Source organism: Mirounga angustirostris, unplaced genomic scaffold, assembly GCF_029215605.1.
Source record: "Mirounga angustirostris isolate CCGP_5_RB_7025 unplaced genomic scaffold, mMirAng1.0.hap1 SCAF_11, whole genome shotgun sequence".
Lineage (NCBI taxonomy): Eukaryota > Metazoa > Chordata > Mammalia > Carnivora > Phocidae > Mirounga > Mirounga angustirostris.
In genome coordinates, this window is record NW_026991719.1 from 53,153,086 (window position 1) to 53,441,443 (window position 288,358).

Consider the following 288,358-nt stretch of genomic DNA (forward strand, 5'->3'; position numbering starts at 1 on the left):
TCTAGTCTTAGATCAGGACTTTTTTTTTTTTTCCCCCAGGCTTATCTTCACAAACAAATCAAAGCACACCTAGTTAAAGATCCAAACACTCCCCACTACCAGGAAGAAGGACCTCTATAGATGACGGATCAGTGGCAAAGAGCAGCTAAAATGCTACAGCAGAGTATATACTGCTTATGCCAGAAACACTTCCTGAAGTTTTTGTTGTTGTTATTGTTATTTTACTTTTTTCTTTTTCTTTTTTCTTTTCTTCTCTAGACAAAATGAAGAGAAAGATAAACTAACCCCAGAAGAAAGAACAGGATGTAGTACTTATTTTTTTTTAAGATTTTATTTATTTATTTGAGAGAGAGAGAATGAGAGAGAGAAAGCACATGAGAGGGGGGAGGGTCAGAGGGAGAAGCAGACTCCCCGCCGAGCAGGGATCCCGACGTGGGACTCCATCCAGGGACTCCAGGATCATGACCCGAGCCGAAGGCAGTCGCTCAACCAACTGAGCCACCCAGGCACCCCGGATGTAGTACTTATTGATGAGGAATTAATTAATATCGATATAAGTAAGATGTTTGAACTAGAATTTAAAACAATGATTATAAATATACTAGCTGGGCTTGAAAAAAAAGCATAGAAGACACTAGAGAATCCCTTACTATACGGATAAAAGAACTAAAATCTAGTCAGGCAGGAACTAAAACTGCTATTATCTAGATGCAATCCCAAGAGGAGCCTTAAAAATTAGGATGAAAAAAGCAGAAGAGCGAATCAGTGATATAGAAGATAAAATGATGGAAAATGAAGAAGCTGAAAAGAAGAGGGAAACAAACATTTTAGATCACAAAAGGAGACTTAGAGACCTCAGTGATTCCATAAAGCAAAATAACATCCATATTATAGGAGTCCCAGAAGATGAGGAGTGGGAGAAAGGGGCAGAAGGTTTATTTGAACAAATTATACCTGACAAATTCACTAATCTAGGGAAGGAAACAGGCATTTAAGTTCAGGAGGCACAGAGAACCCCCTACAAAATCAACAAAAATAGGCCAACACCTTGACGTATTATACTGAAGTTTGCAAATTACAAAGATAAAGAGAAAATCCTGAAAGCAGTGTAGGACAAGAGGTCCTTAACTGACAAGGGTAGACAAATAAGGCTGGCAGCAGACCTGTCCACAGAGACCTGGCAGACCAGAAAGGAGTGACATGATATATTCAACATGCTAAATGGGAATATATGCAACCAAGAATACTTTATCCAGCAAGGCTGCCATTCAGAATAGAAGGAGAGATAAAGAGTGTCCAGGACAAACAAAAACTAAAGGAGTTTGTGAACATTAAACCAGCCCTGTAAGAAATATTAAAGGAGATCCTTTGAGGGAAGAGAAAGCCCAAAAGTAACAAAGGCCACAAAGGAACAAAGACAATCTACAAGGACAGAAACTTTACAGGTAATACAATGGCACTAAATTCATATCTTTCAATAATTACTCTGAATACAAATTGATTAAATGCTCTAATCAAAAGACATAGGGTATCAGAATAGTTTAAAAAAACAAGACCTATTGATATTCTGCTTACAAGAGACTCATTTTAGACCCCAAGTCACCTCCAGATTGAAAATAAGGGGGTGGAGAACACTTTATTATGCTAATAGACATCAAAATAAAGCTGGAGTAACTATAGTGTTATTAGACAAACTAGATCTTAAACCTAAGACTGTAATAAGAGATGAAGAAAGACACTATATCATAATAAAAGGGTTTATGCAACAAGAAGAGCTAACAATTGGAATATTCCTGCCCCTAACTTGGCAGCAACCAAATAATAAACCAATTAATAACAAAACTAAATAAACTCATTGATAATACTGCAATAATACTAGGGGATTTTAAGATCTCACTCACAGTAATGGACAGATCATTGAAGCAGAAGATCAAAAAGGAAACAAGTGCTTTGAATGACACACTGGACCAGTTGAACTTAACAGATATATTCAGAACATTTGATCCTAAAGCAGCAGAATACACATTCTTTTCAAGTGCACATGGAACATTCTCCAGAAGAGATCACATACTGAGTCACAAATCAGGTCTTAACTGCTACAAAAATATTTAGATTATACTATGCATATTTTCAGAGCACAATGCTATGAAACTTGAAGTTAACCACAAGAAGAAATTTGGAAGGACCACAAATACACAGAGGTAAAAGGACACCCTACTAAAGAATGAATGGGTCCACCAGGAAATTAAAGAATTTTTTAAAAAATGAAAGTAAATGAAAATGAAAACATGAAAGTTCAAAACCTTTGGGATGCAGCAAAGGTGGTCCTAAGAAGGAAGTATGTAGCACTACAGACCTTCCTCAAGAAACAAGAAAAATTCTCAAATGCACAACCTAATCTTACACCTAAAGGACCTGGAAAAAGAACAGCAAATAAAGCCTATATCCAGGAGGAGAAGAGAATTAATAAAGATTAGAGAAGAAATCCATGATATAGAAATTAAAAAAAAAATAGAACAGATCAACAAAACTAGGAGCTGGTTCTTGGAAAGAATTAATAAGACTTAGAAACTCTTAGCCAGACTTAACAAAAAGAAAAGAGAAATGACACAAATAAGTAAAGTCATGAGTGAAAGAGGAGAGATCACAACAAACACCACAGGAATACAATTATAAGATAATATTATGGGCAATTATATGCCAACAAATTAGGCAATTTGGAAGAAATGGATAAATTCCTAAAAACAAACTATCAAAACTGGAACAGGAAGAAATACAAAACCTGAACAGACCCATAACAGCAAGGAAATTAAATTAGTAATCAAAAATTTTCCCCAAAATAAGAGTCCAGGGCCAGATGGCTTCCCAGGTGAATTCTACCAAACATTTATTATTATTATTAATTTTCAGTTAGCCAGCATATAGTACATCATTAGTTTTTGATGTAGTGTTCAAAGATTCATTAGTTGTGTATAACACCCAGTGCTCATCACAACACCTACCCTCCTTAATACCCATCACCCTGTTACACCCCCTCCCTTCCGTAACCCTCAGTTTGTTTCTCAGAGTCCAGAGTCTCTCATGGTTTGTCTCCCTCTCTGATTTCTTCCCATTCAGTTTTCCTTCCCTTCCCCTATGGTCTTCCACGCTATTCCTTATGTTCCACATATGAGTGAAACCATATGATAATTGTCTTTCTCTGCTTGACTTATTTCACTTAGCATAATCCCCTCCAGTTCCATCCATGTCGATGCAAATGGTAGGTATTTATCCTTTCTGATGGCTGAGTAATATTCCATTGTGCATACGAACCATATCTTCTTTATCCAAACATTTAAAGAATTAATACCTATTCCTCTACAACTGTTGCAAAAAAGAGAAACAGAACAAAAACTTCCAAACCCATTCTACTTCCACATAATAAAGGCCATATATGAAAGACCCACAGCTAATGTAACACTCAATGGGGGAAAATTGAGAGCTTTTCCTCTAGGGTCAGGAACAAGACAGGGATGTCCACTCTCACCACTGTTATTTAACATATGCCTGTAAGTCCTAGCCTCAGCAAGCAGACCACAAAAAGAAATAAATGGCATCCAAATCAGCAAGGAAGAAGTCAAATATTCACTCTTTGCAGACAAATTGATACTCTGTTGAAAACCTGAAAGACCCCACCAGAAAATTGCTAGAACCGATATACAGATTCAGTAAAGTTGCAGGATTCACAATCAAAGTACACAAATCAGTTTTATTTCTATACACCAATAATAAAGTAGCAGAAAGAGAAATCAAGGAATTGATCCCTTTACAATTGTGTCAAAAATCATAAGATACCTAGGAATAAACCTTACCAAAGAGGTAAAGGATCTATACTCTGAAAACTATAGATCACTTATGAAAGAAATTAAAGATGACACAAATAAATAGAAAAACATTCTATGCTTATTAAACAAATATTGTTAAAATTTCTGTAGTATCCAAAGCAATCTACACATTTAATACAATCCCTATCAAAATTCCACCAGCATTTTCCACAGAGCTAGAACAAATAATTCTAAAATTTGTATGGAGCCACAAAAGACCCCAAATAGCCAAAACAATCTTTAAAAAGAAAACCAAACCTGGAGGCATCACAATTCTGTTCTTCATGCTATATTACAAAGCTGTAGTGATAAAGACAGTATGGTACTTGCATAAAAACAGACACACAGATCAATGGAATAGAATAGAAAACCCAGAAATGGACCCACAGCTAATATTCCATAAAGCAGGAAAGAAAATCCAATGGAAAAAAAAGACAATCTCTTCAACAAATGGTGTTGGGAAAAGTGGACAGCAACATGCAAAAGAATGAAACTGTACCACTTTCTTACAGCATACACAAAAATAAATTCAAAATAGATGAAAGACCTAAATATGAGACAGGAAACCATCAAAATCCTAGAGATCAGAGGCAGCAACCTCTTTGACCTCAGTTGTAGCAACTTACCAGACACATCTACTGAAACAAGGGGAAAAAAAGCAAAAATGAATTATTGGACTTCATCAAGATAAAAGTTCTGCACAGTGAAGGAAACAATCAACAATACTAAAAGGCAACCTTCAGGGGTGCCTGGGTTGAGCACCTGACTCCTGTTTTTTTCTGCTCAGGTTGTGATCTTGGGGTCATAAGATGGAGCCCCATGGTGGGCTCTGTGTTCAGCACAGAGTCTGCTTATATTCTCACCACCTCTCCCTCTGCCCCTCCACCCTGCACCCATATGTGCTCCTTCTCTCTCTCTCTCTCTCTCAGATAAATAAATAAATCTTTTTTTTTTAAAAGGCTTCAGGATGGGAGAAGATATTTACAAGTGACATATCTGATAAAGTGTTAGTGTCCGAAATGTATAAAGATATTACCAAACTCAATACTGCCAAAACAAATAACCCAGTTAAGAACTGGGCAGAAGACATGAATAAACATTTTTCCAAAGAAGACATACAGCTATACAGCTAACTAACAGACACATGAAAAGATGTATATATATATATATATATATATATATATATATATATATATATATATATATATATATATATATATATTACATATAATATGTTACTACTCAGCTATAAAAAAAAGAATGAGGGGTGCCTGGGTGGCTCAGTCGTTGGGCGTCTGCCTTCAGCTCGGGTCGTGATCCCAGGGTCCTGGGATTGAGCCCCGCATCTGGCTCCCTGCTCCGCGGGAAGCCTGCTTCTCCCTCTCCCACTCCCCCTGCTTGTGTTCCCTCTCTCGCTGTGTGTCTCTCTCTCAAATAAATAAATAAAAAATCTTTATATAAAAAAAAGAATGAAGTCTTGCCATTTGCAACAGGATGAATGGGGTTACAGTATATTATGCTAAGTGAAATAAGTCAGTCAAAGAAAGACAAATACCATATGATTTCACTCATATGTGGAATTTAAGAAACAAAACAGATTAAACAAGGGGGAAAAAGAGAGGCAAACCATAAAACAGACTCTTACTTATAGAGAACACACTGAGGGTTCCTGGAGGGGAGGTGTGCAGGGGAATTTGTTAAATGGGTATTAAGGAGGACACTTGTGATGAGCACTGGGTGTTGTATTAAAGTGATGAATCACTAAATTCTACACCTGAAACTAATATTCTACTATATGTTAACTACCTGGAATTTAAGTAAAAACTTGAAACTACAAAAAACAAAAACAAAAAGATCTAGCGGCAGTTTAGAGAGCATCCCATGCCATCTCTCCCTTGTTTGAGGCTTGAAGACTTTGTGTAGCATCTCTGGTGGAAAACCATCTAGCCTTTATGTACAGACCTCATGTACCATCTCCCAAGGTATCCAAGTCCATCTTAGGAGCTCAGCATATTGGATAGCACTCCCTTAGCTGCCACACTAGGACCCCACAGAATCCATATGCTTCTTCTAAAGACAGAGACAAAGTGCCCCTGAGTCCATAGTGAGTCTCAGGCCCTTCCATTGTATTTTATTATCTGTTCCCTCTATATCTACTCTCTGTGTAGGTGATCTTATCCAAACTCTTGGCTTTAATGATCATGCATATATTGAAATTCCCAGAATTAAAACTCTAGCCAAGTTATTCTTATGAACAGCAGACATCTATATTCAACTGTCTACTTGGCTTTTCCACTCAAAGCCCCAAAGCACCACCATCTCAATATTGCTCAACATGTTATTGCTCTCTAAATCTGTTTCTTTTCTAGAGTTTTGTTCAGTGAATGGATCCACCATCTATCTAGAGACCTGAAAATTATTCTCGAGATTTTTCTCTCCCTTACCCGCATATAATCTATCACCATATCCTGTCAGTGATACCTAACTCCTAAATATCTCTTAAATATGTTGTTACTATTTTGAATAATATTATTTCCAATTGCACTGGCACAACCTTAATCTCTTACTTTAATTAATAGAAGGACCTTCTACTAGTTATTTCTGAATTCATACTCCACATGTTCTCACACTGCAGCCAAAGTGGCCTTCCCAAAACATGAATTTGATCATTTCACACAACCTCGTCTTTTCCTAATAACACTTTAATGCTTTCTTCCTATTACTCTTAGAATGAAGACCAAAATCTTAACAAATTGCTACAGGCTCTGAGTGGTATGGCCTGACCCATTTCTCCAGCTCCATTTTCACCATATTTTCCCTCACTTAGTTAATTACAACCTCATTGTCTTTATTTCAGGTTCTTAAATCGATTGTGTTCTTTCCTGCAACAAGGCCTCTGCACATGCTTTTCCATCTGGAAAAACTCTCTCCCATACATATCTTCCTTACCTTTGCTCTTTTTTGGGATCATAATATGTGCCACTCTCAGGGAAAACTTCCTTGACATCCTTGACTAAAAAAAGTCCTACTTTTCCTCCTGCCAAAAAATTCTGTACATTATTCAGTGTTCGTTAGGATAGGTGTACTCCTTTTTTTAAGACATGTTTTATTTATTTATTTATTTATTTATTTATTTATTTATTTATTTATTTATATTTATTTACTTATTTATTTACTTATTTACTTATTTATTTATTTTTAATTTTTTTTAGTTAATATATAATGTATTATTTATTTCAGGGGTACAGGTCTGTGATTCATCAGTCTTACACAATTTACATTGCTCACCATAGTATATACCCTCCCCAATATCTATCACCCAGCCACCCTATCCCTCCCACCCCCCCTCCCCTCCAGCAATCCTCAGTTTGTTTCCTGAAATTAAGAGTCTCTTATGGTTTGTCTCCCTCTCTGGTTTCGTCTTGTTTCATTTTCCCCTCCCTTCCCCTATGATCCTCTGTCTTGTTTCTCAAATTCCTCATATCAGTGAGGACACTTCTCTTTGTCTGATTGACTTATTTTGCTTAGCATAATACCCTCTAGTTTGATCCATGTCATTGCAAATGGCAAGCTTTCATTTTTTGATGGCTGCATAATATTCCTATATATATATAGGTATATAGGTATATATCACATCTTCTTTATCCATTCATCTGTTGATCGACATCTAGGCTCTTTCCATAGTTGTGCTATTGTGGACATTGCTGTTATAAACATTGGGGTGCATATGCCCCTTCAGATCACAACATTTCTATCTTTGGGGTAAATACCCAGTAGTGCAATTGCTGGGTCATAGGGTAACTCTATTTTCAACTTTTTTTTTTTTAAGATTTTATTTATTTATTTGACAGAGAGAGACACAGCGAGAGAGGGAATACAAGCAGGGGGAATAGGAGAGGGAGAAGCAGGCTTCCCGCGGAGCAGGGAGCCGGATGCAGGGCTCGATCCCAGGACCCTGGGATCATGACCTGAGCTGAAGGCAGACGCTTAACGACTGAGCCACCCAGGCGCCCCTTTTTTTCTAATTTTTTTTTAAAGATTTTATTTATTTATTTGACAGAGAGAGACACAGCGAGAGAGGGAATACAAGCAGGGGGAATGGGAGAGGGAGATATTTTCAACTTTTTGAGGAACCTCCATACTCAGAGTGGCTGCACCAGCTTGCATTCCCAACAACAGTGTAGGAGGGTTCCCCTTTCTCTGCATCTCCGCCAACATCTGTTGTTTCCTGACTCAATTTTAGCCATTCTGACTGGTGTGAGGTGGTATCTCATTGAGGTTTTGATTTGAATTTCCCTGATGCCGAGTGATGTTGAGCACTTTTTCATGTGTCTGTTGGTCATTTGGATGTATTCTTTGCAGAAGTGTCTGTTCATGACTTCTGCCCATTTCTTGATTGTATTGTTTGTTCTTTGGATGTTGAGTTTGATAAGTTCCTTATAGATTTTGGATACTAGCCTTTTCTCTGATATGTCATTTGCAAATATCTTCTCCCATTCTGTCTGTTGTCTTCTGGTTTTGTTGACTGTTTCTTTTGCTGTGCAAAACTTTTTTATCTTGATGAAGTCCCAATAGTTCATTTTTCCCCGTGCTTCCCTTGCCTTTGGCGATGTTTCTAGGAAGAAGTTGCTGCAGCTGAGATCGAAGAGGTTGCTGTCTGTGTTCTCCTCTAGGATTTTGATGGACTCCTGTCTCACATTGAGGTCTTTCAACCATTTGGAGTCTATTTTTGTGTGTGGTGTAAGGAAATGGCCCAGTTTCATTCTTCTGCATGTGGCTGTCCAATTTTCCCAACACCATTTGTTGAAGAGACTGTCTTTTTTCCATTGGACATTCTTTCCTGCTTTGTCGAAGATTAGTTGACCATAGAGTTGAAGGTCCATCTCTGGGCTCTCTATTCTGTTCCATTGATCTAGGTGTCTGTTTTTGTGCCAGCACCATACTGTCTTGATGATTACAGCTTTGTAATAGAGCTTGAAGTCCAGAATTGTGATGCCACCAGGTTTCCTTTTCTTTTTCAACCTTCCTCTGGCTATGTGGGGTTTTTTCTGGTTCCATAAAAATTTTAGGATTATTTGTTCCATTTCTTTGAAAAAAGTTGATGGTATTTTAATAGGGGTTGCATTAAATATGTAGATTGCTCTAGGTAGCCTAGACATTTTCACAATATTTGTTCTTCCAGTGCAGGAGCATGGGATGTTTTTCCATTTCTTTGTGCCCTCCTCAATTTCTTTCATGAGTATTCTATAGTTTTCTGAGTACAGATTCTTTGCCTCTTTGGTTAGATTTATTCCTAGGTATCTTACGGTTTTGCGTGCAATTGTCAATGGGATCAACTCCTTAATTTCTTTTCTTCTGTCACATTGTTAGTGTATAGAAATGCAACTGATTACTGTGCATTAATGTTATATAATACCACTTTACTGAGTTCCTGTATGGGTTCTAGCAGTTTTGGAGTGGAGTCTTTTGGGTTTTCCACATAAAGTATCGTATCATCTGGATAAGGTGAGAGTTTCACTTCTTCTTTGCCAATTCAGATGTCTTTTATTTCTTTCTGTTGTCTGACTGCTGTGGCTAGGACTTCTACTACTATGTTGAATAGCAGTGATGATAGTGGACATCCCTGCTGTGTTCCCAACCTTAGGGAAAAAGCTCTGTTTTTCCCCTTTGAGAATGATATTTGCTGTGGGTTTTTCATAGATGGCTTTTATGATATTGAGGTATTTGCCCTCTATCCCTACACTGTGAAGAGTTTTAATCAAGAAAGGATGCTGTATTTTGTCAAATGCTTTTTCTGCATCTATTGAGAGGATCATATGGTTCTTGTTCTTTCTTTTATTAACATATTGTATCACAGTATTTGATTTGTGCATGTTGAACTGAACTTGCAGCCCAGGAATAAATCCCACTTCTTCGTGGTGAATAATCCTTTTAATGTACTGCTGGATTCTATTGGCTAGTATTTTGGTGAGAATTTTTGCACTCATGTTCATCACGGATATTGGTCTGTAATTCTCCTTTTTGCTGGGGTCTTTGTGTGGTTTTGGTATCAAGGTAATGCTGGCCTCATAAAATGAGTTTGTACGTTTTCCTTCCATTTCTATTTTTTGGAACAGTTTCAGAAGAATAGGTATTCATTCTTCTTTAAATGTTTGGTAGAATTCCCTTGGGAAGCCATCTGGCTCTGGGCTTTTGTTTGTTGGGAGATTTTTGATGACTGCTTCAATTTCCTTAGTGGTTATGGGTCTGTTCAGGTTTTCTATTTCTTCCTGGTTCAGTTTTGGTAGTTGATACATCTCTAGGAATGCATCCATTTCTTCCAGGTTATCTAATTTGCTGGCATAGAGTTGCTCATAATACGTTCTTTTTTTTTTTAAGATTTTATTTATTTATTTGACAGAGAGAGAGACAGCGAGAGAGGGAACACAAGCAGGGGGAGTGGGAGAGGGAGAAGCAGGCCTCCCGCCGAGCAGGGAGCCCGATGTGGGGCTCGATCCCAGGACCCTGAGATCATGACCTGAGCCGAAGGCAGTTGCCCAACCAACTGAGCCACCCAGGCAGCCCGCTCATAATACGTTCTTATAATTGTTTGTATTTCTTTGGTGTTGGTTGTGATCTCTCCTCTTTCATTCATGATTTTATTTATTTTGGTCCTTTCTCTTTTCTTTTTGATAAGTCTGGCCAGGGGTTTATCAATCTTGTTAATTCTTTCAAAGAACCAGCTCCTAGTTTTGTTTAACTGTTCTATTGTTCTTTTCATTTATATTTCATTGATTTCTGCTCTGATCTTACCATTTCTCTTCTCCTGCTGGGTTTAGGCTTTATTTGCTGTTCTTTCTCCAGCTCCTTTAGGTGTAGAGTTAGGTTCTGTATTTGAAATTTTTCTTGTTTCTTGAGAAAAGCTTGTATTGCTATATACTTTCCTCTTAGGACGCCTTTGCTGCATCCCAAAGATTTGGAACACTTGCCTTTTCATTTTCATTTGTTTCCATGATTTTTTAAAATTCTTCTTTAATTTCCTGGTTGACCCATTCATTCTTTAGTAGGATGCTCTTTAGCCTCCATGTATTTGAGTTCTTTCCAACTTTCCCCTTGTGATTGAGTTCTAGTTTCAAAACATTGTGGTCTGAAAATATGCAGGGAATAATCCCAATCTTTTGGTACCAGTTGAGACCTGATTTGTGACCCAGGATGAGATCTATTCCAGAGAATGTTCCATGTGCACTAAAGAAGAATGGGATGGAATATTCTGAATATATCTGTGAAGTCCATCTGGTCCAGTGTGTCATTTAATGCCTTTATTCCCTTGTTGATCTTTTGCTTAGATGATCTGTCCATTTCAGTGAGGGGGTTGTCAAAGTCCACTACTATTATTGTATTATTTGTCGATGCGTTTCTTTGATTTTGTTATTAATGGGCTTATATAATTGGCTGCTCCCATGTTAGGGGAATAGATATTTAAAATTGTTAGATCTTCTTGTTGGATAGACCCTTTAAGTATGATACAGTGTCCTTACTCATCTCTTAGTATAGTCTTTGTTTTAAAATCTAATTTGTCTGATAATAAGGATTGCTACCCCAGCTTTCTTTTGATGTCCATTAACATGATAAAGGGTTTCCACCCCCTCACTTTCAATCTGGAGGTGTCTTTGGGTGTAAAATGAGTCTCTTGCAGACAACATATTGATGGGTCTTGTTTTTTTTATCCAACCTGATGCCCTGTGTATTTTGATTAGGGCATTTATCCCATTTACATTCAAGGTAACTATTGAAAGATATGAATTTAGTGCCATTGTATTGCCTGTAAGGTGACTGTTACTGTATATTAATTCTGTTCCTTTCTGGTCTATGTTACTTTTAGGCTCTTTCTTTGCTTAGAGGACCCCTTTCAATATTTCTTGTAGGACTGGTTTGGTGTTTGCAAATTCTTTTAGTTTTTGTTTGTCTTGGAAGTTTTTTATCTCTCCTATTTTCAATGATAGCCTAGCTGGATATTCTTGGCTGCATATTTTTCTCATTTAGTGCTCTGAATATATCATGCCAGTCCTTTCTGGCCTGCCAGGTCTGTTGCCAATCTAATGTTTCTACCATTGTAGGTTACAGACCTCTTGTCCCGAGCTGCTTTCAGGATTTTCTCTTTGTCTCTGAGACTTGTAAGTTTTAGTATTAGATGTCAGGGTGTTGACTTATTTTTATTGATATTGAGGGGAGTTCTCTGTGTCTCCTGGATTTTAATGGCTGTTTCCTTCCCCAAATTAGAGAAGTTCTCTGCTATAGTTTGCTACAATATACCTTCTGTCCCTCTCTCTCTTTCTTCTTCTGGGATCCCAATTATTCTAATGCTATTTTGCTTTATGGTATCACTTAACTCTCACATTCTCCTCTTGTGATCCAGTAGCTGTTTATCTCTCTTTTTCTCAGCTTCTTTATTCTCCATCATTTGGTTTTCTATATCACTAATTCTCTCTTCTGCCTCATTTAACCTAGCAGTTAGAGCCTCCATTTTTTGTTTGCACCTCATAAATAGTCTTTTTGATTTCAACTTGGTTAGATTTTAGTTCTTTTATTTCTCCAGAAAGGGATTCTCTAGTATCTTCTATGCATTTTTCAAGTCTAGCTAGTATCTTTATAATCATCATTCTGAACTCTAGTTCTGACATCTTACTAATGTCTGTAGTGATTAGGTCCCTGGCAGTTAGTACTGCCTCTTGTTCTTTTTTTTTGAGGTGATTTTGTCCATCTTGTCATTTTGTCCAGAGGAAAATAGATGAATGAGAGAACAAAATGCTAAAAGGTTAACCATGACCCCAGAAAAGTATACACTAAACAAATCAGAAGAGATCCAAAATGGGGTGAGGGGGAAGAAGGAAAAAGAAAAAAAAAGACTATGATCAGGTTGGTGAATAGAACCCCCAGGCATCCCAAGAATGTATTTTTCAAATTAAAAAAAAAAAAAAAAGAACAGATTTTGCCAGCCTGCATTCCTCCCAGGAAGTCCTTGGGGACTAATTCAGCACAATGGAATGTTTTATGTTTACTTTCTATTTCAATTGAATATAGTTTGATAAACATTGAACATTTTTCTCATACAGGGCATGTGCCAAGAATAGAGGGATTACAGAGAAGCAGCAGTATAAAAATGAGCAACACCCAGGCCCTGCCCTCCAAGAACTAAGACTCTATTGTAGAACCAGCATGAAAAAAATTAGCCAACGTAAGTGATAAATGGACATACATTTGCTGCTGGCTGAGCTCACACTGAGTCCAGTGTGGGTGGGCATGGCTACTGAAGGGAGGTGGTAAAAGGTTCATTATGCACCACAGAAGAGGAGCCTCCATGTACCAGTTTAACTAATGGTGTAGAATGGCTTTATTATGACTATTAAAATGGCCCAAGCAGTAAATCACATAGGTAATTAATTCTGCTTGGGACACCTGGGTGGCTCAGTCATTAAGCATCTGCCTTTGGCTCAGGTCATGATCCCAGAGTCCTGGGATTGAGTCCCATATTGGGCTGCCTGCTCTGCAGGAAACCTGCTTCTCCCTCCCTCACTTCCCCTGCTTGTGTACCGTCTCTCACTGTATCTCTCTCTGTCAAATAAATAAATAAAATCTTTTAAAAAATTCTGCTTAATTTACACTATCCTTTCTAGGCCAGGGACTAACTCCTAACTTTCAAATATGCATGTGGGGGATGGGTAGGAACTAAGTAACAATGGAAAGACCCTTTTTGCCCTTGAGATTTTAAATATTTTGCATTTAACAAGTGCTCTTTCTGGCACTTTTACTTTAAATTCAGAATTTTCTCTATGCATTTTTGGTTCTTAATGATTCTGTAATGTTTTTTCCTAATTTTAATGAAATCATTCTAACTATTCTAACTAAAACAAGTATTTTTTATACTCATATGGACCACTTTCAGACAGTGGGTCTCAAACATTGCAATGGGTTCTCAAACTTTGCTGCATGCTAGAATTACTTGAAGAGCTTTTCAAAAATCCTCAATACCCAGAGGCCAATTATATAAAACCCGTTGGAGTTTGGACTCAGACATCAATAGTAGCCAAAGCTTGCCAGCTGATTCTTATTTGTGGCTGTTTAAAAAAACAGTGGGACAACAACTATTTGCAAGGCTAATTGCCTTCCCATTTATTCCAATTAGAACAAGCATTTAAAAACCACAAATGCCACATTTAAACTTGGGAGCTATTGAAGTGCTTCTCAAAATTTATGTGCATATCAGTAACCTGGGAATCTTTTTAAAATGCAGATTCTGATTCAGCAACTCTGTAGTGGGACCTGAGGTTTTGCTTTTACAATGAAGCCCCAGGTAATGTGGGTCCTTCTAGTCTAGGAACCAAACTTTGAGTTGCAAATGTCTAGTGCAAGGCGAGTTCCCTGAGGTAAAATGGGAGTGGAAAGAAGAAATTAATCACTGTCTTTGTCTGCTAGTAATCTTTCTTTTACTGTCCTTCATTTGGATCCCAGGTGCGAAGAGTTGAGTTCAGTCCAAGGCAGAGCCATCTCCATTATCAGTATCTCCCAATGGTTACTTAGAAAATAATTTCTGAAAAAAAAAAAAGAATTTCTGAATTAAAAAAGTTGAAATGCTCATGGCAGAGAGCTGAGCATCTGAGAAAGAGAGTACAAAAATCAGACAGATGCTGAGCAATGGTCTGAATGCACAACAATAATAATGCCGGATCATTAAAAATTGTGTTTTTTTTTTCTATATAGAAACATACATGAGCCTCACAGCCATCCTATGAGGCAAGGAAGACATAAATTATTATGCCTACTTTACTGCTAAGGAAACTGAGACAGAATGCTCAGTGACTTGTCCGAGCTTATATGGGGAGCTAGGAGAAGACTTGGTACCAAAATCCTTGGCCTCCTGGCAGCATAGACTGTTATTTCCACTAAACAAAGAGATGATTAACAATGTGAGATAGGGAGGGAAACTGTTCCCAATATAAGTTTGGTAAACATTGCCTATTTAAATTACAAAAACATACAAATTTTAGGATTGTTTGTTGTAGTTCTGTGAAAAATGATGTTGATATTTTGATAGGGATTGCATTAAGTATGTAGATTGCTTTGGGTACTATGGACATTTTAACAATATTTGTTCTTCCAATCCATGAGCATGGAATGTCTTTCTATTTGTGTCCTCTTCAATTCCTTTCATCAGTGTTTTATAATTTTCAGAGTACAGGTCTTTCACCTCCTTGCTTAAGTTTATTCCTGGGTATTTTATTATTTTGGTGCAATTGTAAATGGGATTGTTTTCTTAATTTCTCTTTCTGCTGCTTCATTATTAGTATATAGAAATGCAATGGATTTCTGTACATTGATTTGGAGCCTGTGACCTTATTGAATTCATTTATCAGTATTATTCAGCTATAAAAAGGAGTGAAATCTTGCCTTTTGCAACAACATGGATGGAGGTAGAGAGTATAATGCTAAATGAAATAAGTCAGCCAGAGAAAGAGAAATACCACATGATTTCACTCTTATGTGGAATTTAAGAAACAAAACAAATGAACAAAGGAAAAATAAGAGACAAACCAAAAAACAGAGTCTTAAATAGAGAACAAACATATGGTTGCCAGAGAGGAGGTGGGTGGGGGGATGGGTGAAATAGTAAGAGGGATTAAGAGTACATTTATCATTTTTTTAAGTTATTTATTTATTTATTTGAGAGAGGGGAGAGGGACAGAGGGAAAGAATTTTCAAGCAGACTCCCCACTAAACACAGAGCCCTATGCAGGACTCAATCTCATGACACTGAGATCTTGACCCAAGCCAAAACCAAGAGTCTGATGCTTAAACAATGAGCCACCCAGGTGCCACAAGAGTACACTTATCTTGATGAGCACTGAATAATATATGGAATTGTTGAATCACTATATTGTACACCTGAAACTAATATAACACTGTATGTTAACTACACTGGGATTACAATAAAATAATAAAAAATAAAATAAAATACAGAAATAAAAATTAATAACTTGCTTAAATATCCATTTACCAGCTAAGGGAAGATGATGGGTAGATGGCTGTTTGGTGATCTCTCGAGCAAAGAATATGAATTATGTTTCTAAAGTTATTTGAAATCTTATGCTTCTGAGAGACTGCCAAGCACACTGCCCTCTCTGGACAGCACTCAGGTTGCTGCCTGAATCCATAACTACGTCTTATTTTCATCTAACCTCTCTCACCTGTCTTGATGACCCATGTCCTACCTGCAGCAATAAGGACCACCAAGATCAATATGGGTTGAATGCCCTAACATACACAAAAAGCCCACTTAACCAGTGCAGAAATACCTGGCTATGCTTTTTGCCTTACTGATCCCTTCAAGCTCCCAGCCCCACATGCCTTTTAATTGGCTGGGTTTAGGGGGAAAATGTTGCAACATTACATGCTGCTGGGGGGGGAGGAATATAGCAGGCTATAGTGAAAAAGAATATGAGGCTATAAGGCAAAATAAAACAAACAAAACAAAAATTTCCCATGTTTTGGTAAATCCTGATGGTGCAAACAAGTGCATATCGCTTTCATATTTTTGAGTCTCACTTGCCTTGTCCGTGAAATGGGGATAACTTTATATGCCTGAAAAAGTCTCACTTGCCTTGTCCATGAAATGGGGATAACTTTATATGCCTGAAAAAGTTGCTCTTAACATCATATAAAGTAATGATTAAGAAAGTATACTTGGAGGATTCTAAGATGCTCTACAGTGGTAAGGGCCTGCTATTATGATTATTTTTACCATTTGATAATGAGAAGAATTACATAAAGCCACTTTTCTCTTTGTTTATCACATTCTGTCCCTATGCTGGAAGACTGTCTCTGTGTTTCTTGAACACTTCAAACTTGTTCCTATCTCAGGACCTTTACACTTGCTCTTCTTTCTGCCTAGTATGACTCTCTGCACCTTCGATTTTTACTTGATTGTTTCCTTCTCATCAATTAGGTTTCAACTCAAAGATCACATTCCCAGACAGGCTTAGTTCATCCAATCTAAAGAGTTATAATAACCCTAGTCTCTCTCCTTATCACTTCAATCAATTGTATTTTCTTCATAGCACTTGTCATGATGAAATATTATTTTGTTTATCTGCTTTCTTATTTATTGTCAGTTATCCCCCACTGGAATGTAAGTACCACAAAGATAGGGACTTTGTCTATCTTGTTCATTGCTCTGTCAGTATTACACAAATAGTGCCTGGCATATAGTGGATACATGTATAATGGAAGTTTGGCAAGTTATGTAGCCTTCACATTCAAGACAAAAGGGAGATAATGTGTTTGAAATTTTCCCAGACCTCATCCTAATTTTCCAATATTTCTGCCCTTCTATGCATCCTTCCAAAAGTGGATCCTATGCAGGGACTTTGTTTGCAGAGACAAATCAGAGAAAAGACTGGGATGCTACTTCCAGTTGCTATTACCATTGTTTCAGTTACTATTATAAGTATTTTTATTAGACACAAGATGCCTCAAAGAAACCCCTTTTCATATCAGGTACACTTTTCATATCAGGTACACTTTTAGGGGTTAATGATAGAGATGATTTCCTACATATTTGATTATTTTTATACCCTGTCTGCAGTTTGAAATATAAAAGTGAAAAATAGCTTAATTGTATACAATGATAGTGATGAATATCACAAGATATTTGAGTTAGAAGGGCCCTTAGAAGATTGAATCCAATCCCCTCGTTGTATAGATAAGAAAGAGCCCCAGAAAGGAGAAATGCTCACCCAAGATTATACTGCAAGTTAGGGAGAAAATAGGATTCAGAAGTTACTGTTCCAACTCCCAGCTGTGAAAAAACACAATTTGGGAGCTTCAGTTATTTCTACCAAAGAAATGAGTGGATTGATCAGATATCTCTCAGGAACTTTCTGGCTTAAATATTCCAAAATTATATGGCTATGAACAAGCATTCATTTAGCCATTTATTCATTCAAATTGCATTTATTGAAGCACTATACTGTGCCAAAGAAGATTATATAATGCCCACCAGCAAATCCTTCTCCATTTTCAGGGAGGGAGAAATAAGGTATGGAAATGAGACAGAGTCCATAGTTATGGGATGGCATACTTGAGAACCTGAAGGCAGAGAAAAGAGCCCTGGATTAGGCAGCAGTCATAAGATAGGAGTTCTAGTGCTGACTCAATCATCTCGTCTATTGCCCTTCCCTCTCTTGTTCTTAGTGTCTGCATCTGTGAGAAGGTGAGCTTAAATTTTTCTGTGTTTGTTCATGTGATTTAAATCCTGTAGGAGCACAAACATAATTATGAGTCAATGAACACTATCATGTCAAATAACTGATAGATCATTTGCTGAATTCCAGTTTAGTGGAACTGGGGAACTGGGAAAAAAGAGAACAGGATAAGGAAGCAACAGAAGACTAAGTTCACTAGATCTGATCAGAAGTCTTCCTGAGCCTTGGTTCCATTACATTAATATTGAGAGGGCTGGATTAGCTGGTCTCTGAACACTTCTTTCCATACCTACTGTATCAACTTTCTCAGCATTCTATTATTGCTATGACTATGACCACAACTATTTGTGAAAGTATACAGGATTAACCTGCAGGAAGAGGCAAGAGACTTAGGTGGGAATCAGATTTTTATCTTCAAAAGCTAAAAGATTGTCATGTGGAAGAGAGATTGGCTTAATTGTAGTAGACTCTAGGAAAGAATTGTGACCATCGGTGGGAGAGAGACAAATTTCAGCTCTTTAGAAGACTGTATTTGATAACATAAAGAGATGTTCTAAGTCTTAAAAGAGAATGGGATGGCTTTACAGTTAAAGAGCTCCCCATTACTGAAAGTATACAAGAAAGGATTAGAGAAAATCCCCAGGAACAATGATGAAACAAGTAATAAAATGGCAATAAATGCATATCTATTAATAATCATTTTGGGGGCACCTGAGTGGCTCAATTGTTGGGTGTCTGCCTTCAGCTCAGGTCATGGTCCCGGAGTTCTGGGATTGAGCCCCACATCGGGCTCCCTGCTCCGCTGGAAGCCTGCTTCTCCCCCTGCTTGTGTTCCCTCTCTCGCTATGTCTCTCTCTGTCAAATGAATAAATAAAATCTTTTTAAAAAAATAATCATTTTGAATGTAAATGGACTAAATACTCCAATTAAAAGACATAGGGTGCCAGAATGGATTAAAACAAAAAACTCATCTATATGCTACCTACAAGAGACTTATTTTAGACCTAAAGACTCCTGAAATTGAAAGTGAGGGGGTAGAGAAATATTTTCATGCAAATCGATGTCAAAAAAAAAAAAAAGCTGGAGTAACAATACCTATATTGAAAAAACTAGACTTAAAAACAAAGACTGTAACAAGAGACAAAGAAGGACATTATACTGGGCTCCTGGGTGGCTCAGTCAGTTAAGTGTCCAACTCTTGATTTTGGTTCAGGTTATGATCTCAGGGTCGTGAAATTGAGCCCCACATCAGGCTCTGCATTAGGTGTGGAGCCTGCTCAAATTCTCTCTCTCCCTCTGCCCCTTCCCACTCTCTCTTAAAAAAAAAAAAAGAAGGGCATTATGTCATAATGAAGGGGACAATCCAACATGAAGATCAAACAATCATAAATATGTATGCACACATATGGGATCACCCAAATATAGAGAATGATAAAAAACATAAAGGAACTAATTGATTATAATACAATAATAATAGGGGACTTTAGCCCCCACTTACATCACATAAACAGAAAATAAACAAGGAAGCAATGCTTTGAGTCAAACTGGGCCAAATGGACTTAACAGATATATTTGGAATATTGCATACTAAAACAGCAGAGTATACATTTTTTTCAAGTGCACATGGAACATTCTCCAGAATAAATTACATAGTAGGTAGCAAATCAGGCCTCAACCAATTCAAAAAGATTGAAGTCATACCATGCACCTTTTCTGACCACAGCACTATGAAACTAGAAATCAATCACAAGAAAAAATCTAGGAAGACCACAAATACATGAAGGTTAAACAACATGCTACTAAACAATGAGTGGGTCAACCAAGAAATCAAAGAAGAAATTAAAAAAAAATACATGGAAACAAATGAAAATGAAAACATGATTGTCCAAAACCTTTGGGATGCAGCAAAAGTGTTCCTAAGAGGGAATTATATAGCAATACAGGCCTGCCTCAAGATGCAGGAAAAATCTCAAATAAACAACCTAACTTTATACCTAAAGGAGCTAGAAAAAGAACAAAAAATGAAGCCTAAAGACAGCAGAAAGAAGGAAATAATAATGATTAGAGCAGATCAATGAAACCAGAACTGGTTCTTTGAAAATAAAATAAAATAAAATAAAATAAAATAAAATAAAATTGATAAACCTCTAGGCAGACTTATCAAAGGACCCAAGTAAATAAAATCCCAAATGAAAGAGGAGAAATAAAACCAACATCACAGAAATGTAAACTTCTCTAAGAGAATATTATGAAAAACTATATGCCAACAAACTGGACAATCTGGAAGAAATGGATAAATTCCTAGAAACATAAATTACCTAAATTGAAACAGGAAGTTTTCTATTTGAAAACTTGAACAGACCCATAACCAGTAAAGAAATTGAGTCAGTAATCAAAAATCTCCCAACAAATAAGAGTCCAGGACCAGATGGCTTCATAGGCGAATTCTACCAAACATTTAAAGAAGAATGGACACCTATTCTTTTCAAACTATTCCAAAAATTAGAAAAGGGAGGAAAACTTCCACATGCATCCTATGAGGCCAGGATTAGCTTGATACCAAAACCAAAGACACCACTAAAATAAGAGAATTACAGGCCAATATCCCTGAACATAGATGCAAAAATTCTCAATAAAATACTAGCAAACTGAATTGAACAATACATTTAAAAAATTATTCACCATGATCAAATGGAATTTATTCCTGGGTTGCAGAGGAGGTTCAATATTCACAAATCAATCAGTGTGACACACCACATTAATAAAAGAAAGGAAAAGAACCATGTAATCCTCTCCATAGGGGTGCCTGTGTGGCTCAGTCAGTTAAGTGTCTGCCTTTGGCTCAGCTCATGATCCCAGAGTCCCAGGATTGAGCCCTGCATCTGGATCCCCACTCAGCTGGAGTATGATTCTCCCTCTGCCTCTCCCCCTACTCATGCTCTCTCACTCTCTCTCTCAAATAAATAAACTCTTTTAAAAATTCCTCTCAATAGATGCAGTAAAAGTAATTGACAAAGTATAACACTCATTCATGATAAAACTCTCAACAAATTTGGGTTATAGGGAACATACTTCAACATAATAAAGGCCACATATGAAAACCCCACAGCTGATATCATCCTCAATGGGGAAAAACTGAGAGTTTTTCCTCTACAGTCAGAAACAAGACAGAAATATTCACTCTCACCACTTTTATTTAACATAGTACTGGAAGTTCTAGCCTCAGCAGTCAGACAACAAAAAGAAATAAAATGCACCCACATCTGCAAAGAAGTAAAACTTTCACTATTTGTAGATGACATGATACTATATATAGAAAATCTGAAAGACTCCACCAAAACTGCTAGAATTGATAAATGAATTCAATAAAGTCACAGGATACAAAATGAACATATAGAGATCTGTTGCATTGTTATACACCAATAAAAAAGAAGCAGAAAGAGAATTTAAGGAATCAACCCCATTTACAATTGCACCCAAACCAATAAAATACCTAGGAATAAACCTAAATAGATAGGTAAAAGACCTGTACTCTGAAAACCATAAAACACTGAAGAAAGAAATTGAAAAGGACATAAAGAAAGGGAAAGATATCCCATGGTCATGAGTTGGAAGAACAAATATTGTTAAAATATCTACCCAAAGCAATCTACACATTTAATGTAATCCTTGTCAAAATGCCAATAGCGGGAACCCTCTTACACTGTTGGTAGGAATGCAAGCTGGTGCGACACTCTGAAAAACAGTATGGAGGTTCCTCAAAAAGTTGAAAGTAGAGCTACCCTATGACTCAGCAATTGCACTACTGGGTATTTACCCCAAAGACTCAAATGTATTGTTCCAAAGGGGTATGTGCACCCCAATGTTTATAGCAGCAATAACCACAATAACCAAACTATGGAAAGAGCCAAGATGTCCATTGACAGATGAATGGATAAAGATGTGGTATATATATATACAATAGAATATTATATAGCCATCAAAAAAAAAAAAAAACCACAATGAAATCTTGCCATTTGCAATGATGTGGATGGAACTAGAGGGTATTATGCTGAGCGAAATGTCAATCAGAGAAAGACAAGTATCATATGATCTCACTGATATGAGGAATTCTTAATCTCAGGAAACAAACTGAGAGTTGCTGGAGTGGTGGGGGGTGGGAGGGATGGGGTGGCTTGGTGATAGACACTGGGGAGGGTATGTGCTCTGGTGAGCGCTGTGAATTGTGTAAGACTGATGAATCACAGACCTGTACCTCTGAAACAAATAATACATTATATATTAAAAAAAAAAAAAGAAGATTGTAGGAAGGGAAAAATGAAGGGGGGGAAATCGGAGGGGGAGACGAACCATGAGAGACTATGGACTCTGGGAAACAAACTGCGGGTTTTAGAGGGGAGGGGGTTGGGTGGATGGGTTAGCCCAGTGATGGGTATTAAGGAGGGCACGTACTGAATGGAGCACTGGGTGTTCTATGCAAATAATGAATCATGGAACACTACATCAAAAACTAATGATGTGTTGTATGGTGACTAACATAACATAATAAAATAAAATTTTAAAAATGCCAATAGCAATTTTTACAGAGCTAGAACAATCCTAAAATTTGTATGGAACCACAAAAGACCCTTAATAACCAAAGCAAACTTGAAAGAAAAGCAAAACTGGAGGCATCACAATTCTGGACTTATATTACATTATAAGTTATATTACAAAGCTATATTAATCAAAAGAATATGGTACTGGCACAAAAGTAGACACATAGATCAATAGAACAGAATAGAAAACCCAGAAAGGAACCCACAACTATATGGTCAATTAATTTTCATCAAAGCAGGAAAGAATTTCCAATGGAAAAAAGAGAGTCTCTTCAACAAATATTGTTGGGAAAACTAGACAGCAAAATGCAAAAGAATGAAATTGGACCACTTTCTTACATCATACACAAAAATAAATTCAAAATGGATTAAAGACCTAAATGTGAGACATGAAACCATAAAAATCCTAGAAGAGAACACAGGCAGTAACTTCTTTGACATTGGCTGTAACAACTTCTTACTAAATACATCTTCTTGAGGCAAGGGAAACAAAAGCAAAAATAAACTATTGGGACTATATCCAAATAAAAAGCTTCTGTACAGAAAGGAAACAATCCACAAAACTAAAAGGAAAGCTTTGGAATGAGATGAGATATTTGCTAATGACCTATCTGATAAAGCGTTAGTATCTATAATATATAAAGAACTTATAAAACTCAGCACCCAAAAAACAAATAATCCAGTCAAAAAATGGGCAGAAGTCATGAATAGATATTTTTCCAGAGAAGCCACAGACAGTCAACAGATACTTGAAGAGATGTTCAACATCACTCACCATCAGGGAAATGTACATCAAAACTACAATGAGATATCACCTCACACCTGTCAGAATCGCTAAAATCAAGAAGACAAGAACCAACAAGTTTTGGCAAGGATGTGAAGAAAAAGAAACCATCTTGCACTGTTGGTGCAAACTTGTGCAGCCACTGTGGAAAACGGCATGGTGTTTCCTCAAAAGATTAAAAATAGGACTACCCTATGATCCAGTGATTGCACTGCTAGGTATTTACCCAAAGAATACAAAAGTATTAATTCAAAGGGATATGTGCACCATGATGTTTATAGCAGTATTATCTACAATAACCAAATTATGGAAATAGCCCAAGTGTTCATTGACTGATGAATGGATAAAGAAGATTTGGTGTGTGTATATACAATGGCACTTTACTGAGGCATAAAAAAGAATGAATTCTTGCCATTTGCAAGGACATGGATGGAGCTAGAAAGTATAATGCTAGATGAAAAATGTGAGTCAGAGAAAGACAAATACCATATGATTTCACTCATACATGGAATTTAAGAAACAAAACAAGTGAGCACAAGAGAAAAAAGAGAGAGAGAAACCAAGAATCAGACTCTATCTTATAGAGAATAATGTGATGGTTACCAGAGGGGAGGGGTGGTGGGATGGGTAAAATAGGTGATGTGGATTAAGGAGGGCACTTTTTGTGATGAGCACCGGGTGTTGTATGGAAGTGTTGAGTCACTATATTGTACACCTGTAACACCTTCTATGTTAACTAACTGGAATTAAAATAAAAACTTAATAAAAGAAGACGTCATTGAAGCTGTGGGTAGGGATAACTGAGAATGGGAAATTTGGATTAGAATAGGCTCCTTAAAACCTTTCTTCTCTGTTAAGGACACTTGTAGGACTCTATTAACTACACTGAGAGCAAAGGAACCAAGGTTGGACCTGCCACTAGGGGTCTGGTGAAAAATGTAGGTCCTTTATGCCTTACATATGTATAGTTTTTGTTTGGTTGGTTGCTTGTTTTTATGTGTATATCTTAGAAGATAGAGTAGGGAAGTGGTGACTTTAGAGGAGAGAGGAAACTCAATGTGAAATGTAGTTGTGTAGAAAATGAATGGTCTACAGTGGCCATGACTGAGCACCTCCAGAGGGGCCAAGTTGTAAGAACTGGGGGCCATTTTGCCTGAGCAAAGCCAGAAGCTAGATGGACAGATAACTTGAAATGATCACATCAACTAATGCACCTATTCTGGCTCTTAATGTGCCAAGGAGTCTGCCTTCTTTCACTAATAATAGTAAAACTAGTTTCCTTAACTTTTAGTCACTCTATCTCTGTGGAAACTCCTTAGAAAAGCCTGCAGTACTAGAGAAATGCATAGGAACAGCAACTACTAAGCTTTCCACTCAAAACCTTTTTTTTTTTCCTTGTCTCTAGAACAAGCTAGGAGCCTTTCCCCTCTTTGTGGCTTTGCTACTGACTTCTGGGGGGTCAAGTTTCACCACCCTCTCTCCCTTCTCTCTGCTAATTTCTGCCCATCGCATAGTTTAAACCTCAGCTCAGATGCTAGCTCTTCTACAAATCCTCCTCAACTGCTCAGCCTACACTATTTGCTCTTCCAGCACTGTTTGCATATCTTGTGCCTGCCTACTAACCATTCCTGAGTATGGATTCTTCTCTTTAGTGCAATTGTAAGCTGCTCAAGAAGAGATATTGCATTGAGTTCCCCTTCTTTTAATCCCCGTACAGTGCTTAAAACCCAAGGATGGCCAGGGAGCCTCCTCTTCCCCTGATGAACTTGGTGCAGGAAGGAGCACCAGGCTTTCCTCTGTCTACTGACTAAAGATGTCTTGCAAGGTTTCAGGTAGCTCATGGGCTTTGAAGACATGTGGGTCAAGAAGTTCACATGTGCATCAGGGCCTGAGATGCAGAAAGAGAATGCAGTGGTGTCAAAAGTTTGAGGATGCTAGTATGATACAATCTGCATCATTTTTCTCTTTGTTGAATGCAGTCTAGCAATGTTGTTACATGGAACCCTCACTTCTCTGGGACCTAAGTATTTCTAGCCCCGTTTGGACAGATGCAGGAATTCTGGCTCAGAGAGGCCAAAGAGGATAAGGACCATAGTTAACAGGCTGGTGGAGGCCAAGGCCATGTCTCAACACTTGAAGTCTGCCTCTGCCTGTTTGAGCCTTCTACTCTGGCCCCTGCCACAGAACCTCCGCACTTATCCAGTTAGATTTTAGAAAAGTCTTATCTTTGACTAACTGTCAATACATCCAAATATGGAGCCCTTTGGGGCCCTTGGGAAGCCAGCCCAGGTCCAGGCTCTAGGAGACATCCTCAGGGCCAGGCTGGAGGAGACATCTCCTGAATGTTCAGTTGATTTATCTTGGCAGTTTTCCTTTGGAAACTGTTGCAGAGGGATCAAACTGGAGATCAATAATTCCCAATTCCCAACTCAGTACCTGCTCTTGGGTAGATCTACATGGTAGAGCAAACATTTATTAACTCCTTCCCATCTGTTGATTTATGTCTCCCTGTTCTGTGTGCCATCCAAATAAGACACAGCTTTTTCCCCCCTTTTCTTTTCCTCTTTTTCTGTCTTTTCCTTCCTTTATTTTTTCATGAAGTTACCCTACGTCACACCCAGCGTGGGGCCTAATGCAGGGCTCAAACTCACAACCCTGAGATTGAGACCTGAGCTGAGATCAAGAGTGGAATGCTTAACCCACTGAGCACAGGAGCCCCTACCATATGGTTGTGAAGTTGGTGGTTGCATATTGGAGAAATCAGAGTATCAGCATCATGCTGAACTTGTCCCCTTCCAGGTGACTCCGGCCTGGGCTCATAGAGACTCTTGTTCAACCTCAAAACATGTGCAGGACATTCCTGGAGACCACTCAGCCACCAAAGTTGCTGTTACCGAATGAGGCATCGGGCTTCTTGGTCAGACCATGGTCCACTCACTACTACAGTATCCATAACCCCCTCTCAGTTTCTTGTGCCACAGCTCCTAAGCCAGTATTGTGGGCACTGGTGCAGAAGGAAAAAGGAGATTAAGGGAAAAGAGAGGTGATCAAGGCAGATCTTGGGGGTTGCAGAAAGAAGAGCGTGTAAGTCTGGGCTCTCTATTGTAGCAAAATGGAGGAGGCGGAGCTAAGGAAAAGCAGCAAAAGGAGGGGGGCTGAGACCGGAACCGCAGAGACTTTGCCAACCTCTTTGGCTCCCAAGCCTGGATAGACAGGGTGGATGTTCAGCTGCAGTTTCCCATTGTCTCTTATATGGGCCGCTCCACTTTCTATAAAGGGCAGCTGCAAGAAGTGCCGCCAGCACTGACTCAGAGCTAGTGGCAGAGCCTGGCTGCGCCCTGCCTGCAGCGCCGGCTGGCTTTAGAAACACGGATTTATCCACTGCGACACAAATTTACTTGGAACGACCCAGACTGTGTGGAAAGAGGAGCCATGCTGGAGTAACACTAGGTGCTGCTGTCCCCAGTTCGGAAGAGACGCTGTCTGTGCTCCTCAAGCTACACAGCATTTGGAGCCTGCGGAGTTCGCCCGCTAGACTGCCGAGCTCAGTTCTGCACACTTGCCCACTGTGAGACGGTACAGCAGTTTGGTCTTTTTGCCTTCCTTCTTGCCAGTGTCCCCGCGCTACCTCCCTGCCCATCCCCCACCATCTCAGTTCCTTGTTCCTGGACCCTGTGCAGCACTGGCCCAGCGCTCGGTGGAGACCCTGCCTCACTCTCTCTTCCCCAGGCACTCCCTGACTCAGTAGCTTCAGGACCTTGAGGTTCTTCAGAGGTGTCAAGCTGGATGTCCTGATTACAGAATTGCCCCAAGGGGCTTTCCTGAACCCCAGTCTCAACACTGTGAGCTATGGGGACAAGCTGATCTGAGAAGCTCTAAGTGCACAGAACTGCTTTGATGACCTAATCACCTCCATCACCTCCCAGGTTGTGTGGGCTATGAGCAATGCCACATCTGATGTGGGTTGCTCAATTTGGAATAATGTGCTCTCCATGATGCACAAGCTGCATGACCACATCCTGAACATGGGAAATCTGGCTGACTTAGGTCACATGGCTTCAGAGATGGTATTCCAGGAGGAGTGGGTGCAATTCTGGCTAGTAATAGGGTACACTATAACTGATTTGCTGGAATTTGGGCAATTGGGTCTCAAACAATGTGATTATGAAGTACAAAAAAGTGCAAAAGCAGTGCTTGGACAGGAAGGTGGTTAAGTTTTTTTGTGATTTGGGGTCTGAGCCTTCAACCTGGACCATTTGTGTGGGAAGAGATGGGAAAGGTATGAGAGCTGCAGTGTGAAAATATTTCTTTGGTATTGAGACAATAATCTCAGCAGTTTGGTGAAACAAGGTTTTTACTTGTGTTTTTGGACTTGTAAGAGGGGAAAACTCAGGGCTAAGTTCCTGTGCCTCACTGTGCCCTTTCTATCACAGGTATGTTATCTGTGTAATTCCTTGGTGTTTGAGAAGATGACATGACACCTCAGTCATTTTGCTCTGTACTATTGTGCCTATGTAACTATGATAACCATGGCTGCTATTTCCTTGGACCAACATTGAGTATGTGTTTTCCCAGGCTCTTCAGGTCTTATGAAAGGGTAAGTTCCTCTTCTAGGTAGATGGAAACAGCTAAGAATACAAATGATCTAGTAATATTCTCTGAGTTCCTTGAAACAATCTATGTGAATGTATATGTATAATTTAGGAGGGTTGCAAGATGGTAAAATGCAAACCTTACCAAATCAAATCTTACGTAATAAAAATGCCACCATATTTGATATGGTGTTATGGGAGCAGAGATGTGGCAGTGAGAAAGTGATTTATTTTTAAAAGTGTTCCTCTTCTCCATTGGATAACTTTTTTTTTTTTAATTTGCTGTATTGCAGGACCAGCTAAGGGAAGAAAGAGGGAAGGGAAGAATCGGATGAGGGTGTGGCTTCAGGGCTGATGGCAGGTTGAGTCTGGGAGGTGGCTGTGAAGTCTGTGAGTGAGGGCTGAGCAAATGAAGTGGGAAGACAGGGAGAGATTTGAGGAAGAAGGAGTTGGGAGGAGGGCTGGAAGTGATTTAAAAGGAAGGAGGTAGGACAGAGGGTAAGAAGCTGGGAGGGGTTACATTGTTAATCATTTGAAAGGGAGCCAGAAAACAAATGAGGTGGGAGAGACAAGGAGGGAAATGAAAGGGGGTGTGACTGGAACCAGATAAAAGGGGCCTTGGAGGGATCTAGGTGATAGGAGATGGGAAGGGGCACAGGTGAGGAGGAAGAGAGGGAGGGAGGAAAGGAGAGAATGGGAGGAGGTTGAGGGAGAAAAAAAAGGGAGCATGCAGAAAGCCAAGTGGGAGGAAGAATGGAGGAATATGGGGATGCTTACCTATCCATATATGATAAAGGAAAAATAAGTCATGCTTTTGGGCATCCACCCCTTTTCTCCATTGAATGCCCTACTCAGAGACAGAAGTTTTTGATGTCAGTCCACTGGATTCCTCTCTTCCCACTGAAATATTTCTCTAAACACTAACTAAAGTTGCTCTTTCATAAAATAAAATGACACTCATTTGTCAACTGAACTAGTTGGGCACATTACTCATTCACTTACAAAGTCTTTGCACCTTTACAAAAGAATGTCAGTTGATGAGTGGCTAATAAGTAACCTTAATTTGAATTGTGAAATTGGGCTGGGGTATTTTTTCTTCCAGGTGATGCTCTATCCCCTGAAGTCCCAAATTATTCTGATGTGAGGCAATCATTCTTATTTGGATTGTGACCACCTGTGCTGCTTTGCCACATGCCATTTTCCAAAAGCTTTACCAACTGGAGATTGGGTAAGAGGAACACAGGCTGGCCAGTGTTTGGATTTCAGCAACCCATGACCTTGGAAGCCTCATGGACAAACTTATGGAACAGGGGCTCCATTTCAAAACATGGGTACAAAAATAAATTTCTCCAAATTGAAATGTATTGAGAGTACCCAAGAACTCTCAGGACAAGTGGTCGCTAGGCATAGCACTTTCTGTGTGGGGTCCATGGATTTCCTATATGTCATGCTCGAGTTCTGGGAAAGATGAAACTTAAAGCTCCCTACTTTATAATTCTAGTCTTCAGGCCCAGTGCAGACACAGAATAAATATGTCTCTTCCTTAAGGCTTGTCATATAATACCTGTCTGTGGGACTCAGGGTAAAGGCAAATAAAGTTTTTTTTTTTTTTCTCTTTGACTCTTATAATCTAGAAACGTAACTGAAGAAACTGTCTGCCTCTTCAGTTTCCTGTACACTTCAAAATCCATGTGGAAATATCCTGACCTGAGTACATTTTTGCTCTTCTTTGTCTTGCCATTAATGGTACTGGTGGTTGTCTATGGTCATGTGGCCTAGAAGCTGTGGATCCATAATGATGTGGGAAACAAAGGCAGAAGAAAAATTATTAAATTTTCTTTCTACCTATAGCCCATTGACAAGTCCTTGAAACAGGCAAAGTGACATTCCTCTAGGGATTCAACTACCTTAATGTTAATACTTTGCTAAGAGCAAAAGGCAATCCTAGCCTGACTTCTCCCTACCAGTATCCTGTAAGTCTACTTTAACATGGAAAAATTCCTTTGGAAACTTCCTTTATCTCTAAACCCCCCAACACATGCATTGGAAATCATCCCCCAAGCATATGGCCCACTGATATACATCTGAAGGGTCTCATGACTAAGGTTTTACTGGATGGTAATAAATGACTTTTCCCAACAATACCTAACCCCTCAAGGTCCCGGAAACCTGGCTTCCAAAATTCCTTAGAGATTTACGCTATCCCTAACCCCCTCCCAATTTGAAAGTATATAATGGGTCACTCCTCATGACCCCATTACAGCTCTTTCTGTCCACGGGTCCTGTCCCCATACTTTAATAAAATCACCTTTTTGCACCAAAGATGTCTCAAGAATTCTTTCTTGGCTTTTGGCTTCGAACCCTAACATTGTCTTTCCTACATCAAATAATGCTGTTGATGACATAAATATCCACACCTACATCTACCAGTGTGGGAAGAAGCAGACCCTGAAGATGCTGATGACTGTGGTGCTTCTCTATACCATCTGCTGACTTCCCCTCAACCTCTATTTGATGCTATTCAAGGAATCCATCTCAAGTTGCGATGGTCTCTACTTTTTCTTCCACTGGCTGGCTCCTGCTACAACCCCTACATCTACTGCTGGCTCAGGGATAGCTTCCAGATTGAAATTCAGAAGGCCATCATGGAAATCCAGAAGATGCTGCTGGATGGAATGGATGGAATCAGCTTCCTGAGAGGGAGCATCACCAACTGAATTCTTCCCCCCACCTCATTGCACTGCTTGGGGGGATCCTAATCCTGGAGTGCCCAAATTCCCATGATTCAAATATTTCAATGAGCTACCCAGTCTCCCTCCCTTCCCAGAGGTGGAAATTTCTTTTCTCTACCCCCCAGTGCCTAGGGTTTAAACTTCCAAGATCACAATAGGTATCCATCTTCAAAATCTCTGAGATAGGGTGGAACCAAAATACTTAGATTTCATTCATTTTTCATGGTGGGGGTGATGAGGGAGCAAAAGGCAAGCTGAGGGCAAAGCACAAGCTGACAGCCTGCAGCCACTCCCCTGGACTCCTGGGTGGGATATGTGTGATATTTCTCAGGCACTCCTGGCTGCCTTAAAACTAAGGGAAGGGAAAAACAAATGGTTAACTGACAAAGATCACAGTCCTGCAGGACACAGTCTCTATCAGTTTACAGATGTCTTAGTGATTTACAAGAAAAAGGCACTCTTATCAATAGCCTAACTTTCAGAAACCCGTAGACTCAATTTCCTGGAGCTCTAACATCAGGGCTTCCATAGTGATGTGGGCAACAAAGCAGAAGGAAATGTAAATAAAATTGAATCTCCTTATAACCTGCAGCCCACTGACAAATACTTGAGATAGGCAGGGTGTAACATCCCTCCAGGAAACTCCCAACTGTCTTAATGTTAATGCCTTCCTAGAAGAAAAAACAACCTTAACTTGACAACAGCCAGACCTCCAGTATCCTGTGAGTCTTCTTTAGTATATGAAAGTCCTTTGGGAAACCTCTCCTTTGCTTTATCTCCCCCAACTCCAAAGTATACAATCAGCCATTCCTCACAAACCCAGTGGAGTAGCTCTTTCTGCCCATGGTTCCTTTCCCGTGCTTTAATAAAATCACCTTTTTGCACCAAAATGTCTCAAGATTTCTTTTTTGGCCATAGGCTCTGGACCCCATCAACACTCCAAAACCACATTAGAGGGAATTGAGGGAAGGGTTGATAACTGTAGGATGATGACCTTGTGAACTACCATATGTATCTTACTTGCTCTCATTTTCTTCTCTGCCTTTTCTCTTGCTCCCCTTTCCTACCCTTTTCTCTCTCCCGACTGTAAGTAAACTGAAGATATTAGATGTTTCTCCATCACTCAAAGGAAAGTTACACTTTAACTTGGGTCTCTTGAATTCCATCTCTGATTCTGGCCATTGTTGCCTTCTCCATTCTTTGTGTACCCACCTGGCCATGGCACTTGTCTTCTGATATCATAGACATTGTCTTAGGAGCTGCAAGAGCCCCCAGAGGTTCTTACTTGTATTTTATTTAAATGTAAAAGAGAGCAATACCCCTATTGTGCCCAAAATATTCCCAGGGAAATGCCAGAAGAGTATAAAGTATAGTTCCTGAAATTTTATTGGGTGCTCTGGGAATTTAGAGGACCTTATAAATGCAAGTAAGTTATATCTTATCTCCTTACAGAAGAGTGAGAATGAGAAATCTTACAGGAAATGACAAGGCAGTTAAATGGCTTACCCCATGTCACTTGGGTTAGATTCCTAAGTTTCAAATAGAGTAATTTGGTGATAGCTTCCCTTCAAATGTAGTAACAATTCAAGTGTTCAAGTTAACTCAGCAAAATTAAAAAAAAAACCAAAAAACTTCATGTTTCTTGACCCCTACATTTAATATTATACTTTGTTTCATGTAAATTTGTACTATATAGTTTTGCCTTTCTTTTGCCTGAAGAGAGAGGAAGAGTAATGTGTTCAGTGTTGATTTAATTGTTTACATCTCTCTAGCCTATGAGGATTTCAACTCAGCAGGAGAGAAGAGGAAGAAGTAATTATCTAATCCTCTGCCATTGCCTTTCATCTGGAGACAATGCTATTAAGGTGTTTTGAAGGGTATAGCTGACTGTGTGTGTCAGGATGATGCCAGGATAGGGGATGGAAAATCTTCTTTTCCTCCCACCCTCTTTCCATGTCTCTTTCATTCCCCTCCCCCTCTTCACTTTCTTTCCCCTAATTCTGCCAGTCTGTATTATCCCCTCCTCTTCACTCCTCCTCCCTTCTCCCAATTCTCCTCTTCCCTTTTCTCCTCTCCTTGCTCCACCTTTTGCCCCTCCTCTTCCTTCTCTCACTTCCTCATTCCTCCTAGCCTGTCCCTTCTTTAGTGCCACTCATCTATTTTTCCTTTGTTCTTCTTATTTCTCTATTATCTAGTTGTTCATTCTTTACTTCTTTGAACTCTGATGTATAGTTTATTTTTTTCTTTTTTTTAAGATTTTATTTATTTATTTGACAGAGAGAGAGACAGCGAGAGAGGGAACACAAGCAGGGGGAGTGGGAGAGGGAGAAGCAGGCTTCCTGCAGAGCAGGGAGCCCAATGCGGGGCTCGATCCCAGGACCCTGGGATCATGACCTAAGCCGAAGGCAGACGCTTAACGACTGAGCCACCCAGGCGCCCCTCTGATGTATAGTTTAAACTACTGCTTCCCCATTGCATTCTAGATATTCATCAATTCCCTCCCATAATTGCTCCCCTCCTCTTCTCTTCTCCTCTCCTCTCCTCTCCTCTTCTCTTCAGAATTTGGATTTCTCTTTTACCCTTAGTGAAAGCCTAGGGGATTGGGAAGCAGCTGCCTCTGCCTCTGGGAAGCAGCTGTCTCTGCACTGCTCCATAGGCCTCTGTGTGGAATGTGTGATAGAATGACTGGTTGTCACTGATTACATTTTTCTTTTTATCTTCCTCATTCAATTGTAACAATCAAAATGTGACTGTCCATTATGCCCTCCTAGGGGATAGAATGGCTCACTTTAGGATCATAAAGAAAATTGTACAGCCTTAGGCCATAGCTTCTGTGCCTTTTGGGAAGTTATTACCATGCAGTGACCCACAAGAACATAACCCTGTTCATTCTGAAGGAATTATACCCAGTTCAAGCATGTTTCTTCTCTAGCCGCTCATTTTTTTTTCCAAACTCTTTGTTTTACAGCATTTTGGCTATTGCTCATTTTCTTCTCCTACTCCCTTTCCAATAGCCACCCCCAAAGAAGCAAAATAACTTCTAAAAATATAAAACTGTAGAGAGCAAAATGGAGTCTCTCCTGTTAAGCAGGAGCCTGTGTCAAGCAGGGACCTATGTCATGTGATGACACAAATAGGAAAAGTACTGCAGCTACAAGATATCACTAGGACCAGCATCAGCTGGCAAACTAGAACTGATAACAAGCAGAACCAGAGGAGGTCTGCAGGGGCCCAAGACCTATTAAATCAAATCCCTTTAAAAAGGGAACGATTTTGGCAGCAAACTGTCAGACTCTTCAGAAATGATCCCTCTATGTCTGACCACTTAAAAAAGGCAACTGCTGCCAAAGGCTCTGCCCAACTGATCTCTGAACAGAACCAAGATCCTTCACTGCTTGAACATAATAAGCAGTAAGTGCCAAGAGTTGACCCTGACCAGAGGCCTTCTCTCAACTGCGTGCCCACAGACTGACTTCACGTTTGATTTGTTAACTTCCTACATCAGTTCTGTTATCTTGTTTGTTGTGTGGTTTGTTTTATGTCCTGCTCTGTGTGCTGTGTAAGAAACCAAGTTTAATCACATGGTGAAATGTCATTGAGTTTGGAATCTTGAACCTGCTTTATAACTGTAATTTAATTGCTTTATGACTGAATAAAGCTGACATTGTGTAAAGACACAACTCATGCATGTGCCATCATAGCGTGCTTATGACAATAACTAAAAACAACAACAATAACAACAATAGATTCTTATCAACACAAGATATCTGTGGAGATTCTTGGAAGTCCCAGGCTTCAGACTTTTGCTGCTGCCTTTGCTGTCAACTTCATAGCAGCTACACTACCCCATTACCTTTAGCAGTTTTGAAAATGGGTTATCATCATTTGGTTAGAGTTTATATGTGTATCTGCTTCCTCTTCTTTTTCCTCAACCATCTTCTCTTTCTTCTCCTACCTTAATCATTCTCTTCTTAATGAGGATATATTATTTTTTTGTTAATTTCTTAAATTTTATTATATTATGTTAGTCACCGTACAATACATCATTAGTTTTTGATGTGGTGATCCATGATCCGTTGTTTTTGTATAACACCCAGTGCTCTATGCAATATGTGCCCTCCTTAATACCCATCACCAGGCTAACCCATCCCCACACCCCCATTCCCACTAAAACCCTCTTTGTTTCTCAGAGTCCATAGTCTCTCATGGTTCATCTCTCCATCCAAATCCCCCCCCCCATTTTTCCCTTCCTTCTCCTAATGTCCTCCATGCTATTCTTTATTTTCCACAAATAAGTGAAACCATGTGATAATTAATGTTCTCTGCTTGACTTATTTCACTTAGCATAATCTCCTCCAGTCCCATCCATGTTGATGTAAAGGTTGGGTATTCATCCTTTCTGATGGCTGAGTAATACTCCATCGTATATATGGACCACATCTTCTTCATCCATTCATCTGTTGAAGGGCATCTCGGGTCTTTCCACAGTTTGGCTATTGCAGACATTGCTGGTATGAACATTGGGGTGCATATGGCCCTTCTTTTCACTTCATCTGTATCTTTGGGATAAATACCCAGGAGTGCAATTGCTGGGTCATAGGGTAGCCCTATTTTTAAATTTTTGAGGAACCTCCACACTGTTTTCCAAAGTGGCTGTACCAACTTGCATTCCCACCAACAGTGTAAGGGGGTTCCCCTTTCTCCCCAACCTCTCCAACATTTGTTGTTTCTTGCCCTGTCCATTTTTGCCATTCTAACCGGTGTAAGGTGGTATCTCAATGTGGTTGTGATTTGAATTTCCCTGATGGCTAATGATGATGAACATGTTTCATGTGTCTGTTAGCCATTTGTATGTCTTCTTCAGAGAAGTGACTTCATATCCTCTGCCCATTTTTTGACTTGATTATTTGTTTTTTGGGTGTTGAGTTTGAGAAGTTCTTTATAGATCTTGGATACCAGCCCTTTATCTGTAGTGTCATTTGAAAATATCTTCTCCCAATCTGTGGGTTGCCTCTTTGTTTTGTTGACTGTTTCCTTTGCTGTGCAGAAGCTTTTTATGTTGATGAAGTCCCAAAAGTTCATTTTTGCTTTTGTTTCACTAGCTTTTGGAGATGTATCTTGAAAGTTGCTGTGGCCAATGTCAAAGAGGTTACTGCCTATGTTCTCCTCTAGGATTTTGATGGATTCCTGTCTCACATTGAGGTCTTTCATCCATTTTCAGTTTATCTTTGTGTATGGTGTTAGAGAATGGTCGAGTTTTCATTCTTCTGCATGTGGCTGTCCAATTTTCTCAGCACCATTTATTGAAGAGACTGTCTTTTTTTCCATTGCATGTTATTTCCTGCTTTGTCAAAGATTATTTGACCATAGAGTTGAGGGTCCATATCTGGGTTCTCTATTCTGTTCCATTGGTCTATATGCCTGTTTTTGTGCCAGTACCATGCCGTCTTGGTGATCACAGCTTTGTAATATAGCTTGCAATCGGGCAACAAGATGCCCCCAGCTTTGTTTTTCTTTTTCAACATTTCCTTGATCATTCGGGGTCTTTTCTGATTCCATACAAATTTTAGGATTGTTTGTTCCAGCACTTTGAAAAATGTCATTGGAATTTTGATCGGGATGGCATTGAAGGTATAGATTACTCTGGGTAGCATAGACATTTTAGCAATGTTTATTCTTCCAATCCGTGAGCATGGAATATTTTTCCATCTTTTTGTGTCTTCTTTAATTTCTTTCATGAGTGTTCTGTAGTTCCTAGAGTATAGATCCTTTACCTGTTTGGTTAGGTTTATTCTGAGGTATCTTATGGTTTTTGGTGCTATTGTAAATGGAATTGTTTCTCTAATTTCTCTTTCTACAGTTGCATTGTTAGTGTATAAGAAAACAACTAATTTCTGTGCATTGATTTTGTATCCTGCCACATTCCTGAATTGCTGTATGAGTTCTAGTAATTTGGGGATGGAGTCTTTTGGGTTTTCCACATAAAGTATCATGTCATCTGTGAAAAGAGAGAGTTTGACTTCTTTGCCAATTTGAATACCTTAGATTTCTTTTTGTTGTCTGATTGCTGTTGCTAGGACTTCTAGTATTATGTTAAACAGTAGTGGCGAGAGTGGGCATCCTTGACATGTTCCTGATCTTAAGGGAAAGGCTCTCAACTTTTCCCCACTGAAGATGATATTCACTGTGGGTTTTTCTTAGATGGATCTTATGAACTTGAGGAATGTTCCCTCTATCTCTATACTCTGAAGGGTTTTAATCAGGAAGGGATGTTGTATTTTGTCAAATGCTTTTTCTGCATCAGTTGAGAGGACCATATGGTTCTTCTCCCTCCTCTTATTAATGTGATCTATCACACTGATTGATTTTTGAATGTTGAACCACCCTTGCATCCCGGGGGAAAATCTCAATTGGTCATGGTGGATGATCCTTTTAATGTATTGTTGGATCCTATTAGCTAGGATTTTGTTGAGGATTTTGGAATCCATATTCATCAGGGATATCGGTCTGAAATTCTCCTTTTCGATGGGGTCTTTGCCTGCTTTGGGGATTAAGGTAATGCTGGCCTCATAATTTTATTAATTTGGGTCCTTTCTCTTTTCCTTTGGATAAGTCTGGCCAGTGGTTTATCGATCTTATTAATTCTTTCAAAGAACCAACTTCCAGTTACGTTGATCTGATCTACTGTGTTCCTGGTTTCTAATTCATTGATCTCTGCTTTAATTTTAATTATTTCTCTTCTAATGTGTGGCTTGTGCATTGTTTGTTGCTTTTTCTCTAGTTCTTTAAGGTGTAGAGTTAGTTGGTGAATGCAAGATTTTTCTATTTTTTTGAGTGAGTCTTGGATGGCTATGTATTTCCCCCTTAGGACCGCCTTTGCAGTATCCCATAGGTTTTGGACTAATGTGTTTTTGTTCTCATTGATTTCCATGAATTATTTAAGTTCTTTGATTTCCTGGTTGACCCAAACATTCTTGAGCAGAGTGGTCTTTAGCTTCCAAGTGTTTGAATTTCTGCCAGATTTTTCTTGTGATTGAGTTCTAGTTTTAAAGCATTGTGGTCTGAGAATATGCAGGCAATAATCTAAATCTTTTGGTGTTGGTTGAGACCTGATTTATGACCTAGTATGTGGTCTATTCTGGAGAAAGTTTCATGTGCGCTCGAGAAGAATGAGTATTCTGTTGTTTTAGGGTGGAATGTTCTGTATATATCTATGAGGTCCATCTGGTCCAGTTTATCATTCAAAGCTCTTGTTTCCTTGTTGATTTTCTGCTTAGATGATCTGTCCATTGCTGAGAGTGGAGTATTGAGTTCTCCTACAATTAATGTATTGTTATCCATATGACTTTTTATTTTGGTGAACAGTTGGCTTATGTAGATGGCTGCTCCCATGTTGGGGGCATAGATATTTACAATTGTTAGATCTTCTTGTTGGATAGACCCTTTAAGAATGATATAGTGTCCTTCTCTGTCTCTAACTACAGACTTTAGTTTAAAATCTAATTTGTCTGTTATAAGAATTGCTACCCCAGCTTTCTTTTGAGGTCTGCTGGCATGGAAGATGGATCTCCATCCCTTCACTTTCAGTCTGGATGTATCTTTAGGTTCAAAATGAGTCTCTTGTAGACAGCATATGGATCGGTACTGTCTTTTTATCCAATCTGCAACCCCTGTGCCCTTTTATGGGAGCATTTAGGCCATTCACGTTGAGAGTGATTATTGAAAGATATGAATTAATTGTCATCATGTTGCCTGTGAAGACATTGTTTTTATAGATTGTTCCTGTAAATTTCTGTTGTAGATCACTCTTGGGGTCTTTCTCCTTTTATAGAACCCCCCTTAATATTTCTTGCAGGGCCAGCTTAGTGGTCACATATTCTTTCAGTTTCTGCCAGTCTTAGAAGCTCTGCATCTCTCCATCCATTCTAAATGACAGGCCTTGCTGGATAAAGTATTCTTGGCTGCATGTTCTTCTCATTTAGTACCCTGAATATGTCTTCCCAGGCCTTTCTGGCTTGCCAGGTCTCTGTGGATAGGTCAGACGTTATTCTGATGTTCCTCCTTCTGTACGTAAGGAATCTCTTCCCCCTAACTGCCCTTAAGATGGTTTCCTTGTTTCTAAGATTTGCAAGTTTTACTATTATAGCTGGGGTATTGGCCTGTTTTCCTTGATCTTGGGAAGGGTCCTCTTTGCCTCAGTGACACGAATGTTTGTTTCATTCCCCAGATTAGGGAAGTTCTCAGCTACGATTTGCTCAAATACATCTTCTAGTCCTCTCTCTCTCTCCACTCCCTCCGGGATTCCAAGTATTCTGACATTGAAACGCTTCATGGTGTCACTTATTTCTCTGATTCTATTTTCATGGATTCTGAGTTGTTTTTCCCTGGCCCCCTCTTTTCCCTTTTTATCTATTATATTGTTTTCCAGGTTGCTTATTCGTTCTTCTGCTTCAGTTACCCTAGCTGTTACATTATCTAGATTGGATTGGATCTCATTGGTAGCATTTTTAAGTTCTGCCAATTCAGCTTTCATTTCTGCCCTTAGAGACTCTATGTTGCCATGAATTGATTTCTCCATTCTAGCCATTGTCTTCACAATTGCTAGCCTGAATTCTATCTCCGACATCTTGATTATATCTGCATCCATTTGTAAATCTGCAGCATACGTCATAATCTCTGAGTCTTTTCTATTTTGGGGGTTCCTCCTCCTAGTCGTTCTGTTGATGGGTGTTTGAGGGAATGTATAGAGTCCAAATTATTGACCAGAACCCAATCAAGATGCCCCTGTTTCTGGGGACCTTAGGGTTGCTGGCCTCTTGTTTTCCCAGGTTGTCTTCTGGGGGAGGGGCCTGCCGCACTGTTACTCAGGCAACCCTGTTTGGGTGGAGTTGCCCTGCCCCCCTGTGGCGGAGAATGGGCTCAGCAGGAATCAGTTTTTGGGGCTTTTGTTCTCTTGCAGCTTTCCCTGGTGGCTTTCTGCATCTCTTCCACAAGTCAGAGCAGAAGAGACTGTTTCCAACCCTCTGCCTCAGAGCAGAGAGACCGCAATCTGTTCTTCAGTGAGCTCTCCAGGCCACACTGTCTCTGTTTCTGTCCATGCTGCTATAAACTGCAGCATCCTGGGTTGTGCACCCCTCCGCAGCACCCGCAGTCCTGCCTCCAAGTCGGAGCGTATCTCTGCCCTTTGTGCTTCTAAAACTGCCAGCTGCTCCCAGTTCGCCCACGCGACCCCGCTGCTCTGGTTTCTGCCCCAGGGGCTCCCCTAAAGTTCTTTCCCCACCGCTACCGGTCTGTGAGTCTGTGCCCTGTCCCCAGCGTGCGAGGCTGTTGCTCACCGGCGGTGTAGGATCCCCACGGTCAGGCACCCTCTCGCTGCCGTTTATCCTCCGATATCTGCCCGCGGAATCACGGCTCCCTGCTTCGTTCCTCAAAACAAACCACCTGCGATATTCTGCTTGTAGAGATCCAGATCTTCTTACATCTCAGGCTGGTTTCGTGGGTGCTCAGAGTGGTCTGGTAGATAACCAGCTCAATTCCGGGGACCAGTTGAAATAGGGTCCCCTACTCCTCTGCCATCTTTCCTTCCCCTCTTTATGTTTATTATTGATTGGTTTATATATTTGGGTGCTCCCAAGTAGGAGGCGTAAATATATACAATTTTTAGATCTTTATGGATAGTCCCCTTTATTATGATATAATACTCTTCATCTCTTGTTACAGTCTTTATTTTAAAATCTAGTTTGTCTGATATAAGTATGGCTAATCTGGCTTTCTTTTGACACCCATTACCATGATAGATGGTTTTCTATCCCTGCACTTTCAATCTGCACATGTCTTTAGGTCTAAAAGGAGTCTCTTGTAGGCAGCATATAGATGGATCTTGTTGTTGTTGTTGTTTTAATCCATTCTCATTCCCCATGTCTTTTGATTGGAACATTTGGTTCATTTACATTCAGAGTGATTATTAAAAGATATGAATTTAGTGCCATTGTGTTACCTGTAGTGTTGGTGTCTCTGGTGATGTTTTCTGTTCCTTTCTAGTCTTTATTGCTTTTGGTCTTTTTTTTTCTCCACTCAGAGTCCCCCTTAAAATTTCTTGCAGGACTGGTTTAATGTTCATGAACTCTTTTAGTTTTTGTTTGTCTGGGAAACTCTTTATCTCTCCTATTCTGAATGACAGCCTTGCTGGATAAAGAATTCATAGCTGCATATTTTTCCCAACCAGCACGTTGAATATTTCCCTCCACTCCTTTCTGGCCTGCCAGGTTTTGGTGGACAGATCTGCTGTCAACCTGTTCTGTCTTCCTTTGTAGGTTAAGGACTTTTTTCCCTTGCTGCTTTCCGGATTCTTTCTTTGTGTATTTTGTGAATTTGACTATGGCATGTCTTGGTGATGGCTGGCCTTTGTTGAATGTAATGGGAGGTCTCTGTGCTTCTTGGATTTTGATGTCTGTGTCTTCCTCCAGATTAAGGAAGTTTTCAGCTATAATTTGTTCAAATAAACCTTCTGCCCCTTTTTCTCTCTTCATCTTCTGGGACTCCTGTGATATGAATGTTATTCCATTTTAATAAGTTACTTGAGTTCCCTAAGTCTACCTTTGTGATCCATTACTGTTTCCCTCTTCTTTTTTTTTTTTTTAGATTTTATTTATTTATTTGACAGAGAGAGACACAGCGAGAGAGGGAACACAAGCAGGAGGAGTGGGAGAGGGAGAAGCAGGCTTCCTGCTGAGCAGGGAGCCCAATGCGGGGCTCGATCCCAGGACCCTGGGATCATGACCTGAGCCGAAGGCAGAAGGCAGACGCTTAATGACTGAGCCACCCAGGCACCCCATTTCCCTCTTCTTTTCAGTTTCATTATTTTCCATAATTTTATCTTCTATATCATTGATTCATTCCTCTGCCTTATCCATCCTCATTTTTATGGCATCCATTTGGATTTTCATCTGGGTTATGACATTTTTAATTTCAGCCTGACTAGATTTTAGTTCCTTTATCTTTGCAGCAAGATATTCTCTAGTATCTTCTATGATTTTTTCATGCCCAGCGAGTACCCGTATAACCATTGTTTTAAATCCTAGTTCAGACATCTTACTTATAATTGTATTGATTAAATCCCTGGTTGTGAGTACTACCTCCTGTTCTTTCTTTTGGGGTGAATTTCTCCATTTCATCATTTTGTCCAGAAAAGAAAACAAGAAAGAAAAACAAAAAACCAAAATAGAACAACAACAACAAAACTAGATCCTGGGTGTGTTTTGGTCTGCTTGTGAAAAGAAACTAGTTGTGTGTGTGTGTGTGTGTATAGTTTATATATATATTATTTTTAATGAAAGCATGCAAAAATATATATTGAAATACGGTACAATGAAATAAAATACAATGAAAGTAAACATAAATAAATATATATAAAGTATATACATAAAAATAAAAATAATTATAGAACTAAAAAGAGTTGAAAAAAATAAGAAAATACATGAAAAAATAATAATAATAAATAAAGAATAAAAGTACAAATAAGGTTAGATCTATTTTCCCCTAGAACTGATGTTTTGCAGCCCTCTATGATTAGTAAACTTTGTGTGAGTGAGTTGTTTGTGCTGGTCTTCTGGGGAGGGGCCTGTTGCACTGATTCTCAGGTGGACTTGCCCTAGTGGAAATGCACCTCCAGGGGGCAAGGAGGCAGGGCTTAGTGTAAGCGGTGGCTCCAGACTCCACTAAGTGGCACTTTTTTGTTCCCTGAAGGCTTTCAGCACTGATGGGTGAGATGAATATGGTGGTGCCCTGCTCTCTAGCCCTGGAGTTGAAAATTCATGCCCCCCTACTCTTCCATGAACTCTTACAGAAGAGCAATCATTCTTATTTCCCTGGTTTCCATCAGAACCCTGTGTTCACCCTACCTATGTCTGAGGTTTTTTTATCTCAGTCATGCGACTAAGTTTCATAAGTCCAAATTTTAGGGACTCCCATGTCACGGACCCATGCTGTTCCTCCCAGGGATGGTCTCTCCATATTTCTGCTGTTTGCCAGACCCATCCTAAGAAAGTGGTCAAACAACCACACAGCAATTTGCAGTTTATGACAATACAGAGGAGAAACCTGGCACCCAGACTCGCTGTTCTCAGCTGGCTTCCAGGCTCCTATGCCTGGGAACAGTGCAGCACTTAGGCACCACCCGTTCTTCTTGCAACCCAGGGGATCCTCAGACCATGGTGTCCCACCTGGGATTCTGCCCGCTTCACCACCTGAGCACCTTTAAGCCAGGCACATTCCACACTGTAGCAATCTTCTAAAAGTTCTGGTTTTGTACTCCGCTGCTTATAATACTTTGTGGTAGCCTCTGTAAGCATACTCCTTCTGTGTTGCTGTATCCACAACTACATTGCTCTGGATTCAAGTCTCCACACCTCCTACCTTCCAAAAGCTGGTCATTTTTCCACTTGCAGACTTGCAGTTTTTGTTCTCTCAGACCTCTGATTGATTTCTCAGGTGTTCAGAAGGATTTGATAACTAGCTATATTTGATGGATGAACAAACTTAGGGTTCCCCTAGTCCTCTACCATCTTAACTCCTCCCCAAACGTCTATTGACTAATGAATGGATAAGCAAAATGTGATATACACACACACACAATGGGATATTACTCAGCCATAAAAAAAGAATGAATTCTTGCCATTTGCACATGGACAGAGCTAGAGGATAAGCAAAATAAGTCAGTCAGAGAAAGAGAAATATCCTATGATTTCACTCATATGTGGAATTTAAGAAACAAAACAAATGATCATACGGGAAAAAGAGAGGCAAACCAAGAAACAGATTTTTTACTATGGAAAACAAACTGATGGTTACCAGAAGGGAAGTGGGTGGGGGGATGGGTTGAATAGGTGATGGGAATTAAGGAGTGCATTTGTGTGTTGTATGTAAGTGTTGATAACTAAATTGTACACCTGAAACTAATGTTACAGCATATGTTAACTGGCTAGAATTTAAATAAAAGCTAAAAAAAAAGATATATGGATTTACAGATAGCACATGAATGAGTAGAAAAATGCACAATGAACTATGTCTCTTTGTTCTTCCTACTTATGGCAAACTTCCTTTCTCAGAAGTAGCTGGAAGATCTGAAGATAATCTCTAGAGGTACATTTTAAGATTTTATTTATTTATTTATTTATTTGACAGAGAGAGAGAGAGACAGTGAGAGGGAACACAAGCAGGGGGAGTGGGAGACGGAGAAGCAGGCTTCACGCTCAGCAGGGAGCCCGATGCAGGGCTCGATCCCAGGACCCTGGGATCATGACCTGAGCCGAAGGCAGACGCCTAATGACTGAGCCACCCAGACGCCCCTCTAGAGGTACATTTTAATAAAAGTTTGGTTAAAATGTCAGGAGACTAAAAAGAGTTGATTCCTAAAGGGAATGAAAAACATCAATAAGGTCCATAAGTTAAAAAAAAAAAAAAATCAAGTCCTTGTCATTCATTCAGTTGTTTTCTAGTAACCATTTCCACAGTTATGTTCTTTATCCTCCCTATCCTGCTGCCAAGAGTGAGTCTACAGCAAAGCTAGGTCTTGCATGTTCATTGCACATTGTCAGTGTTGGAAGGCTCTTAGAAAGCATTGAGTCTAATCTCCTTTGTGCACCAAGAGGGAAACTGAAGCCAAGGAAAGGGGGAAGGATCTTAATCCATCTAGAGAATAATGGAGGTGAAATAAGAACTCAGATTTCTAGGATGCTCTTTCAGTGACAGCATTGTGGCCAATAAAACAGCATAATCAATGTGGTCATTCTAATAATATGGAAACGATCATCATGAGCTGATAATATTTTGACACTATTTTGTTATACTTAGAAATTCCCAGGGAGACTCTTTTCATGTAGTTTCTTAAGCTGGGAACTATGAGAAATTCAGTGGGGTAAAGAGGATTCTCTTAGGGAGGCAGCTGTGGCATAGTGGGAAATGCTTGTGCCTCAGAGTCAGACAGATTTGGGCTGGAATTCCAGCACAGCACTTATTGATGTATAGTCATAGAAAAAGCATTAAATCTGTTTGAGCTTCTTTTGTAAAATAAAGGTTATAAAGAACACCAACCACCTAGGAATGTCATGAGGATTGAATGAGACAACATATGAAAGTGAGAAAGCACGAGAAGTAATGTGTAAGAGCTCAAAATGAAAAGAACTGAATAGGACTCAGGTTCTGTCTCTTTCTTTTGTCCTGAATTGAGTAATTGGGTGGTGTGTATGTCTGTGTGTGTGTGTGTGAGTGTGTGTGTGCTGGGGTGGAGGAGGGAGGGAAGGAGAGAGGGAGAAAGATTGAGATTATTTGAGATTATTTCTGGCAATGCAGGTATTTGGAAAGTAATCACATTGGAAAACACCAGTCTACTCATAAATCAGTGATCATAGAATATTTTTAAAAACAGCTTTATTGAGGTATATTTTACATATTATAAAATTCATTCACTTTGAGCATATATTTCAATGATTTTTATTAACTTTACTGAGTGTTGCAGCCATAATCATCGTAACTCAATTTTAGAACATTTTTATCCCCAAATAAGATCCCTCATGCCAATTTATATTTAATATTTTTTCTCACTCCCAGCCCCAGGCAACCACTAATGTACATTCTGTCTCTATTAGCATGCCTTTATGGACATTTTATAGAAATCGAATCATACAGTATGTGCTCTATTGTATCTGGTTTTTTTACTTAGCATACTGTGAGGTTCATCTATGACATACTGTGTGCCAGTTCAATCTTTTTTATGACTGAATAGTATTCCATTATATGTATATATGACAATTTGTTTATCAATACACCAGTTGACAGACATTTGGGTTGTTTCTACTTTATTGGTGTTATAAATAATGCTTCTATAAATATTTGTGTAAATATTTTCAGAAGGCCTAGTTAGAATATGCTTATATTTTTAAAATTTTATGATTGAAATTGAAACACACACATACACATACTCCTAGAAATTTTGCAGACCTCAGTAGACATGTGCACAAGTCTCCTAGGGCCATGGAACCCTGCTTAAGAAGTATTAGTTTAGAACACAAAAATTTTTAGTAGATCTGTAGGCCAGATGAGAAAATAAATGTTATAAACAATTTAAAAAGATAGAAGGAGATCTTGGACTATAAACCAGATCTCATGAGAGACAAGTCAGTGGATTCCACTACCCATGATGCTATATCCACTGTAAGAAACACATTTCCTTATTTCCCTGCTGTACTCACTGAGCAGAGATACACCAGCCAAAGGAAGCATCTTGGTTTTTTGAAAGTAGGGGGGGGGGAAGGTGTTTGGAAGTATTTCTGTTTACTGGCTAATAAGAAATATTTCCAGAGCATCAAAAACAAAACAGAACTCTGCCATCTGTCAGTAGCCACACATATATATGGCTTAAGATTTAACAAAATATATATAAATAACCAATTTATGATGGAAAAGTAATTAAAATTTACCTACATTCAGTGTAAAACACCAAAGACCTTGATAATGAGGTGGGCAGGGGGTTAGGGGCATGAGAGATTATCTTCCCAGTATAGTAGGGCTGTGTGTTGGGGACAGTGCTGCAGTATTGACACTCTTACCTAGCCTGGGTCTGAGAACCTTGGAGGAGAAAGTTGCTCTCCCAGATTCTTCCCTGTCAAAATCCAAATCCAGGTATACAGAAAGGGAAATAGTGAACCAAAAAGTAAACCCATTCCTTGGCAAAGAGCTACTCTCCCTTACAAACAAAAACAACTTACTTTGCTAGTTCAAATATAGACAACTCAACTATTATGTGGGCTCGGGGTAATGTTGAAAATGTTTTTATCAAGTGCGCTTTGTGCTTCCACTGACCAATAACTCTCCAATAAAACAAAAATACATAAAAGCAAGGTGCTCAAAGAAAGATGTCCACACTTTAAAAGCAATGAAAAGGAAATCTTTAAAAGCACTCTCCAGGGACGCCTGGGTGGCTCAGATGGTTAAGCGTCTGCCTTCGGTGGGGTCATGACCTCAGTGTCCTGGGACTGAGTCCCGCATGGGGCTCCCTGCACAGTGGGGAGCCTGCTTCTCCCTCTCCCTCTGCGTGCTGCTCCCCCTGCTTGTGCTCTCTGACAAATAAATAAATAAAATCTTAAAAAATATAAAAAATAGAACAAAAACTGAAGTCTCCAAACATTTAAAAATAAATAAATAAATAAAAACACTCTCCAAAAGCAAAAAATTGAGTGTGATATTTGCCATGGCCAAACAGCAATTACAAAGAAGAAAAATATGTTTCACTTCACCTGTACGTAAGATACCTTAAAAAGCAAAGTAAAACTTCATTTCCCTATTTCCATTGCCAACTCCAATTTTTGAACTTTAAAAAGGAAGTTAGAACAAAGGTGATTCTGGGTATGGCTTGGGATGATCACACAATGTTCATACCATGAGCACTTTGTTCTTGGCTGGCACACCTGTGCACTGAGGTAACCCTGGCAACCAAGGCTAGTATCTGCATTGTTACAGAAAAAGTCAGTGCCAAGAAGCTATTTTAGAAGGGCTAGGTAGTCCAGCCAGGAAGTTTGTTGTCTTTTGTGGGGCTCACACTAAGCTTTGTAGTTACTGTGTTTATAGACACACCACTGGGAGATTTTGCTACCTGGCTGTTTTTTGTATTTTGTTTTTTTTCCCTGCAATGTTGCCCCAGTTCCACTATGGTACCTGTACCATCCTAAAGCAGTTGTTAAGGGGAAGCTTTGAAGCAGTGGAAAAAGCCTTGCTCTGGGAATTAGTAACATGAGCTGTCTTCCTCTTCTTTAAAAAGGGATAAAATAACACCCAATTCAGGGTCTTAGGAGGATGAAATGGGTGTAAATGAGCTTCATAAATTATAAAGTCTAGAACAGGCACAGTGAAGAGGGCTGTGTCATTTTTATCATTGTATTATTGTTATTATTGCTATGTAAAGTCACTATCAGTAGTGTTGGATTTGAACCACTGCCAGGTGCATGGTGACCTTTGAACACCTAAGGCCTGCTCAAGCTGAATCATCTTCTCTTTGGGTACTAGTTCTTACCCTACCAGAAGGTATAGACATGACTAATTAAAGCCAGTGAGAAGAATAAACTATCCCAGAAATAAAAGAACAGAGAACCTAAACGCCAAGGCCAAAAGCCTTGGCTCATACATATTTGCTAATACCTGTGTGATGTCAGGCTGCTTGGTGCAGGCTTGTAATTCAATTGCTTCTAATTCCCAGTCCAGTACAATGGTCCATTTTACTTTTTCTCAGGTGCTTTTAGCACTCTCATCAATGGGTTGCCCCAGGAGCCCTTAATCAGTGATTATAGATGATTATCCCTAAAGATGCATTTAATAAAATCCTGAAAGCAGAGGTCTTGCTGTAGAGAACATTCCTTTTCCAGGGCTAAAACCTGTTGATGAAGTGCACGCGGTGCCTAATGCACTTCATTAACCACTAAGTACTTGCGGGATGGGAACTAGCTTTACAGGATTCAGAAAGATAATCAGACAATAAAGTAGAATACAGTCTCCAAGGAACTTATTCCTCTCTGGTCATGGGATGTATAAGTAGGACCTAAAGCAAAAAAAAAAAAAAAAAAAATGGGGCTTCTTTTCTTCTCCCACTCAGCTGCCCCTAAGTTGATTGGAGGATCTTTCTGGGAGACAGCTGGGAGGTAGTTTAGGAAAATCAGCCCCCAGGGGAACCTGGGTGGCTCAGTTGGTTAAGCGTCTTCCTTCTGCTCAGGCATGATCCCAGGGTCCTGGGATTGAGCTCCACATGGGGCTCCCCGCTCAGCGGGGAGTCTCCTTCTCCCTCTCCCTCTGCCTGCTGCTCCCCCTGTTTGTGCGCACTCTCTATCTCATATAAATAAATAAAAATAAAATCTTTTTAAAAATTGATAACACTAAAAAAAAGAAAAAAGGAAAATCAGACCCCAGAAGGAAGGTCAACTTGGCTCAGAAATTTTCTGTAAGTTTCAAAAACAGCAAGACCCAGCCTTGCTCCCTGCTGGATTTGGAGAGTTATACGCCTCAAATAAAGAGTGAGGCCCAGATAATCAACCTACTGGGAAATCACTTGCTTTGCCCTATGCTGCAATGGAGAAACATTGTTCTTCAAACATGCCCTAAGAATTTCCAGCTGACCCAGGAAGAGCAATGAGTCTAGAGGAACCTGGCAGAAGAGGAAAGCAGAGAAAACCTTATTGGTCATAGGAGGTAAGAACTAGAGAGAGAGAAAAGAAACAAAAAAAACCCAAAAATCTCTATATCCTGGATGCAGATGAAGTCATGTGCTATTTTTCAATGGAAGACCACTGTTACCTCAACAACAATTTACAGACTATTGGGTCAGATAGTTTTCCTGGTAGCAGGGATGAGCTGCCTTAATCCATCTCCTAAGTCTCTTCCCTAAGCTGCTTAGTGATCCTTTAGGGTTATCTAGGCAGTATCTAGTAGAGAGAAAGAACTATTGCCCTTCCCTGTCCTTTCATAGCGAAGAGCAATTTCTGTTCTACTTGTTCTTCCCTGGACTATACACTCAGCCATGGGACCCACACTTGGGTCTGGGAGTGGGGGATGGGTATATAGGGCAGGTTGTTTTTCCCAAATATGCATTGTTTTGGATAATTTACTAGTCTTTCTAGGCCTCACTTTCCTCATCTTTAAAATAGGCATAATGTGTGAATAAACTTTTTTAAAATAAACTTTAATAAAGTACTGAAGTTATAGTTGACGTATTTACTCCAATAGCTGCAATCTTCCTGGAGGAAGCTTTTAAAGATGAAATAATTGCACTCCTCCCACCTCTAAATAAAGTAAAAGTCTCAAGTCTTTGCCCAAACTAAGATCAGAGACTCTTAAATTGGACAGTGGAATGTGGGGAGGGGGGCAATAGATGGATATTCCTACTGCCTCCAGCCTTTATCCACTTTTTTCATAACCCTGGAGCAAAAATAAAATAAGATAGCCAGGTAGAAAGAATCTTCTCTGACCTTGCAGCCTTTCTCACTTTTTGACCTCTTGAGGGACAGTGCTAAATGGAAAATCTCTTAGATTTACACTAGGGTCAGACCTGGCAGAGAATGTACATCAAGGCTGGCTGCAGGGTAGGGGGAGGGTAGTTGCTGGGAAGGGGAGAGAATAGGCTTGGTATATGGGCAAGAACATTACCTCATTCACATCCAGGTATAAGAGCCTTATTTGTCTCTCCACCGTTTTTCCTGCCAAAGATTGTTGTTTTCAGTATCTCCTTACTCCTTAATATTGTCTTCCAGAAAATTAAAATTTCAAGATATTAGAGAGGCCTTGCTATTCACCCTTACATCACCAAGTAACTTAAGGTTAGTCACTTTCCATCCATGGGCCTCAGTTTCCTCATCTGCAAACTGGGGATGGTAGTCCTTGCCTTGCCCATCTCAGGGTTTCTATAAAGATCCAATGAGGGATGCCTGGGTGGCTCAGTTAAGCGGCTGCCTTAGGCTCGGGTCATAATCCCAGGGTCATGACCTGCATCAGGCTCCCTGCTCAGTGGAGAGTCTGCTTCTCCCTCTCCCTCTGTCTGCTGCTCCTCCTGCTTGTGCTCTTTCTCTGTCAAGTAAATAAATAACATCTTAAAAAAGATCCAAGAGATAATGGCTGTAAACACACATTGCAAACTATAAAGTGCAACACCTGTATATGCAGTAAATTTCAGCATTTCCACCCCTAGGATAACTGTGCCCTCTCTCCATCTTGGGTTTTTACAAATTATGTTACATCCAGCATTCTGGGCTATATACACTGTTCCCAAAGAAAGGAGATAGTTACTCCACTCATCTGAGAACTGTTTTTCTTCAAATCTTATCCACTGTGAGGGAGTGGGCATCAGTTCAAGTGGCCCATTACAGACATAAGAGGGACTCAAAAACAATCCATGATGCTCACATCTCAGCCCTGAGGTTCTCATCTGTCTTGTGCCATCAGCCTTGGAGGGTGAAGTTCCACTTTATTCTGAGAAGCATGTGAAACTGGTGGTGAGGGCTCATAAACTAATTTTGTTCTACTCTAAACCAAGAAAGCACCAATGGTCCTTGAGCTGCCCTAAGGTCAGGCTTCAGTGAGAACCTTCAGTCCTCAGTTCCCCCACTGCAGACCTCAGTAATTTCGCTGTCACTTCAAAGACCAAAGCTCTGAAGTGAGTTTGGCCATTGAGATCTAGAGATTTAGCCTTGGGCTTTAGAAGACCAGGCACCAAGAAGGGACAAAAGAGGCAAAAGTAGGAAGATAAATAAAAATAAAAGGAACTTTAGGAAATACCATTTAAAAGATCAAAAAGACATTGAGTTGAATCTCCACTAAAGAAGGGTAAGAGACCCATCTGTGGGGAGGAAGACCCTGGCAAATGGGCTAGCTCTAGAGTTGTCCCAACCAAAGAAGTCTAGGAGATGAGTGGGGAATCAAGGTGTCAGGCCTCCCCCACAATGCATGTAGAGGTGTGTGTGTGTGTGTGTGTGTGTGTGTGTGTGTGTGTGTGTGTACTATAGAGGGGGGCAGTGTGAAGGAGCTAAAAGGGGAAGGGTTTGATTTTGTCCCTAAAGTGCTAGGTAGACATATCAATATCTGTACTGTACTGAGAGGCCTCCACCTCAGGTCCACCTGACCAAGATGCAAGCAGTAAAACTCTACCCCATTCATTGACATCCCCTCCCTTTTTCTCTATAATTAAGCTGAGCTAGGAACATGTCTGGTAGTTCCATGGCCAAAGAATCTAGCTCTCCAAGCTAGCTATAATAAGGAAGCAATAAATGCTGCAGGTCAGTCTTGGGAAAGTGGTAAAGAATCAACACTTTGGTGGGATGGGATAGGATATGCCCCATTCATAGAGTACTGGCTGTTGTGGATACCACATCCCAGGCCCCTGCTACTGTTGTGTATAGGAACAAAGCAGGAGAGTCCAGAGAGAATGACTGGGCAAGGTTGCCAGAAGCCCAAGAGACCTAGGGAGAGAGCAGAACAAGTTAGAAATCTGTGGAGCAATCTCATTAGTCTCCTGCTCTCCTTATCTCTTAAAAAAAAAAAAAAAACAAAAAAACAAAAAAAAACACATAGTTTAGGTCAATGGTTGAAACATTAGAAACAGTAGAAATACATCACTTAGCTAGGTTGATGATAGTTCTACCCTGTTCTATCTTGGTGAGACCATTCCTCATGAAGCTGGGTTCAGCTTTAAGCCCCACATTCTCTAGAGAAACACAAAGTGGTACGTTCCAGAGAGGAAATGTAATTTTTAGACCTCTTCAGGGCTATCACAAGGCAGAGAAAGCAGATGAAGTCTGTGTGGCCCATGGAACAGATCCAGGACCCATGAGTAGCTACTACAGGGAGACAGAAGGTTTTTCTTTACATTGAGCTCCAATCTACCAGTCATAGCTGCAATACACATTGGGCAGTAGTAAGCTCTCTGACACTGTAAATATGTGAGCAAAGGTGACACAAACATTTGTTGGGGATATTACAAAAGGAACTCAAACATGGATTGGAGGATTTGGAAGGGAAGTTGGACTAGATAACCTTGAAGACAACTAAGCTGACTGGTTTGATAGCAGTGTTAGATTTCACCTACATGTTGTTCACATTTTCTTAGGTAGATGTAGGGAAGGGGGAGTCAGAGGGCCTGGACAATATCTTAGCTGCAGAAATATGGAAAAGGGTTTTAAAAGGTAGTTGGTTAGTTGAAAAGTTGGAATCTATCCACTCTCCTGCCTCATATTGTCTCATGCTACTTAAGCCTCTGAGAAAGTAACATTGGCTATAGAATGGTCACAATGATAAAGTTAGACAAACTCTGGAATGGAGCCCCCAAACTGGGCTCTAGCTTAATTCTACCATTGATTTGCTCTGTGACTTTGAGCAAATCATTTTCCCTCTCTGTCTCAGTTCCTATCTCTATAAAACAAGGCTAACAAACCCTGACCTGCTTACCACAAAGGGGTGTTAGATCAGACAAGTGTAGTCAATATGTAGGGGTATATAAATTGGACTGGGGCTGGGGAAGGAAAGAAAATTAACATGATTTAAATATTTCTAATGCATCAGGCACTATAAAAGACGCTTGCACATACATTTCTTACTCAACCCTTATAAGAACTTATGAGGTGAGTAGTACTCTACTTTTTATGATTTAAAGACCTGGGGCTCAGAGAGGTAAAAAGATTTACACAAGGTTCACATAGCTATTAAGGAACAGAGGTAGATTTCAGGCTGCCAGATGGCAAGGCTTACATATTTTCCCATTGTGTCATGGTGCGTGTACACATGAGCAGAGATAACTGAATATGACTATTAGACAGTGAGGCCCTGAGAAAGCTTGTAAAAGACCAGGATAGAAAGACCAGCATCATGTCAACCTGGCTACTTCCTTGACAATTGTAGGCCCAGAAATGTGATATTACCTGACAGACTCCAAAGATTAGCATAGCCACTGTTGCCCCTCCAGTGTTTCTAGCTTTCTCTTCCTCTACCCCTAGCCCTACTGAATAACAGTATTCCAGAGGAAAATTCCTTGGGGGTGGTCCCCAGTTTCTGGTCTTTCTGTCCCACCTTTCCAGCTCACCTCACTAGAGTTAAGGGCTGGGGACTTCAAAGGGCATATTGAACTCCAGTCTGTCTTCAGAGTTTTCAGCTGTGTCCCCCCTCAAGGTCTCAGCTCCAGTATAGGAGGCTGAACTGGAAAACGTTTGCAGGTCTAGCTCTGTGCATTCGATGGGGGTGTGGACCCAGTGGGAGTGGCTCTCTGAGGCACAGGAGGCCATGGTAAAAGACTCCTGTGTGGGAAAGCCACAAGTTGAACTGCAGTCATCATCCAGGATGGGGTTAAGTGGCTGGGTCTCAAAGATGCTTTCACTCAGTGGGGACTCAGGACTGGTCTCCTGGCCAGGTGGCATGGTGAAGAGAGATTCCTCTTCTGCTGCCTCATCAGCCTCAAACTGCAGCGAACCTCCTGCAACTTGAAGCAGAAAGCCACTGGGTCAACCAAAGGCAGGAGCTCCTTTCAGTGGAGCACCTGGTCCTGAGTACAAGATGGGCAGGGTCCGGGAAGTAGTGCTCCCCTTCCCCTCCCTGGAGATCTAAGGACCTAGCACCAGGCTGAGGTGATACAGTTGGGAAACACACTTACACTGGGGTATCAAATTGAGGCTACCTAGTGGTAGATCAAGAAAAAGGGTCAATTTCTCCAGAGAAAGAGAAACCCTTTGTGGGCAGCAGGATTTTGACCCTCTTCTTCCATGATCTTCATCCCTTGGTGTTATGCCTGTGTGTTATGTTGTGTCATATGGCAAGAGGCACATTGCAAATGGAATTAAGATTATGGACCTTAAAATAGTGATATTATCTTGTATTACCCAGGTGGCCCCAATGTCATTACATGTGCTCTTAAAAGCAGAAGAATAAAAGCAGAAGAGTCAGAAAGAATATGAGAGAGACGTGACATGAACTAGTTTTGAAAATGAAAAGGGGTCATAGGCCAAAGAATGCAGATGGTCTCTAGAAACTGTAAATGGCCCTCAACTGACAGACAGCATGGAAATGGGACCTCATCCCTATAACTGCAAGTAACTGAATTCTTCCATCTTTCTGAATGAACAAGGAAATGGATTCTCTCCTCCAGTTTCCAGAAAGGAACACAGTCCTGTGAACACCTTGAGTTTGGCCTTCTAAGACTCTAAGAAGAGATCCAGCTAAGCCTACAAAGCTTCTGATCTATGGAAATGGTGAGATAATAAATGAGTTTTGTTTTAAGCCATTAAATTTGTGGTAATTTGTTACAGCAGTGATAGAAAAGTAGTACATGCTTCATGCATAAGTCTGATATAGCATCAGGTTATAAACTAAGAGCCCACAGGATGTGTATTTGTTTGACCCTCTGCATTGTGGTTGTTTTATTTATTTATTTATTTATTTATTTATTTATTTATTTATTTATTTATTTTCTCATTCATTCATTTATTCATTCATTCAGTATGTATGTATGTATGTATGTATGTATTTTGTTATTAGAATTCATCATCAGAGCTTAAAACTATCATACAGAAATTCAGATTTCTGGATTCTTCTGAAAATTCAGAAGATCTTAAAACATTGAATATTCCCCCATGGTAAAATAAAGAGAAAGAGAAAGAAAGAAAGAAAGGAAAGAAAGAAAGAAAGAAGAAAGAAAGAAAGAAAGAAAGAAAGAAAGAAAGAAAGAAAGAAAGAAAGAAAGAAAGGAAGGAAGGAAGAAAGGAAGGAAGAAAGAAAAAAGAAAGAAAAAAGGAAAGAAGGACGGAAGGGAGGAAGGAAAGAAGGAAAGAAAGAATGAACCACCTGGAGCTGAGTAGCAGATTCCCCTTTGGACAGGAGATCAACTAACTCTTTAGTTTGCCATAGTCCCTACTCCTCTCTATTACACCATATATTGGATCTAATTCACACACTAATTTCCCCATATGACTCTAGTATGCATGTTAGTCAGTGACTCCTGATAAACACCCTCTCCAAATGGAAAAAAAAAAATCTTATCCTCTTTCTCCTTTGGAGACCCTGAGGGAGCTACCTGCCTTCATATCCCCAGAGAAAGGTACTTCATTATTATCTTGAAGAGAGGGGAGGAGCAGAGACGGGTTACCCATTTCTCCTTTCCTGAGGCAAGAGGAGGGACAAAAGCAACTCTCAGATGTGGCCTCATCTTCATCTTTTTGGGCTGTGGGGACCAAATTCTTCACTGCCCATGTTTCATGACCATGCCCAGGGACTGGGCAACAGCTTTCTTATTTAAGAAACTGGTTCCAAAGTCAGAAACAAGATGGTCCACCCTGAACCACAATGTTCCAAGATCCACCAAATAGTAGAGGAGAAAGAAGCAGAGCTTGAGAGGGGTCATAAAGGGATAACAGTGTTCCCTTTGTGTCCCTGTAGCCCATGAAATGCTAGATTCACCACTACTTAAGCCAAATCTATATGCTAGGCCTTTTATGGATTATCCGGCATGGCCTAAAGCCAAACTTACCCAAGGAGGTCTATGTAAAAGAGATCTTCCCACATAGAGAGAAGTTAAAAAAGTGATATTGTTTTGGGCCCAGTATCCAGTGGGCTGAAGAGGAGTCTGAGCACCAGTGTATCTAAGAAACTTTATCCTCCCCCTTTCTTACTAAATAAACTCTATTCACTAGCCTGGATTCCTGTTTAGATGTCTCTGCCTAGCTCTCAGTAACTCAATGACACTAAAGCTGCACTGAACCTTAGTACTCTGGGCTCCTGCTTTAACCCCTTGCTTATTGCTGGCCAGCCCATCATCCTATCTCCTCCCATCTTTACCTTCAGTGACCTGGACTTTCTGTCCCATATTTTTGGCTAATGGCTAGAGTTGTGCTGAAAACAGATCACAATGGTACTCCTGACTTTAAATATGACCTTCCATCTGCAATTTCCATGGCAATCTCCTATGGGCTGGGCCTGACCTCTTTGGGTGTCAGTATTGTCTGGGGGAAAATGTCTGGGTCCACCAACTCCTCTGGAAACTGGGCTCCCAGTTACCCACATTTGGGATATTACTATACTGGTAACTGTTGCCTAAGACCTCACCCACTTTTATTACAGTCATGTCTCAAAACCAGCCATTCATCCTCCATTCCTGACAAGCTCCAGAATCTATACATATAAGTAGAAATGAAGAATTAGAAAAGAACTTAGAAACCAACTAATCCAACACCAACTCTCATTTTAAAGATTGGGGATAAAGAGGCCCAAAGAATCTAGATGACTTGTCTAAAGTTGCATAGTTATGTATAGGTTGATTTAGAACCTAGGTATCCAGATTCCTTCCCCAAGGGAAGTAATCTTTCTCATGATGTTGTGTTCCTTTATGAACCCCTGTACCTTAATGAATCAGGTTCCATAAACTTGCAGGGTTGGCCTCAATTGTCTCTGAAGCCCCATGCTTTCTATTGCCACCCACAGATAGTCCACCACTGAAGTTTTCAACACTGTAGGGAAGGCCCATTAACTCTCAACCCCAGAAAATTCCTCTCTTCTGCTAATCAGAGCCTTGCTCCCAATACATGTAATATGTGAAGCAGCTACCCTTACCACGCTGGCAATGTCTGTTGAAGAACTGCTTGCAGTAGAGGAAGAAGAGCCCCAGGAACGCCAGGGTAAACACCACGAACAGACTGCTCATCAGTGCAACAAGTGTGGCCTCCTGAGGGGGCACTGTGGGTACATCTGCTTTCACTAAGCTCAACTGGAAGGCACCTGTGAGACAAGAAAGTGGGGGAAGTCAGTCACTGTGGGCAGTCAATAGTCACCCTGACGCTGGGCCTGAACTTCCTTAGGCCATTATCCTCTTCCTAGGACCTTCCCCGGTTAGGACTGCTAAGCTGGTTTTAATTCTTTGTAGAGAAGGCAAAAACATAAAGAACCAAATGGAAGAACTTGCATATACTGTTGGTATGGTATAAGTTAATATAATTATTTGAAGATACACATATTTTATGGTCTTTCCATGTCACATCTAGTTATATAACCTAGAAAACTGGAAACAAACTACAATGTTCATCAGTAAGGTACAGGATAAATAAATCATGTAATGATATAATATTATTATATAACTTAAAAGACCTGTATGGATCAATATAAATAATCCAGAAGGGAAAAGGCAAATTGGGGAAAGTGAGTAACTTGAAGTAATTTATATAAAACATCTATCACCAAAAAATACAAGTATTAAAACATGGGTGGAGGGTTTGGTAGAATCATAGTGCTCACCAATTATCCACATGCTTCCCTGCATTTCCTATACACCCTTGTAGTTAGGCTATCAGAGTACTTCTGGTCAATGGACCATGAGTGAAAGTAATGTGTGTCCCTTGCAGACTGAAGTAGTTAAAAACCACTATGTCTCTTCCATATCTTCTTTGTTCCATCAACCTAGGAGCCACATGGTCTAGATGGTATAGTCACAAGATGGAGGAATGTCTTTGTATAGTGAAAAATAAGCTTTTGTTGTATTAAGTCACTGAGATTTAGGGGTTTGTTACTGTAGCATAGCCTACCAACAGGATGCATACAATTTTATGACAGTGGTTGCCTCAGGGGAAATAGGGAGAGAATGAAATTCAGAGAGGATTCAAAAGGGAATTCTATAGGGGTGCTTGGGTGGCTCAGTCAGTTAAGCATCTATCTTTGGCTCCGGTCATGATCCCAGGGTCCTGGGATTGAGCCCTGCTTTGAGCTCCCTGCTCAGAGGGGAGTCTGCTTCTCCCTCTCCCTCTGCCCCTCCTTCATGATCTCTCTCTCTGTCTCTCAAATAAATAAACAAAATCTTTAGAAAAAAAGGAATTCTATTAAACCTGTGGAATCTTTGTTCTTTTTAAGAAAATCTGAAGTAAATATGCAAAATGTTAAAATTTATTAATTTTGGATGTTGTACAACTAACCTTTTTTTATAAAGATTTTATTTATTTATTTTTGAGAGAGAGAACACGAGCAGGGGATAGGGGCAGAGGGAGAAGCAGACTCCCTGCTGAGCAGGGAGCCTGATGTGGGACTCGATCCCAGGACCCCGGGATCATGACCTGAGCCAAAGGTAGATGTTTAACCAACTGAGCCACCCAGGTGCCTGCAACTAACCATTTTTATATTTTTCTTCATTTTAAATATTTCTACATATTTGAAGTATTTCATAATATAAAAATATCAATAATTTTAAAAGAGTGAGTATATATATAGATGGTAAATAGATAAAAATGATAGATAGAAAAATGGATAGTGGTATGGGCATAGACTAGATCCTAGGACTTCATTCAGGCTTTTACTATTCCTAAGCAATAGAGACTCTTTTAAACCTCATATTATCATCATCATTATCATCTACAAGTGCACAAATATTATAATTTATAGTGTTTTCTAAATCTATTAATTCATTAGACCTAGACAGCCATCTCATAAGGTATGAAGAATGGTGATTATCATGACTTAAATTATTTTCAGATGATGTAAAGAGGGTTAGGCAGATAATGTATTGTGAAATAAGAAATCAAATCTAACTGTTTCCCTTGCCAATCTGCTCTACAGGAAGGAGTACAGGGGGTAGGGGAAATCTTTACTACCCTATCTTGCTACCACTCAATGGGTTGGAGGAAAACAAGAGAAGAGAACTGGATACACACACTGAACCTCAGAGGTGGGTGTCTGTCTTGTGCATGGGATGCACTCTTGGTCCTGCAGTCCTCCGATACGTGTCTTTCGGTAGAATCTATGGTCAGAGCAATAAGGAATGGCAAAGTAATAAAATAAGCAATGCACGTGGGGTGGTCCTTACTGAGACCATAAGCAACTTCTAAAAGTCTTGCCCTCCTGGAAGCCAGCACCCATCTGCAATCCTCATGAATGCTCTGCATCTATGTCTGATTCTGAATCAGAGTCCCAGATGTTCCACCTCCTTCCCCATTCACCATACCCGATAGCTAAAATGGGAATTAGTCTTACAAGAGAGGGGAGAAGTGCTTCATAATCTACAGTGAGATTTATCTTGAGTCTTGGGCCTTGGCTTAAGCATGCCAGCATGATGAAAAAGTTGTTAAGTATTCATCTGTGGCTGACCATGTGCTAGGCACTTTGTAGGCGGATCATGAGAAGACACTGCTTCTCTTTCATGGGAGCTTAAGCTCATCATGATATGGACAGTTAGAATACTCCAACTAGACTCTGAGAGGTAAGGATGAAAAAGACCTCCAAGGAATATAAAAGGTCTAGGAAAGCTTGGTCTCACACAGCAGGCTCACCTAGGCAGACAGTCCCCACAGACAGCATTAGAGGTAGCTGTGCAGTTGGCCTTCTGGATACGATTGATGACAGCACAGGTGATGCAAGTCTGACATCTATGGTGGCCCCAGCTGCTTTTGAATCTGCGGGGAGGGCAGGCTGTGCAGTATGCATCCCCACCTTCTCCATAACCACAATCCTGCAGAGAGATGGGGATCACTAACATTGCTCAACAGAAACTTGGAGAGAGGATCAGCTATGGGACAAATGGACATCATATAAGTAATGTTTTACAAACTGCAAGTTGCAACACATTTATGAATCATAAAATAAATTTACTAGTTTGAGATCAGCACTGAAATTGAAAAACAAAACAAAATAATGATATAAATATCAGAGTGCTTATACTAATGCTAAGTATCAATCAGCATAGGCTAGGTTATGCTAAGGCAAAAAGCAAATTCCAAATCTCAGTGTCTTAAAAGAACAAAAGCTTAGTTCTCACTCACCCTATTTGCCTACCAGAGGTCTAGTAGGAGTTATGTTTTACATTATTCTCACTGGGCTACACGAGGTGGCAGAGGTTTTATCTTTGTGTGGCCATGATTGGAGCATCAGGGAAAAGAGAATTTTGTGAATTGCCATGGCTCTTACTTTCTTCCAGAAATGATCCATTTCACTTTGCTCACATGTCTTTGACCACACATATCATCTGATTATTAGTAACTACACAAGTAAAAGAAAATGCAATTCCACAATGTTCTAGAAGGTGGGGAGGTGGAAATATTTGACAAATAGCTGTAATCACCACCAATACTGCAATATTATATTGTAAAACTTTTACAGATAAAATATATGCAAGTATGTGTTAGGTTGTGATAAAAAAAATGTATCCCTTACTCTTGGTAATGGTAAAAAAATGTTTGAATGCCAATGATATAGAGGAGAGATGAGTGATCCAGCTCTTTCTTAGCTCAGGTCTAATATTGACTTAATGTGACTCTAGCCAGCCCCTCTCCATTTCTGAGCATCAAAAGCCCCAACATCTGAAGAGGCTGAAGGAGATAGTCTCTAAATATTCTTCCAGCTCTGACATTCTAACTTAGGTACAAGGCACCTGCCTGATATATCATAGCTTTTTCTCAAAATACAACTCTAGTTATCAGGGGATATTAACTATTTGCTAGTTGTGGCAGAATTCGGCTGATTGTTTGTCAAACTAAACCTCCTTTCTTCCTGAGAATACCACTAGCCAACATTTTCTAACCCCACTGTAGTTAGGGGGATCCAGGTGCCTAATTTCTAGCTAATGGAACATGGATAAAATGATGCATGCCTCTCTCAGGTCTGGCCCCAAGAAAACTGCCTGTTTTTTTTTTTTCTTTTGTACTTATTTTATATTTAAAACTGCTTTAATTTTATTTATACTGTGATTTTCTGGTACACAGTAACACCCAGAGAAATGCTGAAATCAATATATTAAAAATGACAGGACATCAGAAAAATGGAGGAGGTGGCAGCTCCAAGCCTTCATTTCCTCATAGTAACAGAAAAGCATGCAGAGGGGCACCTGGGTAGCTCAGTTGGTTGAGCGTCCAGCTCTTGATTTCAGTTCAGGTCATGATCTCAGGGTCCCAGGATTGAGCCCCACATCAGGCTCCATGCTCAGCAGGGTGTCTGCTTGAGGATTTCTCTACCTCTCCCTCTGCCCCTCCCCCTGCCCATGTGCTCTCTTTCTCTCTCTCTCTCCTTCTCAAATAAATAAATAATTCCTAAAAAAAGAAAAGTATGCAGAAATTGTCAGAATCAAAGTTGTCAGAACTCTGGGAAACAAAGATTTACAGTGATTAAGCAAATGCTGAACCAAGAAAAAGACAACTTGAAAATGAAAAGAAAGTTTTATGCCATTTTTGTTTGCCTTTACTACACAAGTCTCCTGAGCAGCACCAGCCCTGAAGTGGAGGCAATCTTAAAGTGGCAGCAGCCTGTGTTCTTAGTGGGAGGGCTTCATCCCTAGTTCCAGAGTGAATTGAGCAAAACTTATTAATAAATTATTGTGTATGACTGTTCTAACCTGTCTGTTGGCTACCTGAAAGACTGGTATGAAGTGTTCACTTCTGTTTCATTCAGTTCAGAATTCAGACTGGAAAAGGGGCGGGCATTTATTTTAAAAAATGCTGCAAAGCAAACTAACAAACCACGGATATCTGGGGCAAGAAATTATGAACAAAGAAACATGATAGACTTCCTAATCTTGGAAGGGTTAGAAAAAATGAGAGAAATGTGTTGGGAAATGAAAAGATTCAGAAGCACCCATATATATGGGGGAATTTAGAAAGGCACATGCATTCCTAGGTCAAGAGACATGCTTATAAAAGGAGAAGACCCAAAGCTTACACATTGGGCTGATCCATAGGCTGAGTGCCAAGTTTGGCTAATTGTTGAAGGAGTGCTTCAGCACAGACCCAATCTGCAAAGGCTGGGAAAGGTGCGTGGGTTTATTTTATTTATTTATTTTTTTTTTAAATTTCTGGCACTCAAGGAAAACTCTATCAAAATATTAGTGGGGCACCTGGATGGCTCAGTCCATTAAGCATCTGCCTTCGGCTCAGGTCATGATCTCAGGATCCTGGGATCCAGCCCCACATAGGGATCCATGCTCGGCAGGGAGTCTGCTTCTCCCTCTCCCTCTGCCCCTCCCCCCCTGCATGCTCTCCCTCTCAAATAAATAAATAAATAAATAAATAAATAAATAAATAAATAAAATAAAAATATTAGCTAACCATGATCTAAATAAACACAGACTAAATGACCACCTATGGGAAAGAATACAGTGTTTGAAAAAAGATTTTGGAAAAACACCTAAATAAATGAACTAATATAGCTTTTAATAAATACAATTTTTTAAAAATCTAAATGTGAGGAAGGAAAAAAAGAACCTGATTAACGCCACATTATAATGATTAGTTTCGAACAAAAAAGTGACAAAGCACATAAAGAAACAGGAATGTATGGCTCATTTAAAGAAACAAATAAAATTGATGAAAAGTATTTGTGAGGAAGTCCAGACATTGGACTTACTAGACAAAGAGTAGAAGACTAAAATCTTAAATATATTCAAAGAAAAACATGAACTAAAAAAATCAGAAATAAGTGTATGAACAAAATGGTAATATCAAAATTATAAAAAGAAACCAAACAGAAATCCTGGATCTGAAAAGTAAACTAACTGAATGAAAAAAATCACTACAAGAGTTAAATAGCAGCTCTCAGCAGGTAGAAAAATGAATGATCAAACTTGAGGACAGTTGAAATTATCAAGTGTGAGGAACAGAAATACAAAAGGAATGAAGAGAGTAAACAAAACCTAAGAGACATCAACAAGTGGACTAACAAACAATTGGGATTCCCAGAAGGAAAAGAGAGAAATAAAAAAGCAGAAACAATATTTGAAGAAATAGTGGCTAAAAACTTACCAAATTTGATGAAAAACATTAATAAACACATCCACAATGCTCAATGAACTTTAAGTAGGAAAAATTCAGAGACCCATAATAAGACATATTACAAATAAGATGTACAGAGCCAAAGACAAAGAAAAAATCTTGATGCAACAGGTGATATAGAAAATAAAATTATGGAAAATAATGAAGCTGAAAATAAAAGGGAAAGAAAACTATTAGATCATGCATGTAGCCTTAGGAAACTCAGTGAGTCCATAAAGCAAAATAATATCCATATCACAGGAGCCCCAGAATAAGAGTGGGGGAAAGGGGGCATAAGGTTTATTTGAACAAATTATAGCTGAGAACTTCCCTAATCTGGGGAAGGAAATACACATTCAATTCCAAGAAGCACAGAGAACTCACCACAAAATCAACAAAAACAAGTCAACACCAAGACATATCATAGTGAAACTTGCAAAATACAAGGGTAAAAAGATAATTCTGAAAGCAGCTAGGGAAAAGGATCTTTTTTTTTTTTTTTTAATTATTGTGTTCAGTTAGCCAACATTAGTTTTTGACGTCGTGGGAAAAAGGTCCTTAACTTACAAGTGTAGACACATAAGGTAGCAGCAGACCTGTCTGTTGAAACTTGGCAGGCCAGAAGAGAGTGGAAGGAAATACTCAACATGCTACAAGGAAAAATATGCAGCCAAGAATACTTTAACCAGCAAGGCTGTCATTCAGTATAGAAGGAGAGATATAGTTTCCAAGCAAAACTAAAGAAGTCCATGAACACTAAATCAGTTTGGCAAGAAATATTAAAGGGGACCATTTGACAGGGAAAGAGAGACCAAAAGCAACAAAGACTAGACAGAAACGGAGACTTTACAGGTAATAGTGCCAGTAATACACTGGCACTACATTCATATATATCAATAATTATTCCAAATGTAAATGGAATAAATTATCCAATCAAAAGGCATAAGATATCAGAATGAATAAAAAAAAAGACCCATCAATATGCCACTTATGAAAGACTCATTTTAGATCCAAAGACACCTCCAGTTTGAAAGTGAGGGGGTGGAGAATCATTTACCATGCTAATGAACATCAAAAGAAAGCTGGAGTACCCATACTTATATCAGTCAAACCAGATTTTCAAACAAAGACCATAACAAGAGATGAAGAAGGGCACTATATCATAGTAAAGGGGTCCATTCAGCAAGAACATCTAACAATTTTAAATATTTATGCTAACTTGGGAGCAGCCAAATATATAAATCAATTAATAAAATACTTAACCTGATTGATAATAATACAATAATAGTAGGGGACTTTAGCACCGCACTCACATCAATGGACAGATCATCTAAGCAGAAGATCAACAAGGAAACTAGGGTCTACCTGACACACTGAACCAGATGGACTTAACAGATATATTCAGAGCATTTCATCCAAAAGCAGCAGACTACATGCTCTTTTTGAGTGTACATGGAATATTCTCCAGAATAGATCATGGACAGGTTCACAAATCAGGCTTCAACCACTACAAAAAGACTTGAGATCATACCATGCATATTTTCCGACCACAGTGCTATGAAATTTGAAGTCAACTGCAAGAAAATATTTGGAACAACCACAAACACATGGAGGTTAAAAATCATCCCACTAAAGAATGAATGGGTTAACAGGAAATTAAAGAAGAATGAAAAATACATGGAAGCAACTGAAAATGAAAACATGACAGTTCAGAACCTTGGGATGCAGCAAAGGCTGTCCTAAAGGAGAGTATATAGCAATAAAAGCCTTTCTCAAAATGCAATAAAGTTCTCAAATACACAATGTAACCTTACACCTAAAGGAGCTGGAGAAAGAATAGAAAATAAAGCCTAATGCCAGCAGGAGAAGGGAAATAATAAAGATTAAAACAGAAACCAATGACATACAAATCAATAAAACAGTAGAACAGATCAAGAAAACTAGGAGCTGGTTCTTTGAAAGAATTAATAAGACTGATAAACCTCTAGCCAGACTTATCAAAATGAAAAGACAAAGTATTGAAATAAATAAAATCATGAATGAAAGAGGAGACATCATGAACAATGCCATAGAAATACAAATAACTATAAGAGAATATTATTAGCAATTGTATGCAAACAAATTAGGTGATCTGGAAGAAATGGATAAATTTCTAGAAACATATAAACTACCAAAACTGAATCAGGAAGAAATAGAAAGTCTGAACAGACACATAATCAGCAAAGAAATTGAATCAGTTAAAAAAAAAATTCCCAATAAAGGAGAGTCGAGGGCCTGATGGCTTCTAAGGGGAAACCCATCAAACAGTTGAAGAAGAGTTAGTATCTATTCTTCTCAAAATGTCCCAAAAAATGGAAATGGAAGGAAAACTTCTAAACTTATTCTATGAAGCCTGCATTACCTTGATCCCAAAACCAGATAAAGACCCACTAAAAAGAGGAATTATAGACCAATATCCCTGATAAACCTTGATGCAAAAATTCTCAATGAGATACTAACTAATGGAATCCAAAAGTACATTAAAAGGATTATTCACCAAGACAAATGGTATTTATTCCAGGATAGCAGGGGTGTTCAATACCCCTTAAAATCAATGTGATACATCACATTAATAAAAGAAAGGATAACAACCACATGATCCTCTCAATAGATGCAAAACATGCATTTGACAAAATACAGCATCCTTTCTTGATAAAAACCCTCAAGAAAATAGTAATAGAAGGAACATACCTCAACATCATAAAGGCCATATACAAAAGACCCACCAATAATATCATTCTTAATGGGGAAAAACTGGGAACTTTTCCCTTAAGGTCAGGAACAAGATGAGGATATCCACTCCCACCACTGTTGTTCAACATAATATTGGAAGTCCTAGTCTCTGCAATCAGCAAAAAAAAAAAAAAAAAAAAAAACCCACGAACAAAATGCATCCAAATCATCAAGGAAGTCAAACTTTCAGTCTTCACAGATGACATGATATTCTATGTAGAAAACCCAAAAGGTTCCACCAAAAATTTGTTAGAACTGTTACAGGAATTTAGCAAAGTTGCAGGTTATAAAATCAATGCACAGAGGTCTGTTGCATTTCTGTATACCAATAATGAAGCAGCAGAAAGAGAAATCAAGGAATCAAGCCCATTTACAATTGTACCAAAACCCATAAGATAACTAGGAATAAACCTAACCAAAGAGGTAAAAGATCTGTAGTCTGGAAACTATAGAACACATATGAAAGAAATTGAGGAAGACACAAAGAGATGGAAAGCATTCTATGATCATGGATTGGAAGAACAAATATTGTTAAAATGTCTATACTTCCCAAAGCAATCTACACATTCAATGCAATCCCTATCAAAATAACACTAGCATTTTTTCACACAGCTAGATCAATGAATTCTAAAATTTGTATAGAACCAGAAAGGACCCTGAATAACCAAAATAATGTTGAAAAAGAAAACCAATGCAGGAGACATCACAATTCTGGACTTCAAGCTGTATTACAAAGCTGTAATTAACAAGACAGCACGTTACTGGCACAAAAACAGACACATAGATCAATGGAACAGAATAGAGAAGCCAGAAATGGACCCACAACTCTATAGTCAACTAATCTTTGACAAAGCAGGAAAGAATATCCAATGTCAAAAAGATAGTCTCTTCAACAAATGGTGTTAGGAAAATTGGACAGCAACATGCAGAATAATGAAACTGCACCATCCCTTACACCATACACAAAAATAAATTCAAAATGGATCAAAGACCTAAATGTGAGACAGGAAGCCATCAATATCCCAGAGGAGAACACAGGCAGCAATCTCTTTGACCTCAGCCGCAGCAACTTCTTACTAGACACATCTCTGGAGGCAAGGGAAACAAAAGTGAAAATGAACTGTTGGGACTTCACCAAGATAAAAAGCTTCTGCACAGGAAAGGAAACAGTCAATAAAACTAAAAGGCAACCAAAGGAATGGGAGAAGATATTTGCAAATGACAAATCAGATAAAGGGCTAGTGTCCAAAGTAAATAGAGAATTTATCAAACTCAACGCCCCCCCAAAAAAAAAAATCTAGTTAAGAAATGGGCAGCTGCCATGAACAGGCATTTCTCCAAAGAAGACATACAAATGGTTAACAGACACATGAAAAAAAATGTCAACATCACTCATCATGAGGGAAATACAAATCAAAACCACAATGAGATACCACCTCACACCAGTCAGAATGGCTAAAATTAACAACTCAAGAAACAACAAATGTTGACGAGGGTGCAAATAAATGGGAATCTTTTTATGGTGTTGGTAGGAATGCAAACTGGTACAGCTACTCTGGAAAACAGTGTGGAGGTTCCTTCAAAAGTTAAAAATAGAACTACCCTACAGCCCAGCAATTGTACTACTAGGTATTTACCCAAAGGATAAAAAGAGAGTGATTCAAAGGGGCATATGCATCCCAATGTTTATAGCAGCATTATCCATAATAGCCAAAATATGGAAAGAGCTTAGATGTCCATCCACTGATGAATGGATAAAGAAGAGGTGCTATATATACACATATATGATGGAATATGATGGACTATTATAAAACATATATATATACCTACATATATATATATATATATATATACCTACATATATACCATATATATATATATATATATATATATATATATATATATATATAATATTACTCGAAATCTTGCCATTTGCAATGATGTGGATGAAATCAGAGTGTATTATGCTAAGTGAAATAAATTAGTCAGAGGAAGACAAATACCATATGATTTTACTCATATGTGTAAATTTAAGAAACAAAAGAGATGAACATAGTGGAAGGGAATGAAAATTAAAATAAGATAAAAACAGAGAGGGAGACAAACCATAACAGATGCTTAACTATAGGGAGCAAACTTTGGGTTGCTAGATGGGGGGTAGGTGAGAGGATGGGCTTAATGATTGATGGGCATTAAGGCAGGCATTTGTTGTAATGAGCACTCTGTGTTATATGGAAGTGATGAATCACTAAATTCTATCCCTGAAACTAATACTACACTATTTGTTAACTAACTTAAATTTAAAAAGTCTTAAAAAAAAAAAGAAAGAAGAACATCTATATTTAAGGAGGAACATATATTAATATAAGATCACTACATCAAGAAAATACAATTATGAATATATATAAACCAGACAACAGAGACCCAAATTTGTTAAGCAACCATTGACAGAATTTAAGTGAGTGATAGCACTTCTACAAAATTATTTGGAGATTACAACACTCTACTTTCCAAAATGGTTTGCATATCTATAGAGACTAACTATAATGATATAGAGGGCTTTAAATGCCATAAACCAATTAAACCTAATTGACATATAGAACATTACAAACAATAAAGGAAGAATGTTCATTATACTCAATTGCACATGGAACATCCTGCAAAATAGACCATATGTTTGGTTCCAAAACAAGTCTAAAAAAAAACCAAAATCATACAAACTGTCTTTTCTGACCATAATATAATAAAGCTCTAAATCAGTAACAGAAGGAAAATGGGAAAATATATACATATGAAATTAAATAACACACTCTTAAAATAACCAATGGGTCAAAGAAAAAAATCACAAGGAAAACTAGAAATTATTTAGAAATGAATGAAAATAAGAACACAATTCAAAAATATATGGGATACAGCAAATAAAGTAGTACTTAGAGGGAAGTTAAAACCAGTAAATGCCTACATTACAAAGAGAAAAAACAAGATCTCAAGTCAATAACCTAACTTTACACCTTGAAAAATTAGAAAGGTAAACCAAAAATTAGGAGAAAAGAAGGAAATTATAAAACTTAAAGTAGAGATAAATAAAATACTGTAGAAAAACTATATAATAAATGAAACAAAAAGTTCACTCTTTGAACAACAAAATTGATAAACTTTTAGGTATACCACAAAAAAAAAAATAAGGGCAATATAAAAATAACTAAAATCCAAAAATGAAAGTGGGGATAATACTACCAAATTTACAGAAATACAAAGGATTATTAGAGAATAATATGAACAATTATACGCCAACAAAGTATATAATCTAGATGAAATGGACAAATTCCTAGAAATCCACAAATTACCTAAATTGACTCAAGAAGAAATAGTATCAATAGATCTATTACAAAGAGATTAAATGAATCATCATAAACCTCTCAATGAGGAAAAGTCCAGAATGAGATAGCTACTCTGGTGAATTCTACCAAGCATTTAAATAATTAACACTAATATTTCTCAAAATCTTCCAAAAAAAATTAAAGAAGAGAAAATATATCCTAACATCCAATGAGGCAGGCTAATTAAACACCAAATTAAAACTACATCACAAGAAACTAAAAGGCAACCTACTGAATGGGAGAAGATATTTACAAATGGCATATCTGATAAAGGGTTACTACCCAAAATATATAAAGAACTTATACAACTCAACACCGAATCTATTACACAATGGGGGGAAAACAGCTTTTCTTATATGGCCTTTATTTCTTTTTTCTTCTATAGTGAGGAACAAGAAAGGAATGTCCACTCTCACCAATGTTATTTAACATAGTATTGGAAGTTCTAGCCACAACAAGCAGACAACAAAAAGAAATAAAAAGGTATCCAAATGATCAAGGAAAAAGTCAAAAGTTCCTATTTGCAGATGACATGATACTCTATACAGAAACCCTGAAAAGCTCCACACACACACACACACACAAAAAAAACAAAACAAACAAACAAAAAAAACACCTGCTAGAACTGATACATGAATTCAGTAAAGTTACAGGATAAAAATCAATGTATAGAAATCTGTTGCATTTCTATATACCAACAATGAAGCAGCAGAAAGAGAAAGCAAGGAATCAATCCCATTTATAATTGCACCAAAACCCATGAGATAACTATGAATAATCCTAACCAAAGAGGTAAAAGACCTGTATTCTGAAAACTATAAAACACAGATGAAAGAAATTGAAGATGAAACAAAGAAATGGAAAAACATTCCATGCACATGTATTGGAAGAACAAATATTGTTAAAATGTCTCTAGTATCCAAAGCAATCTACACATTTAATGCAGTCCTATCAAAACACCAACAGCATTTTTCACAGAGCTAGAACAAACAATACCAAAATTTGTATGGAACCACAAAAGACCCTGAATAGTCAAAACAACCTAGAAAAATAAAAGCAAAGGTGAGGGCATTACAATTCCAGACTTGAAGTTATATGACAAAGATCTAGTAATCAAAACAGTATGGTACTGGCACAAAAACAAACAAATAGATCAATGGAACAGAATGGAAAACCCAGAAATGGATTCACAATTATATGGTCAATTAATATTTGACAAAGCAGGAAAGACTATCCAATGGAAAGAAGACAGTCTCTTCAACAAATGGTATTGGGAAAACTGGACAGCAATATGCAAAAGAATGAAACTGGACTACTTTCTTACACTGTACACAAAAACAAATTCAAAATGGATTAAAGACTTAAATGTGAGACTTGAAACCATAAAAGTCCTAGAGAAAAACACAGGCAGTAACCTTTTTGACATTGGCTGTAGCAACTTCTTTGTGGACATTTCTCCTGACACAAGAGAAAGAAAAGCAAAAATCAAGTATTGGGACTTCTTTAAAATAAAAAGCTTTTGCACAGTGAAGGAAACAATCAACAAACCTAAAAGGCAACCTATGAAATGGGAGAAGATATTTTCAAATGACATATCTGATAAAGGATTAGTATCCAAAATGTATAAAGAGCTTATGAAACTCAACACCAAAAAAACAAAAAAGTCCAATTAAAAATATGGGCAGAAGACATGAATTGACATTTTTCCAAAGAAGATGTACAAATGGCTAAAAGACACATGAAAAGGTATTCAGCACCACTCATCAGGGAAATACAAATCAAAATGCAATGAGATATTACCTTGCACCTATCAAAATGGCTAAACCTGTAGCCCAACTCATCAAATAGAAAGTGCCCAAATAAATAGAAACGTAAAAGAGTAAGTTACAATAGACACCATAGAAGTACAAATGGTCATAAGAAATTACTATGAATAATTATACACCAACAAACTTGAAAACCTAGAAGAAATGGATAAACTTCTTTAAACATACAACCTTCCAAGACTGAATCATGAAGAAATAGAAAATGTGAATAGACTGACTACACACAATAAAAGTGAATCAGTAATATAAAAACTCCCCCAAAAAACAAAAGTCAATGACCAGATGGCTTAACAGGTAAATTCCACTAAACATTTAAAGAAGAGTTAGTACCTAACTTTCTTAAATTATGCCAAAAAACTGAATAGAAAGGAATGCTTCTAAGGTCATTTTACAAAGTCAGAATTATTAGGCTACCCAAACCAAAGATACCATAAATAAACAAAAATTATTGGCTAATATTCCTGATGAACATAGGTGCAAAAATCCTCAACAAAATATTAATGAACCAAATCCTATAATACATTAAGAGGATCATAGGGCTCCTAGGTGGCTCAGTTGGTTAAGCATCTGACTCTTAATTTTGGCTCAGGTCATGATCTCAGGGTTGTTAGATTGGGCCCTATGTCAGGGTGTGGAGCCTGCTTGGGATTCTCTCTTTCCCTCTCCTTATGCCCCTCCCCACTGCTTGTGTTCTCTCTCTCTCCCCTGTAAAAAAAAGAAAAAAAGAAAAAAAGAAAAAAAAAACCAAAATAACAAAAAGAGTTTCTCTTCCTTTCTTAAAATAAAAAATAAATAAAAGGGTTATACACTACAACCAGGTCGAATTTATTCCAGGAATGCAAGGATGGTTCAGCATCTACAAATCAATATGATATACTACATTAACAAAACGAAGGATAAAAATCATATGGTTGTCTCAATAAAGACAGAAAAAAATTTGAAAAAATTCAACATACATTTATGATAAAAATACTTAATATAGTGTGTACATAAGGACAGTACTTCAATATAATAGGCCATATAGGACAAACCTACATCTCACCTTTTATTGAATGGTGAAATAGCTTTTCCTATAAGACCAAGAACAAGACAAAAATGTCTACACTAACTTTTATTCAACATACTATTGGAAGTCCTAGTCAGCTCAGTTAGGGAAGACAAATAAATAAATACCATCCAAATTGGAAAGGACAAAGTGAAAATATCACTATTTGCAGTTGACATGATATATAAAAATATATGTATAGAAAACCCTAGACTCCACCACACAACTATTAGAACTAATAAATGAATTCAGTAAAATCACAGGATACAAAATTAACACTGGAATTGGTTTTGCTTCTATACACTAATAATGAACTATCAGAAAGATAAATTAAGAAAAAATAATCTTATTTACAATTGCTTCAAAAAGAGTAAAATAGGAATAAATTTAAGCAAAGAAGTGAAACACCTGTACAATGAAACCTATAGACACTGATGAGAAAAACTGAAGAAGACACATGTAATTGGAAAGATATTCTGTGCTCATGGATTGGAAGAATTAATATTGTTAAAACATGTGTACTAACCAAAGCAATCTACAGAGTTAATGCAATCCTTATCAAAATACCAATGGCATTTTACAAGAAGTAGAAGAAAGAATCCTACAGTTTGGATGGAACCAGGGGATGAAACCAAGGATGCCAAACAGTAAAAGCATCCTTGAGAAATAACAGAGCTGGAGGCATTACATTCCCTGGTTTCAAACTATACTACAAAGCTATAGTAATCAAAATAGTGTGGCACTGGCATAAAAACAGAAACATAGATCTTTGCACAGCAAAGGAAACCATCCACAAAACAAAAAGGCAACCTACTGAATGGGAAAAGATATTTGCAAATCATATATCTGATAAGGAGTTAGTACCCAAAATATATAAAGAACTTACACAACTTCATACAATAAAATAACTTGATTATTTGGCCCAAGACTTGAAGAAACATTTTTCCAAAGAAGATGTAGAGATGTCCAACAGGCACATAAAAAGATGCTTGACATCACTAATCATCCAGGGAATTGCAATCAAAACCAGAATGAGGTACCACCTCATACCCATCAGATTTGCTTTCCTCAAAATAAAAATAAGTGTTGACAAGAATGTGGAGAAAAGGGAACCTTCATATACTGTTTCTGGGAATGTATATTGGTACAGCCACTATAGCAAACAGTGTGGCATTTCCTCAAAGAAAGCATAGATAGGAATACCATACAATCTAGCAATTCCACTTTTGTGTGGTTATCTGAAGAAAACAAATACCTCAATATAAAGAGATGTATGCACCCTCCAGGTTTGTTGCAACATTATTCATATTTGCCAAGCTATGTGGCTTATGGAAGCAAACTATGTGTCCATCCATAGATAAAAGGATGTGGTGTGTATGGAAAATTAGCCATAAAAAATAATGAAATCTTAACATTTACAACAATGTGGATGGACCTAGAGGGTATTATGCTAAGTGAAATAAATCAGACAGAGAAAGCCAAATACCACATAATTTCATTTTTATGTGGAATCTAAAACAAAACAAAATAAGTAAAAAAACAAATGGAAACAGACTCATAGATACAGGAAAAAAAACTGTTGATTACTAGAGAAGGAGACATTGAAGGTGGGGAAGAGGTCAAGCAGATTAAGTGGTACAAACTTCCAGTTATAAAATAAACAAGTTATGGTGATGTAATGTATATAATAGGAAGTATAGTCAATAATATTGTAATAACTTTTTATGGTGACAGATGGTAAGTGGACTTTGTGGGGATCAAATCATAACACATAGACATATACAATCACTATGGTTTATAGCTGAAACTGATAAATGATAGCATGCCAATAATTCAATAAAATTTTAAAAATTAAAAAATAAAAGTATATTGCTGTACTTTTTTTTTACCTATCAGATTGACAAAAATCTAAAATGTTTGACAACATTGTTGCTAAAGTTGCAAGGAAACAGGCATATTGTTGGTGATAGATGTTGGTTAACTGAATGTAAAAAAAAAGAATAGGAGAGGTACTGGGGTGTATGGTGGATACAAACTGACCAAATGATAAAAATCACATTATGGGAAACATAAGTATAAGCCAAATGTAATAAAATCCTTTATAATCTTTTTTTTAAGATTTTATTTATTTGAGACAGAGAGAATGAGAGAGAGAGGGCACATGAGAGGGGGGAGGGTCAGAGGGAGAAGCAGGCTCCCCGCCGAGCAGGGAGCTGGATGCGGGACTCGATCCAGGGACTCCAGGATCATGACCTGAGCCGAAAGCAGTCGCTTAACCAACTGAGCCACCCAGGCGCCCTAAAATCCTTTATAATCTTAAAAAGAGAAAAAAATAAAATGACACAGCCTCTCAGGGGAATTTGGCAATATCTAACAAAACTGCATAAGCGTGGGACGCCCGGGTGGCTCAGTCGTTAAGCGTCTGCCTTCGGCTCAGGTCATGATCCCAGGGTCCTGGGATCGAGCCCTGCATCGGGCTCCCTGCTTGGCAGGAAGCCTGCTTCTCCCTCTCCCATTCCCCCTGCTTGTGTTCCCTCTCTCGCTGTGTCTCTCTCTGTCAAATAAATAAATAAAATCTTAAAAAAAAACACAAAAAACTGTGTAAGCGTTTACTCCTCAACCCAACAACTGTACATTTAGAAATCTATCACACAGATACAATTGCAAAAATACACAAAGGTGTGTGCATAATTCTACTCATAGCACTGTTTTTAATAGCAAAACTGTCCATCAAGAAGAGACTGGTTGCACAAACTGTGAAACATATACAGTGGAGAAATTTGCAGGTATAAAGGAATGCAGACTATATATATAATGGAATAGATGATCTCCTAAACGTATTGTCCATTGAAAAACATGAAGGTAGTGAAAAGCATGATATCATTTATCTAAATGGTGGGTTAGGTAAGCTTGGTAACAGTTCATATACATACACAAACACACACACACACTTTTGCTTATATTACAGAAATAAACAATAGAATGATAAACCATAAAACTAAAAATGAAAAAAAAAGGCAAGAGGGGAATTACCTTTAAAAGGAAGTAAAAAATAGGCTGGATAGGACAAGGATAGAAGTGAGAATTTGAGAATATGCTTTGTTTTATACATTTGACTTCAGAATACTGTATTTTTACATAATTATAAAACAAAATTAAATTAACAAAAAAATCCCTAAAATTTTAAGTTAAAAACGTAACCTAAAATGAATGAAAGAGAGAAGTGTTTGCAGATGGTGGTTTGCCTCATCCCTCGAATACTACCTGAGGACTGATAGAACAATATGAACAAATACAGGGAGAGAAGAGGCCACTTTGAGGAAGGTAGGAAGTGCAGAGACATGGTTTGGGGGATAAATGGACCTTGGGTGCTGTGGAGGGGAGGAATCCCCGGTTACACAGAAAAGTGAGAGACAGCAGAGTGCTTAGGGATACACACAAGGTAAACACTTCCCCAAAGCATTTGGCAGGGAAAAAGAGGTGCTGAATTTCATGAGTTTTTGCAACCAGTGGGGCTCAAAGCCTGGAGTTTTAGAGGTCCCCAGGATTGACTGGGATGGAAACCTGAGGACCCTACCTTACTCCTGGGGCAGAGGCAGGAAAACAACCCCGGCCAGACTGTATGATCTCAGGATTACCAAAGGGACATGGGGAGTGACTATTCATACTTTTTGAAGCACATCTGTGAGAGGTGGCATTACCTCTCTGGGGACAAAAGAAACAGCAGCACCATTTACCTCCCCTCCACTCAGCATAGGTGTAGAGACACCTGCTGAGGGCAGCTAAGCCAGATACTGGCTATTTGGCATGCTTGTTCCAAATCCACACCCGTGCACTCTGTTGTGGCTACCCTTCTGGGTCAAACCTACATCAGTCTCAGCAGGTAAAGAACCTTTCCAGGGGGCCAGTGTAGGTCCCCACACTTGTGTGGAATTTTAAAAGTCAACAGGCCTAGCTAAGGTAGAGCCCAAGGTGTGCTATTCTACTCCAGACAGGCATGTAACCCAGAGACAGTATGAAGTCAGCAATCTGAAAAGTGTCTGTGATACATAAGGGGAAATTATTTGCTCCTCTGAACGTGGTTCCTTGAGTAAGCACATGGACTCCCCTCTCCAGGGACAAAGGAGCTGACTGGTGCCATTTCTTTCTCCCACCCCTCATTATAAACCAACTTCAGTAAAGAGTATTGGGCCAACATTTGCTGCCTAATTTGCTTACACCAAGTTTTTACTCCTGTCCTCTGCTTCTACTACTTTTCTTGGGCAAGTGTTTCCAACAACCAGCACAGAAGTCCCCTCTCCCAGAAGACCAGAACAAACCACCACAGGCACCATGTCTACTAACCAGAGTTCTGCAAAGCTTCAGTTCTAGAGGAAATAACATCAGATCTCTTTTAACAAGCAGACAAGAGCACACCTAATTAAAACTTGCCACACTCTGGCCAAGGTCCAAACACTCCCCACAGCAGGCAAAGATAAACTCTGCAGATGACTGACCTGAGGGGTAAAGCAACCAAAACACAGCAGCAGAGTGCACACACCACATGCCAGAGACACTTACTGAGTGGCAGGCCCTGGATATTATACGACCTCTTCTTAATAAAGCCATTACTCTCAGGAGCAGGAAACATAACAGGCTTTCCTAACACAAAGAACACAGAGACCTAAACAAAATGCCAAAATGAAAGAATTCATCCCAGAAGAAAGAATAAGAAAACATCACAGCCAGGGATCATATTGAAACAGATATAAGTAATATGCCTGATCCAGAATTTAAAGCAACAATCATAAGGATACTAGCTGGGCTTGAGAAAAGCATGGAAGACATCAGGGAGACATTTACTGCAGAGATAAAAGAGGTAAAAAAAAATCAGGCCAAAATGAAAAATACAATAACCAGGATTAGAAACTCACTGGACATAATGACCACAAGGATGGAAGAAGCAGAGGAACATATAAGTGATATAGAAGATAGAATTATATAAAGTAATGAAGCTGAACAAAAAAGATAAAGAAAAATTTTGGATTACAAATGTAGACTTAGGGAGCTCAGTGACTCCATCAAACATATGAACATTCATATTATAGGAGTCTCAGAAGAAAAGACAGAAAAGGGGGCAGGAGGTTTATTTGAGGAAATTATAGCTGAATGTTTATTTGAGGAAATTATAGCTGAAAACTTCCCTAATCTCGGGGATTAGGGAATGTAAATGACTAAATGCTTCTATCAAAGGGCATAGGGTGTCAGAATGGATAAAAATAACAAGACCCATGTATATGCTGCCTACAAAAACTTGTTTAGACATAAAAACACCTGCAGATTGAAAGTGAGGGGATGGATAAAAAATTGTCATGCAAATGGACATCAAAAGAAAGCCAGAGTAGCAATAATTATATCGGACAAACTAGATTTTAAAACAAAGAATGTAACAGGAGATGAAGAAGGACACTATATCATAATAAGAAGATCTAACAATTTTAAATATTTTGCTGCCAACATGGGAGCACCCTATTATATAAAACAATTAATAACAAACATAAAGAAACTCATTGATTATAATACAATAATATTGGGGACTTTAACACCCCATTTGCTTTAATGGACAGATCATCTAAGAAAATCAACAAGGAAACAATGGCTTTGAATGACACACTGGACCAGAAATATATTATTCTGAACATTCCATCCTAAAGCAGAAGAATACACATTCTTTTCAAGTGCACAGGGGACATTGTCCAGAATAGATCACATACTAGGCCACAAATCAGTCCTCAACAAGTACAAGAAGATTGATATCATTACCATGAACATTTTCTGACCACAGTGCTATGAAACAAAGTCAACCACAAGAAAATATTTGGGAAGACCACAAAAGCAAGGAGGTTAAAGAACATGCTACTAAAGAATGAATGGGTCAACCAGGAAATTAAAGAAGAAATTAAAAAAATATATATGGAAACAGATGAAAATGAAAACACTATGGTCCAAAACCACTGGGATGCAGCAAAAACCATACTAAGAGGAAAGTATATAGCAATACTGGCCTACCTCAAGAAGCAAATACACAACACAACCTAAACTTACACTTAAAGGAGCTAGAAAAAGATCAACAAATGAAGCCTAAAAACAGCAGAAGAAGGGAAATAACAAAGATTAGAGCAGAATTAAATAATGTAGAGGGAAAAAACAAACAAAAAAACATTGGAACAGATCAATGAAACTGAGAGTTGGTTCTTTGAAAAAATTAATAAGATTGATTAACCTCTAGCCAGATTTGCCAAAAAGAAAGATAAAGGACCCAAATAAATGAAATTACAAGTAAGAGAGGAGAAATAACAACCAACACCACAGAAATAAAAAAAATATAAGAGAATATTATGAAAAATTATATGCCACCAAATTGGACAATCTGGAAGAAATGGATAAATTCCTAAGAACATACAAACTACCAAAACTGAAACAGGAAGAAATGGAAAACTTGAACAGACTGATAACCAGCAAAGAGATGGAATCAGTAATCAAAAATCTCCTAAGAAACAGAAGTCCAGGGCTAGATGACTTCCCAGGAGAATTCTACCAAACATTTGTGGAAGAGTTAATACCTATTTTTCGCAAACTATCCCCCCCTCCAAAATGTAAGGAAAACTTCCAAACTCATTCTATGAGTCCAGCATTACTTTGATTCCAAAATCAGACAAAGATTCCACTACAAAAGTGGAATACAGGCCAATATCCCTGATGGATATGGATGTAAAAATTTGCAACAAAATGCTAGTAAATTGAATCCAACAGTACATTAAATGAATCATTCAACATAATCAAGTGGGATTTATTCCTGGGCTGCAAGAGTGGTTCAATGTTCATAAATCAATCAATGTGATATACCACATTAATAAAATAATAGATAAGAAACATATGATCCTCTCAATAGATGTTGAAAAAGCATTTTACAAGATAGCACAAATTCATTTGTGATAAAAACCCTCAACAAAGTAGGGATTGATGGAATATACCTCAACATAATAAAGACCATATATGGAAAACCCACAGCTAATATCATCTTCAAAGGGGAAAAACTGAGAGCTTTACCTCTATGGTCAGGATCAAGACAGGTATGTCCACTCTCACCACTGTTATTTAACATAGTACTGGAAGCCCTAGTCTCAACAGTCAAATGACAAAAAGAAATAAAAGGCATCCAAATTTGGAAGAAGTTACATTTTCATTATTTGCAGGTGACATGATACTCTATATTGAAAAACTGAAAGACTCCACCAAAAAAATTGCTAGAATTGACACATGAATTAAGTAAAATCACGGGATACAAAATCAATGTACTGAAATCTGTTGCACTTCTATTCACCAATAATGAAGCAGCAGAAAGAGAAATCAAGGAACTGATCCCATTTACAATTGCACCAAAAACCATAAGGTATGTAGGAAGGAATTTGACCAAAGTGGCAAAATATTTATACTTTAAAAACTATAAAACACTGATGAAAGAAGTTGAAGATGACACACAAAAAAATGGGAAAAAAAATATTCCATGCTCATGGATTGGAAGAACAAATATTGTTAAAATGTCTATATTACCCAAAACAATCTACACATTTAATGTAATCCCTATCACAATACCACCAGAATTTTTTCATAGAGCTAGAACAAGAAATCCTAAACCTTGTGTTGAAGTACAGAAGACCCCAAATAGCCAAAGCAACCCTGAAAAATAAAAGCAAACCTGGATGCATCACAAATTTGGACTTCAAGTTATATGACAAAGATGTAGTGATCCAAGACAGTATGGTACTGGCACAAACATAGACACATAGATCAATGGAACAGAATAGAGAACCAAGAAATGGACCCACAACTATACTGTCAACTAATCTTCAACAAAGCAAGAAAGAATATCCAGTGAAAAAATGACAGGCTCTTCAACAAATGGTGTTAGGAAACTGAACATCTACATGAAAAAGAATGCAACTGGACCACTTTCTTATACCACATAGAAAAATAAATTCAAAATTGATGAATGACCTAAATGTGAGACAGGAAACCATCAATATCCTAGAGAAGAACACAGGTAGTAACTGCTTTGAGATCGGCTATAGCAACTTCTTTCCAGATATGTCTCCTGAGGCAAGGGAAACAAAAGGAAAAGTAAACTATTGGGACTTCATCAAGATAAAAAGCTTCTGCACAGAAAACAAAAGCTCAATAAAACAAAAAGACAACCTTCAGAATGGCAGACAATATTTGCAAATGACATACCAATAAAGGGTTAGTATCCAAAATATATAAAGAAGTTATAAAATTTAATACTCAAAAAACAAATAATCCAGTTAAAAAATGGGCAGAAGACGTGAATTGACATTTTTCCTAAGAAGACGTACAGATGACTAGTAGACACATGAAAAGATGCTCAACATCACCCAACATTAGGGAAATACAATCAAAACTACAATGAGATATTACCTCATGACTATCAGAATGGCTAAAATTAATAACAGAAGAAACAACAGGTGTTGGCAAGGATGCAGATAAAGGGAACTCTCTTACACTGTTGGTGGGAATGCAAATGGTGCAGCCTCTCTGGAGAACAGTATGATGGTTTCTTAAAAAGTTAAAAATCAAACTACCCTTACAATCTAGCAATTGTACTACTAGGTATTTACCCAAAGGATACAAAAATACAGATTCAAATTGATACATGCACCTGATGTTTATAGCAATGTTATGAACAATAGCCACAATACACAAAGAGCCCAAATGTCCATGGACTGATGAATGGATAAAGATGTGGTCTATTTATACAATGGAATATAACTCAGCCATCAAAAAGAACTAAATCTTCCCACTTGTGGGGATATGGATGGAGCTAGAGAGTATTATGCTAAGGAAAATAAGTCAGTCAGAGAAAGATGAATACCATATAATTTCACTCATATGTGGAATGAAAAAAGAAAATAAATGAATATAGTGGGGCAAAAAGAGAGTCAAATCATAAAACAGACTCTTAACTATAGAGAACAAACAGGGTTACCAGAGGAGAGGTGGGTGGAAGGATGGCTTAAATGTGTGATGGTTATTAAGGAGGGCATCTGTTGTAATCAGCACTGGGTGTTGTATGTCAGTGATGAATCACTAAATTCTACATCTGAGACTAATATTACATTGTATGTTAACTAAGTGGAGTTTAATAAATCTTGGAAACAAAATGAATCAGAGAGAGAGAGAGGGAGTTGGAGAGGGAGAAGTGGAGGGATACAGAATATGAATGAATATAACATACTATCATCATGCCTGGCAGTAGTAAGTCCTGAGTGAACATTAGGTATTTTCCTTATAGGAGGCAAGTTTTTATATTATCAACAGCATTGGAATCAGTATACACAAACCTGACTCATCACTTATTCACTTACTAGAGAACGGAATGATGGGAGCAAACTAGTATTTACTGAGAATCAACCATGTATCAGCTACTTCTCCTCATTTTATTAATTCAGAATAAATTATTGGGCAACTCCTATGTGCCAGGATGCTATTCTGGATGTTGTGACTAGGTAATTGAATTTATTAATAAGACCAAAATTCCTGCCTAATGTACTTACATTCTTATATGTTCTCCATAAAACTCTATATGATGTGCATTATCATTTTATGTTTCAGAAGTAAACAAACATGAGACACAAATGGTTCTGTCACAAGTGGTCTGGCCTGGGAAGCTTCTTACCTGCAGCCCTGAGTCTCCTCATCCACAATCAGAGACACCCAGCTGCCAGGGTACTGTCCAGATGGATCTCAAAGCCACCAGTGCCCAGTCCAAGAAGCCTCTTTGTCCTTTAGGTCTAAGATTCTTCTTCCCCACCTAGAGACAGGCACCATGGTGCACTGGCAAATGGTATCCTACAACAACAAATAGTCTGACCAGGGAAGTGTTCTTCCTCTCTACAACTCAGAGACTTCCTTTTTGCAATAGAGAAGCACCAGTTAATGCCTAGCCCAGGGAAATCCCTTTTACCCCTCTGGCAGCACGAATAAAGAGTAGTGAGAGCCACAGCAGCACAAGATAAACTATATAGACTAAAGTCATACTACAAAGACCCTTAAAACTAAACTGTCATTAGAACCATACTCACAAAGTAGGTCAAAGCAGATGTGCTAAACCAGTGATCACCTATTAAAATACAAGATTTACTAGAACCCTTAGACTCTTAACATGATTATCAAAATATCCAAAATATATACTTTTTTAAAATCTCCTATTATAACAAGAATCAGGAAAATCACATAAATGAGAAAAGGCAATCAACTGACACTTAAATGAGTCAGATGTTGGAATTACCTGACAAGGATTTTGAAGCAGCCATCATACAAATGCTTCAACAAGCAACTACAAATTATCTTGCAATAAAAGAATTAGAAAACCTCAGCAAGAAGTTATAAAATATTTTCACATAAAAACTGTAAAAATAAAGAAATGAAACAAAAAACTCACTGAATAGTAGAAAAGAACTGACAGATGAAAGAGTTACTGAACTTGAGGACAGAGCAATTGAATTTATGCAAAATGAACAGGAAGAAAGCAGACTGAAAATATAATGGATCTGTGGGACAATAACAAAATAGTAAACAATTGTATTATCAGAATTTCATGAAAAGAAAAATAAAAGAACAAGTATCTGAAAAAAAAATTCAAAGAAATAAAAGCTAGAAACTTCACAAATTTGGCAAAAGACCTACAGATTCAAGCAGGTGAGCAAATCCCAAGTAGAATAAATTAAAGTAAATATATAACAGTAAGCATTATAATGAAACTTCTGAAAACTAAAGACAAAGTAGGTATCTTGGAAAAAAATGGCATTACCTAAAGACAACACCAATTGGCATGACAGTGGGTTTCTATCCGAAACAATGGAGGCCAGAAGGAAGTGACCAATATTTTTCAAGTAATAAAAGAACTGTTGCAAGTGTAAATTCTACACCCAGCTAAGCTTCCCTTTAGGAATGAAGGGGGAAAAAAAGACGTTCTAAGGCAAAACAAACAAACAAACTCAAAACAACAAGAAAAAACAAACAAAAAAAACAAATAATTTGTTGGTAGTAAATCTACACTTAAAGAATGGCTAAAGGGAGTTCTTCAAACAAAGGAAATTTCAAACAGAAAAGAAATGATAAAATTTTAAAAGGAATTTGGAGACAGGAAGGAAGAATAAAAATATGGGTATAACAATAAATTGTTCTCATGAGTTTTATAAATTACGTTCCATGTTCAAAAGAAAATCACACTATTTGATACTCAAGGCAGTATTTAAAAATGGAGAAAGTAAAGAAACCTAAGTGGAAGAAATGTTTTAAAACTTTACTCAGTACGGTAAATTCCTACCAGTTTTATTGTGAAATAATACACATGTGTCACTGTAGAAGTTTAAGGTATACAGCATGATGGTTTGATTTACATATATTGTGAAATGATTACAACAGGTTCAACAAATATCCATGTTCTCATACACATACAATAAAAAGAAAAATCTCTCCTTGTGATGCGAACTCTTAGGATTTACTCTCTTAATAACTTTCTTATATGTCACATAGCAGTGTTAGTTACAGTCATCACATTGCACATCATGTCCCTAGTGCTTCTTTATCTTATAACTGGAAGTTTGTACCGTCTGATCATTTTTATTCATCCCTCACCCTGACTCTGGTAACTACAAGTCTGATCTATTTTTCTATGAGTTTTAGATTTCTATGAGTTTTAGATTCCACATATAAGTGGGATTATACAGGATTTGTCTTTCTCTGTCAGACTTATTCCACTTAGCATAATGCCTTCAATGTCCATCCACGTAGTCACAAATGGCAGGATTTTCTCATTATTCATGGCTTAATATTCCATTGTGTGTGTATGTGTGTGTGCCACAAAGTCTTTATTTATTCATTCATCCATGAATACTTAGGTTGTTTTCACATCTTGGCTATTGTAAACAATCCTGCTATGAACATGGGGGTGAAGATATCTTCCCAAGTTAGTGTTTTTGTTACCTTTGGATATACTCCCGGAAGTGGAATTGCTGAATTATATGGTAGTTCTATTTTTAAGTTTTTGAGGATCCTCCATACTGTTTTCCAATGGCTGTACCTTTTTACAATTCCATCAAAAGTTCAAAAAGGTTCCTTTTTCCCACATCCATGCCAGGCTTTATTTTTTGTCTTTTTGATGATGGCCATTCTAACAGGTGTGAGGTGTTATCTCACTGTGGTTTTATTTTGCATTTCCCTAATTACTATTGATGTTAAGCATCTTTTCATCTATCTTGTTGGAATTTCATATATCTTCTTTGGAGAAATGTCTGTACAGCATTTTTGCCCATTTTTTAATTGGGCTATTTCTTATTATGCTATTGAGTTATATGAGCTTTCATATGTTTTGTTATTAACCCCTTATGAAATATATGATTTGCAAATATTTTTTTCACATTCTGTAGGTCATCTTTTAATTTTGTTGATGGTTTCTTTTGCCTTGCAGAAGCTTTTTAGTTTGATATAGTCCCACCTTTGTGTTTGTTGTTGTTGCCTGTGCTTTAGGTATCATATAGAAAAAAAATCATTACAAAGACCCACATCAAGACACTTTGTTTCTATGTTTTCTTCTAGAAGCTTTATGGTTTCAGGTCTTACATTTAAGTCTTTTATTCATTTAATATTATTTTTTGTGAGTGGTGTTAAGATATGGGTTCAGTTTAATTCTCATACATGTGACTATCCAATTATCCCAGCATCATTTATTGAAGAGATTGTCTTTTCTCCATTGAGTATTCTTGGCTCCCTTGTCAAATATTGACTATATATTTGTGTTTATTTCTGGGCTCTCAATTTGGTCCCATTTGTCTGTCTATTTTTACAGCAGTACTATACTGTTTTGATGACTATAGCTTTATAGTATAACTTGAAATCAGGAAGTGTAATACCCTCTGCTTTGTTCATTCTCATTCTCAGTATTTCTTTGACTATTTGGGGTCTTTTGTGGTTCAATATAAATGTTATGAGTGTTTTTTCTACTCTTATAAAAATGTCATAGGTATATTGATAGAGATTGCATTGAATCTATATATAGCTTTCAATAGTATTGACATTTTAACAATATGAATTCTTCCAATCCATGAATGTTAAATAGCCTTCCATTTGTTTATGTCTCTTCAATTTCTTTCATCAGTGTTTTATAGTTTTCAGTGTACATATCATTCCCCTCCTTAGTTAAATTTATTCCTATTTTTTTTGGGAGGGTGGTGCAGTCAGTTAGGTATCTGACTCTTGGTTTTGGCTCAGGTCATAATCTCTTGGTTTTGGCTCAGGTCATGATCTCAGGGTTGTGAGATCAAGCCCTGCCTCAGGCTCCATGCTCAGCACAGGGTCTGCTTAAGATTCTCTCTCTCCCTCTGCCTCTGCCCTTCCCCCATGCTCTCTCTCTAAAATAAATAAATCTTTAAAAAATTATTTATATTTTATTGCTTTTGATTCTATTGTGAATGGGATCAATTTATTTCTTTTTCAGAAATTTTATTCTTCCTGCTTCTCCCTCTCCCACTCCCCCGCTTGTGTTCCCTCTCTCGCTGTGTCTCTCTCTGTCAAATAAATAAATAAAAATAAAAAAGAAATTAAAAAAAAGAAATTTTATTCTTAGTGTGTAGAAATGTTACTGATATTTGTATGTTAATTTTTCATTTTGCAACATTACTGAATTCATTGATTTAACAGTTTTTGGATTGAGTCTGTAGGATTTTCTAAGTATAAAAGCATGCCATTTGCAAATACAATTTTACCTCTTTCTTTCCATATCTGATACATTTTATTTCTTTTTCTTGCCTAATTACTCTAGCAGGGGCTTCCAGTACTATGCTGAATAGAAATGGTGAGAGTGGGCACCCTGATCTTACAGAAAAATTTCTCATTCTTCCACCATTCAGTATAATGTTAGCTGTGGATCTGTCATATTTGGTCTTTATTATGTTGAGATACATTCCTTCTATGTCTAATTTGTTAGGAGTTTTTCATCATCAGTGGATGTAAAATTTTGTTGAATGCTTTTTTCTGAATCTATTGAGATGATAATAATTTTCTTTTATTAATGTGATGCATCACATCAATTGATTTGCAATGTTAAACCAACCTTGCATCACAGGGATAAATTTCACTTGATTATGCTAAATTATCCCTTTAATGTGCTTCTGAATTTTGTCTGCTAGTATTTCATTGAGAATTTTTGCATCTATATTCATCAGAGATATTGGCCTGTAGTTTTCTTTTCTATTCATAATCTTTTCTGGGTAATCAGGATAATGCTAGCCTTGTAAAATGAGTATGAGAGTGTCCCCTACTCTCTGGTTTTTTTGAAAGAATTTTAAAAGGATTAGTGTTAATTCTTGAAATGTTTGGTAAAATTCACCAATAAATCCATCTAATCCTTGGCTTTTCTTTATTGGGAGATTTTTTTTTTTTTAACTACTGATTTAATCTCCTTTCTAGTAATTGGTATATTCAGATTTTTTTTTTTATTTCTTCCTGAATTCAGTTTTGGTAAGTTGTATGTTTCTAAGATTTGTTCTCTTTTCTTCTAGGTTGTCCAGTTTGTTATAATATACTTTTTAATATAGCCTCTTATGATCCTTGGAATTTCTGTGCCATCAGTTGTAATTTCTGCTTTTTCACTTATAATTCTGTTAGATTTGTCTTTTCTCTTTTTTCCTTGATTATTCTAGCTAACAGTTTATAAATTGTTTATCTTTTCAAAGAACCAACTCTTAGTTTAGTTAATCTTTCCTATTTCTTGTGTGTTCTCTATTTCATTTATTTATTCTTTAATATTTATTATTTCTTTTTTTCTACTAACTTTTGGCTCAGTTTGTTCTTTTTCAGGTTCCTTAAGCCATAGAATTAGGTAGTTTGCTCTTAATATAGGCATTTATTGCTAAAAACTTCCCTCTTAGAATTACTTTTGTTATATCCTGTAAGTTCTTGTATGTGGTGTTTCTATTTCTGTTCGTCTCAAGAAATTTTTACCCCCCTTTATTTTCTTCTTTAAGCCATTGGATGTTCAAGAGGGTGTGTTTAACTTCTATGTATTCATGAATTTTCCAGTTTTTCTTTTGTTATTGATTTCTAGTTTCATACCATTGTGGTCAGAGGACCCTTGGCATGATTTCAGTCTTCTTGAAATTATTAAGACTTCCTTTGTGGCCTAATACATAGTCTATCCTAGAAAATATTCCATGTGCACTTCAGAAGAATGTGTATCTGCTGTAATTGGATAGAATGTTCTATATATATATCCATTAGGTTCATTTGGTCTATAGTGTTGTTCAAATCAACTGTTGCCTTATTGATTCTCTGGATCTATCCATTGTTGAGAGTGGAGAATTAAAGTCCCAATCTATTATTGTATTACTATGTATTTCTCCTTTTAGCTCTGTTTTTGCTTTATATATTTAGGTGCTCCAATATTGGGCACATAACTATTTACGACTGTTATATTTTCTCAATGTATTGACTCCTTTATCATTATATAATTAACTTGTCTCTTTAACATTTTTAAAGTCTATTTTGTCTGATATAAGTACAGCTACCTTGTTGGGTTTTTTGTTTGTTTGTTTTTTACATCATTTGTTTGAAATGTCTTTCTCCATTCTTTCACTCCCACTCTGTCTATATTTATCTTTAAGGCTAAAGTGAGTCTTTTGTAGGCAGCATATTGTGGGATCTTGCTTTTCTATCCATTCAGCCATTCTATGTTTTTTGATTGGAGGATTTAATCAATTTTTAAAGTAATTACTGATAGGTAAATACTTACTATTGTCATTTTGTTAATTGTTCTCTGATTGTTTTATAGATCCATTGTTTCTGTTTCTTATCTTCCTGTCTTTTATTTGTGTATTGATGTCTTTTAGTATCAGTATGCCTTCACATTTTTATTGTGTTCTTTTGTGTTATTATAACAAGACATTCCCTTGTTGTCATTACGAGGCTTAAATAAAATATCTTAAACTTCTGACACCTTATTTTAAACCGATAACAACTTAATTTCAATAAAATTCATATACTTTACACTTTTACTTCTCCCTCTCACATTTTAGGTTATTGCTATTACAATTTACAGATCCTCCTCAATTTACAATGTGGCTATATCCCAATAAATGAATCATCAGTTGAAAATATAATAAAAAATGCATTTAATACTCCTACTGAAAATCATAGCTTAGTCTACCCTACCTTATATGGTCTCAGAATGCTTACACTAGCCTAGAGTTGGGCAAAATCATCTAACACAAAACCTATTTTGTAATAAAGTGTTGAATATCTCATGTAATTTATTTAATACTGTACTGAAAGTTAAAAAAAGCAGAGTGATTTTATGGGCACAGAATGGTTGCAATTGTATTGGTGGTTTAACCTCATGATCATGTGGCTGACTGGAGCTGCAGCTTACTCTTGCTGCCCAGCATCACGAAAGAGTATTGTTCCACATATCAATAACCAAAGAAAAGACCAAAATTCAACATTTAAATTAGTTTTTTACTGAGTGTTTATCACCTTTCCACCGTCATAAAGTTGAAAAATTGTATGTCAAGCCATTGTAAGTTGGGGAATGTCTGTAGATGTTTTTATATTGTGTAACTAAAAACCATAACCAATAGTATGGTTATTTTTGCTACATTAATTTTACTTTTAAACTAGAGTTGTGAGTAATGCACCACTGTTACCATATTATAGAATTTAACTATGTATGTTTACCATTACCAGTGAAATTTATGTTACAAAATAATAAAATCTTGATACCAAGTAGAGAATGTTAAGTTGCATGTATATATTGTAGTACCCAGAATGACCTCTTTCTTAGTGGTCTATACAAAACTACACAAAACACTAACATAAATCAAGATGGAATCCTTAAAAAAAATGTTCAATTTACCCACAGGAAGGCAAGAAAAGACAGAGGAACAAGAAACATAAAATAAAAAAAATAATAATAAAATGGCAGACTTATGCTCTAATATATCAATCATTACCTTACATATAAATGGTCTAACACACCAATTAAAAGCAGATATTGGCATAATGGATAAAAATAAACACTATCAGCGGCACCTGGGTGGCTCAGGTCATGATCTCAGGGTCCTGGGATCCAGCCCTGCATCAGGCTCCCTACTGAGTGGGGAGTCTACTTGTCTCTCTCCCTCTGCCCCTCCCCCCACTCGTTCTCTCTCTCTTTCTCAAATAAAAGAGTAAAATATTTAAAAAATTTAAAAAAATAAACACTATCAAATTGTCCTCAGTAATAACTTCTTGGGGGGGGGAGGAAAAGATGGTGGAGGAGTAGGGGACCCTATTCCAACTGGTCCCCTGAATTGAGCTGGACATCTACCACACCACTCTGACCACCCATGAAATAAGCCTGAGATGTAACAAGATATATCTGGATATCTACAAACAGAATTCCACAGGTGGTTGGTTCCAAGGTATGAAACTGGGAACCATGATTCCAAGGGCACATATTGGAAGATAAACGGAAGGGGGAGGGAGCCGTTGGGATCCTGCACCACCGGTGGGTGAAAGACTCCCGCACTGGGGACGGGCACAGACTCACAGTCCGGTAGTGGTGGGAAAAGGACTTTAGGGCAGCCTCCTGGACTGCAACCTGGAGCAGCAAGGGCACCCATGCTAACTGGGGGCGGCTGGCAGTTTTAGAAGCACAAAGGGCAGAGAGGTGCCTGGACCTGGAAGTTGAGGGACACACAACCCAGGGCACTGCAGTTTTTAGCAACACAGACAGAAACAGAGACATCATGGCCTGGAGAGCTCACTGAAGAACAGACGGAGATCTCGCAGTTCTGAAGCAGAGGGTTGGAAATGGTTTCTTCTGCTCTCTCGGAAGAGACGCAGAAAGCCACCAGAAAACAAAAGCCCCAAAACACAGGTTTCCACTGAGCCCATCACCCCCACAGGGTGCAAGGCAACTCTGCCCAAACAGGGTTGCCTGAATAAGAGCCCAGCAAGCCCGTCCCCCAGAAGACAGGCTGGGAGAACAAGAGGATGACAACAACCCTAAGGTCCCTACAAAACAGGTGCATCTTATTTGGGTTGTGGGAAATAATTTGGACTCTGTACATTCCCTCAACTACCACTTAACAGAATGATTAGGAGGAGGAACCCCCCAAATAGAAAAGACTCAGAGACTGTGACTTATGCCACAGATTTACAAATAGATATAGATATAAGCAAGATGTTGGAAATGGACTATAGGGTAACAGTTATGAAGACAATAGCTAGAATGGAGAAAATGATTAATGGCAACATAGAGTCTAGTAGAGGCTCTAATGGCAGAAATGAGAGCTGAACTGGCAGAACTTAAAAATACTATCAATGAGATCCAATCTACTCTAGATACTCGAACAGCTAGGGTAAATGAGACAGAAGAATGAACTAGTAATCTAAAAGACAAATAGATAGAAAAGAAGGAAAAACAGGAGGCCTGGGAGAAACAGCTTAAAATCCTTGAAAACAGAATTAGAGAAATAAGTGAAGGCATGAAATGTTCCAATGTCAGAATTATTGGAATCCTGGAGGGGGTGGAGAGAGAGAGAGGATTAGAAGATATAGTTGAGCAAATTGTAGCTGAGAACTTCCCTAATCTGGGAATGAAACAAACATTCATGTCCTAGAGGTAGAGAGGATTCCTCCCAAGATCAAGGAAAACAGACTAACACCCCAGCATGTAATAGTAAAACTCCCAAATCTTAGAATAAGGAAACCATCTTGAGGGCAGTTAGGGGGAAGAGGTTCCTTACATACAGAGGGAGGAACATCAGAATAATGTCAGACCTATCCACAGAGACCTGGCAAGCCAGAAAGGGCTGGCAAGACATATTCAGGATACTAAATGAGAAGAACATGCAGCCAAGAACACTTTATCCAGCAAGACTGTCATTTAGAATGGATGGAGAGATGCAGAGATTCCAAGACTGGCAGAAAATAAAAGAATATGTGACCACTGAGCTGGCCCCACAAAAAATAATAAGGTGGTGTGCTATAAAAGGAGAAAGACCCCAAGAGTGATATACAACAGAAATTTACAATCTATAGAAACAAGGACTTCACAGGCAACATGATGACAATAAATTCATATCTTTCAATAATCACTTTCAATGTGAATGGCCTAAATGCTCCCATAAAATGGCACAGGGTTGCAGATTGGATAAAAAGACAGAACCCATCCATATGCTTTCTACAAGAGACTCATTTTGAACCTAAAGATACATCCAGACTGAAAGTGAAAGGATGGAGATCCATCTTCCATGCCAACGGACCTCAAAAGAAACCTGGGGTAGCAATTCTCATATCAGACAAATTAGGTTTAAGTTAAACATTATAGTTAGAGACACAGAAGGACACTATATCATTCTTAAAGGGTCTATCCAACAAGAGGATCTAACAATTGTAAATATCTATAGCCCTGACATGGGAGCAGCCAACTACATAAGCCAACTGTTAACCAAAATAGAGTCATATTGATAATAATACATTAATTGTGGGAGACCTTAATACTCCACTCTCAGGAATAGACAGATCATCTAAGCAGAAAATCAACAAGGAAACAAGAGCTTTGAATGACACACTGGACCAGATGGACCTCATAGATATGTACAGAACATTCCACCCCAAAACAACAGAATACTCATTCTTCTCGAGCACACAGGGAACTTTCTCCGGAATAGACCACATAATGAGACACAAATCAGGTCTCAACTGATACCAAAAGATTGAAATTATTCCCGGGGCGCCTGGGTGGCTCAGTCGTTAAGCTTCTGCCTTTGGCTCAGGTCATGATACCAGGGTCCTGGGATTGAGCCCTGCATCGGGCTCCCTGCTCAGCAGGAAGCCTGTTTCTCCCTCTCCCACTCTCCCTGCTTGGGCTCCTTCTCTCGCTGTCTCTCTCTCTGTTAAATAAATAAAAAATCTTAAAAAAAAAGATTGAAATTATTCCCTACATATTTTCAGACCATAATGCTTGAAAACTGGAACTCAATCACAAGAAAAATTTGGCAGAAATTCAAACACTTGGAAGCTAAAGACCACTCACCTTAAGAATGTTTGGGTCAACCAGGAAATCAAAGAGGAACTTAAACAATTCATGGAAACCAATGAGAATGACAACAAATCAGTCCAAAACCTATGGAAACTGCAACGGTGGTCCTAAGGGGGAAATACTTAGCTATCCAAGCCTAACTCAAAAAATAGAAAAATCCCGAATTCACCAACTAACTTTACACCTTAAAGGACTGGAGAAAATGCAACATATGATGCCTAAGGCACTCATTAGAAGAGAAATAATTAAGATTAGAGCAGAGATCAATGAATTAGAAATCAGAAACACAGTAGGTCAGATCATCAAAACTAGAAGCTTGTTCTTTGAAAGAATTAATAAGATCGATAAACCACTGGTCAGACTTATCCAAAAGAAAAGAGAAAGGACCCAAATTAATAAAATTATGAATGAAAAGGGAGAGATCACGACTAACACCAAGGAAACAGAATCAATTTTAAGAAATTATTATCAACAACTCTGCCAATAAATTAAGCAACCTGGAAGAAATGGATGCCTTCCTGGTAACTTATAAACTACTGAGACTGAAACAGGAAGAAATTGACAACCTGAATAGGCCAATAGCCAGTAACGAGATTGAAACAGTGATCAAAAACTTCCCAAAAAACAATAGTCCAGGGCCTGAGAGATTCCCTGGGAATTCCACCAAACATTCAAAGAAGAAATAATGTCTATTCTCCTGAAGCTGTTTCAAAAAAGAGAAACAGAAGGAAAGCTTTCAGACTCATTCTATGAGTCCAGCATTACCTTAATCCCCAAACCAGGCAAAGATGCCATCAAAATGGAGACTTACAGACCAATATCCCTGATGAATATGGATTCCAAAATTCTCAACCAAATCCTACCAATAGGATCCAACAATACATTAAAAGGATCATCCACACTACCAAGTGGGATTTATCCCTGGGATGCTAGGTGGTTCAACATTCACAAATCAATCAATGTGAAGGAGTACATTAATAAGAGGAGAGAGAAGAACTATATGGTCCTCTCAATTGATGCAGAAAAAGCATTTGACCAAATATAGCATCGCTTCCTGATTAAAACTCTTCAGAATATAGGGATAGAGGGAACATTCCTCAAGTTCATAAAATCCATCTATAGAAAACCCACAGCGAATATCATCCTCAATGGGGAAAAGATGAGAACACTTCTTTTAAGATCAGGAACACGTCAAGGATGCCCATCCTTGCCACTATTGTTCAACATAGTACTAAAAGCCCTAGCAACAGCAATCAGATAACAAAAAGAAATCAAAGGTATTCAAATTGGCAAAGTCAAACTCTCTCTCTCTTTGCAGATGACATGATACTTTATGTGGAAAATCCAAAAGACTCCATCCCCAAATTACTAGAACTCATCCAGCAATTCAGTAGTGTGGCAGGATCCATATATACAATGGAATATTACTCAGCCATCAGAAATGATGAATATCCAACTTTTACATCAACATGGATGGGACTGGAGGAGATTATGCTAAGTGAAATAAGCAAAGAAAGTCAATTATCATATGGTTTCACTTATTTGTGGAACATAAGGAATAGCATGGAAGACATTAGGAGAAGGAAGGGAAAAATGAAGGGGGGCGGGAATCGGAGGGGGAGACGAACCATGAGAGACTATGGACTCTGAACAAACGGAGGGTTTTAGAGGGAGGGGGTGGGGGGATGGGTTAGCCCAGTGATGGGTATTAAGGAGGGCATGTACTGCATGGAGCACTAGGTGTTATACAAAAACAATGAATCGTGGATCACCACATGAAAAACTAATGATGTATGGTGACTAACATAACATAATAAAATAAAATTTAAAAAGAAGCAAAAAAAAAAAAACTAATGATGTACTATATGGCGACTAACATAACACTTTAAAATAAAATAAAATTAAAAAGAACCAGAAAAAAATAACTTCTTGAATGAATAAGTTGTTTTCTAGGAAATTAAAAAAGAATAAAGTATCATGCAAAATATTATATTGAGAATCTTTCCTAATTAGGAGGCAAAAGTAATTCTCTCAAATGATTATGGCCCCCAAAACTGTTTTATAATTAGAAGAATATCAATATTCTTAATTAATTTTACCTAGTTAGCACAATTTTTTTAAAGATTTTATTTATTAATTTGAGACACAGAGATACAGAGAGCGAGCAAGCATGAGCAGGGGGGGAGACAGAGGGAGAGGGAGAAGCAGACTCCTGCTAAGCCAGGAGCCCGATGTGGGGCTTGATCCCAGGACCCTGGAATCATGACCTGAGCCGAAGGCAGACGCTTAACCATCTGAGCCACCCAGGCACCCCTAGTTAGCACAATTCTTATATAAATTTTGATGCTGATAGTGCTATAAAAGTATTTATGTATTATAAAATATGAACTTTTAAAACATAAAAGCATATGCAACCCAAAATCACAATCAAAATTGGCTTATCCTAGAAATGCAAGATATTTTAATTTTTGGAATTTATTGATATATACAATCAAATTATTATGTCAAGAGGAGAATAGATGAAATTGTCAATACAGCTGATAAAATGAAACAAAATTCAAAACCATTTCTGATTTTTGAAAATATTATATAATAAAAAGAAAATTTAAAAAACACTCCATATTCTGCTATACTGTCTGTCTACTCTAGTTTCTTAAACTACTAAAGAATAAACAATAAACAATGAAGAGAAGAGTAAAACAATCTGAAATAGTTCACAAAATTGAAAATGTAAATAATAAACACAAAAAAAGTTTTTTCTCCATCAAATAAAAAAAAGTAAAATAATATAAAGTTCTCATAAATTGGGGTGCCTGGGTGGTTCAGTTGGTTAAGCGACTGCCTTCGGCTCAGGTCATGATCCCGGAATCCTGGATTGAGTCCCATATCAGGCTCCCTGCTCCGTGGGAAGCCTGCCTCTCCCTCTGACCCTACCCCGTCTTGTGCTCTCTCTCTCTCTCTCTAATAAGTAAATAAAATCTTTTAAAAGAGAGTTCTCAAATTAGTAATTTAACATTACAAAAGAAGGTATAAAATTAATAGATGATAGAAACATGCATTATTCATGTGTGGTTTGGCTTTTAGGATATAAGAAATCCATGCACTATTGAAAATAAATATATTTGTAATGGAAATTAGTAAAAAAAAAATCAGAAGTGTTATCTGTTAATATATCTCAAGAATTTCTAAACAGTCTGCATTATTTTGCATGGTAATTACACTTCTAAAAATATGTCCTGAGGAAATAGTGTTGATTTTCTGTAAAGATTTATTTATAGTAATGTTTATAATCCATATGAGTGAATTCTAAAACTAAATAAAAGTAAATACAAGGCTGTGTCAGGTGATGTTAGCTCCTTATCTAAAAGTTATTGCCCAGTTTCTTATTTACTAATAGCACATTGATTTCATTCTCAGTTGCAAGGTGACCAGTCTCAAGAACTGATGCTTGATTGGCCTTAGTTAATTATGGCAATCCCATTCCCATTTGCCAGGTATTAATTTCCTAACCTTTCTTGAAGTTTAGAAATACAGCAGTCAATTTGCACACATAAGATATAAGGGGGAATCTGCTGAGGAGCTTCTAGGAAAATACTTCTAGGAAGTATTCTAAGAAAATACTTCTTCCCTAATAAAAGTCAAGGTACTTTGTCCCTGCCCCTTCTTCCTGACTTTGACTATGCTGTGAAGATGTGATGCTTTGAGTTGTGGCAACCAAAAGGACACAAGCATGAAGACAAAACAAGATAACCGAAGAATAAAAAGAGCCTGGGTCCTTGACAACATTGTTGATCAGCTCAACCAACCACAGTCTCCTGACCTCTAAACTTCATTACATAAATAAATGTGTTTATGGTTCAAGTCACTGCTGCTTTATGTTACTTTTAATTTAGCACATCCTAATTGAGTCAGAGTTAAACTAATTTCCCCACAGCAAAGCTGAGGCTCAAACCCTTGTTTATCTGGCTCATGTTTATTTTTACTGAACCATTTTGACTTTGGGAAAGTCATGCATCCTCTCCGAGTCTTAGTTTCCTAATCTAAAATGGCGTTCTTAATACCTCCTTGGTGGGACTAAGAGCCAAATTAGATAATCTACATGAAAGTCCTTTACAAGGTACAGACTGCTATACAAGTACAATCTGTTTACATATAAAGTTTTTGCAGGAACACAACATTGCAACTCATTCATTGTCTCTGAGCTTTCTAGTGGTGCTGAAATACACAAATGTACATTTCATCATGGATCATGTTTTAAGAGTTTGGTAACAGCAGTTTGATACATAGAAAGACCTATTTTTCTCCCTTGGAGAAGTTCAGGTTTGTAAACATGGATGGCTTTAAACATAATAGTCATGTACATGATAGAAACATTTGTAAGAGATTGTTCTTAATGAGAGTGCCAAGACTTTTTAACATGAAGATCAATGTAATACTGAAAATAGATTATGTTAAGCCAAGCAGTTTAGTCCATCAGGTCCATCCCAATGCCCAACATGATCTAACCTCTGATGACCTTTCCTGGGTCCTGGGATTCCTTATCAACCATGTGGACACTCCCCTGTGGTACAGAATGTTACACATAAGGAGTTAAAATTAGAGTTGGTGCTTGCATTTGTTGGTGTCTCTGGGACTTTGTGAAATAGAGAGATAGGAATGTGGGCTAAATAACTGCTATATTTTATTTTACTTATAGGATCATGTCACTCTTCTATTCAAAACCCCCCAAAGGTTCCCTGGTGTACTTAGGGAAAAAATGAAAACTTTTCATCATAGATTTTAAGACTCCACATAGTTTGGCCCATACCTCCTTCTATGACCTCATTGTGTACCATTCTCTATTTCACTTAACATACATCAGCTGCACTAAGCTTCTTCTTCTTCCTTGTATATGCCTAATTCATTCCCACCTTGGGACTCTGTACTAGCTATATTCTGTCCCTAGAAGACACCTCCTTAGAGAGGCCTTCCTCCGCTACCTGATCTAAAGTAGCTCTGTAACAGATCAGACCTAACATCTGGCTCCCGAATCCCAAGTGGGTGGACCCTAATTTTGTTGACAGATTTCCCTAATGCTAAATAGTCTTCCTAGGCCTCTGCATTCCTTATTTCCTCTTGATATATGCCATTATCTCATGGAACCCTCCCCTGACCCTGATCCTGTCAGGTGGGCTTTTTGTTGGCACTGTCACTGCTATTATCATAATCTTTGGATTCCATGTTTTGCCTGCTAGACTGGATTAGACACAGGTGGGGTTGACTCTCTTAATCTTGGACCCACTCAGTTGTGAGGCTGGTTCCTAGAATGTGACAGAAATAAGTATCCTGACCAGAGGTACTTACCTTGGAGAGTTCTTGTCCAGGCCCACACAGTTGGCAGGTGACACACTGTCCCCATTGGTCCCAGTACTCATTTTCTTGGCAATCCATGGTGGGAAGGCTGTGGGTACATAACACAAAAACTAGGGAGCTAGTGAAAATGGAAAGTGGTGGCTTGGTTTATGGGTCACTTGGTTTATGGGTCCACTTAATATAGTCTCTGGCTCTGAGTTACAGGGGTTGAGGAAGCCAATCCAAAACAGCTAATGCTTATATAGCCCTGGCCATGTGCCCAGAGCTCTTTTAAATGCTTTATATTTAAAAATAATTCATTGAATACTTTACACCACCATATCAGACATTATTATTATCCTTAACTTACATATGAGGAAACTGAGGCACAGAGGCCAAAAATTTGCCAAAGTTCACACAGTTACTTGTTGTACCACTTGCTGACCTGGAAAGAGAGTAAGACAAGGAGCTAGCTTCCGTCTGGGTGGGTAGAGGATAACCACAATTTTTCACATGTGACCAGCTATTAACAGTTTAGAAAGCACTTTCACATCCATTATTATTTGATCCACACAATAACCATGAGAGGTAAGCACTATAGGGATTATTGTCATTGTTTGGGTGGATAAGAAAACTGAAACATGGTTTTCTTTTGCCAAAACTGTCTTGAATACCTTTGAGGGCCACTAGCTGTCATTGCTTCTGCCCTAGGGAAGAGTGGGAGGGGAGGTGACCCACCATGGAGAAATATCCTGGTACACTAAGGTGTAGAGAAGAAGAAACACTACTCAGATAACAGTTCTCAGAATACACATGGCATAGGGCAGTATCACTAGCATTGACCTGAGAGCTGGGAAATAGAGTTTAATCCTGGGTATAGGGTAACCAATTATCCAGGTTTGCTCAGAACTAAGAGGCTTCCCCAGCATATGGGGTTTTCAGTACTAAAACTGGGACAGTTTCAGGCAAACTGGATTAGTTGTTCAACTTACCTAACTCTTCTTCTTTTAACCTATGCCCTTGGATGAGTCACTTTATCTTTTCTGGCCATAGTTACTTAATTTGAAAAAAGGGGACAGTATGTTTCTCACCTACCTTATATAGTTCTTGGGAGGATTAAATGAGCTATAAGGTCCATCAAACCATTACAAAGACTTGAAAAAGCTACACAAAATAAGACAGAGTTAAGTACAAAGTTTTCTACAAAGATGAATTTAATGAGGGAGACTCAAGTAATTGATACACATGACTTGCACTATTCAAAGACAAAGGTGGTGTGAGATTCTTTTGCTTGTTCCTTAACCTCATACCAAGGTGAACTTCAGGTGGCTATTCAAAGTGCTGAAAATCCTAAGTATGTATGTTGGAAGAGAGGAGAGTGAATGTGAACCCTGAGAGGCCATCACTCTTCCCCTCAAAAGTCCCCAGTGGTGTTAGGGTGAATCATCCTGGCTGGCGTTCTTGCTTGAATGTGTCTTTTCTCACCATCAACTGGAGCATTCTTCCTCATTCCTTCATTCAGAAGAAAGTGGGCTACAAAATTCATTTTTGCACAAACTAAAAATGTTACCTCTTGTGTTGTTTCAATTACTGGCCCATAGTTGTCAGCCTCAATAAACATAGTCCCCTCCATACCTACCCTTCTTAGTAAGGACCAAAACTATCAGTGGCCCCATAGGCCTTATGACAAGGGAATTAAGTGTCATGGGCACAGAGCCAGCATACTGGTCTGGACAACTACCCTGTATCTTTTTCTTACCCACAAAAGCAGAAAAACATTGTCAGAAGCCAAAGAGTAGCCCTGCCCTTGAGATAAGCTCCTGACATAGGCATCTGAAATCTCCACAGCAGCTGCTTCTAGCCTCTGGGTGTCCAAAACACTCTGTTTTGTTTGACTTCCAGACCCCCATTTATCTAATAAATGTTATTTGTCATGAATCTTAACACATCCCTCTAACACAGGCTTTGAGACATATGTTTAGGCAAGACAGGCTTATTACTAAATCCTCATAGCAGAATCCAGGGAATGAACAGACAGTTTTCCCCCACCCCCCGTTTTTGTCAAACTGCTTATAATACAAAATAAATTGTCTCTCATTATAAGCTTAACAAATTGTCTTTATTACAGAGAACAAAATAACATAGACTCTGGACTGTTTTGAAGTCAGGGCATACAGGAAAACTGTTTAATAATGGTTAAATGTTATTATCCAGGGGCAAACTCAGAAGTTATGTCAAATTCGTCCCTGTGGTCATCAGTTGTCCTCTGGCAGATGTAATTGCCTTTTTATTGTAAGAGAAGGTGAGAGATAATAATTAGGTTTTGAGAAAATTAGGGTTACTCTGAGGTGTCTCATAACTACATCTAGACACACTTCTAAAATGTCACAGAGGATGAGACTGAATCATCCAAAATCAAGTGGACAGGCCTATAAAATTTTTACATATGTATATAATCACATAAACACTATCCAAATAAAGATGCAGAATCTTTTCATTACCTCAACTGGCTGTCTCATGGCCCTTCCTAGTCAGTACCATCCCCTTCTCCCAAGTAATTTATATTTTGGCTTCTGTCACCATTATTAGTTTTATCTGTCCTTGAACTTCACATAAATTGAATTAATACAAGAACATCCTTGTTTCTGGCTTTCTTAGCTCAATGTTATTTCTGTGAGATTCATCCATCATGTGTGCAGCAACATTTGTCCCTTACCATTGTTGTTTAGCATCCCATTATATGTATATGCCATAATTTATTTATACTTTTTTTTTTTTTGGTTAATGGACATTGGGCTTTTTCCAATTTGTGGCCATTATAAATAAAGTTGTTATGCTATGGTCAATTGATTTTCAAAAAGAGTGCTAAGGCAATTTAATGGGAAAAGAACAGCTTTTTTTTTTTAAAGGTGTTGTGACAAATGGTTCACATGAAAAATGATCAAATTGGATACTTCATACTATATGCAAAATTAACTCAAAATGGACCAAAGCCCCAAATGTAAGGGACAAAACTATAAAACTCTTATTTATAAGAATTTTCTTTATAAGAAATCTTTTTTTATAATTTTTCATTTTTCTTATAAAAATATAGGTGTAAATATGTGACCTTGGACTAGGCAATGTTTTTTTGTTTGTTTGTTTTGTTTGTTTGTTTTTTTAGATATAGCACTAAAAGCACAAGCAACAAAAGAAAAAATAGACAAATTGTATTTAATGAAAATGTAAAATTTTTGTGCTTCAAAGGACGCTTAAAAAATAAAAAGACAGGGCGCCTGGGTGGCTCAGTTGGTTAAGCGACTGCCTTCGGCTCAGGTCATGATCCTGGAGTCCTGGGATCGAGTCCCGCATCGGGCTCCCTGCTCAGCGGGGGGTCTGCTTCCCCCTCTGCCCTCTTCCCTCTCGTGCTGTCTCTCATTCTCTTTCTCTCAAATAAATAAATAAAATCTTTAAAAAAAAATAAAAAATAAAAAAATAAAAAGACAATCTATGTAAATGGTGAAAAACCCTGAAAATTCTAGAGATCTGATAAAATACTTATATGTAGAATATATAGTTATGTCTGACAACTCAGAAATAAAGACAACCCAATTAAAAATGGGCAAAGTAGGGGTGCCTGGGTAGCTCAGTCAGTTAAGCATCCAGCTCTTGGTTTTGGCTCAGGTCGTGATCTCAGAGTTTTGGTACTGAGCCTTGAGTAGGGTTCCACGCTCAGTGGGGAGTCTGCTTGAGGAAAAAGGAATCTACTCCTCTCCCCCGCTCAACCTCTCAATTTCTCAATCTCTCTCTCTCTAAAATAAATTAAAAATAAATAAATAAATAAAATCTTTTTTTAATGGGCAGAGTATCTGAATATACATCACCCCAAGAAGATATACAAATGGCCAATAAGCACATGAAAAAAATGTTCAACATTATTAGCAATTAGGGGAATGCAAATCAAAATCACAATCACAATGAAATCCCACTTCACATTCACTAAGGTGGCTGTAATAAAAAATAAGGGAGGTAAGTGAGTGTTGGCAAGGATGTGGAGAAACTGGAACCCTCATATATTGCTGGAGAATTGGGACTGCTTTATGTTTTCCAACTGATCTATAAGGTATCTTTTTATTCCTGCTTTAGTGGGTTAAAGTTTAACTCAGACAAGTAAAAAGGTGAAATAACTGGCTGCTGGGTCCTTGCATGTGGTAACCAACTGCTAGAAGCCTAAAAGAATCAAAGGTCTGCCACAATCTCTCTTTATCAGATTTCTTACTCAGTAATTCATATACTCATTAGCCCTATGCTCTCAGATGATATATTTTGTTTAGACCTATTTTGCTCCAGAACTCTTAAGCCTACACAAAGTAACTGGAATATCTATTAATAATTTTATTCTGAGTCAAAACATTTTAACTAGCTAATCAGTTGATAATTTAACTTTTTTCTTTTTACTCATCAGCTACAAGCAAAATCTTGTAGTTTTTAATCTTAAACACTGAAGGGTGCCTGGGTGGCTCAGATGGTTAGGCGTCTGCCTTCAGCTCGGGTTGTGATCCCAGGGTCCTGGGATTGAGTCTTGCATCAGGCTTCCTGCTCCTTGGGGAGCCTGCTTCTCCCTCTGCCTCTCTCTCTCTCTCTCCCTCTGTCTCTCATGAATAAATAAATAAAATCTTTAAAAAAAATCTTAAACACTGAATAAAAAAAGTCTTTTCCAAAAAATTTGTAACAAATATAATGCAAAATGTAATGTAAAAAAGAACATGAAGTTGTACAGTCCTTCTGAAAAATGTTTTTACAGTTCCTCAAAATGTTAAGCATAGAGTTACCATGTGACCCAGAAATTCCACCCATAGGTATATACCCAAAATAATTGAAAGTATATATCCACGTAAAAATTTGTACACGGGTGCCTGGGTGGCTCAGTCATTAAGCATCTGCCTTCGGCTCAGGTCATGATCCCAGGGTCCTAGGATCAAGCCCCACATCTGGCTCCCTGCTCAGTGGGAAGCCTGTTTCTCCCTCTCTCACTCCCCCTGCTTGTGTTCCCTCTCTCGCCGGGTCTCTCTCTCTGTCAAATAAATAAATACTTTAAAATAATTTGTACACAAATGTTCCTAGTATCTCATAATAGCCAAAATGTAGAAACAATCTGAATGTCCATCTCTAACCACACAACAAAATATTATTCAGCCGCAAAAAGGAATGAGGTACTTGAGACGTGCTACAACATGGATAAATCTTGAAAACATTATGCTAAGCCAGGCACAAAAAAAGAAATATTGTATGATTACATTTACATGAAATACCAGAATAGACAATTTATAGAGACAGAAAGTAGACTAGTAGTTGCCACGGGCTGGGGCAAAGAGAGAATGGGGAATGACTGTTTAATGGGTAAGCTTCATTTTGGGGTGATGAACTGGTCTAGAACTAGTCATGATGGTTGCACAACTTTGTGAATATGTTAAAAAACCAGTGAATTATAGATTTTATAAAGGTGAGTTTTATGGTATGCAAATTATATCTCAATTTTTTTTAAAAAGCTGGTTCTTCAGCTTTTTCTTTAATTCTATATTATGAACTACCCTGTATTATTCCAGTAGTTATTACCCACCTAAGTTAGCCCCAAAATTAAAATTTTAAAGAGCGACTATGAATATTCTGATATGTGCCTCTGTGATTTTTTTTCCACTCAACTTTTTTCATCCAAATTTATCTAGTGTTGTTTGGGTATATTGATTGGATTTAACCAGAGGGGCTGACAAGTGGCAATATAACTAGTGTCTCTTTATTTTGTCTCTTTGTCATGTGGCTACTCTCCCTGTCCATCCCTCTGTCCTGATTCCAAAATAATAATAATAAATAATAATAATAACAATAACCTAGAAGAGTAAGAATGCAAGTAGACAGGGAAGAGGAGAAGCAATGAGACTGACATTAATAATAATCCTCACATTAGCTCACTGTGCCCTGAATAATCAATGTTGGCCAAGTTTCTGGTAGATGTAAGGTACTCAGGCTGCTGCCGGTGCAGCTGCCTTTGGACACAGCTTGCGGCTGCTGCTCTTCTCAACTTGCACATGCTTGTGGGGTGAAACATGTTCTTTGTATCTAGGACGGGTGGACAGGACAGGATGACAGGTCTAAATTAAGAACTCAGGACTTCAGGGAAGATATTTCCTTTGCCTGAGCAGTGCAGGAGGTGTGGTATTAAAGAGGGTGAGGAAGACAGCAGCTGGTCCATGCACTGTCCATTCCTCTCCTGTGGCTCTACCTAGTGGCCCACATGCATAAGACTGGCAAAAATCAAAGCAGTTGCTCAGCCTGGCCTTGAGAACTCTGCTTTCTTTGAAAATTAAACTTCTAATCTCATAATAATGAGTGCCTTCATTATTTCCAGACATTTGGCCTATAATCCAGATGTTGCTTTATATTTGGTGCTAGCTCTCAGCCCTTCATTTCCTGGCCTTACCTACGGCCACTCCTATCCTAGCTTTCTCTTGCTTATAACCTGCTTCCAAACTACCAAGTATCTTATCTTCCTCCTGCACCACTATCTGTGAATTTTACATTCCTCAGTAGGGTGAATGATCCCAGGCCCAGCTCTCCCATCAGAAGCATGTTCCTCCCCAGGGCTAGACTTAATGTCCCCATTCATACTATGAGTTTGGCCAATCTCTTTGACTAGTGGTTCTTTGTATAGGTTGCACCTTGGGAGCTTCAAAAAATACTGATATTTGGGCCCCATTCCTGAGATTCTAATGTAACCAGTCAGTGGTGTGGCCTTAATATTTGGAATTTTTAAAGTTCATCAGGTGATTTTCACATGGAGCCCACTTTGAAAATTACTACTTTAAGGGTTTTTTTTTTTTTTTTTTTTTGGTTCTTGTCTGTTTTGCCTGACTATAAGGTGTAGTCAGAAAAAGTTTGTTGTTGTTGTTGTTTGGTTGGTTGTTTTTTTTGTCTCTCCCACATTCAAAGGAAACTTGGTGAGGGAGTGAACTGGGGCCTACCCATTGTTTTTTGTTTGTTTGTTTTGTTTTGTTTTTAGAAAAAAAATGGGTGATAAAGACAAAGGGGTTGGGCGCCTGGGTGGCTCAGATGGTTAAGCGTCTGCCTTCGGCTCAGGTCATGATCCCAGGGTCCTGGGATCGAGTCCCGCATCGGGCTCTCTGCTCCTTGGGAGCCTGCTTCTCCCTCTGCCTCTCTCTCTCTCTCTCTGTCTCTCATGAATAAATAAATAAAATCTTAAAAAAAAAAAAAGACAAAGGGGTTGAGGGTGGAGAGTTAGTTTTAAAACATGCTAGATCATGTCATTTCCAATCTCAAAATCTATTGATGGCTCTCCACCTCACACAATACAATTAAAGTCCTTAGAATGGTCAATGAGATGATCTGCCTATTTCCTCTTATACCATTACCACTTTGACTTTATGATCTACTATTCTTCCTCTTAATCTCTTAACTCCAGCCATGCTGGCCTCTTTCCTATTCCTCAGACTAACCAGGACTGTTCCCAACTTATAAGTTCTTCACACTTGCTGCTCCCTCAGTCAGGCAGGTTTTCCCCTAAATATCCACATAGTTCCCTCCCTTATCTTCTTCAGTTCATTATACCATCTTCCTAGTGAGGCTTCTCTGACCATTCCTTTAAAATTGTAACTTCCTTCCATATCTCTTATACCCCTTTGCTATTTCATTCTTCTCAATAGTACTTATAACCATCTAACATCCTATATATCTTATTTATAACTTTATAGCCTGCTCCTCCTCCAATTAGAATGTAAGTACCATGAGATCACACTGCTTTATCTCATATACTTATAACAGTGCCTGACACATAGTAGGCACTAGATAAATATTTGTTGAATTAGTAAATGGTTAAAGACTACAAAGTAATGATCACAATCTTCTGCCTCAGTGAAAGGTTTCACAATTTATAAAAGGTTTCTTATCAGTCAGCTCAATGGATTCTTACAATAACCCCAGGAGTAAGCCAGAGATTATTATCACCAATTAATAAATTTTAAAAAACCCTGAGGCTCAAAGAAAAAAAAAAGATTCCTCTGTATTTATTTATCTAGTAAGAAACAATGCCAAACCACAGGGAATTTAAGACCCATGAATCTGTCATGCTTTCCAAGGCAGTGAACTCTAAAATAGGGAATTGAGGTCCTCCCAGACTGTCACTGAAATTTAATTTTTTATCATTAATATCTTTGTTTGGCAAAAAGGTATTTCCTGAATGTTAATCTGATTGTACTTTTTTTTAAATTTTATTTTATTATGAAAGAATGGTTAGACAGGGTTACTTCCCAAGCCTTAAGAGATAAGGGCCAGGACATGGGTGGTAGCAATAATAGAAAGAAAGTAATGGTGAGGGGAACAGACTTTACAAAAAGCACCACTAGAACCTTACAATTCCATGGATGTGAGAGTCAAAAGAAAAATATGAGTCAGAGAAGACTCTGAGGGAAACCAGAAGAACCTCAAGGACATGAAGAGTGTGAACAGAGAGTTCATTGTTAGAAAAAAAGTCAATATACTTAGGTTTTCAAATCATTTTAAGTATGGAGGGGATACGAAATGTCAGTGGTGGTGCCTAGCAGGCAATTAAAATACGTAGAATATAGGTTGGGCTTAGAGATAAGTCAAATGCATAAAAAGACCAACTCATGGGTGCATATCAAAATCATCAAGAGGACTTTTAAAAAATACCTATATCCTAGATCAATTAAATCAAAACCTCTGAGAGAGGTGATAGGTAAATTATGGTGGAGGCTTAGATGAACAAAGAAAAATATCAAGAACAAAACATTGAGGGACATCCATATTTGAAGCTAGAAGAGGAAGAAGAACCAGCAGCAACCAAGAGGAAGCCAGGGAAGAAAGAATAAAACCCAGATAGGGTAGTACAGGAAAAAGTTTTAAGAAGTAAGAGGTGAGGGGTACCTGGGTGGCTCAGTCATTAAGCGTCTGCCTTCGGCTCAGGCCATGATCCCAGGGTCCTGGGATCGAGCCCCGTATCAGGCTCCCTGCTCCACAGGAAGCCTGCCTCTCCCTCTCCCACTCCCCCTGCTTGTGTTCCCTCTCTCGCTGTGTCTCTCTGTCAAATAAATAAATAAAATCTTTAAAAAAAAAAAAAGAAGTAAGAGGTGAATGACAGTATCAACTGTTGGTACAGGGCGGTGGAGGATCATCAAGACTGGGGATGCATTATTTTGACTTTATTTTGTGGGCATGTGATAAAAGTAAATTTTCTTTTAATGTTTGAGTAGATGATAATACCTTCATAGATGTGATTCAGATACCACGGGTGGTAATTATAGTTTTTAACAGGCTTCTCTTTCCATTTCCAAAGTGACTAAAGAATTTCAACTGTTAGTGATAGCAACAACTGGTCCAGTAATGTCAGGATTATCAACAGAGTAGAATGAAGGGAGTCGTGCAAAATTAAAGAAGCCTCACCTATTTACCTTGTCCTTTATTCCAGTATACAGAACAACAGACAATGCCTCTGTAAGAATAAAGATGCTGGGGTAGACAAAAAAATTCTTATTAAAAGCATATTGTCATTTTATAGATAGAATTAATAACCAACTGAACTGGGTCATTTCCACTCAGCCAAAAGGAAATGCTAACCATATGAATTAAATTACTTTTTCTTCAAAACATGTGTGAGCACACACATTCACAAGAACAACAGCAACAAAAACACACAAACCTAAAAAGATAAACATAACTTAAAAGACTATAAATTGAGGAGAAAAAGCTACAAAATATATAAATATTTTTTATTTAGCAACTGCTGAAAAAAATGTTAAGGGAAGGGGAGAAAAGAACTGTGTAGCTAAGAATATAGCAATATAATTAATAAAATGAATGGGATGAAATTAAGACCTGCAAATTTTGGGCTGATTATGAGGGGAAAATATCATTTTAATGATTGTTGAAACAGTCTTCCCAAGTGGGAGCAAAGGCACAGAAACTGCCCTGGATGATGTTCAAGGGGAAAATGAGATAATGCATGTGAGAGTGCTCTGGAAACTCTGGCTTGTGCTACACATGTGAGAGTTGCTATGATTTTTGTTACTATCCCACCCAGAGCGGGGGAGAAAAGGGAATTGGAGACAAGCCACAGGCCAAACACTTAGCCAATATCCAAAGCCCCTACTTTGCTCCACTGTGATTTTAGCCAAAATGAGTCATTTATTAATGTACCAATGACCACAGACACCATCAAATTATGGTATCATCAAAAACTAGTTATCCCACCAGAAGGACTGGGGATAAATATCTATTCACTTCCCAAGGAAGATATGCTTTTGGCTGAGTTATCCCAATTGGGAACTGGATTCATGGTATGTTTTCTTTGCAGGGCTGGGAACTGGATAAAACTCAGTCAAGGGTACTAATTTCTGATTTCTATTAATGTTTTTTGTTTGTTTGTTTGTTTGTTTTTGCCTCACATTCTCTCCACCCTGTCTAATTTACCAAGCAATCTGGAATAGCTATATCTTTCTGAAGGTGTCAGTAAGAACAGTGCCCTATCTCCCAAAGCAATCTAAATTCAATCAAGCACACTATCTCTTCCTCACTGGCCAGAAAATAAAATATCATAAAGAAGCAGACATACAACCTGATGAGCATTTCAGAGTATAGCTCAGGTCCACTTATCCTTCCAATAGAAATGGGACAACCAGTCCATAAAATGTAGCCTGCCTTTATAGGGTATGAGATATTGATACCAAAATATTTTTTTGCCTTTTTTTAGGGTGCCCAATAAAAAGAAGAAACATTAATATAAGACTTGGCAGGGTAATGGGAGAAAGGTGAGACATATAGCAAGAAGCCTATGATCTCGTATGTAAACACACATTCTGTAAGACAATTTTCAGAATCCTATAATCTTAAGAGTTAGAAGGAAGTTTAAAACTCTTCTTAGCCACAACTGCCTGTTGTCCAATAAGGAAATGCCATCTAGCTCTACTTGATTTTTTTTTTTTTTTTTAGAAATAGGTACCTCGGTATTCACATTCATGGCATCACATATTCCATTATTGTTTTGTTTTGTTTTGTTTTTCCTCTTTGGCAGCTGGTTAAAACTTCAAACCACAAGATAATTGAAAACATATTATGGAATCCCAAAAGGATTCTTCAAGGCAAACTAACCCCATTCCTTGATGAACTAGATGGGGCGACTAAGGCCCAGAGAAGGGATAAAATTTTCCCAAAGTCACATAGTTGGTCAGTGGCAGAGACAGGACTACAATCCAAGTATCCAAATTCAGGGCTTAGTGGCTTGTCTATTTCCCATAATTAAAGAAAGGGTGGACCCAGGTTTAAGACTAATTACTTGGTGAGTAATTAGGTTGTAGCTTCTCCCCCCGCCCACCACCACACTCACACTGCCTAAACTTGGCTCAAAGGAAAAAATTCCAAAATGTAGGTTGGGTCAGGAAGATGTGGCCCATGGAAGGGAAGTGGTCCTTTTGGCTTACTCACCTTATCATGGTGACTAACAATCTCCTGTAAGTGAAGACATCTTAGTCTTTGATTCCACCATATATGTTACATGACAATTGCTTTATTTTTGAAAATGTCATGATATCTTTTAGGATGCTTAAGGGATATCATAACTGTAGTCACCCTGGGAAGGGAAGGATGGATTTCTGGTCACTCAAAAAATACTTAAGTGCCTTCTATGCTAGGCATTCTGTTAGGACATGGTGGCAAGAGGAAAAACCAGAGGTGAATAAAACATCGTCTCTACCTTTAAGAAATCATAATCAATCTTGTGAGGAACATAGAAAACATATGTAGTTAATTCTAATCCAAGACAAACTATAGCCATCCTCATATTTCCTATGAACACAGAAAAATACCTTCTATTTTCAGACTAGGTGAAGCTGAGTCACATCCCTCCTGTCACGTATCCAATGGGAAAACTGATAGATGGAGCTAGTCTCCAGAAAGGAAGCAGAGAAAAATAGTTTCTGCTTCAACCTCCAGCTTCAGCTCTGAGAAATAGCTCCAAAAAATGTTTCATTCTCTGCAAAAGGCATTCAAGTAGAGCAGGTCAAGAAGACATCTAAAGGAAGGTTTTATGGCCTAGCTTGTGCTCCCTGGTAGTGGTATTGCTTGCCTTTCCTCTGGCACTAGGGACTTTTTCTCCCTTAAAGAGCCTTTCTAAATGAGGTCTTTCAGAGAAAGAATAACTAGTATAAAGCAAGTAGATAACCCATTCTCTTCTAGTCTCTTTCTCTAGTGTCAAATTTGGCCTAATTGCCCAGCCTATATTTTAAATACAAACAACTGTGGAAAATGAAAAAAAAAAAAAAAAAAAAAAAGAATGACATTAACCTTGGAGTAAGAAAAATTTAACTTCCAGTTGTGGCTCAGACACTCACTAACTAAACAATCTCTAGAAAGTTTTCTTTTCTTTGGCCTGTTTGGCCACCTGTACAATAAAGATAAGAAGACCTATACCTTTCCTAGTTGGGGTGAGGAGTCAGTGAAATGATGGGTTTGAAAATATCTGACACATAATGGGAACTTAAGAATTAATAAATTATAAAAGGAACTTGTCACAGTCACCCATCCTGCTCCTTATGCAGTGTTTCTCATCACTTTGAAGGTACCATCACCCCAATTTATATAGCTAAAAACCTCACAGTCTTATTTGACTTGACAACATGCCATGTGAGAAATGGTAGGAAAAATGGGCTCTTTGACCTGGGATCAGAAGATGCAGGAAATCGGGTCTCTGTCCTTCAGACCTATAAAGAACTATCATGGAAAAGAATAAAGAGACTGCTCTGAGTTGCCCCAGGGAGAATGACTAAGACCTCAGAGTGGAAACCATAGGGAGAATGAGTTCAGTTTAACAAAAGGAAGAGCTTTTAAAGAGTCAAGGCCTTCCATGAAGGGAATGGACTCTCTCAGAGATTACTAAGTGCATTCCCTCTGGAAGTGTTCAGAGACTAACAAGGATGTTTCAAGGTGAAGTCAACTGCAGTGAAAGAAAACTATGATTCATGAAAGCGTACCATATGTCAGATACTGTGCTAGTACTTTACAGGGATTATCTCCCTTCATCCTCCCAATAAAACTATGATTTAAGTACTATTGTCCCTGCTTTTCAGAGTAGAAAACTGAGGCTCAGAGAAGTTCAATATTTCTCACTGGACTTGGGGCACCTGGGTGGCTCAGTCATTAAGCGTCTGCCTTCGGCTCAGGTCATGATCCCAGGGTCCTGGGATCGAGTCCCACATCGGGCTCCCTGCTCCGCGGGAAGCCTGCTTCTCCCTCTCCCTCTCCCCTCTGCTTGTGTTCCCTCTCTCGCTGTGTCTCTCTCTGTCAAATAAATAAAATAAAATAAAATAAAATAAAATAAAATAAAATAAAATAAAATAAAATAAAATAAAATAAAATAAAATCTTTAAAAAATATTTCTCACTGGACTTACAGCTGGTATTATAAGTGGGTGGGAAGAACAACTCTTCGTTGTTGGCACTAAATGCCATAGTGCCTCAGTCATTTATATATATGTGTGCCTGGGTGGCTCAGTCAGTTAAGTGTCTGCCTTCGGCTCAGGTCATGATCCTGGGACCCTGGGACTGAACCCTGCGTTGAGCTCCCCGCTTGGCAGGGAGCCCCCTTCTCCCTCTCCTCTGCCTGCTGCTCCCCCTGCTTGTGCGTTCTCTCTCTCTGTCAAATAAATAAATAAAATCTTTAAAAATTAAAAATTAAAAACAAATCATGCTTCCCACACATATTTCTAAATGCTATATAGAAATACAATCCTGACTAGGAATGATGGATAAATAATATGTTTAGGATCACAGACAGCAGATAAGTAGCAGACTCAGGACTTGAACACAGCTGTCTAACTCAGAAAATGCATATATGGGGCGCCTGTGTGGCTCAGTAGTTAAGCATCTGCCTTCAGCTCAGGTCATGGTCCCAGGATCCTGGGATCAAGCCCCACATCGGGCACCCTGCTGGGCGGGAAGCCTGCTTCTCCCTCTCCCACTCCCCATGCTTGTGTTCCCTCTCTCGCTGTGTGTCTCTCTCTGCCAAATAAATAAGATCTTGAAAAAAAAAAAAAAAAAAAAGAAAGTGGAAATACTTTCTATTGTACCATCCAGAGAAGTAGATGGAACTGGGATTGGAATGTACAACCTTTTTAAAGCTTAAGCCAGTCCCAAGAGATTCTGATTCTTTTTCATTCCCCCTTTTTAAATCTCATATAGTTTATCAACTTATAATTCTGTAGATTCAACTTTGTGATGTCTTATAAAATGTATTACCTCCTTTCTATTCCCAAAGCCACCATTTCAGCTCCAGGGTCTCATTCCCTCTCTGCATCCGGTTTATCCACCTCTCGTGCTTTCCTACTGCAATCCAGCTGACTCATATTTACCAGATTATTCTTCCGGAAACATAAATTTGACTTTTTTTCTTTAGCTCAGAAATTTTCAATGGCTTTCCAGTTCTTGTCCAATTAAACAGAAAGTCTAGCATCCAAAAGTTTTCCAATTTGTCACCAATGTACCACAGCAAACTTAACTTCCACTTTTCCCTAATTGTACTCTAAAATCCAGTTCAGCCTGTGTTCTTTTCACATGTCTTGATCTTTCCTGCCTCCAAACAGTTGTTCCTGTTGTTTTTCCTGCTTCCATTGCCTTCTCTTCTATCTCCACCTGTTGAAATCCTATCTGTGCTTCATTGTCCATCTTAAATAATAATAATAGTTAACATTTATTGAGCGCTTATTTTGGTGCAGTCACTGTGCTAAGTGTGTACAAATATTTTACACGGATTATCTAATTTAATCCTCACAAAAACGATGAAGTAGCACTATTATTGTCTCCATTTTAGCCTGCAGTAAACCAGAGTTCTGAAAGGGGGAAGTAGTTCTACTTGCCCAATGTCACACAAGTTAATAAATGGTGGGGATGGGATTTGAACTCAAGTAGTCTGTCTCTGGAGCCTTAAAAGTTGTGACAATGTCAAAAATGTCTTTCTGATTATCCCTGGTTCAACTTGAAGTGGTCCTTATTTGACAACCTCAAAGGATTTTGACTAAACCTTTAAAGCCTATCTTTGCTATATATATTTGTTCTTATACCCATGATGAAACTGTCAGGTCCCAGTGCATTTTAAGTATCTATCTCACATAGTGGTGACAAAGCATAGTTGCTCAGTGAGCCTGTTACGTTGGACTGAAGGTATATTGGGGTAAAGGAGGGGATAGGAGAGTGATACAGGGGAAGACGCTCTACACTCTCTTGCCTTAGTTACCCTACATGACAGGGCACTGGCCAACACTGCTAACATCAGTCCAAACTTTGCAGTCTCTGCTTTCCCAGGTTGCTGGCAGGTCTCTTTTTGTCCCCCAGGTCTCACAGCTGCCTTAACCTTGGCCAGTGTTTGGGGTAAAGCAGGATCAAAATATCACTGCTCTGGGCTCAGCTTCCAGGAGTGAGGGATCAAGTAAAAACCTAGTGGGTGAAGGGGCAGACTGAAAGCCCCCAAATAGAGCCCGAGTGTTCTTTACACAAGCCCTGACTTGCCCAGGGGCCACGTGGGTGGGCTGGCAGCTCAATTTCCCTGGGGATGCTTCACATGTCTGATCCAACCCCTCCCTCCCCTAAGCTCCCAGCCTCCTTCTTTTCCTTAACTCTAAACCCCATGTGCTCAGGGTGTTTGGACATGTCCAGGCATGTTCCCAAAGGCCATACAGGTCCAGTAAAAGCCTACACAGGGACACACTGGCCCTCCAAAGCCATTGGGCTATTAACTCAGGTCCCTGGCACCTTAGACAGCATTCTCGGGATACCAATGGATGGACAGACAGACCACCGGAATGCCTTCACAGACATTCTGATTTTGTAGCTCCTCAGTAGGGTCATCCTAACCTGATCCTGAACTTCCACCCCTATGTCCCACAGATCTGAGCAGCCTTGTCATGCCGGGGAGTGTTCCCGCACTTACCCTGTAAATATATGGATGGATGGATCTTGTTTCAGCAACAGAATTCCTAGACAAACACACCTCAGCGCAGGCCAGACATAGCACCAAGCAAGCCCCCACCCCTCAGCCCCCAGCCTACATACCACACTCACAGTAGATGAAATCCGTTGCAATCACTCAGGCTAATTTCACATCCCTGTGTAGCGGTAACAGCCTAAACCCATTCTCTTTTTCTTTTATGCTACGTCTATTTCTCCGCCCCCCCTGAGGCTCCCAAAGCAGCTACTAGGCTACTCGAGTGTCTAGGCGTGGCTATGCAAAGAAGTCCCACCCCTGAGACAGACACAGTGCTGTTGAGAGGCGGGAAAGGGGAGGTAAACAGAGACCAAGCCACTCCTATGGAAGGAATCAAAAAGCTCTAGGGACTGTGGGCAGACAGGGAGTTAGGTTTTGCCTGGTCTGTGGGAACAGAGAGAGGGTCAAGTGGTCAGAGGCACCGTGCAGACTTCTTTTCTTGTAACTGTTGCATGGTAGGATGCCGCTAGCTTTTCAAAGTTCTATACATGAATGTTAGCAGGCCTGGAATTTTTCAGAAAATTAGTGTTGGAAAAGTAACAATTTTCAGACACATGGAAAAGCCACTTCCCAGCTTTGGCCCTCTTTTTTTTTTTTCTCTCTCTCCTTTGTTCAGAAAGTTAGGATTTGGACAGGAGGAGAGAAGACATAAAACAAGGGAAAGACCACTCAAAATTAAGGAGAATTCGATTGTGGAATCACCTTCTTTGGGCCCCAGAGTCTCTATACAAAGAAGGGGTTGTACTAGATAGACTAAGAGATTTTTTCCAGCAATGACACTCTGGGAGTTTAGAAGTTTATAATCACAGAGTCAGCAGTGGAGAAGTATTGGAATGTTACTAGTACCTGACCCTGAAGAACTTGCAGAGGAATAGGGAAGATAAGACAGACTGGACATAGTCAGAGAACAGCACACAATACTGAATGAGGGGCTGAACTATGAGGTACAGGCTAGATGGGTAGTAAGGGAACAGAGAAAAGGTAAAAATAAGAGAGAAAATATGGCCAGCGAAGGGAAATGCTCTTCAATAGAGTGAAGGGGCCTAAAAAATTGTGGCGTACCAAGTTGCATTATGGGTAGAGGGAAAGGAAGCTTAAGCCAAGGCATGGGGCAGGGTCCAAGCAATGTGCCATGATCAGACTCTGAGGGGCCTTACCTGGTGTGAGCAGAAAGGCTGTATGCTGGGAGCTTAGGGTAAGGTCTCCGTACATAGGCTGCAATGCCTTTGGTGAAAAAAAAAAAGGGCTGAATAGGCTCTGAGGTGACTTTGAATAGGTCCTAAGTGAACTCCAAACATGGCCCCTGGTTAGAGCTGGGACCAGAATGTGGCCTTTTGACTGGTACTGTGGGCTCAGACCTAGAAGGAGGGTAAACTGAGTTAGAATCCTAGGTTTGCCCCTCCTAGCTGTGTGGCTTTGGGGAAATTACTTAACTGCTCTGTGGTTCGGTATCCTCATCTGTAAAATGGGAACAATAGTAATCACTTTTTCATAGGGTTGTTTTGAAGATTGAATGAATTAATACATGTAATAGCCCCTGGCACATGGCAAATGTTATATAAGTATATGCTATCATTATTTCCTTGGGTCTACAGTCATTACACAATAGAAAAAAATACAAGTTTAGGAAGGCATCTGGAAGGAATACAGACTCTAGAATCCACACATCTCTATTCCAACTCTGGTTCTAATATCTACGAGCTGTTGGCTCTTTAGCAGAGGACTTATCCTCTCTGAGCTTTAGTTGTCCCATCTGCAGATAGAGGCTCATAATACTTTCTTTATGAAGTTGTGAATTTAAAGTGAGCTAATGTTCATAAAGCAAAGAGAATACAGTAGGTGTTCAAAGGATATTCTAGGTCCTAGAGTTTAAAAAGAATGGGTGTGACTGCAGGATAGGAAATGAATTGGTGGAGTAAGGGCTGGTGGTAGATACCGATTAGGAGATTACTGAGGGGCTGATCTATGATGATGAAAAAAGGGGATGGAAGCAGGAGAAATTGTGAAGCTAAAGTTAAAATCTGTGATGTCAAGGGAGGATCTGAGTCTTCACCGCAGAGTGTCACTTCTTGATATAAGCCTCACTTGGCCAGTCTAGCCCCTGTCCCCCACACCCTGTTTATTTCCTTACTGACACTAAATTAAACCTGTAATCATTTAATTAATTTGCTTACTTGTTTAATGACTGTCCTTTCCCTCCACTAATTGGTAAGCATCATGAGCTAACAGTAATTCTTAGAGAGCATTTGTTATTTGCCAGGCACTCTTCTCAGTATTTTGCATATATTAACTCGTTTAATACTTGTAACTACTCTAGTACTATTCACAGTGAGGAGATGAGAAAACTGAAGCATAGACTGACTTGCCCAATGTCAAGCAGCTAGGAAATGGCAGGGCTGTGAACGAGCCTGATACACAGCAGAAGGAACAAAACAAATTAATGAAAGGACCAGGATGCAAAAGACAAAATGGAAGAGGCCAGGAAGACTTTGAATATATTGAACTGCAGTTGCCAAGGAGCCCCACATGTTGAAATGTTTCACAGATGAAGAAATGTTAGTTGGGAGCAAGAAGGACCCTTTGGCCTGGGGACACTCCCCCACCTGGCACAACCAGGCTTTTATTTTTTAAACACAAGTCCCTTCCAGCTAAGATAGGAACATCATTCAAGGCCAGGATTAGGGGCCTTTCTACAACCTCAGTCTCAAGGGCTTACCCAACTTTTGTGCTCTCAGCTACACTGCTCTACCTCGTTTGATCCTACTTAGCAAACTGAGTATACGAACAGGGAGCCATGTTAGGCCATTGGTAATGCTTACCTGAGTGAACTGAGCTGAAAGGACATTTGCTGGTACATTAGCTAGGGGACAGCATAATCAAAATTCTTCTTTGAAGAAAAGATAGGATGGAACATTTACCTAGCATTTATCAATCATGCAAATGTGCTCCGTTGTAGCTTACAACAGTCCTACAAGATAGGGATTACTATCCCCATTTTACAGATTAAGAGGTTTGTACTCCATAATGCTTCTTTTCCTGGAGGGTAGGAGGAAGCCTGAGATAAAGGTACCAGGGAAACTTCAGAGCCCACAAGCTGTTGTTTCATTATTTGGAAAGTGACCTTAGGCAGCATGTATGAAACTACTGTCTTCCACCATAACTTGTCTAATAATATTGTAATAGTGACTAACCTTCACCAAGCACTTACTAGGTAGTGTTCTGAATGTTTTATATGGATTAATTTATCTCATCTTCACAAAAACCCTATGAAGCCAAAAGCACTGGAATCATCCTTGCCTCTTCTTTTTCTCACATCTCACATTCAATCCCTCAGCACAACTGATCAGCTTTGTCTTCAAAATATACTATGAATCCCCCAACTTCTCAGCACATTCACTGCAACTACTCTGTTGCAAGCCACCATCACTTTTCAGCTAGATTACTGCCATAGCCTACAATTGGTCTTGCTCTTGACCTTACTCCATTCCAGTCAATTCTCAGCACAGCAGTCAGAGTGATCCTTTGAAAATGCAAATCAGCTCAAGTCTGTCCAAACCATTCTAATGGCTGGCTTCTAATTCAGAGTAAAAGCCAAAGTCCTTAACAATAGCCTACACTCCACCCAACTCCATCCCACCTCCACCACCCTACCTTTATATCTCTAATCTCATCTACCACTGCCCCTTGGCCACCATATCCAACCACATTGGCCTCTTTGCTGTTTGTTCCGACACTCAAAGCATTCTCTATACTCAATCTTTGTACTTGTTCCTTCAGCCTGGACAACTCTTCCCCAGATATCTGCATGGATCCTTCCCTCACTTCCTCCTAGTTTCTGCTCAAATTTTACTTTATAAGAGAGAACTTTCCTAAAACCCTAATATAGAGTAATGGAATTGCCAGGGTCTTTTGGACTTTTCCTCAGCACCAGCCCCCAAGGACCTGAGGTGGGATGTGGGGATGAGTAGATTTAAGGCTCTCAGCTGTGCTGTCTATGGGGGAGCCACTCTGGCCCCCATACCTGAGTGGTAGAAGTGAGGTTCAGTCAGCTCATCTCTTGGGGGATTTCTCATTCCCTACTCTTAAGATGGGCAGGAGTCACCCAAACCAAGTACTCCCAGGTAAAGGGTCTCTCTGATTACACTTCACTGATGGAATCAGCCTGAACTTATCTCTGGGGCCAGAGATGCTATTCTGGGGCCCAGTGAGAGATTCAGGGCTCCCTGATGCCATCCTCAGCTCTCTCAGAGGTTACCTAAGGTCACTTAGGGGAATGCTGACACACCTTGGCTGTGTCTGAGAAAAGCCAGGTCAGCCTCTAATTCTAGATTTCAGTGCACGCAGAGTGACCTCTCATGTGAGATATAGACACACTGGGGACTTTAAAGCCCCTCTGGAGACTAGTAACAGAGAGCAGAAGCAGAGACTGGAGGCTCCAGGAGATACTGAAGCATATGGGGCCGTCCCTATGGAATCCAGCATCTATAGGGATGTATGTACCTGGATACCAAGATCAGCTCCTGGTGCCCTTTCGTCAGCTTTTGTGATATGTATAGATAATCATGGCCATAGATGTCTGAGGCAATGGCATATACAGTCTTGGATCTTCTGAATTAGAAATGTAGGACATTTAAAAGAGCTCCTCCTAGCCCGGGGATTTTTCAAAGTTCAGTTGAGTCATAGTTTAGTTCAACAGTCTTTTCTTTCATCCTTAATCATCTTTCTTTTCACCTGCCCAAGATGGCTATTTCAAACTTACTCCTCTTACTCAAGCACCTAACACTAATATATCCTATTCAGAACTCCTAGTAGATAAGACTTCTCCAGTTTCACTGAAACCATAGAATAGCACCAGGCTAAATCCCTCTAAACAACTTCTGATCCCTCCACCTTCAAGCTTATTCTTGTCTTTTATATGAGAGTTCCTTTCTGTTCCAGACTAATCTCTCTATCTGTGCTTACTTCCCCCATCTACCCTGCTTTGCTTTATCTGGCATCTTCACAGCCCCTCTTTCTCTGGATCATTCCTCTAAACTCGTCCATTTTGAGCCAAGATTCTGGAAAGGGTTTTCCATAGTTATTGCTTCCATATCTTTACCCCCATCTCTTAATTTTTAAATTCACTCTACATTCTGATCTCCTCAGGATCATCCATGAATTTCTTCACTGTCAATCCCATGGCTTCTTCCTGTCTTATTTGAATTCTCCAAAACATCCAAAATTATGTTGTTGTTGTTTTTCCTTACTAACTCTTGATTTTCAAGGAATCCATATCTCCTGGTTTCATTCTTTTCTTTATAACTTTTCCCAGATTCTCCTTCTCCATTTATCCCTCAAATGCTGAGGTTTTCCAGAGTGTAGCCCCCTCCACATTGCCATTCTTTCTTGATTCTAATTTTTCTCACTGGAACTTACGTGTCAGAGATCTTACCTGTCATCTGACTGGTTAATTCTCTCATACAAAACAGAACCTAAAGTATACTAAGGGTTCAATATATCTTTGTTAAATAAATGAGTGAAAAAATAATTGAATGGAGAATGTTACCTTTGAATTCACACTTCTTTCTTTCTTTCTTTCTTTATTTTAATTTAATTTTATTATGTTAATGAACTCCCTGACCCCAGGTAAGCGACCATACAAAGAAGATAGCCAAAAAAGAACATCCATGCCTGCACCCAAAATACTAACAACAGCCAACACTTGATCAGCACTTGGATTAACTCTGTATGTCAGGCCCTGTGCTAAGGGTTCTAGATGCAATACCTCATTTAATCTTTACAATTACCCTATGAGGTAAATATCATATCCTTCCTATTTTATAGATGAAGAAATTGAGTCACAGAAATGAGAGGTAATTTGTCCATGGGGCCACAGCTCCTCGTTAATATAGTGGTTAGTATCCCCGCCTGTCCATGGAGCCACAACTAGTGACAATTGACGCAAGACTCTCAAGAATAGCTGATGCCTGAATTATTCACTATTACACTCAAAAGGAGAATCTTTCCTTCCCAATCTGAGGCTCTTCCCATCTTCCCTGGACAGCTATTCTAAACCACTACCTTTTTTTTTTTTTAAGTCCTTACTCTGGCAGTTAATTGTCAGTCTAGAAAATGGACTCCTGTCCTCTTTATCAAAAAACAAAACAACACCAAAACCAAAACCAAACTAAAACAAAACAAAAAACAGATTCTGTTAGATATGAAGTCCCTCTATCCCCTCCCCTTATGCTTATAATGTTGTCTCTCTCTTCAGCCACTCTGGATTTTCCTCTGGGAGGACAGGAAAAGAGCATGGGCATCTTCCCCTTCCCCTGCCCTTTATGGACCATTCTTCATTTTTTAACCTCTCTCTCATTGATATCTTTAGTATTTACCTTCCCTCTTGTGTCCAGCCCTTCTATCCACAAACATGTTCAAATTCCTCCCACTGCAAAATAAAATCAAACCTTCTTCCACACTGCCTCTTCCTCAAATAACAGCCTCCACTTTCTTTCTTTCTCAGCCAAATTTCTGGCCACAGTAATCTCCATTCACTGTTTCCATGTCTTCACTTTCCTTTAGATTCCCAATCTACTGCAGTCTGGCTCTTTTTTCTCTCCTCGAGTCACAAGTGACCTCTTTCACTGACAAATTTTAAGGAATATTTTCACTCATTTTTAAAATTTATTTGCAGTGTTTTTTTTTTTCCCAGTGTTGGTCACTGTTTTCTTTGGGAAACTATTTCTTTTGCTGGAAAACATCATGGTCTCCTGGCTTCCCTCTATATCTCTAATCCCTCATTCTCAGATATTGTCACTGAATATTCTCTCTTATCTCACTCTATGACATTGTGAGGTTGGGGCCCTTACATTTTATACATATGATCTTAATTACCCATAGAACAACCTTTTGAAGTAGGTATGATTTCCCTTATTTTACACATGTGGCAATTTAGGGCCAGAAAAATTAAGTGAATTTCCCAAGGGCACATAGCCAAATACAAACTTAATCCAGAACTATAGCCAGAGCCTAACTCTAAGCATGCCACATCATGCTTTCTTGCTCCAGTAAATAAGGACATGGCAGAGCATTAAAGTGGCTTTGGATTTTGAATTGGGATCCTAGGTCTATCACTTACTAATTCTGTGTTCTGTGTGATCTTAAGCAAGTACTTTAACCTCTCACAGCCTCAGTTCCCTCATTTAGAAAATATGAAAAGGAACAAGGTGGCTGGGAATATTAAAGAGGAACATTATGGGCTTTCTAACCCAGTTCCAGATACAGGAATTTAATAATTGAGATCCGTTAGGATGGTAATTATAATGATGACTATAGTTATTAATCTTTTGTCCCCCAACTAATTTTCCCACACTTTCAGTCTAAACTTATTAGTCTAATTTTTGTCACTAGTTTCTGTTTTGTTTGTTTTGCCTGACTCAAACCTCTTTTTTTTTTAAGATTTTATTTATTTATTTGAGACAGAGAGAATGAGAGACAGAGAGCATGAGAGGGAGGAGGGTCAGAGGGAGAAGCAGACTCCCTGCCAAGCAGGGAGCCCGATGCGGGACTTGATCCCGGGACTCCAGGATCATGACCTGAGCCGAAGGCAGTCGCTCAACCAACTGAGCCACCCAGGCGCCCTGACTCAAACCTCTTTTGAGAGAAATTTGTAATTTTGACTGAGGCAAGTAGACAAACCCGTGTCTTTTTTCTACTCCCTCCACAGGCAAAGGCTTGGAAGCTCAGCATACACACTGACCAGAAGGCTGTGCAACTCTGACTCTTCTACACATGTATTTATTAATACAGTTACTTTAAAATAATGGGTAGTATAGCCCTTTAGAGTTCTGTACACATGTACAAATCTCATCTAATCTTTATAACCACAGTAGAGCAGTATTATTATTATGCCACTTTACTAAGTGGAAAGGTCAGAAATGTAATCTCTTGAATGTGTACTTATTGCAGGCACTGTGATGGACAATTTATAGGTTACCTCACAAACACTAGAGCACTTTAATCATCTGGGGATTATTAGCTTCATTTTTTAAGTGAAAAAAATGAACTAACATTACACTGTATGATAACTAACTGCAATTTAAATTAAAACTTAAAAAGAAAAAAAAGAAAGAAAAGATATATATAAAAATTGAGTGACAACCATATGAGTATAAGACTCTTAAGCAGAAGTGTTGAGATTTGAATCTGAGTTTTCTAAGGCTATCCAAAGCTCTTTTCACTGCATGATGCTACTTCTTACCCACAGAGAGCCTTGTGGGGTTAAAAAAATTATCACTGAGAATGCAAAAGAAGGTTTAGATAGTTCACTCTAAAATCCTACTTATAGGAAGGCTTTACAGCAGCATTTGTGCAAAATGTCAGAATTGTTTAGCTTGATTTAATTTCAAAAAAAAAAATCTGCAACATGATATGCCTGGACATAAATAAATAAACAAATAAATAAATAAATAAGGAAAAGGTAAAAGTCATCATTGTGAGTGACAATATTAAGAGATACTAATATTATAAAAGATTCATAATCAGGAAGAAAAGATGGTGGGAGAGTAGGGGACCCTATTTCAACTGGTCCCCAGAATTGAGCTGGATATCTACCAGACCACTCTGAGCACCCACGAAATCAGCCTGAGATGTAAGAAAATAGATCTGGAGCTCTACAAACAGAATATCATGGGTGGTTGGTTTCGAGGTACAAAACGGGAAGCCATGATTCCGCAGGCAGATATCAGAAGATAAACAGCAGCAGGAGGGAGCCTGGCCATGAGGATCCTACACCGGTGAGCGACAGCCTCACGTGTGGGGATGGGCCACAGACTAGCAGACCAGCAGTGCCGGGGAAAGGACTTTAGGGCAGCCCCCAGAATGGAAACCTGGAGCGGCAGGGTCCCGCATGCAAACTGGGAGTGGCTGGTGGTTTTAGAAGCACAAAGGGTAGATACGTGCCCCACCTGGAGGCAGAACTGGGAGCACTGCGGTGGGGTGCACAACCCAGGACACTGCAGTTTATAGGAACACAGACAGAAACGGAGAGTGTGGCCTGGAGAGCTCACCGAAGAACAGACTGTGATCTCTCTGCTCTGAGGCAGAGGGTTGGAAATGGTCTCTTCTGCTCTGACTCTCAGAAGAGATGCAGAAAGCCAGCAGGGAAAGCCGCCAGACAACAAAAGCCCCAATAAGCTGATTCCTACTGAGCCCATCCCCCGCCACAGGGGGAAAGGGCAACTATGCCCAAACAGGGTTGCCTGAGTAACAGCACGGCAGGCCCCTCCCCCAGAAGACAGGCTGGGAAAGCAAGAGACCAGCAACCCCAAGGTCCCTAGAAAACAGGTGCATCTTGCTTGGGTTGTTGTCAATAATTTGGACTCTATACATTCCCTCAACTACCCATCAACAGAATGACTAGGAGGAGGAACCCCCCAAATTAGAGAAGACTCAGAGATTATGACTTATGTTGCAGATTTACAAATGGATATAGATATAATCAAGATTTCAGAGATGGAATTCAGGCTAGCAATTGCAAAGACAATGGCTAGAATGGAGAAATCAATTAATCAATTAGCATAGAGTCTCTAAGGGCAGAAATGAAAGCTGGATTAGCAGAATTTAAAAATGCTATCAATGGGGGCGCTTGGGTGGCTCAGTCATTAAGTGTCTGCCTTCAGCTCAGGTCATGATCCAAGGGTCCTGGGATCAAGTCCCACATCGGGCTCCCTGCTCAGTGGAAAGCCTGCTTCTCCCTCTCCCACTACCCCTGCTTGTGGTCCCTCTCTCGCTGTCTCTCTCTCTGTTGAAAAATAAATAAAATGTTTTAAAAAAATGCTATCAATAAGATCCAATCCAATCTAGATAATCTAACAGCCAGGGTAAGTGAAGCAGAAGAACGAATAAGTGACCTGGAAGACAATTTAATAGATAAAAAGGGAAAAGAGGACGCCAGGGAAAAACAACTCAGAATCCATGAAAATAGAATCAGAGAAATAAGTGACACCATGAAGCGTTTCAATGTCAGAATTTTTGGAATCCTGGAGGGGGTGGAGAGAAAGAGAGGACTAGAAGATGTATTTGAGCAAATCGTAGCTGAGAACTTCCTTAATCTGGGGAGTGAAACAAACATTTGTGTCCTAGAGTCAGAGAGGACCTCTCCCAAGATCAAGGAAAACAGGCCAACACCCCAGCATGTAACAGTAAAACTTGCAAATTTTAGAACCAAGGAAACCATCTTAAGGGCAGTTAGGGGGAAGAGATTCCTTAGGTACAGAGGGAGGAATATCAGAATCATCTCAGACCTATCCACAGAGACCTGGCAAGCCAGAAAGGGCTGGCAAGACATATTCAGGGCACTAAATGAGAAGAACATGCAGCCAAGAATACTTTATCTGGCAAGGCTGTCATTTAGAATGGATGGAGAGATGCAGAGCTTCCAAGACCAGCAGAAACTGAAAGACTATGTGACCACTAAGCCGGCCCTGCAAGAAATATTAAAGGGGGTTCTATAAAAGGAGAAAGAACCCAAGAGTGATATACAACAGAAATTTACAGGGACAACCTATAAAAACAATGTCTTCACAGGCAACATGATGACAATAAATTCATATCTTTCAATAATCATTCTCAACGTGAATGGACTAAATGCTTTGATAAAATGGCACAGGGTTGCAGAATGGATAAAAAGACAGGACTGATCCATATGCTGTCTACAAGAGACTCATTCTGAAGCTAAAGATACATCCAGACTGAAAGTGAAGGGATGGAGATCCATCTTCCATGCCAGCAGACCTCAAAAGAAAGCTGGGGTAGCAATTCTTATATCAGACAAATTAGATTTTAAACTAAAGTTCATAGTTAGAGACTCAGAAGGACACTACATCATTCATAAAGGGTCTACCCAAAAGAAGATCTAACAATTGTAAATATCTATGACCCCAACATGGGAGCAGCCATCTACATAAGCCAACTGTTCACCAAAATACAGAGTCATATAGATAACAATACGTTAAATGTAGGATACCTCAATACTCTACTCTCAGCAATAGAGAGATCATCTAAGCAGAAAATCAACAAGGAAACAAGAGCTTAGAATGACAAACTGGACCAGATGGACCTCACAGATATGTACAGAACATTCGAACCTAAAACAACAGAATACTCATTCTTCTCGAGCGCACATGGAACTTTCTCCAGAAAAGACAACATACTGGGTCACAGATCAGGCCTCAACTGATACCAAAAGATTGAGAATATTCCCTGCATATTCTCAGACCATAACACTTTAAAACTGGAATCAAATACAAGAAAAAATCTGGCAGAAATTCAAACACTTGGAAGCTAAAGACCACTCTGCTCAAGAATGTTTGGGTCAACCAGGAAATCAAAGAAAAACTTAAACAATTCATGGAAATCAATGAGAACGAAAACACATCAGTCCAAAACCTATGGGATACTGCAAAGGCGGTCCTAAGGGGGAAATACATAGCCACCTAAGAACACTCAAAAAAAGAAAAATCTGAATTCACCAACTAACTCTACACCTTAATGAATTAGAGAAAAAGCAACAAACGATGCCTAATCCACGCATTAGAAGAGAAATAATTAAAATTAGAGCAGGGATCAATGAATTAGAAACCAGAAACACAGTAGATCAGATAAATGAAACTAGAAGTTGGTTCTTTGAAAGAATTAATAAGATTGATAAACCACTGGCCAGACTTACCCAAAAGAAAAGAGAAAGGATCCAAATTAATAAAATTATGAATGAAAGGGGAGAGAAAACTACTAAAACCAAGGAAATAGAAATGATTATTAGAAATTATCAACAAGTATATGCCAATAAACTGAGCAATCTGGATGAAATGGAGGCCTTCCTGGAAACCTATAAGCTGCCAACACTGAAACAGGAAGAAATTGACAGCCTGAGTATGCCAAAAACCAGCAACAAAATTCAAGCAGTGATCAAAAACCTCCCCAAAAAACAAGAGTCCAGGGCCTGACGCATTCCCTGGGGAATTCTACCAAACATTCAAAGAAGAAATAATACCTATTCTGCTGAAGCTGTTTCAAAAAATAGAAACAGAAGGAAAACTTCCAAACTCATTCTATGAGGCCAGCATTACCTTAACCCCCAAACTGGGCAAAGACCCCATCAAAAAGGAGAATCTCAGACCGATATTCCTCATGAATATGGATTCCAAAATCCTCAACAAAATCCTAGCTAATAGGATCCAACAATACATTAAAAGAATCATCCACCATGAGCAAATGGGATTTATCCCCGGGATGCAAGGGTGGTTCAGCATTCGAAAATGAATCAGTGTGATAGATCACATTAATAAGAGGAGGGAGAAGAACCATATGAACCATATGGTCCTCTCAATTGATGCAAAAAAAAGCATTTGACAAAATACAACATACTTTCCTGATTTAAACTCTTCAGAGTATAGGGATGGAGGGAACATTCCCCAAATTCATAAAATACATCTATGAAAAACCCACATTGAATACCATCCTCAATGGGGAAAAGCTGAGAACCTTTCCCTTAAGATCAGGAACATGTCAAGGATGCCCACTCTCGCCAATATTGTTGAACATAGTACTAGAAGTCCTAGCAACAGCAATCAGACAACAAAAAGAAATCAAAGGTATTCAAATTGGCAAAGAAGAAGTCAAACTCTCTCTTTTCACAGATGACATGATACTTCATGTGGAAAACCCAAAAGACTCCACCCCAAAATTACTTGAACTCATACAGCAATTCAGTAATGGGAAAGGATACAAAATCAATGCACAGAAATCAGTTCCTTTCTTACACACTAACAATGTAACTGTAGAAAGAGAAATTAGAGAAAGGATTCCATTTACAATAGCACCAAAAACCATAAGATACCTCAGAATAAACCTAACCAAAGAGGTAAAGGATCTATACTCTAGGAACTATAGAACACTCATGAAAGAAATTGAAGAGGATGCAAAAAGATGGAAAAACATTCCATGCTCATGGATCAGAAGAATAAACATTGCTAAAATGTCTACCTAGAGCAATCTATACCTTCAATGCCATCCCGATCAAAATTCCAATGACATTTTTCAAAGTGCTGGAAAAAACAGTCCTAAAATTTGTATGGAATCAGAAAAGACACCAAATCGCCAAGGAAATGTTGAAAAAGAAAACAAAGCTGGGGGCATCAAGTTGCCCTATTGCAAGCTATATTACAAAGCAGTGATCACCAAGACAGCATAGTACTGGCACAAAAACAGACATACAGACCAATGCAACAGAATAGAGAACCCAGATATGGACCCTCAACTCTATGGTCAAATAGTCTTTGACAAAGCAGGAAAAAACATGCTATGGAAAAAAGACTGTCTCTTCAATAAATGGTGCTGGGAAAATTGGACAGCCACATGAAGAAGAATGGAACTCGACCATTCTTTAACACCATACACAAAGATAAACTCAAAATGGATGAAAGATCTCAATGTGAGACAGGAATCCATCAAAATCCTAGAGGAGAACATAGGCAGTAACCTCTTTGACATCGGCCACAGCAACTTCTTTCAAGATACATCCCCACAGGCTAGTGAAACAAAAGCAAAAATGAACTTTTGGGACTTCATCAACATAAAAAGCTTCTGCACAGCAAAGGAAACAGTCAACAAAACAAAGAGGCAACCCACAGAATGGGAGAAGATATTTGCAAATGACACTACAAATAAAGGGCCGGTATCCAAGATCTATAAAGAACTTCTCAAACTCAACACCCAAAAAACAAATAATCAAGTCAGAAAATGGGCAGAAGACATGAAAAGACACTTCTCTGAAGAAGACATACAAATGGCTAACAGACACATGAGAAAATGTTCATCATCATTAGCCATCAGGGAAATTCAAATCAAAACCACATTGAGATACCACCTTACACCAGTTAGAATGACAAAAATGAACATGGCAAGAAACAACAAATGTTGGAGAGGTTGTGGAGAAAGGGGAACCCTCCTACACTGTCAGTGGGAATGCAAGTTGGTACAGCCACTTTGGAAAACAGTGTGGAGGTTCCTCAGAAATTTAAAAATAGAGCTACCCTATGACCCAGCAATCGCACTCCTGGGTATTTACCCCAAAGACACAGATGTAGTGAAAAGAAGGGCCATATGCACCCCAATGTTCATAGCAGCAATGTCCACAATAACCAAACTGTGGAAAGAGCTGAGATGCCCTTCAACAGATGAATGGATAACAAGATGTGGTTCATATATACAGTGGAATATTACTCAGCCATCAGAAAGGATGAATACCCAGCTTTTACATCAACATGATGGGACTGGAGGAGATTATGCTAAGTGAAATAAGTCAAGCAGAGATAGTCAATTACCATATGGTTTCACTTATTTGTGGAACATAAGGAATAGCATGGAGGACATTAGGAGAAGGAAGGGAAAAATAAAGGGGGGGATCGGAGGGAGAGATGAACCATGAGAGACTATGGACTCTGAGAAACAAACAGGGTTTTAGAGGGGAGGGGAGAGGGTGAATGGGTTAGCCTGGTGATGGGTATTAAGGCGGGCATGTACTGCATGGAGCACTTGGTGTTATATGAAAACAATGGATCGTGGATCACCCCATCAAAAACTAATGATGTATTGTATGGTGACTAACATAATAAAATTTAAAAAAAAAGATTCATAATCATATGAGATTTATCTAATTTCAATAGGGCAGGTTCTAACATTTTTATTCTCCTTGGTATTGGTGACTCATCCAGACACCCATTGCACTGCCACTCCACTACCACTGTGTTGTTTGGTTTGAGAAGATTCAAGGAGACGTGGTCACTTTCAGCCAATATCTGAAGGTCTGTCATAGGATAGAAGGAACCGATGAGATTTGTATAGCTTAAGAGGGCAAAGTGAGGACCTATGGCTAAAATCTACAGGCCAACAGATTTATGGTCACAGTGAAGAGTCAACTCAGTCTCCAGCGTCCAGGTAACAGTCTCTTCTTCCATTTATCTTCACTAATATAATGTTTCCAGCATGGAGTGTGAACAGCCATGGTCATTCTCTTTAGTGTCTGCCTCTAGCTTATCTGGATTCAGAGCGATTCCTCCAAGGGAGAGTTTGGACCTAAGATTTCCCTCAAGCCATCTCTCAAGACCTCTCTTCAGGAGGGCTTTACAGGCCTTGGCTGTGTTACCCTTCAGTAAGTTGAAAACTGACCTGTCATGGCAAGTCTCAAGGCTAACTAGGCAGGATGGAGCTCTCAGTCTGCTCTGGAGCAATTCTAATAGATGATCTAAGGATAAAGTAGATTCAGGCTTAAGTGTAGAAGCTACAGAATTACAAATTAGCCTCAGGGAGCTGGCCCCTCCAGAAATTCCCTAGAAAACAGTTAGCACCTAGGAGTGAGGTGAAGGCAGTCTTACGGCCTGAACTTAGAGATGAGGATAGGGCAGAGAGGAAAGGTTGCCAGAAAAAATGCCCAGTCTTCTTGGACTAATCTTGAGTACTTAACCTTGCTGCCAAGCTACTATCAGGCCCTGTTCTAAGTGTTTTATGTGTCTTAACTAATTTAATTTTTCACAACAGCCTTATAAGAGAGGTACTATGATTATCATCCTTATCTTTCAGATGAGAAACTAAGATATAGAGAGGCCAGGGAGCTTGTTCATAATCATACAGCCAGAAAATAGTAATTGATTCAAGAACTCTAAATCAGGTTTTTAACCAGCAAAATCAACATCACCTGGAAACTTGTTTGAAATGCAATTATCTAGTCCCACTCCAGACCTAATGAATCAGAAATCTCCAGGGGCAGGCCCAGAAATCTGTGTTTTAACAATCTGTTTGGGATGATTCTGATGCCTATTCAATTTTGAATACCACTGTTCTAAAGCACTAAGTGAAATATTTTCTCTCCTTCCCAGTCAAAGGTTTTCCCCATCCTCCCTGCACAGCTATTCTAAACTTCTACCTCTTCCCTAAAGTCCTTACTTTGGCACCTAGTTATCAGTCCAAGAAAATGGACCCCTCTCCTTATAATCCAGAAAAAAAGATTCTTTAATGTATGAAGCCCTTCCACCTCTTTCCCTTAGCCTGTAAGTTTTTCTCTTTCTCTCCACCCATCCTAGTCTTTCCTCTTGGTGGAGAGGAGGAGAGCATGAGCCTCTTCCCTCTCCCTTATCCCCTTTGGACCATACTTTATTTTTAACTGCTTTCTCACTGTACTTTTATCACTCACCTTCCTTCTTCTGTCCAGCTCCCCTACCCACAAACATATTCAAATTTCTCCAGCTAAAGTGGGGGAACCCTTACCTCTACTTTAACTCCTCCTCAAATTACTGTACCTCTGGGTTTATTTCAAGGGACTTTAAGATTCTCCAGCAATAACCCTATGTATGCTTCCATCCAACCACTTCCTTCCACTTCCCTCTGACAACCTCATCTCCCTCACCCTAGCCCTACACCTATGGAAAACCAGCCTCATTAAGCTCAAAAGCCCCCTGAGACCCACCTAAAATCCACTCTTCAACACCAAAACACCACCAGTTGTCATATTGTCCCTGCTGGGGAAACTTTATATTCATCAATATGTACTTGGCATCATACATAGTACATATTAGACATTGATTTAATGGTAGTTCATTAAGGGGGTTTACAGGAGGGAGTGGCACCTAAGAGAGGATGGAAAAGTATGAACTGGGGCTGAATCTTTTGCATTAATAACTAATCAGTAGAGAAGCCCTTTAGTGACTCATAGGTGAATCTCGAGCTCAGAAGGCATCAGTATCCAGTCAAACTTACCCAGAGAGACCAAGAAAACCAACAGAGAGAACCACAAGTATGAGAAGTTAAGAGATGTTTGCTCGTATTTCCCTGCCCTCCTTTCCCCCGAGACCAGTGCAGCTGGTTCTTGAAAAGGGAAGTGGAGAAAGTACCTTCAGAACTTGACCCTCCTCCTCTCCCAGCACACTCTCTCTCATACACACACACACACACACACACACACACACGCACACACACACACGAATAACAAATCCAAAGTTCTGGAGATGGAGGAGGAGAAGGAAAATAACATTCTGGATCATCTAAATCCAATGACCAGTATCCTTATGAGAGACACACAGAAGAAAGACACACATGGAGAAAGAGACAGCCATCTGAAGATGGAGGCAGAGATTGGAGTTATGCAGCCACAAACCAAGGAACACCTACAGCCACCAGAAACTGGAAGAGGCAAAAAAAGATTTTCCCCTAGAGCTTTCAGAGAGAGTGTAGCCCTGCTGACACTTTGATTTCAAACATCTGGTCTCTAGAACTATGAAAAAATCAATTTCTGTTGTTTTAAGCCAATTTTGTGGTAATTTGTTATGGTAGCCCTAGCAAACTAATACACTGCCTCACTTTCTTTATCTTCCTTTATTAAAGTATAACACATCAACAGATATTAAAACAAAAACAAAAACCACCACCATCCCAGAAGTTCCCCTTGTGCCATGTTCTAGTCACTAGACACCTCCAAAGGAGCCATTGATAGGACGTCTAACAACACAGATTAGATTTCACTGTTTTGTGATTTATATGAACAGAATCATACAATTTACACCCATTTCTGGCTTGTTTGGTTGTGAGATTCATCCACATTGTTGCATGTAACTGCAGAAGTTTCATTTGAATTGCTGTTGAGTATTCCATGTATAGAATGTATTTATTCATATTCTCCATCTTACTGTTGCTGTGTATATGGGGAATTTCCAGGATTGGGCTATTACAAATAGTGCTGTTATAAACATCCCTGAACAGGTTTCTTGATGAGCTTATTTACCCATTTCTTTTGGTTATATACCTAAGAATAGGGTATAACTACGTTCAGTTTTAGAAGATACTATCAACAGTTCTTCCAAGTGTTTGTACCAATTTACACTCCCACTGACAGTAGATGAGAATTACTGGTGCTCCATTTCTTTACCAAAACTTAGTATTTTCCATCTTTTTTTATTTTAGTCATTCTGCAGAGTGTTCTATGTCATTTCAATTTGTATTTTGCTGATGACCAATGAAATTAGGCGCTTCTTGGTATGCTTACTGGGAATTTGCATAAATTTTTAAAATGTTTTCAAGTCTTTTGACTATTTTTGCTTTTCTTTTTTCATTTGCATCACTTCTTTTTTTCTATTTTATTATGTTATGTTAGTCACCATACAATACATCATTACTTTTTGATGTGGTGATCCACGATCCATTGCATTCATATAACACCCAATGCTCCACGCAGTATGTGTCCTCCTTAATACCCATCACCGGGCTAACCAATTCCCCCACCCTTCTCCCTTCTAAAACCCTGTTTGTTTCTCAGAGTCCATAGTCTCTCATGGTTCATCACTCCCTCTGATTCGCCCCCCTGTCATTTTTCCTTTCCTTCTAATGTCCTCCATGCTATTCCTTATGTTCCACAAATAAGTGAAACCATATGATAATTGACTTTCTCTGCTTGACTTATTTCACTTAGCATAATCTCCTCCAGTCCCATCCATGTTGATGTAAAAGTTGGGTATTCATCCTTTCTGATGGCTGAGTAATATTCCATTGGATATATGGACCACATCCATTCATCTGTTGAAGGGCATCTGGCTCTTTCCACAGTTTGGCTATTGCAGACATTGCTGCTATGAACATTGGGGTGCATATGGCCCTTCTTTTCACTTCATCTGTGTCTTTGGGGTAAATACCCAAGAGTTCGATTGCTGGGTCATAGCGTAGCTCTATTTTTAAATTTTTAAGGAACCTCCATGCTGTTTTCCAAATGGCTGTACCAACTTGCATTCCCACTGACAGTGTAGGAGGGTTCCTCTTTCTCCACAACCTCTCCAACATTTGTTGTTTCTTGCCATGTTCATTTATGCCATTCTAACTGGTGTAAGGTGGTATCTCAATGTGGATTTGATTTGAATTTCCCTGATGGCTAATGATGATGAACATTTTCTCATGTGTCTGTTAGCCATTTGTATGTCTTCTTCAGAGAAGTGTCTTTTCACGTCTTCTGCCCATTTTTTGACTTCATTATTTGTTTTTTGGGTATTGAGTTTGAGAAGTTCTTTATAAATCTTGGATGCCAGCCCTTTATCTGTAGTGTCATTTGCAAATATCTTCTCCCATTCTGTGGGTTGCCTCTTTGTTTTGTTGACTGTTTCCTTTGCTGTGCAGAAGCTTTTTATGTTGATGAAGTCCCAAAAGTTCATTTTTGCTTTTGTTTCACTAGCCTGTGGAGATGTATCTTGAAAGAAGTTGCTGTGGCCGATGTCAAAGAAGTTACTGCCTATGTTCTCCTCTAGGATTTTGATGGATTCCTGTCTCACATTGAGGTCTTCATCCATTTTGAATTTATATTTGTGTATGGTGTTAGAGAATGGTTGAGTTTCATTCTTCTTCATGTGGCTGTCCGATTTTCCCAGCACCATTTATTGAAGAGACTGTCTTTTTTCCATTGCATGTTTTTTTCCTGCTTTGTCCAAGATTAGTTGACCATAGAGTTGAGGGTCCATATCTGGGTTCTCTATTCTGTTGCATTGGTCTGTATGTCTGTTTTTGTGCCAGTACTATGCTGTCTTGGTGATCACTGCTTTGTAATATAGCTTGCAATAGGGCAACTTGATGCCCCCAGCTTTGTTTTTCTTTTTCATCATTTCTTTGGTGATTCGGGGTCTTTTCTGATTCTACACAAATTTTAGGACTGTTTGTTCCAGCACTTTGAAAAATGTCATTGGAATTTTGATTGGGATGGCATTGAAGGTATAGATTGCTCTAGGTAGACATTTTAGCAATGTTTATCCTTCTGATCCATGAGCATGGAATATTTTTCCATCTTTTGGCATCTTCTTCAATTTCTTCATGAGTGTTCTGTAGATCCTAGGGTATAGATCCTTTACCTCTTTGGTTAGGTTTATTCTGAGGTATCTTATGGTTTTTGGTGCTATTGTAAATGGAATCCTTTCTCTAATTTCTCTTTCTACAGTTGCATTGTTAGTGTGTAAGAAAGCAACTGATTTCTGTGCATTGATTTTGTATCCTTTCCCATTACTGAATTGCTGTATGAGTTCTAGTAATTTGGGGGTGGGGTCTTTTAGGTTTTCCACATGAAGTATCGTGTCATCTGTGAAAAGAGAGAGTTTGACTTCTTCTTTGCCAATTTGAATACCTTTATTTCTTTTTGTTGTCTGATTGCTGTTGCTAGGACTTCTAGTACTATGTTGAACAATAGTGTCGAGAGAGGGCATCCCTGACGTGTTCCTGATCTTAAGGGAAAGGCTCTCATCTTTTCCCCACTGAAGATGATATTCGCTGTGGGTTTTTCATAGATTGATTTTACGAACTTGAGGAATATTCCCTCTATCCCTATACTCTGAAGAGTTTTAATCAGGAAAGGATGTTGCATTTTGTCAAATGATTTTTGCGCATCAATTGAGAGGAACATATGGTTCTTTTCTATCATCTTATTAATGTGTTCTATCACATTGATTGATTTGTGAATGTTGAACCACACTTCCTTCCTCTTCCTGGCGATAAATCCACTTGGTCGTGATGGATGATCCTTTTAAGGTATTGTTGGATCCTATATGCTAGGATTTTGTTGAGGATTTTGGAATCCATATTTATCAGGGATATTGGTCTGTAAGTCTCCTTTTTGATGGGGTCTTTGCCTGGTTTGAGGATTAAAGTAATGCTGGCCTCATAGAATGAGTCTGGAAGCTTTCCATTTGTTTCTATTTTTTGAAGCAGCTTCAGCAGAATAGGTATTATTTCTTCTTTGAATGTTTGGTAGAATTCCCTAGGGAATCCATCAGGTCCTGGACTCTTTCTTTTTGGGAGGTTTTGGATCACTGCTTCAATTTTGTTACTGGTTATTGGTCTATTCAAGTTGTCAATTTCTTCCTGTTTCAGTCTTGCAGTTTATAGGTTTCCAGGAAGTCATCCATTTCATCCACATTGCTCTATTTACTGGCATATAGTTGTTGATAATAATTTCTACTAATTGTTTTTATTTCCTTGGTGTTAGTCTTGATGTTTCCTCTTTCATTCATAATTTTATTAATTTGGTTCCTTTCTCTTTTCTTTTGGATAAGTCTGGCCAGTGGTTTATCGATCTTATTAATTCTTTCAAGGAACCAACTTCTAGTTTCATTGATCTGATCTACTGTGTTTCTGATTTCTAATTTATTGATCTCTGCTCTAATCTTAATTATTTCTCTTCTAAAGTGTGGCTTAGGCATCGTTTGTTGCTTTTTCTCTAGTTCTGTAAGGTGTAGAGTTAATTGTTGAATTCGTGATTTTTCAATTTTTTTGAGTATTCTTAGGTGGCTATGTATTCCCCCCTTAGTACCACCTTTGCAGTATCCCATAGGTTTTGGACCAATGTGTTTTCATTCTCATTGGTTTCCATGATTTGTTTAAGTTCTTCTTTGATTTCCTGGTTGAACCAAACATTCTTGAGCAGAGTGGTCTTTAGATCCCAAGTGTTTGAATTTCTGCCAAATTTTTTCTTATGATTGAGTTCCAGTTTTAGAGCATTGTGGTCTGAGAATATGCAGGGGAGGGGCGGAGCAAGATGGCGGAGGAGTAGGAGACCTGGATTTCGTCTCCTCTCAGGAATTCAGCTGGATAGGGATCAAACCATTCTGAACACCTACAAACCCAACAGGAGATCAAAGAAAAGAAGAGCAACAACTTTCTGAACAGAAAAGCGACCACTTTCTGGAAGGTAGGACGTGCGGAGAAGTGAATCCGCGGCGATATTCGGGAGGATAGACGGCGGGGGAGGGGCCTCCGTCGGCCGCTTCTGGCAAGTGATAGAGCCGCGGAGCACAAAATCGGAACTTTTAAAAGTCTGCTCCGCCGAGGGACGTCACTCTGGTGGCTAAGCGGGAGGTGGAACCCTCCGGGACAGTGTGGTCTCAGGACCCTCGGGGTCACAGAAGGACCGGGGGTGCCTGAGGGCGGCAGAGCTCCCAGGTATCGGAGCAGGGAAGCCGGCTGCAGAGGCGGAGCCCAGACGCGGGCTCTCAGCTCGGGGTGGCCATAGACCGTGATCCGCGGCACAGTCGGGCCCCTGCTCCTCCAGCAGGGACCCAACAAGCGGCAGATCCGGGGAGACTCCCCTTCCTCCCCCGGGAGGAGCCGCGCGGGAGGGCACCGCAGGGATCTGCTGGGTTTGGAGACTCCAGACCGGGTCGGGTGCCAGAGATAGAAACGCGCGGTCACAGGCCGGTTGAGCATGGAGTGCAGCCGGAGACCGGGGAGACGGGAGTGACTGACGGCTTTTCTCTGGGGGCTCACTGAGGAGCAGGCCCGAGTTCTCGGCTCCTCCGGGGCGGAGATTGGGAGGCCGCCATTTTCACGCTCCGCCTCCAAAGCTGTACGGAAAGCTCGCAGGGAACAAAAGCCCCGGAGAGCAAACCCGAGCAGATCACTTAGCCGGGAGGGGGCAAGGGCGGGGCAATTCCGCCTCCGGCAGAGACATTTGGAAACCACGGCAACAGGCCCCTCCCCAGAAGATCAGCGAGAACAGCCAGCCAAGACCAAGTTTACCGATCAATGAGAACGGCAGAACTCCAGCGCTAGGGGAATACTGCACATAGAATTCACGGCTTTTTTTACCATGATTCCTTAGTCTTTTAAAGTTAATTTTTTTTTTAACTGTCTTTTTGTCTTTTTATTTCTTTTTGAATTTTTCTTTTTCCCTTTTTCAAACAACATCTTATCAATCCCTTTTTTTAAAAAAAAAAACATTTTTATTTTTCATTTTTAGAGTCATATTCTATCCCTTCATAGTAGTTACCCATATTTTTGGCTTATATATATAAGTTGTTCTCTCTTTAAAATTTTGAGATAGTTTCTTCTAACAGATTAAAATATACCCTAAATCTCTAGTATATGGTGTTTTCTATTCCCCTGCCTGATCACATTCTCTCCTTTTTTTTTTCTTTTTCTTTTTTCTTTTTTTAAATCTTCTTCTTTCTTTTTCAAACAACTTCTTATCAATTCCTTTTATAAAATTTTTTATAATTTCCATTTTTACAGTCATTTTCTATCCCTTCATCATATCAACCCTTATTTTTGTACATATATCTTTTTCTTTCTTTAAAATTTTGGGAGACACTTTCTTCTAAAAGACCAAAACACACCCCAAATCTAGTGTGTGGCACTGATCTATATACCATATAGATCATATTTGATCACATTCTGGTTTTTCTTTTGTTGTTGTTGTTTTGTTTTGTTTGTTTTTGTTTTTATCTTTATCTTTTTCTTTTTTTTTCTTTTTCTTTTTTCTCTCTTTCCCCTTCTTATCCCACTGCTTCAGGTCTTTTCTGATTTGTTTAGAGTATATTTTCTGGGGACGTGGTTACTCTGCTAGCATTTTGTTCTCTCATTAATCTATTCTCCTCTGCACAAAATGACGAGACGGAAAAAATCACCTCAACAAAAAGAACAAGAGGCAGTACCGACTGCCAGGGACCTACTCAATACGGACATTAGTACGATGTCAGATCTAGAGTTCAGAATCATCACTTTAAAGATACTAGCTGGGCTTGAAAAAAATATGGAAGTTATTAGAGAAACTCTTTCTGGAGAAGTAAAAGAGCTAAAATCCAACCAAGTAGAAATCAAAAAGGCTATTAATGAGGTGCAATCAAAATTGGGGGCGCTAACTGCTAGAATAAATGAGGCAGAAGAGAGAATCAGTAATATAGAAGATGAAATGCTGGAAAATAAAGAAGCTGAGAAAAAGAGAGATAAACAACTACTGGATCATGAGGGCAGAATTCGAGAGATAAGCGATACCATAAGACGAAACAACATTAGAATAATTGGGATCCCAGAAGAAGAAGAAAGAGAGAGAGGGGCAGAAGGTATAATGGAGCAAATTATAGCAGAGAACTTCCCTAATTTGGGGAAAGAAACAGGCATGAAAATCCAGGAAGCACAGAGAACCCCTCTCAAAATCAATAAAAATAGGTCAACTCCCCGACATCTAATAGTAAAACTTACGAGTCTCAGAGACAAAGAGAAAATCCTGAAAGCAGCTCGGGAGAAGAGATATGTAACCTACAATGGTAGAAACATTAGATTGGCAACAGACCTATCCACAGAGACCTGGCAGGCCAGAAAGGACTGGCAGGATATATTCAGAGCACTAAATGAGAAAAATATGCAGCCAAGAATACTCTATCCAGCTAGGCTGTCATTGAAAATTGAAGGAGAGATAAAAAGCTTCCAGGACAAACAAAAACTAAAGGAATTTGCAAACACAAAACCAGCCCTACAGGAAATCTTGAAAGGGGTCCTCTAAGCAAAGAGAGACCCTAAAAGCAACATAGACCAGAAAGGAACACAGACAATATACGGTAACAGTCACCTTACAGGCAATACAATGGCACTAAATTCCTATCTTTCAATAGTTACCTTGAATGTAAATGGGCTAAATGCCCCAATCAAAAGACACAGGCTAACAGGCTGGATTAAAAAACAAGATCCATCGATATGCTGTCTGCAAGAGACTCATTTTAGACCCAAAGACACCCCCAGATTGAAAGTGAGGGGGTGGAAAACCATTTACCATGCTAATGGACACCAAAAGAAAGCTGGGGTGGCAATCCTTATATCAGACAAATTAGATTTTAAACCAAAGACTGTAATAAGAGATGAGGAAGGACACTATATCATACTTAAAGGATCTATCCAACAAGAAGATCTAACAATTGTAAATATCTATGCCCCTAACATGGGAGCAGCCAATTATATAAGGCAATTAATAACAAAAGCAAAGAAACACATCAACAACAATACAATAATAGTGGGGGACTTTAACATCCCCCTCACTGAAATGGACAGATCATCTAAGCAAAAGATCAACAAGGAAATAAAGACTTTAAATGACACACTGGACCAAATGGACTTCACAGACATATTCAGAACATTCCACCCCAAAGCAACGGAATACACATTCTTCTCTAGTGCCCATGGAACATTCTCCAGAATCGATCACATCCTAGGTCATAAATCAGGTCTCAACCGGTACCAAAAGATTGGGATCATTCCCTGCCTATTTTCAGACCACAATGCTTTGAAACTAGAACTCAATCCCAAGAGGAAAGTCGGAAAGAACTCAAATACATGGAGGCTAAAGAGCATCCTACTGAAGAATGAATGGGTCAACCAGGAAATTAAAGAAGAATTAAAAAAATACATGGAAACCAATGAAAATGAAAACACAACTGTTCAAAATCTTTGGGATGCAGCAAAGGCAGTCCTAAGAGGAAAGTATATAGCAATACAAGCCTTTCTCAAGAAACAAGAAAGGTCTCAAGTACACAACCTAACCCTACACCTAAAGGAGCTGGAGAAAGAACAGCAAATAAAGCCTAAACCCAGCAGGAGAAGAGAAATCATAAAGATCAGAGCAGAAATCAATGAAATAGAAACTAAAAGAACAGTAGAACAGATCAACGAAACTAGGAGCTGGTTCTTTGAAAGAATTAACAAGATTGATAAACCCCTGGCCAGACTTATCAAAAAGAAAAGAGAAAAGACCCAAATAAACAAAATCATGAATGAAAGAGGAGAGATCACAACCAACACCAAAGAAATACAAACAATTATAAGAACATATTATGAGCAACTCTATGCCAGCAAATTAGATAACCTGGAAGAGATGGATGCATTCCTAGAGATGTATCAACTACCAAAACTGAACCAGGATGAAATAGAAAACCTGAACAGACCTATAACCACTAAGGAAATTGAAGCAGTCATCAAAAATCTCCCAAAAAACAAAAGCCCAGGGCCAGATGGCTTCCCAGGGGAATTCTACCAAACATTTCAAGAAGAATTAATACCTATTCTTCTGAAACTGTTCCAAAAAATCGAAACGGAAGGAAAACTTCCAAACTCATTTTATGAGGCCAGCATTACCTTGATCCCCAAACCAGACAAAGACCCCATCAAAAAGGAGAATTACAGACCAATATCCCTGATGAACATGGATGCAAAAATTCTCACCAAAATACTAGCCAATAGGATCCAACAGTACATTAAAAGGATTATTCACCATGACCAAGTGGGATTTATCCCTGGGCTGCAAGGTTGGTTCAACATCCGCAAATCAATCAATGTGATACAGTACATTAACAAAGGAAAGAACAAGAATCATATGATCCTCTCAATAGATGCAGAAAAAGCTTTTGACAAAGTACAGCATCCTTTCTTGATCAAAACTCTTCAGAGTATAGGGATAGAGGGTACATACCTCAATATCATAAAAGCCATCTATGAAAAACCTACAGCAAATATTATTCTCAATGGGGAAAAACTGAGAGCTTTCCCCCTAAGGTCAGGAACGCGGCAGGGATGTCCACTATCACCACTGCTATTCAACATAGTATTGGAAGTCCTAGCCACAGCAATCAGACAACAAAAAGAAATCAAAGGCATCCAAATTGGCAAAGAAGAAGTCAAACTCTCACTCTTTGCAGATGATATGATACTTTATGTGGAAAACCCAAAAGACTCCACCCCAAAACTGCTAGAACTCATACAGGAATTCAGTAAAGTGGCAGGATATAAAATCAATGCACAGAAGTCAGTGGCATTCCTATACACCAACAACAAGACAGAAGAAAGAGAAATTAAGGAGTCGATCCCATTTACAATTGCACCCAAAACCATAAGATACCTAGGAATAAATCTAACCAAAGAGACAAAGGATCTTTACTCAGAAAACTATAAAATACTCATGAAAGAAATTGAGGAAGACACAAAGAAATGGAAAAACGTTCCATGCTCATGGATTGGAAGAACAAATATTGTGAAGATGTCAATGCTACCTAGAGCAATCTACACATTCAATGCAATCCCCATCAAAATACCATCCACTTTTTTCAAAGAAATGGAACAAATAATCCTAAAATTTGTATGGAACCAGAAAAGACCCCGCATAGCCAGAGGAATATTGAAAAAGAAAAGCAAAGCCGGTGGCATCACAATTCCGGACTTCAAGCTCTATTACAAAGCTGTCATCATCAAGACAGCATGGTACTGGCACAAAAACAGACACATAGATCAATGGAACAGAATAGAGAGCCCAGAAATGGACCCTCAACTCTATGGTCAACTAATCTTCGACAAAGCAGGAAAGAATGTCCAATGGAACAAAGACAGTCTCTTCAACAAATGGTGTTGGGAAAATTGGATAGCCACATGCAGAAGAATGAAACTGGACCACTTCCTTACACCACACACAAAAATAGACTCCAAATGGCTGAAAGACCTCAATGTGAGACAGGAGTCCATCAAAATCCTAAAGGAGAACACAGGCAACAACCTCTTTGACCTCAGCCGAAGCAACTTCTTCCTAGAAACATCGCCAAAGGCAAGGGAAGCAAGGGCAAAAATGAACTATTGGGACTTCATCAAGATAAAAAGCTTTTGCAAAGCAAAGGAAACAGTTAAGAAAACCAAAAGACAACCGACAGAATGGGAGAAGATATTTGCAAATGACATATCAGATAAAGGGCTAGTATCCAAAATCTATAAAGAACTCATCAAACTCAACACCCAAAGAACAAAGAATCCAATTAAGAAATGGGCAGAAGACATGAACAGACATTTTTCCAAAGAAGACATCCAAATGGCCAACAGACACATGAAAAAGTGCTCAATATCGCTCGGCATCAGGGAAATCCAAATCAAAACCTCAATGAGGTATCACCTCACACCAGTCAGAATGGCTAAAATTAACAAGTCAGGAAACGACAGATGTTGGCGGGGATGCGGAGAAAGGGGAACCCTCCTACACTGTTGGTGGGAATGCAAACTGGTGCAGCCACTCTGGAAAACTGTATGGAGGTTCCTCAAAAAGTTGAAAATAGAGCTACCATATGATCCAGCAATTGCACTACTGGGTATTTACCCCAAAGATACAAAAGTAGGGATCCGAAGGGGTACGTGCACCCCGATGTTTATAGCAGCAATGTCCACTATAGCCAAACTGTGGAAAGAGCCAAGATGTCCATCGACAGATGAATGGATAAAGAAGATGTGGTATATATATACAATGGAATATTATGCAGCCATCAAAAGGAATGAGATATTGCCATTTGCAACAACGTGGATGGAACTGGAGGGTATTATGTTGAGTGAAATAAGTCAAACAGAGAAAGACATGTATCATATGTTCTCACTGATATGAGGAATTCTTAATCGCAGGAAACAAACTGAGTGTTGTTGGAGTGGGGGGTGGGGTGGGAGGGATGGGGTGACTGGGTGATAGACACTGGGGAGGGTATGTGCTCTGGTAAGCGCTGTGAATTGTGCAAGACTGTTGAATCTCAGATCTGTACCTCTGAAACAAATAATGCAATATATGTTAAGAAAAAAAAAAAGAAGAAGAAGAAGAAGAAGGTAGCAGGAGGGGAAGAATGAAGCGGGGGAAATCGGAGGGGTAGACGAACCATGAGAGACGATGGACTCTGAAAAACAAACAGGGTTCTAGAGGGGAGGGGGGTGGGAGGATGGGTTAGCCTGGTGGTGGGTATTTAGGAGGGCACATTCTGCATGGAGCACTGGGTGTTGTGCACAAACAATGAATCATGGAACACTTCATCTAAAACTAATGTTGTAATGTAAGGGGATTAACATAAGAATAAAAAAATTAAAAAAAAAAAAAAAAAAAAAAAAGAATATGCAGGGGATAATCTCAATCTTTTGGTATTGGTTGAGACCTGATTTGTGACCCAGTATGTGGTCTATTCTGCAGAAAGTTTCATGTGCGCTTGAGAAGAATGAGTATTCTGTTGTTTTTAGGATGGAATGATCTGTATATATCTATGAGGTCATCTGGTCCAGTGTGTCATTCAAAGCTCTTGTTTGTTTGTTGATTTTTCTGCTTAGATGATCTGTCAATTGCTGAGAGTGGAGTATTGAGGTCTCCTACAATTAATGTATTGTTATCAATATGACTCTTTATTTTGGTGAGCAGTTGACTTATGTATTTGGCTGCTCCCATGCTGGGGGCATAGATATTCACAATTGTTAGATCTTCTTGTTGAATAGACCCTTTAAGAATGATACAGTGTTGGGGACGGAGCAAGATGGTAGAGGTGTAGGTGACCTGGATTTTGTTTGGTCCTAGGAATTCAGCTAGATAGGGTCAAACAATTCTGAACACCTACAATCTCAACAGGACATTGAAGAAAAGAATAGCAACAACTCTCTGAACAGAAAAGTGACCACTTTCTGGAAGGTAGGACATACGGAGAAGTGAATCCAAGGCTATATTCAGGAGGATAGATGGTGGGGGATGGTGCCTCAGTTGGCCACTTCTGGCAGGTGATAGAGCAGCGGAGCACAAAATCAGAACTTTTAGAAGTCGGCTCTGCTGAGGGACATCACTCCAGTGGCTAAGTGGGGGGTGAAACCCTCACTGGGACAGTGTGGTCTCAGGACCATTGGGGTCACAGAAAGACTGGGGGTGCCTGAGTGTGGCAGAGCTCCCAGGTATCGGAGCAAGGAGGCCGACTGCAGAGACAGAGCTGAGGAGTGGGCTCTCAGATCGGTTGCCATAAACCATGATCCATGGCAGAGTCAGGCCCCTGATCTTCCAGCAGGGACCCAACCAGCAACAGATCCGGGGAGATTCCCCTTCCTACCCCAGGAAGAATGGCACAGGAGCAGACCACAGGAATCTGCTGGGTTTGGAGACTCCACATGGGGTCATGAACCAGAGGTAGAAATGCTTGGTCACAGGCCAGGTGAGCATGGAGTGCGGCCTGAGGCGGGGGAGATGGGAGTGATTGACTGCTTTTCTCTGGGGGATCACTGAGCAGTGGGGCCCCTGAGTTCTCGGCTCCTCTGGGGCAGAGATTGTGAGGCCGCCATTTTGATTCTCATAATCCAAAGCCATACAGAAAGCATGCAGGGAACAAAAGCTCCGGAGAGCAAACCCGAGCAGATTACTTAGCACAGACCCAGCAAGGGTGGGGCAATTCTGCCTCCGGCAAAGACATTTAGGAACCACAGCAACAGGCCCCTCCCCCAGAAAAACAGCAAGAACAGTCAGCCAAGACCAAGTTTACCAATCAATGAGAACGGCAGAACTCCAGTGCTAGGGGAATAATGCACAAAGAATTCATGGCTTTTTACCATGATCCTTTAGTCTTTGAAAGTTAATTTTTTTAACTGTCATTTTTTTTTCAATTTTTCTTTTTCCCTTTTTCAACCAACTTCTTATCAATCCCTTTTTTAAAAAATATTTTTTATTTTTCATTTTTAAAGTCATATTCTATCCCTTCATAGTAGTTACCATTATTTTTGGCATATATATATGTTTACTCTCTTTAAAATTTTGAGATATAGTTTCTACTAACAGATCAAAATATACCCTAAATCTCTACTGTATGACTTTGTTCTAGTCTCCTGCCTGCACACATTCTCTCCTTTTTATTTTTTAAATCCTTTTCTTTCATTTTTCATCCAACTTATCAATTCCTTTTATAAAATCTTGTATAATTTTCATTTTTACAGTCATATTCCATCCCTTCAACATATTAACCCTTTTTTTGGTACATATATAAGTTTTTCTTTCTTTAGATTTTGGGAGGCACTTTCTTCTAATGGACCAAAATATGCCCAAAATCCAGTGTGTGGCACTGATATGCACCAGCCTGATCATTCTTTTGTTTGTTTTTGTTTGTTTTTATATTTTATATTTTTTATATTTTTATTTTATTTTTTTCATTTTCCTTTTCTTTCTTTCCCTTTCTTTTCCCCCGGTTTCAGGTCTTTTCTGATTTTTTAGTGTATATTTTCTGGGGATGTTGTTACCCTGTTAGCATTTTGTTCTCTCATTCATCTATTCCCTTTGGACAAAATGACAAAATGGAAAAAATCACCTCAACAAAAAGAACAAGAGGCAGTACCGACTGCCAGGGGCCTAATCAATATGAACATTAGTATGATGTCAGAACTAGAGTTCAGAATGATGATTTTAAAGATACTAGTTGGGCTTGAAAAAAGCTTGGAAGATATTAGAGAAAAACTTTCTGGAGAAATAAAAGAACTAAAATCTAACCAAGTCGAAAACAAAAGGGCTATTAATGAGGTGCAATAAAAAATGGAGACTCTAAGTGCTATGATAAATGAAGCAGAAGAAAGAATTAGTGACATAGAAGACAAATGATGGAAAATAAAGAAGCTGAGAAAAAGAGAGATAAACAACTACTGGGTCACGAGGGCAGAATTTGAGAAATAAATGATACCATAAGATGAAACAACATTAGAATAATTGGGATCCCAGAAGAAGAAGAAAGAGAGAGAGGGGAAGAAGATATATTGGAGCAACTATAGCAGAGAACTTCCTTAATTTGGGGAAGGAAACAGGCATCAAAATCCAGGAGGCACAGAGAACACCCCTCAAAATCAATAAAAATAAGTCAACACCCTGACATCTAATAGTAAAATTTATGAGTCTCAGAGACAAAGAGAAAATCCTGAAAGCAGCTCAGGAGAAGAGATCTGTAACCTACAATGATAGAAATATTAGATTGGCAACAAACTTATCCACAGAGATCTGGCAGGTCAGAAAGAACTGGCAGGATATATTCAGAGCACTAAATGAGAAAAAAATGCAGCCAGGAACACTATATGCAGCTAGGCTCTCATTGAAAATAGAAGGAGAGATAACAATCTTCCAGGACAAACAAAAACTAAAGGAATTTGCAAACACAAAACCAGCCTTACAGGAAATATTGAAAGGTGTCCTCTAAGCAAAAGAGAGCTTAAAAGCAACATAGACCAGAAAGGAACAAAGACAATATACAGTAACAGACACCTTACAGACAATAAAATGGCACTACATTCATATCTTTCAATAGTTACCCTGAACGTAAATGGGCTAAATGCCCCAATCAAAAGACACAACCTATGAGAGTGGATAAAAAAACAAGACCCATCGATATGCTGTCTGCAAGAGACTCATTTTAGACCCAAAGACACCCCCAGATTGAAAGTGATGGGTGGAAACACATTTAAAATGCTAATGGACACCAAAAGAAAGTTGGGGTGGCAATCCTTATATCAGACAAATTAGATTTTAAACCAAACACTGTAATAAAAGATTAGGAGGGACAGTATACCCTCCTTAAAGGGTCTATCCAACAAGAAGATCTAAAAAATATAAATATCTATGTCCCTAACACGGGAGCAGCCAATTATATAAGGCAGTTAATAACAAAAGCAAAGAAACACATCAAGAACAATACAATAATAGTAGGGGATTTTAACACCCCCATCAGGAAAATGGACAGATCATCTAAGCAAAAGATCAACAAGGAAATAAAGACTTTAAATGACACACTGGACCAAATGAACTTCACAGATATATTCAGAACATTCCATTCCAAAGCAACAGAATACGTATTCTTCTCTAGTGCCCATGGAACATTCTCTAGAATAGGTCACATCCTAGGTCACAAATCAGGTCTCAACCAGTGCCAAAAGACTGGGATGATTCCCTGCATATATTCAGACCACAATGCTTTGAAACTAGAACTCAATCACAAGAGGAAAGTCGGAAAGAACTCAAATATTTGGACACTAAAGAGCATCCTGCTAAAGAATGAATGGGTCAACCAGGAAATAAAATAATTTAAAAATTCATGGAAACCAATGAAAATGAAAATACAACTGTTCAAAATCTTTGGGATACAGCAAAGGCAGTCCTAAGAGGAAAGTATATACCAATACAAGCCTTTCTCAAGAAACAAGAAAGGTTCCAAATACACAAACTAACCCTACACCTAAAGGAGCTGGAGAAAGAACAGCAAATAAAGCCTAAACCCAGCAGGAGAAGAGAAATAGTAAAGATCAGAACAGAAATCAATGAAATAGAAACCAAAAGAACAGTAGAACAGATCAAAGAAACTAGGAGCTGGTTCTTTGAAAGAATTAACAAGATTGATAAACCCCTGGCCAGACTTATCAAAAAGAAAAGAGAAATGACCCAAGCAAATAAAATCATGAATGAAAGAGGAGAGATCACAACCAACACCAAGAAAATACAAACAATTATAAAAACATATTATGAGCATCTCTATGCCAGCAAATTAGATAACCTGGAAGAAATGGATGTATTCCTAGAGATGTATCAACTACGAAAACTGAACCAGAAAGAAATAGAAAACCTGCACAGACCTATAACCACTAAGGAAATTGAAATAGTAATCAAAAATCTCCCAACAAACAAAAGCCCAGAGCCAGATGGCTTCCCAGGGAAATTCTACCACACAATTAAAGAATTAATACCTATTCTTCTGAAACTCTTCTGAAAAATAGAAATAGAAGGAAAACATCCAAACCCATTTTATGAGGCCACCACTACCTTGATCCCAAAACCAGACAAAGACCCCATCAAAAAGGAGAATTACAGACCAATATACTTGATGAACATGGATACAAAAATTCTCACCAAAATACTATCCAATAGGATTCAACTGTACATTAAAAGGATTATTCACCACGACTAAGTGGGACGTATCCCTGAGCTGCAAGGTTGGTTCAACATCCACAAATTAATCCATGTGATACAGTACCTTAATAAAAGAAACAACAAGAACAATATGATGCTCTCAATAGATGCAGAAAAAGCGTTTGACAAAATACAGCATCCTTTCTTGATCAAAACTCTTCAGAGTATAGGGATAGAGGGTACATACTTCAATATCATAAAAGCCATCCATGAAAAACGCACAGTGAATATCATTCTCAATGCAGAAAAACTGAGAGCTTCCCCCCTAAGATCAGGAAAACGGCAGGGATGTCCACTATCACCACTGCTATTCAACATAGTATTAGAAGTCCTAGCCACACCAATCAGACAACAAAAAGAAATAAAAGGCATCCAAATTGGCAAGGAAGAAGTCAAACTCTCACTCTTTGCAGATGATATGATACTTTATGTGGAAAACCCAAAAGACTCCATCCCAAAACTGCTAGAACTCATACAGGAATTCAGTAAAGTGGCAGGATATAAAATCAATGGACAGAAATCAGTGGCATTCCTATACACCAACAATAAGACAGAAGAAAGAGAAATTAAGGAGTCGATCCCATTGACAATTGCACCTAAAACCATCAGATACCTAGGAATAAATCTAACCAAAGAGGCAAAGAATCTATACTCAGAAAACTATAAAATACTCATTAAAGAAATTGAGGAAGACACAAAGAAATGGGAAAACATTCCATGCTCATGGATTGGAAGAACAAATATTGTGAAGATATCAATGCTACCTAGAGCAATCTACACATTCAATGCAATCCCCATCAAAATACCATTCACTTTTTTAAAGAAATGGAACAAATAATCCTAAAATTTTTATGGAACAAGAAAATACCCTGAATAGCCAGAGGAATGTTGAAAAAGAAAAACAAAGCTAGTGCCATCACATTTCCAGACTTCAAGCACTATTATAAAACTGTCATCATCAAGAAAATATGGAACTGACACAAAACAGACACCTAGATCAATGCAACAGAATAGACAGCCCAGAAATGGACCCTCAACTAATCTTCGACAAAGCAGGAAAGAACGTCCAATGGAAAAAGACCATCTCTTCAACAAATGGTGTTGGGAAAACTGGACAGCCTCATGCAGAAGAATGAAACTGGGCCATTTCCTTACACCACACACAAAAATAGACTCCAAATGGTTGAAAGAACTAAATGTGAGACAGGAGTCCGTCAAAATCCTAAAGGAGAACACAGGCAGCAACCTCTTTGACCTCAGCCGCAGCAAATTCTTCATAGAAACATCACCAAAGGCAAGGGAAGCAAGGGCAAAAATGAACTATTGGGACTTCATCAAGATAAAAAGCTTTTGCAAAGCAAAATAAACAGTCAACAAAACCAAAAGACAACTGACAGAATGGGAGAAGATATTTGCAAATGACATATCAGATAAAGGGCTAGTATCCAAAATCTATACAGAATTTCTTAAACTCAACATCCAAAGAACAAATGATCCAATCAAGAAATGGGCAGAAGACATGAACAGACATTTTTCCAAAGAAGACATCCAAATGGCCAACAGACACATGAAAAAGTGCTCAACATCGCTCAGCATCAGGGAAATCCAAATCAAAACCTCAATGATATATCACCTCACACCAGTCAGAATGGCTAAAATTAACAAGTCAGGAAATGACAGATGTTGGCAGGGATGCAGAGAAAGGGGAACTCTCCTACACTGTTGGTGGGAATGCAAGCTGGTGCAGCCACTCTGGAAAACAGTATGGAGGTTCTTCAAAGAGTTTAAAATTGAGCTACCATACAATCCAGTAATTGCACTACTGGGTATTTACCCCAAAGATTCAAATGTAGGGATCCGAAGGGGTATGTGCATCCCGATGTTTATAGCAGCAATGTCCACAATAGCCAAACAGTGGAAAAAGCCAAGATGTCCATTGACAGATGAATGGATAAAGAGATTTAGTATATATACATACAATGGAATATTAGGCAGCCATCTCCAGGAATGAAATCTTTCCATTTCCAATGACGTGGATGGATCTGGAGAGTGTTATGCTGAGCAAAACAAGTCAATCAGAGAAAGACATGTATCATATGACCTCACTGATATGAGGAATTCTTAATCTCAGGAAACAAACTGAGGGTTGCTGGAGTGGTGGGGGGTGGGAGGGATGGGGTGGCTGGGTGATAGACATTGGGGAGGGTATGTGTTATGGTGAGCACTGTGAATTGTGCAAGACTGTTGAATCACAGATCTGTACCTCTGAAACAAATAATACATTACATGTTAAAAAAAAAAAGAAGAAGTAAATGAAGGTAGCAGGAGGGGAAGAATGAAGGGGGGGAATCGGAGGAGGAGATGAAGCATAAGAGACAATGGACTCTGAAAAACAAACTGAGGATTCTAGAGTGGAGGGGGGGTGGATGGGTTAGCCTGGTGATGGGTATTAAAGAGGGCATGATCTGCATGGAGCCCTGGGTGTTATACGCAAGTAATGAATCATGGAACACTACATCAAAAACTAATGATGTAATGTATGGTGTTTAACATAACATAATAAATTTTAAAAAAGAATGATACAGTGTCCTTCTGTGTCTCTAACTACAGTCTTTAGTTTAAAATCTAATTTGTCTTATATAAGAATTGCTATCCCAGCTTTCTTTTGAAGTCTGCTGGCATGGTCGATGGATCTCCATCCCTTCACTTTGTCTGGATGTATCTTTAGGTTCAAAATGAGTCTCTTGTAGACAGCATATGGATGGGTCCTGTCTTTTTATCCAATCTGCAGCCCTGTGCCATTTTATGGGAGCATTTAGGCCATTCACATTGAGAGTGATTATTGAAAGATATGAATTAATTCATCATGTTGCCTGTGAAGATGTTGTTTTTATAGATTGTCCCTGTAAATTTCTGTTGTATATCACTCTTGGGGTCTTTCTCCTTTTATAGAACCCCCCTTAATATTTCTTGCAGGGCCACCTTAGTGGTCACATATTCTTTCAGTTTCTGCCAGTCTTGGAAGCTCTGCATCTCTCCATCCATTCTAAATGACAGCCTTGCCAGATAAAGTATTCTTGGCTGCATGTTCTTCTCATTTAGTACCCTGAATATGTCTTGCCAGCCCTTTCTGGCTTGCCAGGTCTCTGTGGATAGGTCTGAGATGATTCTGATGTTCCTCCCTCTGTACATAAGGAATCTCTTCCCCCTAACTGCCCTTAAGATGGTTTCCTTGGTTCTAAGATTTGTGAGTTTTACTATTACATGCTGGCGTGTTGGTCTGTTTTCCTAGATCTTGGGAGGGGTCCTCTCTGCCTCTAGGACGCAAATGTTTGTTTCATTCTCCAGATTAGGGAACTTCTCAGCTACGATTTGCTCAAATATATCTTCTAGTCCTGTCTCTCTCTCCACCCCCTCTGGGATTCCAATAATTCTGACATTGGAACACTTCATGGTGTCACTTATTTCTGATTCTATTTTCATGAATTCTAGTTGTTTTTTCCTGGCGTCCTCTTTTCCCTTTTTATCTACTAAATTATCTTCTAGGTCACTAATTCACTCTTCTGCCTCACTTAACCTAGCTGTTAGATTATCTAGATTGGATTGGATCTCATTGATAACATTTTTAAGTTCTGCTAATTCAGCTTTCACTTCTGCCCTTAGAGACTCTATGTTGCCATTAATTGATTTCCCCATTCTAGCCATTGTCTTCACAATTGCTAGCCTGAATTTCATCTCCGACATCTTGGTTATATCTGCATCCATTTGTAAATCTACAGCATAAATCATAATCTCTGAGTATTTTCTATTTTGGGGGTTCCTCCTCCTAGTCATTCTGTTGATTGGTAGTTGAGGGAATGTACAGAGTCCAAATTATTGACCACAACCCAAACAATATGCACCTGTTGTCTAGGGACCTTAGGGTTGCTGGCCTCTTGTTTTCCCAGCCTGTCTTCTGCGGTGGGGCCTGCCGTGCTGTTACTCAGGCAACCCTGTTTGGGCAGAGTTGCCCTGCCCCACCTGTGGTGGAGGATGGGCTCAGTGGGAACCGCTTTCTTGGGGCTTTTGTTCTCTGGTGGCTTTCCCTGCCAGCTTTCTGCATCTCTTCTGAGAGTCAGAGCAGAAGAGACCATTTCCAACCCTCTGCCTCAGAGCAGAGATATCACAATCTGTTCTTCAGTGAGCTCTCCAGGCCACACTATCTCCATTTCTGTCTGTGCTCCTATAAACTGCAGTGTCCTGGGTTGTGCATCCCTCCTCAGTGCTCCCAGTCCTCGCCTCCCTGTCAAGGCACATTGCTGCCCTTTGTGCTTCTAAAACCGCCAGCCGCCCCCAGTTTGCATGCACAGTCCACCGCTCAGGTTTCTGTCTAAGTCCTTTCCCCACTGCTACTGGTCTGCAAGTCTGTGGCCCATCCCCAGTGTGGGAGCCTGTTGCTCACTGGCTGTGTGGGATCCCCACGGCCAGGCTCCCTCCCACTGCCATTTATCCTCTGATATCTGCCTGCATAATCAAGGTTCCCCACTTCGTACCTAGAAACCAACTGCCAGTGATCCTCTGTTTGTAGAGATCCAGATCTTCTTACATCTCAGGCTGATTTCATAGTTGCTCAGAGTGGTCTGGTAGGTATCCAGCTCAATTCCGAGGACCAGTTGAAATAGGGTCCCCTACTCCTCTGCCGACTTTTCCAAATCTGCCTTTTTTTTCTTTTTTTCCCTTTTTTTTTTAAAGCTTTTATGTATTTATTTGAGAGAGAGTGAGCATGAGTAGGGGAAGCAGCAGGCAGGGAGGGAGAAGCAGGCTCCCTGCCAAGTGGGGAGCCCAATGTGGGGCTTGATCCCAGAACCCTGGGATCATGACCTAAGCCAAAGGCAGACACGTAATGACTGAGCCACCCAGGCGCCCCTTTGCCTATTTTTCTAATAGATGGTCTTTTAAAAATTAATTTGTAGATATTTTTTACATATTCTGGATATGAGCCCTTTGTCAGATATATTGTTCATATTTTCTCCAACTCTGGGAGTTGTTTTTTTTTTTTTTTTTCTCTTGACATGACATCTTTAATTAACAGAAGTTAGTGATTTTAATTTAGTTCATGTTATTGAACTTTATCTTTATGGATAGACCTTTTGTTGTCCTGTTTTAGAAATCTTTGCTTATTCCAAGATCATGAAAATGTTCCATATTTTTTTTATCTAAATGTTTTATTGTTTTACCCTCAACCTTTAATTTTATAATACATCTGACATTGATTCCCATGTATGGTGTTATAGGGGTCCAGGTTTACATTTTCCCCAATATGGCAATCCAACTGACACAGCACTATTTATTGAAGAGACAATTATTTCTTCACTACACTGCAGTGTTACCTTCATCATAAATCAGTTGTCTATATATGTGTGGGTATGTTTCTGGACTATTTATTCTGCTCCATTGGTCAGTTTGTTTATTCCTGTGCCAGTATACCAAACTGTCTTATTTACTAGAGCTTTATGTTAGGTTTATAATGTAAGTCCCGTGGCCAAGATTGCCTTGGCTGTTCCTAGCCCTTTGAAATTCTATATGATTTTTAGAATGAGTTTGACAAATTTGGTTAAAAAAGCAAACAAACCAACAAACCTAGTGCTTGGGATTTTGTGTGGGGTTGTGTCAAATCAATATATTTATTTTGGGAAGTATGTAGATCTTTAAAATACTGAGTCTCTCAGTTCATGAACATGCTGGATCTCTCTATTTTGGCCTTCTTTAATTTCTTTCAACAATGTTTTATTGTTTTCAGTAGAGTCTTACATTTTTTGAAAGATTTTATTTATTTACTTGACAGAGAGACAGATAGCAAGAGCAGGAACACAAGCAGGGGGAAGGGGAGAGGGAGAAGCAGGCTTCCTGCTGATCAGGGAGCCTGATGCAGAGCTCAATCTCAGGACCTTGGGATCATGACCTGAGCTGAAGGCAGATGCTTAACAACTGAGCCACCCAGGTGCCCCTGGAGTCTTAAATTTTTTTCATAATTTTTGTTCCTAGGAATTTTGTAATTTTGATGCTAATGTATATGACATTATTTCAAATTTCAGTTTCTATATATAGCTAGTATGTAGAAATATAAATATTTTTGTATACTGACTGAACTTGCTAAACTTACTTATCAAGTCTAATAGTTTTTAGATTCTTTTGGATTTTATACATATACAAATATGTCACCTGAGAATAATAACAGTTTTATATCTTCCTTTCTAATCCTTATTATTTTTATTTCTTTTTCTCATTCTATTGCAATGGCTAGAACTTCAATATAAATCTGAATCAAAATGGTGATAGCAGGCATTCTTTACTTATCCCTGATTTCAGGGGGAAGGCTTCAATACTTCACTACTAATTGTGATGTTTTCTGTAGGTTTATATATATTCTTTATCATATTAAAGAAGTTCCCTTCTATTTCTACTCTGCTAAGGGTTTTTATCATGTATAGGCTTTGGAGTTTTTTCAATTTTTTTTTTTTGTATCTCCTAAGATGATCATAATTTTCTTCTTTTTCTGTTAATGATTTAGAATGTTAAACAACCCTTTCATTCTTAGAACAAACCCACTTGCTTGTGATGCATTTTGCTTTATATAAAGCTGGGTTCAATTTAATAAAAACTTGTTTAGTATTTTTGCATCCATGTTCATAAGAGATTGGTTTATTGTTTAGTTTTCTTGTAATGTCCTTCCTGCTTTGCTTTCTATGTTGCTACAATGGCACAAATAACTAAGCCAATCATGTCCCAGGAAAGCCTGCCTCATTCCTTGGGAAGATAGATAGGCCTTATTCAGTAAGCATTTTTATGCATCCATATTTGCTTCCTCAGGCTCAGCAATCTGACCAGGAGAAGGCCTTGCTTTTTTGTTAATCATTTCTTCTCCTCATCCCTTATAAGGCTAATGGTGATGTTAGGCCCTGCTGGAATATCCTGAGTGGGTATTCTCAGTGGAAGTGGAGGGGCGGAGATGAAAGAATTACTATTCTTGGTCCTGTCTCCTTGGTAGAGGAGCTCACTTTTTGTTGGCAGGATCCTTCTACCTACCCTTCTCTCATAGTCAGCAGGGGTCCTGCTGGGTTCCATGAGAAAACTAAGACTTAGAAAGATGAAGCAACTTGCCCAAGTTCACTCAGCCTGTACATGACAAAACTAGGCTTCAAACACAAGTTTCTCTAGTTACCTACTGCATTGGTGATGGGAGTTTAGTCCAGCAGGCACAGCCACATCAATAGCTGATACCTGCCTACAGTCACCAAATGAAAGTAGTCATCTGAGCTTCACATCTGTTTCAATGGAGTCACCTGGTATTTTCAGTTCTTGTATTACACTGTCTTTTAATAACCAGAACAGGAGTACCTTGTACCAAACAGTGTTAGCCAAAGAAGGTAAGTTATTTTAATATGTACTAAAAACTGCTCGCTTCGATGTTATTATGTTATGTCTTTAAACTCTCGTGATTGTGTGTTAAAATGACTTGAATGTAGGGAAAATTAACATAAAGTAGATTTTGAAGCAATAGACTATTGTTTTTTAAAAAAGTTTATAGCCAGGTAGACCTCCTTTCTTGTTTCCTCTGTCACATCACAAAAAAGAGAACTTGAAGCAGATGACAGATTGATGTGTTTTCTGAAGCATCTTCTGACAATGATAGATTTGTAGGTTTTGAAGGTATATCCTTCCAAAAATAACTTAACACATATCCCCTCAAATTACCTGGCATTATGTTTTTTTGTGTTAGCATCTGAGTCTGACTGGGGCCACGAAGTAAAGAAAATAAAGGGAACGTTTATTTATTGTGCACCTACTACGTGTACCACATCTTGGCCTTCTCACAGTCATCATGCCTTAACCTAGAATGTGGTGTTTCCCAAGATGGATGCTGTAAAGTTCCTTTCAGGAAAGTCCCAGGACATTCCCTACGACCTAATAGAGTAAAAAATATATGTATTTTTTGAGATACATACCATATAAATAAAAGAGACAGAGTGATGGGGAGAGAGGGAGGAAAAGATAGAGTGAGGGAGCAAATGAGCAGAGGAGAAAATATAAATGAAAATATAGAATAATAAATAATTCCCTTGCTTTTCTGTCTGACACTATAGTTTTGCCTATTTTTAAATTTTATATAAATGGAGTCATTTGCTATGCTGTCTTTTGTATCTTGCTTCTTTCACTCAAGATTATGGCTATAAGATTCATGTAAGATTGGTTATTACAGTTATTCATTCTTGTTGTTAGTCATTTCTTGTACAAATATTTAAAACACCTTATATAGGGCTATCCTAGTCATCTATCCAGTGTATCAATTTTACTCTATGTGTATGGAAGTGAGTAGGAACCTTAGTTTCTTCATAAGTGAGAGATAACAGAACTTGCCAACTCATCATTTTGTTGTGAGAATTAAATAAGATAAATGAAAGTTTAACATGCATAGCGTCTCCCTGTTGCTCTGTTTCTTCCACAATGGAAAGTTATAATGCACAGAGCATATGGCTTTGTAACCAGAGATACTTGGCATAGGTTTCTAGTTCCATTGCCTCCCTTGCCTTTTTCAAGCCTCAGTTTGTTCATCTATAAGATGATGATTGATTATATCTATCAATCATCACAATATGTACAAATATTGAATCATTATGTTGTAGACCTGTAACTAATATGTCAATTATATCTCAATAAAAAAATCCCCCAAGCAAGTTTTGTTAACAGGGATTCTGTTAAAAACTGTACAATACCTGGCATATGATAGGCAGTTGGCAGAGTTGATTTTTTTAGATGTTCTAGGCTGGGCTGTTTAGACACCATATCATACCTATGGTAGGAGTATGTCAATCTCCCAGCTTAGCACAGAAAGGCATCACTGAAACTCTGTGTGTGTGTGTGTGCATGTGTGTGTGTGTGTGTGTGAAAGAGACAGAGACAGAGAGAGGAGATGAGGCGGGTAGGGATGAAACTGAGAGAAATAATGAAGTTGTTTTCCTGCAGCTGACCTGACCTTGCCTAGAAAAGGAAGGGAGAACCCTTTTGAAGTAGAGCTTGCAAAAAAAAAAAAAAAAAAAAAAGGCCAAGACGTGTTTTTCCCATGAGTGGGGGATTCTGATGAGTGAGTGACCTGAATGAGGAAAGTATAGTTATTATTACATTTGTCTTGCTATGACAACCAGACATGAACTGCATAACACAGAATCCTGAAGAGTTACCCTAGGAACCCATGCTGGCCAGTTAGAAACAGTTTTGTCAGATGTTATTAATTATTGCCCAACACCCTCCCTTCCTCCTCAGGAAATTGACTCAACTCTATTGACACTTTATGTTTGTCTTTATGACTGATAAGGAAGGTAAGGCCTGAACTTCCTTTATACCCTCTCCACCAAATCATTTTTATCTGAGTGGGGTGACTTGTCTGTTGTTCTCCTTTCATCTGCTAGAAGCCATACCCTGGACATTCTCTACTGAATTGAGTGGTATTTAACAAATATCAAATCCTAAAGATGGTTCTGGCTTTTTCTCAATGCTCTTCCTCCCTCCATATTCCCCAAACTCAGAGTAGTATACCCTGCACTATCTCCCAGACATGAAGAGGAAAGCTATTCAGAAGCAGTGATATGTGAATATTGAACCACCCTTGCAACCTAGGAATAAATCCCACTTGATTGTGGTGAATGATCTTTTTTAATGTGTTGTTGAATTAGATTTGCTACTATTTGTGGAGAATTTTTGCATCTGTGTTCATCAGGGATATTGGCCTGTTTTCCTTTTGTGTGTGTATGTGTGTGTGTGTATGTGGTGTCTTAATATGGTTTTGGCATCAAGGTATTGCTGGCCTCAGAGAATGAATTCTGAAGTTCTCCTTCCTCTTCTATTTTTTGGAATAGTTTGAGAAGAATGGGTATTAAGTCTTCTTTAAATGTTTGGTAGAATTTGCCTGTGAAGCCATCTTGTCCTGGACTTTTGTTTTTAAGGAGTTTTTTTTTTTTTAAGATTTTATTTATTTATTTGAGAGAGAGAGCACAAGCTAGGGGGAAGGGAAAAGGGAGAGGGAGAAAGAGACTCTCCACTGAGCATGGAGTCCACCAGCTAGATCCCAGGACCCTGAGCTCATGACATAAGCCAAAGGCAGACATTTAACCAACTGAGTCACCCAGGTGCCCCTGTAGGGAGTTTGATTACTGATTCAATTTCTTTGCTGGTGATTGTTCAAGTTTTCTGTTTCTTCCTGTTTCAGTTTTGGTAGTTTATATGTTTCTAGGAATTTATCCATTTCTTCTAGGTTGTCCAATTTGTTGGCATATAATTTTTCATAGTATTCTTTTATAATTGTTTATTGTACTGTGGTGTTGGTTGTTATTTCTCCCCTTTCATTAGTGATTTTGTTTATTTGAATCCTCTTTTTTTTTTTTTTTGATGAGTCTGACTGCAGGTTTATTGATTTCGTTGATCTTATCAAAGAACCACTTCCTGGTTTCTACTGGAGCTTTATGAGTTTCTATATCTTTTATTTTTGCTCAAATCTTTACTATTTTCTTAATTCTGCTGGTTTGGGGTTTGTTCTTTTTCTAGCTTCCTTTGGCATAAAGTTAGATTGTTTATTTTAGATTTTTCTTGTTTCTTGAGGTAGTCCTGTATTGCTATAAACTTCCCTCTTAGGACAATTTTTGCTGCATCCCAAGGATTTTGGATCATTGTGTTTTTCATTTTCATTTGTTTCCATGTAGGTTTTGACTTCTTTGATTGCATGTTTGACATATTTATTGTTTAGCAGCATGTTATTTAACCTCCGTTTGTGGTCTTTCTAGATTTTGTCTTGTGGTTAATTTCTGGTTTCACACTGTTGTGTACAGAAAAGATGCATGGTATGACGTTGAACTTTCTGAATTTGTTGAGAACTGTCTTGTGGCTTAGTATGTAGTTTATACTGGAAAATGTTCCATTTGCACTTGAAAAGAATGTGTATTCCACGGTTTAAGATGGAATGTTCTGAATATATGTGTTAAATCCATCTGATCCAGTGTGTCTTTCTAAGCCACTCTTCTTTGCTGACTTTCAGTTTAGAATATCTGCCTATTGTTGGAAGTGGGGTGTTAAATTCCTCTACTATTATTGTATTATTATTGATTATTTCCTTTATGTTTGTTATTAAGTGTTTTATATATTTGGGTGCTCCCATATTGGATGCTTAAATATTTACAATTATTTATATCTTCCTGTTGGATTGTCCCCTTTATTATTATATAGTGTCCTTTGTTTTTGCCTCTTGTTACACTCTGTTTTAAAGTCTGTTTTGTCTGATAAGCATTGCTACTCTGGCTTGTTTTGAAATTACCTTGCATGATAAATGTTTCTCCATTTCTTTGCTTTCATTCTGCATGTGTCTTTATATCTTAAATGTCTTTTGTAGGCAGCATATTGATGGGTCTTGAATTTTTACCCACTGTGTCACCCTATGTCTTTTGATTGGAGCATTTAGTCCATTTAGATTCAAAGTTAATATTTTTTTATTTTATTTTATTTTGTTTTATTTTGTTTTGTTTTGTTTTATTTCATTTCATTTCATTTTAATTCCAGTGAAGTTTACATACAGTGTTGTATTAGTTTTAGGTGTGCAATACAGTGATTCAACAATTCCATACCCAGTGCTCATCACAATAAGTGTACTCCTTAATTACTATCACTTATTTCACCCACCCGCCCACCCACCTCTCCTCTGGTAACCATCAGTTTGTTCTCAATAGTTAAGAGGCTATTTCTTGACTTCTCTCTCTTTTCTTTTGCTAATTTGTTTTGTTTCTTAAATTCCACATATGAGTGCAATCAGATGGTATTTGTCATTCTCTGACTGACTTATTTCACTTATGGCAAGATTTCATTCTTTATTATAGCTAAATAATATTCCATGGCATATAGATGATATAGATATAGATAGATATAAAGAGATAGAGAGAGATGCCACAACTATAACAGCATTATTTATGATAACCAAATCAAATTATGGAGGCAGGCCAAGTGTCCATGAAATTAATTATTGATAGATATGTATTTATTGCCATTTTGTTAATTGTTCTGTTGTTTTCCTTTGTAGTTTTTCTCTGATCCTTTGTTCCTTTCTCTCTTTCATGGTTTGCTGGCTTTCTTTAGTGATATACTGGTATTTCTTCATCTTTTTTCTTTGTATATCTAATACTTAGTTTTGATTTGTTGTTGCCATTAGATTTATATATAAAATCTTCTGCATTTGCAGTATAAATTAAGTCACTTAAATTTGAATCCATTCTTTATATCTCTCCCCCCACATTTTAGGTATATGGTTTCAGAGTTTATATCCTTTTGTGAATCCCTTGACTGATTTTTACAAATATATCTATTTACTGCTTTTGTGCTTCCAAATTTTTGTACTCTTATTTATGGTCTTTCCTTTCCACTCAGAGTGTACCCCTTAATTATTTCTCCTGGACTGGTTTAGTGGTCATGAACTCCTTTAGTTTTTGTTTGTCTGAAAAACTTTTTATCTTTCCTTCTATTCTGAATGATAACCTTGGTGGATAGAGTATTCTTGGCTGCAGATTTTGCACTTAGATTATATCATGTCATTTTTCTTCTGGCCTGTGAAGTTTCTGCTAAAAAATCTGCTCATAGCCTTATAGGATTTCCCTTCTATGTAACTGTCGTCTTTTCTCTTGCTGCTTTTAATTTTTGTTTGTTTGTTTATCACTATTTTTTGCCTTGTTAATTACTAGTTCCTTGGTGTGTACCTCCTTGGGTTGATTTTGTTGGGGGATTTCTATGCCTCCAGGATCTGGATATCTGTTTCCTTCTCCACATTAGGGAAGTTTTCAGATATTATTTCTTCAAATAAATTTTCTGCCCCCTTTTTCTCTCTCTTCTTCTGGGCTCCTTATAATGCAAATGTTATTAAACTTGATGGAGTTCCTGAGTTCCCTAAGGCTATTCTCAATTTGCATAATTATTTTCTTTCATTTGCTCAGCTCATATACTTGTCTTTACTGTTTTCTGGGCCATTAATTCATTCCTCTGCTTCCTCTAGCTTGCTATTTATTACATCAAGTGTATTTTTAATTTCATTAATTGTATTCATTATCTCTGATATGTTATTTTTTTATATCTTTGTTAAGGGTGTCACTGAAGTCCTCCATTCTTTTCTCAAGTCCAGTGAGTATCTTTATGATCATTACTTTAAATTTTCTATCTGGTATATTACTTATATCTGTTTCAATTAGGACTCTTGCTGTGGTTTTCTCCTATTCTTCATTTGAGACATATTCCTCTGTCTCATTTTGTCTAACTCTGTCTCAGCTGCATATCCTACTCTTGAAAGTAATGACTTTATGAAGATGAGGTCCTATAGTACCCTGCAGTGCAGTGTCCCCTGTTCCCCAGGGCCTGGCACTTCAGGTGGTGTCTTCTATGAGTTCTGCATGTTTTCTGCTATTGTGTCCTGGCTGATTTTTCCTTCAGTTCAGTCATGTTCAGAGGCTCTTTTTGTCTGTTGTGGGTAGCATATGTTACCCAGCAGGGTGGAGCACAGTTTCACAATGTACATGATGGTCTGCTTGTGAAATAAGACCCATTGCCACTACTGCCACCAGAGCCAAGGCCTTACAAAGTGTAAGTGTCAGGAGACATGGTGTTGGTGAGAGATTGCATAGGTCTTCTGGGGGAGGTGCTCTGCAGTGCAGGAACTGAAGCAAGCATGACTTGAAAGGGCAAATCCACTTAAGCATGGGGGGGGGCTTGGTGTAATCCAGTTCGGTAGCAAGTGTTGGCACCGCACTCTTTTCCATAGGTGGCCTTGTGTTTATGCTAGGGTTTGGGGGAGGAAAGTGGTACCTACCAGCTCCTCTGTTCCTGGAGGGGTCTCCCTGTGATCGCTGCCTCTTCTGGACATGCTCTGAGATGAATAAATAACTCTCACTCTCATATGTCCCAGGTATCTTTCAAACTGCTGGTTCTACACTGCAACTGAATGGGCTGCTTGTCATGCTGTTTCTTTAAAGGCAAGGATGCAGAATCCCAATGCCCTCTGGACTCTCCAAGAGCTGAGCCCACTGAGTTTTAAAATTCCAGTCTTTAGGGATGCTCATTGTAAGACCTCATGAAATTCAGCAGCTCTCACTTTCAAAGCCAAATGTTATAGAGGTTCATTTTCCCCATGCAGGCTTCCCAATGTGATAGTCTGTTTCTCAACCTTCTCTGCAACCTTAGCTCCCTCCCAACCATGGATGGTCATGGTCCATTTTTCTCCCAAACCATGTCTTCACCCTTCCTACCTTCTTTGATGTGGCCTCTGCTCTAACCTTAGTTGTGGAGTTTGTTCTGCCAGTCTTTGGGTCATTTTCTGGGTTATGTGAGCTGTTGTGAGTGTTGCCTAGTTGTATCCTTGGGACATAGTGAGCTTAGGGTACTCCTACTCTACCACATTCCCAGCCTTTGAAACAATCTTTTAAAATTGAACCAGAAAAAGATAAAAAATCTAAACAGACAAATTACTAGTATAAAAATTGACTTTTAATAAAAAATCTACCAAAAAATAAAATTCCAGGACCAGATGTATTCACAGGCGAATCCTACCAAACATTTAAAGAAGACGTAATACTTAGTCTCTTCAAACTATTTCAAAAAAAGAGGAGAAAAAGCTTCCAAATACATTCTATAAAGCTGGGATTATCTTCATACCAAAAGCAGACAAAGAAAGCACAGAAAAAAAAAAAAGGAAAGATGGAAAGAAAGAAACTATAGGCCAATATCACTGATGAGCATAGATGCAAAATCCTCAACAAAATATTATCAAATGGCATTCAATAATACATTAAGAGGATTATTCACCATGATCAGGTGGGATTTATTCCAGTGATGCAAGGATGGTTCAATATCTACAAATCAATCAATATGATGCACCACATTAACAAACCAAAGGATAAAAATCATATGATTATCTCAGTAGATGCAGGAAAAGAATTTGACAAAATTCAACATCCATTCCAAATAAAAACTCAACAAAGTGGATTTGGAGGGAACATACTTTAACATAATAAAGTCATATATGAAAAATCTTCAGCTAGCAACATACTTAATGGTGAAAAACTGAGTACTTATCATTTATGATCAGGATTAAACACTCTCAGCACTTTTATTCAACATAGTACTGAAAATCCTAGTCACAGAGAAGAAAAATAAATAAGTGACATTTATATTGGTAAAGAAGTTAAACCATCACTATTTGCAGATGACATGATAGTATGCATAGACAATCCTAAAGACTTCAGCAAAAATACTGCAAGAAGTAATAAATGAATTCAGTGAAGTTGTAGGATACAAAATTACTACCCAGAAATATGTAGTGTTTCTAAACACTATTAACAAAGTAGCAGAAAAAGAAATTAAGAAAACAATCCCATTTACAATGACACCAAAAATAATAAAACACCTAGGAATAAATTTAACCAAGGAGATGAAAGACATGTACTCTGAAAACTATGAAACATTGATGGAAGAAATTGAAGATGACACAAACAAATGGAGATATTCTATGCCCGTGGTTTGGGAGAATCAATTTTATTTAAATGTCTATACAACCCAAAACAAACTACAGATATTTTTAAATATTTTATTTATTTATTTGAGAGGGAGAGGGGTAGAGAGAATCTCAAGCAGACTCCACACTGAGCATGAAGCCCAGCATGGGGCTCAATCTCACGATCCCGAGATCATGACCCGAGTCAAAATCAAGTCAGATCCTTAACCAACTGAGCCGCCCAGGTGCCCCACAATCTTCAGATTTAATGTAATCCTTATCAAATTGCCAACAGCAATTTTCAGAGAACTAAAACAAATTGTCCCCATATTCGTATAGAACCACAAAGGACCCCCAATAGCCAAAGAAACCTTGAAAAGAACAAAGGTGGAGTTATCAAAATTCCAGATTTTAATATATACTACAAACTCTACTAATAAAAGCAGTATGGTACTGGCACAAATAATGTTTCAATGGTTGATGTCAAAGTAATTATTGTCTGTGATTTCTTCTATTTTTATGGTTTCATGTTTCACATTTAGACCTTTAATCTCTTTTGAGTTTGTTTTTATGTATGATGTAAGTAATCCAGTTTTTTTTTTATATATGTATCTGTCCAGTTTTCCCAGCACCATTTATTGAAGAGACTGTCTTTTCCCCATTGTATAAGCATGCCTTATTTGTCAGATTAATTGACCATATAAATGTGGGTTTATTTCTGGGCTCTCTATCTGGTTCCATTGATCAATGTGTCTATTTTTCTGCCAGTACTATACTGTTTTGATTACCACATCTTTGTAGTACATCTTGGAATCTGGAATTTTGATATCTACAACTTTGTTCTTCTATCTCAAGATTGCTTAGGCACAAAGGGATATAATTTTCGATAAAGATATTGAAATAAAAAAATTGCTTTGCATGAAATATCTTTCCTCAAAAAAATTAAAAATAGAAATACCATGCAATCCAACAATTCAACTACTGGTTATTTATCAAGAGAAAAAAAAAACAATTTGAAAATATATATGCTCCCTTAGGTTTCTTTCTTTTTTTAAATTTTTTTATTTTACTTTATTATGTTATGTTAGTCACCATACAGTACATCATTAGTTTTTGATGCAGTGTTCCATGATTCATTGTTTTTGTATAACACCCAGTGCTCCATGCAATATGTACCCTCCCTAATACCCATCACCAGGCTAACCTATCCCCCCACCCCATCCCCTCTAAAACCCTCAGTTTGTTTCTCAGAGTCCATAGTCTCTCATGGTTCATCTCCCCTCTGACTTCTCCCCACCCTTCATTTTCCCCTTCCTTCTCCTAATGTCCTCCATGCTATTCCTTATGTTCCACAAATAAATGAAACCATATAATTGAATTTCTCTGCTTGACTTATTTCACTTAGCATAATCTCCTCCAGTCCTATCCATTTTGATGTAAAAGTTGGGTATTCGTCCTTTCTGTTGGTTGAGTAACATTCCATTGTATATATGGGCCACATCTTCTTTATCCATTCATTTATTGAAGGGCGTCTCAGCTCTTTCCACTATTTGGTTATTGTGGACATTGCTGCTATGAACATTGGGTTTCATATGGCCCTTCTTTTCACTACATATGTGACTTTGGGGTAAATACCTAGTAGGGCAATTGTTGGGTCATAGGGTAGCTTTATTTTTAATTTTGTGAAGAATCTCCACACTGTTTTCCAAAGTGGCTGTACCAACTTGCATTCCCACCAACAGTGTAAGAGGGTTCCCCTTCCTCCACAACCTCTCCAGCATTTGTTGTTTTTTGCCATGTCAATTTTTGCCATTCTAACTGGTGTAAGGTAGTATCTCAATGTGGTTTTGATTTGAATTTCCCTGATGGCTAATGATGATGAACATTTTTTCATGTGTCTGTTAGCCATTTGTATGTCCTCTTTGGAGAAGAGTCTGTTCATGACTTCTGCCCATTTTTTGACTTATTTGTTTTTGGTTGTTGAGTTTGAGAAGTTCTTTATAGATCTTGGATACCAGCCCTTTATCTGTAGTGTCATTTGCAAATATCTTCTCCCATTCTGTGGGTTGCCTCTTTGTTTTGTTGACTGTTTCCTTTGCTGTGCAGAAGCTTTTTATGTTGATGAAGTCCCAAAAGTTCATTTTTGCTTTTGTTTCACTAGCCTGTGGAGATGTATCTTGAAAGAAGTTGCTGTGGCCGATGTCAAAGAGGTTACTGCCTATGTTCTCCTCTAGGATTTTGATGGATTCCTGTCTCACATTGAGGTCTTTCATCCATTTTGAGTTTATTTTTGTGCATGGAGTATGAGAATGGTCGAGTTTCATTTTTCTGTATATAGCTGTCCAATTTCCCAGCATCATTTACTGAAGATACTGTCTTTCTTCCATTGCATATTTTTTCATGCTTTATCAAAGATTAGATGACCATAGAGTTGAGGGTCCATATCTGGTCACTCTATTCTGTTCCATTGGTCTATATGTCTGTTTTTGTGCCAGTATTATGCTGTCTTGGTGATCACTGCTTTGTAATATAGCTTGAAATCAGGCAACATGAAGCCCCCAGCTTTGTTTTTCTTTTTCAGTATTTCCTTGGTGATGCAGGGTCTTTTCTGATTCCATACAAATTTTAGAATTGTTTGTTCCAGCACTTTGAAAAATGCCATTTGAATTTTGATCTGGATGACATTGAAGGTATAAATTGCTCTGGGCACCATAGACATTTTAACAATGTTTATTCTTACAATCCATGAGCATGGAATGTTTTTCCATCTTTTTGAGTCTTCTTCAATTTCCTTCATGAGTGTTCTGTAGTTCCTAGAGTACAGATCCTTTACCTCTTTGGTTACGTTTATTCTGAGGTATCTAATGGTTTTTGGTGCTATTGTAAATGGAATCGTTTCTCTAATTTCTCTTTCTACAGTTACATTGTTAGTGTATAAGAAAGCAACTGATTTCTGTGCATTGATTTTGTATCCTGCCACATTTCTGAATTGCTGTATGAGTTCTAGTAATTTGCGGGTGGAGTCTTTTGGATTTTCCACATAAAGTATTATGTCATCTGCGAAAAGAGAGTGTTTGACTTCTTCTTTGCCAATTTGAATACATTTCATTTCTTTTTGTTGTCTGATTGCTGTTGCTAGGACTTCTAGTACTCTGCTGAACAATAGTGGTGAGAGTGGGCATCCTTGATGTGTTCCTGATCTTAAGGGAAAGGCTCTCAGCTTTTCCCCATTGAGGGTGATATTCGCTGTGGGTTTTCTATAGATGGTTTTTATGAACTTGAGGAATGTTCCCTCTATCCCTGTACTCTGAAGTGTTTTAATCAAAGGATGCTGTATTTGGTCAAATGCTTTTTCTGCATCAATTGAGTGGATCATATGGCTCTTCTCCCTTCTTATTAATGTGTTCTATCACATTGATTGATTTGCAAATGTTGAACCATGCTTGCATCCCAGGGATAAATCACTCTTGGTCATGGTGGATGATCCGTTTAATGTATTGTTAGATCGTATTAGTTAGGATTTTGTTGAGAATTTTGGAATCCATATTAACCAGGGATATCAGTCTGAAATTCTCCTTTTTGATGGGGTCTTTGCCTGGTTTGTGGATTAAGGTAATGCTGGCCTCATAGTATGTGTCTGGAAGCTTTCTTTCTGTTTCTATTTTTTGAAAGAGCTTCAGGAGAATAGGTATTATTTCCACTTTGAATGTTTGGTAGAATTCCCCAGGGAATCCATCAAGCCCTGGACTTTTGTTTTTTGGGAGGTTTTCTATCACTGCTTCAATCTTGTTACTGGTTATTGGCCTATTCATGTTGATAATTTCTTCCTGTTTCAGTCTTGGTAGTTTACAAGTTTCCAGGAACGCATCCATTTCTTTCAGGTAGCTTAATTTATTGGCATTGAGTTGTTCATAATAATTTCTATTAATTGTTTTTATTTACTTGGTTCTAGTCGTGATCACTCCCTTTCCACTCATAATTTTATTAATTTAGGTCCTTTCTCTTTTCTTTTGGGTAAGTCTGGCCAGTGGTTTACTGATCTTATTAATTCTTTCAAAGAACAAGCTTCTAGTTTTGTTGATCTGATCTACTGTGTTTCTGGTTTCTAATTCATTGATCTCTGCTCTAATCTTAATTATTTTTCTTCTAATGCATGGCTTAGGCATCATTTGTTGCTTTTTCTCTAGTTCTTTAAGGTGTACAGTTAGTTGGTGAATTCGGAATTTTTCTATTTTTTTGAGTGAGGATTGGATGGCTAAGTATTTCCCCCTTAGGACAGCCTTTGCAATATCCTAAAGCTTTGTACCAATGTGTTTTCATTCTCACAGGTTTCCATGAATTGTTTAGTTCTTCTTTCATTTCCTGATTGACCCAAATATTCTTAAACAGAGTGGTATTTAGTTTCCAAGTGTTTGAAATTCTGCCAAATTTTTTCTTGTGATTGAGTTCCACTTTTAAAGTATTATGGTCTTAAATAAAATCTTAAAAAAAAAAAAGGGTCACCTGGCTGGCTCAGTCATTGGGCATCTGCCTTCGGCTCAGGTCATGATCCCACGGTCCTGGGATTGATCCCCGCATCGGGCTCCCTGCTCTGCAGGAAGCCTGCTTCTCCCTCTCCCACTTTCTCTGCTTGTGTTGCCTCTCTTGTTGTGTCTCTCTCTGTCAAATCAATACATAAAATCTTAAAAAAAATAAAGCATTATGGTCTGAGACTATGCAGGGAATAATCACTGTCTTTGAGTATTGGTTGAGACTTGATTTGTAATCCAGTATGTGGTCTGTTTTGGAGAAAGTTCCATGTGTGCTCAAGAAGAATGAGTATTCTGTTGTTTTAGGGTGGAATGTTCTGTATATATCTATGAGGTTCATCTGGTCCAGTGTGTCAATCAAAGCTCTTGTTTCTTTGTTGATTTTCTGCTTAGATGATCTGTCTATTGTTGAGAATGGAATATTGATGTCTCCTAAAATTAAGATATTATTATCATTATGACTCTTTATTTTGGCTAACAGCTGGCTTATGTAGATGGCTGCTCCCAAATTAGGGGTGTAGATATTTGCAATTGTTAGATCCTCTTGTTGAATAGATCTTTTAAGAATGATACAGTGTCCTTCTGTGTCTCTAACTACAGGCTTTAGCTTAAAATCTAATTTGTCTGATATGAGAATTGCTACCCCAGCTTTCTTTTGAGGTCCATTGGCATGGAAGATGGATCTCCATCCCTTCGCTTTCAGTCTGGTGTATCTTTAGGTTCAAAATGAGTCTCTTATAGACACATATGGATGGGTCCTGTCTTTTTATCCAATCTGCAACCCTGTGCCATTTTATGAGAGAATTTAGCTCATTCACGTTGAGAGTAATTATTGAAAGATATGAATCTATTGTCATCATGTTGCCTGTGAAGTCCTTGTTTCTATAGATTGTCTTTGTAAATTTCTGTTCTATATCCCTCTTGTGGTATTTTTCCGTTTATAGAACCCCCCTTAATATTTCTTGCAGGGCTGGCTTAGTGGTCACATATTCTTTCAGTTTCTGCCAGTCTTGGTAGCTCTGCATCTCTCTATCCATTCTAAATGACAGCCTTAATTCACAGAATGGGAGAAGATATTTGCAAATGACACTACAGATAAAGGGCTGGTATCCAAGATTTATAAAGAACTTCTCAAACTCAACACCCAAAAAACAAATAATCAATTCAAAAAGTGGACAGAAGATATGAAAAGACACTTCTCTGAAGAAGACATACAAATGGCTAACAGACACATGAGAAAATGTTCATCCTCATTAGCCATCAGGGAAATTCAAATCAAAACCACATTGAGATACCACTTTCCACTGGTTATAATGGCAAAAATGGACAGGGAAAGAAACAACAAATGTTGGAGAGGTTGTGGAGAAAGGGGAACCCTCTTACACTGTTGGTGGGAATGCAAGTTGGTACAGCCACTTTGGAAAACAGTGTGGAGGTGCCTCAAAAATTTAAAAGTAGAGCTACCCTATGACCCAGCAATTGCACTCCTGGTTATTTACCCCAAAGACACAGATGTAGTGAAAAGAAGGGCCATATGCACCCCAATGTTCATAGCAGCAATGTCCGCAGTAGCCAAACTGTGGAAAGAGTCGAGATGCCCTTCAACAGACGAATGGATAAAGATTTGGTCCAGGGCACCTGGGTGGCTCAGTTGGTTAAGTGACTGCCTTCAGCTCAGGTCATGATCCTGGAGTCCCTGGATCAAGTCCCGCATCAGGCTCCCTGCTCGGCAGGGAGTCTGCTTCTCCCTCTGACCCTCCCCCCTCTCAAGTGCTCTCTCTCTCATTCTCTCTCTCTCAAATAAATAAATAAAATCTTAAAAAAAAAAGATGTGTCCATATATCCAATGGAATATTACTCAGCCATCAGAAAGGATGAATACCCAACTTTTACGTCAACATGGATGGGACTGGAGGAGATTATGCTAAGTGAAATAAGTCAAGCAGAGAAAGTCAGTTATCATATGGTTTCACTTATTTGTGGAACATAAGGAATAGCATGGAGGACATTAGGAGAAGGAAGGGAAAAATGACGGGGGGTGGGGAATTGGAGGGAGAGATGAACCATGAGAGACTATGGAGTCTGAGAAACAAACAGGGTTTTAGAGGGGAGCGGGGAGGGGCGACTGGTTAGCCCAGTGATGGGTATTAAGTTGGGCATGTACTGCATGGAGCCCTGGGTGTTATAAGAAAACAGTGGATTGTGGATCACCAGATCAAAAACTAATGATGTATTGTATGGTGACTAACATAACATAATAAAATTAAAAAATAAATAAAATAAAAAATAAAAATAAATAAATGACAGCCTTGCCAGATAAAGTATTCTTGGCTGCATGTTCTTCTCATTTAGTACCCTGAATATGTCTTGCCAGGTCTTTCTAGCTTGCCAGGTCTCTGTGGATAGGTCTGACGTTATTCTGATGTTCCTTCCTATGTACGTAAGGATTCTCTTCTCCCTAACTGCCCTTACGATGGTTTCCTTGGTTCTAAGATTTCGGAGTTTTACTATTACATGCTGGCGTGTTGGTCTGTTTTCTTTGATCTTGGGAGGGGTCCTCTCTGCCTCTAGGACACAGTGTTTGTTTCATTCCCCAGATTAGGGAAGTTCTTGGCTACAATGTGCTCAAATATATCTTCTAGTCCTCTCTCTTTCTACCCTCTCAGGGATCCCAATAATTCTGACATTGGAATGTTTCATGGTGTCACTTACTTCTCTAATTGTTTTCATGGATTTTGATTTGTTTATCCCTGGCTTCCTCTTTATCCTTCTTTTCTATCAATTTCTCTTTTCAGTCACTAATTCATTCTTTTGCCTCACTTACCCTAGATGTTAGATTATCTAGATTAGATCGGATCTCACTGATTGCATTTTTAAGTTCTGCCAGTTCAGCTTTCATTTCTGCCCTTAGAGACTCTATGTTGCCATTTATTGATTTCTCCATTTTAGCTGTCGTCTTCAGAGCTGCTATCCTGAATTCCATTTCCGACATCTTGGTTATATCTGTATCCATTTGTTATTCTGTGGCAGAAGTCACAATCTTTGAGTCTTTCCTATTTTGGGGCTTCCTCCTCTTATTCATTCTCTTGAGGGGTGATTGAAAGAATGTACAGAGACTGAATTATTGACCACAACCTTAGCAAGCGGTACCTGTTTTGTAGGGACCTTAGGGTTGTAGGACTCTTGCTCTTGCAACCTGACTTCTGGGGGAGGGGTCTGCCATGCTGTTACTCAGGCAACCCTGTTTGGGCAGAGTTGCCCTGCTCCCTATGGAGGTGGACGGGCTCAGTGAAAACCTGTTTTGCGGGGCTTTTGTGCTCTGGAGGCTTTCCTTGGTGGCTTTTTGCATCTCTTCTGAGATTCAGAGCAGAAGAGTTTGTTTCCAACTTTCTGCCTCAGAACAGAGAGACTGCAGTCTGTTCTTCAATGAGCCCTCTAGGCCACACTATCTCCATTTCTGTCTGTGTTTCTATAAACTGCAACGTCCTGGGTTGTGTGCCCCTCAGCAGCACTCCCAACTCTTGCTTCCAGGTCCAGGTACATCTCTGCCCTTTGTGCTTCTAAAACCACCAGTTGCCCCCAGTTTGCATGTGTAGCCCCACCTCCCTGGGTTTCAGTCCGGGGGTGCTGCCCTAAAGTCCTTTCCCCATAGCTACCAGTATGTAAGTCTGTGCCCCGTCCTCAGTGTGGGAGGCTTTTGTGCTCCTGCAGTGCAGGAACCTGACAGCTCCCTCCTCCTTCCATTTATCTTCTGATGTCTGCTTGCAGAATCTCGGCTCTCTGCTTCATACCTTGAAACCAACCCCCTTCAATATTCTGTTTGTAGAGATCCAGATATATCTTCTTACATCTCAGGCTGATTTTGTGGGTGTTCAGAGTGGTCTAGTAGATATCCCGCTCAATTCAGGGGACTGGTTGGAATAGGGTCCCCTACTCCTCCACCATCTTTTTTTTCTCCCTCCCTTATGTTTATTTCAACATTTTTACAATAGCTAAGTTATGGAAGCAACCTAAGTATTCATCAATAGATAAATGGATAAGGAAGATGTGGCATATATATATATATATATATATATATATATATATATATATATATATAATGTAGCTTTAAAAAAGAATGAAATTATGACATTGTGATGACATGGAGGGACCTAGAGGGTATTATGCTGAGTAAAATAAATCAGTCAAAAAAAGACAAATACCATATGATTTCACTCATATATATAACCAAAAAAAAAAAAATGAAAAGACATACAAAAAAATAGATTCCCTTCACCAGATGAATGGATAAAGAAGATGTGGTCCATATATACAATGGTATATTATTCAGCCATCAGAAAAGATGACCACCCACCATTTGCATCAACATGGATGGAACTGGAGGGGATTATGCTAAGTGAAATAAGTCAAGCAGAGAAAGACAATTATCATATGGTTTCACTCAAGTGTGAAACATAAGGAATAGCATGGAGAACAATAGGGGAAGGAAGGGAAAACTGAAGGAGGAGGGAATCAGAGAAGGAGACAAACCATGAGAGACTATGGATTCTGGGAAACAAACTGAGAGTTTCAGAGGGGATGGGGGAGGGGAGGTGGGGAGCCAAGTGATGGGTATTAAGGCGGGCACGTGTTGTAATGAGCACTGGGTATTATACACTACTAATGAATCATTGAACACTACATAAAAAAATAATGACGTACTGTATGGTGGCTAACTTAACAAAATAAAAAAAGTAGAATCACACCTATAAATACAGAAAACTAACCAATGGTTGCTTCAGGGGAGGGAGTGGGGCATGAGAAAAATGGGTGAAGCAAAGTGATAGATACAGGTGTCAAATTATGGAATGAAGTCACTGGAATTAAAGACACACAAGAAATATAGTCAATGATATTGTAATAGCATTGTATGGTGACAGGTAGTAGGTATGCTGGTGGTGAGCATAGTATAATATATTGGAGAATTTGAATCTCTATGTTGTACACCTGAAGCTAATGTAACACTGTGTGTCAAAAATACTCAAAAAAATTTTCAAAAGAGTTCATGCATGGAATGAAGGTGACATAGGTTCATCTGTCCCTCTTCTTTGTCTCCTAGGGTTTTTGTCCTGTTTTTTTTTTTTTAAGATTTTATTTATTTATTTATTTATTTATTTATTTATTTATTTATTTATAGAGTAGGGGGAGGCACAGAGGAGGAGGGAGAGGGACAAGCAGACTCCACACTGATCGCAGAGTTTGACATGGGGTTCGATTCCACACCCGGGATATCATGACCTGAGCCAAAACCAAGAGTTGGGCACTCAATTGACTGAACCACCCAGGTGCACCTCCTGTTTTTAATAAAATAATTCAGGGATCTAACATTGGCTATAGTGCTTAGAGCATAGTGATCTAGGGGCAAAAATGGGAAGGGAGTGTCAAGAAAGAAAATTAATAAGGTAAGATAGAGCCATATATCACAGAGGGCCTTGTGAATGAAATCAGAAATTTTGTGTTCATTCTATAGGTCATTCTTCTCAAATATTGGCACAAGGTTTCCCAGCATGCATGGAAATGTTGGGCAGTATTTTAATTTATCTGGCACATCCTTTTGTAATAATACTAATATTCAATAATAATTTTAAAAATCTATTTTAATATTTTAGATTACACAAGGATAACTTTATTTATTTATTTTTTGACAAAACATAGGATTTTAAAGAAATCTCATGCCTCCAAGCTGTCCACTTTAGGTCATACTATTATGCGTCTAGAGGTAAGAGTTCACAGTATTTTTCCATTACAGGTGTTATTATAGAAGTGTATAAAAATTACTTTGTAGAAGACTTGGGCAATGGGAAAGTTTTAAGCAGGTGAGTGACGACAAAATAAACATTTGGAAGCCAACTCTGGTAGGTGTTATGGAAGTGGAAGAGCCTAGAAACCAATTACATGTTATTTCAATCATCCAGACAAGAGGAATAAAAGGAGCTCACTCCTAAGGTAGTATGGATGGTCATCACAGATACCATATATGCCTGAATATAAGGTGACCCCCGAATATAAGCAATCCCTCATTCTCCTAATGGGAAAATACCCCCCAAAATAGTTTTTACTAGGATGAATAAGTATAAATTGTTAGAGATGATGCAATCAGATATATTTTATCATTTATTTAAACATACACCTTTTAAATTACATATTCTATGATCTAAATAGAATCCGCAGGCAGGATGAATAAATGAATGAATGAATGAATGAATGAATGAATGAAAGGACAACAGATACCTTGCGTGAATGCAGTGGAAGAGTATAGGATTTCTGGCTTGGATCAGAAGCTGACGAAAATAATAATGTTGCTAATCATTTAGAAGGGAAACATTGGGGATCAACAACACAAGGGCTAGGGGTGTTAATCTCCCAGTACAGTCAAAACTCTACACATAATTTGGGCTCCCTGAAAACTTAACTACTAATAGCCTACTCTTGACCGGGAGCCATATCAATAATATGAACAGTTGATTAACACATATTTTGTATGTTATATGTATTATATCCTGTATTCTTACAATAATACCTAACTTTTTCTTAATTTTGTTTTTTTGGTATTTCTAGGCTACATTGTTTGTGTGTGAGTTTTTTCAAATTGTTGCAAATCTCCAAGAATTTTTCCAATCTATTTATTTAAAAAAATCCATGTATAAGTGGACCCACACAGTTCAAACCCATATTGTTTTTTTTTTTTTTTTTTAAGATTTTATTTATTTGCGAGAGAGACAATGAGAGACAGAGAGCATGAGAGGGGGGAGGGTCAGAGGGAGAAGCAGACTCCCTGCCGAGCAGGGAGCCCGATGTGGGACTCGATCCCGGGACTCCAGGATCATGACCTGAGCCAAAGGCAGTCGCTTAACCAACTGAGCCACCCAGGCGCCCCAAACCCATATTGTTAATGGGTAAACTGTATTTATCGATTAGCAGCCATGGGGATGACTAAGATCACTGAGGGTGTTTGTCATGTGAGTAGAGGAGGGAACTAGGCAGAACCCTGGAGAATCCCAACTCTGAGCAGGGAAAGGGGTGAAAAGAAGTGAGCCAGTGAAGAAGCCTGAGAAGGAGTGGTCGGAGAGAGAACAGAAGCAGAGGAATGAGAGAATTTTTATTATTTATTTATTTATTTATTTATTTATTTATTTATTGGGATGAGAGATTTTATAATGAGGCAGTCAAACCCAGTGATATTAACAAAAAAGCCTTTCACCAAATTGGTAAACACAGAAGCCAAAATGAAGGAAATCTGGAATCACTGAAAAGGGAAGTAGTAGACAAAAAGAAGTATGGGCAGGTTTTCTTCCAAGTTTGGCCATGAAGGAAAGAAAGAGGATTTGAAGTAGAAAATATAGAGTCAAGGAAGGTTTTTTTTTTTTTTTTGACAGATAACATAATGATTAGAAAAATGCCTTGTTAGCAAGGAAAATTTCAGACAAAAAAAAACTAGAAGGAATACTATGGTGAACCAATATGTAGACATCACCCACTTTCAGTAGTTAGCAACTCATGGACCCTTGTGTTTCATACATGTCCACGACCCACTTTCCCCTTTCCCAAAGTAATTTGAAATAAATCCCAGAAATTAAATTACTTCATCCACAAAATATTTCAGCATGTATTTCTACACTTGATCTTAGCCAAAAGGCTGAGAAGCAATCAGCATGTATTTCTAAACAAAGTTTTTTAAAGCATAACTGTAATGATATCACACCTAAAGGGCGCCTGGGTGGCTCAGTTGGTTAAGCGACTGCCTTTGGCTCAGGTCATGATCCCAGGGTCCTGGGATTGAATCCCACATCAGGCTCCCCACTCTGCGGGGAGCCGGCTTCTCCCTCTCCCACTCTCTCTGCTTGTGTTCCCTCTCTCACTGTCTCTCTCTGTCAAATAAATAAATAAAATCTTAAAAAAAAACCACCTAAAATATTAATATATCAAATATGTGATCAGCGTTCAAATGTCACTCACTGTTGCTTAACTCTTGTGTGTTGTTCAAATAAAGTCCATATGTTGTTGTTGATATGTCTCTTAAATCTCTTTATATACAGTTTCCCAGGGACTCTTATTTTATTTTTATTAAATTTAAAAGATACCTGAAGTATTTCAATAGGAAATAGGATAATCTATTTTTTTAATTTAAACATTTTTAGTTAATATACAGTGCAATATGGGTTTCTGGAGTAGAATTCAGTGATTCACCACTTACATACAACACCCAGTGCTCATTACAACAAGTGTCCTCTTTAATACCCACCACCCATCTAGCCCATCCCCACCCCCACCTCCCTCCATCAACCCTGAGTTTGTTCTATATCATTAAGAGTATCTTCTGGCTTGTCTCCCTCTTTCCTTTTTTTTTTTTCTTTTTCCCCTTCCCATATGTTTTCTTTCTTAAATTCCCCATATGAGTGAGAGCATATGGTATTTGTCTTTCTCTGAATCACTTATTTCACTCAGCATAAAAATACACTTTAGTTCCATCCACATCATTGCAAATGGCAATAGTTCATTCTTTAAGATGGCTGAGTAATATTCCATTATATATATAAAACATCTTCTTTATCCATACATCAATCGATGGACATTTGGGCTCTCTCCATAGTTGGCTATTGTTGATAATGTTGCTATAAACACTGGGGTGCATATCTCCCCTTCAAATCTGTATTTTTGTATCCTTTGGGTAAATACTTAGTAGTGGAGTTGCTGGATTGTAGGGTAGTTCTATTTTTAACTTTTTGAGGAACCTCCAAACTGTTCTCCAGAGTGGCTGTACCAGTTCGCATTCTAACCAACAGTGCAAGAGGGTGCCCCTTTCTCCATATCCTCACCAACACTTGTTTCCTGTGTTGTTAATTTTAGCCATTCTGACAGATGTGAGGTGGTATCTCATTGTGGCTTTGATTTGTATTTCCCTGATATTTCCCTGATCTTTTCATGTGTCTGTTAGCCATATGGATGTCTTCTTTGGAACCATGTCTATTCATGTCTTCTGCCCATTTCCTAACTAGTTTATTTGTTTTTTGGGTGTTGAGTTTGGTAAGTTCTTTATAGATTTTGGATACTAACCCTTTATCATATACATCATTTACAGATATCTTTTCTCATTCCATAAGCTGCCTCTTAGTTTTTTTGATTGTTTCCTTTGCTGCAGAAGCTTTTTATCTTGAAGTCTCAATAGTTCATTTGTTTCCTTTGCCTCCAATGATATGTCTAGTAAGCAGTTGCTACGGGCAAGGTCAAAGAGGTTTCTGCCTGTGTTCTCCTTTAGGATTTTGATGGATTCCTCTCTCGCATTTAGGTCTTTCATCCATTTTGAATTTATTTTTGTGGATGGTGTAAGAAAGTGGTCCAGTTTCATTCATCTCTTTGTGTCCTCTTCAATTTCTTTCATAAGCATTCTGTAGTTTTCAAAGTACAGATCTCCTACTTCTTTAGTTAGGTTTATTCCTAAGTATCTTATTGTTTTGGGTGCAATTGTAAATGGGATCGATTCCTTCATTTCTTTTTCTGCTGCTTCATTAATTGGTATATAGAAATGCAACAGATTTCTGTACATTATTTTTATATACTGCAACTTTGCTGAATTCATGTATTCGTTCTAGCAATTTTTTTGGAGTCTTTTGGGTTTTCTACATAGAGTATCACGTCATCTGCAAACAGTGAAAATCTGACTTCTTCCTTGCTGATTTGGATGACTTTTATTTCTTTTTGTTGTCTGATTCCTGAAGCTAAAACTCCCAGTACTACGTTAAATAGTAATGGGGAGAGTGGACATCCTTGTCTTGTTCCTGATCATAGGGGAAAGGCTCTCAGTTTTTCTCCATTAAGGATGACACTAGTTGTTGGTCTTTCATATATGGCCTTTATGATTTGAGGTATTTTCCATCTATCCCTGCTTTGTTGAGGGTTTTTTGCAAGGAAGATGCTGTATTTTGTCAAATGCTTTCTTTGCATCTATTGACAGGATCATATGGTTCTTTTTTTAAGATTTTATTTATTTATTTGACAGAGAGAGAGCACAAGTAGGGGGAGCAGCAGGCAGAGGGAGAAACAGGCTCCCCACTGAGCAGGGAGCCCCATGCAGGGCTCTATCCTAGGACTGGGGGATCATGACCTAAACTGAAGTCAGACGCTTAACAACTGAGCCGCCCAGGTGCCCCAGGATCATATGATTCTTAACCTGTGTTTTATTAATGTGGTGTATCACGTTGATTGAGCTGTGAATGTTGAACCATCCCTGCAGCCCAGGAATAAATTCTACTTAATCATGGTGAATAATTCTTTTAATGTACTATTGAATTAGATTTGCTAGTATTTTATTGGGAAATAGGATAATTCATTTAGGAAGGTCCCTGAAGATATTCAATATGGAATCACAAAATTATTTATTGAACACCTAGTATGTGCCAGACGCTATACTAAGCACTTAACATACAAATATTACAGCATTTTAACCCACACGAATACCCTTAGAAGTCATTATTATCATTCTTGTAATGGTCAGGACTATTTCAGTTGAAGTGAAAGAAATTTTAAAAGGCTCAAATTGGGTTTAAGCAGAGAAAGGAATTTATTGACTCATGTAACTAAGGACAAAGGACCACATCTGTATTGTTTCCTACAGTATGTCCATACCTGAAGCAGTGCTTGGGATGCAATAGGCACTCAACAAATATTTGTTTAAATAAATGCACTGAAAAAAAATGTAGGGGTAAATGGTTTCAGTCATGGCTGTATCTAGGGATTCAAACCATATCATCAGGACCCAATATCTTTCAGCTCCCCTTTCCACTATACTGATGTCACTCTTAGTAATATTCTCTCCTTAGGGCATCCCCCACTAAAAAGAGGTTTATGTCTACCCTCATTCTAGTCCATAAAAAGGAAATCTCTTTCTCCATTGTTTAAAGAACAATCTTATATTACTTTGTAATAAATTAAATCATGTATCTATCTCTGAACCAGTCCCTATGGTACACAACTAATTAGCTAAACAAGGTTCAGTGTCCATGCATGCAAAAACCACTGTATCTAAAGGAATAAAATGTTGGATGGTCATGTCTGGGGAACAAACAAAGAGTGAAATCAGCCCCTCCTCACCCAACCATGTGGAATGGGAGTGGAAAAGAGGTGGTTCCCAGAGGAAAAATATGGGTTCTACTACCAGGAGGAATAACAGGCCCTGGGTAGGCAAAAACAATAAATGTCCTCATTTTATGGAAGAAGAAATTGAGTAAATTGCCTCAAAAAGGCAGTAGACAAGTATAGTTAGGGACACAGGTTACAGAATCTGACAGTCCTGTATCTGATTCCTCCTTTTCTATTTCTTGGTAATGTAACATTGAGCAAGTTCTTTAGCCTCCCTAATCTTCAGTTGATCATCTGTAAAGTGAGGGTAATGATAAAACCTATCTCATATATCTGGTGTAAGAATTAAATGATAGTAATGTCAGAAAAGCCCTTAGCACAGTTCCAAGAACATAATAAGCACTGAAAGATAATAGCTATTAATGCCATCTAGTTCATCTAGTGTGACAGAGTTAGTATGGGGCAGGATATTGTACTAAGGTTCAGTAAAATGGAATGTGGATGGGCACATGCATATTTATCATCCCTATGTACTTGCTTTTTGACAGCAGTAAACATGGAAAATATGATTGTACACATGGAAAAAGGTGCTCCCACCATCAAGGCATATTTGGAGACCTACTGTTATTGTCTGGAGGGGGAATTAGCATTCAGTGGCAGTTCTCATTAACTTTCTAGTCTTCAAAATCTCTGCACCAAAGGTTTGTGATCTCAACTGTCACTGGTCATAGTCTTTCTAAGACTCTACTTTCAAATCATATATATCCATGGATACCAGAACCACTGAGGTAACCTGTTCAGAAAACCCAAGAATTCAGCCACCTTAACATTGGAATCTAAAAAGTTAACCTAGAGGAAAAAAAAAAATATGCTCTTCAGTCATACAGTTAAAAAGTCATATATAACTGGGTTCAAATTTTGGCTCTGCCACTTCACAGAATTGTGAAGTTCAATTTACTCCTGAGAGTGTATTTCTCCATGTGTAAGGGGATAACAAGTCATGGCTTACAAGATTATTCTAAAGATGTTATGATATAAACATACACAAAGTAGCTAGTTCATTGCCTGCACAGAAAGTGCTCAGTAAGTGGAATTTTTCATCCCTACTACCAGCAATCTTTGGCCATCCCTGAGGGAACCATGTTTGCTAACTTTCTTACAGTCATACTTTCACTTCAGGGTCCCACACCTCTCTTGGTCTTAAAGGATACACTCATCAAGATTACTCAACTTGTTCCAGACCACCAAATGCCAATGAAACTTTGACTCTTTCTGGAATAGACTTTTGGCTCTATAGTCCGTGGACCGAATAACTCAGACACTAAACCTTCCAGACCTCTCCTTATGCATTTACATGCATATATATGCACTTGTGGAAATTTTGTAAATATGTGGGGTTTTGTTTATTTTCACATAAATGGCAGCATTCTGAACATACTGTTCTTCAACTTTTAAAGTTTTTATTTACCTCCTTATAAAGTCTTGGAGATATTTCCATAGTATACATTATTTTACATCTTGCATAAGACCCAGACAATGAATATACCAAATTTTGTTTAACCATCTTCCTATTTATAGACATTCAGAGTTTCTCAAACTTTTCATTATTACAAACAGTATAATGGTGAAAGAACATCTACATATATGTCTCCTTGTGCATGTTTTAGTTATTCTCTAGCGCAGATGTTAAGAGCTGAAACTATTTTGTCATAGAGAACAATATTTAAGATATTAATAGATACTATCAAATTGTTCCCCCAAATATGGCCATAGCACAATTTACACTCCCACCAGTGTATCAGACTATTTGATTTCCCAGACTCTCCCCATACATGCTATTGAAAACTTTTATTTATTTATTTATTTATTTATTTATTTTATTATGTTCAGTTAGCCAACGTATAGTACATCATTAGTTTTTGATGTAGTGTTCAAAGATTAATTAGTATTGAAAACTTTTTAAAATTTTCCCATATCATGAGTAAAAATGGATATCTCATTTTAGTCTTTGTTACCCTTAAAATTGATAAGGTTGGACATATTTTCAAATGTTTATAAACTTTTGTGTTTCCTCTTCTTTGAATTATCTATTTATTATATGTGCCATTTTACTGTCAGTTTGTCATCTTATTGATTTATTGAAATATATAATATATATAAACATCATATATATTCTGGACATTACTTTTAAAAATTTTTAAATGTATGTTGCAAATATTTTTCCCTGTCTGTGACTTGTCAATTGTCATCTGTTTTTGTTTATGGTATGTTGTGACATGCATAAGTTTTTCATTTTTTATTTTTTTATACATAAGTTTTTTTAAAAGTATATGGTCAAATATCTCATCTTTTCCTCTATGGCTTTTGTTTGTTTGTTTGTGCCTTAGGATAATATTGCTTATCCCAAGTTTATTATATATTCTGATAACATTCTTTCAATGTTTTTTATGTTTTAACTCTTACATTTAGATTTGTAATCTATGTGTAATTTATTTTTGTGAATTATTTGAGGTAGAAATTTTTGCCCTAATATAGTTAGCCAATTGCTTCAAAAACACTTTAAATGTAAGTCAGCTTCTTCATTGACTTGAACTGTCAACTTATATTAAATTTCCATGTATACAAGGGTTTATTTTTGGACTCTTCTGTTCACTAGTAATATTAAAAAAAATACCTCTTGTATCTGTTGGTTATGTCTAAAATATTACTTCTAATGTTATTTATCTGTATCTTCTCTTTTTATTTTTTGAAATACTCATCAAAGTTTTGTCTATTTAATTGGTCTTTAAGTATAAAACAGCTTTTGAGTTTAATGACCAACTCCATGGCTTATTGTATGTTTTATATTTCATTAATTTCTTTCAAATGATCAATCCATTCCTTCTACTTTCTTCTTCAGTTTTTAACATTTCCCATTATGTATGGTGGAAGATCTTAAATCCAAACTGTGGGTCCAACAGAGCCCTTCTTCCAAAAGTAGCAGGATTCAAATGAAGGCTATAACATTTTAGCAGTATTAGCAGAATTGTAGTGTTTGAGTCATATACTCAACTCTTAGAGAGCCAGATGTTTTCCAGCACAATGCCTAGCTCATGAATAAGTAGGAGGTTGTTCAGGAGACTTGAGGAAAATGTTATTTGGCAAAGATTCATTATTAGCAGGGTCCATTCCCTACCACAGTTAGGATTTGATTCAGTGGAGCCTGTAGGCTCAGAAATTTCCCATATTGTAGATTCTGTGGTATAAGATTATGTAGTTAAGAGAAAAAGAAAAACTCAAGGAGCTGCAGGTCATGAAATAGGCAATTTATACATTGTAAAGTCACTATGTCCTCTCTCTGAGTCTCTTCTCCATCTGTTAAATGACTTACTGCCTTCTATAGGTTATCTATAGGGTTATCAACTCCCCAAGGGAAGGGATCACATGTCTGTCTTAATTATCACTTTTTTCCAGTACCTTATCTGGCAAACTATAGGTTTTCAATAATTATCTACTGAATAAATGAATGAATGAAGTTCTTTGAGTCTGTGAGATACTGTTGAGATTGATAAATCACAGTATTCTGATGAAGGAAAAATATTGGCCTCTGTGTTCCATATAGAACCTGCATTGTGCTTTGTACATCATAGGACCTTAATATATTTGTTAACTGGATGAATGAATCAGTGAATTAATGATAACAGATTCAGGACTATAACTCAGGTTTCGCAATTCCAGTACTTTAATGACAACATACTTTGGGGAATTTTCTACATGACCACACACCACACACAGAGTACAATACCATTCAATGTTCCATGGAATGTAAACTGACAAAACCACCAAAGATATTTAATTTGGACACTTAACATCCTCATAAACATAATTTTGTAGTGTAACAGAACTAGCAATAATAAATAGATACACACTGACAGGGGAATGTGGCCTTCTGAGGTCTTTGTCTCTTCAATTGAAATCTGGAATGTTTGGAAGTCGTGTATGCTAAAATGGGGGTAGATTTAGAACAAATAAGACAAAGACATAAATTCAGGTCCTTGTTCCCTCAGCGAGCTGGACAGGTGGTAAATATCAGTTGGCTCAAGAGAGTTGTGATAAATGCAAGGATGATGGTTTCATAGGTCCTTAGGAAAATCTGAGCAGATTTGGGGAATTGAAAAGCATTGGGGGTGGCACCTGTCTCTGATGGAGCAGTTAGAGAAATCATGAGACTAATGAGAGGAAGGATGTAAAAAAAAGAGGAAAGCACTTCAGAAGTCCTCTCTGAGAAGGGTCTATTATAGAAATAGTTTAACTCATTTCACTTTAACATCAATATTTTGAAATTTCTTAATATTTTCCTCTATGAATTTTTGTGCTTGTGTCTTGAAAGAATGATTTTTTTTCTTGTTCATGTGCTTACTATGGGCTAGGTACAGTGCAAGGCACTGGAGATGGATGAAGGAGCAAAAGGCACAGCCAGTACCTTGATATACTTACAGTCTACTAAGGGTAACAGACATATCAGCAAATAATTACAACATAGTAAGTTTCATGTAATTATAGAAATATATACAGAATACAGAAATAGTAGAAGAAAGTAATAAACTAAGAGAGTAAGAAAAGGTTTTAAAGAGCAAGTGATGGCCTGAACAATCCAAACAGGTATTTACTAGGCAGACTAGGTGAGAAAAGGCATTATAGAAGAAGAAATAGTAGTCAAAGGCATAAAAACATGGAATATCATGGTATATTTAAGGAATTGCAAAGGGCAAGTAATAGGCACAGGGTCAAGGGTCTTTGCTATTATCTTGTACCTGCTGCAGAACCATTCAAGGGCTTCAAACTAGGGAGTTAAATGGTGGGATCTGGCTTCTAGAGAGAACACTCTGGAAGCAGTATGAAAAATAGATCTAGAGGAGCATATCCACAGAGAATCCTATTGCAATAGTTCAGGCAATAGATAAGGAGGGTCTGAACCAAGACAGCAGTAAAGGAAAGTCAGAGGAAAGACAAAAATTAAGAGCAAACTAGGAAGCAAAAACAGGATTTCATATCAACTTCCAGATACTTCCCCATTTTTGTCTGCCTTTCATAACTAATCTTAAAAGATCTGCACTATTTGATAACACTTCCCCACCTTTCATGTACTTCTCAACCTATTCTAATATGGTTTCTATGTCCAAACCACCACCCAAGATCAATTCCTGCAAAGTTCCCAATGATCTCCATGTCAATAAAGCCAATAGATATATTTTAGCTTTCATCTTACTTGATTCCCTTTCTTTTTTTTTAAGATTTTATTTATTTATTTGAGAGAGAGAGAATGAGAGAGAGCACATGAGAGGGGGGAGGGTCAGAGGGAGAAGCAGACTCCCTGCCGAGCAGGGAGCCTGATGCGGGACTCGATCCAGGGACTCCAAGTTTATGACCTGAGCCGAAGGCAGTTGTTTAACCAACTGAGCCACCCAGGCGCCCTTGATTCCCTTTCTTTTTAAAGTACTCTCTTGATTTTGAAAAAAATGGTGGAAGAGTAGGGGACCCTATTCCAACTGGTCCCCGGAATTGAACTGGTTATCTATCAGACCACTCTGAACACCCACGAAATCAGCCTGAGATGTAAGAAGATATATCCAGATCTCTACAAACAGAATATTGCAGGAAGTTGGTTTTGAGGTATGAAGTGGGGAGCCATGATTCCGCAGGCACATATCCAAAGATAAACAGAAGGGGGAGGGAGCTGTGGGGATCCTACACTGCCAGTTAGTGATAGCCTCCTGCACTGGGGACAGGGCACAGACTCACAGACCGGTAGTGGTGGGGAAAGGATTTTAGGGCAGCCCCCTGGACTGAAACCTGGAGCAGTGGGCCCACGTGTGTGAACTGGGGGCAGCTGGTGGTTTTAGAAGCACAAAGGGCAGACACATGCCCCCATGCCCTGACCTGGAGGTGAGGGCTGGGAGTGCTGCTGAGGGGCGCAAAACCCAGGACACTGCAGTATATAGCAGCACAGACAGAAATGGAGATAGCGTGGCCTGGAGAGCTCATTAAGAACAGACTGTGATCTCTCTGTTCTGAGACAGAGGGTTGGAAATGGTCTCTTCTGCTCTGACTCTTGGAAGAGATGCAGAAAACCGCCAGGGAAAGACACCTGAGAACAAAAGCCCCCCAAAACAGGTTTTCACTTAGCCCATCGCCCCCCCCCCACAGGGGGAAGGCAACTCTGCCCAAACAGGGTTGCCTGAGTAACAGTGTGGCAGGCCCCTCCCCCAGAAGACAGGCTGGGAGAACAAGAGGCTGACAACCCTAAGGTCCTTATAAAAGAGGTGCATCTTCTGTGGGTTGTGGTCAATAATTTGTACTCTGTACATTCCCTCAACCACCCCTCAACAGAATGACTAGGAGGAGGATCCCCCAAATAGGAAAGACTCAGAGACTGTGACTTCTGCCACAGATTTACAAATGGATGCAGATATAATCAAGATGTCAGAAATGGAATTCAGGGTAGCAGTTGTGAAGACGATAGCTAAAATGGAGAAATTGATTAATGGCAACATAGAGTTTCTAAGGGCAGAAATGAAAGGTGAGCTGGCAGAACTTAAAAATGCTATCAATAAGAGGGAGGAGCCACATGGCAAAGGAGTAGGAGACCTAAATTTTGTCTGGTCCCAAGAATTCAGCTCGATAGGGATCAAACCATTCTGAACACCTATGAACTCAACAGGAGATCGAAGAAAAGAATAGCAGCAACTCTATGAACAGGAAAGCGACCACTTTCTGGAAGGTAGGACGTGCGGAGAAGTGAATCCGAGGCGATATTCGGGAAGATAGATGGCGGGGGAGGGGGCCTGCATCAGCCGATACCAGCAAGTGATAGAGCAACAGAGCACAAAATCGGAAACTTTAGAAGTCAGCTCTGCTGAGGGACATCACTCCAGTGGTTAAGTGGGGGGTGGAACCCCCTGGGACAGTGTGGCCTCAGGACCCTCGGGGTCACAGAAAGATGGGGGGTGCCTGAGTGTGGCAGAGTTCCTAGGTATCTGAGCAGGGAAGCCGGCTACAGAGACGAAGCTGAGTGGGCTTGCAGCTCAGGGTTGCCATAAACCGTGATCTGCGGCACAGTTGGGCCACTGCTATTCCAGCAGGGACTCACAAGCAGCAGATCCGGGGAGACTCCCCTTCCCACCAGGAAGAGTGCACCACAGGGATCTGCTGGGTTTAGAGGCTCCAAACAGGGTCATGTGCCATAGCTAGAAATGCTCAGTCACAGGCAGGGTGAGCACAGAGTGCTGTCGGAGACCGGGGAGATGGGAGTGATTGACTGCTTTTCTCTGGGGGTGCACTGAGGAAGGGGGCCCCGAGCTCTTGACTCCTCTGGGTGGAGATTGGGAGGCTGCCATTTTCACCCTTGTCCTTCAAAGCTGTATGGAAAGCTTGGAGGGAACAAAAGCTCCCGAGAGCAAACCCGAGCAGATTACTTAGCCCGGACCTAGCAAGGCGGGGCAATTCTGCCTTCGGCAAAGACATTTGGGAACCACGGCAACAGCCCCTCCCCCAGAATATCAGCAAGAACAGCCAGTCAAGACCAAGTTTACCCACCAAAGAGAAGGGCAGAACTCCAGTACTAGGGAAATACAGCATATAGAATTCATGGCTTTTTCCCCATGATTCTTTAGTCTTTCAAAGTTAATTTTTTTAATTTCCTTTTTTCTTTTTCTTTTTTTTTGAATTTTTCTTTTTCTCTTTCTCAACCATTTTATCAATCCCGTTTTTAAAAAATCTTTTTTATTTTTCATTTTTAGAGTCATACTCTATCCATTCATAGGAGTTAACCTTATTTTTGTTGTGTGTGTGTGTATATATGTATATATATATATATATATATATATATATATATATATATATATATATATGGATACAGCTTCTTCTAACAGACCAAAATATACCCTAAATCTCTAGTGTGTGGCTTTGCTCTAGTCTCCTGCCTGATCACATTCTCTCCCTCTTTTTTTTCAATCCTCTTCTTTCTTTTTTCAACCAACTTCTTATCAATTCCTTTTATACAATCTTACAATTTTCATCGTTACAGTCATATTCCATCCCTTCATCCCATTTACCCTTATTTTTGTGAATATATAAGTTTTTCTTTCTTTAAAATTATGGGAGGCACTTTCTTCTGACAGACCAAAATACACCCAAAATTTAGTGTGTGGCACTGATCTATGCACCAGCCTGATCATATTTGATCATATTCTGTTTTTTGTTTGTTTTTAAATTTTTCCTTATTTTTCTTTCTTTTCCTTTCTTTTCCCCTGGTTTCAGGACTCTTCTGATTTGTTTAGTGTATATTTTTCTGGATTGGTTGTTACCTGTTAGCATTTTGTTCTCTCATTCATCTATTCTCCTCTGGACAAAATGACAAGATGGAAAAAATCACCTCAACAAAAAGAACAAGAGCCAGTACCGAATGCCAGAGACCTAATCAATATGGACATTAGTAAGATGTCGGAACTAGAGTTCAGAATGAAGATTTTAAAGATACTAGCTGGGCTTGAAAAAAGCATGGAAGATATTAGAGAAAACCTGTCTGGAGAAAAAAAAGAACTAAAATCTAACCACATCAAAATCAAAAAGGCTCTTAATGAGGTGAAATCAAAAATGGAGGCTCTTACCATATGATCCAGCAATTGCAATACTGGGTATTTACCACAAAGATACAAATGTAGGGATCCAAAGGGGTACGTGCACCCCAATGTTTATAGCAGCAATGTCCACAATAGCGAAACTGTGGAAAGAGCTAAGATGTCCATAGACAGATGAATGGATAAAGAAGATGTGGTATATATATACAATGGAATATTATGCAGCCATCAAAAAGAATGACACCTTGCCATTTGCATTGACGTGGATGGAACTGGAGGGTATTAAGCTGAGCGAAATAAGTCAATCAGAGAAAGACATGTATCATTTGACCTCACTGATATGAGGAATTCTTAATCTCAGGAAACAAACTGAGGGTTGCTGGAGTGGTGGGGGGTGGGAGGGATGGGGTGGCTAGATGATAGACACTGAGGAGGGTATGTGCTATGGTGAGCGCTGTGAATTGTGCAAGACTGTTGAATCACAGACCTGTACCTCTGAAGCAAATAATACACTATATGTTAAAAAAAAAAAAAAGAAGATAGCAGGAGGGGAAGAATGAAGGGGGGGAAATTGGAGGGGGAGATGAACCATGAGAGACTATGGACTCTGAAAAACAAACTGAGGGTTCTAGAGGGGAGGGGGGTGAGAGACTGGGTTATCCTGGGGATGGGTATTAAAGAGGGCATGTTCTGCATGGAGCACTGTGTGTTATATGCAAACAATGAATCATGGAACACTACATCAAAAACTACAAATTACATGATATAATGTATGGTGATTAACATAACATAATAAAATTTTTTTTTAAATGGAGGCTCTAACTGCTAGGATATGTGAAGCAGAAGAGAGAATTAGTGATGTAGAACACCAAATGATGGAAAATAAAGAAGCTGACCAAAAGAGAGATAAACGACTACTAGATCACGAGGGAAGAATTTGAGAGATAAATGATACCATAAGATGAAACAATATTAGAATAATTGGGATCTCAGAAGAAGAAAGAGAGAGAGGACAGAAGGTATATTGGACCAAATTATAGCAGAGAACTTCCCTAATTTGGGGGAGGAAACAGGCATCAAAATCCAGGACGTACAGAGAACCACCCTCAAAATCAATAAAAATAAGTCAACACCGTGACATCTAATAGTAAAATTTACAAGTCTCAGAGACAAAGAGAAAATCCTGAAAGCAGCTCGGGAGAAGAGATCTGTAGCTTACAATGATAGAATGATTAGATTGGCAACAGACCTATCCACAGAGACCAGGCAGGCCAGAAAGCACTGCCATTATATCTTCAGAGCACTAAATGAGAAAAATATGCAGCCAAGAATACTATATCCAGCTAGGCCATCATTGAAAATAGGAGAGATAAAAACTTTCCAGGACAAACAAGAAATAAGTAATTAGCAAACATGAAACTAGCCCTACAAGAATATTGAAAGGGGTACTCTAAGCAAAGAGAGAGCCTAAAAGTAACATAGACCAGAAAGGAACACAGACAATATACAGTAACAGTCACCTTACATGCAAAACAATGGCACTAAATTCATATCTTTCAATAGTTACCCTGAATGTAAATGGGCTAAATGCCCCATTCAAAACACACAAGGTATCACATGGGATAAAAATATAAGAACCATCGATATGCTGTCTGCAAGAGACTCATTTTAGACCCAAAGACACCCCCAGATTGAAAGTGAGGGGGTGGAAAGCTATTTACCATGTTAATGGACACCAAAAGAAAGCTGGGGTGACAATCCTTATATCAGACAAATTAGATTTTAAAACAAAGACTATAATAAGAGATGAGGAAGGACACTATATCTTACTTAAAGGGTCTATCTAACAAGAAGATCTAACAATTGTAAATATCTATGTCCCTAACATGGGAGCAGCCAATTATATAAGCCAATTAATAACAAAAGCAAAGAAACACATTGACAACAATACAATAATAGTGAGGGAATTTAACACCCCCCTCACGGAAATGGGCAGATCATCTAAACAAAAGATCAACAAGGAAATAAAGACTTTAAATAATGCACTGGACCAAATAGACTTCACAGATATAGTCAAAACATTCCATCCCAAAGCAACAGAATATACATTCTTCTCTAGTGCCCATGGAACATTCTCCAGAATAGATCACATCCTAGGTCACAAATCAGGTCTCAAAAGATTGGGATCATTAACTGCATATTTTCAGACCACAGTGTTTTGGAACTAGAACTCAATCACAAGAGGAAAGTCAGAAAAAACTCAAATACATGGAGGCTAAAGAGCATCCTACTAAAGAAAGAATGGGTCAACCAGGAAATTAAAGAAGAATTTTAAAAATTCATGGAAACTAATGAAAATGAAAACACAACTGTTCAAAATCTTTGGGATGCAGCAAAGGCAGTCCTAAGAGGAAAGTATATAGCAATACAAGCCTTTCTCAAGAAACAAGAAAGGTCTCAAGTACACAACCTAACCCTACACCAAAAGGAGCTGGAGAAAGAACAGCAAATAAAGTCTAAACCCAGCAGGAGAAGAGAAATAATAAAGATCAGAACAGAAATCAATGAAATAGAAACCAAAAGAACAGTAGAACAGATCAACGAAACTAGGAGCTGGTTCTTTGAAAGAATTAACAAAATTGATAAACCACTGCCCAGACTTATCAAAATAAAAGAGAAATGACCCAAATAAATAAAATCATGAATGAAAGAGAGAGATCACAACCAACACCAAAGAAACACAAACAATTATAAGAACATATTATGAGCAACTCCATGCCAGCAAATTAGATAATCTGGAAGAAATGGATGCATTCCTAGAGATGTATCAACTATCAAAACTGAACCAGGAAGAAATAGAAAACCTGAACAGAGCTATAACCACTAAGGAAATTGAAACAGTCATCAAAAATCTCCCAAAAAACAAAAGCCCGGGGCCAGATGGCTTCCCAGGGGAATTCTACCAAACATTTCAAGAATTAATACCTATTCTTCTGAAACTCTTCCAAAAAATAGAAATGGAAGGAAAACTTCCAAACTCGTTTTATGAGGCTACTATTACCTTGATCCCCAAACTAAAGACCCTATCAAAAAGGAGAATTACCGACCAATACCCTTGATGAACATGGATGCAAAAATTCTTACCAAAATACTAGCCAATAGGATCCAACAGTTCATTAAAAGGATTATTCACCATGACCAAGTGGGATTTAACCCTGGGCTGCAAGGTTGGTTCCACATCTGCAAATCAATCCATGTGATACACTACATTAATAAAAGAAAGAACAAGAACCATATGATCCTCTCAAAAGATGCAGAATAAGCATTTGACAAAGTACAGCATCCTTTCTTGATCAAAACTCTTCAGAGTATCAGGACAGAAGGTACCTACCTCAATATCATAAAAGCCATCTATGAAAAACCCACAGCAAATATCATTCTCAATGGGGAAAAACTGAGAGCTTTCCCCCTAAGGGCAGGAACACGAAAGAGATATCCACTATTACCACTGCTATTCAACATAGTTTTAGAAGTCCTAGCCACAGCAATCATACAACAAAAAGAAAGAAAAGGCATCTGAATCAGCAAAGAACTCAAATTCTCACTCTTTGCAGATGATATGATACTTTATGTGGAAAACTCAAAAGACTCCATGCCAAAACTGCTAGAACTCATACAGGAATTCAGTAAAGTGGCAGGATATAAAATCAATGCACAGAAATCAGTGGCATTCCTATACACCAACAACAAGACAGAAGAAAGAGAAATTAAGGAGTTGATCCCATTGACAATTGCACCCCAAACCATAAGATACTTAGGAATAAATCTAACCAAAGAGGCAAATATTCTGTACTCAGAAAACTATAAAATACTCATGAAAGAAATTGAGGAAGACACGAAGAAATGGAAAAACGTTCCATTCACATGGATTGGAAGAACCAATAATGTGAAGATGTCAATGCTACCTAGAGCTATCTACACATTTAATGCAATCCTTATCAAAATACCATCGACTTTTTTCAAAGAAATGGAACAAATAATCCTAAAATTTGTATGGAACAAGACAAGACCCTGAATAGCCAGAGGAATGTTGAAAAAGAAAAGCAAAGCTAGCAACATCACATTTCCAAACTTCAAGCACTATTACAAAACTGTCATCATCAAGACAATATGGAACTGGCACATAAACAGACACCTAGATCAATGGAACAGAATAGAGAGCCCAGAAATGGACCCTCAACTCTATGGTCAACTAATCTTCGACAAAGCAGGAAAGAATGTCCAATGGAAAAAAGACAGTCTCTTCAACAAATGGTGTTGGGAAAATTGGACAGCCACATGCAGAAGAATGAAACTGGACCATTTCCCTACACCACGCACAAAAATAGACTCAATATGGTTGAAAGACCTCAATGTGAGACAGGAGTCCATCAACATCCTAAAGGAGAACACAGGCAGCAACTCTTCGACCTCAGCTGAAGCAAATTCTTCATAGAAACATCACCAAAGGCAAGGGAAGCAAGGGCAAAAATGAACTATTGGGGCTTCATCAAGATAAAAAGCTTTTGCACAGCAAAGGAAACAGTCAACAAAACCAAAAGACAACCGACAGAATGGGAGAAGATATTTGCAAATGACATATCAGATAAAGGGCTAGTATCCAAAATCTATACAGAATTTCTTAAACTCAACACCAAAAGAACAAATGATCCAATCAAGAAATGGGCAGAAGACATGACAGACATTTTTCCAAAGAAGACATCCAAATGGCCAACAGACACATGAAAAAGTGCTCAACATTGCTTGGTATCAGGGAAATCCAAACCAAAACCTCAATGAGATACCACCTCACACCAGTCAGAATGGCTAAAATTAACAGGTCAGGATGTGACAGATATTGGCGGGGATGCAGAGAAAGGGGTACCCTCCTACACTGTTGGTGGGAATGCAAGCTGGTGCAGCCACTCTGGAAAACAGTATGGAGGTTCTTCAAAAAGTTGAAAATAGAGCTACCACCATATGACCCAACAATGGCACTACTGGGTATTTATACCAAAGATACAAATGTAGGGATCTGAAGGGGTATGTGCACCCCAATGTTTATAGTAGCAATGTCCACAATAGCCAAACTATGGAAAGAGCCAAGATGTCCATCAACAGATGAATGGATAAAGAAGAGGTGGTATATATATACAATGGAATATTATGCAGCCATCAAAAATATGAAATATTGCCATTTGCAATGACGTGCATGGAACTAGAGGGTATTATGCTGAGCAAAATAAATCAATCAGAGAAAGACATGTATCATATGATCTCACTGATATGAAGAATTCTTAATGTCAGGAAACATAGTAAGGTTTGCTGGAATGGTGGGGGGTGGGAGGGATGGGGTGGCTGGGTGATAGACATTGGGGAGTGTATGTGTTATTGTGAGAGCTGTGAATTATTTCAGACTGTTGAATCACAGACCTGTACCTCTGAAACAAATAATACATTGTATGTTAAAAAAAAAAAAAAAAGAAGATAGTAAGAAGGGAAAAATGAAGGGGGTGGAAATCAGAGGGGGAGACAAACCATGAGAGACTATGGACTCTGAGAAAGAAATTCAGGGTTCTGGAGGGGAGGTGGTGGGGGGAGGGGTTAGGCTGATGATGGATATTATAGAGGGCATGAATTGTATGGAGCACTAGGTGTAATGCACAAACAATGAATTATGGAACACCACGTCAAAAACTAATGATGTAATGCATGGTGATTAATGTAGCATAATAAAAAAAATTGTGATTAAAAAAATGCTATGAATGAGATCCAATATAATCTATATAATCTAACACCTAGGGTAAATGAGGCAGAAGAACGAATTAGTGACCGAAAAGACAAATTGATAGAAAAGAAGGATAAAGAGGAAGCCAGGGAGAAACAAATCAAAATCCATGAAAACGCAATTAGAGAAATAAGTGACACCTTGAAACGTTCCAATGTCAGAATAATCGGCATCTCTGAGGGGGTGGAGAGAGAGAGGACTAGAAGATATATTTGATCAAATCGTAGCTGAGAGCTTCCTAATCTGGGGAATGAAACAAACATTTGTGTCCTAGAGGCAGAGAGGACCCTTCCCAAGATCAAGGAAAACAGACCAAAATGACAGCATGTAATAGTAAATCTCCCAAATCTTAGAACCAAGGAAAGCATCTTAAGGGCAGTTAGGGGGAAGAGACTCCTTACTTACAGAGGGAGAAATATCAGAATAATGTCAGACCTATCCACAGAGACCTGGCAAGCCAGAAAGGGCTGGCAAGACATATTCAGGGTACTAAACAAGAAGAACATGCAGCCAAGAATACTTTAACTTTATCTGGCAAGGCTGTCATTTAGAATGGGTGGAGAGATGCAGAGCTTCCAAGACTGGCAGAAACAGAAAGAATAAGTGACCACTAAGGTGGCCCTGCAAAAAATATTAAGGGGGGTTCTATAAAAGGAAAAATACCCCAAGAAGGATATGGAGCTGAAATTTACAGAGACAATCTATAGACACAAGGACTTCACAGGCAACATGATGAAAATAAATTCATATCTTTCAATAATCACTCTCAATGTGAATGGCCTAAATTCTCCCATAAAACTGCACAGGGTTGCAGATTGGATAAAAAGACAGGACCCATCCTATACGTCTATAGGAGATTCATTTTGAACTTAAAGTTACATCCAGAGTGAAAGTGAAGGGATGGAGATCCATCTTCCATGTGAATGGACCTCAAAAGAAAGTTGGGTTAGCAATTCTTATATCAGACAAATTAGATTTTAAGCTAAAGACTGTAGTTAGAGACACAGAAGGACACTATATCATGCTTAAAGTGTCTACCCAATAATAAGATCTAACAACTGCAAATATCTACACCTCCAACATGGGAGAAGCCATCTACATAAGCCAACTGTTCACCAAAATAAAGAGTCATATTGCTAATAATATGTTAATGTTAGGAGACCTAAATACTCCACTCTCAGCAATAGACAGATCATCTAAGCAGAAAATCAACAAAGAAATAAAGGCTTTGAATGACACTCTGGACTAGATGGACCTCATTGATATATGCAGAACATTCCATCCTAAAACAACAGGATACTCATTCTTCTTGAGCACACATGGAACTTTCTCCAAAATAGACCACATACTGGGTCACAAATCAGGTCTTTACCGGTACCCAAAGGTTGAGATTATTCACTGCATATTCTCAGACCATAATGCTTTAAAACTGAAACTCAATCACAAGAAAAAAATTGGCAGAAATTCAAACACTTGGAAGCTAAAGACCACTCTGCTCAAGAATGCTTGGATCAAACAGGAGATCAAAGAAGAACTTAAACAATTCATGGAAACCAATGAGAACAAAAAGACACTGGTCCAAAACCTATGGGATACTGCAAAGGCGGTCCTAAGGGGGAAATACATAGCCATCCAAGTCTCACTCAGAAAAATAGAAAAATCCCGAATTCACCAAGTAACTCTACACCTTAAAGAACTAGAGAAAAAGCAACAAACAATGCCTAAGCCATGCATTAGAAGAGAAATACTTAAGATTAGAGCAGAGATCAATGAATTAGAAGTCAGAAGCACAGTAGATCAGATCAATGAAACTAGAAGTTGGTTCTTTGAAAGAATTAATAAGATCGATAAACCACTGGCCAGATTTATCCAGTAGAAAAGAGAAAGAACCCAAATTACTGAAATTATGAACCAAAGGGGAGAGATCACGACTAACACCAAAAAATAAAAACAATTATTAGAAATTATTATCAACAATGCTATGCCAATAAATTAAGGAACCTGGAAGAAATGGATGCCTTCCTGGAAACCTATAAACTGCCAGACTGAAACAGAAATAAATTGACAACTTGAATAGGCCAATAACCAGTAAGAGATTGAAGCAGTGATCAAAAACCTCCCAAAAAACAAGAACACAGGGCCTGAGGGATTCTCTGGGGAATTCTACCAAAAATTCAAAGAAGAAATAAGGCCTGTTCTCCTGAAGCTGTTTCAAAAAATAGAAACAGAAGGAAAGCTTCCAGACTCATTCTATGAGGCCAGCATTACCTTAATCCTCAAACAAGGCAAAGACCCCATCAAAAAGGAGAATTTCAGACCAATATCCCTGATGAATATGGATTCCAAAATTCTCAACAAAATCCTAGCTAATAGGATCCAACAATACATTAAAAGGATCATCCACCACGACAAAGTGGGATTTATCCCTGGGATGCAAGAATGGTTCAACATTCGCAAGTCAGTCAAAGTGATAAAACATATTAATAAGAGGAGAGAGAAGAACCATATGGTCCACTCAATTGATGCAGAAAAAGCATTTGACAAAATACAGCATCCTTTGCTGATTAAAACTCCCAGAGTATAGGGATAGAGGGAACAATCCTCAAGTTCATAAAATCCATCTATAGAAAACCCACAGTGAATATCACACTCAATGGGGAAAAGATGAGAACATTTCCCTTAAGATCAGGAACACGTCAAGAATGCCCACTCTCTCCACTATTGTTCAACATACTACTAGAAGTCCTAGCAACAGCAATCAGACAACAACAAGAACGAAAAATAAAAGGCATTCAAACTGGCAAGGAAGAAGTCAAACCCTCTCTCTTCATAGATGACATGAAACTTTACGTGGAAAATCTAAAAGACTCCACTCCCAAATTACTAGAACTCATACAGCAATTCAGCAATTCAATGTGGCAGGATACAAAATCAATGCACAGAAATCAGTTGCTTTCTTATACCTTCACAATGCAACTCTAGAAAGAGAAATTAGAGAAATGATTCCATTTACAATAGCACCAAAAACCATAAGATACCTCGGAATAATCCTAACCAAAGAGGTAAAGGATCTATACTCTGGGAACTACAGAACACTCATGAAAGAAATTGAAGAAGACACAAAAAGATGGAAAAACATTCCATGCTCATGGATCAGAAGAATAAACATTGTTAAAATGTCTATGCTACCCAGAGCAATCTTTACCTTCAATGCCATCCTGATCAAAATTCCAATGACATTTTTCAAAGTGCTAGAACAAACAATCCTATAATTTGTATGGAATCAGAAAAGACCCCGAATCACCATGGAAATGTTGAAAAAGTAAAACAAAGCTGAGGGCATCACATTGCCTGATTTCAAGCTATATTACAAAGCAGTGATCACCAAGACAGCATGGTACTGGCACAAAAACAGATATTATCGACTAATGGAACAGAATAGAGAGCCCAGATATGGACCCTCAAATCTATGGTCAACGAATCTTCGACAAAGTTGGAAAAAATATGCAATGTAAAAAAGACAGTCTCTTCAATAAATGGTGCTGGGAAAATTGGACAGCTATATAAAGAAAAATGAAACTCGACCATTCTCCGACACCATACACAGAGATAAACTCAAAATGGATGAAAGACCTCAATGTGAGACAGGAATCCATCAAAATCCTAGAGGAGAACATAGGCAGTAACCTCTTCGACATCGGCAACAGCAACTTCTTTCAAGATACATCTCCAAAAGCTAGTGAAACAAAATCAAAAATGAACTGTTGGGATTTCATCAAGATAAAAAGCCTCTACACAGCAACGGAAACAGTCAACAAAACAAAGAGGCAACCCACAGAATGGGAGAAGATATTTGCAAATGGCACTACAGACAAAGTGCTGATTTCCAAGATCAATAAAGAACTTCTTAAACTCAACACCCACAATACAAATAATCAAGTCAAAGAATGGGCAGAAGACATGAACAGACACTTCTCCAAAGAAGACATACAAATGGCTAACAGACACATGAAAAAATGTCCATCATCATTAGCCAACAGGGAAATTCAAATCAAATCCACATTGAGAAACCACTTTATACCAGTTAGAATGACAAAAACTGAGAAGGCAAGAAACAACAAATGTTGGAAGGGTTGTGGAGAAAGGGGAACCCTCTTACACTGTTGGTGGGAATGCAAGTTGGTACAGCCACTTTGGAAAACAGTGTGGAGGTGCCTCAGAAAATTAAAAATAGAGCTACCCTATGACCCAGCAATTGCACTCCTGGGTATTTACCCCAAAGACACAGATGCAGTGAAAAGAAGGGCCATATTTAATCCAATGTTCATGGCAGCAATGTCTGCAATAGCCAAACTGTGGAAAGAGCCCAGATGCCCTTCAACAGACAAATGGATAAAGAAGATGTGGTCCATATATACAATGGAATATTACTCAGCCATCAGAAAGGATGAATACCCAACTTTTACATCAACATGGATGGGACTGGAGGAGATTATGCTAAGTGAAATAAGTCAAGCAGAGAAAGTCAATTATCATATGGTTTCACTTATTTGTGGAACATAAGGAATAGCATGGAGGATATAAGGAGAAGGAAAGGAAAAATGAAGGGGTGAATTGGAGGGGGAGATGATTCATGAGAGACTATGGCCTCTGAGTAACTAACTGAGGGTTTTAGAGGGGAGGGGGTGGCGGGATGGGTTAGCCCGGTGATGGGTATTAAGGAGGGCTCGTACTGCATGTAGCACTGGGTGTTATATGAAAACAATGAATCATGGATCACTACATCAAAAACTAATGATGTATTGTATGGTGACTAACATAACATAATAATATTAAATTAAATTTAAAAAATAAAGTACTCTCTTTTGTCTTCTGGAGCACTAGACATTCCTAGATTTCCTCCTATTTTCCTGTGTAAGTGCTCTCTCTCTCTCTCTGCAAATTCATCTCTCTTTCCTGGATTTTTCAATGTTAGAAATCCTCAAGGTTCAGACCTCTATTCCCTTTTCTTCTGAGTCTATATTCTCTCCCTAAGTGACCTCATTCATGTTCCTGTTTTCAACAAGAAAATTTAACTAAAATTAATATGGCATCCTCTTCAAGAAATATCATTATTTTATGTATCACTGGGAAAGCAAAAAAAATTTTCGATTAAACTATGATATCTCAAATTCAATTAATCATCTCACTGTACCCCAAACTTGTTCTTCCTTATACTGTTCCCAACTAAGAAAATGACACCACCTTCGCTTAGTTTTTCAAGCAAGAAACTAGAAACCTAGGACTTTTATTCTCGCTATGTCTCCACCTCTTACCCATCATATCTAGTCAATCTTGATGTCCTATTGTTTTATTTGCTAAAATAATCCCTGATTATGCCCATCTCTCTGACCTTCACTGTTACAAAACTAATAGAAGCCACCACCTCTCTTGCCTGATCTACCTCAGAAGCATCCTAACTGGTCTCCCCAGTCTTCTGGTTTGCTTTTCAGCAGGCAGAGTTATCGTTTCAAAACCCAAATTTGACCATGTCACTTCTCTGATGAAAACTCTTCAGTTGCTCCTCATTAGTCTTAGGCAAAAGTCCAAATTCTTCCTATGGCCTATAAAGATTCTGCCCACCTTCCCAGCCTTGTTTCATGCTACTTTGTCCTGTGTTCTCTAAGTGCCCCACACAATAGCCTTTTTGATTCTCAAATATGTCACCCTCCTCACTGTCTCTGGACCTTGTACACATGCTCTCTCCTCTGTCCAGACTCTCTTACTTCTCTTTATGTAATGAATTCCTATTCATTCCTCAGCCCTCAATTCAAATATCACCTCCTCAGGGAAGTCTTCCATGACTCCACATTAGGTGCTTCCATAGCACACCAGTCATCATTCTCAGGACTTAAAATTGTAATTGTGTAAATCACAGCTTAATATTTGCCTTGATAATGGAATGAAAGTTGCACAAAGATATGGGTTGTGTTAGGGACTGAACTAGGTGCTATATCCTCAGCACCTAGCATAATGCTGGAAACAAAATAGGTGTTCAGTTAGTACTTGTTAAATGAACAGGTAAATTGATGATTGGTGGGGTGTAAGAGTTAAAGTAGAACAAATAAATCAAGAATTATAGCCAAAGTTCTGGTTTTGGTGACTAAGTTGGACAGCAGCACTTTGGATCTAAGGCAAGGGGAAAATGACAAATTCAGTTTTTGAAAAAAGAGCCTGGTGATGGGTATTTAGGAGGGCACGTACTGCATGGAGCACTGGGTGTTATACGAAAACAGTGGATCGTGGATCACCACATCAAAAACCAATGATGTATTGTATGGTGACTAACATAACATAATAAAATTTAAAAAAAGAAAAAAGAGCTGGAGGTGCTTGTGAGATGTATGGTAGGCAGTTTGATAAGTAGGTCTTAAGTTGAGGAAAGCAGCCTGAGCTGTGGACATAAATTTAATAGCCATTAGCTTCAGGTGTTGTTTGAAACTGAGTGAGGGGATAAGATCGTCCAGGAAATAAATGTAACATAAGAAGAAAAGGCCAAGGACATATGTCTACAGAATATCAATACTTAAGGAATAGGCAGAGGAAAATAAACCATAAAAGGAGAGGGAGATGGTACCTTACAGATCAAGGGTCAATAAGGTTATTAAGTAGCACATGGGTCAAAAGAGTGTCTACTGGCCTTGCCAATAAGAAGGGCACTGATAATATGCTTAGGGAAGTGAGTTGATAGGGGAAGCAGAAGTGAAGGCTTTGAAACCCAACCCTCTTTTTTGAAGCCTACTGAGAAGAGAAGGAGAGAAGGTGACAACTGGAGATGGAACAGTGTCAAGGAAAGCTTTTACTTTCTTTTAACATGTGAGAAACCTGGACAAATCTGAATGTTAATAGGGCACATCACAATTAAGTTACTCTACTATAAATGAGTTGGGTTGCCCAATATGCAATTTGCTCCCTGTCACATATGTTCAAGCCCAGGATAGATACAGAACCACCAGAGGATTTATTCTCAATGAGAGTCATTGTTAGAAGATTTAACCCAAGTTTCTATAAGGTCCTTTGCACCAGTCCATCACAGCATAATAGAAACAGCACTAGGCTAAGAATCTAGAATCCTAACTTTGTCACTGACTAGCTGAACAACCTTATGTAAAGTTATTTAGCCTGTCCCTGTCTCAATTCTCCTTATGTGTTAACCAACCCTATAAAATCATAAGGAGGATCAAAGGAGAGAATTGATGTTGATAGTGTAACAACATGAGATCCTCTAATGCTACCAAGGGTTATTAAACTTTTGGGGAAGATATTAAATTATTTTTACTTAATAAATGCTTATTATAAAAATTTTTAGTTAATAAACTAATTTTATAACAACTTTGAGAGGTAGTCACTGCTGTTATCCTCATTTTACAGATGAGTAACTGAAGCACAGACAGATTAAGATGCTTGCCTAAGATCACACAGCTAGGGGTTAGTGGAGTATAGATGTGAAACCAGTCTGGCTCTAAAGTTCTACATAATCATTAGAGCACCTTATCTTTGGCCTAGAACCTCACCTTTTTAAAGGAAAGATTCACCAATCCCTTTGGGAAAATCTAATGAAATCTTTGAACACTCTCTACCCTAAAATGCACAGAAAATTACACATGAATGTTTTTATATACTATTTCAAAGCCTTCACTCACTGATCTTCACCACTGCCACAAAGCCCTGCTATGTGACTCACCCAAGTGTCTCAGATTAAAATTCTTTGCTCTAAAGTCTAAATTCCACCAATCTTAAACTTTAACTCAGCTTCAAATCCTGTCGTAACAGCTCAGTTGTAGATAGAAATAAAGAATGGCTGTGGCTAGCATGCTGCCCTCTACCGCCGCCTACTGGATTGTCTGCATTAATGACAACATCGCCATACCTGTCAGAGACCTCTTCAGATTTTCCAAAGTGCTTTCGCAAGGAAGGTGCTGTCACAGCTCTGGGATTCAAAATCCCAAATCCAGCGGTCAGCGTCTGGGGTCCATCCTCCAGTTATTGCTTCCAAATCCTTCCCATTATGCTCTATGACAGAAATACAGTGTGCGGGCGTCGCCGCCATCTTAGCTTTTTCTCTGAGCCTGCCTCGCTCAAAGATAGGTAGACAGCCTTTAGGATTCAGCAGAGGGCACTGGAGTACATCTTTCGTGATTGAGGCTGTGGTTAGCAAAATAGGCAAAAATCTCAACTTTCTGACTTGTTCTTTAAAGGTTACATCCCATGTTTCCTTTACAGACTGCATATACTTTCTTAGCACGCTCCCCTCCAACTCTCTTGCCATTCACCTTTCCTTGGCCTTGTGACAAAGGAATGTTCCTTTTTTAGTGGTAAGGTTTGTAAAACTTTGGAGTTACTAATGTGGAAAAAACAAAGCTTCTCCCACCCTTCACCCCTTACTGCCCCCCAAGACCCAGTTTGAAATCCTGTCTTCTAATCTCTCTCTCATTATCTTGCTGTCCATACTTGCCATCCCTATTCTTGTAGTCCTTTTTACTGACCATCTTCTAGTTCCAAACCAGGAAATAGTAATCAGAACACTATACTGAGAATCAGAGCAGACCTATAGATTTAAGGTTTGCTATTTTATTAGCTATACAACCAGTCACTTGACCTCTCTGGAATCTCAGTCTATAAAATTGAATGAAGTTGGTTAATATTGGAGGATCTCTATGGGACTTTTCTGACCTGCTAGAAATTTGGGAGTCTTCTCTGTTCTTTACATTCTACACTGTCTTTACATTTACAAACTAGTCCACCCCACCTTTACTCTCAGAGCAACATTTCTAAAATTGGATCAAACACCCTTATTTAAATCCTGTAATGCCCACCTTTTGCCCAAAAGAAAGAGTTGAAACTTTCTATTGTGACATCAAAAACCTTCACAACCTGGTCTCTTCTTTTCTCTCTTACTTCCACCCCTGTTATTTTACTCCTGAGGATGACACAGTTTAGGTAGCATTCTCCCATTGCCAGAACAGACTAGGTTTCATGCTGATTTAATCTTTATCCCAGCATTGTCAAAATCTACCTTAATTATCTTTCTCCAGTCTAGGGTTTGAGCTCCTTGAAAACAGGAACCACTGCTGAATCTCCAGCTCCTAGAACAATGCATGACTTTGTCATTGTTCAATAAATATTTGTTGATGAATGAATTATTATATGTTGCTGAATCCCCAAAGCCTGTCACCATACCAGACATATAATAGATGTTCAATGAATATTGAGTGACTAAATTAATTTTCAACATCTCATTAGCTTCCCCAATATTTCTTGTATCCTGTCTTTCCTTCTTTAGTAACTTGTCAGGCACTAATCATCTCTATCTGGGTAATTGGAAAGTCTTCTAATTAGTTTCCCAAACCTAATCTTAATTCAATTAAGATAATTAAAAACATACCCACAATTCTACAATACTATTTTTTGTTCCAAAATCTTCCAGGACTCCCTATTGCCTTTAGGGTCAAGTCTAAATTCTCTCACCAAGCAATCAAGAACCTTCTTCAACCTGATGATCCAGGCAAACAAGGTTGTTTCTTTTTCCTCAACTCATGTCCTACTTGTTCCACTCCATATACAATAAGACCAGGTGAGAAATAATAAGGATCCAAACAAGGTCCTGGGCAGTGGGGATGAAGAAGAGGGGATGGATTTGAAGACATGCACACTTAAATGTTAGGTTTCCCTTTATTCTTTCTGTCTCCTTTCCTTTCATAGGTGCTGCCAAGCTTCATTAAGCAAATATTTCTCTCAATTTGGAAATAATACAAGCCAACATTCATTGGGAGCATCTTGTGTGTCAAATATTGTTCAAAGTGCTTTGTATGTGTTAGTGCATTTAATCATCCCAGTACTCTTTGTGGTAAGTACTAATGGTGTTCTCTCTTTACATATAAAAACACTGAGGCAGATTTGGGATTACATAACCTGCTCAATGTCATGTAGCCACTGAAAATAGCAGAACTGGGACTTAACACAGATTAAGGGTTGTGGAGGTTATGGTCTAATTAAGACCAATTAACTACATTACATTACCACATGCTTCTGTCGACTGTCATGATACTGCCTATTTCTAATTCTTTTTTTTTTAATTTTGAATTCTTTATTTCTCTTCATAATAGCATCACCCTCTTTCTTTACTGGCTCCCATCATTCCCAAATATATAAACCCCACAAAGTTCTGTCTTTTCTAAATGCTTATAGGTAACATTTATTGAGTACATTATGTCAGAGACAACCTTAGCATGCTTATGTGCTTTATCTCATTGACTCCTTTCAGCAGCCCTCTGATTTATATGCTATTATTACTTCTTTTTCACAGAGAAAACCAAAGTACAAAGAAGTGGAGTATTTTGACCAATTTCGCACAGCTGGTAAATGTCAGGACTTGAATTGGAACCCAGGCTGTCTGATTCCTGAGGCCACACTTGTGCAGTTCATACATTTGTGCTGTTCTGTTTTTTTTTTTTTAAGATTTTATTTATTTATTTGACAGAGAGAGACACAGCGAGAGAAGGAACACAAGCAGGGGGAGTGGGAGAGGGAGAAGCAGGCTTCCCGCCGAGCAGGGAGCCTGATGTGGGGCTCGATCCCAGGACCCTGGGATCATGACCTGAGCCGAAGGCAGCCGCTTAACCGACTGAGCCACCCAGGCGCCCCTGTGCTGTTCTGTTTTGTAATTAAGAGCTAGACTCTAGAGCTAGACTGCTGTTTTCAAATCCCAACTTATTCTGCTTTCTAGCTGTGTGAAGTTGGGCAAGTGGCTTCACTTAGCTGAGCCTCAGTTTTCTCATCTTAAAATAGAATTATAATAAGGCTGATGTAAAGATAAAATGAGCTCATTTACAGATAATAGTTAGAATAAAGTCTGACACCAGGTAAGCATTACATAAATACTACCTATAATTATTATTTTATTTTTATATCATCCTGAATTTTTAATTTTTGTATTGCTTTTATCTTTTGTCCTGCTTTATTGAGATGTTATTAACATATGACATATATAAGTATAAGGGAAAAAATGTGATGCTTTGATGAACCTATATATTGTAAAATGATTACCACAATAAGATTAGTTAACATCTTAATTCCCTCATATAACTACCATTCTTTTGGTAGTACTAATATTTAAGATCTACATTCAAAAATTTAAAAGTATATAATACAGTACAGTTAATTATAGTCACAATGACATGAATTTGAACCCTAGAACTTATTTATCTTATTGCAGGAAGTTTCTGCCTTTGACAAATATCTTTCCATTTCCCCCACCCCACAGTGTCTGACAATCACTGTTTTACTCTCTATTTCTATTAAATGCCAATAGCATTTTTCACAGAACTAAAACAAACAATCCTAAAATTTGTATGGAAAAACAAAAACCATGAATAGCCAAAGCAACCTTGAAGAAGAAAAGCAAAGGTGGAAGCATCATAATTCCATATTTCAAGTTTTATTACAAAGCTGTAGAGAACAAAATAATATGGTAATGGCAAAAAATAGACACATAGATCAATGGAACAGAATAGAAAACCCAGAAATGAATCCACAACTATGTGGTCAATTAATTGTGGACAAAGCAAGAAAAAATATCCAATGGGTAAAAGATAGTCTATTCAACAAATGGTGTTGAGAAAACTTGAAAGCTATATGCAAAAGAATGAAACCAGACCACTTTTAAATACCATATGCAAAAAATAAATTCAAAATGAGTTAAAGGCCTAAATGTGAGACCTGAAACCATAAAAATCTTAGAAAAGAGCACAGGCAGTAATTTTTCTGACATCAGCTGTAGCAATATTTTTTAGATATGTCTCTGGAGGCAAGGTAAACAAAAGCAAAAATACACTATTGTGACTAACCAAAATAAAAAGCTTCCACACTGGGAAAGAATCTACCAACATAAATAAAAGGCAACCTACTAAATGGGAAAAGATGCTTGCAAATGACATATCTGACAAAATATACAAAGAACTTTAGAACTCAACACCAAAAAGCCCCCGAAATAATCCAGTTTAAAAATGGGCAGAAGTGGGGCACCTGGGTGGCTCAGTTGGTTAAGTATCCTACTCTTGATTTCAACTGAGGTCATGATGTCAGGGTTGTGAAATAGAGCCCTGCATCAGACTCTGTGCTGGGCATAGAACCTGCTTAAGATTCTCTCTCTCCTTTTCCCTCCCCCACTCCCCTTCCCTCTCTCTAAAAAAAAAAAAAATGGGCAGAAGACATGAATAGACATTTTTCAAAAAAGACATCTAGATGGCCAACAGACACATGAAAAGATGTTCAACATCATTCATCAGGGAAATGCAAATCAAAACTACAATGAGATATCACATCACAGCAGTCAGAATGGCTAAAATAAAAAACAGAAGAGACAAAGAGTGTTGGTGAGGATATGGAGAATGAGGAACCCTCTTGTACTGTTGGTGTGAATGCAACTAGTGCAGCCATGGTGCCAAACAGTATGGAGTTTCCTCAAAAAGTGAAAAATAGAACTACCCTACAAACTGGTAATGGAACTACTGGACATTTACCCCCAAAATACAAAAACACTAATTCAAAAGGATAAATGCACCCCTATGTTTATAGCAGGATTATAAACAATAGTCAACTTATGGAAGCAGCCCAAGTGTCCATCAGTAGATGAATGGATAAAGAAGTTATGGTATATATGCAATGGAAAATTGTTCAGCCATAAAAAGAATGAAATCTTGCCATTTGCAACAACATGGATTAACTAGAGGGTATAATGCCAAGTGAAATAAGTCAATCAGAGAAAGGCAAATACTTTTATGATTTCACTGGTGTGTGGAATTTAAGGAACAAAACAAATGAGTAAAGGTAAAGAGAGAGAGAGAGACAAACCAAGAAACAGACTCTCTTCTTTTGTTTTGAATTCTTCCTTCTAGTTATTTTGCCCAGAGAAGAATGTATGAATGAGAGACCAAAATCAAAAATATCAACCATGACCCCAGCAAAATACATACTAGACAAATCCAAAGAGGCCAGTAACCAAAAAAGAAAAGAAAAAGGAAAAAAAAAAAGGTGGGGGAGAGAATATAATCTCCCAGATGGACAAAACAGGATGATCCACTTGGTCCTGGGTGTATTTTGATTCGTTTGTTTATTAGAAGACACTAAATCCTAAATTGTAAAGAAAGCAATATACAAAATTAAAACTGAATACAGTGAAAGGAAGCCAAAAATGAAGAATATACCTATAAAATGTAAATGTAAAAATGAAAGTTAAAAAAAGACTTAAAAACAAAGAGTTGATAAAATAAGAAACAAGTTGAAAAGAAAAAAGAAAAAGAAAATTTTAAACTGAAAGACTAGAGACTCATGAGAAAAAAACCTTGAATTCTATAAACTATTTTCCCCTAGCACAGGCTATTTACAGTTCTATGTGATCCATAAACTTGGTATTCGCCTGATGTTCCTGCTAGTCTTCAGTGGGAGGGACCTGATGTACTGATTCTCAGGTGTCTTTGCCTGGGCAAAGTTGCTTCACCTCTGCCAGGGGTCTGGGCTCAGTGTAAGCTGTTTAAGGTTGTTCTATGTGGCTTTTCTTCCCTGAAGGCTTTTCATGCTGCTTTAGACAATGAAAAAAAAGTAAATATGGTGGTGCTCCAATCCTCAACCCCAGATCTGAATGATTGCTGCCCCCACTCCTCAGTGCAACCTCAGGAAGAAGAAATCAATCCCTTTTGTGTGGCCAAACTTCTCAGATTCTTTTTCCCCCCCCTCATTTTCTTTTCCTTTTTTTAAATTTTATTATGTTATGCTAATCACCATACATTACATCATTAGTTTTTGATGTAGAGTTCCATGATCATTGCTTGTGTGTAACACCCAGTGCTCCATTCAGTACGTGCCCTCTTTGATACCGATCACCAGGCTAACCCATCCCCCACCCCCTCCCCTCTAGAACCCTCAGTTTCTTCCTCAGAGTCCATAGTCTCTCATGGCTCATCTCCCACTCTGATTTACCCCCTTCATTTTTCCCTTCCTGCTATCCACTTCTTCTTTTTTTAAATATATATTATTTGTTTCAGAGGTGCAGAACTGTGATTCAACACTCTTACACAATTCACAGCTCTCACCATAGCACATACCCTCCCCAATGTCTATCACCCAGCCACCCCATCCCTCCCCCCCCACCACTCCAGCAACACTCAGATTGTTTCCTGAGATTAAGAATTCCTCATATCACTGAGGTCATATGATACATGTCTTTATATGATTGACTTATTTTGCTCAGCCTAACACCCTCCAGTTCCATCCATGTCATACAAATGGCAAGATTTCATTCCTTTTGATGGCTGCATAATATTCCATTGTGTATATATATCACATTTTCTTTATCTGTTCATTTGTCCATGGACATCTTGGCTCATTCCATAGTTTGGCTATTGTGGACATTGCTGCTATAAACATCAGGGTGCACTTACCCCTCCGGATCCCTACATTTGTATCTTTGGGGTAAATACCCAGTAGTGCAATTGCTGGATCATATGGTAGCTCTATTTTCAACTTTTTGAAGAACCTCCATACTGTTTTCCAGAGTGGCTGTATGAGCTTGCATTCCCACCAACAGTGTAGGAGGGTTCCCCCTTCCCCGCATCCCCACCAACATCTATCGTTTCCTGACTTGTTAATTTTAGCCATTCTGACTAGTGTGAGGTGGTATCTCATTAAGGTTTTGATTTGGATTTCCCTGATGCCAAGCAATGTTGAACGCTTTTTCATGTGTCTGTTGGCCATTTGGATGTCTTCTTTGGAAAAATGTCTGTTCATGTCTTCTGCCCATTTCTTGATTGGATCATTTGTTCTTTGGGTGTTGAGTTTAAGAAGTTCTGTATAGATTTTGGATACTAGCCCTTTATCTGATATGTCATTTGCAAATATCTTCTCCCATTCTGTTGGTTGTCTTTTGGTTTTGTTGACTGTTTCCTTTGCTGTGCAAAAGCTTTTTATCTTGATGAAGCCCCAATAGTTCATTTTTGCCCTTGCTTCCCTTGCCTTTGGTTATGTTTCTATGAAGAATTTGCTGCAGCTGAGGTCGAAGAGTTGCTGCCTGTGTTCTCCTCTAGGATTTTGATGGACTCCTGTCTCACATTGAGGTCTTTCAAACATTTGGAGTCTATTTTTGTGTGTGGTGTAAGGAAATGGTCCAGTTTCATTCTTCTACATGAGGCTGTCCAGTTTTCCCAACACCATTTGTTGAAGAGACTTTTTTCCATTGGACATTCTTTCCTGCTTTGTCGAAGATTAGTTGACCATAGAGTTGAGGGTCCATTTCTGGGCTCTCTATTCTGTTCCATTGATCTAGGTGTCTGTTTATGTGCCAGTCCCATATTGTCTTGATGATGACAGTTTTGTAATAGTGCTTGAAGTCGGGAAATGTGATGTTGCTAGCTTTGCTTTTCTTTTTCAACATTCCTCTGGCTATTCAGGGTCTTTTCTGGTTCCATACAAATTTTAGGATTATTTGTTCCATTCCTTTGAAAAAAGTGGATGGGGGCGCCTGGGTGGCTCAGTTGGTTAAGTGACTGCCTTTGGCTCAGGTCATGATCCCGGAGTCCTGGGATCGAGTCCCACATCAGGCTCCTGGCTCGGCGGGGGCCTGCTTCTCCCTCTGACCCTATCCCCTCTCATGCTGTTTCTCTCTCTCTCTCTCAAATAAATAAATAAATAAATAAATAAATAAATAAATAAATAAATAAATAAAATCTTAAAAAAAAAAGAAAAAAGTGGATGGTATTTTCATAAGGATTGCATTAAATGTGTAGATTGCTCTAGGTAGCATTGACATCTTCACAGTATTTGTTCTTCCAATCCATGAGCATGGAACATTTTTTCCATTTCTTTGTGTCTTCCTCAATTTCTTTCATGAGTATTTTATAGTTCTCTGAGTACTGATTCTTTGCCTCTTTGGTTAGACTTATTCCTAGGTATCTTATATTTTTGAGTGCAATTGTCAATGAGATCGACTCCTTAATTTCTCTTTCTTCTGACTTGTTGGTGTATAAGAATGCCACTGATTTTCTGTGCATTGATTTTATAACCTGCCACTTTACTGAATTCCTGTATGAGTTCTAGCAGTTTTGGGGTAGAGTCTTTTGGGTTTTCCACATAAAGTATCATATCATCTGCCAAGAGTGAGAGTTTGACTTCTTCTTTGCTGATTCAGATGCCTTTTCTTTCTTTTTGTTGTATGATTGCTGTGGCTAGGACTTCTAATACTATGTTGAATAGCAGTGGTGATAGTGGACATCCCTTTCTTGTTCCTGATCTTAGGGGAAAAGCTCTTAGTTTTTCCCCATTGAGAATGATATTCACTGTGGGTTTTTCATAAATGGCTTTTTGATATTGAGGTATGTACCCTCTATCCCAATACTCTGAAGAGTTTTGATCAAGAAAGGATGCTGTACTTTCTCAAATGCTTTTTTCTGCACCTATTGAGAGGATCATATGGTTCTTGTTCTTTCTTTTATTAATGTATTGTATCACAAGGATTGATTTGTGGATGTTGAACCAAACTTGCAGCCCAGGAATAAATCCCACTTAGTCGTGGTGAATAATCCTTTTAATGTACTGTTGGACCCTATTCGCTGGTATTTTGGTGAGAATTTTTGCATCCATGTTCATCAAGGATATTGGTCGGTAATTCTCCTTTTTCATGGGTCTTTGTCTGGTTTTGGGATCAAGGTAATGGTGGCCACCTAAAACAAGTTTGGAAGTTTTCCTTCCATTTGTATTTTTTGGAACAGTTTCAGAAGAATAGGTATTAATTCTTCTTTAAATGTTTGATAGAATTCCCCTGGGAAGCCATCTGGCCTTGGGCTTTTGTTTGTTGGGACATTTTTGATGACTGCTTCAATTTCCTTAGTGGTTATAGGTCTGTTCAGGTTTTCTATTTCATCCTGTTTCAGTTTTGGTAGTTGATACATCTCTAGGAATGCATCCATTTCTTCCAGATCATCTAATTTGCTGGCCTAGAGTTGCTCATAATATGTTCTTATAATTGTTTGTATTTCTTTGGTATTGATTGTGATCTCTCCTCTTTCATTCATGATTTTATTTATTTGAGTCCTTTCTCTTATATTTTGATAAGTCTGGCCAGGGGTTTATCAATCTTATTAATTCTTTCAAAGAACCAGCTCCTAGTTTCTTTGATCTGTTCTACTGTTCTTTAGTTTCTATTTCATTGATTTCTGCTCTGATCTTTATTATTTCTCTTCTCCTGCTGGGTTCAGGCTTTATTTGCTGCTCTTTCTCCAGTTCCTTTAGGTGTAGGGTTAGGTTGTGTATTTGAGACCTTTCTTGTTTCTTGAGAAAGGCTTGTATTGCTATATACTTTCTGCATCCAAAAGATTTTGAAAAGTTGTGTTTTCATTTTCATTGGTTTCCATGATATTTTTCTAATTCTTCTTTAATTTCCTAGTTGACCCTTCCATTCTTTAGTAGGATGCTCTTTAGCCTCCAAGTATTTGAGTTCTTTCCAACTTCCCTCTTGTGATTGAGTTCTAGTTTCAAAGCATAATGGTCTGAAAATATGTGGGGAATGATCCCAATCTTTTGTTACCAGTTGAGACCTGATTTGTGACCTAGGATGTGATCTATTCTGGAGAATATTCCATGGGCACTAGAGAAAAATGTGTATCCTGTTGCTTTGGGATAGAACATACTGAATATGTCTGTGAAGTCCATTTGGTCCAGTGTGTCATTTAAAGTCTGTATTTCCTTGTTGATCTTTTGCTTAGATGATCTGTCCATTTCAGTGAGTGGGGTGTTAAAGTCCCCCCGATTATTGTATTGTTGTCCATGTGTTTCTTTGCTTTTGTTATTAATTGGCTTATATAATTGGCTGCTCCCATGTTAGGGGCATAGATATTTACAATTGTTAGATCTTCTTGTTGGATAGACACTTTAAGTAGGATATAGTGTTCATCCTCGTCTCTTATTATAGTCTTTGGTCTAAAATCCAATTTGTCTGATATAAGGATTGCCACCCCAGCTTTCTTTTGGTGTCCATTAGCATGGTAAATGGTTTTCCACCCCCTCACTTTCAATCTGGGGGTGTCTTTGGGTCTAAAATGAGTCTCTTGCAGACAGCATATCGATGGGTCTTATATTTTTATCCAATGTGATACCCTGTGTCTTTTCATTGCGGTATTTAGCCCATTTACATTCAGGGTAACTATTGAAAGATAGGAATTTAGTGCCATTGTATTGCCTGTAAGTTGACTGTTAACGTATATTGTCTGTGTTCCTTTCTGGTCTGTGTTGCTTTTAGGCTCTCTCTTTGTTTAGAGGACCCCTTTCAATATTTCTTGTAGGGCTGGTTTCATGTTTGCAAATTCCTTTAGTTTTTGTTTGTCCTGGAAGCTTTTTATCTCTCCTTCTATTTTCAATGACAGCTTAGCTGGATATAGTATTCTTGGCTGCATATTTTTCTCATTTAGTGCTCTGAAGATATCATGCCAGTCCTTTCTGGCCTGCCAGGTCTCTGTGGATAGGTCTGTTGCCAATCTAATATTTCTACCATTGTAGGTTACAGATCTCTTCTCCTAAGCTGCCTTCAGGATTTTCTTTTTGTCTCTGAGACTCGTAAATTTTACTATTAGATGTCGGGGTGTTGACCTATTTTTATTGATTTTGAGGGGGGTTCTCTGTGCCTCCTGGAGTTTGATGCATGTTTCCTTCCCCAAATTAGGGAAGTTCTCTGCTATAATTTGCTCCAATATACCTTCTTCCCCTCTCTCTCTTTCTTCTTCTTCTGGGATCCCAATTATTCTAAGGTTGTTTTGTCTTATGGTATCACTTATCTCTCGAATTCTTCCCTCGTGATCCGGTAGTTGTTTATCTCTCTTTTTGTCAGCTTCTTTATTTTCCATCATTTGGTCTTCTATATCACTAATTCTCTCTTCTGCCTCATTTATCCTAAGAGTTAGAGCCTCCATTTTTTTTTGCACCCCATTAGTAGCCTGATTTCGACTTGGTTAGATTTTAGTTCTTTTATTTCTCCAGAAAGGGTTTCTCTAATAACTTCCATGCTTTTTCAAGCCCAGCTAGTATCTTTAAAATCGTCATTCTAAACTGTAGTTCTGACATCTTACTCATATCCATATTGATTAGGTCCCTTGCAGTGGGTACTGCCACTTGTTCTTTACTTTGAGGTGACTTTTTCCATCTTGTCAATTTGTCCAGAGGAGAATAGATGAATGAGAGAACAAAATGCTAACAGGGTAACAACCACCCCAGAAGAACAATACACTAAACAAATCAGAACAGACTTGAAACTGGGGGAAAAGAAAGGGAAAGAAAAAAGAAAAAGATACAAGAAACCCAAACAAACAAACAAACAAAAAAAACAGAATATGATCAAATATGATCAGGCTAGTGCATAGATCAGTTCCACACACTAGATTTTGGGTGTATTTTGGTCTGTCAGAAGAAAGTGCCTCTCATAATTTTAAAGAAAGAAAAGCTTATATATGTACAAAAATAAGGGTAAATATGATGAATGGATGGAATATGACTGTAAAGATGAAAATTATAAAAGATTTTATAAAAGGAGTTGATAAGAAGTTGGTTGAAAAAAGAAAGAAGAGGATTAAAAAAAAAAAGGGAGAGAATGTGATCATGCAGGAGACTAGAACAAAGCCATACAGTAGAGATTTGGGGTATATTTTGGTCTGTTAGAAGAAACTGTATCCCAAAATTTTAAAGAGAGAACTATATATATATATAAATAGATATAAATATAAATATAAATATATATTTATAAATATAAATATATTTATATTTATAAATATACTTATATAAATATACTTATATAAATATAAATTTAAAAAATATATATATATATATACCAAAAATAAGGTTAACTACTATGAATGGATAGAATATGACTCTAAAAATGAAAAATAAAAAAATATTTTTTAAAAAAGGGATTGATAAGGTGTTGGTAGAAAAAGGGAAAAAGAAAAATTCAAAAAAAAAGGAAATATTCAAAAATGAAAATTAAAAAAATTAACTTTGAAAGACTAAAGAATCATGGGAAAAAAGCCATGAATTCTATGTGCTGTGTATTTACAGAGAAAGATTTATTTTAAGGAATTGACTCACATGATTGTGGAGACTTGGTGCATCCAAAATCTAATATGATAGACTAGCAGGCTGAAGAATCAAGAGAGTTGCAGTCTGAATCCAAAGGCAGTCTGCTGGAGAATTCCCTCTTGCTCCGGAGAGGTCAGCTTTTTGTCATCTTTAGGCTTTCAACTGATTGGATGAGGCTCACACACATTATAGAAGGCAATCTACTTTACTCCTAGTCCACCAATTTAAATGTGAGTTTAATCTGAAAACAGTCCCACAGAAACATCTGGGTATAGAATCCAGATATCCTGCCTTTGGGGTTAGAAGTATTTTCCCCACCTTTTAGTTACCTCTCATGGAATAAGAAAGAATTGAAAGGGTGCTCTGAGAGAATTATGGGATTGAGAAACCTACATTTTTGAAGCATGAAAATGTGGCCCAGGGAAGGAAAGGAACTAACCTGAGGTGCCACAGGGAATCAGTGCCAGAGCCAAGCCTGTGACCCAGGTCTCTCTACTGTGTCTCTCTACTGTGCCACATTTCCTGTCTTTAGACATACATGTCTCATTTTCCTTAACCATTTTCAGCCATTTTCCTCCCTAACTTCATTTACCTATCTAACTCTGATTAGTGAAAGGAGTTGAGGAGTAAGGGTAAAAATCACTTAGCTGCTTTCTGTGCCAGCAGTTTTTTCACAGTTACAGAGCACTTTACACTGGGAAACATTTCACTTTGCAGATGGCCTTTGTGAAAGTGTATTTTGTGTTAGTTTTGTTTAATAGGAAAATAAAATTTAAATTTAAACTCCCAAGTCTTCTTTAGTATATTTTGCCTGCAATAAATTAATGCAAATAATTTTGCTATGTGTTTCTTTTCCAAGCTACTGGATCCTTGAAGTCTGGTGGGAAACTAAGGTGGGGAGGTTGTTGAGCATGTGCAAATAATGCAGATATGAGGAAAAGAGGCAGAACTGACAGACTTTCTCTGGAGAATTCTATCACAGGTTCTGGAGTGAGACAGTCCTAAGTTCAAATCTCAATTCCATGACTTATTGATGTCTCAATTTTAGCAAGTCACTTTACTTCTTGATGAGCTTCCTCATATGTAAAGTCGGGATAGCAATGCCATTTGCTTTTCATAGTTGTTGAGATAATTAAATAAGATAGTGCACATAAAAGACTTAGCAAAGTATTTGGCACAGACGCAGTACTCAAGCTGTTATTATTTTGTTGTTTTTGTTTTCATATTGAAAGAATGACAAAATCTGGGATACTGAAAACAAGATGATGAGGCAAGGGAGATGACCTAATTCTTTCTCTAGATCCACCAAATGCCCAGGGTTATGGCCTTTGTAGGCATCTGAGCTCACTAGATATTTGTTTCAAGGGTCAGCCTATGGCCAGAAGATACACTAGTTAGGTATAACTCTGGCCTGGGAATCAGGAATCCTTGGTTCTAGTGTTATATTTGTCGACTTGTTCAATGACCATTACCAAATTACTGCCTTCTCTAGGCTTCAATAGCCTCATCCATAAAAATGGAAGGCGGACACATTACATTACTAATTCATTATCTCATTTATTCATTCGAGCATATCTCACAATTGATAACCACATCCTAGGTGAGAATGTTTAGGCAATGAGAAGACCTTGGACAGGTTAGTGAAATGGTCAAATTCATATTTCCTTGACTACTCTGATAAATATAAAGAATGGTCTGGGGGGTGCCTGGGGGGCTCAGTGGTTAAGTATCTGCCTTCAGCTCAGGTCATGATCCCAGGGTCCTGGGATAAAGCCCTGCCTTGGGATCCCTGCTGAGTGGGAAGCCTGCTTCTCCCTCTCCCGCTCCTTCTCCCCCTACTTGTGTTCCCTCTCTTGCTGTGTTTCTCTCTGTCAAAAATAATAATAATAATAATAAGTAAAATCTTAAAAAAAAAAAAAGAATGGTCTGGAAAGGAAGAATAGGGAAAAGAAAACCCTTTTAGAAGACTGCTGTGGTGGTCCAGGCAAGTAATTATGAGGACTTGGCCTAAGTCAGAGACAGGGCCACAAAAGAGCCTGCCAATGACTATGTAAGTCCTTTGAATTATGGCAGCACTGGGCCATGCAGCTGATTCCTTGAAGAGGTATTTTCAGAATGAGTTGATCTCACTGTGTATATCTCCATATACTACTATGTCACTTTTGTACTTTTCATAAATTATGCCAGTGTTATTACACACACTGGGAAATCTGGTCTCAGAAGTGTGAAAAGCATGGAGTACTTCAGCTTGCAGCCAGCTGTAATCCTGGCTTCTCCTCAGAGGAATTCAAGAAGTACACTACTTTAAGCAAGCTTTTTGAGGAAGGCTAATGTTTGTGAGGTCGGGGCAGTGGAGATCATGATGAGGAACACTTTAAAGGCTGCTACAGTAGGTTTCCATGCTAATAAACACCTAGACACATTTGTCACAGCATATAGTGACAATTGTACTCTTCTTCAGGGTTATAAAATATTAGTATATTTTAAGAATTATGAATTTAAACATTTCATGATTATTAAAGAAATGCATTTTCTTTTTTAAAATTTAGATTCAATTAGCCAAGATATAATATATCATTAGTTTTTGATGTAATGATCAACGAAATGCATTTCCATTGTGGAAATTTTATAAAGCACAGAATACTAAACATTTATAACAAACATTTGTTGAATGCTAACACAGTGTGCTAGGCACCATGCTAAGCACATTGCATACATTATCTAATTTAACATCATAACATCTCTGTGAGGTAAATACTTTTAAGTTCTCCAAATTTAGCTGAGACAACTGAGATTCAAAGTGACTTACTCAAGCTTACACAGTTAATAAGTTTTGGATCAGGGATTCAAGGTTCATTCTGTCTGACTCTGAAGTTTGTGTCAATTTTTAACTTTTTTTTGTTTTTAAAAATACTTCTTCAGCTTTACTGAGATGTAATTGCCAAGTGAAAATTGTGTATATTTACAGTGTACAATACAATATTCTGATATATGTATACATAATGAAATTACTACCATAATCAAGATAGTTACCAAAATTTCAAGTACACAATACTGTATTATTAACTGTAGCCAACATGCTATGCATGAAATCTCCAGAACTTATTCATCCTGAATAACTGAAACTTTGTACCCTTTGATCAACATTTACCCATATCTTCCCCCAGCCTCCAGAAACCACATCCTACTGTTTGTATCAGTTCAACATTCTTATTTTTATTTTTAATTTCTATTTACTTATTTATTATTATTGGTTTTTTTTTGTGTTTTTTTTTTGTTTGCTTGTTTGTTTTTTTAGTTTCGGGTTTTTATTTAAATTCCACTTAGGGGGCACCTGGGTGGCTAACTTGGTTAAGTGTCCAACTCTTCGTTTCAGCTCAGGTCATGATCTCAGGGTCATGAGATCGAGCCCTGTGATGGACTCATGCTCAGTGCAGAGTCTACTTAAGATTCTTTCTCCCTCTCTCTCCCTCCCCCTTTGCTTCTTCTCCTGCTCTCTCTTTTTCTCAAATAAATAAGTAAAATCTTTAAAAAATAAATTCCAGTTAGTTAACATACAGTGTAATATTAGTTTCAGGTTTAGAATGTAGTGATTTATCACTTACAACACCTAATGCTCATCACAAGTGCCCTCCTTAATACCTATCACCCATTTAACCCTTCCCGCCTGACCACCTTCCTTTCAGCAACCCTCAGTTTGTTCTCTATAGTTAAGAGTCTGCTTCTTGGTTTGCCTCTTTTTTTCCCTCTTATGTTCATCTGTCTTGTTTCTGAGATTCCACATATGAGTGAAATCATATGGTATTTGTCTTTCTATGACTGACTTATTTTGCTTAGCATAATACCCTCAGCTCCATCTACCTCATTGCAGATGGCAAAATTTCATTCTTATGAGTAATATTCCACTATCTATATATCTATATATCTATGTATCTGTATATGATATCCATCTATCTATATCAATTTATATATATATATATATATATATATATATATATATATATATATATATATATATATAATCACCTCTTCTTTATCCATTCATCAGTCGATGGACATTTGGACTCTTTCCATGATTTGGCTAGTATAGATACTGCTGCTACAAACATCGGGGTGCACTTTTCCTTTGAATTAGTATTTTTGCATCCTTTGGGTAAATACCCAGTAGTGCAATTGCTGGATCATAGGGTAGTTTTATTTTTAAATTTGAGGAACCTCCATACTGTTTTCCAGAGTGGCTGTACCACTTTGCATTTCCACCAATGGTGCAAGAGTTACCCTTTCTTTGCATCCACACCAACATCTATTGTTTCCTGTGTTGTTAATTTTAGCCATTCTGACAGGTGTGAGGTGATATCTCATTGTAGTTTGGATTTGTATTTCCCTGATGATGGGTGACATTGAGCATCTTTTCATGAGTCTGTTAGCCATCTGGGTGTCTTCTTTGGAAAAATGTCTATTCATGCCTTTTGCCCATTTCTTAACTGGGTATTTGGTTACTTGAGTGTTGAGTTTGATAAGTTCTTTATAGATTTTGGGTACTACCCCTTTAACAGATATGTAATTTGCAAATATCTTCTCCCATTCTGAAGGTTACCTTTTAGTTATGTAAATTGTTTCCTTCACTGTGCAGAAGATTTTTATCTTGATGAAGTTCCAGTAGTTTAGTTTTGCTTTTGTTTCTCTTGCCTCAAGAGATATATCTAGTAAGAAGTTGCTACAATCATTGTCAAAGAGGATACTGACTGTGTTCTCCTAAAGGATTTTTATGGTTTCCTGTCTCACATTTAGCTCTTTCATCCATTTCGAATTTATTTTTGTGTATGGTGTAAGAAAGTGGTCCAGTTTCATTTCTTTGTGTGCTGCTGTCCAGTTTTCCCGTTTTCCATTGGATATTCTTTCCTGCTCTGTCAAAGATTAGTTGACCATGGAGTTATGAGTTCATTTCTGGGTTTTTTATTCTCTTCATGTGTCTGTTTTTACTAGCATACTCTCTTGATCATTACAGCTTTGTAATATAACTTGAAGTTCAGAATTGTGATGCCTCTGGCTTTGCTTTTCTTTTTCAAAATTGTTTTGGCTATTCAAGATCTTTTTTAGTTCCAGACAAATTTTAGGATTGTTTGTTCTAGCTCTGTGGAAAATGCTATTGATATTTTGGTAGGGATTGCATTAAATATATAGATTGCTTTGGGTAATAAAGAAATTTTAACAATATTTGTCCTTCTGCTCCATGAGCATGGAATGTCTTTCCATTTCTTCCTGTCATCTTCAATTACTTTCATTAGTGTTTTATACTTTTCAGAGTTTAGGTCTTCCACCTCTTTGGTTAGGTTTATTCCTAGGTATCTTATTGTTTTTGTTGCAACTGTAAATGGCAGTGATTCTTTAATTTCTCTTTCCACTGCTTCATTATGGTTTTATAGAAATGCAACAGATTTCCACACATTGCTTTTGTATCATGCAAATTTACTGAATTCTTGTATCACTTCCAGCAATTTTTGATGGAGTCTTTTGGGTTTTCTATATAAAGTATCATGTCATCTGCAAATACTGAAAGATTTACTTCTTTGTTACTTATTTGGATGCCCTTTTATTACTCTTTGTTGTCTGATTGCCGGCGCTAGGACTTATAGTAGTGTTACATAACAGTAGTCAGAGTGCACATCCTTGTCTTGTTCCTGACAATAGAAGATAAGCTCTCAGATTTTCCACATTGAAGATGATATTAGCTGTGGGTCTTTCATATATGGCCTTTATTTTGTCGAGGTATGTTCCCTCTAATGCTACTTTGTTGACAGTTTTTATTATGAATGGATGTTGTACTTTGTCAAATGCCTTTTCTGTATCTAATGAAAGGACTGCATGGTTCTTATACTTTATTTTCTTGATGTAGTAATAAAAAATATTCAAACAAACAAATGTCCTGGTCCATACGGTTTCAGAGGTGAATTCTACAATATTTAAAGAGGAGTTAATACCTATTCTCACACTATTCCAAAAATTAGAATAGGAAGGAAAATTTTCAATTTCATTCTACGAGCCCTGCATTACCTTGATACCAAAACCAGATAAAGACACCCTCCCCACTATAAGCCAATATCCCTGATCAATAGGGATGCAAAAACTCTCAATAAAATGCTAGCAAATCAAATCCAACAGTACATTAAAAGAATCATTCATCATGATCAAATGGGGTTTATTCCTGGGATGCAAGGGTGGTTCAGTATATATAAATCAATCTATATGATACACCACATTAAGGCTTTTTTTTAAGATTTTATTTATTTATTTGACAGAGAGATACACAACAAGAGAGGGAACACAAGCAGGGGGAGTGGGAGAGGGAGAAGCAGGCTTCCCGCAGAGCAGCAAGCCCCATTCGGGGCTCGATCCCAGGACCCTGGGATCATGACCTGAGCCGAAGGCAGACGCTTAATGACTGAGCCACCCAGGCGCCCCCACATTAAGGTTTTTTATGTTGATGTAGTCCCAATAGTTAAGTTTTTTTTAATGTGTCACCCATTAGAGTAATTTGACAGACCTCCTTAAATACTTCACTCATCAGTCAGTGGAAAAATTTCAGTTTCCTTTAAAAGTATTTTTTCTCAATTAATTTTTTTTCCCAAAACCAGGGAAAGGCTGGGTGAAAAATATGCCAGAATATTAGCAGTGTTTCTTCCTAGATGGTGCAATATTGATTGGGTTTTTCTCTATATGTGTGTTTGTTTTATTTCAAGAAAATAAAAAGGAAACATTTACAAATTGAGTGAAGGATCTGAACAGGCACTTCTCCATGAAGGACAACAGGTGCATGAAGAGATATTTGACATCACTAATCATCAGAGAACTATACATGAAAACCACAATGAGATATCATCTCACACCTGATAGAATGGCTTTGATAATTCAAAAAGAAAAGAAATAAGAAGTGTTGGCAAGGATATGGAGAAAAAGAACTCCTGTACACTGTTGATGGGATTGTAAATTGGCTCAGCCACTATGGAAATCAATATGGAGGTTCCTCAGTAAATTAAAAATAAAAATACCATATTATCCAGCAATCTGAGTTCGAGGTATGTATCCAAAGGATGTGAAATCAATATGCTGAAGAGACATCTGCACCCCCATATTCACTGCAGCATTATTTACAAGAGCCAAAATATGAAATTAATGTAAGTGCCCATTGATGGATGAATAAAGAAAGTGTGATGCACACACACACACACACACACACAATACAATACTAGTCAGCCTTAAAAAAAGAAATCCTGCCAGTTATCACATCATGCGTAAACTTGGAGTATGTTATGCTAAGTGAAATAAACCAGGCACAGAAAGGCAAATACTGCATGTTTTCACTTACGTGTGGAATATGTGTGATCCAGCAATTGCAGTACTAGGCATTTACCCAAAGGATGCAAAAACACTAATTCAAAGGGAAACATGTGCCCTGATGTTTGTAGCAGCATTATCAAATAGCTAAATTATGGAAAAAGACCAAATGTCCATCGACTGATGAATGGATAAAGAAGAGGTGGTATTATATATATATACACACACACATTATATTATATATGCATTATATATATATATATATATATATATATATATACATATATATATAATGGAATATTACTCAACCATCAGAAAGAATGAAATCTTGTCATTTGCAAAGATGTGGATGGGATTAGAGTGTATCATGCTAAGTGAAATAAATTAGTCAGAGAAAGACAAATACCATATAATTTTACTCATATGTGTAATTTAAGAAACAAAACGGATGAACATAGTGGAAGGGAAGGAAAAATAAAATTTTTTATTATTAATTTTTTAAGGCTGAGGAATATTCTGAAATATATATATATATATATATATATATATATATATATATATATATATAAAATCTCCATAGTCAACTAATCTCTGACAAACAGGAAAGAATATGGAATGGAAAAAGACAGTCTCTTCAACGAATGACATTAGGAAAACTGGACAACACACAAAAGAATGAATTTGTGTATATATATATACAAATATTTTTTTTGTATTTCTGGGTTTCCTATTCTCTTCTTTCTTTCTCTTCTATTGATCTATTTTTCTGTTTTTAGTACCATACTCTCTTGATCATTACACCTTTGTAATATAATTTGAAGTCCAGAATTGTGGATGCCTCCAGCTTTGCTTTTCGTTTTCAAAATTGCTTTGCTATTCAGGGTCTTTTGTAGTTCCATACAAATTTTAGGATTGTTTGTTCTAGCTCTGTGGAGCTTTGGTGAGAAATTAAGTCCAAGAGATAATAGGGCAGGAGTTCAATGTTGTGTGTGGCTTTGCAAATCAAATGATCTCTTATTTTTTTAAATTTTTTCCAAGTTTTTTTTTTTTTTTTTAATTCCAGTTAGGTAACATACAGTGCAATATTAGTTTCAGGTTTATCAAGTAGGCGTGTTTTTTTTTAAACATTCTAAGATGCCACAGACTGAAAAATAAACTTTGCAACAGCCTTTTAGAAGAAGAAAGAGAGTAAAGAGGGCAGGAAGAAAAAAGGAAGGACAGACTCCCACAGTAAGCAAGCATATGGGTTGTGGAATGCTTTCCAATTTCAGGATTCTAACATTTGAGGCAATATGTTATTAGCTCCCTTTCACAGATTAGTAAACTAAAGCTCAGAGTGGTTAAGCAATTTGTATGGGGTGCCTGTGAGGCTCAGTTGGTTAAGCATCGGACTCCTGATTTCAGTTCAGGTCATGATCTCAGGGTTATGATATCAAACCCTGCATTGGGCTCCATGCTCAGTCGGCTTGAGGTTTTCTCTCTCCCTCTCCCTCTGCCCCTCCCCCTGTGCACTCTCTCTCTCAAATAAATAAATAAATAAATGTGTGTGTGTATATATATATATATATATATATATATATATATATATATATATATATATATATCACCTCCTCTTTTATATATATATATATACATATTACTCAGCCTTAAAAGAATTAATTCTTTCCATTTGCAAGGACATGGATTGAGCCAAACAGTATTATGCTAAGTGAAATAAGTCAGTCAGAGGAAGATAAATGCCATATGATTTCACTCATATGTGGAATTTAACAAAACTAATGAACATAGGGAGGAAAAAAATAAAAGAGAGGCATACCAAGAAGGAGACCCCTAACTATAGAAACACACTGAGGGTTACTATAGGGGAGGTGGGTGGGGTGATGAGTTAAATAAGTGATGGGTGTTAAGGAGGCCACTTGTGATGGGCACTGGGTGCTATATGTAAGTGATGAATCACTAAATTCTAAACCTGAAACTAATATTGCTCTGTATGTTAGCTAACTAGTATTTAAATAAAAACTTAAAAAAAAAGACATGTCAGAAAAGGCAGTCATATTGTGTATGGCCTGAAACTGCAGCTCTAGGACCTAACTCTGTTCATATTCTTCCTTGGTTACTTCCTAGCCTTTAACCTGAAGGAAATTTACTTAAAGTTCTTGTGCTTCAATCTCCTCCTATATAAAATGGGAATAATAATAATAATAAATACTTCACCAACATAAGATTACTGGGGAAGTAGATGGGTTAATATATGTGAAATATTTAGAATGATATCTAACACAGAATAATTCTTCCATTTATGTTACTTATTTATTATTTTAAAATCATTTTTGTTTTATTTTTTATAATTTGTTACATTAAGGACTTCATATGGATGACTGATAGATAAATAGAAACATCTAGAGATCTGGAAATATAGATATTAGAATTGAAGAAATTCTAACATGTATAGTTTAACCAAAGTTTGAGTTCGAGTACATGAGAATGGAAAGGTAAGGTTGAGTTCAGATCACAAAAGTCACTATATTTATGCCACATAAAAAGTGTTTGTATTTTACCCTATAGGAATTGGGAAGCCGTGGATGGATCTTAAGTAGAAGCATGACATGATCAGATTTATGATCTTAGACTACTCTGACTCCAGTGTAGAATATGGATTGGAGGGGAGAGACTGAAGATAGGTGCCAAGTAAGAAGCTGTTGAAGAGATCTGGGATAGAAATTATAATACCTAACCTCAGGCAGTGGTAGAGTATCAATGAGGGGATGGTTTTATGAAGGAATAACACTCCACGAGACTTGTTTGTTTTTTAAAGATTTATTTATTTATTTGAGAGGGGGAAGAGGGAGAAAGAATCCCAAGCAGACTCCTGACATTGGGGGGAGAGTGCTTGATCTCAGGACTCTGAGATCATGACCTGAGCAAAACCAAGAGCCAGACGCTTAACCAACTTCACCACCCAGATGCCCCCACAAGACTTGGTTTTTGATTGATTGGGCATAAATTGTGTTGGAGAAGTGTGAAAGAAGAGTGGAAGGACTCAGATCTGGAAGTCTCTTAACTCTTTCACTGCTCTTAACCATTTATCTAAGCCATTTACTTTTCCTTGCTGCTGCCATTAGCTTGTACTAAGACCTCTTCCATGGCACAGGGGCTTGCTTTTTCAGTGTAATATCCTATGTATTCTGTTTGTCTCTATTATTATATTAAGGGGCTCTAAGTTGGAAGGGCAACTTTGCTCTTTTTTTCTATATGCAGAGATGCTCAGTTATAGCAGCATTCTTGGAAGTTGGTTGTCCCTTACGCAGGAGCCTCCATGGCCCTTGGGTGGCCAGGGCACAGGCTCAAGGATTGAGGAAGGTGCCTAGAGCCCTCTGCTGCTTAATGTTGCAGTTCTCTGGGACTCACTTCTTGTCTTTGTGGGAAATCTCAAATATTGTATGATCCCAGCCACCCTGAGGGCTCTGCCCAGAGAATGCTCTTGGCTGAGCCTCTACACCTTCCATTTCTAAACTTTGTATATTTCAAGGGAAATCTGATCTGGGCTCTTCTGATTCATTTACACTTAAATCATCCAAAAACTCTGTTGTAAGAGTGGACTCAGCTCCAAAAATATCTTATAAGCTTGGTTATAAAACTCCCGAAGATTTTGTGGGCTAGAATTATTTTACTCCCTTTTTCTTTGAAACAAGATGTTGTGACTTTGCCAAGAGTAAATGGATTTCCAACCTCAAAGAGGTTGTGTTTGGTTCAAGAGTCAGAAATCCTGAAGCTCAAAGGTTCAAATACATCCTTTGGGAACTGGCAATAATGAACCCTAGGGGAATGGAATAAATGATAAATCTAAGAGTCTCTGGTAAAGGGATGACAAGGGGCATGCATTTTATCTTTTTGGCTCAGTGCCCCCAAACCTCAGAACTTTTGTCCTAAGTTCTGATTGAGGAAATGGGGCCGTGAGACAGCACATTCCTACAAGGCACAAGCAAAATTAGGGGAAAAAAAAAACCAAACAAACAAACAAACAAAAAAAAAACACCTCTCATTTTGAACAAGTGCCTGCCAGTTTGCAGAGTTATTTTCACAGTTTTTCCACTTATTTAATCCTCCAACATCCCTGTTGGAACAGAGGAACAGAATGAGGTTCAGAGGAAGTGAAGTGATGTATCAAAGGCCACAGAACTTATCTACAGCCAACTCAGGAATTCTCTTTAATTAACCTCAGACTGCAATAGGCTGGGAAGAAATAAGATGTAGCCACCCACCTTGAGGAGCTGACAGTTAAGAAGGGAACTATGACATGGTGTCTATCACACTAAAATTCCCTAATAAAATAGAGTATATGAAGTAGAAATACCAATTATGTTCATATTCTCTTAATTTTAAATTTACTTAGAAATTGTTTTACAGGGGAGAGGGTGATGGGTATTAAAGAGGGCACTTATTAAGTGGAGCACTGGGTGTTATAGGCAAACAATGAATCATGGTACACTACATCAAAAACTAATAATGTAATGTATGGTGATTAACATAATATAATAAAATTTAAAAAAACTAATGATGTAATGTATGGTGACTAACATAATAAAATAAAATTAAAAAAAAAAGAAATTGCTTTCTACTCTCTTGTTCCTATTTCCTGACTTTTGTATTGACTCTCTCAGCCTGGCATAGTGGCAGGTACAAAATAGGCATTTGGGCAGTAGATGAATGAATAAGTTATTGAATAAATGCATAGAAACACAGGTGATAGGTCACAGTGACTGACTTATTCTAGAACAGTGTTTTTCAAACTTCCCTTGTGATAAAAATTACTTGGAACACTAGTTAGATATACCGATTACCATACCTCTTCTCTAAAAATTCTGATTTAGCAGTTCTGGATTGGGATTTTAGAATGTGAATTTTGAGGAGCACCTGGGTGGCTCAGTTGGTTAAGCATCTGCCTTTGGCTCAGGTCATGATCCCAGGGTCCTGGAATCGAGCCCCACTGCTCAGTGGGGAGTCTGGTTCTCCCTCTGCTGCTCTCTCTCTCTCTGTCAAATAAATAAATAAAATCTTAAAAAAAAGGAATGTGAACTTTGACAAGTTCACCAGATGATTCTAATTATCAGAAAAGTTGGGAAAACACTGGTCTAAAGAAGCCCCAGCTTCAATTTTACTTAACTGAGTTCAGTTTTTCCTGTCTCCAACCCAGTGAAGATTGAAATAGGGGCTCAGAGGAGGCTACAAGTTTAAAAATGATATATAATGTCTCCTAATATGCATAGGTTCTCACAATTAACCATGAACTTTTACATGAATGTTAGAGATTATTGGTACTATAAGTACTCATGATTATCCATGTTTTTATTTTTTTCCTGGGCATAAGTTTCCCAACTTCCCTTGCCCTTGGGTGCAGCCATATGACTGAGTTTGGTCAATATAGTATGAAGAGTAATGTGTATCATTTTGAAGTTTAACGCTAACTAACTTCCCTGTGCAACCCTCTCTCACTTTTCCTATCCAACATCTGAATGAAGAGTACTCCAAGTACCAAGCATAGTGTAGAGCTACAAGATGGAATGAGTCTGGAACCCCTTAATGACTATGTAGAGCAAAGTCCCCACTAAACTGCGTTAGATTGTAAAATAAGTGGGGGAAAAAAGTATTGTTTTAAGCAACACAGTTTTTAAAGATTTTGTAGTTTCTTGTTAGAGTAATTGATCTACCTGGACTAATACAATATCTGTCACCTCAATGAACATTCATTCTCTCAAATGAGTTTCATTGCAATCTTGTGACATAGATATATCATTCCCGTTTCATAGACAAGAAAACTGAGTCTCAGGAAAGAGGTTTTTGCTTACCAAAGATGCTTAGCTAAAAACAATACAACTGGGATTAAAAAACAGTTCGCCTGCCATGTGTTTGGTTTTATAGGGAATGTCATTCAATTCAAACTTATCCCAAATTGACTAGGATAAGAGATGAAAATGATAAAAACTATTGAAATCCTATATTTTCTTTACAGCAATGGTCCAATGAAATCTCCACAAAGATCTCTTAAATGTCCACTGCTAAGAATTATCTTTGGCTTCATTGAAGCCCTGTGGGAAGTTTGTTCATGCATCTCTTATGGCATGCTTCTATTTTATTCTTTCTCCAAATTTTTATTTAAATTCTAGTTAGTTAACATACAGTGCAATATTAATTTCAGGTGTAGATTTTAGTGATTCATCACTTACATACAACACCCAGTGCTCATCACAAGTGCCCTCCTTAAAACCCATCCCCTAGCCCATCCCCCCTGCCTTTCTGTACAATTTCCAGTTTAGTGTCAGGCATAGTAGAGTCATCTTTCCAATATATGTAGAGTGTGAATATGTGTGCATTCACAGGTATGAATATGTGTGTATGTTGCTATGTGCTTGTGTGGATGTGAGAATGTATGAATTTTAGAGGTATATAGATCTTGATGGGGGTGAGTGTGTATCTGTGCATGTTAGAAAACTGTGGAGCTAAGTGTATGTATGCATGTCTCTGTGTGTATTGGGAAGATGCAAATCTGTACGTGTGCTTGGAGACAAGGGTTGGAAAATTTTTGCCCTGGGCCTGGGTAGGAAGGAGACTTTGTGCTTGCTGAAATAATTCTTTGACAAAATCAAATAATTTTATGGTTGCTGCTCAGCACTGAAAGTACCAAAGGCCAGCTCTAAAGCCATTTCCAAAGTCTGTTGGTGCTCTCCCACAGGGAAATGGGTCACAAAGCCAGGGATCAACAAAAATGAAGTCAGCAAAGTTCACATTTAAAGCCCTTACGTTCCCTTTCTGTGACATTTTCTGTGCCCTCACTTTCTAGACCCAGCTCCTAGGACCCTCAAGTTGAAGCAGGTATCCTGGAAATAAGGAAGCTGTCTAATAAGTAGGGTTGGACAGATAGAAACCCAAGGCATTGCTTGCAAAACTGAAGACTTTCAGCTTCTTCTTGGCTGTTACTAATTTCCTGCTGCCACCACTCATATGCTCCAGGAACATCTGTAACATTTGTAAAACCCCTGACCTCCGAGATATAGAGCAATTGTCCTAGGAAGATAGATGCAATCTGATAGGAACTCTCTTTTTTTGCTTCACAAAATCTATAAATCTACTTGCAAATGGCAAGTTTTCTTATATCATCAAAGGCTAATTTTTCTACTTGTATTTTGGACCTTAGTCCTTCCAAACTTACCAAAGATGTCACAAATTCAGTTTTTACCTATGCACCAGTATCCACCCATTTGCTCAAGACAAAATATTAAAAGCCATCCTTACTCTCTTTTCTTCATTTCCCACATCGAGCCCATTAGTAAGTCCCACTGATTCTACCTCCAAATACAGAGTTCTAATGAGTCCATTTCTCTTTATACTCATCATCATCATCATCATCATCATCATCATCTCTTATCTGGAATACTGCAATGGCTTTCTTCCTCATTTTATTCTTTCCCACTGCCCCAACTACATCTATTCTCAACAGAACAGCTGTAATGCAAATGTCACTGTCTCACTTTACCCATTTCAAAAGTATCTCATGTTCAAAATAAAGTCCAAATTCCTACCAAGGCATATAGAGACCTCTATGACCTTGACTTTGTTCTACTTCTCAAACCTCTTCTTATCCCTCTTTCTCTCATTGACTATGCTCCAGTCAAACTGGTCTCCTGATATTTTAGACTATTTTATCCATTAAACATTTACCCTTGATGTCTCCTATGCTTGGAATCCCTTTCCTCCAGTTTAGCATGGTTGGATTCTTTTTATCCTATAAGTCTCTGCTTATAACTACCTCCACATGTAAGGCTTCCTGGGCAACCTATCTAAAATGTCAGTCTCAAATCCCCACTATCACTATCTCTCACATCTTTGTTTATTTTCTTAATAGCACTTGTGACCTGCGCATTTATTATTTTGCTTATTTCTCTATTTGTTTAATATCTGATTTCTTTTACTAGACTATAAGCTCCACATGAGCAGGGACTTTATCTGTCCCATTCACTGTTGTATACATAGCATCTAATACAATGTTTAGTGCATAGTAAATGCTCAATAATTATTATCTTTTAATAATTTGTAGGTGCTGTCTTCAAAAGTATATGGATTCTTAGCAAAAAAAAAAAAAATCTCTCAGATAATGGGAACAGCTTCTCCATAGCAGCTAGGTTATTGAACATTTTTTGTTACCCCAAATACCTTAATGAATAAAGTCTTTATTTCAAATATATGCAGAGAAAGTCTGACAAATGAAATTATCTTCAGTTCCTTATGTTTAGAAGTTTCACTGCAATATATTTAGAATCTTTCCAGGTCTTGCTTTTGTCCTCACACCAGCTCATGACCTTCCCGATGGCAATCTATCTTATTCTCCCACTCACAAATACTTTCTTGAAAAAGAATCTGTATTTCCTGGAAATAGAGCACCCCATCAGTGATCCCTCCACCCTTTATGTCCTTATATCTTCCTTAATGATACAAGCCCTACAACACCTAGTTCCACACTAAACCTGCTTTCTGGGAAGATACAATGATTACCAAACTCCAAGCCATAATAGATGCCACACTTTTCTCCTTTCCGTTTTCTGGCTCTAACTATTCACCTGTAACATTATCGAGAGATGAATATTTCTGAAGCTGGTCTCAATGATGCATCAGCAAGGGGGCAGTGGGTGACAGTATGACGTATTCATTGGGAAGCACAGATTTGACAGTGTGTTGAGAGGTACCTTTCTCTGATAGAGCAGAGGCCAGAGATGAATAAAAAGATAAGAAAAAAAAAAAGCAGAGAAGATTGTTTTTTGACATCCAAGGGAGGAGATTGGCCAAATAAGTTCCTTTCAATCACACTGTACCTTGCCAATCATGGAGTCAGAGAAACTTAGTAATTGACTGGAAAATTTTGCAGTTTGAATCAGAGGAGAAGGAGTGAGGTGTTATTTAGTATCAGGATATCTTCAGTAGAACATGGAAGGAGGAAGTTTGGATAGAAGATAAATTTGCATTTTCTGACACCTCTCATGTACACAGACCTTTGTCCAAAAGCTCCCCCATCATTTATCTCACTAATTTCACCCAAATGCCTTGAAAGAGGTTACAAAGGATCATTGTTCTATTATAGTAGGATATGCCTGGAGGGCTCAACTTCCTCACTCTAATTTCTTGATTAACCTTCAAGCGAAACTCAGGTAGAGACACCCCAATTAATGGCTGGTCAGCTAATCTATTAGGGAAATAGTTATGATTAGCTTCATTTTTAAGATAGATATATGAATATTGGTGAGGTGACTTGATTTGCTTTAAGATATCCAATCAATTATTGATAGGGTACCATTCCAATATTCTCCCCTCCACACCTCCAGGCTCCCTCTCTGGGCAGAATTAGTACCCAGAGCCTACTGGAGGGTATACAAAGGAAAAGGATTCCAAGAACACCTGAGTGAACATAAAGTAGCACCAAGAAAGCAGTCTGACAGATGTGCCCATGTCAGTAAAGAAGTCTAATTTGACTACTTGCACCCCAAGCCCACTCTGCCACAGGCCAAATGGCCCTTACACTTGGATTTAATTGAAAAAGGGGATCTAAAACTCAGAACCAAGCAACCAATTACCACACAGTGTTTCTCTTTGTTTTTAGAGATTTCGTTTAATGTATTTGTCATCCCAAAGGTTTCTTCGCTTTGTAATGCATCCCTCTTACCCTTCCCTCATCCCAACTCCTCACTTTACAGCCATCTTCATATTAATTACTAAATTGCTTTCTTCATAAGTTAGTTTGCATTTTCTAAAATTTTAAATCAATGTCATCATTATAATTTGTAATATATTTGTCTGGCTTCTTTCAATCAACAAAATTATTTTGAGATAAATTTATATGGTAGTGTGGATCTATAGTTCATTTCTTTTAATTGCTGAGTAGTGTTCCATTGAGTGGAACACATGATACAAAGTGTTCACAATTTTTTTTCCCATGGACAATTCTACCAAACATTTTTTTTTTAAGTTTTTATTTAAATTCCAGTTAGCATACAGTGTAATACTAGTTTCAGGTGTACAATATATATTCAACACTTCAATACACCAGGTGCTCATCACAAGAGCACTCCTTAATCCCTGTCACCTGTTTAACACATCCCCCCACCTACCACCACCTGGTAACCATCAGCTTGTTCTCTACAGTTAAGAATCTGTTTCTTGGTTTGCCTCTCTCTCTTTTGTTTTCCCTTTGCACATTTTTGTTTCTTAAATTCCACATATGAGTGAAATCATATGGTATTTGTCTTTCACGGACTCATTTTGCTTAGCATAATATTCTCTAGCTCTATCCATATCATTATAAATGGCAAGATTTTCCGTAATTTGGCTATTGTAGATAATTCTGCTATAAACATTGGGGTGCATTTATCCCTTTGAATTAGTATTTTTGTATCTTTGAAAAAAGTTATGGGTTTTTTTTTAAAAGTTGAAAATAAAACTAACCTACAATACAACAATTGAACTACTAGGTATTTAACCATTGATTGACTTTTTTTTTCTTTTTTAAACAAGCAGGGGGAGTGGCAGAGGGAGAAGCAGGCTCCCTGCAGAGCAGGGAGCCCGATGCAGGGCTCGATCCCAGGACCCTGGGATCATGACCTGAGCTGAAGGCAGATGCTTAACTGACTGAGCCACCCAGACGCCCCCATTGATTGACTTTTTAAAGGTAAACCAAACTTGCATACCAGAAATGCATCATACTTGTTCACATTGTTGGATGTTGGCTGCTAATATTTTGTTTTGCAAAATATTGTGTCTATGTTCATGAGAGATACTGGCTTTTTAAATATATTATGTGTCTGGCTTTGGTATAAAGGTAATGTTGGTCTCATAAAATAAGTTGTAAAGTGTTTCTTCTATTTTCTGGAAGAAAATATGGAAAGATGTTGCTAATTCTTTTTCAATGCTTGATAATAGTTGTGCAGTGAAACCATATAGGTCAGGTGACTTCTTTTTTGGAGGTTTTAAATTATGAGTTCTATTTATTTATGGTTATAAAACAATTGAGAATACCTATTTCATCTCAGCTGAGATTTGGTAGTTTGTGGTTTTCAAGGTATTGCTCCATTTCTTTTAAGTTGTTAAATCAGTGTTACCTTGTTTGTAGTATTCCTTAATATCCTTTTAATGGCTGGAAGATCTATGGAAATATTTTCTCTTTTATTCCTAACGTTGGTGATTTGGTCTTCTATATCATATTTCTCAGTCTTATAGAAGTTTAGTTATTTTACTGATTTTTAAAAAAAACCTTTTGCATCATTAATTTTCTCTATTGTTTTTTGTACTTAAATTACATTAATTTGTTCTCTTTAACACTTCCTTTGTTCTGATTCCTTTGGATTCAGTTTTCTCTTTTATTCTGGTTTCTTGAGTTAAGAACGTAGATCATTGCTTTGAGATTTTACCTTGTTTCTAGTGTAAGAATTTAGATTTACAAATTTTCCCTTCAGCACTGTTTTATGTGCATCACACATATTTTGTCATGTTACATTTTTGTTTCCAATCAGTTCAATATATTTATTTTCATTGAGACTTTCTCTCTCACCTATGGATGGAGTAGAGGTATGTTGTTTAATTTATATGAGTTTAGGTGTTTTCCTATATTCCTTCTGTCATTAACATCTAGTGTGAGTTGACAGTGTTCAGAGAACATATTTTGTATGATTTTAATTCTTGTGAATCTTTTTTTTTATGTTCAGTTATCCAACATATAGTACATCATTAGCTTTTGATGTAGTGTTCAGTGATTCCTTAGTTGCGTATAACACTCAGTACTCATCCCAACATGTGCCCTCAATATGCATCACCTGGTTACCCCATCCCCTCACCCCCTCCCTTTTGTAACCCTCAGTTTGTTTCCCAGAGTCCAGAGTCTTTCATGGTTTTTCTCCATCTCTGATTACCCTCCCCTTGAGTTTTCCCTCCCCCTATGGTCCTCCATGCTATTCCTTATGTTCCACATACGAGTGAAACCATATGATAATTGTCTTTTTCTGCTTGACTTATTTCACTTAGCATAATCCCCTCCAGTTCCATTCATGTCGACACAAATGGTAGGTATTCCTCCTTTCTGACAGCTGAGTAATATTCCACTGTATATAAGAACCACATTTTCTTTATCCATTCATCTGTTGAAGGGCATCTTGGCTCCTTCCAGAGTTTGGTTATTGTGGACATTGCTGCTATGAACATTGGGGTGCAGTGCCCCTTCTTGTCACTATATCTGTAACTTTGGGGTTAATACCCAGTAGTGCAATTGCTGGGTCATAAGGTAGCTCTATTTTTAATGTCTTGAGGAACCTCCATACTGTTTTCCAGAGTGGCTGTACCAGCTTGCATTCCCACCAACAGTGTAACAGGGTTCCCCTTTCTTCACATCCTTGCCAGCATTTGTTGTTTCCTGTCTTATTAACTTTTGACATTCTAGCTAGTGTAAAGTGGTATCTCATTGTGGTTTTGATTTGTATTTCCCTGATGGCTAGTGATGTTGAACATTTTTTCAAGTGACTGTTGGCCATTTGTATGAATCTTTTAGATTTGTTTCATTCTGCACAATGTGGTCTATCTATTCCATAGACACTTGGAAAAAAACATATTCTGCTCGTGTTGGGTGGAGTTTTCTATATATACATCAATTATATTCTAATTGTAAGTTGTGTTCTTTGTTAATTAACAAAGACATCCTTGATGTCTTTCTGTCCAGAAGTTCTACCAGTTGCCAAGAGGGTATGTGAAGTTACCAACTGTAATTGTAGATTTTTCTATTTCTCTTTTCAAATACATCAGATGTCGGTTTGTTCATTTTAAGGCTCTGTTGTTTGGTGTGCACACATTTTTTTATTGTTATATCTGTCTGATAACTGATGTTTTTACCATTTTTTAAGATTACAAAATGCTCTTCTTTGTTTTTAGTCATTTTCTTTCCTTGAAGTTATTTTATTAGGTATTAATTTAGCTAACCTTTTTTTTATGACTAATGTTTGTTTGGTATAACTCATTTCATACTTTTATGTTCAAATACCTATGCCTTTTTTTAAAGTGTGTTTCCTGTAAACATACTTGAGTCATTTTTAAAATTTTACTCTGCCAGTCTATCTTTTGATTAGTCTACTTAGACCATTTGCATTTAAGGGAATTATTGATGTATTTGAACATGAATATTTGCTTTTTTTTTTTAACTTTTTCCTGTTTCTTTCCTTTATTTCTCATTCTTTTCTTTCTCTTTTCTTCCTCTCCTGTGGATTAAACTTTTTTTTTTTTAAATTTTGCCTTTTTTTATGTGTCAACACTTTATGTAGTATTGTTCTAGATCATGCCAGACTTCTGTATTAACAAATATTAACATTTTACCACTATGAGTAATGTGTAGAAAGCTTACCCACTACTAATTACCATTGTGTTGAGTATCAGGTGATGTTGTAATTTTTGTTCTAATCATCAATTATATAAAAACTCATGAAGCAAAGAATAATCTATTGCCTATACCCAAATCTATGCTTTTTCTATGTTGCTTCTTTTTTCCCAATGCTATAGGATTCTTTTCTTAAAAAAATAATCTCCTTTATGTTTGCAGAACTTCTTTTAGCCAGTCTTTAAGAATAGGTCTGCTAGTGTCAAATTCTTCTGATTTTTCTTTGTCTGAGTTTGTCTTTGTTTATATTTTATTCCTCAAGGATAGAATTTATGACTGAGAGGTTTTGTTTTTTTTGTTGTTGTTGTTGTTGTTTTTCTTCTCTTTCATCACTTGAAAACGCTATTCATTTCTCTCTGGCCTCCATGATTTCAAATAAGAAATCCACTGTTTTTAATATTGGCTTTTCTATATAAGTAATGACTCATTTCTGTCTAGGTGCTTTAAAATTGTTTTTCTTTTTCTTTAGTTTTCAGGAGTTTATGATGTGTCTTGTGATGGATTTATTTGTGTTTCTTATGTTTGGGTTCTCTCATTATCTTGCATTTGTAAGCCTGTAATTTTATTATTTGTTTCTTCTTTCCTATTTCTTTATTGAGATTTTCTATTTTTTTTCTTTTCTTCAAGAGAATTATTAATTCTCATTTATGATGGCTGGATTAAAATCCTTGTAAAATAATTTTAACATGTGTTTCACCTTTAGGCTGGCATCTATTGGTTGAATTTTCTCATTCAAGTTATGATTTTTTTTTTGGTGTTTTTTCCCCATGGTTTTATTTATATTCCAGCTAGTTAACATATAGTGCAACATTGTTTCGGGTATAGAATTTAGTTATTCATCACTTACATATAACACCTGGTGTGAATCACAACAAGTACCCACCTTAATAACCATTGCTTTTTTAATTCATCACCCCCCCACTCACCCATGAACCCCTGGTAACCATTAGTTTGTTCTCTATACTTAAGAGTCTGTTTCTTGGTTTGTCTTGCTTTATTTCTCCTATGTTGATTTCTTAAAATCTTATTAATTTTATTTTTGTATTCTTTGTTAAATTATTTATTTAAATTTTACTTAGTTAACTACAGTGCAATATGGGTTTCTGGAGTAGAATTCAGTGATTCATCACTTGCATAAAATACCCAGTGCTCATCATGACAAGTGCCCTCTTTAATACCCTTCACCCATTTAGCCCTTTTCCCCAACCACCACCCTCCATTAACCCTAAGTTTGGAGGGGAAGAAAAGATGGCCGAGGAGTAGGGGACCCTATTTCAACTGGTTCCCAGAATTGAGCTGGATATCTACCAGACCACTCTGAGCACCCACAAAATCAGCCTGAGATGTAAGAAAATAGATCTGGATCTCTACAAACAGAATATCACAGGTGGTTGGTTTCGAGGTACAAAACGGGGAGCCATGATTCAGTGGGCAGATATCAGAGGATAAATGGCAGTGGGAGGGAGCCTGGCCATGGGGATCCTACACTGCAGGTGAGCGACAGCCTTGCACGCTGGGGATGGGGCACAGACTCGCAGACTGGTAGTGGTGGGGAAAGGAATTTAGGACAGGCCCCAGGACAGAAATCTGGAGTGGAGCGGTTGTGCTTGCAAACTGGGAGCAGCTGGTGGTTTTAGAAGCACAAAGGGCAGAGGGAGCACCTGGGTGGCTCAGTCGTTAAGTGTCTGCCTTCAGCTCAGGTCATGTTCCCAGGGTCCTAGGATCGAGCCCTGCATCAGGCTCCCTGCTCTGTGGGAAGTCTGCTTCTCCCTATCCCGCTCCCCCTCTTGTGTTCCCTCTCTCACTGTGTCTCCCTCTGTCAAGTAAATAAATAAAATCCTTAAAAATAAAAAAAAAAAAGAAGCACAAAGGGCAGAGATGTGCCTGACCTGGGCCCAGGACTGGGAGCTCTGTGGAGGGGTGCACACCCCAGGACACTGCAGATTATAGCACTACAGACAGAAATGGAGACAGTGTGGCCTGGAGAGCTCACTGAAGAACAGACTGCGATCTCTACTCTGAGGCAGAGGGTTGGAAACAGTCTCTTTGGCACTGACTCTCAGAAGAGATGCAGAAAGCCACCAGGGAAAGCCTCCATAGAACAAAAGCCCCCAAAAACTGATTCCCATTGACCCATTCCCCACCACAGGGGGGGCAGGGCAACTCTGCTCAAACAGGGTTGCCAGAGTAACAGCACAGCAGGCCCCTCCCCCAGAAGACAGGCTGGAAAAACAAGAGGCCAGCAACCCTAAGGTCCCTAGAAAACAGCTGCATCTTGCTTGGGTTGTAGTCAATAATTTGGACTCTATACATTCCCTCAACCACTCATCAACAGAATGATTAGGAGGAGAAACCCCCAAATTAGAAAAGCCTCAGAGATTATGACTTATGCTGCAAATTTACAAATGGATGCAGATATAACTAAGATGTCGGAGATGGAATTCAGGCTAGCAATTGTGAAGACCATAGCTAGAATGGAGAAATCAATTAATGGCAACATAGAATCTCTAAGGGAAGAAATGAAAGCTGAATTGGCAGAACTTAAAATGCTATCAATGAGATCCAATCTAATCTCGATAATCTAAGAGCTAGGGTAAGTGAGAAGAAAAATAAGTGACCTGGAAGACAATTAAATAGATAAAAAGGGAAAAGAGGAGGCCATGGAAGAACATCTCAGAATCCAAGAAAATAGAATCAGAGAAATAAGTGACACCATGAAGCATTCCAATGTGAGAATAATTGAAATCCCGGAGGGAGTGGAGAGAAAGAGAGGACTAGAAGATGTATTTGAGCAAATCGTAGCTGAGAACTTCCCTAATCTGGGGAACAAAACAAACATTCACATCCTAGAGGCAGAGAGGACCCTTCCCAAGATCAAGGAAAACAGGTCAACACCTCGGCATGTAATGGTAAAACTTGCAAATCTTAGAACTAAGGAAACCATCTTAAGGGCAGTTAGGGGGAAGAGATTCCTTACATACAGAGGGAGGAACATCAGAATCACGTCAGACCTATCCACAGAGACCTGGCAAGCCAGAAAGGCCTGGCAAGACATATTCAGGGTACTAAACGAGAAGAACATGCAACCAAGAATACTTTGTCTTGCAAGGCTGTCATTTAGAATGGATGGAGAGATGCAGAGCTTCCAAGACCGGCAGAAACTGAAAGAATATGTGACCACTAAGGCGGCCCTGCAAGAAATATTAAGGGGGGTTCTATAAAAGGAGATAGACCCTAAGAGTGATCTACAACAGAAATTTACAGGGACAATCTATAAAAACAACGTCTTCACAGGCAACATGATGACAATAAATTCATATCTTTTAATAATCACTCTCAACGTGAATGGCCTAAATGCTCCCATAAAACGGTGCAGGGTTGCAGATTGGATTAAAAGACAGGACCCATTCATATGCTGTCTACAAAAGACTCATGTTGAACCTAAAGATACATCAAGACTGAAAGTGAAGGGATGGAAATCCATCTTCCATGTTAGTGGACCTCAAAAGAAAGCTGGGGTAGCAATTCTTATATCAGACAAATTAGACTTTAAACTAAAGTCTGTAATTAGAGACACAGAAGGACACTATATCATTCTTAAAGGGTCTATCCAACAAAAAGATCTAACAATTGTAAATATCTATGCCCCCAACATGGGAGCAACCATCAACATAAGCCAACTGTTCACCAAAATAGTCATATTGATAACAATACGTTAATTGTAGGAGACCTCAATACTCCACTCTCAGCAATGGACAGATCATCTAAGCAGAAAATCAACAAGGAAACACGAGCTTTGAATGACACACTGGACCAGATGGACCTCGTAGATATATACAGAACATTCCACCCTAAAACAACAGAATACTCATTCTTCTCGAGTGCACATAGACTTTCTCCAGAATAGACCACATACTGGGTCACAAATCAGGTCTCAACCAATACCAAAAGACTGAGATTATCCCCTGCATATCCTCAGACCGCAATGCTTTAAAACTGGAAGTCAATTACAAGAAAAAATTTGGCAGAAATTCAAACACTTGGAAGCTGAAGACCACTCTGATCAAGAATGTTTGGGTCAATGAGGAAATCAAAGAAGAACTTAAAGAATTCATAGAAATCAATGAGAACAAAAACACATCAGTCCAAAACCTATGGGATACTGCAAAGGTGGTCCTAAGGGGGAAATACATACCCATCCAAGCCTCACTCAAAAAAATAGAAAAACCCCAAATTCACCAACTAACTCTACACCTTAAAGAACTAGAGAAAAAGCAACAAACGATGCCTAAGCCATGCATTAGAAGAGAAATAATTAAGATTAGAGCAGAGATCAATGAATTAGAAACCAGAAACACAGTAGATCAGATGAACAAAACTAAAAGTTGGTTCTTTGAAAGAATTAATAAGATCGATAAACCATGGGCCAGACTTATCTGAAAGAAAAGAGAAAGGACCCAAAGTAATAATATTGTCAATGAAAGGGGAGACATCACGACTAACACCAAGGAAATAGAAACAATTATCAGAAATTATTATCAACAACTATATGCCAATAAACTGAGCAATCTGGATGAGATGGATGCCTTCCTGGAATCCTATAAGCTGCCAAGACTGAAACAGGAAGAAATTGACAACCTGAATAGGCCAATAACCAGTAACGAGATTGAAGCAGTGATCAAAAACCTCCCCAAAAACAAGAGTCCAGGGCCTGACGGATTCCCTGGGGAATCCTACTAAACATTCAAAGAAGAAATAATACCTATTCTCCTGAAGCTGTTTCAGAAAATAGAAATAGAAGGAAAACTTCCAAACTCATTGTATGAGGCCAGGTTTACTTAATCCCCAAAGCAGGCAAAGACCCCTACAAAAAGGAGAATTTCAGACCCATATCCCTGATGAATATGGATTCCAAAATCCTCAAAAAAATCCTAGCTATTAGGATCCAAAAATATATTAAAAGGATAATCCACCACGACCAAGTGGGATTTATTGCCATGATGCAAGGGTGGTTCAACATTCGAAAATCAATCAATGTGATAGATCACATTAATAAGAGGAGGGAGAAGAACCATATGGTCCTCTCAATTGATGCAGAAAAAGCATTCGACAAAATACAACATCCTTTCCTGATTAAAATTCTTCAGAGTACAGGGATAGAGGGAGCATTCCTCAAGTTCATAAAATCCATCTATGAAAAACCCACAGTGATTATCATCCTCAACAGGGAAAAGCTAAGAGCCTTTCCCTTAAGATCAGGGACATGTCAAGGATGCCCACTCTCGCCACTATTGTTCAACATAGTGCTAGAAATCCTAGCAACAGCAATCAGACAAGAAAAGAAATAAAAGGTATTCAAATTGGCAAAGAAGTCACTCTCTTTTCACAGATGACATGATACTTTATGTGGAAAACCCAAAAGACTCCACCCCTGAATTACTAGAACTCATACAGCAATTCATTAATGTGTCAGGGTACAAAATCAATGCACAGAAATCAGTTGCTTTCTTATACCCTAACAACGCAACTGTAGAAAGAGAAATTAGAGAAATGATTCCATTTACAATAGCACCAAAAACTATAAGATACCTCGGAATAGACCTAACCAAAGAGGTAAAGGATCTATACCCTAGTAACTACAGAACACTCATGAAAGAAATTGAAGAAGACTCAAAAAGATGGAAAAATATTCAATGCTCATGGATCAGAAGAATAAACATTGTTAAAATGTCTATGCTACTCAGAGCAATCTATACCTTCAATGCCATCCCAGTCAAAATTCCAATGACATTTTTCAAAGTGCTGGAACAAACAATCCTAAAATTTGTATGGAATCAGAAAAGACCCCAAATCGCCAAGGAAATGTTGAAAAAGAAAAACAAAGCTGGGGGTATCACGTTGCCCAATTCAAGCTATATTACAAATCTGTGATCACCAAAACACCATGGCACTGGCACAAAAACAGACATATAAACCAATGGAACAGAATATAGAATCCAGATATGGACCCTCAACTCTATGGTCAGATAATCTTTGACAAAGCAGGAAAAAACATGCAATGGAAAAAAGACAGTCTCTTCAATAAATGGTGCTGAGAAAATTGGACAGCCACATGCAGAAGAATGAAACTTGACCATTATCTAACACCATTCACAAAGATAAACTCAAAATGGATGAAAGACCTCAATGTGAGACAGGAATCCATCAAAATCCTAGAGGAGAACATAGGCAGTAACTTCTTTGACATCGGCCACAGCAACTTCTTTCAAGATACATCCCCACAGGCTAGTGAAACAAAAGCAAAAATGAACTTTTGGGACTTCATCAACATAAAAAGCTTCTGCACAGCAAAGGAAACAGTCAACAAAACAAAGAGGCAACCCACAGAATGGGAGAAGATATTTGCAAATGACACTACAGATAAAGGGCTGGTATCCAAGATCTATAAAGAACTTCTCAAACTCAACACCCAAAAACCAAATAATGAAGTTAAAAAATGGGCAGAAAATATGAAAAGACACTTCTCTGAAGAAGACATACAAATGGCTAACAGACACATGAAAAAATGTTCATCATCATTAGCCATCAGGGAAATTCAAATCAAAACCACATTGAGATACCACCTTATACCAGTTAGAATGGCAAAAATGGACAGGGAGAGAAACAACAAATGTTGGAGAGGTTGTGGAGAAAGGAGAACACTCTTACACTGTTGGTGGGAGTGCAAGTTGGTACAGCCACTTTGGAAAACAGTGTGGAGGTGCCTCAGAAAATTAAAAATAGAGCTACCCTATGACCCAGCAATTGCACTACTGGGTGTTTACCCCAAAGACACAGATGCAGTGAAAAGAAGGGCCATATTTAATCCAATGTTCATGGCAGCAATGTCTGCAATAGCCAAACTGTGGAAAGAGCCCAGATGCCCTTCAACAGACAAATGGATAAAGAAGATGTGGTCCATATATACAATGGAGTATTACTCAGCCATCAGAAAGGATGAATACCCAACTTTTAAATCAACATGGATGGGACTGGAGGAGATTATGCTAAGTGAAATAAGTCAAGCAGAGAAAGTCAATTATCATATGGTTTCACTTATTTGTGGAACATAAGGAATAGCGTGGAGGACATTAGGAGAAGGAAGGGAAAAACGAAGGGGGGGAAATCGGAGGGAGAGATGAACCATGAGGGACTATGGCCTCTGAGTAACTAACTGAGGGTTTTAGAAGGGAGGGGGTGGGGGGATGGATTAGCCCGGTGATGGGTATTAAGGAGGGCACGTACATCATGGAGCACTGGGTGTTACACGAAAACAATGGATCATGGATCACCACATCAAAAACTAATGATGTATTGTATGGTGACTTACATAACATAATAAAATTTTAAAAAATAATAAATAAATAAATAAATAAATAAATAAATAAATAAATAAATAAATATTCAGTTTGTTCTCTATCATTAAGAGTCTCTTTTGTTTTATTTTCCTCTCTCCTCCCCCACTTCCCATATGGTCATCTGTTTTCTTTCTTAAATTCCACATATGAAAGAGATCATATGGTATTTGTCTTTTTCTTATTGACTTATTTCCCTTAGCATAATACACTCTAGCTCCATCCATGTCATTGCAAGTGGCAAGATTTCATTCTTTTTGATGGCTGGGTATATATATATACCACATCTTCTTTATCCATTCATCAATCAGTGGACATTTGGGTTCTTTCCATAGTTTTGCTTTTGTTGATAATATTGCTATAAACATCGGGGTACATGTACCCCTTCAAAACTACCTTTGTATCCTTTGGGGAAATACTTCGTAGTGTAATTCCTATGTCATAGATTAGTTCTATTTTTAAGTCTTTGAGGAACCTCCATACTGTTCTCCAGAGTTGCTGTGCCAATTTGCTTTCCCACCAGCAGTGTAAGAGAGTTCCCCTTTCTCCATCTTTACCAAAACCTGTTGTTACTTGTGTTAATTTTAGCCATTCTGACAGGTGTGAAGTGGTATCTCATCATGGTTTTGTTTTTTTGTTTTTTTTTGTATTTCCCTGATGATGAATGATGTTGAGCATCTTTTCATGTGTCTGTTAGCTATCTGATGTCTTCTTTAGAGAAGTGTCTGTTCATGTATTCTGCCCATTTCTTAACTGGATTATTTGTTTTTTGGGTGTTGAATTTGGTAAATTCTTTATAAATTTTGGATACTAAACCTTTATCCACTATGTCATTTGCAAATATCTTCTCCAATTCTGTAGGCTGCCTTTTAGTTGATTGGTTCCTTTGCTTTGTAGAAGCTTTTTATCCTGATGAAATCCCAATAGCTTATTTTTGCTTTTGTTCCCACTGCCTCTGGTGGAGTGTCTAGTTAGAAGTGGCTATGGCTGAGGTCAAAGAGGTTTCTGCCTGCATTCTCCTCTAGGATTTTGATGGTTTCCTGTCTCATATTTAGGTCTTTCATCCAGTTTGACTTTATATTTGTGTATGTTGTAAGAAAGTGGTCCAGTTTCATTCTTTTGCATGTTGCTGTCCAGTTTTCCCAACACCATTTGTTGAAGAGATTTTTTTCCATTGGATATTCATTCTTAGTTTGTCAAAGATTAGTTGACCATATAGTTGTGGGTTCAATTCCGGGTTGTCTATTTTGTTCTATTAATCTATGTGTTTATTTTTGTGCCAGTATCATACTGTCTGGATGATTGCAGCTTTGTAATATACCTTGAAATCCAGAATCATGATGCCTCCAGTTTTGTTATTCTTTTTCAGGAGTGCTTTGGCTATTTGGGGTCTTTTGTGGTTTCATACCAATTTCAAAATTGTTCTAGCTCTGTGAAAAATGCTGGTTTTATTTTTATAGGGATTGCATTCAATATGTATATTGCTTTGGTTAGTACAGGCATTTTAACAATGTTTGTTCTTCCAATACATGAGCATGGAATGCTTTTCCATTTCTTTGTGTCCTCTTCAATTTCATGAATGTTCTATAGTTTTGAGAATACTTATCTATTACCTCTTTAGTTAGATTTATCCCTAGGTATCTTTCTGTTTTTGGTGCAATTGCAAATGGGATCAATTCCTTGATTTCTTTTTCTGCTGCTTCATTATAGAAGTGTATAGAAATATAACAGATTTCTGCACATTGATTTTATATACTGCAACTTTGCTGAATTCATGTATTCTAGCATTTTTTTTGGTGGGGTCTTTTGGGTTTTCTAAATAGAGAAACATATCATCTGCAAATACTGAAAGTTTAACTTCATCCTTGCCAATTTGGACACCTTTTATTTATTTTTGTTGTATGATTCCTGAGGCTAAGTCTTCCAGAGCTGTAACTAGTAATGGTGAGAGTGAACATCCCTGTCTTGTTCCTGACCATAAGAGAAAAGCTCTCAGTTTTCCCCATTGAGGATGATATTAGCTGTGGGTCTTTTGTAATGGTCTTTATGATTTTGAGGTATGTTTCATCTATACCTACTTTGTTGAGGGTTTTTATCAAGTACAAATATTCTATTTTTTTCAAAATCGTTTTCTGCATCTATTGTGAGGATCATATGGTTCTTATTATTTATTTTATTAATGTGGTGTTTCATGTTGATTTATTTCCAAGTATTAAACACCCCTGCAGCCCAGGAATAAATCCCACTTGATTGTGGTGAATAATTCTTTTAAGGTACTGTTGGATTCAATTTTCTGCTATCTTGTTGAGAATTTTTGCATCCATATTCATCAGGAATATTGGCCTGTGATTCTTCTTTTTAGTGGGGTCATTGGTTTGGGAGTCAAGTTAATTCTGGATTCATAGAATGAGTTTGAAAGTTTTCCTTCCATTTGTTATCTTTGAGAAGAATAAGTATTAACTCTTCATTAAATGTCTGGTAGAATTCCCTCTAGGAAGCCATCTGGACCAGAACTTTGGTTTTTTGGGAGATTTTTTATTGCTGATTCAATTTTGTTGCTGGTTATGTGTCTGCTGAAATTTTCTATTTCTTCCTGTTTCAGTTTTGGTAGTCAATTTCTAGGAATTTGTCCATTTCTTCCAGATTGTCCAGTTTGTTGGCATATTAATTTTAATAGTATTCTCTTATAATTGTATTTCTGTGGTGTTGGTTATGATCTCTCCTCTTTCATTTGTGATTTAAACTATTTGGGTCTTTTCTCTTTGCTTTTTGGTAAATCTGGCTAAGGGCTTATCAATTTTATTAATTCTTTTGAAGAACTAGTTCTTAGTTTCATTGATCTGTTCTAATGTTTTGTTTGTTTGTTTTTATATCATTTATTATTGCTCAATCTTTATTATTTTCTTTCTTCGCTGGCTTTATGCTTTAATTGCAGTTCCTATTCTGGCTCCTTAAGGTGTAAGATTAGGTAGTGTATTTGAGAATTTTCTTGCTTCTTGAGGTAGGCCTGTATTGCAGTATACTTCCCCCTTAGGACTGGTTTTGCTGCATCCCAAGGGTCTTGGACTGTTGTGTTTACATTTTCATTTGCTTATACGTATTTTTAAAAATTTATTCTTTATTTATTTATTTGTTATTTTGTATTATATTCAGTCAGGCAACAGATACTACATCATTAGTTTTGAGGTAGTGTTCAATGATTCATTAGTTGTGTATAACAGCCAGTGCTCATCACATCATATACCCTCCTTAATATCAATCACCCAGTTACCCCATCCCCCAATCCCCTCCCTTCTGTAACCCTCAGTTTGTTTCCCAGAGTCCAGAGTCTCTCATGGATTGGCTCCCTCTCTGGTTTCTTCCCATTCATTTTCCTTCCCTTCCCCTGTGGTCCCCTGCACTATTCCTTATGTTCCACATACAAGAGAAACCATATGATAATTGTCTTTCTCCGCTTAACTTATTTTCTTCAGCATAATCCCCTCCAGTTCCATTCATGTCAATGTAAGTGGTAGGTATTGATCATTTCTTTTGGCTGAGTAATATTCCATTGTACCTATGAACCACATCTTCTTTAACCATTCATCTGATGAAGGACATCTCAGCTCCTTCCAGAGTTTGGCTACTGTGGACATTGCTGCAATGAAAATTGGGGTGCATGTGCCTCTTCTTGTCACTACATCTATATTTTTGGGCTAAATACAGCATTGCAATTGCTGGGTCATAAGGTAGCTCTATTTTTAATGTCTTGAGGAATCTCCATACTGTTTTCCAGTGTGGCTGTACCAGCTTGCATTCCCACCAAGAGTGTAAGAGGGTTCCCCTTTCCCCACATTCTTGCCAACATTTGTTGTTTCCTGTCTTATTAACTTTTGACATTCTAACTGGTGTAAGGTGGTATCTCATTGTGGCTTTGACTCGTATTTCCCTGATGACTAGTGATATGGAGCATTTTTTCATGTGTCTGTTAGCCATTTGTATGTCTTCTTTGGAAAAATGTCTGTTCATGTTTTCTGCCCATTTCTTGACTGGATGATTTGTTTTTTGGGTGTCGAGTTTGATAAGTTCTTGGATACCATCCCTTCATCCATAATGTCATTTGCAAATATCTTCTCCCATTCTCTGGGTTGTCTCTTAGTTTTGTTGACTGTTTCCTTTTCTGTGCAAAAGCTTTTTACCCTAATGACGTCCCAAAAGTTCATTTTCACTGTTGTTTCCATTGCCTTTAGAGATGTGTCTTGAAAGAAGTTGTTGTGGCCAATGTCAAAGAGGTTACTGACTAAGTGCTCCTCTAGGATTGTGGAGGATTCCTGTCTCACATTGAGGTCTTTCATCCATTTAGAGTTTATCTTTGTGTATGGTGCAAGAGGATGGTCCAGCTTCATTCTTCTGCATGTGGCTGTCCAGTATTCCCAGCACCATTTATTGAAGAGACTGTCTTTTTTCCATTGGTATTCTTTCCTGATTTGTTAAAGATTAGTTGACCATAGAGTTGATGGTCCATTTCTGGGCTTTCTATTCTGTTCCATCAATCTATGTGTCTGTTTTTGTGCCAATACCATACTGTCTTGATGATCACAGCTTTATAATATAGCTTGAAGTCAGGCATCGTGATGCACTGAGCTTTGGTTTTCTTTTTCAACATTCCCATAGTGATTTGGGGTCTTTTCTGGTTCCATACAAATTTTAGGATTCTTTGTTCCAGCTCTGTGAAAAATGTTAATGGTACTTTGTTGAGGATTGCTTTGAAAATGTAGATTGTTCTGGGCACATAGACATTTTGACAATGTTTATTCTTCCAATACATGAGCATGAAGTGTTTTTCCATCTCTTTGTGTCTTCCACAATTTCTTTCATAAGTGTTCCATAGTTTCTAGAGTATAGCTCCTTTACCTCTTTGGATAGGTTTATTCCTAGGTATCTTATGGGTTTTGGTCCTATTGTAAATGGAATCAATTCTTTAATTTCTCTTTCTACAGTTACATTGTTAGTGTATAAGTAAGCAACTGATTTCTGTGCATTGATTTTTTATCCTGCCACATTACTGAATTGCTGTATGAGTTCTAATAATTTGGGGGTGGAGTCTTTTGTGTTTTCCTCATAAAGTATCATATCGTTTGCGAAGAGGGAGAGTTTTACTTCTTCTTTGCCAATTTTAATGCTTTTTATTTCTTTTTGTTGTCTGATTGCTGAGGCTAGGACTTCTAGTACTATGTTGAACGATAATGGTGAGAGTGGACATCCCTGACATGTTCTTGATTTTAAGGAAAAAGCTCTGTTTTTCTCCATTGAGAACAATATTTGTTGTGGGCTTTTCATAGATAGCTCTTATAATATTGAGGTATGTCCCTTTATCCCTATACTTTGAAGCATTTTAATCAGGAAAGGATGTGTTATTTTGTCAAGTGATTTTTCTGCATCAGTTGAGAGGATCGTATGATTCTTGTCTTTTATCAATGTGCTTTATCATATTGATTGATTTTCGAATTTTGAACCACCCTTGCATGCCAGGAATAAATCCCACCTGGTCCTGGTGAATAACCCTTTTAATGTACTGTGGAATCCTATTGGCTAGGATCTTGGTGAGTATTTTGGCATCCACGTGTATCAGGGATAGTGGTCTATTTTTCTCCTTTTTGATAGGGTCTTTGGTTTGGGGATCAAGTTAATCCTGACCTCATAGAATGAATTTGGAAGGTTTCCTCCCATTTCTATTTTTTGGTACAGCTTCAGTAAAATATGTATGATTTCTTCTTTATGTTTTTGATAGAATTCCCCTGGGAAGCCATCTGGCCCTGGAGTCTTGTTTTTTGGGAGGTTTTTGACTACTGTTTCAATGACCTTGCTGGCTATTAGTCTGTTCAGATTGTCTATTTCTTCCTGTTTCAGTCTTGGTAGTTTATAAGTTTCCAGGAATGTGTCCATTTCTTCCAGATTGCCTAATTTGTTGGCATATAGCTGTTGGTGATAAGTTCTAATGATTGCCTCTATTTCCTTGGTATTGGCCATGATCTCTCCCCTTTTATTCATGATTTTATTAATTTGGGTCCTTTCTCTTTTGGATAAGTCTGGTCAGAGGTTTATTGGTCTTATTAATTCTTTCCCTGAATCACTACGGGAATGTTGAAAAAGAAAACCAAAGCTCAGTGCATCACGATGCCAGCTTCAAGTTTCGTTGATCTGTTCTACTGTTTTTCTGGTTTCTATCTCATTGATTTCTGCTCTAATCTTTCTTATTTTTATTTCTTATTTCTTATTTTAATTCTTATTTCTCTTCTTCTGTTCAGTTTAGGCTTTATTTGCTGTTTTTTGTTTTGTTTTGTTTTGTTTTTGTTTTTGTTTTTTTTCCTCCAGGCTCTTTAGGTATAATATTAGCTTGTGCATTTGGGATTTTTCTAATTTTTTGAGAGAAGTTTGGATGGCTATGTATTTCCTTCTTAGACTGCCTTTGCAGTATTGCTTAATTTTTGAAACAATGTGTTTTCATTCTCATTAGTTTCAATGAATTGTTTAAGTTCTTTCTTAATTCCCTGGTTGTCCCAATCATTCTTTAGCAGGATGCTCTTTAATTTCCAAGTGTTTGAGTTCCTTCCAAATTTCCTCTTGTGGTTGAGTTCCATTCTCAAAGAATTGTGGTCTGAAAATATGCATGGAAAAATCTCAATCTTTTGGTATAGATTGAGACCTGATTTGTGACCTAGTATGTGGTCTATTCTAGAGAAAGTTCCATGTACATTCTAGAAGAATGAGTATTCTGTTGTTTTAGAATGGAATGTTCTGTATATATCTGCAAAGTCCTTCTGGTCCAATGTATCATTCAAAGCTCTTGTTTCTTTGTTGATCTCCTGCTTAGATGATCTGTCCATGGCTGTGAGTGGAGTGTTGAGGTCTCCTACTGTAATGTGTTATTATCCATGTGTTTCTTTATTTTGGTTATTAACTGGTTCATATAATTAGCTGCTTCCATGTTGGGGGACATAGATATTTACAATTGTTAGATCTTCTTGTTGGATATACCCCTTAAGTATGATATCGTATCCCTCTACATCTCTTCCTATGGTCTTTGGTTTAAAATCTAATTTGTCTGATATGAGGATTGCTAACCCAGCTTTCTTTTGAGGCTCATTAGTGTGGTAAATGGTTCTCCATCCCCTCACTTTCAATCTGGAGGTGTCTTTAGGGTCAAAATGAGTCTCTTGTAGACAGTATATGGATGGGTCCTGCTTTTTTATCCAATCTGAAACCCAGTATCTTTTCATGGGAGCATTCAGCCCATTTACCTTCAGAGTAACTATGGAAAGATACGAATTTAGTGTTGTTGTATTGCCTGTAAATTCCCTGTTTCTGTAGTTGTCTCTGTTTCTTTCTGGTCTATGTGACTCTTGGGGTCTCTCTTTGCTTACAGGATACCCCTTAATATTTCTTGCAGTGTGGCTTGGTGGTCACATATTCTTTCAGTTTCTGCCTGTCCTGTAAGCTCCCCATCTGTTCTGAATGACAGCCTTGCTAGATAAGGTATTCTTGACTTCAAGTTCTTTTCATTTACTACCCTGAATATATCTTGCCAGCCCTTTCTGGCTTGCCAGGTTTCTGTGGACAGGTCTTATGTTATTCTGATATTCCTCCGTCCATGTGTAAGGAACCTCCTCTCCTTGGCTACTCTCAGGATAGTTTTTTTGGCTGTAAAATTTGCAAGTTTCATTTTACATGTAGGGTTGTTGATCTATTTTTATTGATCATGGGAGGGGTCATCTCTGCCTCTTGGACTCAAATGCTTGTTTCCTTCCCCAGATTAGGGAAGTCCTCAGCTATGATGTGCTCAAATATACCTTCCAGCCCTCTTTCTCTCTCTCCACCCCTCGAGGATCCCAATAATTCTGACATTGGAACATTTCAGGGCATCTCTAACCTCTCTAATCCCTTTTTCATGGTCTACTAGCAGCCTATCTGTTTTCCTCAACTTCCTTTCTTTTCATCAGCTTATTTTCTAGATCACTTATTCTCTCTTTTGCCTCATTTACCCTGGCTGTTAGAGTATCCAGTTTAGATTGCATCTCATTCATAGCATTTTTTATTTTGGCCTGATTAGATTTCATTTCTTCTCTTAGGGATTCTCTATTTTCACAAATGTTTTTTCAAGCCTAGCTACTGACTTTATGATTGCTATCCTGAATTCTCTCTCTGACATCTTGCTTAAATCCATATCCATCAGTTCTGTGGCAGAGGGTATTTTCTCTGTTTCTTTTCTTTGTTGAGAGTTTCTCCTCCTAGTCATTCTGTCGAGGGATGTTTGAGTGAATGAGCAGAGTCCAAAATATCAACCACAACCCAAGTAAGATGCACTCTAGCAAAATCTGGAGTGGTCAGAAACCACCACCAAAAATCAAGGCCAAAATGAAACACAAGAATATTATTAAAAATTAAAATTAAGAAAATGGGGAGTATGGGGACTATAATATCTCAGTGTGAATGAAGCACAGTGTTTCTGTTGTTCCTGCATGTATTTTTGTCTGTGTGTTAGAGGACACCACATCTCAGAATTACAAGGAAAGTAAAACTTATGTGTGTGTGTGTATATATAAAATTGAACAGAGTGAAAAAGGGACTAAAATAAAACATATATTTATAAAAAAAAATGCAGGTGTGAAAAAACACAAGTTAAAAAGTGACTATGAAATATAAGTTGAGGGGCGCCTGGGTGGCTCAGTTGGTAAAGCGACTGCCTTCAGCTCAGGTCATGATCCTGGAGCCCCAGAATCGAGTCCTGCATCAGGTTCCCTGCTCAGTAGGGAGTCTGCTTCTCCCTCTGACCCTCATGATCTCCATCTCATTCTGTCTCTCAAATAAATAAATAAAATCTTAAAAAAAAGAAATATAAGTTGATATAATAAACATCTAGTTGAAATGAGGAAAAGGAAAAAAAAAGAAACAGAGAAAAGGCATAAGAAAAAGAAAAAAGAAAGAAAAGGAAAATTTTATCTGAAAAATAAACAAGTTGTGAAGCCACACCTGGAGCTCAATATACTCTTTTCCTCTGGCATTGGGATTTTATAGTCTTATGGGATCCATAGGATTGTTGTCCAGCTGTTCTTCCAGCCTGCCTTCTGGAGGAGGGGCCTCCTGTGCTGTTTCTCAGGTAACCCTGCCCGAGTGGAGTTGCTCCACCCCATGCCAGGGGGATGGGCTCAGTGGAATCTGCACTTCTGTGTGGCTTTTTTTCCCTGGAGGCTCTTTTGTTCCAAGGATCAGAGCAAATATTGCTGCACCCAATCCTCTGGCCCAGACCAGAAAATTTGCAGTCTGGTCTCTTTATTTTATTTATTTATTTATTTTTATTTTTATTGACATATATGTTTCAGGGGTATAGGTCTGTGATTCATCAGTTTTACACAATTCACAGTGCTCACCATAGCACAGACCCTCCCCAACATTCATCACCCAGCCACCCCATTCCTCCCACCCCCCTCCACTCCAGCAACCCTCAGTTTGTTTCCTGAGATTAAGAGTCTCTTATGGTCTGTCTCCCTCTCTGGTTTCATCTTCTTTCATTTTTCCTTCCCTTCCCCTATGATCCTCTGTCTTGTTTCTGAAATTCCTCATATTAGTGAGGTCATATGATACATGTATTTCTCTGATTGACTTATTTTGCTTAGCATAATATCCTCTAGTTCCATCCATGTCATTGCAAATGGCAAGATTTCGGTTTTTTGATGGCTGCATAATATTCCATTGTATATATATACCACATCTTCTTTATCCATTCATCTGTTGATGGACATCTTGGCTCTTTCCATAGTTTGGCTATTGTGGATATTGCTGCTATAAACATTGTGGTGCAGGTGCCCCTTCAGATCACTACATGTGTATCTTTGGGGTAAATACCCAGTAGTGCAATTGCTGGATCACAGGGTAGCTCTATTTTCAACTTTTTGAGGAACCTCCATACTGTTTTCCAGAGTGGCTGCACCAGCTTGCATTCCCACCAACAGTGTAGGAGGGTTCCCCTTTCTCTGCATCCTTGCCAACATCTGTCATTTCCTGACTTGTTAATTTTAACCATTCTGACTGGTGTGCGGTGGTATTTCATTGAAGTTTTCATTTGTATTTCCCTGATGCCGAGTGATGTTGAGCACTTTTTCATGTGTCTGTTGGCCATTTGGATGTCTTCTTTGGAAAAATATCTAATTATGTCTTCTTCCCACTTCTTGATTGCATTCTTTGTTCTTTGGGTGTTGAGTTTGATAAGTTCTTTATAGATTTTGGATACTAGCCCTTTACCTGATATGTCATTTGCAAATATCTTCTCCCATTCTGTCAGTTGTCTTTTGGTTTTGTTGACTGTTTCCTTTGCTGTGCAAAAGCTTTTTATCTTGATGAAGTCCCAATAGTTCTGCCTCTTTAATAAACCCTCCAGGACAAAGAGTCTCCACTTCTGTATGCACCACCAAAACCAACAGCTTCCTGTGGTGTGCACCCACAACAACTCTCTCAGAGGTAGTCCCAGGGGCCTGGGAGTGCCACTGTCCTTTGTGATTCTAAAATCACAAGTGGCCGTGGCCTCACATGTGCACCCAAAGCTCCTGGATCATGTCTGGGTACTGCTCTAATGTCCTTTCCTGGCTGCTACCACCCTGCGAGTTTTTGCTTGGTCTTGGGTGCAGGTTCCAAATATTTTCAGGTTGCTCAAGAATAGCCCAATTATTGACTGGCCTGGCTCATGGTTTATGGTGATCTGAGCTGAGAGTCCCTTCCTGGGCTTGATGACCATAACCTGCTTCCTGGCTCCACTGCTCAGGCTCTCTACAAGTTCAGGCACCCCCTTTTGCTCTTTGGTTCCTCCTATTCCGAGATGACAATGTCCTACCTAGAATTCTGCCCTTACATTTCCAGAGCCCCTTTCAGAGAGGGATGTCTTTCACTAGAGCAGATTTCTAATGGTTCCAGATTTTGTGTTCCAGTGTTACATCACTTTCCCGGAGCCAGCTTATGGAGGCTCCCTCCCTGTTCTGTTTATCTTCCAATATTCCCCTGCAGATTCACAACTATGCATATCCTACCTTGCAAAAAGAAGTTGCTTTTGTGCTTGTAGAGATCCAGATATATATTCTTACATCTCTGGCTGATTTTGTGGGTGTTCAAAATGGTTTGATTGATATCCAGCTAAATTCAGGGGAACAGTTGAAATTAGGTCCCCTACTCCTCCCAATGGGCATTTTTTATTATATACTAGACATTTACTATTATTTTAGAAGACTTCTGATCTTATTTAAATATTTTGTTTTAGCAGGCAGTCACCCTGTTTATGTTTAGCATGTAGGTCCTGGCCTAACTTTTCTGACTGTGGTTTTGATGGCAGCTTAATTATCAGAGTCTCTGTGGTGTTGTTTTTGTGTTGGTCTGTCTCTATATGGTGCTATTGTTGATGTCCAAGGTGATGGAATATGTTTTCCCAGGCAGGGTTTTTTGGTTTCAATATTTGGGAAAGGGGAGTCTCAAGATCAGGAAGTCTCAGAAACAAAGAGTTCCTAGCCCTGCACCCTTGTTTTGTAGGAAACCTGTGCCTGTGGGAGATGGATAATATTCCCCAAGTGAGGTGCTCACTGTGACAGGGTCCTTCTTGCTACTTACCTCTGGCTTTCCTGGTAAGGCCTGTAGGGATAAAAGCCCTTCTAATCCAGGCTCTGCTTATGGTGGGAGGGGGTGGTAGAGGGCAGTGGGTGGAGGGATTGTGTCAGTGCCCACCGCTCATCCTATTTCAGGAGACATTGACATGCAGTCTTGGTTAATAACCCCTGGGATATGATTCCTGAGTCCCTCTTATATGTGATTCTGTGAATGTTTGTGAGGAGAATCCTGGCCCTCAAAAGGAGGCTCTGGGGAGTAAGAAGATTGATTTTGAAAAGGATCCCTTTATCCTTTTACTGTGTTTAGAAGCAAACAGAAGAACACAGGTTCACATGTGATAGAAGCTGTCACCTTGTGATCTGTACTGCAGACTGAGGAGGAGCATATAAAATCATGGGACATAGGGGCGGAGCAAGATGGCGGAGGAGTAGGAGACCTGGATTTCGTCTCCTCTCAGGAATTCAGCTGGATAAGGATCAAACCATTCTGAACACCTACAAACCCAACAGGAGATCAAAGAAAGGAATAGCAACAACTCTCTCATCAGAAAAGTGACCACTTTCTGGAAGGTAGGACGTACGGAGAAGTGAATCCGAGGCGATATTTGGGAGGATAGACAGCAGGGGAGGGGCCTCCGGCGGCCGCTTCTGGCAAGTGATAGAGCCGCGGAGCACAAAATCGGAACTTTTAAAAGTCTTCTCTGCCGAGGGACGTCACTCTGGTGGCTAACCGGGGGGTGGAACCCTCGTGGGACAGTGTGGTCTCAGGACCCTCGGGGTCACAGAAAGACCGGGGGTGCCTGAGTGTGGCAGAGATCCCAGGTAACGGAGCAGGGAAGCCGGCTGCAGAGGCGGAGCCCAGGCGCGGGCTCTCAGCTCGGTGTTGCCATAAACCGTGATCCGCGGCACAGTCGGGCCACTGCTCCTCCAGCAGGGACCCAACAAGCAGCAGATCCAGGGAGACTCACCTTCCTCCCCCGGGAGGAGCCGCACGGGAGCGCACCACAGGGATCTGCTGGGTTTGGAGACTCCCCCCAGGGTCGGGTGCCAGAAATAGAGGCGCGCGGTCGCAGGCCGGGTGAGCACGGAGTGCGGCCGGAGACCGGGGAGACGGGAGTGACTGACGGCTTTTCTCTGGGGGCTCACTGAGGAGCGGGGCCCCGAGTTCTCGGCTCCTCCGGGGCAGAGATTGGGAGGCCGCCATTTTCACTCTCCGCCTCCAAAGCTGTACGGAAAGCTCGCAGGGAACAAAAGCCCCGGAGAGCAAACCCGAGCAGATTACTTAGCCGGGAGGGGGCAAGGGCAGGGCAATTCCACCTCCGGCAGAGACATTTGGAAACCACGGCAACAGGCCCCTCCCCAGAAGATCAGCGAGAACAGCCAGACAAGACCAAGTTTACCGATCAATGAGAACAGCAGAACTCCAGCACTAGGGGAATACTGCACATAGAATTCATGGCTTTTTTACCATGATTCTTTAGTCTTTCAAAGTTATTTTTTTTTAACTGTCTTTTTTTTCTTTTTTTTCTTTTTGAATTTTTCTTTTTCCCTTTTTCAACCAACATCTTATCCATCCCTTTAAAAAAAATATATTTGTCATTTTTAGATTCATATTCTATCCCTTCATAGTAGTTACCCGTATTTTTGGCTTATATATATAAGTTGTTCTCTCTTTAAAATTTTGAGATAGTTTCTTATAACAGATTAAAATATACCCTAAATCTCTAGTATATGGTGTTTTCTATTCCCCTGTCTGATCACATACTCTCCCTTTTTTTTTCTTTTTTCTTTTTTAAATCCTCTTCTTTCTTTTTTCAAACAACTTCTTATCAATTCCTTTTATAAAATTTTTTATAATTTCCATCTTTACAGTCATATTCCATCCCTTCATCATATCAACCCTTATTTTTGTACATATATAAGTTTTTCTTTCTTTAAAATTTTGGAAGGCACTTTCTCCTAAAAGACCAAAATACACCCAAATCTAGTGTGTGGCACTGATCTATATACCAGCCTGATCATATTTGATCACATTCTGTTTTTGTTGTTGTTGTTGTTGTTGTTTTGTATTGTTTGTTTTTGTTTTTATCTTTATCCTTTTCTTTTTTTTCTTTTTCTTTTTTCTCTCTTTCCCTTTCTTTTCCTACTGCTTCAGGTCTTTTCTGATTTGTTTAGAGTATATTTTCTGGGGATGTTGTTACTCTGCTAGCATTTTGTTCTCTCATTAATCTATTCTCCTCTGCACAAAATGACAAGACGGAAAAAGTCACCTCAACAAAAAGAACAAGAGGTAGTACCGACTGCCAGGGACCTACTCAATACGGACATTAGTACGATGTCAGATCTAGAGTTCAGAATCATCACTTTAAAGATACTAGCTGGGCTTGAAAAAAATATGGAGGTTATTAGAGAAACCCTTTCTGGAGAAGTAAAAGAACTAAAATCCAACCAAGTAGAAATCAAAAAGGCTATTAATGAGGTGCAATCAAAAATGGAAGTTCTAACTGCTAGAATAAATGAGGCAGAAGAGAGAATCAGTAATATAGAAGATGAAATGATGGAAAATAAAGAAGCTGAGAAAAAGAGAGATAAACAACTACTGGATCACGAGGGCAGGATTCGAGAGATAAGCGATACCATAAGACGAAACAACATTAGAATAATTGGGATCCCAGAAGAAGAAGAAAGAGAGAGAGGGGCAGAGGGTATAATGGAGCAAATTATAGCAGAGAACTTCCCTAATTTGGGGAAGGAAACAGGCATCAAAATCCAGGAAGCACAGAGAACCCCTCTTAAAATCAATAAAAATAGGTCAACACCCCGACATCTAATAGTAAAACTTACGAGTTTCATAGACAAAGAGAAAATCCTGAAAGCAGCTCAGGAGAAGAGATATGTAACCTACAAGGGTAGAAACATTAGATTGGCAACAGACCTATCCACAGAGACCTGGCAGGCCAGAAAGGACTGGCAGGATATATTCAGAGCACTAAATGAGAAAAATATGCAGCCAAAAATACTCTATCCAGCTAGGCTGTCATTGAAAATTGAAGGAGAGATAAAAAGCTTCCAGGACAAACAAAAACTAAAGGAATTTGCAAACACAAAACCAGCCCTACAGGAAATCTTGAAAGGGGTCCTCTAAGGAAAGAGAGAGCCTAAAAGCAACGTAGACCAGAAAGGAACACAGACAATATACGGTAACAGTCACCTCACAGGCAATACAATGGCACTAAATTCCTATCTTTCAATAGTTACCCTGAATGTAAATGGGCTAAATGCCCCAATCAAAAGACACAGGCTATCAGACTGGATTAAAAAACAAGACCCATCGATATGTTGCCTGCAAGAGACTCATTTTAGAACCAAAGACACCCCCAGATTGAAAGTGAGGGGGTAGAAAACCATTTACCATGCTAATGGACACCAAAAGAAAGCTGGGGTGGCAATCCTTATATCAGACAAATTAGATTTTAAACCAAACACTGTAATAAGAGATGAGGAAGGACATTATATCCTACTTAAAGGATCTATCCAACAAGAAGATCTAACAATTATAAATATCTATGCCCCTAACATGGGAGCAGCCAATTATATAAGGCAATTAATAACAAAAGCAAAGAAACACACTGACAACAATACAATAATAGTGGGAGACTTTAACACCCCCCTCACTGAAATGGATAGATCGTCTGAGCAGAAGATCAACAAGGAAATACAGACTTTAAATGACACACTGGACCAAATGGACTTCACAGACATATTCAGAACATTCCACCCCAAAGCAACGGAATACACATTCTTCTCTAGTGCCCATGGAACATTCTCCAGAATAGATCACATCCTAGGTCATAAATCAGGTCTCAACCGGTACCAGAATATGGGGATCATTCCCTGCATATTTTCAGACCACAATGCTTTGAAACTAGAACTCAATCACAAGAGGAAAGTCGGAAAGAACTCAAGTACATGGAGGCTAAAGAGCATCCTACTGAAGAATGAATGGGTCAACCAGGAAATTAAAGAAGAATTAAAAAAATACATGGAAACCAATGAAAATGAAAACACAACTATTCAAAACCTTTGGGATGCAACAAAGGCAGTCCTAAGAGGAAAGTATATAGCAATACAAGCCTTTCTCAAGAAACAAGAAAGATCTCAAGTACACAACCTAACCCTACACCTAAAGGAGCTGGAGAAAGAACAGCAAATAAAGCCTAAACCCAGCAGGAGAAGAGAAATAATAAAGATCAGAGCAAAAATCAATGAAATAGAAACTAAAAAACAGTAGAACAGATCAACGAAACTAAGAGCTGGTTCTTTGAAAGAATTAACAAGATTGATAAACCCCTGGCCAGACTTATCAAAAAGAGAAAAGAAATGACCCCAATCAACAAAATCATGAATGAAAGAGGAGAGATCACAATGAACACCAAAGAAATACAAACAATTATAAGAACATATTATGAGCAACTCTATGCCAGCAAATTAGATAACCTGGAAGAAATGGAGGCATTCCTAGAGATGTATCAACTACCAAAACTGAACCAGGAAGAAATAGAAAACCTGAACAGACCTATAACCACTAAGGGAATTGAAGCAGTCATCAAAAATCTCCCAAAAAACAAAAGCCCACGGCCAGATGGCTTCCCAGGGGAATTCTACCAAACATTTCAAGAAGAATTAATACCTATTCTTCTGAAACTGTTCCAAAAAATAGAAACGGAAGGAAAACTTCCAAACTCATTTTATGAGGCCAGCGTTACCTTGATCCCAAAACCAGATAAAGACCCCATCAAAAAGGAGAATTACAGACCAATATCCCTGATGAACATGGATGCAAAAATTCTCACCAAAATACTAGCCAATAGGATCCAACAGTACATGAAAAGGATTATTCACCACAACCAAGTGGGATTTATCCCTGGGCTGCAAGGTTGGTTCAGCATCCGCAAATCAATCAATGTGATACAATACATTAACAAAAGAAAGAACAAGAATCATATGATCCTCTCAATAGATGCAGAAAAAGCTTTTGACAAAGTACAGCATCCTTTCTTGATCAAAACTCTTCAGAGTATAGGGATCGAGGGTACATACCTCAATATCATAAAAGCCATCTATGAAAAACCTACAGCGAATATCATTCTCAATGGGGAAAAACTGAGAGCTTTCCCCCTAAGGTCAGGAATGCAGCAGGGATGTCCACTATCACCACTGCTATTCAACATAGTATTGGAAGTCGTAGCCACAGCAATCAGACAACAAAAAGAAATAAAAGGCATCCAAATTGGCAAAGAAGAAGTCAAACTCTCACTCTTTGCAGATGATATGATACTTTATGTGGAAAACCCGAAAGACTCCACCCCAAAACTGCTAGAACTCATACAGGAATTCAGTAAAGTGGCAGGATATAAAATCAATGCACAGAAGTCAGTGGCATTCCTATACACCAACAACAAGACAGAAGAAAGAGAAATTAAGGAGTCGATCCCATTGACAATTGCACCCAAAACCATCAGATACCTAGGAATAAATCTAACCAAAGAGGCAAAGGATCTGTACTCAGAAAACTATAAAATACTCATGAAAGAAATTGAGGAAAACACAAAGAAATTGAAAAACGTTCCATGCTCATGGATTGGAAGAACAAATATTGTGAAGATGTCAATGCTACCTAGAGTAATCTACACATTCAATGCAATCCCCATCAAAATACCATCCACTTTTTTTCAAAGAAATGGAACAAATTATCCTAAAATTTGTATGGAACGAGAAAAGACCCCGCATAGCCAGAGGAATGTTGAGAAAGAAAAGCAAAGCCGGCGACATCACAATTCCGGACTTCCAGCCCTATTACAAAGCTGTCATCATCAAGACAGCATGGTACTGGCACAAAAACAGACACATAGATCAATGGAACAGAATAGAGAGCCCAGAAATGGACCCTCAACTCTATGGTCAACTCATCTTTGACAAAGCAGGAAAGAATGTCCAATGGAACAAAGACAGTCTCTTCAACAAATGGTGTTGGGAAAATTGGATAGCCACATGCAGAAGAATGAAACTGGACCCTTTCCTTACACCACACACAAAAATAGACTCCAAATGGTTGAAAGACCTCACTGTGAGACAGGAGTCCATCAAAATCCTAAAGGAGAACACAGGCAGCAACCTCTTTGACCTCAGCCGAAGCAACTTCTTCCTAGAAACATCACCAAAGGCAAGGGAAGCAAGGGCAAAAATGAACTATTGGGACTTCATCAAGATAAAAAGCTTTTGCACAGCAAAGGAAACAGTCAACAAAACCAAAAGACAACCGACAGAATGGGAGAAGATATTTGCAAATGACATATCCGATAAAGGGCTAGTATCCAAAATCTATAAAGAACTCATCAAACTCAACACCCAAAGAACAAAGAATCCAACCAACAAATGGGCAGAAGACATGAACAGACATTTTTCCAAAGAAGACATCCAAATGGCCAACAGACACATGAAAAAGTGCTCAATATCGCTCGGCATCAGGGAAATCCAAATCAAAACCTCAATGAGATACCACTTCACACAGTCAGAATGGCTAAAATTAACAAGTCAGGAAACGACAGATGTTGGCGGGGATGCGGAGAAAGGGGAACCCTCCTACACTGTTGGTGGGAATGCAAGCTGGTGCAGCCACTCTGGAAAACTGTATGGAGGTTCCTCAAAAAGTTGAAAATAGGGGCGCCTGGGTGGCTCAGATGGTTAAGTGTCTGCCTTCGGCTCAGGTCATGGTCTCAGGGTCCTGGGATTGAGTCCCGCATCGGGCTCCCTGCTCCTTGGGAGCCTGCTTCTCCCTCTGCCTCTCTCTCTCTCTGTCTCTCATGAATAAATAAATAAAATCTTTAAAAAAAAAAGTTGAAAATAGAGCTACCATATGATCCAGCAATTGTGGATCATTCCACAAAATGGAATATTTACCCCAAAGATTCAAAAGTAGGGATATCCGAAGGGGTACGTGCACCCCGATGTTTATAGCAGCAATCCCCACAATAGCCAAACTGTGGAAAGAGCCAAGATGTCCATCGACAGATGAATGGATAAAGAAGTTGTGGTATATATATACAATGGAATATTATGCAGCCATCAAAAGGAATGAGATCTTGCCATTTGCAATGATGTGGATGGAACTGGAGGATATTATGTTGACTGAAATAAGTCAAACAGAGAAAGACATGTATCATATGATCTCACTGATATGAGGAGTTCTTAATTGCAGGAAACAAACTGAGGGTTCCTGGAGTGGGGGATGGGGTTGAAGGGATGGGGTGAATGGGTGATAGACACTGGGGAGGGTATGTGCTCTGGTAAGTGCTGTGAATTGTGCAAGACTGTTGAATCTCAAATCTGTACCTCTGAAACAAATAATGCAATATATGTTAAGAAAAAAAAAAGAAGAAGAAGAAGGTGGCGGGAGGGGAAGAATGAAGTGGGGGATATCGGAGGGGTAGACGAACCATGAGAGACGGTGGACTCTGAAAAACAAACAGGGTTCTAGAGGGGAGGGGGGTGGGAGGATGGGTTGGCCTGGTGGTAGGTATTGAGGAGGGCACATTCTGCATGGAGCACTGGGTGTTATGCACAAACAATGAATCATGGAACACTTCATCTAAAACTAATGATGTAATGTATGGGGATTAACATAAGAATAAAAAAATCATGGGACATAATATTTGTATTGATTTGAAGGTTGTCATGTGGTTGAATAGAGATCAAAGGATATGAAAGTGCTTTGTGAATGCTCACAGTGGAAGAAGGTAATTGTAAAACAAAAATATTAAGTTCTTTATTTCAGAATAGTGATGAAGATGTAGTTGTGTCATACAAAACTGCTGGCTAAGAATTAAGAAAATATAGATAGCATGACTAGAGTGTGGACACATATCACACAATGGTGAGTAATCACAGTTTTGTACTAAACATTTGCATCTCAATTAGTAATGTCTTCAGATTTGGGGATTCCAAGTGTCCCTGGGTAAATTCTCTCAAAATGACAGATGGTTAATGTGTAGTCATAAATTTTCCCACTGAATATGGAAGCAGAGCTGAAGTTCTGTGAATATAAAATATTTCTGAAGTAGTTAATGGCCAAAATTAAGATAGTTCTGCAAACCAAACCAAAAAATGAAAATTTGGAAGCGTGTGTGTCCTTTCCCCATTTAGTTCCCATGGCAGCATTTGTGTCTCTTTGTTTCTATAACAGGCTCTTTCCCACCCCAATCTGTATGACACTTTCTAATGGACATATTTTTTAAGGTAAGTTTATAATTTCAGTTGCTGTCTTGTCCTTTAAGGCAGGAGACTTAAACTGGAGTAAATGGTGAAACACACTTTTTTTGTGAGTCAACTTCTTTTTAGGGAGCAGGACTCCCCCTAAACTCTCAGCTCTCAAAGGGGTCTGTGATCCATAAGATTTAAAAACTACCAGTGTTAAGATGACTTAAAGTCTATTTTAAAAATTTTATTTTTCATTTATTTGAGAGAGAGAGAGAGAGAGAAAGAGAAAATGAGAGAGAGCATGAGCAGTAGGAGGGGCAGAGGGACAAACAGGCTCTGCACTAAGTGGGGATCCCAACATAGGGCTCAATCTCAGGACCCAGGGATCATGACCTGAGCTGAAGGCAGACACTTAACTGACTGAGCCCCCAGGTGCCCCAAGATGACTTAAAATGTTAAGATGATGATTTTACTTGCTTCCACTTAGAGTTCTCAAAGGGTTTCTAACCAATACCCCAGATCACACAGCTAGGAAATGAAGCTCCTGAGATTTAGATCTAAATTTAATGGGGTTAAATAAAAGTCAGATACCGTTCTGGGGCAAAAGCCCAGGTCACTTTCACAACACTGTTCTGGAATGATGGGGCATCTTGCCAGCTACTGGCTCATCCTTGCCCCTCCTCATCTAGGGCTAGGCCTGGTCAGCCCCAGCTTTCCCAGGATGCTTATCAGACTTCTGTCTTTTCAAACTGAAATGTTTTCAACAGCTTGAATTATAGATCTCAGCATTTTAAGGATATTATTAATTCTATTCCCCCTGACCCCAGGATCATATAAAAGATTCACAGAACTATTCGAATATCAGATACCTTCACAATTTTTCTCTGGAAGTAACCCCAAAAAACATCAGATATTCTAATTCTATGTTGTTTTCATATGAGTCCAGCTCTAAGATTCTTAGAATGTCAGAGCCAGAGGTGTCCTGAGCCAGAAGATACCATTTTACAGGTAGAGATTTAAAAGGGGGAGGGGGGGGGCTTGTCCTGGATCATAGAATAAGTTAGTGGAAAATCAGACTTGAAACCAGGGTCCTTGACTCCCAGTCACATGTTTATCTCCAGTCAAATGCTCATCAACAGATGAGTGGCATAGGTATTCACAAATGTTCCCTCTTTCTTCTGCCCCATTCCCAACCCCACCCCCCAAGAACTTGTAACTTATGCCAGTTGCTGGTGAAGGGGGCAGCATAAGAAGGGTTAAAGGAGTAATGAGTACATAAGAATGGGCCAAGGATGGGGTCATGCTCTGGCCAGCAGGCTTTCATGGGGTGCCAGGCTCTTTTCTGTCTCCCAGAAGTTCCAGGGATGCTCTGACCTCACTGTAACCCAACTTAGTTTAGTAGGGCATCACACTGCCATCTTGTGGGAGTAAGAGAATGCAGTCACTCTACCCAGCTGATTATGAAACTCATGGAGGGCCTGTACAGTGAGCAGGGGACTGAATAAGTTTCATAACAATTAGCATAGGTATTCCCATTTATTAAACACCCACTATATGCCATACAATGTGAGAGGTATATTAAATATACTTATTTATTTTTCTTACACCCTAAGAAACTAACCACTGTCAGTGTCTCAATGATAAAACTGAACTCCCAGTTAATGAGCTGACTTGCTCAAAGTTACACAACCAGTAAATACCAATGTTAGAATTAAAACCCAGAGGACTGACTGCAGTGAACATGCACTTTTTTAATAATAAGAGATACCATTGATTTAATTTTAAAATATATGTCAGGCACTGTACTAGGTTGTTGGATGTAGTATTAAAATCTTTACAATAAACATGAGTTATTGTTACTCTTATTTTACATGGAAAGAAACAGAAGTTTAGAGAGTAAACGTGACTTGCCTAAGATTCACATTATTAGTTTGATCAGAATTTTAAGCCAAAGCTATAGACTTTAAAACCCACATTCTCCAACATGCTGCATCTTTCAGAGATTTGAAAGCATGGTACATAGAGAGCAAATGAGGCTTCCAAGGAGAGGCTCCATCCACTTGATGGTTTGGGGGACAGTTTAAATACCTTACACACTCACTCTATGACATTATAACTCTTGAAGGCAAGAGGAACTCAAGAAATAAAATTTGATGGCTGTGATGTCTGGATCCCAGAGAACTGATCACCCTTACTCCATATTCTAGAAACATTGGATACAATGAAACTGGGACAGACTGGGAAACTTGAAGGAACTTCCACTGAGATCAAACTGAGCTGGGACCTCTTAGAAGACTAAAGATGAACTCTTCCCGTGGAGAAGTATGTCTCATTGTGCTTCCAGGGGTTGGAAGTGAAGTGAATTGTTATAAATAAGAAAACTTGTTGCTGATTTTCTTCTACTTCTATTCAACCGATTCTTTTCAGTCTGTAAAGTGCTATCACTTCAGCTTGCATAGGATCAGTCCAAATAAACTATATGCCACCTGTGTTCTACCTCTCTTAACCTGAAAAGAGAGAGCTAAAGTCTTGCTGCTGGCTCATAGTTTTCCACCCCCTTTCAATTTCTGCAGAAACCAGTATAATCTTCTCTAAAATTTGGGTGATTATTTTATGGTACTCTTTGCTGAATTTGCACCTTTGTGTCTCAGTAGCTCAGCATAGCACCTGGCCCCAATTAGTGCTGATGAGGTGTTAGATAAGTGAAGAAAATCAACTTCACAAGGCACATCCATGTCTTTGATCCAGTGGGCAGGGAAGGAAAAACAGAAGCTGAAGAATTGACCAAACCTCCAAAGTCAGCTCATTGAATCCCCATCCTGATTCCTTTTAAGCAACTCCACCCAACTGGTCTTTCAAGCCCTGCTTGCACATTTCCAGTTGCAGGTACTTATGAGTAGACAACTTACTTACAAAAGTCTTCCTTGTGTGGAATGAACTATTTCCCTTTGTGGTTTCTACCATGGATTTTAGTTCCTTGATACCATACAGACTGTCCTTTCTTTCTGCCCTTATCACAAGACCCAAGCTCCAGTTCATTCAATGGTTTTACACAGAACCCGGGATCTTTCCTCTACTTCATTCTACTGACCTCTCCTCTGTACCCAGTCTACTTTTTCTGTATCATTTTTGAAGAATGAGGACCAGAGCTGGAAACAGAACACCTGCTGGGCAGTATAAAATAGAGAGTAATATCACCTCCTCTGTTCTGAAAAATAATAAAGTGAAATTTGTTTTTTGGAAAACACTTCACCTTGATTGGGGATCTGCAAACTATGGCATGTGGGCCAAATATGGCCCACTCTACTTGTTTTTATAAATAAGGTTATGTTGGTACACAGACATGCCCATTATTTTACATACTGTCTTTGGCTGCTTTCATGCTATAAGGGAAGAACTGAGTAGCTGCTACAAAAACCATATGCTTCACAACACCTAAACTATTTACTATCTGTTCTTTAAAATTTTTGCCAATCCATATTCTTGATTTATATTAGACTCCTTGTTGAAAATGTTATCAATACCAACCTCCTTGGTAAAAACAAAATTAAAATCCAAACTGAGACTCAGACAGCTGAAATGACCTGCCTAAATTCACACAGCTTGAGCATGACAGGAGGTGGTTTTTGAACCCAGGTCTGTTGGTTCACAATCCAGTATTCCTCATGGTCTCCACAGTGCTCACCACAAGCCACTTCAAGGTAGAACATGGTGTGGTGTTGTGGCTCCATTGTTTATTACTGCCTTAGTTGAGTTCCTACTATCAGCCAATGTTTGCTTATGTCAACTCCTCCTGCTCAGGTCAGTTTTGCTCAGCTACTCCCTTGTTCCACTCCTGGTCACCTTGCCACTGGAGTCACAGTCTCCTTGGCCAATGATCAAGATAGTCTTTCTAGAGAAAAAGCCATTCAGGAGCCTTTGCCTACAGGAGTAGGACAACCAGACTGGCTGAACCTCAAGGCCTGATAGGGCAAAAAGAAAGCCCCACCCAATCTGTGCCACACTTTAAAAGGAGAAACCATTGGCTAACCAATGGGGTAGCCTCCCAGTCACCATCCCTCATGTCCTTGAATCTGGAAATATTTTTTAAGGGAAAAAGCATGAGGTAGTGACAGAGAGAGAGGAGTAAGAGAGGGAGAGAGAATGGGAATGAATATATACTTGATCAGCAAGAAAAAAACTTCCTTTGATTTATTAATTTTATTATTAATTAATCCTGCTTTTTTTCTTTTTCTTTTTTTTTTTTAAGATTTTTTTATTTATTTGACAGAGAGAGAGACAGCGAGAGAGGGAACACAAGCAGAGGGAGCGGGAGCGGGAGAAGCAGGCCTCCCGCGGAGCAGAGAGCCAGGTGCGGGGCTCGATTCCAGGACCCTGGGATCAGGACCTGAGCCGAAGGCAGACGCTCAACGACTGAGCCACCCAGGCACCCCTTAATCCTGCTTTCTGTAGCTGGGCACTCACTTAGAATCTGGCTTCTAGATGGGCACAGCTGCCCAGATATTCCTGCCCATACTCTGAGGGCAGTCTTACTCTAACACACACAGGCTAGTGGGGCAGTGTGTGCGTGTGTGTGTGTGTGCATGTGCATGCGTGTGTGTGTGTGTGTTAGGGGAGGTCAAAAATACCAGTTTAGACAGCTATGAGGTTTTTCCTCAGCCCTGAGTCCCTCTCCTTGACCGCACATTCACCCATAAAAGGCTCTAGTAATGGGGTGCCTGGGTGGCTCAGTTGGTTAAGCGACTGCCTTCGGCTCAGGTCATGATCCTGGAGTCCCGGGATCGAGTCCCGCATTGGGCTCCCTGCTCAGCAGGGAGTCTGCTTCTCCCTCTCCCGCTCCCCCGTCTTGTGCTCTTTCTCTCTCTCACTCTCTCTCTCAAATAAATAAATAAAATCTTAAAAAAAAAAGGCTCTAGTAATGGAAAACAGGGATTCCCAGGAAGACTAGAAGCAAAGCATTATAGGTGCACATCTACCATGCGAACGTTATTACCAAAGAATATCAGAACTCACAGGGCCCTTAGAGATCATCTTGTCCAACCATTTAATTTTACAGATTAGAAAACTCATGCTTGAAGAAGAAAAACCATCCACCTAAGTTCACATAGCAGATCAGTTTACATGCACAGAATCATTGCACTCTTCAAGTTGAAAAAGCCTTTAAAGGTCATTTGCCTAAATCATTCATTTTACAGACAGGGAACCTGAGGCACAATCTTCAGGACAGAAATTTTGCCTGATTCAATTATGTATCCTCACACCTAAAAAAATGTCTTTAATAGAACAAAAACTGAATAAGTTTTTCTTGAAATAAAGAGACTTCAAATCTTAAGAAAGGATCTTTGACACTATCTTGTTTGCCGACTTTCCATTTTATAGGTGAATAAATAAAGACCCAATGAGGTAAATTTTTTGCCCTACACTCAGTAAAAAAAAGAGCTGAGACAAGAATCCAGTCATCCAGTTAAGCAGTGTGCCCAAGGTACGACAGTTAGTATATGGCATTGCAAAGTGAGTCTATTTTTCCCTTGCAGAAATTTTACAATTTCTTTCCTTCCTCTTTTTCTTCCTTCCTTTCTTTTTTTTTTCTTTTTTTGAAACATTTTCTTAACACCTGACATGCATGAAGGAATACAGAAATGCATAAGATCCAGTTCATGCAAACAAGGGTCTCACATCCTTTGGGAGATATAGATGGGCAAACAGGCATTTACCAAATTACTCCAGTCAAGAACTAGAAGTAGGAGTGCCAAATCAGAATGGAAGAGCCGTGGAATATTTCTCAGAGAGATTGACATTTCAGTTGGCTCTGGTAGGATAGTAGGTGCTTCTTATGAATATAAAGTGGAAAAAGACATTTTAGGTAGAAAGAATAGCATGAGCAAAAATATGGCATATTTAGAGAACATTGAATAGTAAAGCATGGCTGGCACATAGGATAACATGGGCAGGGGTGGAGGTAGCTTTTAAGGGGTAGGAAAATTGAGAGAACAGATTATAAAAGCCTTGAGAAACAGGCTAAAGAATATAGAATTTATCCTGATATTCAACAGGAAAATTTAGGAAGTAGGGTACTGATGCAGTCAGTTTTGTGGTAAAAATTGATAACTATGTAAGAGTACAGGCATCTCTTGCCTCTGTCATAAGATACCATTGATGCTACTTTTGTTTATTCTGCCCCAGTTTGGGGTACTCAAGGTCCTGCCGGACTTAGTAGGCATTAAAAGCAAGATTCTCACTATGCTATTAAAGACTTCCCTGGCCACCTAGAAACTTACTTCTTATACACTTTACCTCTAATTGCTTATCAGATTCAAAATTCTGGGGCAGTGAGTTCAACATAGGTACATGGACATGCACTGGAAAAGTATGGAAGACACAGTTTCTAATGCTGTTTCAGTCATTTTGTTGTGACCATGGAGGTTCAAAGGCAAAGAAAAACTTGGCAGAAGACAAAGTCAGGGCCAATGGAGAAAGAAGAGTTTATCTCAAAGAAGAGAAACTGTGTCTAACCAAGGAAGTAACTACACTCTCAGGAGAGATTTTACAATTCCTGCCTATCAAGATTGTTACAGACGAGTGTCTATTGTGAATTTCTCATTTTTGTTTTCCTAAAGAAGACATTTTATTGTGATGATTTTGTTACTATTTCACCATTGTTTTTAGGGTATGGGCAAGGGACAGGTAACTTATCATTTAGTTTACAAATTACTGGATCATGGGGAGCCATATCTGAGGTAGAAGGGGATGACTACAAGCGATTTAGAGATTCTGGACTTTCAAATGGATGCAGTAACTGTATGAAACTTCACTTTGTCTCTCTTGAGGATGAGTTGAATATATTCTATGTGAGTGAAGAAGTGTATGTGAGTGTGAACGGGGTGGACATTGGCAGAGTCTTCTAGTTGTCCAACAATCTCCTTTTCCCCCTACTTCCTCCTAAGAAAAGAAACCCTAAATTTTAGATGGGCATATAGCCACATGCTGAGAAACTATATTTCCTCGTGTTCCTGGGAAATTATCATCTTTATATTGCAGAAGAAGAAACAAAGGCTCTGAGAAGTTAAGTGGTTTAACAAAAATAATCTAGCTATTAAGTGGCTGAGTTGGGATCCAAAATAAGAGCTGTATTAGTGCTGCTTTTATTTTCATCAATTTTTATTCACAATCACAGGCTAGTTTGGGGAAGTTGGGAAATAAGGTATAGGAATTAATCCAAGAGTGAAAGGTAATCTTTCATTTGTGATATCCATAGTAGTTTTCCAAGTCCAAATTGCTTTTTGTTTCAAGTTTTTAATTTAAATTCCAGTTAGTTAACATACAGTGCAATATTAGTTTCAGGTGTAGAATTTAGTGACTTATAACTTACATACAACACCCAGTGCTCATCACAACAAGTGGCCTCCTTAATACCCATCACCTATTTAACTCATGCCCCCCCCCAACCTCCCCTCCAGTATCCCTGTTTGTTCTCTATAGTTAAAAGTCTGTTTTCTGGTTTGTCTCTCTTTTTTCCCCCTATGTTCATCTGTTTCGTTTCTTAAATTCCACATATGAGTGAAATCATATGGTATTTGTCTTTCTCTGACTGACCTATTTCACTTAGCATAATACTCTCTAGCTCCATCCACATCATTGCAAATGGCAAGATTTCATTCTTTTTTATGGCTGAGTAATATTCCTCAGGGAAATACAAATGAAAACTACAATGAGATATCACCTCACACCTGGCAGAATGGCTAAAATTAACAACACAAAAAACAACAGGTGTTGGCAATAATGCAGAGAAAGGGGAACATTTTTACACTGTTGGTGGGAATGCAAACTAGTGCAGCCACTCTGGAAAACAATATGGGGATTCCTCAAAAAGTTTAAAATAAAACTGCCCTACAATCGAGCAATTGTACTACTAGATATTTACCCAAAGGATACAAAAATACTGATTTGAAGGGATGCATGCACCCTGATGTTTATAGCAGCATTATCAAATAGCTAAATTATGGAAAAAGCCCAAGTGTCCATTGACTGATGAATGAATAAAGAAGATATGGTATATAAATACAATGGAATATTACTCATCAAGTCCAAATTGCTTAACTGTTTTCTTTCCAGATAACAATTCTCAGTTACATGCTATGAATCTCAGAGTATAATGGCTTTCAAAATGCATTTAGCTGTTTTTATATAGATGGAAACTCTGAGGACTAAAGAGGGGTAATGACTTACCCAAGGTCACAAGGCAGTTTTGGTATAATAGGGCTATGACAAGGTCTGATGTTCTTTATCTTCCAATTTAGTTGCCATTCTTGGAATTCTTAGAGCTGAACGGGCCCTCAAACTATTGAGCTCAGCATTACCAAAACATGTTATATACACTTGATAGGTGTCATGCAAAATATATATATATATATATATATATTTGCTTAGATAAGTTTCTGAAATTCTAGATTAAACAAGCATCTGGACAAAATTAAATAGGTTTTCTTTCCAATTCTGCTATGTTGCCATAGGGAAGTTGCTTAAACTTTCTGCACACTGTTTCCTCAATTCTAAAATGGGGCTTATGTACATTGCTGCCTGCTGTGCATAGCCTCACACCTCTGGCTGCTCCAGCATACAGACTCCAACTGCCACAGTGATTCTGGGGATCTACCATAAGACTAGTGGCCCGGCACAAATTTTGCTAACACCCTGGTCCTACTCCCAAGTTCCTTAGTGGACACATCCCCTCAGAGCTGGCTTCCCTGGGTCCTATTAACACCATAGAGAGCAACCACAGGCCACAATAAGCAGTGAGTCAGTACAGATGATTGCACTGAAAGGACAAGTGACTCAGACACAACAGAATGGGATAAGCAACACACATAGGATACTCTAATGAAGTGCCAGGTTCTGATGAACAAGGGACACCGCACTGCAGGCCACTCCAGGACCCCTTCTTCGTAAAGTCACTACTTCCAAGAGGAGAAGCCACAGCTGACTTTAAGACAAAGAAACAGACCGAACAGGCAGAAAAAAATGGAAAGACAGAAATTTATCTCAAGTGAAAGAACAGGACAAGGTCACAGCCAGAAACTAAGCAAAACAAGTAACATGAAAGATAGAGAATTTAAACCAATGAACATAAAGATGCTCACTGCATGTGAGAAAAGAGTGGAGGACATGAAGGGGAGCAGAGATAAAGAATAACATAGTAAAGATAAAAGGCTCAATAAATGAAATAAATGAAATGAAATAAATGAAATGAAACATGCTTGATGGAATGAAGAGCAGGAAGGAAGAAGCAGAGGAAGGAATTAGTGACCTAGAAATCAGGGTAATGGGAAGTAATCAAGCTAAACAAAAGAGAGAGAAAATAATTATGCAAAATGAGAATGGATTAAGGGAAATCAGTGACTCCATCAAACGTAATAACATTCATATTATAGGAGTCCCATAAGAAGAAGACAAAAGGGGGCAGAAAATTTATTTGAAGAAATTATACCTGAAAACATCCTTAATCTGGGGAAAGAAACAAATATCCAGATCCAGAAGGTACAGAGAACCCCCTCAAAAAAAATAAAAAAATCAGGCCCACAACAAGACACATTATAATTAAATTGGCAAAATATAGTAGTAAAGAAAAAATTTTAAAGCAGAAAGTCAAAAGAAGTCCTTAACTTACAAGGGAAAATGCATAAGCCTAGCTGGAGATTTCTCAACAGAGACTTTCCAAGTCAGAAGGGAGTGGCATTATATATTGAAAGTGCTGAAAGGGAAAAATCTGAAGACAAGAATACTCTATAAAGAACCGAAGGAAAGATGGTGGAGGAGTACGGGACCTTATTTCAACTAGTCCCCAGAATTGAGCTGGATATCTACCAGATCACTCTGAGAACCCACAAAATAAGCCTGAGATGTAAGAAAATCTGGATCTCTACAAGCAGAATATCGCAGGCAGTTGGTTTTGAGGTACAAATTGGGAAGCCCTGATACTGTGGACAGATATCGGAGGATACACAGCAACAGGAGGGTGCCTGGCCATGGGGATCCTACACCACCAGTGAGCGACAGCCTTGTGCGATGGGGACGGGGCACAGACTCACAGACCGGTAGCGGCGGGGAAAGGACTTTAGGGCAGCCCCCGGGGCGGAAACCCGGAGTGGCGGGGTCACACGGGCAAACTAGGAGCAGCTGGCGGCTTTAGAAGCACAAAGGGCAGAGACGTGCCCCGACCTGGAGGCAGGACTGGGGTGATGCGGAGGGGTGCACAACCCAGGACGCTGCAGTTTATAGCAGCATGGACAGAAATGGATACATTGTGGCCTGGAGAGCTCACTGAAGAGCAGACTGTGGTCTCTCTGCTCTGAGACAGAGGGTTGGAAACGATCTCTTCTGCTCTGCCTCAATGAAGAGACGTGGAAAGCGGCCAGGGAAAGCCACCAGAGAATAAAAGCCCCAAAAGCTGATTCCCGCTAAGCCCATCCCCTGCCACAGGGTGCAGGGCAACTCCATCCAAACAGGGTTGCCTGAGTAACAGCATGGCAGGCCCCTCCCCCAGAAGACAACCTGGGAAAACAAGAGGCCAGCAACCCTAAGGTCCCCAGAAACAGGGGCATCTTGATTGGGTTCTGGTCAATAATTTGGACTCTATACATTCCTTCAAACACCCATCAACAGAACGACTAGGAGGAGGAGCCCCCAAAATAGAAAAGACTCAGAGATTATGACTTATGCTGAAGATTTACAAATGGATGCAGATATAACCAAGATGTCGGAGATAGAATTCAGGCTAGCAATTGTGAAGACAATGGCTAGAATGGAGAAATCAAATAATGGCAACATAGAGTCTCTAAGGGCAGAAATGAAAGCTGAATTGGCAGAACTTAAAAATACTATCAATGAGATCCAATCCAATCTAGATAATCTAAGAGCTAGGGTAAGTGAGGCAGAAGAATGAATAAGCGACCTGGAAGACAATTTAATAGATAAAAAGGGAAAAGAGGACACCAGGGAAAAACAACTCAGAATCCATGAAAATAGAATCAGAGAAATAAGTGACACCATGCAGCGTTCCAGTGTCAGAATAATTGGAATCCTGGAGGGAGTGGAGAGATAGAGAGGACTAGAAGATGTATTTAGGCAAATTGTAGCTGAGAACATCCCTAATCTGGGGAGTGAAACAAACATTCACATCCTAGAGGCAGAGAGGACCCTTCCCAAGGTCAAGGAAAACAGGCCAACACCCCAGCATGTAACAGTTAAACTTGCAAATCTTAGAACCAAGGAAACCATCTTAAGGGCAGTTAGGGGGAAGAGATTCCTTACGTACAGAGGGAAGAATATCAGAATCACGTCAGACCTATCCACAGAGACCTGGCAAGCCAGAAAGGCCTGGCAAGACATATTCAGGGTACTAAATGAGAAGAACATGCAGCCAAGAATACTTTATCCAGAAAGGCTGTCATTTAGAATGGATGGAGACATGCAGAACTTCTACGACCAGCAGAAAATGAAAGACTATGTGACCACTAAGCTGGCCCTGCAAGAAATATTAAGGGGGGTTCTATAAAAGGAGAAAGACCCCAAGAGTGATCTACAACAGAAATTTACAGGGACAATCTATAAAAACAACGTCTTCACAGGCAACATGATGACAATTAATTCATATCTTTCAATAATCACTCTCAACGTGAATGGCCTAAATGCTCCCATAAAACGGTGCAGGTTGCAGATTGGATAAAAAGACAGAACCGATCCATATGCTGTCTACAAGAGACTCATTTTGAACCTAAAGATACATCCAGACTGAAAGTGAAGGGATGGAGATCCATCTTCCATACCAGCAGACCTCAAAAGAAAGCTGGGGTAGCAATTCTTATATCAGACAAATTAGATTTTAAACTAAAGTCTGTAATTATTGACACAGAAGGACACTATATCATTCTTAAAGGGTCTATCCAACAAGAAGATCTAACAATTGTAAATATCTATGCTCCCAACATGGGAGCAGCGGTCTACATAAGCCAACTGTTAACCAAAATAAAGAGTCATATTGATAACAATACGTTAACTGTAGGACACCTCAATACTCCACTCTCAGCAATGGACAGATCATCTAAGCAGAAAATCAACAAGGAAACAAGAGCTTTGAATGACACACTGGACCAGATGGACCTCATAGATATTTACAGAACATTACACCCTAAAACAACAGAATACACATTCTTCTTGAGTGTGCATGGAACTTTCTCCAGAATAGACGACATCCTGGGTCACAAATCAGGTCTCCACTGATACCAAAAGATTGAGATTATTCCCTGCATGGTCTCAGACCACAATGCTTTAAAACTGGAACTCAATCACAAGAAAAAAATTTGGCAGAAATTCAAACACTTGGAAGCTAAAGACAACTCTGCTCAAGAATGTTTGGGTCAACCAGGAAAACAAAGAAGAACTTAAACAATTCACGGAAATCAATGAGAATGAAAACACATCAGTCCAAAACCTATGGGATACTGCAAAGGCAGTCCTAAGGGGGAAATACATAGTCATCCAAGCCTCACTCAAAAAAATAGAAAAATCCCGAATTCACCAACTAACTCTACACCTTAAAGGACTAGAGAAAAAGCAACAAACGATGCCTAAGCCATGCATTAGAAGAGAAATAATTAAGATTAGAGCAGAGATCAATGAATTAGAAACCAGAAACACAGTAGATCAGATCAACGAAACTAGAAGTTGGTTCTTTGAAAGAATAAGATTGATAAACCACTGGCCAGACTTATCTGAAAGAAAAGAGAAAGGACTCAAATTAATAAAACTATGAATGAAAGGGGAGAGAACACGACTAACACCAAGGAAATAGAAACAATTATCAGAAATTATTATCAACAACTCTATGCCAATAAACTGAGCAATCTGGATGAAATGGAGGCCTTCCTGGAAACCTATAAGCTGCCAGGACTGAAACAGGAAGAAACTGACAATCTGAATAGGCCAATAACCAATAACGAGATTGAAGCAGTGATCCAAAACCTCCAAAAAAACAAGAGTCCAGGGCCTGACGCATTCCCTGGGGAATTCTACCAAACATTCAAAGAAGAAATAATACCTATTCTACTGAGGTGTTTCAAAAAATAGAAACAGAAGGAAAACTTTGAAACTCATTCTATGAAGCCAGCATTACCTTAATCCCCAAACCAGGCAAAGACCCCATCAAAAAGGAGAATTTCAGACCCATATCCCTGATGAATATGGATTCCAAAATCCTCAACAAAATCCTAGCTAATAGGATCCAACAATACATTAAAAGGATAATCCACCACAACCAAGTGGATTTATCACCATGATGCAAGCGTGGTTCAACATTCGCAAATCAATCAATGTGATAGATCACATTAATAAGAAGAGGGAGAAGAACCATATGGTCCTCTCAATTGATGCAGAAAAAGCATTTGACAAAATACAACATCCTTTCCTGATGAAAACTCTTCAGAGTATAGGGATAGAGGGAACATTCCTCAAGTTCATAAAATCCATCTATGGAAAACCCACAGTGAATATCATCATTCACAATAGCACCAAAAACCATAAGATACCTCGGAATAAACCTAACCAAAGAGGTAAAGGATCTATACTCTAGGAACTACAGAACACTCATGAAAGAAATTGAAGAAGACACCAAAAGATGGAAAAATATTCCATGCTCATGGATCGGAAGAATAAACATTGTTAAAATGTCTATGCTATCCAGAGCAATCTATACCTACAATGCCATCCCGATCAAACTTCCAATGACATTTTTCAAAGTGCTGGTACAAACAATCCTAAAATTTGTATGGAATCAGAAAAGACCCCAAATCACCAAGGAAATGTTGAAAAAGAAAAACAAAGCTAGGGGTATCACGTTGCTCTATTGCAAGCTATATTACAAAGCTGTGATCACCAAGACAGCATGGTACTGGCACAAAAATAGACATATAGACCAATGGAACAGAATATAGAATCCAGATATGGACCCTCAACTCTATGGTCAGATAATCTTTGACAAAGCAGGAAAAAACATGCAATGGAAAAAAGACAGTCTCTTCAATAAATGGTGCTGGGAAAATTGGACAGCCACATGCAGAAGAATGAAACTCGACCATTCTCTAACACCATTCACAAAGATAAACTCAAAATGGATGAAAGACCTCAGTGTGAGACAGGAATCCATCAAAATCCTAGAGGAGATCATAGGCAGTAACCTCTTTGACATCGGCCACAGCAACTTCTTTCAAGATACATCTCCAGGGCTCCTGGGTGGCTCAGTCATTAAGCGTCTGCCTTCAGCTCAGGTCATGATCCCAGGGTCCTGGGATCAAGTCCCACATCAGGCTCCCTGCCTGGCAGGAAGCCTGTTTCTCTCTCTCCCACTCCCCCTGCTTATGTTCCTGCTCTCTCTATCTCTGTCTCTGTCAAATAAATAAATAAAATCTTAAAAAAAATAGATACATCTCCAAAAGCTAGTGAAACAAAAGCAAAAATGAACTTTTGGGACTTCATCAACTTAAAAAGCTTCTGCACAGCAAAGGAAACAGTCAACAAAACAAAGAGGCAACCCACAGAATGGGAGAAGATATTTGCAAATGACACTACAGGTAAAGGGCTGGTATCCAAGATCTATAAAGAATTTCTCAAACTCAACACCCAAAAAACAAATAATCAAGGCAAAAAGTGGGCAGAAGATATGAAAAGGCACTTCTCTGAAGTAAACATACAAATGGCTAACAGACACATAAAAAGTGTTCATCATCATTAGCCATCAGGGAAATTCAAATCAAAACCACATTGAGATACCACCTTATACCAGTTAGAATGGCAAAAATGGACAGGGAGAGAAACAACAAATGTTGGAGAGGTTGTGGAGAAAGGGGAACCTTCTTACACTGTTGCTGGGAATGCAAGTTGGTACAGCCACTTTGAAAACAGTGTGGAGGTTCCTGAAAAATTTTAAAATAGAGCTACCCTATGACCCAGCAATTGCACTCCTGGGTATTTACCCCAAAGACACAGATGTAGTGAAAATAAGGGCCATATACACCCCAATGTTCATAGCAGCAATGTCTGCAATAGCCAAACTGTGGAAAGAGCTGTGATGCCCTTCAACAGATGAATGGATAAAGAAGATGTGGTCCATATATACAATGGAATATTACTCAGCCATCAGAAAGGATGAATACCCAAATTTTACATCAACATGGATGGGACTGGAGGAGATTATGCTAAGTGAAATAAGTCAAGCAGAGAAAGTCAATTATCATATGGTTTCACTTATTTGTGGGACATAAGGAATAGCATGGAGGACATTTGGAGAAGGAAGGGAAAAATGAGGGGGGGATTTGGATGGAGAGATTAACCATGAGAGACTATGGACTCTGAGAAACAAACAGGGTTTTAGAGGGGAAGGGGGAGGGGGGATTGGTTAGCCCAGTGATGGGTATTAAGGAGGGCATATATTGCATGGAGCTCTGGGTGTTATACGAAAACAATGGATCATGGATCACCACATCAAAAACCAATGATGTATTGTATGGTGACTAACATAACATAATAAAATTTAAAAAAAGTAATACTCTATACAGCAAGACTATCATTAAGAATAAAAGGAGAGATAAAGAGTTTCCCAGAGAAAGAAAAATTAAAGGGATTATGACCACTAAACCAGCACTCCAAGAAATAGTAAAGGGGACCCTTTCAGTGGAAAGGAGAGACCAAAAATGAAAGTAGAGACATAAGAAACACAGGAGGGCTAAACATGAATATTTCTGTAAAAAAATGAGTCAAGGAACTCATAAAAAAGGATATAAAATGTGATAATATATCCTTAAAACGTGGGGAGGAGAGGAGAAAAGAATGGGTTCAAATGTAAACAACCATCAACTTACTAAAGACTGCTATATGCAAAAGAGTTTATATACAAACATAAGGTAAAATATATATCAAAAACCACTAATAGAACTCTACCTTTGAAACTAGTGATGTACCAAAATTTGGCTAACTGAATTTAAATTTTAAAAACTACTAATACATACAGAGAGAATAAAGAGAAAGAAATCCAAATACATCACTAAAGAAAGTCAGCAAAACATGTAAAAGAGAAAGATAAGAAAAGATCAGACAAAAAAATCGTTATAAACAACCCCAAACAGAAAATACAATGGCAATAAATATGTATCTATCAATAATTACTTTGAGTGTCAATGGACAAAACATTCTCATCAAAAAACATAGGTTGACAGAATGGATTTTAAAAAAGACCCATCTATCTATATGCTGCCTACAAGAGACCCATTTTAGACCTAAAGTCATCTGCAGATTTCTTTATTTTTTTAAATTTTATTTATTTATTTGACAGAGAGAGATTAAGAGAGAGCACAAGCAAGGGGAGCAGCAGAGTGAGAGGGAGAAGCAGGCTCCCCGCTCAGCAGGGAGCCCAATGTAGGGCTTGATCCTAGGACCCTTGGATCATGACCTGAGCTGAAGGCAAATGCCTAACTGACTGAGCCACCCAGGAGCCCCAACACTTGCAGATTTAAAGTGAGCAGAAGATCACATAATAGGCCACAAAACAAACCTTGACAAATTCAAGAAGATCAAAATCATGCCAAGCATCCTTTCTGACCACAACACTATGAAATTAGAAGTTAACCACAAAAAAAAAAAAATGCGGAAGACCATAAATACATGGAGGCTAAACAGCATGCTACTAAACAATGAATGGGTCAACCAGGAAATCAAAGGAGCATTTAAAAAAATACATGGAAAAAAATGAAAATGAAAACTCAATGGTCCAAAACCTTAGAGATGCTGCAAAAGCAGTACTAAGAAAGAAGTATATAGCAATACAGGCTTACCTTATGAAGCAAGAAAAATTTCAAATAAACAACCTAAACTTGCACCTAAGGAGCAAGAAAAAAAGAACAATTGAAGCCTAAAACTAGAAGATGAAGGGAAATAGTAAAGATTAGATCAGAAAGTAATGATATAGAAACAAAACAAAACAAAACAAAACAAAACAATAGAACAGATCAATGAAACCAGGAGCTGTTTTTGGGGAAAAAAAATCAATAAAATCAATAAACCCCTAGCCAGACTCATCAAGAAGACAAGACAAAGGACCCAAATAAATAAAATCACAAATGAGAGGAGAAATAACAAGCAACACCACAGAAATACAAACAATTATAAGAGAATATTATGACAAAATATATGCCAACTAATTGGACAACCTGGAAGAAATGGTTAAGTTCCCAGAAACATATTAACTACCAAAACTGAAACAGGAAAAAATAGAAAACTTGAACAGACCAATAACCTGTAAAGAAATTGAATCAGTAATAAAAAAAACTCCCAATAAATGAAAGTCCAGGACCAGCTGGCTTCACAGGAGAATTCTTCCAAACATTTAAAGAAGAGTTAATACCCATTCTTCTCAAACTATTCCAAAATATGGAAAAGGAAGGAAAACTTCCAAATTCATCCTAAAACGTCAGAATTACCCTATACCAAAACCAGATAAAGACACCACAAAAAAAAGGCAACAGGCTGATATCCCCAATCAACATAGATGCAAAATTCTCAACAACATACTAGTAAACCAAATTCAACAATACATTTAAAAATCATTCAGCATGGAGGACATTAGGAGAAGGAAGGGAAAAATGAAGGGGGGGAATCAGAGGGAGAGATGAACCATGAGAGACTATGGACTCTGAGAAACAGAGGGTTTTAGAGGGGAGGGGGAGGGGGGATTGGTTAGCCCAGTGATGGGTATTAAGGAGGGCACATACTGCATGGAGCACTGGGTGTTATACGAAAACAATGGATCATGTATCACCACATCAAAAACTAATGATGTATTGTATGGTGACTAGCATAACAATAAAATTTAAAAAAATCATTCACCATGATCAAGAGGGATTTATTCCTTGGTTGCAAGAGTGGGTCAGTATTTGCAAATCAATCAATGTGATACATCATATCAATAATAGAAAAAATAAGGATAAGAACCATATGATCATTTCAAGACACACAAAAAGCATTTGACAAAGTACAATATCCATTCATGATAAAAAGTCTCAACAAAGTAGCTTTAGAGGGAATATACCTCAACATAATAAAGGCTATATATGAAAAGTTGACGGCTAACATCAACCTCAATGTGGAAAAACAGAGCTTTTCCCCTAATGTCAGGAACAAGACAAGGATGTTCACTCTCACCACTTTTATTCAACATGGTACTGGACATCCTAGCCATAGCAATCAGAAAAAGAAAAAGAAATAAAAGACATCCAAATCAGTAAGGTAGAAGTAAAACTTTCATTATTTGTAGATGACATGATACAATATATTGAAAACCTGAAAGACTCCACTAACAACTGCCAGAATTGATAAATAAATTCAGTAAAGTTGCAGGATGCAAAATCAATATACAGAAATCTGTTGCATTTCTATGCACCAATAATGAAACAACAGAAAGAGATTTCTAAGAAAACAATCCCATTTACAATTTCACAAAAATAATAGGATACTTAGAAATAAACCTAACCAAACAAGTGAAAGACCTGTATTCTGCTAACTATAAAACTCTGATGAAAGAATTTGAAGAAGACACAAAGAAATGGAAAGACATTCCATGCTCATGGATTGGAAAAAAAATATTGTTAAAATATCTATACTACCCAATGCAATCTCTACATTTAATGTAGTCCTTATCAAGATACCAATAGCAATTTTCATAGAACTAGAACAAACAATCCTAAAATTTCTATGAAACCATAAAATACCAAATAGCCTAAGCAATCTTGAAAAAGGAGAGCAAAGCTGGAGGCATCACAATTTCAGACTTCAAGTTGTATTTCAAAGCTGTAGTAATCAAAACAGTATGGTACTGGCACAAAAATAGACTCATAGATCAGAATAGAAAATGGAACAGAATAGAAAACCCAGAAATGAACCCAGTGTCATATTGTCAGTTAATCTTCGACAAAGAAGAAAAGAATATCCAATGGGAAAAAATCTCAACAAATGGTGTTCTGAATACTGGATAGCAATATGTAAAAGAACAAAACTGGACCATTTTCTTACACCATACACAAAATAAATTCAAAATGGATTAAAGACTTAAATGTGAGACCTGAAACCATAAAAATCCTAAAAGAGAGCACAGGCATTAATGTCTTCTGACATCAGCCACAGCAATTCTTTTCTAAAGATGTCTCCTGAGGCAAAGGAAATAAAAACAAAAATAAATTGTTGAAACTCCATTAGAATGAAAACCTTCTGCACAGAGAAGGAAACAATCAACAAAACTAAAGCTAAAGACAACTTACTGAATGGGAGATGTTATTGGTAAATAATATATCCAATAAAGGGTTAGTATCCAAAATATATAAAGAAATTATAGAACTCTAAACCTAAAATACAAATAATACAATTGAAAGTGGGCAGAAGGGAAGCCTGGGTGGCTCAGTTGGTTAAACATCTGCCTTCGGTTCAGGTCATGATCCCAGAGTCCTGAGATCGAGTCCTGCATTGGGCTCCTTGTTCGGGGGGGAGCCTGATTCTCCCTCTCTCTCTACGCCTCCCCCCATTAGTGTGTGCTCTCTCTCTCTCTTTCTCTCAAACAAATCTTTAAAAAAAAAGAAAAAGAAAATGGGCAGAAGAGATGAACAAACATTTCTCCTAAGAAGTTATCCCAATGGCCAACAGACACAGGAAAAGATGCTGTTCATCACTTATCATTAGGGAAATGCAAATAAAAACTATAATGAGATATCACCTCAGACCTGTCAGAATGGCTAAAATCAGGAACAAAAGAAACAACAGGTGTTGGTGATGATGGGAAGAAAGGGAAATCCTCTTGCAATGTTGGTGGGAATGCAAACTCATGCATCCATTGTGGAAAACAATATGGTGGTTCCTCAAAAAGTTAAAAATAGAACTACTTTATGATCCAGTAATCATGCCACTGGGTATTTACCCAAAAAATATAAGTACACTAGTTCAAAGGGATACATGTACCCCTATATTTATAGCAGCACTATTTACAATAGCCACGATATGGAAGCATTCTGTGTCCATTGATTGCTGAATGGATAAAGAAGATGTGGTATATATATACAATGGAATATTACTCAACCATCAGAAAGGATGAATAACCACCATTTGCATCAACATGGATGGAACTGGAGGGGATTATGCTAAGTGAAGTAAGTCAAGCAGAGAAAGGCAATTATCATATGGTTTCACTCATATGTGGAACATAAGGAATAACATGGAAGACCATAGGAGAAGGGAGGGAAAACTGAAGGGAGGGGAATCAGTGAGGAAGACAAACCATGAGTGACTATGGACTCCAGGAAACAAACTGAGGGTTTCAGAAGGGAGGGTGGGAAGAGGATGGGGGAGCCAGGTGATGGGTATTAAGGAGGGCACATGTAGTGATGAGCACTGGGTGTTATTATATGCAACTAATGTATCATTGAACACTACATCAAAAACTAATGATGTACTATATGGTGGATAACTAAACGTAATAAAAAATAAAAAAATAATAATAAATAAAAATCTATTTTAAAATAGTATATTTCAGAGACTTTACTATGGTTAATGTGCATTGGAATTTTCTAATAAAGAAATACAGTCCCCTAAACTGGACCAAGGACTACTTTGAAGGGTACTAGGTACTTAAGGCAAGAAATAACCAGATAAGGTAGAGTTCCTGCCTTCAAGGAGTTCAAAGTCTAGGGTGCAAGGCAGACACATACTGCCTGCTATGTGCTGGGTTTGTGCAGAAATACTACCAAGTGAAGCTTGAACAAAATGCTGGGGACACATAGTGGGGATGGCTAGATGAACTATAGGCATTGGCAGGAACAAGGATGTCACCAAGCAAAAGAAGACTTTGAAGATGGGTTTAGAAGGGTGAAGAATGTTTAATCTTATGAAAGATTAGGTGTCAGAATAGAGGGAAATGTATGATACAGGGCCCAAAGTCATTGCTATTGTTACAAGGGCTGATGGGATATCTCTCTGGCTCTATGCTTACAGCCAATGATGGTAGAAAGATTTTACTTGGATTTGACCCCTTTAACCTGTTCTAGCCTCTACTACTTATTTTGGGCACTCTTTTATTTACTCAGTACATACATACTGAACACTTTATCTCACACTATGTGCTCCTTACTGAAGAGGAAAAGGTATATAAAAAAAAAAGTTAATAAAATCCCAGTCACTGACCTCAAGGATCTCACATGATAGGGGAAGAACTTGAATAAAATGGACAGAAACTACAATCCCATTAATTTGAGAGAGAAATACAGGAGCCTTTGGGAAGTCAGAGGAGGGTGTCATGTACTCCAGGCTCAGGGACAGGACAAGGCTTTTTGGAAGAGATGATATCTAATATGACCAGTTCTAACTACATTTGCTGGTACCTTCTGGATCCTATACCTCCTGTTTAGTCTTCCTGGTTCCACCTTTGTCTTGCATTCAGTCCCTTCTCAGTGTCAGAGGGATTCTATTAAACTGTCACTTCTGTGCTTGAAACACTGAAATGGTATCTCATTTACAGAATAAAGCTCAAAGTCCATATACTCTTGTATATAGCTTTGCATGATCTAAGCCCCCTGTTCCCTCTTCTAACTCACCTCCTACCACTCTTACACATTAGTAATGAATATTCTTCCAATGCCCCAGTTGTAATTCCCACTTAAGGCTTTTGCATATGGTCTATTCTTTCTACTTAGAATATTCTTTACTCATATTATCTGGCCTGCTTCCCGAATTTCTTCAAGTATTTAGTAAAATGTCACTGAGAAGTTCTTCCCTGACTACTCCATCTAAATTTCAACTCTATCCCATATACACAATTCTTAACCCACTTCACTTCATAGCCTGTATTACTAAAATATTATATATTTAACTTATTTATATTTTGGGGTTATTTTCCCCCTATATAATGTAAGTGCTATGATGATATTACTATTGAGTTTACCATTGTGTCCATAAGTCTGACACATATTAGGTGTTCAGTAATTATTTGTCAAATGAATGAGTAAATGGGTGACTGAGTGAATGAATTGGAGAACTGATAGAAGTGGTGAAAAGAATCAAACATTAGAGGGAACAGTTGGGAAAAGCATCCTCAACAGCAGGAGCAGCTTTTACAAGAGCCTAGAGGTCAAAGAATTAGGTGAACTACAGATAGTTCAGCCTGGCTGAAAAATATTATTGTGAAAGCAAGAGCAGAGAGCAATAAAACAGGGGCAAATCTTGAACTTTTTTTTTTTTAAATAAACTGCATAAAGGATCCTAAAGGCAATGTTGAACCACTGGAAGGTGAGATTAGACAAGATAAGATTAGTCCTTGGCAATCTTTAAGCCCTTGACTGTTGATGCCTTTAACAGATGAGGACATTAATTTCTAGTAGTCATATCAATAAGCAAATTGTTGTGATTAGAAAAAAGTTCTAGACTCAATTTCTTCATCTGTTAAAGAAAGCCAATGAAAATACTACTTTATGCAATTGTCATGAGCATTTAAAAACAAATTAAGTAAATCTTAATTTCACTAAATCTCACTAAAAAAGTGAGGCATATATTAGGTGCTTAATAAATGCTTATTGAGGGGGGCGGAGCAAGATGGCAGAGGAGTAGGAGACCTGGATTTCGTCTCCTCTCAGGAATTCAGCTGGATAGGGATCAAACCATTCTGAACACCTACAAACTCAACAGGAGATTGAAGAAAAGAATAGCAACAACTCTGAACAGAAAAGCGACCACTTTCTGGAAGGTAGGACATGCGGAGAAGTGAATCAGAGGCGATATTCAGGAGGATAGACAGCGGGGGAGGGGCCTCCATCAGCCGCTTCTGGCAAGTGATAGAGCCGCAGAGCACAAAATTGGAACTTTTAAAAGTCTGCTCCGCTGAGGGACATCACTCTGGTGGCTAAGCAGGGGGTGGAACCCTCGTGGGACAGTGTGGTCTCAGAACCCTCGGGGTCACAGAAAGACCGGGGGTGCCTGAGTGTGGCAGAGCTCCCAGGTAACGGAGCAGGGAAGCCGGCTGCAGAGGTGGAGCCCAGGCTCGGGCTCTCAGCTCGGGATTGTCATAAACCGTGATCCGCGGCACAGTCAGGCCACTGCTCCTCCAGCAGGGACTCAACAAGCGGCAGATCCGGGGAAACTCACCTTCCTCCCCCGGGAGGAGCGGTGTGGGAGTGCACCACAGGGATCTGCTGGGTTTGGAGACTCCACCTGGGGTCGGGTGCCAGAGATAAAAACGCGCGGTCACAGGCCAGAGGAGCACGGAGTGCGGCCAGAGACCGGGGAGACGGGAGTGACTGACGGCTTTTCTCTGGGGGCTCACTGAGGAGCAGGGCCCCGAGTTCTCGGCTCCTCTGGGGCAGAGATTGGAAGGCCACCATTTTCACTCTCCGCCTCCAAAGCTGTACGGAAAGCTCACAGGGAACAAAAGCTCTGGAGAGCAACCTGAGCAGATTATTTAGCCTGGACTGGGCAAGGGCGGGGCAATTCCGCCTCCGGCAAAGACATTTGGAAACCATGGCAACAGGCCCCTCCCCCAGAAGATCAGCAAGAACAACCAGCCAAGACCAAGTTTACCGATCAATGAGAACGGCAGAACTCCAGCGCTAGGGGAATACTGCACATAGAATTCATGGCTTTTTTACCATGATGCTTTAGTCTTTCAAAGTTAATTTTTTTTAACTGTCTTTTTTTCTTTTTCTTTTTTTTTTTTGAATTTTTCTTTTTCCCTTTTTCAACCAATATCTTATCAATCCCTTTTTTAAAAAAACGTTTTTATTTTTCATTTTTAGAGTCATATTCTATCCCTTCATAGTAGTTATTCATATTTTTGGCATATATATATAGGTTGTTCTCTCTTTAAAATTTTGAGATAGTTTCTTCTAACAGATCAAAATATACCCTAAATCTCTAGTATATGGTTTTTTTCTACTCCCCTGCCTGATCACATTCTCTCCTTTTTATTTTCTTTTTTCTTTTTTTAAATCCTCTTCTTTCTTTTTTCAAACAACGTCTTATCAATTCCTTTTATAAAATTTTTTATACTTTCTATCTTTACAGTTATATTCCATCCCTTCATCATATCAACCCTTATTTTTGTACATATCTAAGTTTTTCTTTCTTTAAAATTTTGGGAGGCACTTTCATCTAACAGACCAAAATACATCCAAAATCTAGTGTGTGGCACTGATCTATATACCAGCCTGATCATATTTGATCACATTCCGGGTTTTTTGTTATTGTTGTTTTGTTCTGTTCTGATTTTGCTTGTTTTTATCTTTATCTTTTTCTTTTTTTTCTTTTTCTTCTTTCTCTCTTTCCCTTTCTTTTCCCATTGTTTCAGGTCTTTTCTGATTTGTTTAGAGTATATTTTCTGGGGATGTTGTTACTCTGCTAGCATTTTGTTCTCTCATTAATCTATTCTCCTCTGCACAAAATGGCAAGACGAAAAAAATCACCTCAACAAAAAGAACAAGAGGTAGTACTGACTGCCAGGGACCTACTCAATACGGACATTAGTACAATGTCAGATCTAGAGTTCAGAATCATCACTTTAAAGATACTAGCTGGGCTTGAAAAAAATATGGAAGTTATTAGAGAAACTCTTTCTGGAGAAGTAAAAGAACTAAAATCTAACCAAGTAGAAATCAAAAAGGCTATTAATGGGGTGCAATCAAATATGGGGGCGCTAACTGCTGGGATAAATGAGGCAGAAGAAGAATTAGTGATATAGAAGACCAAATGATGGAAAATAAAGAAGCTGAGAAAAAGAGAGATAAACAACTACTGGATCACGAAGGAAGAATTCGAGAGATAAGCGATACCATAAGACGAAACAACATTAGAATAATTGGGATCCCAAAAGAAGAAGAAAGAGAGAGAAGGGCAGAAGGTATAACAGAGCAAATTATAGCAGAGAAGGAAGGAAACAGGCATCAAAATCCAGGAGGCACAGAGAACCCCTCTCAAAATCAATAAAAATAGGTCAACACCCCGACATCTAATAGTAAAACTTATGAGTCTCATAGACGAAGAGAAAATCCTGAAAGCACCTCAGGAGAAGATATATGTAACCTACAATGGTAGAAACATTAGATTGGCAACAGACCTATCCACAGAGACCTGGCAGGCCAAAAGGGACTGGCAGGATATATTCAGAGCACTAAATGAGAAAAATATGCAGCCAAGAATACTATATCCAGCTAGGCTGTCATTGAAAATTGAAGGAGAGATAAAAAGCTTCCAGGACAAACAAAAACTAAAGGAATTTGCAAACACAAAACCAGCCCTACAGGAAATCTTGAAAGGGGTCCTCTAAGCAAAGAGAGAGCCTAAAAGCAACATAGACCAGAAAGGAACACAGACAATATACAGTAACAGTCACCTTACAGGCAATACAATGACACTAAATTCCTATCTTTCAATAGTTACCCTGAATGTAAATGGGCTAAATGCCCCAATCAAAAGACACAGGCTAACAGACTGGATTAAAAAAACAAGACCCATCGATATGCTGTCTGCAGGAGACTCATTTTAGACCCAAAGACACCCCCAGATTGAAAGTGAGGGGGTGGAAAACCATTTACCATGCTAATGGACACCAAAAGAAAGCTGGGGTGGCAATCCCTATATCAGACAAATTAGATTTTAAACCAAAGACTGTAATAAGAGATGAGGAAGGACACTATATCCTACTTAAAGGATCTATCCTACAAGAAGATCTAACAATTATAAATATCTATGCCCTTAACATGGGAGCAGCCAATTATATAAGGCAATTAATAACAAAAGCAAAGAAACACATCAACAACAATACAATAATAGTGGGGGACTTTAACACCCCCCTCACTGAAATGGACAGATCGTCTAAGCAAAAGATCAACAAGGAAATACAGACTTTAAATGACACACTGGACCAAATGGACTTCACAGACATATTCAGAACATTCCACCCCAAAGCAACGGAATACACATTCTTCTCTAGTGCCCATGGAACATTCTCCAGAATAGATCACATCCTAGGTCACAAATCAGGTCTCAACCGGTACCAAAAGATGGGGATCATTCCCTGCATATTTTCAGACCACAATGCTTTGAAACTAGAACTCAATCACAAGAGGAAAGTCGGAAAGAACTCAAATACATGGAGGCTAAAGAGCATCCTACTGAAGAATGAATGGGTCAACCAGGAAATTAAAGAAGAATGAAAAAAACTCATGGAAACCAATGAAAATGAAAACACAACTATTCAAAACCTTTGGGATACAGCAAAGGCAGTCCTAAGAGGAAAGTATATAGCAACACAAGCCTTTCTCAAGAAACAAGAAAGGTCTCAAGTACACAACCTAACCCTACACCTAAAGGAGCTGGAGAAAGAACATCAAATAAAGCCTAAACCCAGCAGGAGAAGAGAAATAATAAAGATCAGAGCAGAAATCAATGAAATAGAAACCAAAAGAACAGCAGAACAGATCAACGAAACTAGGAGCTGGTTCTTTGAAAGAATTAACAAGATTGATAAACCCCTGGCCAGACTTATCAAAAAGAGAAGAGAAATGACCCAAATCAACAAAATCATGAATGAAAGAGGAGAGATCACAAACAATACCAAAGAAATACAAACAATTATAAGAACATATTATGAGCAACTCTATGGCAGCAAATCAGATAATCTGGAAGAAATGGAGGCATTCCTAGAGATGTATCAACTACCAAAACTGAACCAGGAAGAAATACAAAACCTGAGCAGACCTATAACCACTAAGGAAATTGAAGCAGTCATCAAAAATCTCCCAAAAAACAAAAGCCCAGGGACAGATGGCTTCCCAGGGGAATTCTACCAAACATTTCAAGAAGAATTAATACCTATTATTCTGAAACTGTTCCAAAAAAATATAAATGGAAGGAAAACTTCCAAACTCATTTTATGAGGCCAGCATTCCCTTGATCCCAAAACCAGACAAAGACCCCATCAAAAAGGAGAATTACAGACCAATATCCCTGATGAACATGGATGCAAAAATTCTCACCAAAATACTAGCCAATAGGATCCAAAAGTACATGAAAAGGATTATTCACCACGACCAAGTGGGATTTATCCTTGGGCAGCAAGGTTGGTTCAACATCCGCAAATCAATCAACGTGATACAATACATTAACAAAAGAAAGAACAAGAATCATATGATCCTCTCAATAGATGCAGAAAAAGCATTTGACAAAGTACAGCATCCTTTCTTGATCAAAACTCTTCAGAGT

At 38.4% G+C, this 288,358-nt stretch overlaps 1 protein-coding gene and 1 pseudogene across 17 annotated transcripts; both read right to left on the reverse strand.

Annotated features, from left to right (window-relative positions):
• Positions 1-7,285: 7,285 nt before the first annotated feature.
• EDA2R (ectodysplasin A2 receptor) lies at positions 7,286-113,846 on the reverse strand. 17 transcript variants are annotated; one of them, XM_064574155.1, is made up of 8 exons: positions 113,686-113,825; positions 97,950-98,024; positions 97,592-97,688; positions 59,621-59,799; positions 59,006-59,091; positions 56,925-57,089; positions 53,413-53,805; positions 7,291-14,430 (listed from the first exon to the last, which is right to left on the reverse strand). In XM_064574155.1, exons 3-7 carry the CDS (start codon positions 97,676-97,678, stop codon positions 53,423-53,425), a joined length of 900 nt encoding a protein of 299 aa, XP_064430225.1. In that variant the 5' UTR covers positions 97,679-97,688; positions 97,950-98,024; positions 113,686-113,825; the 3' UTR covers positions 7,291-14,430; positions 53,413-53,422. The 17 variants fall into 17 exon arrangements, with proteins under 17 accessions (XP_064430223.1, XP_064430234.1, XP_064430237.1 ...); XM_064574159.1 differs by having other exon boundaries at positions 113,695-113,793; XM_064574160.1 differs by having other exon boundaries at positions 113,564-113,690.
• A 60,930-nt stretch (positions 113,847-174,776) lies between these two features.
• LOC123851852 (U2 spliceosomal RNA) lies at positions 174,777-174,942 on the reverse strand (annotated as a pseudogene).
• Positions 174,943-288,358: the final 113,416 nt, after the last annotated feature.

What these genes read in the sequence shown, in the direction of transcription:
- EDA2R (XM_064574153.1), bottom strand. Translation starts at nt 9,100, where the DNA reads ATGAAAGAAATTGAGGAGGGCACAAAGAAATGGAAAAACATCCCATGC.